At 39.5% G+C, this 271121-nt stretch overlaps 1 protein-coding gene across 1 annotated transcript; it reads left to right on the top strand.

Annotated features, from left to right (window-relative positions):
- The first annotated feature begins 43682 nt into the window (after positions 1-43682).
- Positions 43683-218753, top strand: GRIN2A (glutamate ionotropic receptor NMDA type subunit 2A). The gene is made up of 12 exons (XM_054390918.1): positions 43683-44099; positions 143446-144038; positions 156367-156481; positions 166417-166622; positions 168046-168214; positions 168339-168492; positions 171674-171799; positions 174304-174533; positions 181133-181293; positions 199609-199796; positions 215197-215435; positions 216954-218753. The coding sequence occupies exons 1-12, from the start codon at positions 43695-43697 to the stop codon at positions 218751-218753; spliced, it is 4386 nt and encodes a 1461-aa protein (XP_054246893.1). The 5' UTR covers positions 43683-43694.
- Positions 218754-271121: the final 52368 nt, after the last annotated feature.

Raw genomic sequence — 271121 nt, 5'->3', positions numbered from 1 at the left:
TCTGAAAATAGGAGTAAGTACCTTTCCAAACACTCTAAAGAGCTGAGATCCCAAAGATCATATATTTATAGAATGATTTAGGTTGGAAGGGACCTTAAAGATCATCTGGTCCCAAACCCCATGCCATGGGAAGGGACACTTTTCACTAGACAAGATTGCTCAAGGACTCATCCAGTCTGTCCCTGAACACCTTCAGGGAGGGGGCATCCATGACCTCCCTGGGCAACCTGTTCCAATGTCTGACCACCTTCACTGTAAAGAATTTCTTTCCAATATCTAGGTTCATCAAAGAAATCATGGTTCATCAATGCCACCGAAATAAAATAACCAAGCTGAAGTTTTTATTATAAATTTTGTTTCTTTCATGAAAGAATAAGAAATAGGATGAAAGAGAGATGTGGGAGTAAATTCAAACTTCATTTTCAAGGCAGTAGAAACCAGCTTACAGAATCAATGGAATAACAGAGTGTAACAAGTAGGAAACATAAGGAAATTGGTACCATTTGCAGTACAAATAATACTTTGACTCAGAACTTGCTGCAAGTAACAATATAGTACTTAATAGTGGAATAATAGTACACCACTTTTTGAAGTAGTCTGGGTCTTCTAAAGAGTTTTTTTCAAGAGTCACAAATGTGTATCACAAAGTGGTCTGTAACATCCACATACGTCTTTTTATTCAGTAACAAAGTCACACTTCTTTGGGACAACAACCTGGGGTAAACTGCAAGCCACTGAAAGTGGCAAAGCCCTTAGTTTGTCTGTCAAGGGGATGCAGAATTGTTACTAAGCTTTTTGTAGAACAGATACAAGTGGTAACTGTATAGGGAAGCACACCTTGGATCAGTTTCTGTAAGTGTCAATGACAGTGCAATCCCCTTCAAGTTTTACACATAAGCCACTTTTAGTTTCTGGATTCTGAGGAGGGTCTTTGAATTCTTCAGCAAACTCTGGACAGAGGGATCCTTTGCAGTGGAGGAAGATGTGGAAAGTATTTGGAAGTCTAGGCACCAAGACAAAACCAGCTATTGTTTAAACAACAGTACAAATAAGTGAGTTACACTACTTTTTATTCATGCTAACTTAGCTTCAGTAAGTACATAAACTTCTGCATTGTTACTGTCTGTATAGTTTCCAAACTAAGAAGTGTCACAAATTACCTGATGTTCATGGGTTAATATCCAGCATGTTGCTGACATTTGGTTTCTGTCTTTCTAGTGAGATTTTTCTAATTGATAATAACTTGGAACAGCAACTCCTGTGCTGTCAAAAGGAGTGCTGAAGGAGTCATTACATCTAGAGTGCTATTTGTTTACTTTGGGTCATTACTCTAACTGAATTGCTAGATGTGTGGGGTTTTGTGTGTGTGTGGTTTTCTGGTGGTTGGATTTGTTTTGGTTTAATTTCCCCCCCCCCCCTTAATAAATTTAGCCAAAAATTCACATATACTTAGCTTTAAAACAGATGTACATTGCACAGATAAGTACAATTGAAGGTGCCTTCATAAAATTCAACTGCTATAATAAATTTCAACAGAAACAATCCTGGTGATATCTGAACTATATCATGTGGTCTTTGGTCTGCTTCACTGCTGCTTCTTGGAGAAGAATGTTCATGTTCTATTTATCTTCAAAAAAAGACAAAAAAAGGAACTGTATTTCTAAAAGAAGTCAGTTGTGTTGCTGTCATAAATGCTAAATTTCAGAAAACTTCCTTCAAACCAAACATGCACACATGGCCACAGAGGAAAGGGTAGGAGTGTAACATGTGTGCACTGCTGCCCAGACTTCATCTGTTTAATATTTCATCAGCAAGAAGTAAAAAAAAGTTCCATGTTCTCTTGAGAGTGGAATTTTATATCACTTTAGATATTTTTATTTACTTTTTAGTGAAACATTTTTCATCAGAAAAATCGTACTCATGCTTGAAGTATCTGTATTGAAGAATTAAAACTGGTTTGGAACCTAAAAGCTTATAGGGTAAAACGTTTAAATCCTGCTAGCAAATAATAATAATGTTTCACACATTTGTAGGCATGACAAATTGGGAGTGGGAGGAAGAGAAAGGAAGGAAAAAGACAAAGTAAAGGAAAAAGAAGATAAAGGGGGAAGGACAGCTGGAACCTGTTTTGGGGCTAGGGGGTTTTATATGTTTATTTCTAACGAAGGAATCTCCTGTCATCACTTACTTGCTTCTATGGAAAAATGTTTTACTGTTCAATAGAGCCTCCTCGTGGTGAAAGAGAAACCTACTTCTTCAAAGCCCAGCTTTACACTGTCCCGTTGCCATCTGAAGAGGTCTTTGCTTTTCATCAAGCTCTAAACCATGCTGCAATATGTGAACGTACCATTTAAAAATTAATAAGGTACAAAAGTTGAATGAAAGAGCACCTCATCTGATGTTTCTTCTCTCAGCTTTAGGAACCCATAATAGAGAAACACTGGCTTTGAATTTTGTTTGTTTGATAAATATATCAGATCCTTTTCTACTTGCAAACAAGATGAAAGCTGTAAATATTGTATTTCTACCTATCAAAACCCAGCTTTGTTAAAATCCTTAATTCATATATGAATGATATTTTTCTACATGAGTTTTCCCTGTTGTAAGAGGTGTTTAATTTCAAGATAAAACTTTTGTCTTTACGAAACAATCCACCAAGAGAAAATTTATTGAAACCTTCATGTGAAAGCTCCATCTTCTGTGACCTACCACAAAGAACTAGATTATCAAACCAAGGACATGGAGCGACTCTTACCTGAAGTCTTTATATTTTTATGGTTTTGCAAATGCACAGTATTTTAGAAAGCATTTATTATGATAGCTTATGAAATCCTATTTAAATATATCTTCCTGTTTCAGATCAGGAAAACACCATCATCAGGTTGTCATCTCCAACAAATAAGAGTGATCCCCACCTTAGATTTGGAAATGACACTGGACAGAACACTAAACCAAACACAAAGAGCTAGCACTGATAGTGCCCCGTGCTGTTTTTCCAGACTTCTCGGTCATACTCAGGTCAGCACAGAACACTCACCAGTGGTGGTGGAAATCCTTTGTTCATAGTAAAAAGATGTGACTGATAGAATCTGCATTGGTTCTTTTGCTTCAGTTTAACTTCAGCTAGTTAAAAAGAGCCTTACAGGGTTTATCTGTCAACTCACTTTCAAAGGTAAATAGGCATCTGTTTCTCAGCTTTGGAAACCCCTGTCTCTGTGGTGCAGTGACATTCAATTCTATTTTCCACATGATTCAACACAAAATGACCGAGAAGTTAGGAAGACAAAAAAAAAAAAAAAAAAGCATTCAGAGCTGCTTGATGGTCACTAGGTCACTTGCTCATTCCCCAGTCCTTGGTATAATAAATGATACCTGTATTATCCCTGGCAAGCATTCCACCAGGTGAAATTCCACAACCACCCCAACATGTTTTAGTTTTTATAAGTTTACGGTTCACAAGTAGCTGGCAGTTTAAGCCTGTTATTGCTCATCCTATCCCTCAGGACCACTAAGTTATTCCCTCCATCTGCACAGAAGCCCTATTACATAACTGAAGATTAAAGTTTCATCTAGTCTTGCATTTTTCAATATATTCAAGTATTTTCCTGTAGGTCATATTTTCCAGATACTTCTAAGTATTCTCATTTTTGTCTTCTGGATGTGTGCCACTTGCAGCGCATCCTCTTGAAAGCAGTGAACACACTGGGTGAGGTAACATCTTAGCAACACTGAAAAAAATGGAAGAATTTCCTCTCCTTCTTCTACAATGTTAAGATTTTCCATCACGTTATACCCACACTGTTTTTGCAATTTATATAAAAGTAGAGATCCCAGCCTCCTCAGACAACTAAAATGGATTGGTGCTTGGCCTCAGAGCTAGCAGAATCTGAACCAGAACACCCCTACACTTGAAAAACAAGTTGCTTGAGCTATTTTCTAGATACCATCCAGTGCGTTTTTGGGGATGAGTCCCCTTACAGCCTCACAGAAAAGGCAGGGTGGAGTCAATGTGTCAGAAGGCTCACACTCCCCATGCTGTGAGGTTATGAGTATGATGTTGAACTAGGTGACCTCCTGAGGCTATTCCAATATGAATTATTATAATTTTACATGCTTGTGTTTACATAGCAGCACATTATTCACCTTCCATACAGAAATAACTATGTGTCCTCATGCCAGTGTGACCACATGCATTGCTGGAGTTTGTTACAAGTCACAGCAAACCTTCTGGGTATTCTCAGGAGTTTACTGCCGTAAATTAGATCTCATGCCATAATCTTTTTTTGACAGTATGGGTCACAGCTCACCACAGGGCAGCAAGCCATGCTCCTGCTCCCTGCCTGTGCACCCTATGTCTAACTGCCCTCACAGTCTCCTGTTCCCAGCATCTTGGCAGGACCCCACTGCTGCCAACCTCACTTCTTGGGCCAGGAGAGGTAGTCAGAGTGGAAGATGGTTCTCCTCTTCCCCTTTGCCCGGGGGCAAAACAAGAGGTCGGCCTGGGGCAGGAGACGCGGCCCAGGCCCAGCGGAGGGGCAGGTGGAGAAGGGTTGTAATCGGAGACAGGTGCAAGCCCTCGGATACAGCGCCAGCCTCCGAGGATTTGACAGCAAACCACGGGCTTGCTCTCCTCCGCTCCCCGCGTCCCTGACCGCCCAAGGAAGCCCGCTGGGGCCGGGCCGACCACCCACCCCCGGGAGACGCTGAGCTGCACCAAGCTGCTCCCTCAGCCCTGGGCTGCCCCGCAGATGTCTGATTAATAGGGTAGGGCAGCGATGGAGAAATACAAAAATAAGGTGTTGGGATTTTTTTCCTCTATTAGTCCGTGTTCATACAGTATAAAAGCCATCAGTTTGTTTGCCTTATTACAGATAAATGTAATTGTAGAACAGTTTTCCTATTTCAAGGACAACAAATGTTTGATTTTTGACCAAGGGCTGCTTCTTCAGCCTTTTATTTGGGTTCTTCTTTCTGAAAGTACACAGCCTCATCTGTTTTGAATCTGATTACACTATCATGTATCATTCTCTGCCACTTTTTTCCTACAACAACCATGTTAGCTTTTCCACACTTCAAGTTAGATTTTTGCATTAGCAATACATGAAATGATGGTTAAATGTTACTGTATCACTGATCACTGCAATATAGTAGGCAATTAATTTAATAAATTAGGGTAATAATGGTGGCTAATAGATAAAGGTTATCTAGTTCTTAGAAAAATTGTATTGCTCTGTTAAGCTTAGTGAATGTTTTATGTTTTGTTGCTTATATTGAAGCATTTGATATTGCAATGAGAAAATATGTTCCTGAGGTGCCTTGTTTTGGTAGATTGCATAAGACAGCAGTCTTAAGACTGTGAACACTGACACATTTTATTAACGGTGTAGTAGTGCATTAAAGCTTGTAATGTACTAATGTGTTAATCCAATAATTGATTTGGAAATGAGAATATTTTGAGTGCCTTTGTTATCTATATGGCTATTCTTCAAATGGTCCTGTCTGTGCAGTCTGATTCTACACAATGAAAGGGGATGATGGCCATGTTTCAAATCTTCATTGAGGAAGAGCACTATTGTTTTATCCACATTTGAGAAAAGATTCTGCCCTGATTGTGTTCAGGTTTCAGAGCATGACTGTGTGAGGAGCTTAGAGTACTAAGAACACTCTAAAATGCTGCTTAAAGACAAGAAGGCCTACCCAGTAATAGAAAAGAATAATAAGAGCAGCATTTTAAATCTAATTGATAGTTAATATTTTTATGGTTGGCAGCAGATTTTTTTTTTTTGATCATGATAATGTTTAGCAGTGCAGACAAGAATTTTTCTGGTTCCAAAGATGAGGAAAAACATGACTAAATTTAGAGGAGTTTCTGCTAGCATCAAGCTCTTGGTTTTAATGTATTGTCACTTTTAATTTGAATGTTTTTATGTGGATGGTATTGTAGAGGAATTGAGAGAGCCAAGTTTGGTCTGTCTCATTTTCCGTAGTGCTCTATGAGAAGAAGGTCTTTGAGAAACTTGTTCTTCCAGGCCAAGCTTTGCTGTTGTGGTTTTTCCTTATTCAGGGAGTAGGAGGGACAAGGGTTAAGTTTCACAGGAACATAATGACACTTGATGCTGCACTTTGATTGTCAAGAGTTTTTGCTGTTTTAAAATTTTAAGGCTACTTTGTTTTCAGAAATAATACCGTTCACTTTGAATAGCAACAGTAATAAATATATATATACAGCTATATATATATAAAGAAAAAATATATAAAGCAATTAATGAACATTAGAATGTTCATTAATTAGAGACTAATTAAGTCTCAGGACATGGTTGTCTTCCATTCATTGCTATGCATAGTGTTTTATTACCTCACAAGCAGTGTATGAAACCTTTTTGGAAGGAATTTGAGATACTCAGATGCAGTCTGCTGTGAGTAATGTTGATGAACACAGCTGGGGTGAATGGCTGTTTAGTCACTTAAGAATGTAATATTTTGCATTCAGAGGTTTTTTTGTTTGTTTTGGGTTTTTTGTTTGTTTTGGGGGGGTTGTTTGTTTGTTTGGTTTGGTTTTTTGCCTTAGGTGAAAAGTAGCAGCACACCTTTGTTAGGTTGTAATCTTTTGTCTTGCTGGGCCTAGTCACAAACTCACACTTAGAAATACAGAGGAGGTTGGAGTTTATTTATATTTTCCTCTGAAAAGTTTATAACATGCATGATTTTCATTTATTAAAATGATTTATTACATTCCCAGTTTCTCTAGGTGCTCCATCATTGCTCAGGCTTCAATCTTACATGGTGATTTTAATTTCCCAGGGAAGTGTATTTAGAGCATAAAATGCCATGTGTTTTTCCTCAGTGGCTATTAAACAAAACCCCTACATACAGAGAAACCCATGTGACTTTAACTTGGCTATTCCCATGTAAAAAAGTAACTAAAAATAAAAATAACCACAAAAACGTGCATTGTTTCTGCTCTGCTAGTTCTAATAGAGATCTAGAAATTCCTTAGGCAAATAGGTTATTGGTAGGCTGGATGAGCAAATGCTTAGAGAGCTACGTCTGTCTGGGGTAGGCTGATATCTCTAGGTAGTAAAAGACATTATTTTCAGGCTGTTTGTATTGTAGCTTAAAATATATCTAGTACCCAACCCATGATTTCTTTCTATTCCTTGTAATCCTTCTTCATTGAGTCATTTGAATTTAGACACTAGTTTTTACTTTCAGGCTAAATGTAAAATAAATAAAATAATTAAATAGGCTCCTTGTTTTCACTCAGTGACTGTTTCTTACTAGGGTTGTTTAGCAAACACTTTATATCAGTTTTGTTGCTATGGTCTTGAGCCTTATCAGGCTCATGCACCAAAGTATGTTTCTGTATATGTTCCCTTAGGACCCATGGATGCATCTCAGCAGCTCCCACGGACTTGTGCACCTTCAGGTTCCTTAGATAGTCTTGAACTTGATTTTCTTTATCAGTGGGCAGTCGTTCATTCTTCATTCTTGCCTTTTGCAACCTGTGTGGTGTGGCTGGAGCACTTGCCAGTGAAGACTAAGGCAAAAAAAAGTCATTGAATACCTCGACCTTCTCCAGGTGTGGGGTAACCAGGTCTCCTGTTTCCTTCCCTAGACTCCATTGATGGCTGAAGCCTTTTACAATGTGAATTACATTTGTTCTATGCCTGATGCATGATAAAGTCATCTAATTCACTGTGCTACATCATCACACAATTAATACATTATTTGAGTGGCCCTTTTAAAGGTTTTTCTAAATCGAACAAAAATTTTGCAAGCACATATCAGTTGAAGCTGGTTTGACTTGTTACACAGTCATTTCTTCTTCTCTTTCCTCTGGAGGGAGGTGAAAGCACTTGTGTCTCCTCAGTGTATCTACTCCAGACAGTGGTTTCTGTCTGCATTAGCAATTAAGTTCAGAGCAGTAGTGCAGTTTTGAAGGCAGTGCCCTAATTATTTCAATTTAGTTCATGTCGGTTCAGTTCTTAAAACAGTGCTTGCATGTACAAGTTAGATTGCTTGGAAAGGAAAGGAAAGGAAACCAGCAGCTCCGCTCCAAATGAATTTTGAAGCCTGATGAAAGCATTAGGTTCTGAACCTGTCCACAGAAGCTCACGAGATGCTCCATTACCCTCTAGAGTGGTCATATCCCTGCATATAGGCAGCATTTGTTGGGGTAGCTGTAGGAAGAATCAGAAAAGTAGGAAGTCTGGCCCAGCACTTTGCCCACTCCACAGTGGCAGAAGCTGGATCACAGGACAAGGTGTGACAGCAGGCTTGGACCAACTTGGGCATAGCCAGGCTGCCTTCTTTTGTCCCAGCACAATGAGGCATCATGTTTGCCCCATAGTCACTTCTGCAAAAGTCAAATAGGTAAAGATCTATGAGATAATGTTATACTTTCTGAAGTTCATTTATGCCTTTTGGTCTGTAATATTTTAGCATGATGCTCCATCTTCTGGAGAAGATGTGACATTTAACAGGCATAGTATGCCTCATTGGCTTCTCTATCTAAAAAGTATGAGTCCTATTCAACATATTCTTAGGGGGTTTCTGTTCTGAAATTTACAAGCCATCCATGTTGTCTTGCCTCCTTTCCTACTATACATTGGTTTTTGATCCTTATTAGCTGAACATTTTTTTGTTTGCCCCTCCCCCCTTTTTTTGTTTAAAGAGAAGTCTTTATAAAGAGGTTTTTAATTTTTAAGATCCCTCTAACCAAGTGGTTTAGCGATTGCAGGATTTTTAAAAAGTTCTGTAGACTTTTCATTTGTGTTAGTAAGAAAGCAGATGTTTGTCACTTTCCAGTTGGTTCAACCAGTCACAAAATGTGAAAAGGGAGGAATGATATAAGAAGAAGGAAGTGTAACTAAAAATGCAGGCATGGTCTATCAATTAATGAGTCAGAGTTATTGCTCTCTTCGGCTTCAGGAAACGAATCCCAAAGGTTTTACCATTTCGGTAATGAAAATTTTAGCTCTGACCACATTTCAAACCTAGGTCCTGAAGTTAGGGTTTAAAGTCATTTTTATGAAGTTAAGCTGATCCTCAGAGGCCCTAGATGCCAGCATTTCATTCCTGACTTCTGGCACATTTATAACGGTCTGCCCTGCTCTGTAGGGAAGAACAGAAGCAATAACAAGGTCAAATCCAACTACATAAGTCTGATAGAAAGAACATTTAAAATAAAGTGGAATGCAGTGCCTGAATACTACTGCAATTCACCTATGCCAAAACCCAAAAATCAATAACCCTATAGCAAAGAAAATTAATTTTACAACAGTAGTCACAGGTAGCTCTTAACACTTTCCAAGTAAGTGTTAAAAATACACAATTACTTTTTGTCCAGAAGTTGCCTGCAGAACGAACAAATTTAGGTAGAAGGAAAGAATTGGATTCTGGCTCCCAGTATTAGACATCTGTGGTGACTGTCAGTGCATGGATCTGAATGGTCAGTGATACAGTAAGTTATGGAAATCTCCAAAATGACTTAGGCAAAATAACTAAGGTTTGGAATTTGGCTGTCTAAATGTGCTGACTAATTCTGGCTGTGGTACCATCACCTGTGGATTACATTCTTTGCTCTTGTTACTTATTACTGAATTCTTATCCTTTTTCCTCCTCAGTCCTGGCTTTTGATAACATTTTCTTCAGATTCAGTTTGTTTCTTACAATACTGCTGACACTGGATATTTGATTGAATTCTTAGTTTGTGGTATGGTTACAGCCCAAGGACATAATTTAATTTTGCTTAATTTACTGTGGAAATAGATAAGCTAGGTATGTCTGATATGCTTGGGTCCATAGTACTTCAAAATGTTAATGCTTTTTGAATAGAACAAGCAGCTAGCCAGGAGTGGTTGTCTGCTGTAGCTTGTTATATGGCTTTTTATTCTTTGTCTTTGATAACTGAAACAGACTTGGTCTGCACCAAAGAAGATCAGGTGAACACTGAAGGGTTTTATGGGTTAAAAGAGCAGGTGAGCACTGTAGGGGTATATGGATTAGTGCTCTAATGTTTATTTGCATGCAGATCTGGAAAATTTGGCTTAAAAATCACATAAACCTTGTATTCATAAATTAGGGTATGGAATGTGGGTTCTAGAATTTTACATTTTAAATGCAATTCATGATATTTTCTTGTCTTATGTGTTAATACACAGAGCTTCCACACTGCATCTTTTCATGTGGCAGAACATACATGTTCTGCTTCAAATTCATGCTAATTGATTACCAACTGTAATGGCAACCAGGACATTGAATATAAGCAGTACCTACTACATGATATTCTGTCCATACACTTTGGTGCTCAAGTTGAGTTTAGTTCAAACTTTTTCTGAAGTCATGTTTAGCCAGGCTAATAACTGGAGGTGAGTCCTGACCTGCTGTTGGGAAAAATCTGCAGGATAATTGGGATTCCAATAATAGCTCCATCAGGTGGTGCAATTGCTGCATGGGCTGAATACAAGATTTTTCTTCAAAGTTTGAGAGTAGGTAGTATATGGACTCATCATCTTATTTTGCTGAAAAAAGAAAAAAGCTGAGAAGAATTGCCACCATGCAACAAATAAAAATGAATTTAAACTCTCATATAGGGAACAGTAATTCTGGCGCAGTTTCTACAGTCACAGAGTATCTTAAGAGTCACGAATGAGCTAACAGAATGGCCCAAAGATTGAAGGTACTAGTAAGTGCTCTCTGTATCATGACTGAAGACAGCATTCAGCATCCTGAAAGAAACATAGACACTCAGATGAACATCTGCATGTTACTTTTCCCAATTGTCACGCTGAAATTAAAAGTCCTGAGCTATCTTCTTGTGTGGGAAGAAAGGAATAAAATGATGGTGGAATAGTTTTGTACAGAAGCTACAATTTTGTGTAGGTTTCACATTAAAAAGACTTTCAAAAGGATTTGTAACATAGCCAACTATCATGTGAGATTTTTTTCAAAATTACCTGTAAGAGGTTCTCAGAGGTACACTATTCTAGTTTGTCCTTGTCCAAAAGACTTAAATAAGACATGGAGCTAAGTAAAATATGCCTAAGAGCTAGAAAAAAACCCAAATTTTCCTACAGCACAGGTCAATAAATAACCAGGGGGAAACAAATGCCTTTCATATAGAAAATGAGAACCCTTCTACTCCTGAACTCCACATCTCTGACAAGGTATGACATTAATTTCTGCTTTTAACACTCTTGAAATGAAGACTTTGGCATAGTACTGGAGAGGGAGACCAACCACTGATTGAGTGCTACAATATGAAGTGGACAAGTGTGGATGAGACACAAATCAGACTGACCACATCCACTTACAGCTTATGGTTTCTATCATTTTACTAGGGAGTGTCTGTAGGAAGAGTATAATGCTGCCAGAGCAGAAGTGGGTGCTTGAATATGACTAATAATTATGAACCCACCCAAACTGTAAAAATGTGCCTTCCACATAAAGAGCTGGCAGATAGAAGAAAAATATATGGAGAATACAGTCTTGTTCTAAAATTAGCTGCATGAAGGATTTCTAAAAAGATAATATCCAGCTGTTCTCCTTAACTGTAACAAATTGCACTAACTGCACAAGTCCAGTTCAGTGTAGTTGGACTTGTTGATAAGAAAATGAATTTGATTTTTCCTTTTAGAGGAAAAATGATGGAGAAAGACAAACTTTGCATGTTAAGTAGAAAAGTAGAACTGGAATTACAGAGCAGCCCAGTACAGATCTTTACATAATATTTTTGCCTACCAAGTATCTCAGTTACAATTAGTTTTTAACAAACGGTGTTATACGGTAAGCTGAGAGATGGGAAATGAAAGGAAAATAAGTCAAGAGGTGGTGGCAGTGGAGTCATAAATAATTTTTATATCTCAAGTCTTAATACAGCTCTGGAATAGCACAAAGAGATCTAAGGGAAAATTAACTGAAAAAAACCCTCGATTTATAATTATCCAGATTAACAAGAGAAAATAATCCTTTTAAATAATGAAGTGTCCTACATAAATTTCAGAGTGTGGATATTTGTTTCAAAACACTAGAAAACTTGCATGAGAAAGTTAGTGGTCATATTAAGTAAGCTTCCTTTACTTTGTGCTATGTCGCATAATTTTGCTTAATTCTTTTATTTTTGTGTTTATGGACAACCTTCCACGATTTCATGACTTGCTTTAACAGCACTTCCAGGCCAATCAAGTTATGATTTCCTAGAAAGTCTTTATTGCCTTTTATAAAATGGCAAGATTTAACTTCTCTGCACTTTACTTCAGGAAACAATCTGGAGCTTCCTCATTATTTCCAAGAGTGATTTAAAAATCAATATAAACAGTTCATGGAGCTCTCCATCTTCATGCTTTAGGTGTTCTCTGTTGCATATTATCTGACTTGGCACATTAAAGTCTTTAATTACTTGATATTTGTTATCCTCCCTGTCATGAAGTTTGCCATTACCATGCTAGAATAGGATCTTCTCACACAAATATACTTCAAGAAGTATCAGTTCTTATGTGCAAAATTGGATATAGTCTCTAACTGCTGTTTTAATATCCTTCTTTTGCCTCATGCTAGCTGCAGATAACAGTCAAACCTAACTAAATAAATCAGGGGTTATTACATTAAATTTGAAATGCAAAGTGACTCTTGGATACCACTGATATTAAAAAAAAAAAAAAAGAAAAGAAAAAAAGAAAGAGCATTTCATTGATTAAGTGTAGTATTTGACAACAACCTTTATGCCCTGGGCAAAAAAATCCCACATCTTCCTTCATACAGGGACTTCCAAATTTAAAAAAGTTACAGCTCAAGTATATGCTTAAGGAAGGAATCTAATTCAGTGAAAATTAACACAAATTGTAACTATTCATCCTAGATTGCACTTAAATGCAGATAGAATGGCACACAGAATATTCACATCATCCCTAAACACTAGTATTCTCTTGTGAAGTCACTAACATCATTGTGACATCTACAATCAAATTACTTGGCCAGATTTTCCTGAACAAAAGGCATTATACTGGGTTCCTGCATTGCAAGTATCATGCTTTTGCACTGATGAGAGACAAACAAAAATACCTTTTCTGACTTATTCCAGTAAAAGAGCATGTTTGTTTGTTTTTAATGCCAGGAGTCCCAATATCATAGGAAGTGGACTTTGAGATGGCAGTATTGCACAGCCAGAATTAGCTGTGCCTTAAAATCAGCAGTGCCTTTATCACAAACTTGGGATCTCAGTATAAAAATAACAGAGGGTTCATTGTACTGTTGTTGTTGACCGTGTGCCCTTCCTTGACCTGCAGTAATGAACTGCACTGGGCTGAGCCTGAATGACTACTGAGAATACTAATGAAAAATAGTACAAGTACCCCGTGATGTTATTATGCCAACTTAAAAAGTTAAGTTATATAACTTAACTCTCTATATAATTCTGTCTTCTTCACATTCCTTTTATGCACTCCTAGCCTGTAATGTGATGTTATTTTCCTCACCTGTGTAAGTGCTGTTCCATCACTTTTTCTACATCTTCTCAAATGGAAGCCCTGCAAGCTCTTGCTACACCAGTAGTGGTGGCATACTCCAAGGTATACTTGTATCTGCAGAACTGCCATTCTTCTGGGGACCACCTTCCAAGCTTTTCCATGTGTTTTGTTTGTTTTGTCTTCTTGCAACTTTTGTTAGTGTTTTGATAGAAGCAAATGAGAGTATGTTTGTCTTCATTTTGCAAATACCAATAAGCTGTGGCAGAGGGATTGGAACTAGATGATCCTTGTGGTCCCTTCCAACCCTGACTGATTCTATGATTCTATAAAGTTACAGTGTACTCAGGTGCATAAATTTTAAAATAACTAAACCTCTTCCATCTATAAAATCTGTAAAAGTCTTTGAAATTAGGAAGTTGGGTTTTTTTTTGGCCACCTTCACTGGGACATGGCAGTTTTATTAGAGAAAGGATTTAACACTTCCTCAAATCCACCTTCCCAGTGTCTGGCTTAAGCATGTCAGTTCATGAGGGTGTTGGCAGGCTGGGGAGAAGGCACTAACTTTTGAAGTCCTAGCAAGTCTTCAAGTTGTTTTGTCTTACATACTTACAGTTAGAACTTGAGTCTCATATTCTCTGTCTTAGGTCTTTATGGCTGCCTTTCTTGGGGAAGCTTAGCACTGTCAGATGCAGTCCAGGATGAAGAACTTCTCCTGACCCTCTCATCATTTTCTCAAGTTTTCGTATCTTTAATCTATTGTCGTAGGGTTTTTTGCTCTGGGTCATCTAACCTTTCAGTCATTAACTTCTCTGGCAATAGCATAGCTATTTAAAACTTCTGGCTTGAGCACTAGCAGTGGATGACACACATCTCTTTAAAATAAAGGTCTGAAGTGGAAGAGTTGTGTATCCTCTAGAAAGCACAGCGTAACTTTTTCTTCAAACTATGATTTAGGTAGCATTAAACTCAAGCCTGAGGGTAGCCTAAGTGCATTTTGAGATCACCTGTGCAGTTTTTGCATATGCATTCATTCTGGGAGAGTCTGATTCATTCAAGTCTTTATTTTCTAATTGCTTATAGCTAAGTAGCTGTATGTGCTGCTACACAACTGCTTAAACTAATTCAACACTGTGGTGGTTCCACCTTTCTGCTTCCCTCCATATGATGCAGTCTCTTAGCCTCTTTACAGGGCACCTGCATAATCCACACAGAGCTAGTTCAGGGAGCTGACTAACAGGATGTACATTGGGCTTTTTTTTTTTCAAAGTCAGCTTTGTTGAGTCAGTGTAGAGCCAGCACCCATCTGATGGACAGGCTGATAATTTAGGCTGTGGTACTGCTGACTTATATTACCATACCTGGTTTGGAAATGCATGAATGGTTAAGATGATCTAATAGCTTGGGGCTGCTGGGAGAAAGGAAGGAGTAGTAATTCTCCTCCCCTGACCCCCAACAAAACAAAAACACAGCTATGTTCCCTCCCCTGCTTTCACTGTCTGTCCTGGATTTGGTCTGATGGTGTGATGTAATCTTAAGTAGCTTGCTCTGTGTTAGCAGAGTGACATGGTTTGCTATACACTGAGATTAACTCCAAAGGCAGTGCAAAAAGGAAGTAAGAGGGTTGTACCTCTGAATAAGAGTAAATGGTGGGTAGAGAGTGATTAAGAAATCTATCTGGGCTTGAGCAGGGCTGGTCAGATCTGTGACGTTTGGCCTTTGGCGTTACAGAGCAGTTCAGAGTAAATCTCCAAGCAAATGAAAAGATCTATTAAGCAATACCATCAAATCCCTTCTGTTACTGTGAAGTCAAATTTCAAGGCAACATTGCCACACAGCATTATTAGATGGGATACTCGCTGCTCCAAAACAGTCACTCTGGCCTTTGAAGAATAAATGTGATTTGGGCCCCTGCTTTTTCCTGTTTGCCTTATCTGCAGTGAACCTCTGCACTTTGGTAGATAATGAATTTCTAGCATGTGATGGCAGGGCCTTGCATGATGGAGAAAAGGCAATGTGTGATTCAGGAACAATTAACTTGTACTTTATACTGTGTATTTGGACAGGTTTAGAATTTTATTCTGCCTGTTCATCATGTTTAGGGTGTCCCATTGCTCTATCTTTGACCCTTCATGTTTTTCTCTAGACATTCATGCTAGAAGTTGCAGGTTGTGTAGATGAAAGTCCATCTTGCCTTGTATAGGCTTCATTAGCAAAGTGGAATCACTTTGTGTGTGTGACCTGTCTTAAGATAAATGTTAACACAAACACTGTTGTACCATTGCAGTTGAGACATAACTTGTTTGTTTGCTCTGGCAAAGCAGGGATAGGCATGGCACTCAGGTCTGGTGCTGATTGATTTGCATATTATTTTGCACAGTGGAACAATGACCTTGATTACTTTTTGATTGATAGCTTTTTCCTCAATCTCTTCTAAGGACACTAGAGAGTCTGAGCATTTAAAATGTCTTTTAAAGAAGTTTTATCTTCTGAAGTTGAGATGTGAAGTGAAAAATAGTGGGATGATTTTGTCTAAATTGGTGATCAATAGGTAGTACTCTACTCAAAACTTTGATAGAAGGACTTCTTGCTTCCTTTTAATGATTGAGAAAGTACTGTGGTTGACTGATGAGAATTCTCATCTCCCACTAACTCCTACATCAAAAAACTTTGATCTTCTACTAGAAAAATACCAGCAAATTTAATGAGAAAGGTGTCCTTGAATTAGCTTGGCATGATTGGCCTGTTCACACAGGGAACCCTAGGATCACAGCTACTTGCTTTTGAGAGCATATGTCCTCTTTTGGCTGCAAAAGTCAAGGGGGCTGTGCTGTAATGCTTCCTACAAGGGACTTTCTGCCTCCCAGTCATGTGGTCATCAAAGCATACATTACTGTTGTGGGCAGGAGGCTAAATAAGGCAAGCACCTACATATGATGTCTAATATAAAGCTTTCTTGGGAGATACTGTGGAATAGTCAAGAAAATGGGTATGTGGGTGGTATCATATGTGTCTTTATCTTCAGTTTCAAGCCACTGTTTGGAGTTGGGAGCACTGTATGCTTTTGGGTGTTATGCTGTGTTGTATGTTCACTGTAAGTCATCAGAATAAAGACATGAATGCACATTAGCTAATAGGCTGAGCAGGAGTCTGGGAATAAAGGTCTTGAGCTGTTTCTGTGGCTCAGGGGGGAAAGCCTTTTTGATTGTCAGAGATAAATTACCACCGCCTAGCACAGTTAGTCTTAATCCCAGTGCTTTCTGCATTCAGTGACTGAAATTTGATCACTCAGAAAATAAAGAAAATACTAAGGCTGATGGGTGTGACTGTCCATGTTTGTAAAGAAGATTCGTGTTCTTAGGAAAACACTTTTCATTTGTAGCAAAGCTCTGGAATCTGCTTAGGTATCATTTCAACCCATTCAAACTAGGATACTGCTATGTGAGATGGTTGCCAATGATGTCTGTGGAATTTTATTGGCTGAAATAGAACAGGGCTTTTTGAAACTGCTTGAACAGTAAGTTTAAGAAAAGGTGAAATGTGAATTTGCTCAGTTACTATTTAGCAATGTCTTCAATTTCTTGAAATACGGTATAATGTATCTCAGAATTTGAAGTGGGAGAAACTATCTTGCATTAACAATTGGTTATTTTAAATAGTGAGGAAAAAAATCTGGATTGATATTCAGAACTAAGAATGGGTGGTGCAGGTTGCTCTTGGGGGGTATTATTAAGAGTGTCTCCAAGGAAAGGCTATTTTAAAGAAGAGGCAAAGCCAAAGTGTGTTTCAACCTGGGTATTAAGAAGTTAATTTTCCTATTTAGCATATATATTATTAGAGAGGACAGGATAAGAAGAGAAATATAGACCATGAGAGGAAACATTCAGTGCAGAAAGGGGTTGAGTGTAGCTGTAGGCAACAAAATCAATGGATAAAAATATGTATGGGGAAATGGAAGTGGAAGGTCAGAAATGGTTAACAGATATTGATAGATGAAGAGTGAATATAGAGCAATACAGTGCAAAGTGGAGCAAACAAATGCTATCCAGGACAAACTTAAATGTAGATGAGTCAGAACAACCTGACACACCAGAGTGTGCCATAGATGCAATATCAAAGGCAAAATTATATTCCTGTCTTTGCCTTATTTTAGAAGGCAGGCAGTCTATAAAGAGAAACAAGTAAACCAGTAAAGAAGAAAGCTCAGGTTTTAGAATCGCTGCTTTGGCTTTCCTTGGTAGGGCAAAACTAAACATTTGTTAGCCTAATTAAAGTCTTAACAGTCTAATCAGAGCTGTTATTAGTCTAGGAATAATTTGTTCCAGAGAGAGAGAGTTCTAGAAAAGCTTAGTCATAATGCACTGTAATTTCTTACTTACATGCATCTCACTACTCACCTCTCCTTTCCCCTGGTGGTACATTCACCCAATTGTTACTCTGCTAAGGTCAACAGTTGCAACTTGGCAAAGAAGAGGGAAGGAGATAGAGCTGCCAGCTTCTCATAAGGAGGGCACTGATTTTGGTGTGTTTGCTTTTGTTTTTGTTTTTGTTTTTTTTTTGTTCTAGAGCTGGTTTGGGGCCATTCTTGTTTTCTAATGCATACTTAGACCTTACTTTGTGTGCCTGAAATCCCACATTACAAATTAATTTCCCAGATGTAAAATACACTCTATCCATATACATATTGGATGCTTATTCTTTGTTCTGACCTATCTGGTTTTAATCTGCTCCCAAATTTGCACGCATTTAATGACCAGTAATCAACTATTCATGAGCTCAATGTAAGTGACATCTCTTCTATTTTGCTGTTCTTGTACTTTCAAGCTGTTTGCCGTCATCCTGTGAGTGAACTACTCTACTTTACATTGTTATTCTAGGGTTGTAAATAGTTTATTCTCTGCAGAATAACTGCCTGTTATTGCACTACATTAATCATGGAAATCTCAGTTACTGTAGGTCTTATACCACATGATTATACAAAGCTAAGCTAAACCAGAACAGGGTGAGCAATAGCTACCTCATATTGGATCTCCAGGTAGATGAAGACAAGTCAAGACTAAGACTGACAGTTCTTGACGTTTGCAAAGGATGAGTCAGTGCAAAGCCTGAGACTAGTGATAGCAATATTTTGCTGCTTTTCTACAGATGTGAATATTGTTTTGAATTCAGACCAACCTGCAGCCTGGGAGTGAGGTGCTGCAATGGCAGCTAGGAGATCACAGAATTACAGAATCACAGAATATTAGGGGGTTGGAAAGGACCTTGAAATAATCATCTAGTCTGACACCCCTGACAGAGCAGGATCACCTACAGCAGGTCACTCAGGAACACATCCAGATGAGTTTTGAATGTCTCAAGAGCAGGATATCTGAGTTTCATGCTCATTTGTTGGCTGACTGCTCTGGTGGGATCCTTTTCTCTACCTGTTTGGGGCTGGTTGAAGAGAAAGCATCTCGATTTAAAGAGAGGTTAACTTCATTTGGTGTGTATGTCAGTAACATGAAAAAAACCTGAAGAGAAACACAGTATGGAGTTTGCAAAGACAGTTACATTCTCTAATGTGAGACAGGAGACGGTAAAAGTTGCATTTTCCCTCAAATTCTGCAGGGAAGAGATGGCTGATAAATGTTTTATGCATCCTCTTGGCCATACCTTTGGTTTTCTTGACATCTCTATCCTGATCTCTCTGGACATGCTAGGAGTTTTTTGAAGAACAAGTTGTGATTTTTCAGTGAATTAATTTCTTTAGAGCCTGTTTGGAGATTCGCTAAAAGGGGATCTCAATTCTAGGAAAAATCCTGAACATTTTTTTTTTTCATATCTCATTACAAAACTGCTAAACGCTTTGGAAGATCTTGGCTGTGCTTTTGATACAAAGTTAATTATATGCTTCCTTAATATGCTGTGAGAGGTGTACAATGCTTTAGTGTTTATGGAAGAAATGCAGATTCTGTCTGAAAAACTAGCAGTGAGGCAGTTTTCCAAAAGTGTTCTATACTACACCTTGGAGTTCATAATAGGCTATTATAATAAAAGATAAACTTCTTTATAGGATTTAAAGCTGTAATTAGTAAGTGTGCTGTTGAGGATTGGGCCAGCTAAATGAGTAAAGCAGGTATTAAAATTCCTGTTGTGCTTATGGGCCAGTGAGAAACTGACTGCCTGCCAACGTCCTTGACTCATCTTAATGCCTCAGAATTAACATAAAGCCGTTCGTTTATAGATTGACTTGTTCAAAGATTGAAGCTAAGGATGAGGTGACTGATGGGAGATTAAACTAGGGCTTCATGCTGTAAATAGTGAATTGCCATATAGCAGGAATAACTTCCATAGTTTCTAGAAGGAAACGGTGACTGTTTGGACTTGAAAATACTTCAGATGAGAGTGATTGCTACTTGAAATTGAAAGCATGGGACAAATAGACACAGATTGATCAATGAAATTTGCTTAGCAGTTTTATCTATCTGTTTCCTTTTCTGGGTGGAGATGTTCAAGGTATTCAGAGTTCAGTCTTCAGTGGGTTTTTTTACACTTGTAAATTGCTCAAAGCATTGAGGGTTCTGCTTTTGGCCATGTTTGTGTTTTTTTTTTTTCTTTTTTTTTTTTCTTTTTTTCTTTTTTTTCTTTTTTTTTCTTTTTTTTCTTTTTTTTTCTTTTTGCTCTCTGTCCTTTGCCTGAGTTCTGGTCTTGCTATAAAGATGTAAATGTTCCTGGCAGTGGTTGTGGAGTTAAGATTTTAATAGATGTGCTTTTGAGGTGAAATAAGCATTGAGACTTTACTGCTGCACAACTTGTGAGCAGTTTCTTTGAGGACTCTGTATTGCAGATTCCTGAAGTTACGTCATGTGGGTGCCACTGAGGCTTTCTACTTCTGGCTATGCTGTGCAACATCAGCTCTTAGAAGATCACTAGAAGCATCTGGGGTTTTTAGACATTTTTTCCATTTTTTTGTTTGTTTGGTTTTGTTTGCTGGTTTGTTTTGTAACCAAAAAAATACCAAGGAAATTCACCCAATCCAAATAAAGGAAATCTAATCCCCTTTTTCCCAGTTAAGGTGGTTGCTTGTATGGAATTTAGAAAAGACTTCAGAATTCATTGAAACTGCAAGTTTGTGGGCACAGAGACAAGAGAAAGAGGTTTGTGAAAGATGTCCATTTCTTCCCTTAAGTAAAGACAGCTGAATCGCAGAGAGATAACTGTTTTAATGTATCCTAAATTATGTCCCTTTTCATAGGGATATAAAGCATCCAGTTAACTCTGGTATACAGAAATCCACTGCTTTTACATCCTGTGTAAATCTCATCTCATGAATGCTTTAGATGAGGCACTCATTTCTGACATGCTTCTTAAAGGTCTCCAGATATAGCATTTGGAAGAATGTCAATTTATAATTAATACTTAAATGTTGAAAATTGCTAAGCTGTAACTTGCAACAGAATGAAGTATGTGGAAAAAAAGGAATACATGGTTGAATGAGGTAAACTACTAAATGTAATCAGCCCTCAAATCTGAAGGCCTACCCATACATATGAATTATTACTCAATTTATTTCACTTTGCATGGGTATATAATTGGGGCCTTATGAACATCAGAGTTCTTAGCTGATCATGAGTCCAAGCTGTGTTAATTCTTGAATGTGAGGTGGTGGATTGCTTCACTTTTACCGGAGTAGATGAAGGTCAAAACTCCAAACCCAAACTGCATCCAGGATGACAGTGATGATCTAATCATAAGCCAAGTAAGGTATGAGCTGAAAAAATAAAATACCTCCCCCCCCCCCATCTAGCAAAAATACAAGTTGTTTCCTGGAAAGAGTGAATAGAAATGCAAGGGTGTTGCATTTCAATGGTTATTTCTTCAGGTAAAATATATATTGGCTTTCAGAAGAAGCTCTGATTTGAAACATTGAGTTTTACTGCCTCAGATTGTATGGAGCTAAAATCTTAATACTCTAAATACTCATCTGGTTCCTAATTTATTTTTGTCTGGATATGTATGGGGCTGAGATGCATAGCCCAGTGTATCTTGTTTTATCAGTTACTGCAGAGCAGCTCAACTAGAAGCTGTAAAATTCATTAACCTTTTCTGGTGAGCTTGCTTTATTGGTACCTCTCCACACTGTCTCCAAGTAAGAGAGAGAGTTAGGGAGTAACGTCCCTGGGCAATGCAAATTAATTCCCTTTGCTTTATTACTTGTTGTGCAAATAAAACAGAGAAACTGCCCATTAGTCAGTGGCATTTTATTACACATATCCCTGGCATCTCAATGAAGTAATGTAAATTGAAGTAGAGCATGGTCTGTGATGTGAATCATGCACAACTGCAATGCACAGCTCCATCAGTCACTGAAGGTCGTTATCCATCTTTTATTTTTAAAATATTATTTCAGCCATGACTGTAAAAACAGGATATTGAACTTAAGTTGGAAATGACCTTTTAAATTAATTTAGAAAAGCTAAAGAAGCCATTAAAAATGAGTGCACAGGGCTGGAAAATAAGCACTTGAAAATGCTTTATCTACCTTGTACTGATGAGTAAGTGTTATACTAAAATGGTTCACTCTACCTGTTTCACCACTGCCTTTGTGACAAGTATTCTAGTGCTGCTAATCAGTATGTGACCAGGTGTGTTTAAAATAATCATAGAATTGTTAGGGTTGGAAGGGACTTCAAGGATCATCTAGTTCCACTTTCCCTGCCATGGGCAGGGACACCTCACACTACAGCAGGTTGCTCACAGCCACATCCAACCTGGCCTTAAAACCCTGCAGGGATGAGGCTTTTACCACCTCCCTGGGCAACCTGTTCCAGTGTCTTGCTACCCTCATGGGGAAGAATTTCTTCCGAACATCCAATCTGAATCTACCCATTTCTATTTTTGCTCCATTCCCCCTAGTCCTATCACTATCTGATGCCCTAAAAGGTCCCTTCCCAGCTTTCTTGTAGCCCCTTTCAGATACTGGAAGGTCACAATAAGGTCTCCTCTCTTCCACAGACTGAACAGCCCCAACTCTCTGTCTGTCCTCATAGGAGAGGTGCTCCAGCCCTCTGATCATCCTCATGGCCCTTCTCTGGACACGCTCCAGCACATCCAAATCCTTCCTTGTGACAGGGGCTCTAGAACTGGATGCACTACTCCAGGTGGAGTCTCACCAGAGTGGAGTAGACGGGGAGAATCACCTCTCTGGAGCTGCTGGCCACACTTCTCTTGATGCCGCCCAGGATGCAATTACCTAGGATCACAATTATCTGAACTGAATTCTAACTGTGACATTTATGCTCTGCAGTTCTGAAATGTCAATATTTAAAATTTCTATATAATAATGTGGAGAGGAAATATTTTTTTTTATACCAGAATGACAACTTTTTCAATATTTTCATGTATGAAAATAAAACACTTCACTCTTTTCTCAAACAGAAAAATCAAGCCATGTTTCACAAAATGCAGGGTGTTATAATTGATCTCAGATCAAAATTTGGCTAGAATTCCTTGTTGTTTGAAGGGTATTAGTCTATAAATGAATTCATTGGTCTAATGTGCTGATGGTGGTGTGAATGAAAGTGTGCTGGCTATTTTTAAACCTAGTTAGTCTTAAGGGGGTTAGTTACATGTCATTTAATTTTGCATGGAATTGGGCTGACAGCCCAAACAATGACAGTAATGACTTTTGTTCTAAGTGTGTGACAGATTGTTGGAGGGCAGCTTCTGGTACAAAACGCTGGCATTAGGAAGTAAACATGGAGATTGTGGTCTGCAGCTGATCTTATGTATATCAGTTTCATAGGTGTGTGTTAGAGCATAGAACAGTTAGATACAGTGTACAGAACAAAACGAGATCAAAACGAGCAAGAGTGGGATTATAGAAAGACTCATATGAGTCATTAGTGAAGACTAAATTCTTCATGGCTGTATTGGTAATGAAGAATGTGGATTACACACACGCCACCCACTTCTTCCCCTGATCCTCCTTTTTCTCTTCTCTTTGTGAATAACAGTTAACTGTTAGTATAGCAAGACCAAAAGCCTTGCTTATTTTGCATTATTTGGTTTCAGACTTTCTTTTCCTTTCCTGCATGGAGATAAATCAACTTCTTCCAAAGCTCTTGACCTGGGAGCCAGTCCCTTCAGCATTATGTGAACTGAGATTCAGTTTTGTGTGCTATGCTGGTGTCAGCAAACTGTTTTATTTTCTGGGCCAGTTTCTGGTTCTGACTGGGAACTCATCAGTGAGTTGTTGACTAGATCTGGTACTTCCTATGGAAACGTTTATTTTCTAGAATGACAGCCAACTGGGAAATTTGTGTTATGTTCTCTGTTACAAAATGAGATGGCTAGGTAGATACTGAGAATAGCTAGGAGAGGAAAATCAGCCAGAAGGGGGATGAAATTTTCATTAGCTCACAATGCAAACAGAGGGAAATGGTGTTGGAGAGTTTGAAAGACAGAGCAAAAAGATGATGTTCAAATGGCAGGTGAGGTATTTGAAGAAGTTGGACTGATGAATTTTGAGACTGCAAATCTTGAGAGGGAAGAGTTGTTTTGTCCACATCTTCAAAGAAGGTGCAAGTGATTGGAATAAAAGAGATACAAACCCTCAGAAATAGCTCTTGGCAGATAGTGCTGGCTAGTTTTATGAATTGTAAAAGAATATTGTCTCTTGTTTTTTGTCTTTTGGACAATGCAGCTGTGGGACCTGCATAGCTGAAACAGTCTCCTCTTTAATTGCATCTGTGTTCAATGCCAGAAGTCTCTCCTCCTCTGACTGCCTGTGCTCTTCATGTGTGTGCTCTTCATGTCTCTTCTCTTCACAAAGACACGAGTGAGATCACTGGAACTGAATAAGTGATGAAATCCTGATGGCTTCTGAGAGAGCAGGTTGCATTACCAGCTTGCTTGTGTCCACAACAGAAGGCCACAGTTGCCTTTGGCAGGTCCAGCGAAAATTAGCCATCTTCTTACCCTGGAGGATGGCTCCTATGGGTTTTTGTTGAGAAAGAATGAATAAATTGGCCAGAGTCACTCTCCAAATATTTTGGAGCATTTTCTGATTAAACAGATTTAAAAAGCACAGCAAGTAACATTTACTAGAATAAATGTGTATACCTGAAGGATAAATATCAAAGTGAGTTCTGTGTAATTCCCAGAAGGTGTGACTGTAAGACAGACAGACAAAAAGTTAAAACAACCCAAAACCCAACATGAATTTCCTCAAGATGCTTAATTTGGGAGATGGTGAATAGTTTTCACTCAAGTGAATGGAGAGCACCTGCTGTTTGCCAGTAGTGTTGAAGCTGAGGTGGAAGAATGTGTTGCCTTGGCAAAGGAAAAATTTTATTGTTTAATTCTTTTTTACCCCTTTTTATCCTTATCTGTAATGAACAAGATGAAAGTAGACAAGAATAAAGGCAATTCTACTGCATTGCTAAGAAACAGGTGCCTCTGCTCAGTTATTTATAGACCACAAGAACTGATATAGTGGAAATGGGCTGTGAATGGCCAGCTACCCATCTGTTTTATCTTCTGGTTATCATAACTGATTGTGTGGAAACTGACTTTTTTGAGCTGACAAAACCCAGGGCTCTGAACAACCCTTTTGTTTCCACTGTCCAGTTAGTCCTGGAAATCAGTCATAAGTGACTTAAGTTTTGAAAACACAAGAAGGCTCTTATTATAGTCCTTTTCTCATTCTTCCTGAGCAAAGATGTTTCTTCTATCTGGCCCTGCATGCAACATTCTAGGTTGTAGTCATTTAGTAGAGCTGGTTACTAGCTAACTTTGCCCATTTCTTCATTATGGGTCTACTGGTTTCTGTGTTTGCTTGCTGTCCCTTTCAGTTTCAAACAGCCAAAAGAAAAGTCAATACTCATTTTCCAATACTTTCCCCCTTTGCTGCATTAATCTGAGTTTGTGCCCCAGAACTGTGGCTGTCACTGAGAATATGTAAACTCTGAATTCTAGCTTGTAAATAGCCTGTTTCTTGAGATCTAGGTCAGAAGATGATACAAAAGTAATAATTTATAATAATGAAACTAGGCCAAAACAAAAAAATAAATGCAGCTTTTCAAGCATGGAGAGAGGGGAATAATCCATTACAAAGTACCCAGTACCTCATGAGCTGAGAGAACAAATTACTGCTCTTTACCAAATAAAGCTGTACAGACCTACTCAAGCAGTTTTCTTTAGTAACCATTGTTAGTTCCTTATTGCTTAGCTTTCCCCTTTCAGTTTGTGCAGAACAGTGACATCTACAAATATTGCTGTAGCTTTCAAAGAGCAGAAATGAACTCGGTGAAAAGAAACTACATGACCTCCTTTAAGGGCAGTGGTCTGTCCTATAAACAGTGAAAATCTGCTCATTGGGAGGTTAACTTCTTGTGATTATGCATTAAAACACTTAAATATTGTAAAACGTGTTGCTGGTATCCATGATAATGTTGTAAATAAACCAACTCTGTGCCCCCCCTGTAATAATGAGATTATTACATCTTGGAGTTGCCAATGTTAACAGGTCTGTATTTGAAGTATGGCTATTTTGGGTAAAATAAGATGTTGGGGAATTTATTTTCACTCTGCATATTTGTTTAAAAATTTCAATTTGTAACAGTGCTGTTGCTCTGAATTGATAAGGTAAATCTTGTCTTCTGTTGACACTTTGTACAAATTATGCATTTCCTCCATGAGACATAGATCTGTCATATTAATTTTAGTTGAATGTAGGGAATATTTTTATAATTTAAAGCGTAAGTTCCTTCAGCCAATACATATCTATGTGCAGATTTATTTATCCTCTCTGGTATCAGAGACTGTTTGTGCAGCATATGGGTTTAAGATTCTCAAAATGCCCTAGTGGAAAAAGAGTGACTTAATAGTCAGAGCATGAAGGTTTCTGTCTCAGGGAATAAGATGTAAGGTAGATACTGGAGTGTACTTCTAGTACTTAACAGCAATTGATCCTCTCTCTGATCTGCTCAAAATACTTCATGAGGGAGGCAGAGGAACCTTCACTGGAGGCACTGGGGTCCTAATAGACCAGCAGGGTTTTTTTTTTTTTTTTTGAGGGATTAGGACAGAAAAGGGGCACACAAAGTGAAAAGCTTCTAATGTATTCTGCTAATGAGTACAACTGGACCATTCCCCCCTCCCCTGCTTATTTATTCAGTAGAAAATACAAAGGCATGTGTTGTGGTTTAAACCCAGCAGGCAACTAGGTACTGCACAGCCACTCATGCACTACTTCCTGCTGGTGGAATGGAGAGGAGAAGTGGAAGAAAAAGGTAAAACCTTGTGGTCTGAAGTAAGAACAGTTTAGTAGGACAATACGGGGAGAAAAGCAGTAATAATAACAAAAGTAATGAACCGGTGTGATGTGTGACACATTCCTCACCATGCAGAACTCAATGCTCAGCCTGTTCAAGAGCCAGGACCCTCTTCCCCCTGGGCAGCTCTCCCAGTTATACCGAGCATGACATCATACTGCATTGAATATCGCCTTGGCTAGTTCAGGTCAGCTTTGGCTGTACCCCCTCCCAGCTTCCTATGAAAATGAACTCTCTCCCAGCTGTACCCAGGGTAGTATGATGTTGCTTTGTGATCCTATTGAATTTGTCCAGTAATTATAGAAATAATTTTGTCCTGGTTTTGAAACAATGTTATCTTGCTTAGATGACCTTTAAAAAAGTTAATATCCCAGCATTTCCTTCAAAGTAAAGTTTTGATTTTAAAGTAAAAAAAAAAAAAATGTTTTCCTGTCTTGGATTAACTACCCTTCATGCACACAGCGATATTTACAATGATTCTGTTGGAGGAAGCTACAAACAATGCAAAGCTTCAAAGTAAATCTGCTTTAATGTGTTTAAAACATGCCAGATATTCCTTGATGGGAACCATAACACTTCTATATTATTAGGTAATATTATGTAAAGATGAAGCTGAGGAAAAAAGACTAAATGACTCATCACCTAGAAAGCTGATGGAGAAAGATTTGCCCCCTTTCTATAGCACAGGAGTCCTATGGGTAACCATATTAAGAGATTGTGAGATGCTGAAATATGAGTGGGGAACATAGTTCTAGTTAGAGAAAATCCCACACGTTACATTTTCTCTTACTTCCTGACTTTTGCACAGAGATCACTTAGCTTATTTTAGCCATAACTTTTAAAAGTTTTTGCCAAGGCAGTATAGATTTAGTTCACAATGATTACACATACAGAAAAGCTGGGATGCTGCAAAGAGAATAACGTGATGTGGAACAGTTAGGACCTATAGGGAGGTTAGGTTCCTGGCCATGCTGCAGCATCTCTTTCCCTTCCATTTGGTGTCTTTCCCACCTGTTTAATGTGATAGGAATAGTGAGGTACAAACCCAGACCTGTTAATGTGAATTCATGCCCTCAGTGCTGAAGCAGTGGGAGGAATGTTGGGATAGAAGTGGTTGGTAAAGCCATTTTTCTGTGTGGCCTGGCATATAAAGCAGACAGAGTTGGTTCTTTGCAAGCGCTGCTACTACCACTTCATGAATAGTTGTAAAATACTTGAAGCGTGTTCTTTCGTGAGACACAACTGGCTTTTGCTGTACTTTAGGTTCCCTCTCAAGTCTCTCTTCAAAATATTATAAAGGAAAAAACACCTGACTTGGGAATGGCAGCCAACCCTTGAATAATCTCACCTGAGCTCTCTGTGTGTAGAAAGAGGAAAAGGCATACAAAAGGTGTCTGCTTTCTATCCTTTGATTTTTTTTCCCCCTTCAGACATTTCCAGGCCAGCTATGGCAGTGATGTAGCTATAAACTAAAATTTAAAGGGAAAGAAGTTGCTGTTCCACTTATAAACTTGACATGCTCTTAGATAGAAGACTGGGGTCAGATTATATGCCTACAGCCTTCACAACCTGGAGCATCAGGAGAGACAAAGCAATCTCAGTGCTGCATTTGACAAAGCTAAAAGAACTTAAATCTCCAGGAAGAGAACAGAAATGTTGGTCTCTATTCAGAAAGGTTTTAAGAGCTATTTCTCACCAGGGTCAGGGAAGAAGGGAAGAATCATCTGTAATTTGTTTTGTGTGTGTGTGTACTCCAGAGTACTTGAAGGTGCTTCACATGCACACATGCTGTGACTTCATGCTTGTTGTGTTCTGTAAATGTTCCCAAGCCTCAAGCAGATTAGTCTGGGAAAAAACCTAAATAAGGGGATTTCTTCAATATTTGCTATGCTCTGGCTGATTCATGTTTACTTTTGCTGTTTGTCATGACCATATCTGAAGAGTTAAATTCTTACCTCTGTTTCCTTGCCTGCTTGTTTCACCTCTGATGCAATGCCATGCTGGAGCTGCAATGCATTGTCAGTTTACATCATGTGACACCAGTAACAAGTTGCAAATCAGCACAAGATTACATGATTTGTCTTCCATTCCTGTGGTTAGATGCCTGCTAAGTAATCAAGGCTGCATTCTGATGACCCAAGAGTAGTTACAGATCATACCTTGACAAAGTAATTTGATGTAGACAGCATGTGGATAGCTCCTCGAGCAGTTTTTGTGTAAACAATATAAATATAGTTGTGCACTGGAATTCTTCAGCCCAGTTTTAAATGTAGTTTCTGTGCAGAAACAGAAATAACTTGCTTATGCTGAATATTGACTTTGGGCTGTTACATGCAGGATAGACTGTATTTTGCAAAGCAATGCAGGCTAGAATCAGCTGTGTTATTTGGTGTTCTGTCCAACTGATACTCTGAAAATACCAGTACAGACTAGAATTTTCCTAGTCAGTGTCTAGAAGTTTGCTCTGAGAGCAAACTTTGCCCCAGTCATATGTTTGGTATCATTCTGGACTTGACTTTTGGACAGTTGGACAGAACCAGAAAATACCACTTTTCCTTAGTTTGTGCCACAGGAGTTATAATGAAACATCCAATCAGGAAGATTTATTGACGAGAGTCTTCTAGATCCAACTGAGCAAACTGCAATATAGTTGTAAGGCTGGATTTTAAACTTAATCTGAGACAATTTAGGCATTTGTTTTGAGCAAAACTGAAGCTTTAAATACTGCTTTCACTGCTGCCTGCCAAAGGGTAAGACACTTGAAGACTAGCATTCACACCACATAGGAACAGAGGGGTTCTCATTGGATGGAATTAATACCAATGACTCTAGAAGGATCCTGAGCAGTATACACTTCTAACAAGCTTAGTCATTCTTCTGCTGCAGTTGGAAGGAATGGTAACTGCTGAAATAGCTGTTTTCATGTTCTAAGTTTACCTTTCCTATAGCACAGTGTGCAGCATGCGGTTGCTTTGTGCTTACGCAAGACTGCTGTAATCCGGTGACATGCAGCATTTGTAGGTAATTGCCATTCCAGACAATGTATGGAGTTGCTTTTTTCTCCCCTTGAGTAGGTCCAATGTCCTTTGACTTTTAGACCATCTTTCCATCCATTTTAGGGAGTGGATTATGTCCTGCTCTTGCCTTTCCTTTTCTCAGAGGGAGGTCAAACACTGGGATACTGTTCAGCCTGATAACAGTAGTCATAGTAGAATTTTGAGGTTTAGCCAGAGCTTTTAACTGTTCAGGAGCCCTTGTAAATGAAGCAAATTATTCTGAGCATATGACACTACTAGAAGAGCATTTTACAGCCAGTGATGCAGTTGGTACTGAAAATAATCATGATTTCATGTACTTAGATGAACAGTTGCATGCTCCAACGACAATACATACACACAGAGGCTGTTTCTGTCTGCATGTGCTGCTTCAGGATGAGTTGTGCTGGACTCTCAGCATTCTCTGTAGGCACTACAACTCATCTCTGTATGACACTTGGTAGTGTATTTGTTTAGCTGCAGCAGGGCATGTTTTGTTGAGATATATAGGTTGAGTCTTCATCTTGGGCTAAGTGGAGTGTCAGGTTGGACCTTATTTTAAATGGTGGATCAAGTCATTATGGCCTGTAGCCACCTTCTGCAGGAACACATAGAAAATAATTTGAATATAAGGGGAACAATTTCTTTCTGCAGTTATCCCCTTGGTGCAGTTTCACAATAAAATACCTACTGGGTTTGTAGAGGATTAATCCCCTGCCTTTTAGAGAAGAAATTATTGATTATCTTTCAGTCTTTCTTTGAGCAAAAGAGTGCTTAATACTATAGTGTTTATAAGTTCACTTAGAATTTTAACTTAATGCACCCTCCTAGCATAAACTAGCATTTTTCATGGACCTATATATAAAATCACGGGCTCTGGTTCTGTGCTAATTCATCAGACCCAGTGTGTATTTATTTTTCTTGCTTATAAAATTAACTTATTTGGAAAACAGTCTGAATGACTGTTCACTTATCCCTAGAAACTGAGCCTTATTCCTGCCTCTGCACTTCTCTCTCAGCAGTCTAAGTGCCTTAATTGATCATCTTGAGATGAAGTTTAACTCAGCAGTTAATTGAACTTCAGGGAGTAAAATACACTTTGGTTTACAGAAGTGCTATTGTACCTGCGAAGGCATTGAGCTTGCTGCTGCTCTGCTGCATTGACTTAGCAATTCACAGTAAAAACCATATGATTAACTCAAGGGAAGAGGCAGATTATCTCAAAGCTGATAAGAAGAAAGAAATGTAAAATCTTAATATGTGTTGAAAGTACCAAACCTTGATGACCAGCTGGAAAAAAGAAAATTGTCCAAGTGATTTGGCAGTCTTGCCTGATGTGGTGTATTTACAATATATACATCATAACATGTGTGTGAAAAGAGTGTTTTGAAATAGTAAATGTATGGTTTTGTCTATGGATTATTTAGGTTGTTTCTAAGGAACCAAAAGTCTGTCATTAAGAGAACAATTGAGTGCTGGTGGTTTTTTATTTGTTTGTTTGTTTGTTTTTATCTCCTCTGGGATATGCCCCACTAAGATTCTTAGAGGACACCTCCTTTGGGTCAAGATAGTACATTGTTCCCCAAAGGAAAAAACCCTCCTAATTTCTTGGCTACTTATTCAATTGTACAGTAGCTATTGATGTTCCATACTGCAATATACATTGCTCTGTTTTGTGACTTTCAAACTTACCACAGACTTTAAAAAAACAGAGATGTAGTAGAAGGCAAATCTATACTTATCTTCCCCTGGGAAGGTGCTTATTGTACAATGGTAGTCAGAGAGTCTTCAGGTTTTCATTGTTTCTCTTAACTGATGTATTTTCCAGCAAGTTGTGTGGAGGAAGGAGTGGAAGGCTGCATTTTTGGAATTTGAGGCTATATTTGCTAATTCTTCTATAGATACATAGATGACAATAACTTTGTGGGGTAGTTATGATATAAAAGCTAGCAATACTGTGAAGAACAAGAAAGTAGAGAGAGCACAGGCTTGAAGCATCACTTCAGGATGGCAAGAAGTGACAGTGGTTTGAAGTTATGGTGCAAGATGTTAATGAGAATGTTTATCATATTCCTGTGATATCACATTCCCTAAATGAAATTGAGTGAGGCAGCTGATGATGGAGGGAAGGGTGAAAGTGAATCACTTGGAGTGGTAGTAGGTAAAAAGCAGGATATTTGGTTTACATTAGAAAACATTGAAACAGTCTCCTCTCTGTTACCTTTGAACTTGGTTTTGTCACTGATAAGAAAAACATTTGTTTTGGAAGGTCTTTCACTCCATCCTCCTGTGTTGTCTTCAATAACTAGTCTTATTATTATCTTTAACTTTCTGAGTGCCTGATGGTGGTGACACATTAATGATGCTAGATCTAGAGGGACTGCCTATGCCAAATACGAAAGCTCTCAGGATTGTCAAAGTCAGGTAATTGTTGGCTGTGAGCATGTTTCAAATGCCATAATGTTAGCAAAGGCAAAATAACTCAAGTAAGTGAAGCCAATGCTCTAGATGAGCTAAGATGAACACCTGTAAACCTGTCCCTATGCATGTGTACGTGCTGATGGCTAGTGGAACTGATGAAGGTTCAAAGAAGGTAAAAGACAACAGACAAACCCTTCTAAATTATAGGAAGACATTTCCATAATTATCAAGGGTTAAAATCAATTGCTTAAACCTTCCTCCATGCCTCCTATTTAAAAACTGAGCCAGCTCCTACTTCAGAACATTAAGATGTCCCTGTCCCAGTAAATGACTTTATTGAGGAAAAATTCCCTCCTATCACCTTTATAATTCAGTCATGGAATAAACAGTAAGTCTAGGAATTAGTGTTATTAAAAAGATAATGTTGTTCAACTGAGATAAAAATGAAATCTCAAAGGCTAATCATAAAGTCTATTTTTTATTTTGTTTTTCAGCCTTAAAGTGTTTGTCTAGGATGAATAGCTCTTACACTGGCATTCAAGGATGAATGTTGATCACCAGCAAAGATGAAAAGTCAGTTGGTAAAAAATACAACGTTTAAAGTTTTTCAGACTTGCATCAAGGAGAACTTGGAACCATGAAATAAATCTGTGATGTACTAAAGTAACAGCAAGGTCAAGCAGTTATTACTTCACTTGCATAGGAATAAATACAAACCAAATGAAATTTCTTGAAGAATCTAGCTGGTCTATACTAAGTGTCTGCAACTGGGGGTACTGCAGATGCACATGCTCTTTCTTCTGCAAATACTCACATAATTTGTGGTTTTGATATGAGAGTCTAAGAAGCATGTAAAGACAAGTACAGCAGAAGGTAAATATAGCTCATGAACCCTTGCCCAGTGTTCTGTACCATGGACGAGAGCATTGTTCCCCACTTAGCATGAAGGTCTAAGAAGAGGTCTTATCTTTTTTTATTTTTTTTTTTTTGTATACCATCTCCCATCTTCTTTTCTGGCTAAAATCAAGAAAGACAGACATCTGTCTAATTTTTTGCCAATGAAAGATAAGATCTGGCAGGCTTAAATTAGGAAAATATTCTTGTTCCTACATACATCATAGTTATTTTGTAATCTGTGATATAGAAAGGACTGGTGGGAACAGAAATAGTTGTGTGAAAGTAGGTAGCACAAAACTGTCTGCCAAGTGAGATTTCAGTTAATTGGCTTATAAAAATTAGGCAATTGTATATTTATTCCAGAAAGCAGGTCTGGGACCAAATTTTTTAGGAGATTGGTGAAATACTTTTAGATGTTTATATTTGTCTTGATGATCCTGTAATTGCTGTGATGATCCTGTGTAATTGCTGCCTAAAACAAACCCCTAACCCTGGATGTACTTTAATGTGATTGAATGTGTGCACAGTATATAGATAGTCTGGTAAAGCAAAGCTGAGGATATTTACAGTTCAAAAGATATACTTGAGTCCCTTTTATAGGTTTAAAGAGGTTTAATGCTAGTGTTGATATATCAGTGCTATTGTTTAGTGAATGGTATTTCAAAGAATGGTTGAGCTCAATTTGAAGTCAGTAATGTAAGCAAAGATTTCATTCCTATCCATTGAAGTTGCTATAATGAGGTCATGATCATGAAGTTTTTCCAGGAGATCATAGAAGGCTCCTTATTTGAAAAATGCTACTTTCATTTTGTTCTCAGGTTCTGTGTCATAATGGCTATCATAACAAAGTTTATCAGAAAGGATGCATCTATGTGTATTTTAAATATAAAATGCATTTAGGTGTCTATGATCAAATACAAACCCAAGAAAATGACACAAATCTTAGTGCAAGTGATTCACATCCTTGAATGTGAACAAAACTGTGTCTTGAACACTGAACCAGCTTGCGAAGATCACATTGTAGCAATAGTGCAAGCAAAGGCTGTGATCATCAGTATCCTCCCTGGTGTAACTGAGGCTTCCAAGTACAGGATTCATGTAAAACTCAACCTCTGAACATGACCTTTTTTTCAAAGCAACATAGAATTGTATTGTGTGACGCATGGAGAGCTAGGAGCTTCCTATCTCCAATTAAGTGTTTAAAGCAGTAGTGTGACCTTTGAGGTTTGAGAAGTAATGATGTATAACAGCTAGAAATAAGCCTGCACAGTCCTTGACCTCTCTTTGTGAAGCTCATACAGGAATGAATTCTTTTTTGTGTGTCCATTTAGGGCAGGAGGAAAGAACAGGACCATCAACAACAGCTTTTCTGGGAAAAGGCCTCTTTAAACCTGTAACTTCCCACAGTAGAGAAACCTTGACAAGCAAAAGCCATGTCTCCTCGTAAGAGTTAATGACATAAGAGTTAGCTTGGAGGTAGGCAAGAGAGCAAACAATTCCTGTATTTCTAGCAAACTGAAAACATTCCTTGAATTCCTTCCTTCTTCTATCCAACTTGACCTTCCTTGCCATAAGAAGCATCAGCCAGTTCTCTCAGTCTTCAGAGATACAGTCAGTCATGCAGAAGTTTAGAGGTAGGTAAAATACCATTTGCTTTTCTTAGGGGAACATTCCAGAACTATAGGAATAATTGGTTTGTATATCACTTCCTAGAAATGTGGTCATCTGGGTGAGCTAAACCTGTGTTTTAGGTAGGAGACAAATGTGTTTTAATATGTTGTTTTATTTAAGGCCCCTTTGTTTTATTCGTTGTTCCCACCAGTGAGATTAAGCCATGCAAGGTTTGAAAATGCAGTAGAATGAAGCTAATTAGATCTACTAATAATCACAGATAGTGTAGAGAGGACTGCAGCCCAGAATTTTCCTTCTATAGGCTTCCTTTCTATAGGAAGCAGACAATGAGGTTACTTGGACTGCAGCAAGAGCGGACTAAAGGCAAAAAGTAGAACCCTGGCAATCGCACTTTAAAGAAAACTAATATTTGAGTGGCTCAAGAGCATTCCTGTATATGAACAAAAGCCACATTACATGTATGGCAGAAATAGGTAACAGAAGGCTCTGACTCATCATGTGGAACTGTAATTTAAGTCCAAGGGGGATTTTTCTATCTTGGATCTATTCCTGCTGGCTCAGATGTCTCATAAGCCTTTAGCACCTAGTTTTAATAGAGCTAGTGCCTACAATCGAGAAATGGGTTGGATGCAAGGAGCAAAATACTACTCATCTTAAAAATATCTTCCAGCTGGAGCTGAGGTAACTTTGTGTTGATAAGAAGCTTCCATTGACCTTTACTAAATTTGATTTTCTGGATTTAGAAAAGTCTCAACTCCCTAAGCAAAAATTTGCTTAGTGAAGCACTGAGAAGCAGATGCAGTGTAGGCATCTTGGTGCTTCCCACTCAGTACAGCTTTCTTTTAGCAAACAAGTACCACCAGTGAACGTGTGAGAGGTCGCTGCTGTCTCCTATCAGTCATAAGTAGTAATTTTCTTTGTGTTGAATCAAATTTCAAGTGAAATAACTTCAGTATATTCCATGGAAGTTTGCTTTAGAAGTAATACTAACATTGATAAGTAGCTCAACTATCTTAGTGGACAGCAAGTTATTCACAGGACAGCAATGTGCCCTTGTGGCCAAGAGGTGCTGACCACATCCTGGGATGCATTAAGAAAAGTGTGTCTAGGAGGTCTGGGGAGTATTCTCCCCCTCTTCTATGCCCTGATACACCTGGAAGACTGTGTCCAGTTTTGGGCTCCCCAGTCCAAGAAAGACTGGGATCTGCGGGAGAGAGTCCGACGGAGAGCTATGAGGATGATTGCAGGACTTGAACATCTCTCCTATGAAGAGTGACTGAAAGAACTGGGGCTGTTTAGTCTGGACAGGAGAAGATTAATTTGGGATCTTATCAATATCTGTAAGTAGCTGAGTGGTGGATGTCCAGATGAAGGTGCCATTCTATTTTTGGTGGTGCCCAGTGATAGGACAAGGAACAGTGAGTATAAGCTGAACATGGGAAATTCCACCTCAGTGTAAGGAGTCACTTCTTTACAGTGAGGGTGATGGAGCTTTGGAACAGGCTGCCCAGAAAGGTTGTGGAGTCTCCTTCTCTGGAGACTTAAAAAAACCTGCCTGGATGTGTTCCTGTGCAGCCTGCCCTGTGTGATCCTGATTTGGCAGGCGTTTTGGACTGGGTGATATCTGGAGGTCCCTCCCAATCTCAAACATTCTGTGATTCTGTGATCTTCATGATTCATAAGCCATTTTTTGTGATATTTTCAAACCTAACAAGTCTGACCAGCCCCTTGAATACCTAATGTATATGTACTTATTCAAGAAGGTAGGTTTTAGAACTCTATATTGTTTTCTCAGAAGATCAGAGCGATAGTAACCTCTGACTTAAAACAAATCTGTGATAAATCCTTTGAAAATATACACCAGCTATATACATGGGGACTTCATTTTAGGTATATAAAATCTGTATAAATGTAGACCATCACAAAACACAGAGGATGTTTTGTGTCAGGCAAGAGCAAAATTACTCATTATCCACCTCAAGAATCTGAGCATCCCTTAGACAAGCAGGTACTAGCTTGTATCAGTCTAAGAGGCCCATCACGCTGTCCAGATCTAGATACAGAAGAGACTGATTTATATGGCTCAGGAGGTGAGTAAATAGAAGACTTAAAATCATGTTTTAAGAAAATCTGATTCATAAAGACTTGTCACTTTTACTGAATTCAGTGAAGATTAGGAGATCATAGGAGCCAAAACCCTAAATAAATAATACCAATTTTTTTCCTGCTCCTTTAGTGTTCTAGGTTGTACTGGCTATGCAATGGTCAGATGTTCTCTTGGGTGTTTCTAGGAGGTTTCATCACAAATATGCTGGTAATTCACAATTTCTGAAGGGAGGGAAGAAGAGAAGCAGTCTTAAGGTATTTGCACCTGATTCAAATCCCTGAAGCCTAGTCCTTGAGCAGGCAGTTGGATGTGTAATGGGATTGTTAGCGACACAGCCTTCACAGGTCTGCATTGCTGGGACAGATTTCTTTGTTAATAGAGCAGCTTTAATTAAAAAGTATAGAGTCCATGGTAAAATTCTGGATCGACCATCAGAGTAAAATTTGACTAGTTTGGCGATTTTCCAGAAACAGAGATTCCCTCTTGGGAACTGCATAGCAAAGTTTGGAAATAAAGCTGAAGATCAATTTGATATGAGGCAGACACAATGTTGGTGAATCTTGAATGACTGATAATCAGCAGTAAGGTGAGAAGGAGGAACTCTGGCTGAACACCCTGGGGTGTTCCTTCCCTGCTGGGGATTGTTTGCAGAGAAGCTGAAATGCTGTAACAGCCTCAAGCTCCGTTCAGTGATGTTGCCTCCTTTTTTATTGTAGCAGCCAGCTCATGTCCTTTTCAAAACTGAGAGTAGCTTAAGGCCATCATTTCATGCATGACTTGGTAAATTGTGCAAGAAAGGACACTGCCAAATGAGGAGCTAAGCCAGTTTTCAATAAGAGGGCCATCTGTGACCAAATATTGTAGTAAGTTTGAAAACACTTGAGCTCTTTCCCATTTTTACCTTTTTCATCATGCATGTAAGTTTGCTGAGTGTAGGTTTATGTTATGGTATCCTTGGTTTTTGTGCATTAATTTTTTGAGCAAAAAGGTTTCATTTCAGGCTTGATCCTGTGTGGTACTGAAACTGATTTCGCATCAGCATCACTTTTGATTCTTGCTGGAGAGATTTCTCAAGGTATATGAAATTCAGATATTTCTGGCAGATAAGATGCAAATACATTGTTACTCATTACAGCAACATTCCCAAAATGTAAGAGGGGTTTATTGCTGGAACTAGAAGCATGCTAAAGTTGGAATAAATTCTGAGAAAACTTCTCTGCCTTACCGTGGCCAGTTACCTGTAATCTTTTTGGTACCATTTTGTTTTACAGTACATAGGAAGTATTTTGTAATGGTGTTTCCATGTAGCAAGGATTACCTAGTAGATCTGCAATTTGGTTTAGAGATCTCTTGAATTGAGTCTTAAACTTTTGTAACAAAGACTACTTCTTCTGAAAATAGTGACAATAATTCGGTATCTAATGTGTGGATGAATTTTCCTTGGATAACTTTGGCATCATTCCATGAAATCAAATTCTTTTTGAAAATAGTGACTGTACTTACCTTAACACTGCTCTAAGAGCAAGAGGAAAGTGATGGAGGAGTCTTCTTGAATCTGGGGGTTAAATCTGGCTTTTAATTTAGCTGTCTTACATGTCTGTGAGCATTTTACAGCTGGTGAAGTAAAGCAAATGGAGAGAAAGTATTAGACAGTGTCACTAACGAGTCAGCAACAGAGAGAGAAATCTGCCTTGTGCCAGACCATTAGACCCCATTCACCTCTTTGGAAGCAGTTCTTGTACCTGTTAATTTGGCTTCTCTCTTTCTATAATTTAATATTGCTGTGGATAAGAAGGTGGTTTCTGACTTCTAAATGCAGGTTTATGTAGCAGGCAGGAAGTAGGAAAATCCCAGCTGGAAAATATCCTCAGAAGTGCAAGATTCCAAACTTCTCGAACTTATGTTGTAGCTTCTTTTAGCTGAGTGTGCAGCTGTTTGTGTGGAGAAAGCAATCACTTCTGTATCAATCAATATGCCTTTCAGAATAAATGTTCTCCATAAAAATACTGTATTTGTAACTTAATCTCCCAAATGCAGAGATGTTAGTGTTTGTTACACTGCTTTTGAAGTAAGCATTCCCTTTCTACACACAAATTACAAGGGTAAGTTAGACACTTAAATGCAAATTTTTTTCTTATTTGTGCTGCTGCAGTTGACTACTTACCATGTTTACAACTCTTCTCTTCAATCTTAAACTGTGCAAATTTACCTAGAAATGGACTACAGATGTCTATTAAAATAACAGCCTAATATGATACTTCAGCAGCTCTTATAAAAGTAATTGAGGAAAAATATTTAAAATAATGCTAAAGCGCATCTAACCTTAGATTAATGACACTTGTATAGACAAAGTTAGAAAATGTGGCTGTTTCTTGCATTGGTCTTTCAGATCACTAACTGCAGTCAGTGTATTGCATCTTCTATGCTGTGTATTTTCTAAAGACTCTATGTCACTTTTCATATTTTAAACGTATGCTAATGTTTGAGCCACATTTTTTTTCACCATTGTGAATTTCATTTGAATTTCAGGATGTTGAATCCCTGATTTTGCTGATGTTTAATAAATCTACTGAATGATCATACCCTTACAGAAGGACAGAGGTGCAACCTCATCTCCAGTAACTGCAACAAACATCACTGTACTATTTACAGGAGAAAAGTGTGCATCAAGGGTGAAATGCAAATATGTATTAAAACATCAGACTTAAAAAGAAGTAACTAGGCAGTTGTAGCTGCCTAATTGCTTTGCTTAGTCTAATGTCTTAGACATTATTAATTATTTAATTATTAAAAATTAATGCAATGTCTAAGGGAGCAATCTCTTAGGAGATGAGATATTTCAACGGAGGGGTGGGGAGAAGGCATAGACTTGTTGGGGAATTTTATGAAGAGACTGCCAAGAGCAATGAAGCCAGCACATTGTTTTGCACATCTTTGGGAGGGAGTTCTCTCTGTTTTGTGTCTTTGTTTAGTGAAAAGCAAACTTCAGTGACTGGACTTCTTGGCATTATGGTGTTTGAACCCAAAGGTTTTCTCTGGCACTGGTGCCTCATTGAGTGGTGTCACAATGTGTGGATTGCTTACTCTGAAGTATTCAGTGTAGTAGTCTGTAAAGGATGGAGCACAACAGAGGACATCACTGCTGTGATAGTTAGCTGGTATATTCATTCATGCAAAATCAATAAGTTGTGGCAGCTGGATCAGGGTGGGGGAGAGAGGAAAGCAGAAGAGCGATGGAGCGAGGGAGGAGATGCAGTAGAGGAAGGTAGTGGTGGTCTGTGGACTGGGCAAGGAGGAAAGAGCTGCTCAACAGCAAGGTGGGTCTGACCCAGGGCTGTGCTGGATGAGTGGGAGATGGAGAAATGGGCACAATGCTTTCAAATGGGGAATGGAGCAGCGGGGATGCCCAGATGGAGCTAACTTCTACAGAGCGTTTTTCTGATGTTGGCTACGGTCTGAAGCCTTTAGGGCTGCTTTTAGTGTGGAAGCTGCTGCTCCACATTCATTCCCCTGAGCCCACGGCAGGGATTTCTGGTTGACAGCCCTTGCATCAAGGGAAAGGAGAATACTAGGGGATTTCCACCAGCCTCTCGCTGGGGCTGCTAGCGACCCAGACCTGCTGTGGTCCTTGTGCCCCAGACCTGACACTTCCTCACCCGACTGCCGGCTCTTTCTCGGTCGCCAGTGCTTGTGGAAACAGAACCGTGGGGTAGGGGGAGCCTCCGAGTGTCCGCGGCTGGCCTCGGCGTGACAAGACGCTCGTGCGCTTCGCCCCTGCGGGGGCGGCGGGGCTGGGCCGGGGGCGGCAGGCCGGGAGCGGTGGAGCGGCGCGGAGCCGGAGCGCGCACAGGCGGCCCCGCGCGGCGGGTGGATCCCGCCGCACCCTCAGAATCGGCGCTGCCGGTCCCCACCGCTTCCGAGAGGCGGAGAGGAGCGCGGGGGCTCCGAGCCTGCCCTTCTGGGCAACTGCTGCGGCGGGGTTGCAATTGCCCTTTAACAGTCAAAAAAGGGGGGGAGGAAAAAACATCAAACGATGAAGACGCTGCAATGCCTTCTTCCAAAAGTAACGAGCGAATCCCAGTTCCGATGGCTCTGCTAAAACTTGATGATGCGGGCTTCCAAGCGGTAAAGACCTGCCGGGCTTGTGTTTACTGCGGTGGGAACAAGTTGCAAGATGAAATCCCGGCGTTAAGGCAGCTATTTTCCACTTCGTTGTTGGCAAAGGAATCTACTGAAATGACTTTGAGGATCTTTAAACTGGAACTATGTGGAGGGAGACTGCAGTAAGTACTGCTTTTTCGGGGAGCAGGAATGAGCGCCTGGCATTTGGGAGTGGGCTCGGAGGCAGGGGGAGCCGTGCAGGGATGTCCGCGGTGCTGGGTCTTCGATGCCATGGTTGGCTCTTAGTTAGTAGTCGACACCGAAGACCAGTCAGGGAATGCCGCTTGCCTTTGCATGACGCGCCCGCGTCCTACATTTAACTGGGGTTGCTTGGAGAAGTATCTTTATGCATATTTATTGGGAATAGTGAAAGAAAAATCAAAGCAATCCGAGCTTTTCGTGGAGGGATCTGCTAGAGTGTGTCTCCCTGGGTTTGTTTATGATAAACTGAGAATGAATCCGTTCCGTTATAAGATCAAAAGGAGCTTTATCCCACACCGATTTAGCGGGTTTCCAGATTATGCTTGTTTTGAACCTGTCAAGAAAACTCCTGCCCTTGATCATGAGAATTAGTTTGCTTCTGGCTGTTCTTTGCCCGCTGGGTGTCTGTTCCCTTAGAGCTCAAACCCGTGCATTTCTCGGGGAAGCAAGCGGACATTTGGGAGCGCAGGGTTTTCCTGACCTGGATAGGATGAGGGACATTTCCCGCATGGCTCCCAGCTCTCGGGCGCTGCTGTTAGGAAAGAGCTCTCATTCATGTCCAAGTGAGGGCGGGGAGGGCGAACTTTTCAGTCTAGTCACTTCATTTCTTTTCACACGCCACACAAGACTGAAATATACTTTTTTCCCTTGACAAATCGGCACCTTGGCTAATAGCTTTTCGTCGTCTCTTATCTCCTTCGTGCTTCCGTCCCGTCCCGCTGTCCCCAGCCCCCCTTTGCCTGTCTCCCTTTCCTAGCTGCCCTCCCGGGATGCGATGTCGCTCGCAGGCTGCGGTGGGGATCACGCGTTTGGCCAGCGGCGCGGAGGCCGCCCCTGAGCCCGGGCACCGAGGGGCGCGACATGCCCGCGGCCGCGGCATGCCCTGCACCAGCACCGGCACAACCGGCACCCGCCGCACCGGCACCACCGGCACCCGTCGCCGTTCCGTCTCCTGAAGCTCTGGGTACGTGGGACGGCGCTCCTCGGCCGCCAGGGGGCGCCATCGCGCCATCGCGCCGCGGCCCGCCGCGGCGGGGGAGCCGGGGTCGCTCCCCGTGCGCTGCCGCCCGGTACCGGCAGCCAGCGAAGCCCTCGTAGGGGAAAGAGGAGCCGTGTGCGCTGTTTGTCTTTATATTTGCTTTGTTTTGGGGTCTGAAAGAGGCTGAGGCGGCCTTATATCTGCGGGCGTGTACATTCCTGTCTTTCTCCCGTTCCCCGTGCCACCCCTGGTGCTGCGGCGGAGGGAACCGGGCGCGCAGTGCAATGCCTTAGGAAGAACAAGCACTGGTTGGCAGTTAAACGGCCTCACAAGTGCTCGTTTCCTTGTCTGCCCCAAAGGAGGTAGTGATATGCCCTGTGTTTCAGCAGCAAAGGACTATAACTGAGGATGAGCATAGGGCTGGCAGGATGAGAAGGGAGAGCTGAAAAATGACACCCCTGGTTGGGCAGCCCTCCTAGTGTCTTCTGATTGATGCTTTGCAACAAGCTTGGCTTTATGTGGCACTGGGACTCCTTTCTTGCAGCTAGCAGAGAGCCAGTTATGGGGGTGGAAATTCCCCGGGGCACAGAAATAGAGGGAGACCTTGCAGAGTCAGACCTGCTCTCCCTCTTCTCCCTCCTTCAGCTAGTTTAGATCACTTCTATGGCTCATCCCTCTCCCCATCCTACTCTGTCTATATTCAGCCCCCTACAGAGATTCAGCGAAGACATGAAGTAAACCAATGCAGTGATGCTCATTTTTGGAACTCCCTCCCCTTCAACACCAGTGACAACTTTGTGTCTGAGATCAGCAGTTCTGAGATGCTCAAGTGAATGCCACGTAAGAGGGAGAAGAATTAGACTAGAATATTGTGCTTCTGACTCTGTTCCAGGAATGCAGTAGACTGTGCTTCAGCAGCAGCTGTCTAGGAGAGATCTTCAGAAATAAACCAGCATGGTCCCGGAATGCTGTGAGATGTATGGTGTATATGGACTAGGGTTTCCAGCCGACTGAGCTAAAGCACCTCTTCCTGATAGACTGTGAATAAATTTTAAATAGATGTTCTGAGCAAAGGAAAAAATATTTGTGTTTTTAACCTGTTTTAGGACAGCAACGTTTTAAAGAGAGGGATGATAATGTTTTTTTCTGGTGATGTTAGTCCTTTCAATTTTGTTTGCCATCCAGGAAAAATTTTAATGGAGCTTTCTTCTGGACTTGTGCATTTTTTTTTTTTTTTTTTTTTTTTTTGCCTTGCTTGTGGAAGTCCAGTTGTAATACTGTCACTGGCAAGCCAGCTTTTGGAGGGGTTATGAGAGACTTGAAACTAAGGTGAAGGATGCATTATAAAAAGCTGCTGAAGTTTGCTTTGTGTCCAGCACCTTTCTGTTTAAAACATTCACTGGAGATATACAGTATATATTTTTCTCCCTGTTGTTTTTCTCATACACATGATTGCTTTTACAGGGGATAAAGCTGGCAAAGATGAAGAAAATTGGCTGTGCTCTTCTGGTACTTCAAGCTCTTCTGGCACCTTTGGATCTTGTTCGTGGAGCAGACAAAAGTTACCCCATCCTGAACATTGCAGTGATTCTGGGAAGGACCAAGTATATCAACGAGAGAGATATCAGAGCTCTCTGGACCAGGGAAATGTCAGCAGACCTGACTGTTGATGTCAATGTAGTGACCCTTCTGGTGAACCAGACTGACCCTAAGAGCATCATAACACATGTTTGTGACTTGATGTCAGGCACCAAGATCCATGGAGTGGTTTTTGGAGATGATACTGATCAGGAGGCAGTAGCTCAGATTTTGGATTTTATTTCTTCTCAGACTTCTATCCCAATTCTTGGAATTCATGGCGGGGCCTCCATGATAATGGCAGATAAGGTAAGAAAACTTATTGAAAGTTTTTGCTAGCCTAGTGTACTTCACAGTGTTGCTCTTTATTGTGAATAGTCACTAAAAGCAGTTCACAAAGGATGTTTCTAATAGTGTCTCTGTACTTTAAAAAAGAAAAAAAAATATGGAACAGTGTCCTCGCTGATCACTCATCAAATATTCTGAAATATTTCTGAGTTTATGATTAAAACTCAACTTTCTCTCCATTGTAAAAACTATCCTAATGAAAATCTACTCTCCAGCACACTGGATGCTGGTCAGTTTAGAAATTTTACTAGCAAATATGACATATGGCTGTAAAAACAACCTCCAAGTAGTAGAGTCATACAATGATTTTAGAGATAAGATATAAATCATTAACAGATATTCTGTGGTGCTTATAAGAGATAGCAAGCAATAGAGCTGAATGTGTTTGAAGACAACAGTAGAAACAGAACAATCATATTAAGGTGGACTGCTACATTTTATAAATAAAGTAGTCTCATAAACTTGAACCAGGTCTAGTACTCACTGTATTTATTAGTTCAGGTTTTTGCTACCCAGATACTTCTAATTTCCTACTACAGTTCATGAAAATCCACAGTGGGGTTGTCTGAACTCTGGAGATAATGACAAATTGTTTTGTTGGAAAACATCTCTTTATGTAACCTGCTGTGAGACTGAGGAATGACAAAAGTGACTCATGTCTCCAGCTCATCTTTCTTAACACTGTAACCAATTTTTAATATTTTTTTGGACAAATCCTTGCTGGCAGTGGAGCATTGATCTTGTAAAGTGGTCACTGCTGGTTCTGACACAGGTACTTAGCACCATGCAGGAGTGAGCTCTCTGGCATAGGCTGTACTCCACCTGAAAGTCCAAGAGGAGTTCTCACTGTGGTGTAAAAGAGGACAGCTGAAAAGGGAGTTAGAGTGGGAAGTAATTTACTGGATTCCCAGCACAGAAGACATTTCAATGTTAATTGTAACCTATTTCCTGGTATTTGTACTCTTTAGGATTTCTTATTCATTAAATATTATTCTTCTTCCTTATAAGTGTCTTTTAACTAGCACTTGAACAGTAAAAAGCTCCCCGAATCCATCTAAAAGTTAAGTGGTTTAGATACATTGTTTCCTAACTTGATGGGAGAGGAAAGAGGCAATGGTTAGTTACAGTTGAGGAAATGGCTTTGAACTTTTGAAACTTTTTACCTCTGGGAAAGACTTTTTCCACTGGGCTACGAGATCTGTCTGTCTTGGTGTTTTGAATGGCCTTTCTTTAAAACTTTTGTTATACAAAGGGAGGACAGTAAGTGCTGAATTATAGCAGAGATTCTTTAACAATGGCTTTGACATCTTGATTTATATGGAAAGATCATTACAGTCAATGCTACTGTCTTAAATGTAATTGCAGTAACCAAGTTACAGAGACACTTATTTCACGTGCTTTTAAAGTACTGTACAGATTTACACATCTTCATAAAGCTGGCTTTATGTATCAAGGAATTTTATCTGATAACATATTTCACTCAACTTCCTATGCCAGTATAGGGACATTTGAAGATCCCAGCTAGTGTTGAGTGATGAAACACTGGTTGGAATCCTTGCAGAATCAACTTCATGCTCAGTAGCATGCAAGATGTTACTGATACAGATGTAATTTTTACTTTTATGTGGGACTATCAGGAAAGGAAAATAGTTGTATTTTTCATGTCTCAGTAAGTTAATATTATTTCCACTGTATGCTAATATTGGCATTGTTATATCAGTGTGATTTTAGGGGTTATCACAGTTTGCTAACAAATAATTTTTGTGCTGGAACTTGCTTTCTAAGATTTCCACTTGGGAAATCAAAATTGTTCTTTTCTATGTTAAGACAATCTAACAGAGATGTTTTCAGTAGCATAAATGGGCTGAAGGAATTGTTTGTTCATGTAACTAAAATTGCCTTAATTTTTAACTTGGCTTTTGCAGTGTGCAATGTCTTGCAGCTGGGTTTGGAACATCACAGTAATGAAATTTGCATGTCACTTAATTAACCATTCATTTAGGAATGAATTCCTGGGAGCTGAAGGTGAGGTTTGCAGTGCTGTCATAAAGGCAGAGGGCATGAGGTCTGAGGGAGGACTGCAAATGTAAAATCTGTCTTTCAGGTCAGGACTGTAGCTGAAACACACGAGTGTTGTTTAAATTGTAAAGCTGAGCAGTGTTTCAAGTCTTCTGTTTTGTCTCATACATGGAGATGGCTGGATATGCCACAAAGGTGCTTGGTCCCGCTCCTTTGTGGATGTAGTTCTCTGGCACTCCAGTGAGGCCATTTCATTTATGTCCTTATCATTTCACTCTAATATATTTTTCTCCACTGTGGCATTATGCTGGTACTGTTTTAGATCACTTCAAAGCATGTGTGTGTGTGTAGTACCTGCTTGTCTGTAGTCTCTCAAGCATACGTGGCAGAGATAGCATAACTCTTCAGTGAATTCTGTGCCAGGTGCTTTTTATATGATACTTAACTGTCTTAGCCATGATTTCTCATTTCTGTCTTTCAGTTTAGTTCATCTTTAATGCTCTGTACTGCTAAGTACTTCACTGGAATGACTCAGAGTAGATCAGATTGCTGTATTCTTTATTGCTGATAAATGCTATGTCAATGTGAATCCCACATGAAGAGCCATCTCTTAAAAAAAAAAAAAAAGAGTTGTTCTAGGTTTCTAAAGGTGATGTATGCCCACACTTGGAGTGTGCAGTGATTAATGCAGGGCATACAGTTTCTGAAGTCCTGAGTTCCTGTTCCATCTGCTGTGAATGGTGCATAGTTTAGACTGCCTCCTTCATTGGCTCAGCTGGCTGTACTCTGCTTCAGCTGGTGGTGCAGGCGATGTTGCTTGATATACACTATGAAAACTGACAGGCACGTGAAGCCAACAGTACTGGAAGTTTTCTGAATCTGGCTGAGCTGCCTTCACCTGACATCTGCCATCAAAACCCTACCAATAAACCAGTGCGGCACTTAAGGATGTGTGGTACCTACCTGACCCCAGCTGTGCTGTAGAGGAACCCTTTGCTCTCTCTGCAGCCAACTGTATCACCTGTGGTTGGCAGGAACTCTCCTGCCAATGAGCTACTCCTTGGCTTTGGTTCCCATTTCTGCTGCAGACTTGAAACATTCAGATGTGGGATAGTGTACTGAAACAAGATGAGAATTGCCTGGGGCATCTGTGCCAACCTGCTGTGCATCAGCATCCCTTGCAGGATGCTGAAAACAGACTGGCTGCCTATTCATCTTGTATCTGTTGGCATTTGAGGGATCTCAAACCAAACATTACTTAGGAACTGTTTCCTGACTCGAGCATTTGGTTTTAAACTGAGCTGCATTTGTTTCACCACATGCTATGATGACAATGATAGTATTTGTGATACTTTCCTGAAACAGAACATCATGGCTAGTTCTATGACAACCAAAATCAAGACTTTCTAACTTCTCATGAAAAATCTTTCTGAAAGACATAACTTAGAGAATTATATTGTTGTGGAAATATTGACAGTTATAAAGCATAGCCAAACAGCATTAAAATAGCTCCAGAAGAGCTGTTACAAAGTGACGCTTCTTGAAACAGTTCTGGAAATATTGTGCAAAATAAGTCCTTCATTACTCTTTCTGTTGTTGCTATTAATAAATAAACACTTTTAATTGCTTAGTATAAAATCCTTTTTCCATCTTCCACCTTCAGCTTTTCCTTTTTGTACCCCCACCCTCCTCCAAAGTAGTAGACATAGAACCGTAGACCAATTGAAGTTAGAAAGGATCACTGAAGGTTGTCTAACCAACCCAAATGGGCTAATACCAGTCAGATCAGATTATCTAGCCAAGTTTTTTGTGTCTTCATGGATGTAGATGCCACAATTTCTCTGGATAATCTGTTCTAGGACTTAACCTTCTTCACTGTGCAAATATTTTCATCATATCTCATTAGAATTTTCCTCTCTACTGTGGCCACAGGCTGTTGTTCTTTTGCTGTGAGTCTTTGAGTTCAGCTCAGTCTCTGTGTAGCTGTAGGCTGCAATTAGACCTCTCCTTACCTGTCTCTTTTCTGGGGAAGGAGTTCCCTCAGACTTTTCTTGCAGCTTCTGAGCTCCAGCCCTTTGCACTCGCTGAGTTATCTATATAACTTGTATGGAGGAACACAAACCTGGACAGAGGGCTGCAGCCGTGGCCTCACGAGTCCCGAAGAGGGGATAATCTCTCCCTGCAAACAGCTGGCTATGCTCTGCTGACGCAGCCTGCTTAGTCTCTCTCACCGGAAGGGTGCACTGCTGGCTCATGTTCAACTCCTGTGCCAGCCCCCCACATCCTATAGTGCTGCTGGGATATTTGCTGAGACTTCTAACTGTGAATGGGCAGGGAGTGAAACTGCAATTTCAAATCTTGTTAATTCCTTTGGTGGATATTTTCCAGGTGTTTTACTGGAATACTTGCAGATGTTTGCATTACTTGTCATTTTCAGTTCATTATAGACATAGCCGGAATTGCTCTGTTTGTTCTCATTTCTGAGACACAAAATCCATACCATGTTTGTGTAAATCAGAACTCTAAGAACAGCCTTTTAACTGTGGTCCCAGCACACCCAGACTCCTGTCTCTGGTACTCAGATTTTACACTCCCCTATCCATATATGATTTTGTATACTGCTTTTAAGGTTCCTCTCTACATCTTATAAATTCTTTGCTGTGTGTCCTCGTAGTGCAGTAATCATATACAAATAAAAAAGTAAATAAAAAACAACAGTTCACAATTGTATGATGTGTAAGTGCTCTTCAATTCCTGTGCTTTAAAAAAATGTTGTGATGGATGGAGGGTGTTTGGTTTGTTTTCTATTGAAAAATCTTTCTTGGAGATCATACTTCATGGAGTTTAGTCACCAATTTATATGCCTTCCATATGTGTTATGTAGATTTCTGTCCAGCCCATCTGCAGGACTGCTTATAAAAGTAGTCCTGTATTTTTACAGAAAATCTTCAATCATGCAACTTCTTATTCCTACCCTAACTGATAACTGATATCAGCATGTGTTGGCTCTATACTCCTGAGCATGGCATTACCTTTGGCTTTGATTTATACTGCGCAATACTAGAAGATGTAGTTTAATAAATGCTTTAGTGCAAAATATCCTGTATTCATGTAACTGTTTCAGGTAAAGAGGTGGTAGCTTGCACTATTCCATTGCACACAATACTTGCAGTTTCTGGCTCTTAAAGAACCATCTGAATTTAGTTTTCTTTCCTTCTAGCTGCACCAATGCTTCTTTGCAAGAGTAACTTCCAGATAGTGTCATTTTTATTTTGAGCTGCAACAAAAGTATAGTGTTGACCTCCTCTTATACTTCTGTTTACTCTACCATATCCATGAAAGTAAATCTATATGTATTAAAAAAAAAAAAAGGTGTCTTGCACATTTATAGTATAAGCTCATAATCTGCAGTCATAGCTTTTAGGCATACGCGCTATAGTCGCTGTGATTAAATGATTAAAAGATGCTCGAAATCTGCCTTACTAAGGTGAACAAAGTGGATACAATATTTGGTGCTTTTTTTTTTCAACAGGAGCCAGTGCTCTGGGGGTGTGAGGTGGTCGTGATACAGCACGCTGCTTTACATGGCTAATTGTGTACAGTTGTTGCAATGAGAAAGTAAAGCTCTAGCAGTGAGAGCTGCTGCCTTCACTGCTGTGAGTTGTCTCAACTTGGAGGAGCATTATGTTAATGAAGTGAGCCTTCTTGTTCACTCTCCCTCACTCTCTCTTTTCTTTACTAAAGGATTTTCCTAGCTATTTCTGAGATGATTACTCCTCATTCTTTTGACTACACAAAGGTTTCCATCTTAAGTTGGTAAAGGAAAGCATGGAGGATTTTCTGGAATACAGGGAGAATAGATCTGACCTTGTCACTACAGTACAATTGCAGTGAGGGATATTTGATTCATTTTCCTAAGTAAGCCAGTTTTGACAAGATTGGGAATTTCTGTAACTAAAAATAAGCAGATTGTAGGAAATAGCAATCTTCTAAAGTCTACTTATTTTTGATGTTGCTCAGGTGTGGGTAAGTTCTTACTTTTGTTTTTGGCTTGCTTGAATTAGCATTTGAGCTGGCGGTGCAGGGTGGGATTCCATAAACCAGTCTTATTTAGGAGAGAGTAGTACCTGGCTTTACTTGGATGTAGTCATCTGCAGGCAGAGCAATATACTTTGATCTCAAAGGTACTGTTTTTTTCCTCTTCAAACTGTCTGTTCTTACAGGTCTTGAAAATACAAATCCGTAAGTGTCTTTGTTTTGAGCAACAACTTTTTGAAACTGCTAGTAAGTCACTGGTGTGGATGATCCATGCAATCTCTCCAAACTATTGCCTGTCTGTGGGTCATTATAAAACAGCAGGCTCCTGAGCTGTAAAAGTAGGGCACTAGACCTTCAGCCTGATTCTCTCCTTGCAGACATTCCTGGTAGCACCTTTAGATTGATTTTTTTTTTTTTTTTCCTTCCCTCCAGGATATTCTCAAATATAAAATCCAAAATTATTCCCTTCCAGCTACCAAATAACAATACCCTATTGTAAAGCACATAAGACATTTCTGGTAATCAGAACATATCCAGAGAATGTACCTGAAATTATTCATCCTAATAAAATTATGCCATGAATGGAACAGAAGGGCCTTGATATCATGTCAAACATGCTTTTCAGGTTTCATCTATCGAATTACTTTTGAGAGTATGCTTAGATTATTTGAATAGGCAGATTGTGTTTAAAGTGTCACTAATTGGAACTAGCAATTTAATTTGAAGAATTTCTTTATGTTTTTTCTGAACTTGCTTGGAAAATATCTGTGTCTACATCAGTCATGAAACAAAGAGCGTTATGTAGATGAACAAGGAAACTGCAGTCCACAACTGGTTTTATTTGTTAGAAACCTGTGGTCATCTGGGCTGGCTTTGCATGTTCCCTTTTCTCCCCCTGTTCCCTCCTCCCTCTTCCTCCTCTGCCTGTCTTCATTCCTGGAACTATGAAGTTGTGTGGATGTTACTGAGGGTGCCCAGCCTGGGTTGTCTCCACACCATCTGTCACCATATTGTTTGCTTAAATCCTTGAGATATTTTCTTCTGTACTTCATTGAAGTAAATAAAACTGTAGCAGCATCATTGGCTATTTATATTAGATTTAGACTTAACATCCTTAGGAGAAAAACTGTGCTTGCAATGAAGGTGCATAAGCCAGATGCATGGTTTGTAAAAATGGACATGGTTTAATCTTAAGCTCTGCTTATGCTGTATGTCCACATTCCAGTCGAGGGCCCCTCTGGCTTCTCAAGATGGAGACCTGGCCGGGGGTCTCATGGCCCCAGAGAAGCAGTACTGCTCATGGAGTATGCTTGGGTCTCCCCATTGTTTCTAGGAAAAGGTTTTGTGCTCTTGTGTAAATACATAGCACCTAGCATTTCTTTCTGAGGATTGCACTCAAAGAAACTGTGCTGGAAGGCCCACAGTGACAGATATGGGCTAGAAGGTCCATGTCTTCCCCCTGAGTCTTGATATATTGGGTCAGAAAAAAACGTTGAGACTCATAGGCTCTATGTGAAACCAGAACGTGAAATCAGATTGTTCAGAAGTGAGAGTATTCTGCAGCATTTTACGCTTGTAGAAGCATAGTATAAAAACTGAACACCAACAGGGAAACTGTTTCGTTCTGGCATGCAGATCTGATATTCCAAATTGTAGATGGGGGTTACTTGCTGTCCAGCAGCTCTAAGTTTGTGGTGTCACATCTTGCCTTTCCAGGCAGCAGTTTCCCCTGTACTTGCTATACACATGAAGGTTAGGTGATAAAAAACCCTCAGGAGGGTCTCAGGTGTGCAAATTCTCTCTTAGGAATGAGCAAAATTCCTCTTCAGAAAGACCTGTGCCTTCTGAGGCTCAGGCATGAGGGGTCTTTTGCTGCCTATTGGGGTGGTCTGAGGAGTACACAGGGTCCCAGATTAAATTTTTGTGATTGATTTAAACCTCTAGAAAAAACATCAGTTTCTAGTCCAAATTTGTGGCTAAGGTTTTGTTTGAAGGCTGACTTTTTAAGCTTTGCATGCAGATTTAAGAAATCATTCATAAATGTTATCATAAATGCTTTTGAAATTTCCTTTGGTTTCCTTGCCTCGAAAGTAGTGGGTTGTGTGGTTTTGTTTTCCCCTTAACTTTTGGTTCAAGATTTCTGCCTGTAATTTTGTGGATACAAAGTTTTACCTGTTTGTGCTGACCAGCTTGCCTCTCCACATGACAACAATGAACAACAGAACTGCTTTGTTTTCACTGCATTGATTTCGTGTCTAGTGGAAGCACACTGTGTATGTAGAACCACTACGAAAGAGGAAAGAGCAGGGAGCTTATAGCCACTTTCCAGCTCCACACAATTTACAATGCAATTAGGAAGACAGTTATAATTGAATAAACAGAAAATAGAATTAAGTTAATGTGTTCTAAGTGCATGACATACCTGTAATGAGTAGCTCTAGGAGTTACAGAAACACATAATTGCCAGACAAATTGTATGTTACTTTTTGTGTGAGGCTGATTAAGAGTTCTGGGTAAATTGTGTTGCAGAGGCATCAGAGCTCTACCTAACTGGGATGAGATAAGGTTTGTGACTTCATCATAAGAAAACATATGCTAAAACTCTGAGAAAGTGTCTGTGTTCTAGTCAGGTGCAGTGGAGGATGGTCTGGTTTGTTTTCAATAGTCACATTATCTCTGTAGTTAATAAGCTTACACTGTCCTTTGTTTGATTCTGATCTGTTTGCCATACCCTCTTCTCTCCTTTCTCCATTTGCATTTTAAGATGTGCAAAAAGGCTGAAACTGTGGAATTTGGTTTCTAGAGAGTTTTAGTGGATGACTCCAATGCAAATGATTAAGCTCCACCACTTAGATGTGTAAAAGAAAACTGATACAGGGGTAGTAAAATGAAACATCTGCTTCTTTCTCTTGCTCTGAGACTGTGGGGTGTGTGGGGTTTTTTTTTTTTTTCTTCTGTATGCAAATCTCCTTCCACCAAACAGCTGTTTCCAAACACCCTCCTGTTATGTTGTCTTCATTTGCATCCCATCTATTTGCTATTCTACTGTCATTCTAGTGCCAGTTTCTTTTCTGTTTATTGCCTTATTTCACTTCTAGCAGTAGAAAGGTTAACTAGGAGACTAAAACTCTCAGCTTAAAATTATGCATCTCTTAATGTTAGGACTACTGGGACTCTTTAAGCATACACCAGAGCACAGATGATAGTTGTGCTAAAATAAGATTAATTGGAGCAAACAAAAATTCCCTGGAATCAGAGGGAGAAAGAAAGACTTTAAGCCAAGCCTGTTCGTATTTAATAAGCAGAAAATAGGGAAAGGATGAGAAGTTAAAACAGGTGAGCGAGGGTAATGTTAGTGGAAAGCTGAGGTGGTGATCAGCCAGCAATAAAAATTGCTGATGGAAGTGTCCTATTTGTGAAGAAGGAAGTATAAGAAACCCAAAATATTAACAATGAGCAGTTTCCATCTTTGTGTTTCGCCAGGGTTCCTGGCTGTGGCATTTTGGGCAGTTTTCCTCTCTGAAGTGATTCCTTCTGCCTTCATTCACCAGCTTTAGATGCTGCTAGGGGGACATTGGCTTTTCCTGGTCTGATGTAGGCAGTCTGGGCTGTAGTTAAATATCTGGAAACTGACGTATTGGAGGCTGCAGCCTTCTCTTGTAATGTCATTTAGATTTGTCATGCTACTTCTAGTTTATTTCCCCTATTACAACCTCTAGGACAGACAGGGTCGGTCTATAGGCTTTCCTAAATATACAACCATCTCTTTATTTTGCTATTCACTTAACTGCTCTGTGTCCAGCACTGATGTCCTTCTATATAGGTAACCATCCATTTCTACAGAAAATGGACATTTAAAAAGAATTCTGTGATTGGTAGTAATATATGTCCTTTATCTATTATTCTGTTCAGGTGCTTTATGGGAGTGCCTATTACCTTGTGTTTTAGGAACTGATGTTTGAAAATATATTTATGATTCCCTTTTATAATTGATTTTCAATTCAATTAATCTGAATTTCAGATTTCCCATCAGGAACTTCAGAATACATGGGGACAGGACAGACTGACAATTAAAATGTAGGAAAATAAATTGCTTTTCAGTGTTAGAAGGCTCACTGATTCTGCAGTCTCCCATATGTGAATGTGTTTTACTGTTGCTTTAAAATATTGTTCCGAGACTCATCTTTACTGGCACTTACTTTAATTGTAGCTATGTGCAGAGAACAAAGTTATGGATAGTGAATTACCTAAATGCTGGTGTTATCCAAATGACTGGTTGTATCATGAGGTTACTAATGAGCAGCGTCTTCAGAGAACAGGGCATAGGCGAGTGTCAGACAAGGAGAGCTTTGGCTCTTTGCAGGGTAAGCTTGCTTGTGGAAGGAAAAATACAAATTTACTTGATTTCCCTCCACCCCTCTGGTTGCTAAAGTCAACAAATGATCTTCATCGGTGTTTCCAGCTGTAACACTCATCCTGTTATTTTTCAGTCTTAACAGTTTTACAAGTTGTGTGACACGCTGTTCTGTGATACAGGCTTCTGCCTGGACCGCTTTTGCTTTCCTGTTTTTGTTCTTTGCTATCTATCACCATTTTAGAGCAGAAGAGTTACTGGAATATTTCTAGTGGTCAGTGAATAATTGAGATGACAGTAAATAGCTGACTTAGGACAGGTGTAAATAATCAAATCTTCACATTTAAAATATCCTCAGTGGCTGGCTCTGTAACTTCTCATTATATAAAAATATTTTCAGATTTCCATTTTCTCATAAAAACACATCCTATGCTCTCTGAATCAAAGTTTAAATGAACATGTGGAAAGCTAATGTGGGAGCCAGCTGTCACCTGCAGCATGTGTGCCTTTAATAGTGGTTTAAAACCTCACCAATTTTTTTTGTGGGCTTGCTTAATTTGTTTTCTTCCTAAGTGTGTTTCCATGTATGAGATGACTGTTGCCTTGAGAAGAGCTGTTTTCTGATTTATCTTCTTCACAGTATGAGGTGGAGATCCTAAAGTAGTGAGTTATTTCATCCAATAATAAAATGTAATGGTTCAGCTCAGTAACCCTTATTCCAGTGTAAGTCTTATTGATTTGTTAAGGTTCAGCAGACACCTCAGTGGGCACTGGCTGAAAGCAGTGGAGAGCTTAAGCCAGAATAAGAATAAACTTTGCTCATTTCCCACACTCTCTCTTTTTTTTTAAAAAATGTCTAAGTAACTTATAGGCATGCAAAACCTTAGTATTAAATGATTTATGTAGAAAATGGTTCTCTAGGTCAGCAAGGGTATTTCTAAATGCTGAGGAGCTTACTTCTACTACGAAAAGATACCATCCAGGTTATGTGCAAGTCCCACATGGGAAGCAAAGATCCTGCTCTTAGGATTCTAGCTGCAGCATGATTGATTTAGTTTTGAAGTAAAGGACTAGGAGCAAGTGCAAAATAAGCAAATACTTAAATATTTAGTCTTTTGATGCTTACTTAAATGCTTTTCCTGAAGAATGCAAAGAGAAGATGGAGCTGTTTTTTTTTTTTTTTTTTCCCGTTCTTATAAGGCACTTAGTTTGTTCTTTATATAAAGGTGCAGACATGGCCTCTTAATATCTGAGGTGCAAAGTCAAAGAACACATGAGACTTAAGGCATAGAACATGTCAGACTTCAGGCATATTCTGCTTAGAAGAGCAGTCTCTAGTTAAAGGAATGATTTAGTAGGTTAAGCAATATAGTGATACTTGGGGTGCTCTCTTTCAAATGACTGATTGAACTGCTGGTGTAAAATCTTGTTGACATACTATCTGGTTTTACTTAAGTTAAACCTAATATTTTATTTAAACTTCATTTTGGTAATTAGATTTTTGTCTTTCCAGGTCACTTTAAGGTTTCATTTGCATGTCTGACCCAGTTAAACTCTGTTATTAAAACAGCTTCTGGGATTCAGCTCAGATGGTGATACATTTTCTTTCTTTCCTTCATTCTAGTGTTCTGTTAAAAAAAAAAAAAATCTCTCTCCCTTAGCTTCTTTGCTTCTTTTAAAAATCAAGCATGTACAATAAATCTGACTCCCTATTGAGCTGGTTTAATCATTTGTTTTTCCATCTGCAGAGAGCCAGTTCCCAAAGTAACTTCAAAGAGCCTTGCCTGAGTAAAAGCTTCCAGCTTTAGAGCAACAAAGATTACAGAAATATGCTTATGCAACAGTTTCAAACCTCTGGCTATCTTGGCATGGAGGCTACAGCTGGATATTTGCCTCTATCATTCTGTTACTCTAGACCTTAAATGTTTGTTACAGAAAGTTTCACTGCCACTTTGCTTTTGCCTTCCCCAGTAACTGTGCAGTGTGATGTGCTACTCAAATGCACAGACGTGGCATTTGTAGGCTCAAGGGGAGTACTGGTTTTCTGGGTCTTGAAGTGATTTCATATGTAACTTCATCACAGGCTTGACATAAATTGTCCACAGACATGTATGAAGACTTGCAGCAGCAAATACAAACTATTTGTTATGTTTTCAATTCAATCCAGCCTGATTTGTGCAAGCTTTAATCAAATGATGAAGAAGCTTCAAGTGAAATTGCTCCTGGGAGAGTGGTATCTTCCCTTCTTAATTTTAAAAATTGTCTGTGTTGGCATGTGTAATCTCTCAGCTTGCTGAAAATAAAAACAATCCCCTGCCAAATACAGACAAATAGAGAGGAGTTAAATATTTTGTATCTAACGGGTACATCATGTTTTTGAGTATAGTAACAAATAATGAAGTAGTTAAAATTGCTGCTAGGGTCTTTGTGAGAATCAGCTTCATAAAACTGCAGTCTAAGTAATTGTCTCTATTCCTGTGGTCTTCTTAACTGGAAGTTGTGCCTTATTCATGGCATCCCAGTCAAGCAGCTGTCACTCTGTTTGGAGAAATGCTGATTTTTTTTTTTTAATTATCCCTCCCCCCCATTTTTTGACAAGACTCCTATCTGAAAATCAGTGTGTCTGGGATTGGTCCCAAATTAATTTCCTGTAGAAAGAAGGTCTATCAGTTTGGTCTCAGTACAATGGTTCTTCTGGATTATGATATCTGTCAGTAGAAATGCACTGCTTTGATTTTAACTGAAGCTATTTCAGATCTTTTGGCTTACTCGAATCCTCACCACAAGCAGATCTAATTCTGGCATACTATTTCAATTGCACAGACTTTCATTTCTGACTAAGGATTGGAAGGATTAACCTAGATTTTAGCAGTTTTCTCCATGACTGGGTGGATAGGATTAAAATCCCTGTGCTGCTCATTGTGGCTGCTTATTCCAGGTTTTGAATCTTGGTTATGTCTGAAAATTTTCTGAGAGTAGGAGTGCAGCTGAAGGACAGCATGCTGAATTCACTGGATTGCATTGTATTTCAGTCAAAACCAACCCAACCCACACTTTGACAATTTACAGGGCCACAATATATGGGTCAGCATATCCTAATTTGAAGTATTAATAAATTCATGAGTTATGACACATTGGAAAAATAGATACTTTAGAAAGAGCCAAAGGGATAAAGCAAATATAGCATTAAGTTTGGTAAGACCAAATTGTAATATCTTGAGAAGAAGTAACTGTATGCAATAAACTTTTCTGGAGCAGAAGCTGGCAGGGTATTCCTGTAATAGAGACAGTTTCACTCCACTGTGCAGGAAAGGGAGGAACTTCTGGAGTATTGTCTGCAATGAGTCTCCCACATTCTAAAAAGCCCTGGCTAATGTTGTAATGGGTTCAGAAATCAGACACTTCTGTGACTGGGGAATGGCAAGTCTCACCTGCAGAAGTTTGGTGAATTGGTTTTATCTGCTAAAAATGAGCCTGGGAGAGGAAAGTGGTAGCAGGATACAGGATGAAGTACAGCTGATGACATGACATGTAATGAGTTGAAAGCCTGGAGCTAAGGTGGGCATCATTGGGGTAAAAAATTGGAAGTAGTGAATAGCATTTAGAAGGAAAATGAAGAAGTTCAGGAATGGCAAGAAGCCAGCTAGTGTTGTGTTGGAAACTGGGCAGGGAATGAAGATGGAGGAGAGCCTGCAGTGTGAAACTCTTTCTAATCCTACATACTTCTTTACCTTTATAAAAAAACTTGAGATAAGCATACAATACCATAATAAGATTGTCTCCAGACCTAGCCAGGCTTATCTAAATGCTAGATTTGGTGAAGGTGAAGTGGGATAAGTAGCATCCTGATGTACAGCTGATCAGAAATTCAAGGACTGCGCTTATCAGCGTTGGAAAGACAAATTGGCCTTGGGATCTTTGTAGGAATGTAGCAAACTATGTTCTAGGAATTTCTAAAGCCTCAGCTACTAGTGAAGGATGTATGTTTTATTTCCTGAGGAAACGTTAATTTTGCCTTTTCATTATAAGTAGAAGAATTTATGATTCTTCTTTTGGTATTTCTGCCTTTTTATTCTCATGTGCCTCAGGCAGCAGTAGAATTCTCAAGAGAGATGTGATAAAGCCACACTCTCAACTTGGAGAAACAGCACTGTTTGCCACATGTCATCCTGTTTTATTAGGGGAAAAAGAGAATCTGTTAACAGCCACGGAGCTGCATGGTTGGAAGGTTGCAGTATTCATAATGATGAAAGCTTTCTGAGTTTTGTGGTCTAATCTCACCATAATCTGTGCATGATTTTACATTACATAAATTTATGGGCAGTCTGGGTTGCAGTTGCAGCTGGACACCCAAAATACTGCAGTTTTTAATGGCTGTGCTGGATGTTCATTGCCAATCTGTGGATTGAAGACAGAAGTGGGACAAGCAGGACAAAATCTGATGCTTTGCTTGAAGGCAATGTGTACATAATTATGCAAAAATCAGATCCCCATTGTGTTTTCTTCTGGTAGCTGAGTGGATTGTTTTTCCTTGGAAAACCAAGCTATTAGCAACCTGTTTGCATGAATATGCTCCACAGGGTGCCTTTCATTCTGCTCTCTTTGGTTGCTGTGTTACATAGACTTTAAGAATCCAGTCATAAACTGCTTATGTTTTTTATATTCTTGCAGATTATCCACTTTATCACTTTTTTTCACTCATATCCAGTTATTTCTGCCTATTATCAGTTGCTGTGATAATTTCTTTCAAAGGTCTTAATTCTGTGATCTCCAAAAGCCAGAAAGAAAATTTAAAACCTCTTAATGTTCAAATAAGTGTTTTTAGGTTCATGTCTGCGGTGGTATTTCTGTCTCTGTAAATAATGAGAAATTCTGGACCAACCATCTGCATTTGGCACTGAGAACTGACTTGCTGCATGAACTCTCATTCAGGAGTTTGCTTCATAGAGCACAATCCATTAGTTCTTTTTGTGCTGTGCAGAAAGGGTTTCTAGTGAGTGCTCTCTCTCTGCCTGTGCTGCCACTGTGTTCTAGACCTACTTCTGCAGATAACACAGAGAGCTTTGGAAAGGTATTTTGAGTTTAAGTTGTCTTTTACATTCCTTTGCTCCTTTGCTGCATCTTGATCTAGTCTGACTGGCACACAGACACCCTCGGGGCTCAACTGAGTTGCCTATAGTCTGCCTCTGCTAAAAGTGAGAGTTGGCCTCCTGCCTCAGTTTCGTTGGAAGTGCCTTGGGATGGCAGCTGTGCTTTGTGTGCTATTTTGGACAGAAAATTTGCCACATGCTTTTTCCAAAGTGAAGATCAACATGCTGCAAAGAGACCAAACAATAAGAAACACCTTGCAAGTCAGCAAATGAACAATCGGGTCTCTTCCCTTCACTGGCACTTTTGGAAAAAAAAGTAAAATAAAAGTGTGTTCAAGAGTTTCTAATTTCAGCCAAAGTAAAACACACGCTCCAAGTCAGACCCTGATTTTCACACTTGACTGTTCCTAGAGTAAGCATTTAAGTTTATAGCACAGAAGTGCCTCCACAGGCATGCAGGAAAAGTTTTAATCCCTGAATGACTTAATTACAATGCAAAAGCAGACATTAGTGTGTAAATGACTGGACTCCAATACATGGCAGCGAGGCTGGTGAGAGGTCTGGAGCACAAGCCCTATGAGGAAAGGTTGAGGGAGCTGTGGGGGTGTTTAGCCTGGAGAAGAGGGGGCTCAAGGGAGACCTTATTGCTCTCTACAACTACTTGAAGGTTGGTCTCTTCTCCCAGGCAACCAGCACCAGAACAAGAGGACACAGTCTCAAGCTGTGTCAGGGGAAGTTTAGGCTCAAGGTGAGGAGAAAGCTCTTCACAGAAAGAGTAATTGTCCATTGGAATGTGCTGCTCAGGAAGGTGGTGGAGTCACCGTCCCTGGAGGTTTCAAAAAAGGATTGGACATGGCACTTGAAGCCATGGTTTACTTAGTCATGAGGTGCCGGGTAATAGGTTGGACTTGATGATGTCTGAGGTCTTTTCCAACCTAGCTGATTCTATGATTCTGTGTAAGGGTTACTTGGGAAGACAAACACAATCACTCTGAATGTCCCCCCATCTGCCTCCTCCTTCCTTCCCCCAGCTTTATATGCTGAGCATAATGTCATATGGTCTGGAACATCCCTTTGGTCAGTCAGGGTCAGCTATCCCAGCTGCATACACTCCCAGCTTCTTGTGAGCAAGCAGCCTACTCACTGGTGGAGGGGTATGAGGAGCAGAAAAGACCTTGACCCTAAGCACTGCTCAGCAACAACAAACCCACCCCTGAATTATCAACACTGTTTCCAATAGAAATCTGAACCACAGCCCCGTAGCAGCTACGATGACAAGAATTGACTCTACTCCAGCCAAACCAGCACATGCTGTGAAGAGAGAGTCAGGTAAATCAGCTGGAAATTGGAGCTAAGCAGAATGCCCTAACAGGATACTGGGGCTGAGTATTAGTTTTGCATTATCTAATATTCCCAGTAGACACCTAATCCACTAACTGATTTTCATGTCTGAATAATCAGTATGGCAAGAAGGACCTAGGAAATAATGTATGGGTAATGAAATGCTCCCCTCCTGTGGTGCTTGATTGGGCCTTTCCTTGTGGACAACATAGCTCTTCGTTACTGAAAAAGGCAAACAGCACAGCAAACCAAACTACTGTTTGTTTCTTCTTAGTTTAACTTAGCATTTACACAGTTGCATGTGGATTGACAAGAAACTCTGAAGATGTTTTTTTTTTTTTTCCTTTTTTTTTCTTGTGGAGGCACACCTTCCTAAGGAGATCCTCTGTGTCATATGAAAAGAAGGTGAAAATGGACTGTATCTTCCTAAAAGAGCAAACAACCACTTAGCAAAGAAGTTTCTATACAGGGATCTCAACTGATCCCTCCTGTTTGTGTGATTATGAGAGGCAATTGAGGGCTCTACAAAAGCTTGGTCTTGTCTTGAATACCCTTGAAGTGATAGTTACAATGAACTATCCTCTTGGAATAGGCAATTTCTTTCTTTCTTTTTTTTTTTTTTAAGAAAGAAGAACAGTGCTCTGTTTAAAGATTACTGATAGCTTTCCTCCTTCAAATTGTGAATAATGTCAGGATCCCCTTCTTGGCATGCACCGCTGAGCTATTTTCAGGAAAGTGCAAATAAAAGCTATAATTCCCCCTGGCACATCAGGGGTGTAATAGAGGTGTCTGGCAGCATTTCAGTAAAACAATTAGGCTTAGTGAAAAGGATTGTCTCTTGGCATGGCTGTCAGTCAAAGTATAAATAGAGGGTGAGAACCTGCTATCCAGCCTTGGTAGCTCCTGGACAGCAAGTTTCAGGCCCTTTTATCCCAACACGTTTGGATTTATGGCTTACCTGTTGCCAAGCAGGATTAAACACATTTGGAAATTAGATGCCATCTACACTCTCTGGGATGGGGCAGAACTTCAGGTATTTCATTGCTCACAATTTGTAACAAGGTGTATGTCAAGAAGAGGCTTCTGAGATGTGGCTAAATCTCTGGAAAGACTTCCAGAACGATTTATTCAAAATAAGTTGTAGGGAGAGATGCAAAGCAATCAACAGTTTGTCTTTGGCTTTGCATGTGCATGATAGCATGATGCTGCTGCTTTGTGCAAATGGAACAAACCAGAAGCACTTGGCATTTGTGTGTCCATGGCTCATTGGCAGGGGCGGTTAAGCCAGACACAAACAGGCACCTGACTTCTACCTTGAATAGCCATGACTAGGAACAAAATACGAACTGGCCAGTGGCTGTTTTGTTTCAAAGTTTTTATAGCAAAGTTCTTCTGTAAACACAGTGAAATTTGCTTTCTTTACCTTTTATACCTGGTGTTTCACATTGGGGATGTATCAAAAGTAGATGTCCCAGTGACATTAACGGTGACAGTTCTTCAGAGCGATTGCCACCTTACAACAGAGAGCACAGACAGGGCTGGTCTACATGCAACGTGCCTTGAGGGCCCAGCTGTTTACAAGCTGCTGCTTTGTACCTGGGATGGGTATCCTGAAGTCTACTAAGTTCCATTGCTTAAGTATTTTAAAAACGTAGCAAAAAAGGTGAGGATTATTACATTGCTAATTTAACTTGTAAAATATAATGTATGAGACCATCCTCCTCTTGCACTGTGCGTGGGAGATAGCTTTTCAGATGGGATGTATAGAACAGGGTATGAAAATGTGGGATGACTTTCTCCTTTTCTTGTTAGAGTGACTTTTCTTACAACACTTCTTTTGCATTTCTTGTTGCAGCACTAGAAGTTTTCATTTCCCCTGCAACATGGAGAGCCTCAGGGCTCTGCACTTCACTAGATTTCTCTGCCAAGGTGCTTCAAAGTGGTGAAAATTCAGATTCTATTTCCTTGCTGTTAGATTCCACCTTCATCTCTGACTGCAGTGTTTTTGTTTGGCATTGGTCACGGTTGTGCCCTTAACCTACTAGCTACACCATAAAGCTGAACTTGTGGGAGTTACTTGGACAAGGGGTTCCACTTCATTATCTCCTCATAAGTCTTCTGCAATTGATTCTCATAACAGCAGTTTTTTTACCCTCTTGCTCTCTTCTCTCAGGAGTTTGAAATCACAGCTCTCTCAGGTGTACAACTTCTGCAGCAACATCTCAAAATTCAAGCCGCTCTTGTGACTATGCAGATAATTGTTTAAAGCTTCAGGATCCCAAATCGAGAATACAGAATGTTGTTTTATTCTGGGCAGTTACCCATGGATTGTAGACCATTTAGCTGATGGCTTAAAGACAGATTTTTTTTTTTTTTTTAAGTAAAAGCTCTTGCATCCTTTAGGTGGCTGCTAGTGATTATCAAATTAGACTGCTTTAAGCATGTTCTGTTTAAGTGTCTTACATAACAGTGAGTAGAGAGAAGACACTGGGAGCGTGTTTGGATGAACAGGCTCATGGCACGGAGGTTGGAGTAGATGATCTCTAAGGTCCCTTCCAACCTAAGACATTCTGTGATGACATGGAAGCAGCAGGAAAACTTTTAGTTGGATCTTTCTCTGGTTCCTATTTCTTAGACATTTCAACTTTTTAATTCCAGAAGCCCAGTTTGGAGCAACTTGTCTGTGATACATGAGATAATATTGCTGGGCTCTCCACTTTTTTTTTTTTTTTCTGTTAAGATATGTAAATAAATTGTGTTTTTTTTTTTTCATATGCAGCTACTCTGAAGATTAGTCAGGTGTAGTGTGTCACTTTTAATTTTAATGTGAATTAAGAGCTCAGGTTAAAAGAAGTTTTTGGGTGGTGTGGTTTTCTTTCTCTCTTTTTTTCCTTATTTTTCTTATTTTATTGTTTTCCTAGTCCATCCTATAAATATCCTAGCTGCACTGTGTGCTAGCTATTATCAGTGTCCAGGTTTGGTTAAGTGCTGGTACCCAGCAAGCCCATTTTCATGGGCAGTCAAAGCTGGCTGGATAGCAGGAGGTGTTCTATAAAATGTACAAGTTCCTTTACAGATGCAGTCAAGGTTGTGGGCAGTGTATCAAGGTGTACTAAGGTTTGCATTCAAGGGGAGAGAGTGGATTTCTGCAAGAAAATAACTTAGCTTTAGTTCAGTGGAAGTACTTTAGATTTCATAAGCACCTTTCTTTTGTCACATTTATCATACATGCTGTACGCTTAAACAATTGAAATGGAAATTGAGGCTGTGGAAAACTAACAGCAGCTGAACATTATAGATTGATTTTAGGTTTATTTTAAGATTTAGGTGGTTTAAAATTGAAAATGGATATGATTTTCTATTTAATGCTATAACTTCATGCCTTCCCTCATTCAAACTATTTTGGTATTAATAAATCCCATTTATTTGATGATTTTTCATAAGATTGGTAGTTTTTGTGCCATACTTATGTTCATGCATAGCTGCACCCCTGAGGAAACAAGAAGTGAAGCTGGAAGCTGCAGTAGTCGTCTGGGAGATGACTTAAGCTGTGGATTTATCATAATAGTTGGGTATGCTTGCTAGAATGATCAGTAGTGATTGGAAGTTGCACTTTAGAAATGAGATCTCCACTGCTTAATGATCCCTCTGAGATGAGCAGTTTTGATTAACTGATCTTCTGAATATTCAGGAAGATATTATTATATCATTTTACATCTGCTTGATGTATCTAAGGATGGCTTTGTTGGTACGATGCTAGCCATAAAACTCCTTACAAAAATTGAAACCTGAGACCTGGGTTCAGTATTTTGCAGAAGAGGAAATTTTTATGTGTGGAATAGTTCCCTTTGCACTGTCTGTTTTGCATTCTTTTGTTCACTGAAGGTGAAGAAAAGGAATCTCCTGGTTTATTACAGCGACGAGCTCTTTCACACATCTTACAGTTAATTCTTTCACAAATTGCTTGAGAGCTTGCAGGTGTCTGAAAATGATGTCATGGGAGTGTTACATTTGTGGCTTCTGCTTCTAAAGATGATGACTTAGCAGCCATCGTTCCTCTACTGTAGCTTCATTTGCTGCCTGGATGAGGTTTTCAGCTGCAAGCTTCAGGGACAGTCAGAACTGCTTGTCTCATGGAAAAATTAAAGTGATGTCCAGTAGGAACCTCTGAATCAGAACGTCTATATGAAGTTGTTCCTACTGCAACCATAGCTGCCCTGTACACTCAGGAGCCACTGTGGGCTGTTTCTGTGCAGTTGATCTGGTAGGTGACTCTCATGTCCATGTGTGTAAATAACACAAGAGTGGTTGTCTCCAGGTATGGGACCTGTACTGGTACTGGGCATAGACATTCAGTGTTTAGTAGACTGGTTCCACCACTGGAATCTTAGTAGCCTAAGGCTGTGTGTTGGGGTAGAAACTCTGTACCCAACACTGGAATTAAAAGGGAAACTGTTGTTGATTGTTGTCTATGCCAACTGTCTGTGGAGGGTCTCCTGGCTGTTTCTGAAATGGTGTGATTCATAACTTCATCAGATGCATACCCACTGGATTAGGAATTGTCTTGTGTGGGAGTGTGCAGAATAACCTTGGGAGGAATTGCAGAGACTTTTCATTTCTGTCTGTTGTGAGGCATGTGATTGCAACTCCTTTTACTCTTATTAACAACAGCAATTATGACTGCTGGTATTCGTAGCAACTCATGGTCAGTAAAGCGCCCCTCTATTATGTAGGGCAAACTAAGGGCTTTGAAATGACATTGTATTCCCTTTTAGCATTGGCTGTTCTAGGTCAGCATTGATGCACATTGGATTTCAGCATCTATGAATGTCAGTCTGCCACATCATTAATATTTGGGATTATTTTTAGTTTTTCTAGTTGAGTAAACTTAGAGTTTGTGGAGGTGCTATAGACTACAAAAGCCCAGGACACAGAATTTCAGCTGTTGCAATCTGGTGCCTCACTAAAGAAGTAAATCTTCCTTGGCAGAGTGTCATGACTGTATCAAATGTTGATGCTCAGAATTTGTTGCTGATGAATATAATTTTGTCCTAAGAACATGAATGCAGTTGCTGTAGACCATTGCAGCATGCTGTTTGGTGCCCTGGCAGAGTTACTGAGAGGTGATGTTGTTGAATGATGCCTGAAGGTACAGGGATTTTGTTGAGAAGGGGTTAGATGACTGAATGTGTATCCCTACTTGTTCAGTTGCTGGGATGTTTGCCAGCTGAGGACATGGATCTATAAAAAATTAAAAAAGGTCAGCTGTGTCCATCCCAGTGTAAGTCACCAGCACCATGAACCTAAGCCAACCAGACCTGGGATGTACACAATTCTCCACTATCATTTCAATATTTCCTACCACATGCTTGGCCACACAGTCTCTTCTTAAAAGTTCTTTGAAAAACATGTGAGTGGCATAACAGTTAGCTTTGGAGATGGGAGACCAGACAGCCTGAAGAGAGCTGCAGGCATTTTGAATTGGGTTTATTCTGCAAGCTGTTTTGGTGTGGACTGATAACCTGCCTGGGGACCACCCCAGAGCTCTGGTTTTCCTTTGCCCTGGGTGACAGTGAGTTTAGGTAGGGAATGCACTGTGTGAGCTGCAGTGAACCTGCAGTAGATACTGGGATAGGGAGGAGAAAGCCTCATTGCAAGGCTTTTAGGAAGGTTGCAGGGGAGTAGGCAATGAAGAGGACAAAGGAAGTCTCTTCTGGTATCTGGGACTGAGACTTTTTTGGGGGTGAGAGAGAGAAAGAGGAGGTGGTTGGTGTTGTTGTTTATGATGAGAGGAGAGCTGTTTGAGACAGGCCACACAGTGGAATTAATGCACAGATATGATGAAGGAAATGATAGGATTAAGGAGAAGAGGAATGAAATTGCTTAAAAAGAAATAAATTCCTGAACAGCTGAACAAGTGCTTTTCTTCTGTCATCCTCCTCCTCCTTTCTTCATTCAGATCCATTACAGCTCGTGCCTTGAGTCTTTCTCCCCCAGCTCCATCAGTAGATCTCCTCAGTGCCCCTTTTCCCATGAGAGGAGGGGGAGCAGCTTGCTGCTGCGGGAGGAGAGCATCTGTGAATAACTTCTAGTCATGTTCCATTCTGAAAAATCAATACAGCTGGGAGAATTCAGTCTGAGGCAGTATGCTTGTTTTCATCTACAGCTCACATGAAACCTAAAATTTATGTGCATATTTCCCACAGAGGCTTCCATCTGTTACCTTAGAATGGCTTCTCATATGTATAAATAAACTTAATTTACATCTGAGGGAACATAAACAATTACAGATAGGCTCAATTACCTATAGACTCTGTAGGTACCTCAAGGGCTGCTTTCTGCATGAATGTGATGAACTGTTGTGATGGTTTAAAACTGTCTTTAATTTTTCTTTGCAAAGTTCAAGCAGAGAAAGCGAAAGAATGTAAATAAGTTGCTATTGGGTGTAAGAAAGCAAAATAATGATTGTTCTAAACACTTCCATTGGAGAGATAGAAATGTTTAAGAACTATTGCTCAAACCAAAGTTGGGGCAGTCCGAGTCTGACTCGGCTTGCTTGCTGGGCTGTCTGGCTGCTGCTGCTTCTTTTCTGGCTGAAGATAACACACTGACCTTGGTGAGCTAAGTTAACAGCCTCTCTGCTTCTTAACTCTCTGCCTTCTTGTGTCGGTGTGAGCTGAAATTCCCCCCCCACCAACAATAACCAGGCTAGCCCAGTCTGGAAGCAAATGAAAAGCTGTATTTACAAGCAGAGTCTAAAATCTACAGTGAAATGCAATGAATATGTACAAATATACAAAATTCACAACATTCACAAATATATACAATCAACAGAAAAAGCACAATCGATCTCCCTTTGCTTCCCCCCAAGGGGACCCTCCAAAAGGGGCCTCCCTCTCCCAGGAGCTTCCCCCCAGACCCCCCTGGACAGAGAAGCACAGTTAGTTAAGCAGAAAGTTGTTAACTTAGCTGCCAAGGTCAGTGTGTTATCTTCAGCCAGAAGAGAAGAAGAAACAGCAGCCAGACAGCCCAGCAACTGCCCCCACTGCCGAACGCAGAATGTGCAGAATGCCTACTTTGTTTTGGGTAATAGTTCTTAAACATTTCTATCTATCCAATGGAAGTGTTTAGAACAATCAGTATTTTGCTTTCTTACACCCAATAGTGACTTATTTACATTCTTTCACTTTCTCTGTTTTGAACTTTGCAAGGAAAAATTAAAAAGACAGTTTCAAACCATCACAGTCCACCCCTTCTAAACAATTCCATTGGCTGCTACTACCATTTATCTAAGCTAAAATAATATCTACAACAATAGGTGAATAAAAACCATAGTCCATTCCGACTATCTCAGATGTAGATGATTCAAAAGAGTCAAATCACAGGAAAAACAGCAAACAGCTTGTTTCCTCGCAGATGGAGCGAAGGAAGGAACAGGGACTCTCAGGTGACTCAGGGCTCTCAGGGTTCGTGCACCGTAGATCTCATGAACTCTCCTCTTGGGCGCGATGCTGTATCTGCGCAACACTCTGAATTTAACCTCTCTCAGCCAAAGTTAGATTTCTTTGTGGAATACACTGAATTTCACCATTTTCTTGCATCACCCAATAGGTGTGACCAGGACCTTCAGCAGAAACCACCCCTCGGACAGGTTTGGCCTCTCCTGAAGGAGAAAATACCCAAACAGTTTTGCCTAACAGATTCTTTTCTCTGATAACAGGAACTCTATCACCTTCTTCCTTTCGCAACAAATCTGATTGGGCAGGTCCAGCTCGATTCACTGAACCTCTACTATTCACCAACCAGGTTGCTTGTGCTAAGTGTTTCTCCCAGTTTTTCAAAGATCCACCCCCCATGGCTTTGAGAGTGGTTTTCAGCAAACCGTTGTAGCGTTCGATCTTCCCTGCAGCTGGTGCATAGTAGGGAATGTGGAATATCCACTCGATGCCGTGCTCTTTGGCCCAGTTTTTTACAAGATTGTTCTTGAAATGAGTTCCGTTGTCCGACTCAATCCTCTCTGGAGTTCCGTGTCTCCACAGGATTTGTCTCTCCAGGCCAAGAATGGTGTTACGTGCAGTTGCATGAGGAACTGGATAAGTTTCCAGCCATCCAGTGCTCGCCTCTACCATAGTCAGCACATACTGCTTACCAGATCGAGAACGAGGTAGAGTGATGTAGTCAATCTGCCAGGCTTCACCATACTTGTACTTGGACCATCGGTCACCGTACCACAAGGGCTTGATCCGCTTTGCCTGCTTAATAGCAGCACAAATGTCACAGTCATGGATGACTTGTGTGATAGCATCCATGGAAATGTCAATGGATCTGTCACGAGCCCATCGGTAGGTTGCATCTCTGCCTTGATGTCCTGACGAGTCATGGGCCCACCGAGCTAAGAACAGCTCACCTCGGTGTTTCCAGTCAAGATCAGGATCAGGATCAGAGTTTGTGTCCACCTGGGAAACTCTTGCAGCTAGATCTGCCTGATGGTTGTGTTGTTGTTCCTCAGTAGCTTTGCTCTTAGGAATGTGAGCATCGATGTGTCTCACTTTCACTGGGATTCTCTCAATGCGAGCAGCAATGTCTTGCCACAGATCTGCAGCCCAGATTGGCTTTCCTTTCCTCTGCCAGCCATTCTTCTTCCAGTCTTTCAGCCAACCCCACAAGGCATTGGCTACCATCCACGAGTCGGTGTAGAGATAAAGCTTTGGCCATCTCTCACGTTCAGCTATGTTAAGAGCTAGCTGGACAGCTTTTACCTCTGCAAATTGACTGGATTCTCCTTCTCCATCTCTCGCTTCTGCAACTCTGCGCATTGGGCTCCACACTGCAGATTTCCATCTCCGCTTGTTCCCAACAAGACGACAGGAACCGTCTGTGAACAAAGCATATCTCTTTTCATCATCAGACAGATCACTGTAAGGAGGAGCTTCCTCAGCACGAGCTACTCTCTCCTCTGGAGGTTTAGCACAGCTTGTGCCTTCTGGCCAGTTTGTGATCACCTCCACCAAACCAGGCCTTTCGAGATTTCCCATTCGAGCTCTCTGTGTTATCAGAGCCATCCACTTAGACCAGGTAGCATCTGTTGCATGATGTGGTGAAGAACCTTTGCCTTTGAACATCCAATTCAGAACTGGCAATCTAGGAGCTAGAAGAAGTTGTGACTCAGTTCCAATCACTTCAGAAGCAGCTTTCACTCCTTCATAAGCAGCTAAAATCTCTTTCTCTGTTGGAGTGTAGTTTGCCTCTGAGCCTCTGTAGCCACGACCCCAGAAACCAAGAGGACGTCCTCGTGTCTCCCCTGGAGCTCTTTGCCATAAACACCAGGTTGGACCATTGTCACTCGCGGCCGTGTACAGAATGTTCTTAATGTCTGGACCAGTTCGGACAGGTCCCAGACCCATCGCTTGGACTACCTCTCGCTTGATCTGGTCAAAGGCTGCTTGTTGCTCAGGACCCCATTGGAAACTGTTTCTCTTTCGAGTCACATCATAGAGAGGTTTCACAATCTGACTGTATCCAGGAATGTGCAGTCTCCAAAATCCCACTATGCCTAAGAAACGCAGAGTTTCTTTCTTGTTGATGGGATTTGCCATGGTGGAGACTCTGTTTATCACATCCATTGGGATGTGACGGCGACCGTCTTGCCACCGCACTCCCAGAAACTGGATTTCTCTGGCAGGTCCTTTCACCTTGTCTCGCTTGATAGCGAAACCAGCTTGCAAGAGAATGTCAAGGATTTTATTACCTTTCTCGAAGACTTCTTCAGCAGTCTCACCCCAGACGATGATGTCATCGATGAACTGAATGTGTTCTGGAGCTCCACCTTTCTCCAAAGCATCATGGATCACTGCATGGCAGATGGTTGAACTGTGAATCCACCCCTGGGGCAAACGATTGAATGTGTACTGAATGCCTCTCCAGGTGAAAGCAAACTGAGGCCTGCATTCCTCTGCTATGGGAATAGAGAAGAAAGCATTAGCAATGTCTATGGTAGCATACCATTTGGCCTGCTTGGATTCCAGCTCATATTGGAGTTCCATCATGTCTGGTACAGCTGCACTCATGGGTGGAGTTACTTCATTCAAGGCACGGAAATCAACTGTCAGACGCCACTCTCCATTCTGCTTTCGCACAGGCCAGATTGGACTGTTGAAAGGTGAATGAGTTTTGCTGATGACCTTCTGACTCTCCAACTGACGAATCAAGTTTTGAATGGGCACCAAAGAGTCACGGTTGGTTCTGTATTGTCTGTGATGCACAGTTTGAGAAGCAACCGGCAGCTTTACATCCTCTATCTCATGTTGTCCCACAACTGCAGATTCATCTGAAAGCTCAGGTCTAATGGACAACTTCAATTTTCCTCCATCAGTTTCTACAGTTGCTATTCCAAAAGCCCATTTGTAACCCTTAGGGTCTTTAAAACGCCCTTCTCTCAGAAAGTCAATTCCCAAAATACAAGGTGCATTAGGTCCTGTTACAATAGTATGTTTCTTCCACTGCTTCCCAGTTAAACTTATATCAACCTCTATCTTAAACAACTCTTGAGATCCACCAGTGACTCCCTGAATAGTTATAGATTCTCCCCCTTGATAATTTGATGGTATTATGGTGCACTGAGCTCCTGTGTCAACCAAGGCCCTGTACTTCTGAAATTTTGAAGTGCCAGGCCACTGGATGTACACATCCCAATAGATTCTGTTATCTCCATTATCCCTTACCTCCCCCTGGCGGAAGGCAGGGCACCCCTAATGGTGGGGATTACCTCCACATGTACAGCTGGCACAACGTCCAGCACCAGAATTAGGATCACTGTTGGAGCTATCAGAGTTGTTCTGGGAAACTGAGGAAGTTACAGCTACCCTCCTGGTATTGCTACCTCGGGATCTGCCCCTCTGCAGCTCCCGTAACCTCTTGAAAAGATCAGAAGTTGGTTGACCATCCCATCTGTTCATGTTCTCACCAAACTGATCACGTAGAGTTATCCAGATACTGCCACGTGATTGCCTCTGCTGTCTGTTTTGGTTTGACCTATTCTGGAACGGCCTTCTTGGAGCACGTCTGTTCCTAACAGCTGAAACTTGTATCCATCTGGAGGAAGAGGAATTAGAATCATCCCCCTTCATCAAGTTGGATATGGAGGTTTTAAGTTCCTCCTTCAGCTCTTTCATGCAATTCTTTATCTCTCCAGACAGAGTTTCAATGGCTGAAACCAAAGAAGTACGTGCAAGACTATCCTCCAACTGCCTCATTTGGTCAGTGAAATGGCCAACAGTGTGAGGCACTCCACCATAATTTCTTGCCACAATCCTGCTTGCCAGAATAGTGGCATAATTAGGAGGAGCAAGCTTAATGAGCTTTTTGGCAAGGCCTGTTCCAACAGGAATTTCATCAGGATTCAGAGTCTTATGATCTCCATACATTACTTCTCTCACAGCAAACTCTCTCAGACGCTTGATTCCCTCAGCTATTGTGGTCCAAGGCTTAGGGTTCCATGGTAAATCATCTCTGCTGGGGTACCTCAGCGAGACTGCCAGTAGGAGGCGTGCCCACAGAGAAACTTTACCAATGCACTTGCCTAGGTGCCTGTCTATGCCTGTATCCTTTGAGAGCATCCCCAACTGAGAGGCCGACTTGTCACCTACCACCAATGCTGGGGCTCCCATATCAAAACACCTGGCTAGCCAAGACAGGACTGGCTCATTATCTCCTCTGATATAATCCTTCCTCACATGTCTAATTTCCTGTCTGGGTGCATTAGCTGACTGTATGTCATCCTCATCATCATCATCATCATCATCATCCTGAGGTCGCTGTCCCCATAATCCTATTTTAATCCTCTGTTGAATTTCTTTGAGTTCAGAGGCACTACCAGCAGTTGCTAATCTACTAGGGTCTACATCCTGACCTACATCTCCATCATCCATGTGGGGTCTCAAGAGGTCTACCAGAGTTTTAAGGCTAACCCTCTCTTCCTCATCAGAAGGATCTTTCTTAAGAGAGGGACCCTGAGTAGAAGGACCCTCATCTCCATCTGCACCATCTCCTGCAGCATCTGCATCTCCTCCTGCAGCTCCTTTACGCTTTCTGGTTACAGTGGCCACCAAATTTACTGGCTTGGTTTTCACATTCACAGCAGAGTTGGAAGAGCAAGTAGCCTTATGTCTTTCCTGACACAGTGCTATCAGTAGCCATATGATTATTCCAAGAAGCAACAAAATTAAGGCAAGCACAAGATATCTAGGGTACCACTGGTTCCAAGGACCCTCTGTAGTTGTAAGAGGAGTAACAAACTCGTATGTGTCTGCTAGCAGATCCATAGTTGAGTTACCATAGCTTCTTAGCCCAATAAGACCACAACAGAATTCACCAACATTCAGTAGCTTATTCTTAACCCAAAGAAACGACTTATATGCCACATATCTCACAATCTTGTCTATCATGCAGGTAACAGCCCATCTGTAGACAATTGCACCGATAATAGATGAAATAAAATTACTCAAAATCCAAAACAGCTTCATTTTGCTTCCTAATCTGAGCAGAAATAAATCAAACAAGCAATCGAGCCCCACGTTGGGCGCCAAAAATAAAAAGTGTGTCGGTGTGAGCTGAAATTCCCCCCCCACCAACAATAACCAGGCTAGCCCAGTCTGGAAGCAAATGAAAAGCTGTATTTACAAGCAGAGTCTAAAATCTACAGTGAAATGCAATGAATATGTACAAATATACAAAATTCACAACATTCACAAATATATACAATCAACAGAAAAAGCACAATCGATCTCCCTTTGCTTCCCCCCAAGGGGACCCTCCAAAAGGGGCCTCCCTCTCCCAGGAGCTTCCCCCCAGACCCCCCTGGACAGAGAAGCACAGTTAGTTAAGCAGAAAGTTGTTAACTTAGCTGCCAAGGTCAGTGTGTTATCTTCAGCCAGAAGAGAAGAAGAAACAGCAGCCAGACAGCCCAGCAACTGCCCCCACTGCCGAACGCAGAATGTGCAGAATGCCTACTTTGTTTTGGGTAATAGTTCTTAAACATTTCTATCTATCCAATGGAAGTGTTTAGAACAATCAGTATTTTGCTTTCTTACACCCAATAGTGACTTATTTACATTCTTTCACTTTCTCTGTTTTGAACTTTGCAAGGAAAAATTAAAAAGACAGTTTCAAACCATCACACTTCTGCAAGGAGGGTCTGGGGGGAGTCCTTCTGGTTGGGGAGGAGGCCCCTTGGGGGAAGCAAAGGGAGAGCTTGGTTGTGCTTTTCTGTTGATTGTATATATTTGTAAATGTTGTGAATTGTGTATATTTGTACATATTCATTGCATTTCATCCTAGATTGTAGATTTGCTTGTAAATACAGCTTGCATTTGCTTCCAGACTGAGCTAGCCTGGTTATTGTTGGTGGGGAGGATTTCAGCTCTCACACTGTTACAACTGTCCAAGAATTAGCTTTGATGTTAGAGTAACTCTTGTGATCCAGGATCAACTTAGATCGAGCATTTCCCTTTAGCAGTATGTTTTTCAGCTTTCATAGAACTGGTTTATTTTAATTCAACCTGTTGAAGTGGCTGAAAGAAAAGATATTTGAAAAGCAAAGCTTTTTGAAATATATAGCTACCCAAAATTTCCAGAAGAGGAAAAATTGCAGCTTTATAGTCAACTATATAAAAAAAAAGGTTGCACTTCGTTTTTGAGTGTAAATTATTATTGGTGTTTCCTAAGTATCTCATTGAAAACTTTATTGCCATCACATTTCTAGACAATAAGGCAAACAGAACAAGACTGAATCAATCCAAATGAGCTGTTTATGAAATGGAGAGGTTTTATTTTGCAGCTTAAATTAAGAATGATACTTAAAGAACATCTAAGTTAACTGTTCCTTTTGCTGAGAGACTGAGAGATCTTTCTTGTCTGGGACCTTGTTTGTTCAACTTTCTATCTGTCCACAACGTAGGAGAGGAGGATTCATAGCTTTAAAGGACTGACTATATAACTTCTCAGGAAACCTTTGAGTTTTGCAAACTCCAAACCAGTATCCTGTGTTCTATATGAAATGTCACTTCCCTTCAGTAATCTTTGTCCTGCCAAGAGCTTTCCTGCAGTTTCCTGAAAGATTCTCATGGTGTTCTTCTTTCAAAGATCAATGACCTTTGACCAATAGCCAGAGGCAAATGGTACTCACCTAGCATGTGGGAAAGTGAATTGGGAGCTAACTCAAATTTCAGAAACGGGCATTGACTCCAAGTTGTGGGCAGGAGTGGGTGGACTTGGAGAGATCTCTCTAGGCCTAAACACTCACTGATTAGAAAGTTTGAGCCTTTCTGGAAAGAAAAAGACATGTGTAGCAGATAGAAGGCCTAGTCTAGGATGAAGGAGGAAAGAAATCTGAGTAGGAGAGAAGCAGCATGTCTAATTACAGGAGTTCCACCTGACCTGAAGAAACATCAATAGAAAGGCTTCAATAAATCATCTTTTCTGATGACCTGTTTCGCTGGGCTCTTCCCTTGATCAGGTATGTTCCCCCTGTCACTGAAGGGTTGAGCTGTAACAATCCTCAAAGCCCCATCTGTTCCATTTGGACTGCTCAAATTCTTGTCTATAAAAAAAACCCACCTTGTTCTTCTCTACGGTACTTGTAACAACAGTGAGTGGGCAGTATTTTCTCAAGGAAAGTCATGGTAGAAGCAACACCTTGTTTTGCTTACAGTTACTCTGACTTCAGCTATGCTTGAAAATCTTGTCACTGTATCAGCTCTAATCAGGTAATACCCCAAAGGCCATACTGCAAACACCCGCACACGCCCCTCTGAGTTAGAAACTAGTTAATTTTGAAACTTTACTAGGATTGAGAAATAATGGCCCATTTTGCATGGGAGAACAAGCAATGAAAATCAATGTGCAGTGAATTTGTCAGAAAGCATTAATAAGGAAAGAGTGTGTACATTGGGAAGCAATTAAACCTGAACTGATGAAGGAAGTTCACTGTACTCTGAGTTGAGATCACCTGCCAAATATGCTTATGCAAACAAAATGTCCATTGTAGAGAAACATTTCATGTCATAGCCGTGACCTTAAGTCATCTTTTAGATCTCATTATTTTGTGCAAATTACTTCTGAGTTTTGTAAAGATGGTTGGCTTTGCAAAATTTGTTGAGAACTAAGGGAGAAGCAACACAATTAGGTTGAAAGGTCCCTTTCCAATAACATCACTGAACATGCAGGGTCCTGTTGTATAATGAGTGATCTAGATTAAAGTTGCTGACATTAAAATAAATACATCCAGTGAGAAAATCCCCACAGTTCTCTTAGTGGTTCTTCTCACACTTCTATAATGTATTTTACACCTTCTTGAACAGATGAATTTGAGTTTTCTCATAGTGTTTTCTTTACTCTATAAAGAAGTGTGAAGTAGCTTCTGCAGAGAAGTATGCCAGAGTCAGTAGAGGTTCTCTGACATGTTCTCACAGTCTTCTGAATTTCATGACTCTACAATAAGAACTCCCATCTGATGCCTATTTTAATAAATACAAGCTATGAATTTAAATTCCAGTAGTGGCTACTTGTAGATGAAATAAACAAGGATCGACATAAGATTTTAAACATCCATCAAAACTCCCACCAGGTCCTGCCTAGTTTTCTGTTGTGGATAGGAAAAAAACCCAGTAGACTACTAGCCTAGATGCTGCTACATGAGGTGTTAAACCTGTGCCTGTTCTGACTATTTGTTCCTTAAGCCCCTGGAGCTGTTTGTAAGAGTTTGCAGTACAAACTGGTGCAATTGGTCAGGGAACTCTTTCCGTTACCTAAATGGCATTTTAAATTAATTTTATTTCCAAAATTTTGGGGACAAAATTAGCTGGATAAGAAACGGCTATAAACATGTCCCATATAATTTTAAAAATAAAATTCTTTGAAAAGACATTTTTTTTCCCTCTGCTGTCTAAAAATAGGGAAGTAAGCCACATCATTCTTATGTGACCCCAAAATCCCCATGTATTGGCTTCAGTGAAAATTTCAGCATGATCCTTTGAGGATAACATTGGGCTACTTGTGCAATGACCAAGGCAGATGAATTTCTGACAAAGAAAGGCTCAAGTCTTTGTAACAAAGGAACTTATGAAAGTCTGTCTAGGAAAGTAGTTTCGATCTTGTCTGTGAATACAAGCTGGATTTTTCCCATTTTGTTTTTCTTTGCTCCTGCTCTTTGCTCTCTACATTTAAAAGAGATAGGTATCAACCATTAATCCACTTCTGCTTCTGAGTTTTGAAGACAAAAGAATGATGGGATAATTTCAGTGGTGCAAGGAAAATGATTTATCTTCCTATTACATCTGCTGCTAAAGGTAGTTTATTCTGTTAGATCACTTCAACTGGTGCACATAAAGATCTCATTCCTGTCTACAAACCCCACCAGTGATATTTAACTGTACCTATAGAACATGGTTTAGTCAGCTGAGATGTTCCATTCAGACTAAAATTTGCTGGATGCTGTGTGTATGGATAGAGATACATTTGGGAATGTGGTGGCTAAGTCTCACTTGTCTGATGTCTCTGGCTGTACACAGAGAAACAGAATTATTCAGTGTTTTGATGTTTGCAATATGAGCCATATTGCTGGTAAAGGATCTTTTCAGGCTTCTCAAACCCTGTTCTTTTCCTTCTGTCTTGCAATACACCATAATCTCTGCTAGTCTTTATCCTCTAGGCTGGCTTTATACTCACCAATTCACCTATCGTAAGTTGAGAATTCATGTTCCCCAAAGAGATGTCGAAGAGTAGTAGGTCATTTGATGGACCTAGGTCAGAGTTTGTGTAGTGTCCATGTAGGCAATGCAGCTACTCAAAATGCTGCTGTAAATACCCTTCTCTCCTGATCCATTTTACTAGAAATTGTGCATATCATTTCTACTTCATATTATGAGTTTAGCTTTTAATGCTCTCACTGCATTTAACTGCCAACCATTTCCTTTCAAATTGGAGTCCTTAAATGAAGTTTTTCCAAATCAAATATCGTGGTAAAGTATATTCCCCCAGGAGGCTTGGTACAGTGTGAAAATGTGTGAATAATGGATGCCTGTGCAATGCACATCTCCCGACCAGATGGCACTGCTCAAATTTATAGTGTGTTGCGTAATCGCTTTAGAAGAGGCTGAACGCATTTGGTTAATTTTAAAATTTCTTTTGTAAATGTTAAAGGATTTTTCCCTCAATGTCTGATGTTATTTTCATCTCCACTTTTGCCACAGCACTCATCTAGGCCACAGCAACCTTATATTATATGTGGCCAGTGATAGGACAAGGAACAACAGGTACAAGCTAGAACACAGGAGACTGCACCTCAACACGACAAGTTACTTCTTTACAGGCAGGGTGACAGAGCACAGGAGTAGGTTGCCCAGAGAGGTTGTGCAGTCTCCTTCTCTGGAGACTTTTAAAACTCACCTGGATGCATTCCTGTGTGACCTGCTCTAGGAGATCCTGCTTTGGCAGGACAGTTGGACTCGATGATCTCTGGAGGACCCCTCCAGCCCCTAACATTCTGTAGTACCAGTTGAAGGACAGACAGCTTTTGATAATTGAAGCACTAGTTTAGCTATTGATTTTTGGCATATCAGTAAAATGAGAGTTTTTGCTTGTAGAGCTACAATTCACATGAAAAAAATGCATTAGTATAAGGAATTATTTTAGTTAATTATTATCAGAAGGCTTGGTAAGCTTCTTTTGATTCCTACTTCCCTTATGATCCTGTTAGGACACTTACTGAGTGTCCAAGCTGTGGCCTTGCATCCCAGTAGTTGTTGGAGTTCAGTATTTATCTAATTGTGGTGTGCATAATTGCCCAGTATGTCAGAAAGTACTGTGGAAACTAAGTGATGTTAGGGTTGCCCTAGGATGGTAGCTTAATGAAACATACTCCTTCAAATGTGCTCAGCAAATTAGAAAAATTCTTGTTTCATAACATTATGTTAAATGTAAAGAAAACCAGAAAAGCTGTCTGAGCAAAGATGCTTGCAGGAGTACTGGTTGAGTCATTCTGTACAAGCAGATGTCTTCACTGTTTAAAATGAAGGCCATTTGTAAGATATGAATTTTCAGAGCTGGGAATTGTCAGGCTTCTGCCAATCTTGACCTTGGACAGAATTCTGTATACAACCAGCAATCTATTTGCAAATGTATCTGTGCAGGATTCTCTCAAGGGCAGGTTACTTTGGATGAAGAATGAAGAAAATCTGAAAGGCTTAAGGTGCAAACAAAAAGGTTTGGGTCTTTTAATTTTCTCTGTAGCTCTATCTGCTGTCTCCTAGTGGAGCAGAACATTATTAGATCTGTTTCTGTCCATCTTACAACTCAGTATTGATTTTGACAAAGATTTTCCTAAACATGAAATATTTTCTTTGGATGAAAGTTCTTTGCCTTTGACTTACGTTTCAGGTTTTTCTGTGAAGTTTTAAAGATTTCAGCATTGTGTTTAGTGTGCCCTTCCTTTCATTAGACTTGTAATCCATTTTGGTTTTCCTTTTCTGTAAATTCCAGAGTCACTGCCACTCAGTCTGTGACTGAGCCAAACTGAGATAATTAAAATTCAAGTAGAAGATTATAATATTTAATATTAGATAGTGTCCATCTGGTTTGAAATCTAAATATAATAGCTCAGTGTAGTGCTAGACTAGCTGTCCTCTAATTCTGCCTGCTGCTGAATGCTCAGAGAAGCTGACAGCATCTTTGCAGTTTTTCCCCTTCAGATAAGAAAGGAATGTTTTGGCTGGTCTGGTACAAAACCAATGCACGACAACCATGCATTTACGGTCAGCTATGAGCTTGTTTCCAAATGGGCTGTGACTTACAACGAAAGAATGACTTTGCAAACTCAGCTCTTTTGCGTTTTAACCTGACTAGTTTTTGCCAGGAAATCTCTCCTCCTGTTCAAAAACTCCATTGGGATTCCATCTCAAGAGCTGTGAAACAAAATCTCTCTCCTAAAGTGGGCAAATGTTACACTAAGGATTGCTTGGTGCATAGTATTTTTTTGAAAAAGCTGATGTTTGGTAGCCCCTTTATTTTCATGGCTAGACACCTTCATTTTTTTTAACCTAAATTTATTCAGGGTTACCTCATGTATGCTGTGACTGTGTAAGCAGCATTCTTAAATTTAGACAGCTCTTACACTTTTCTAAGGCTCCTTTTTCATCCCATTCACACAGTAGTCAAGAGTGTCTCTGTCAGTCTTCATTTTGCTAGGCTAAACCAGGCTGTGTGGTGGGTTTTTGATTTACCTTTTTCTTCCTATACCTTTCTCTACACTTGTACAGTATCTTTCCTGAAGGTGGGCAACAAGTATGTACCAACCAGTATTTCAGACCATTGTTCACCAGTGCTTTGTCAGCCAGCACTGATGTTTCTGTGGCTGTGCTGCAGACACTGCCTGATGCATCCTGAGATGAACTTTTCTTTCTCAGGACCATGTTACATCACGATCAGTGATTAACACAATTCATGCCAGGCTATACATCTGGTATGATATTTCAGTGACATGAATGTGAAGTACCTTTATATTCTGTACCTTGTCTATAAAGACATAACAGTATCTATTTCTGCAGTAAATGTTGTTTAGCAGTAGCTGTTTTTACCACTTTAAAAACTTGATTTTCCAAGGTTAGTATTGAATGCACAGCTGCTCTTTCAATTCAACTTATTCTACAGGAAAATGCTCACTGTAAGAGGCTCTGATTTAGTTTATTTGCAGGGAGCAAAGTAGGAGTCAGGTTCTACTTTAGATTGTCCTCCTTTTTCTTTACATTTACAGCACAACTCCCATCCTTTATTTGAAAATCCCAAGATAACACCTTTCTAAAGTGATATCCAGAAGACTCAGTATTTAAAGTAAAGGCAACTCATTTTCCCTAACTAAAACACTATAACTTCATGATACCTTCATGGTTCTATCTGAACAGGCAGAATAAGATGGTGATTTAAAAGCATTAATGGTTTAAGAGTAATGAAAGTTAATCCCTTTCTCATGATAACTTCTGAAAAATTTATTGCAAATACTTTTCCATAAGGTCTGGAGGCTTGTGCCAGGGGGGTTGGTCAAGGTGATAAAATCAGCAGTAGTATTTCTGTCCTCCCTGTTCTAAAACTTCATATTCTTAAAAGAACTAGTTAAGACATATCAAAAAGAATGGGCAGTTTAATTCATTAGAGAAATAGTGATCCTGTTTTAAAGTGATTCAAAAGTAATTTAAACTTCAGTGTGTCTTATGCTTATCAAGAGACTGTGCACTTGAAAGTGGAATCCAATTGATTAAAGGGGACCATTTTGGTTCTAAAATATTGACACTTAAGGGACAGCTATCACTGAAAGAAACAAAACATGAGTTACAATAAAAGCACAATCATGACAGCAGTGGTTAAAACCACTGCGTTCCCACAACTTTTTATGACTTTTTAATATCACAATTTGTTCTTTTGCAAGAGAAATTTTGAGATCTTTAAAGCAAAATAATCAATAAAAACAATGGTAATGAGAAACATTTTCTAGAACAGTGTAAAGATTCCAAAGAAGAAATAATACAAACACGGCTATAGCTGCTGTAATAAGCTAGCATTCATATTCTGGTACAGCCCAGATCTGTGAAATTAAACAGTCATTAACACCAAATTAACCTTTATGTTAATAAGTATCTCTTTTGGTCAAACTCTGTAACTGGCTGTCAAAATGCTGCTACTGACTGTTTACCCAGAATTGGGCTATCTATCTTAGAGCAGTTCTGCAAGTGCCAAGAGTAGCTTTCCTTGATCTTTCCTGCACTCTGCCAGTCTCTTAACTGAAATTATACCTGTCAGTCAATTTGTCTGTATTTTGGTAATTGCACAGCTTGCTGAACTTTGTTCTGAATCTGTAATTAGCTATTTCTAAGTAGAAAAATGAGCTACTATTCTAGTCTACTCAAGATTTGTAATGGACTAAATTTGGATCTTCCAGGAGTCAGTGTGTCTGTCTGTATTTTAGCCTCATTTATAACTTCATGGAAGACTGATCTTCGCTTTGTACTTCATGGCCCATTGTGCTCCCATAAGGTTAAATGTAGCCTGCTTTGTATAACTGGTTTGTAGGTCTAAACCACATTTGTTTTACTAATGGTTAACTTTTAAGTTTCAGACATACTCCTTCCTGTACTTACAGCATAGGGGCTTCAGACTAAAAGGTCCACACTTAATTATATTGAATGCAATAAATCTAGCAATCAAACCATGCAAAGTATAATTGATGTGTTGGCAATGTAGCCAGACTGTCTAGAATACAAAGTGATTTAAAGAGAATAGCAGGACCTTGGAGGGAAAAGTCTGTGCTATAACTTCTATGCTTTCAGATGTAAGATTTGTATTTTCAGTTTTTCCTTCCTTTTCAGTAGAGGGATAGTAGTAGAATAAGAGGCAGTGTGTTTAGAGCGAATACTTCACAGATGCACAAGAAAAGTAGGTTACATGCATTACTTCTATTAGTAACAGCACCATGCTGGATTTTCATATGGCCCTGGATATTTGTGATAATTTATACCTAAGTTTCAGATATTGAGAAGGATAATTGTTGTAATGGTTTTTCTCTTGAGACAGTATGATACTGTTAATTTTGCCCCTTCTCTGCACAAGATTTTACATAGAATCATAGGATCATTAAGGTTGGAAAAGACTTTTAAGATCATCAATATCTGTATAACAGAACCTTCACTGAGTTTTGTCCTTTAGAATGTCACAAAATCCCTTTGTTAATACCGAGGTTCTGTAGACTAATCTAGCAGCAATAAAAACTGAAGCCACAAGGAAAGCCATGTCCTAAGAATGTGATAGTATCCTGGAGAAATAGTTTCCCAATTTAGAAACTTGAAGTTGTGCACTGTTTTGATGAGCTCTTGTTCTCAAGTCAAAGAATGTCTTGAAGTACTAGAAGAGTGAGCTTGGCACCATTTGTTCTTGCTTCCAGACAGTGCTGATGACAATATAGGTTACATCTGTTTGTATGGCTAGTGTATGACTAGTGATGACTCTTTCAAGTCTGGCATATGTGTCAAAGCAAAGTGAAGAAGGCCAAACCATTTAAGGACTTTGGTATAACCTGGAATAAGTCCTGGAATATTTTGCTTCTTGGCCTGTGATGGATCTGCTGTGCAGTTCTGCACCTCAGTCAGCATTACCAAAGTGTGAGAGAGATCCAGGAATAGAACAGTGGAAAATTAGTCTCTGTAAAAGGCTACAGGCAAAGCAATTTTGATGGAGAAGCAACCAGATCAGCTGTGATGAATGAGGGTAGTGTGGGGTGGGAGTGCAAGTCATGCTGTGTACTGCATGGGGGGGGGGGGGGGGAAGCAGGTGGTTGTCAAGCTTCTCCCCTTCCTCTGCTGCAGGCCAATGTGTGTCTGTTGGCTCTGAAATGGCTGCTGAGTGCTAGGCATGCTGCAGTCCCTAGCCCAGTGCCAAACCTCCTGATGGGGAGACTGGGATGAGGGCACAACCAAGTATTGCTGGAAAGTGTGTGTGTAAAGAACATATGCACAGAGTGCATGACTCGATGACATGGCACCAAGAAATGTGACTGATTCCTTTGGAACTTCCCCCGTGTGCTGCCAGCTCTTCAGAGGGAATATCCAAGGTAACCTGAGGCAGAGAAACCATCAGCCATGAGTTTCTGGTGGTGGTCACTGTTAGTATTAAAATAATTAGGTGGTTCTGATTCATATGCAGCTGGCTTAGATATCGAATAAGTTTAGTTTATAGCAAACTCAATTACAGAGTTTCACACATTGCAGGACCAGGACCACCAGTGTATAAAAGATATTTGTAGAAGAGAATATCCCACCTATGAATGTATGAGCTATTTCTTTAGAACTCTGAACTGTGCAGTTAAATTAATGAAAATACCTAATTTATTAGATAAGAAAATGCTGTTGCTTTATAAGGAATTCTGTAAGGTATATAAAATGTGAGTTTTGATTCGAGTTGAAATGACAGCATTGTCCTACCCTTTTATTCGTTAGATACTTTGAGGAAATATCTTCTGACATATAGACCTCAGAACAAATGTATTTTACTGTGTTATTGACAGTCTAACAGCCCTGTATAAATCAGTGTTTTCTGAAGTTCAGCTGTTAGCCTAATTTGCCCTAATAAGGTGCCCACGGGCTGAGAGTGCTGTGCAGAGTTCTGATGATTCCCCATTCTGTTCTCTCAACATGGCCTCCCTCAGTTGTTTCATTATTTTGATACCACTGCACCTTTAACCACAGAGCATTCATGGAGAAGTGGGTGAGTATTTGAAGGGTTTGCTGGATCAGTGAAACAAAATCACAGAACAGTAGAGGTTGGAAGAAACCTCTGGTTATCTGGGTCAACCTCTCCCACTCCTGCAGGGACACCTAAAGCAGGTCGCCCAGGACCTTGTCCAGACAGCTTTTGATTATCCCCAAGGATGGAGACTCCACAAACTCCCTGGGAGACCTGTGCCAGGGCGCAGTCATCCTCACAGTGGAAGAAGTGTTTCCAGATTTTCAGTGTTTGCAGTGTTTCAATATGTGCCCATCTCGACTGGCTGTCACTGCAGGAAGCCTGGCCCCATTTGCTTTGCACTCTGACTTCAGGTATTTATATGCATCAATAAGAAATGATTTGAAACAGAGGTGGAAAGACAGAGGAAGCAGAATAGTGCTGTCATACCACTTGCAGCTGATGTAGGATTGATGTGAGAAAGTCTCCTGTATTTCTGTGATATAAACGTTGCCTGCCTTGAGGTCTTTATCTCATTTTATCTTAGTATTTGATAAGGTAGCAACACTCTCCTTAGATTTTAACATAAGAATTGAAGGTATTTTTGTTTGTACTGTTCTGTTTACATTGAGATCATGATACAGTGATCAAGTGTTACAGCTGTCCTAGTTTTCTTGTCTGAGCATTTTCAAGGATGATGTGCTTTCAGTGAGAGACAGCAAAACAAAGCTAGGATTGAAATATGGTGAGTGCTGCAAAGCTATCTACATAAAGGAAAAAATCATACAACTGACTGCAATATTAACCAAGGAATGAATCCCCCCTGCCTGGAAGAAGACATCTGCATTCACTTGCTAATGTTGCCTGAACCAAGTCTGTCTTGCCTTTGTCTTTCAGGCAGAATTTTTCTTTGAAAGTGGTTTTATAAAGAGGAGGAATGTAAATACAGTGAAGTGCAGGTGACTCTGAATAACAAGCTTATAAGTCCTGGAGATATTTGCTTATTTAGATGTTTATTTTGAGAGATTTTTATACATTTTCCATTTGAATTTTGGAGAACCTTAAACAGCATTTGTAGAAATCAGTGTCCAAGACAGAAATTTAGATGTGACTGGTTTATACAATAGTATAGACTGGGTCTCATTAGCAGATCCTGTGCCAAAAAGTGAAGAATTGGAATATCACGGGGGATAGGCTTCTAGCTTAAAAATTTAGTCTTCAGAACATGAAATTAAAAAGGCTGGGGAAAATGTTCAAGACTATCTGCCAAATCTGGTATTTTGCTAATTACTTGATCTAAATATATATTTTAATGGTAATCCTACAAGTGCTTGAAAATAAAAGTTCTGGGTAAAGCTGATATAATCTCTGAGACAAAATAATACAGTAACAGCTTTTTAAAAATAGCTTGGATCATCAAATTCCACTCTGAACAACTCCAGCAGGCTCTGCAGGATACTTCTAGTAAAGATAGTCTGCATAGGTGTGAGTATTTGTTAATAGAAACATTAAATAAAATACAGTTTTCTTTGTTTGACTCCATGAAGACCTCTTTTTAGTATTGTAAAGAAGTTATCCCAATATGGCTTCTAAACTTTCTTCCATTCTGCCTGTCCTCATGTGCAAGATGAAGCACAATAGAATTGTAGAATCATAGAGTGGCTTAGGTTGGAAGGGGACCTTAGAGATCATCTACTCCAACCTCCCTGCCATGGGCAGGGACACCTCTCAGTGAGACTCAGCTGCTCAAGGCCTCATCCAGCCTGGCCTTGAACACCCCTAGGGAGGGGACGTCCACAACTTTCCTGGGCAATACATTCCAGAGTCTCACCACCTTCATAGTGAAGAACTTCTTTCTAAGGCGTGATCTAAACCTACTCTCCCTCAGCATTCCCCCTTGTCCTGTCCCTAGGCACCCTCATGAAAAGTCCCCCTCCAGCCTTCCTCTAGGATCCCTTCAGGTATTGGAAGGCAACTCTAGGGTCCCCCCAGTCTTCTCTTCTCTAGGCTGAACTGAACAACTCCAGCTCCCTCAGACTATCCTCACAGCAGAGGTGCTCCAGCCCTTGGATCATCTTTGTGCCCCTCCTCTGGACTCGCTCCAGCACCTCTGTGTCCTTCTTATGATGAGGACACTAGAACTGGATGCAGTATTTGAGGTGGAGTCTCACAAGAGCAGAGGAAAGGGGCAGAACCATCTCTCCTGACCTGCTGGCCACACTCCTTTTGATGCAGCCTAGGATATGATTTGCCTTCTGGGCTGCATGAGCATGTAGAATTTTCTTAAGCTGTAAAAATCCATGTCTTTTGGATATAACTAACACTTGTTAATAATTTGGAATATGTAAATAATCCAAATCTCAATCAGAATTCTTAATTTTCTGAAGGAAGTGCATAGTATAATAGGAAATTGGTGTCTAAAGTGTGTGTGACTGTACTTGATTACTGAAAAACTAATTCAGGGTTCCAAAGTTTTATTTTTTTTTTGTTTTTAATATTATTTCAGTTAAATAGACAGTGGAGGATTTATATTCCTTTCACTGTTTATTGTATAAATGCTTTTTCTTCTTTTCATTGGTGAATATACTGCTTGAAATAATTTTTCTCTGGCTAGCCAGGACTGTTTTTCTTGACAGAAGGCTGTGGTTTTGCAGCAGAAGGATGTGGTTTTATGTGGTTATTCAGAGAAGCTCCATTTGGTTCTCAAGTGTAGTACATGAAGCACACTGAGATCTGAAAAGCAGTTAATTGAATTTTAATTCCCCCTTAGCCTTTTTATTAACTACAAAAATATAAATGTGTTTCTCTAATATATTCCTCATAATTCAATTTCTTTAGCCATTTAAGTAATTTTCTCTTCTTTAAGTGTCCTTCTTTTGTCTGCCACATCTACCACTGAGTTTTGAAATGGCAGATGGTTTTACAGGTGAGATTTTAGCAATGCCTCACAGAGATTGTCCTGATTTGTGCCACCTCTATAAAAGTGGTACCAAATGATAATGACTTTGTCCTACCTTTGGTACATTCCTTTGTAGCTGGCTGAAATATAGAAAGATGTTTAAACGAGAACTTCTCTTTGCCATTAATATTCAGATAATTCAGTTTTTGACACATTCATTGATAGTTTTCTGATGGGCCACCATTCATAATGACTCGCAATTTGCAAAGGGTCTGGGGAAATGTTCTATGTCTTGGGCTGTTGTAGCACTGTTCCTCTCTGAAGAAAACAAACAAAGCCTCTAAGGAGTGAAAAGGAGGGAGAAAGACTATTTTTTTCCTTTCAAGTCATGTAAGATAGCGCTTAGCCATCACCACATGTAGATAAGCTTTCTTTGGAAGACCTTTGCTGCTTTCTGGTTTGGCTTTTCTTTTGTATTGACACTATTCCCTCCCCCTTTGGCCCTCATGCCTTGGAGTGTCCAATACAGTTTGATTTCTAAGTAATCATGAATCAAAATCTTAGCATTCAACTAGCAGAGGAATACAGGAGATGTGGAAGACTGAAGGGTTTGGCAGGTCCAGGAATTTGGTGACAGAAGTTTTGTATTTGAAGACTGAAGAGTAGGAAGAGACATGTCCTCATATCATTCTGGATCTGTTGCCTGCCTGGGCAGTACAGGTGGATGATTAAGCCTCAGCACTAACTTGTGGCTCTCTGCAGCTCGTTAGTACGCAGTGCACGCTCTCAGTGATGAAATATGGGAACGTTTTTGATGGTACTTAGGAACAGGACATAGCAATAAAATTGGCTTTCCACTGTGGTTTACTGCTGTCTCTTGAGCAGCATATGCTCCTGCTTTGCTTGTTTGCTTCATCACTGCCCGTGTTGGGCAAACAAGTTGTCACAGGTAAATCTGCAGATGTTTTTCTTAGTTTTGATCCAATTTGTCTAATTTGTAGGTTCCCTGTGGCTTCCTGCTTCTCCCCTAACTGTAAGACACAGCAATAGTGGAGCCAGATGAAAACACTGTTCAGCTCATGGTTTACTAAATTACCCTGAAGAGGTAATTAGAGCCATTAGTAAAGTTCTCTCTATCTTTCAGTACTCTCCAAAAACCAACTTTCTCCTGCAAGTTAAGTAAAACACCCATAGAGGTTAATAGCTAGACAGTTAGACAAGTCATTCACTTAAAAAATCTCTCCATGAAGCCAAGGTGGACTTTATTGTATGCAGTAAAGTATCATGGTTGGGCAAAAGATGTGTTTAATGATACTGTTGTTTGGAGTTCACAACTGGAGAAAAAGAACTCTTTGTTTTGCAGTTTTCCTTGGTACCTCTGCAGTGCCCATTTCAGTAGAGAGAAAATTCATCAACACTGTTAGAGAAGACAGCCTCATTCCAGGGATATGGTTACTTCTCTACTTCATGGTCTGAAACCTACAGTTGTCTGTTGTTTGTGGGTTAGTTGTTTTTTTTTTGTTGTTTTTTTTTTTTTTTTTTTAGTTTAAATTCCAGGTTTACTTTAATTTTGTTCAAGTACCAAAAGCAGAAGGCTTAGAGAACAGGGAAACAAGGCTTCAAAAGCAATATTTACCTTTCTTTAAGGCTGATTCCATGCTTTCGTGGGATCCTTCTCACTCTTGGCTTGGCTGACTTTCCACATGGCTGTGTCAGAATTCAGCACTATTTAAGCCTGGCTGGATCAAGCGTTCCCAAGGAAAAGACCGTTCTGTGCCCCAGGAAAAATCTGTGTAGCACTGCAGAGAAAGTTGAGAACACTAAAAAATGCAGCCATGGAAATTACTTCAGCTCAAGACTTTTGTATTGTATTATTTCCAACACTACCACCACGATGGCTTAGTTTAATTGGTTTATTGCTCTTAATTCTTTTGAACCAAATCTGTTAGCTGTGAGTATTGTGCTAGACTTGTGAAGGGGGCACTTTGTGGCATGTTTCTTGGGTAATTCAAAGATTTGAAAGTGTGGCAGATGTTACTTGGGTGGAGAACTGCTGACTTTTCCTCATATCTGTATCTCTCCCCTCCAGACTACTTCAAATGGATTTCAGAGTTTTCTTCTGAAGCAGGTTCTTGCAAACTCCTAGCACTTCTTGTGTGTCTTTGCAAGAGATGATAGGGAGTAGGCAATTCTCTTCTGAGGGATATTTATATAGATACGAGCTCTTGCTGCATGTATGTTAGTATATATTAGTTCTTTCTTTTTATGGACTGGTGATCTGAAATAGAAGCGACTAGCAAAGAGAAACGTCTTGAGGGACTTGAGTATCTTGGCAGAATGCAAAATATTCCATGCTATATATTCATCTCCATAACCGATGACCCTTCTACATAATTCCAATTCCTCTCTTAAATAGCTCATGCAAACCCCAAAACCCTGAGCATCTCCATGAGAGCTTCTTTCAGCACTCTCTCACATTGGTCTGTTCCCACCTGTCTGGACCAATGTCACACAACTTTGCTCTATCAGATGACCCTAGTGCAGGCAACCAGACAGACAGGAGAAGGGGAATAGGTTGCAAAACTCTGATGGTGCATACAGAAACTTTGTAGGTGGAGGGTAAGTTATACTGATGATCAATTTTGTAATACAGTTTGGAAATATCCTTGTTCATTTTCTACTTCTGACAAATTAACTTATCTCTACAATAACAACTTCCTTCTTTTCCTACTACTCTTTGCCATGGTTTGCCATGACTTCTCTTTCTCTTTAAAGAGAAGGAAGTCACAGATTCTGATAATTTTCTTCTGACCTTTCCAGCTCAACTCTTGAGAAATTCCATCTTTTGATGTGCTTATTCAACCACATCTCTAAACAGCCTTATGCCTTAGAAGAAATATATTGTCTAATTACATCTATGTGCCATAGGCAATTGAGGATATTTATTTGGGTGCATAATTGGCCAAAATATTTTTGCAAGCATCCTTTATCTCTTGTGCTACCCTTCAACACAACAAGGAAAAGAAGAAATCTGAATGTCATCAGTAAGTGAATAACTCATTAAAACAATAAAATCCCTTTCATTTATGAAACCTCTGACTCAGTGAAGTGTCTGCTTTTATAGCAAAGCATGCCATGCCATACTGGTTGTAGCATGTACACAAGCCACATACAGTTTTCTTGCCACAAAAAGCATAAGGAAATTCTTTTCAAAGTATCTTTTTGTTTCCTTATAATGCTGGTCTCTGAGACATCTGAATTCTCCACAAAGATGAAGTGTATGCACCCAAGTAATGCTGATATACAGGAATGCAGGGATTATTTAAAACTTTTGGAAATGTTGAAATAAGGACTATGGTTGAGACAGAGTTGATTAATTTAAATCCCATGAATGCATGATGGATAGCAAGAGAACAATGAACTATCCTGAACCAACTTTCACAGCATCTAGAATGCCAAATAATTTTTATCAATAACTAGATCAGTTTCCTACAAGATGCACTGTAAATGTTGGTGCAGCAAAGTCCCCTTATGAATCCTGCAGCTGGGAAAGCAAAGTTAGTATGAAAATCTTGCAATTACTTAGGAGATCCAATATTAGTAAAATTATATATGCTAAATAAAAGACTGTTTCTATCCAGACTAGTAATTCCTTCTTTTTCAAAGGAAATACTGTATTTTTGCTTTTCTCACATCAAAAACTGTTTCCATCACAGTTCCTAGTCATAGGGGAAAGAATATCTTCCTGCAGTTCAGCTGGAGGTGGAGCACTATATATTTTGTAACTCGTAACGATAGTTTCCTCACTCAAATATAAGGCAAAAAGAAAATGGCATAACTATAAATCAGAAACTAGGCTTCAAGTTTTTATCTGCTGTGTATGTGCACATATAGCACAAACCCCTGGAGTGTGGTACTGGTCAGGCTGTGCCAATTTTAGACTAGAATTGAAAAGGCTATTTCATTTGGGAGGGACCTGCAACAATCACCTAGTCCAACTGCTTGACTGTTGTAGGGCTGACCAAGTTAACGCATATGCCTCCTAAGTGCTGACAGGCTTGGGACATCAATCACCTCTCTAGGAAGCCTATTCCAGTGTTTGACAACCCTCTCAGCAAACAAATGCTGCCTAATGTCCAGTTTAAACCTCCCCTGGTGCAGCTTTGAACCATTCCCACATGTCATCTCACTGTATACCAGGAAGAAGAGATCAACACATCCCTTTCCATGTCCTCCTCCCAGAAAGCTGTAGCGAGCAATGAGGTTTCCCTTCAACCTCCTTTTCTACAAACCAGACTAGTCTAAAGTCCTTTGCTTCTCTTCAGGACATTCCTCCCAAAACTTTCACCAGATTTGTTGCCCTCCTCAGGAGGCATTTAAGGACCTTCACATCCTTCCTAAATTGTGGGTCCCAGAGATGCACACAGTACTCCAGATGAGGCCACACCAGCACAGAATATAGTGGGACAACCACCTCTTTTGACAGCTGGTTGTACTGTGCTTGGAGCACCCTGGGACAGGGTTTGCATTCTTGGGAGCTGGTAAGACTGCAGACTCGTACCGAGCCTGCTGTGGGCCAGGACCCCCACATCCCTATCTACAGAGTGTTTTTGGTTGTCTAACTCCAGCAAAACTATATGACTAATGTCTGACTGATCTGCCAAGAAGCAGCTTTTCTCCTTTGTCCAGGCATGGCCACTCACCCTGTATGTTAGCCCCAGCTTTGTTGCCTGTGGATTTTTTCTACTGTTTGTTGACCTTGAATGAGAATTGTGCTTCTGCTGTCATCATGAATAGTTTTGAGGCAGTACAAACAACCTTTTCTTCTGTGTACTTGACCACAGGCAGATGCTTCTTCAGTGTAAACTTTAGTGACCTCACCAGGTCTCTGTCTTTTTAAATTCTGTTTACAGTTGATTCCTTTGGTCTGTATTAATGTTCTCTGTACCAAAATAACAGTAGGATCGAATTATTCAACAGCTGCAGTGAGCTTGTCTTATATAAACAGATGAGAACTGTACAGAGGGCTGTACGAAGTGTTGCACAAATAATACTAAAGGTGGAACAAGAATGAAACCTCTGCATTCTTCTTCTTTGAAGTAAACCTCGAAATAACCTTAGTAAAATAATGGTACTTAACCTGCTGGTCAGACACACAGAATCTACTGCAAGAGTAATTATCAAGACATTCCTGCTCCAAAGCCACCATAGATATTATTTTATATCTTACTATCAAGAGTTAAGCTGTATGTATTTCAAATGACTTGAATAGAGGTGAGCAGATGGAATCTTTGAAGAAACAGGAATTTACTAACAACATGAGTTCGTTTTTAATGTCACCAGCTACTGTGCCAAGTCCTATGGCTTTGTTACGTACATATCAACCACTGCAAAAAATGACTCTCTTCAAAGACAGAGTTAGTCCAGATCATTTGTAGTCTGGCCAGAATCCACCTGTGCCAAATACAGCTAAAAGATTTGATTCATTAAGCAATCTTTTATTCTGATCATTTGTATTGTTGCTTTCTTCTTGGAAGGGGTTTCCCTTTTGAAATGTAGGTTTCCATGTAGGGCTGCAGCAGATTTCCTGCTCAGGGTTTTTTCCTGCTGTTATCTACCACTAGTAGAAATGATGCTATTGGGATTTTTTAAATGTAATTTACTGGTGTGAGCTCTCTTAGAACACCAAAACTAGTCAGGCTGTGTTTGATTTGCTGTAGATGTAGTGACAGACTTGTAACTGTATGATTTCTTACTTGGAAAAAAAAATGGTTGCTATTGTATATACCTAATTATGACTACGTTTTGTGTTGTGACTCCAGATCTTTAAAGTCATGCCTTCAGAGAAGACATCAAGGTTTGTGCTCAGTTTTGTCACTTGACAGAAGTGGCAGAGACCTTTCTATTGATGTAATGGTTTGTTTGTCTAGGGAAAAATGAAAGGGATGAGATGAAGGAAGGCAGGGAAGGAAAAGAGCAGAGCATTCATTGACTCTAAAACTAGAGCTCAGCTGATTGGAGATTTCTTCTGATGTGAACATGAGCAAGGCATTTAGCTGTGGTGCGTAAACTCAGTTGTAGGAGTCCAAGTTATTCCTAGCTTTGGCAGCAGATCATAACTTGCTGAATCTGTTGCTCAGTAATCATTTTGAGCCAAGGAGGCTGAAAGCAATCTGCTTCATTCTGTGTCCACTTCTCTATTGTGGGTCATGGACTTCTGTACCACCTTTCAGGCAGGTCCAGCTGGTTCAGGAGACCACCTTTTATCAGGGAGCACTCTTCTGTTGGCTTAAAAAATGGCTTTCAAAGCTTCAAATGCTGGACGCAGATTTGGGGATCGTTATATCGAGATTGGAAATATGAATTTTATGTAAAACACAAATACCATTGCCAGAAATCAAAAAACATTGGAATAATTGAAATAGTAGGACAGTAACATTAATGTAGTAAGAAGAGCTTTTCCCCCCAAAATCCACAGCACATTTGTAAAACACTGTTAAGTTTGTAACAAGAATAGATTAATTATGAAGCATTTAACATTGCAGAAATTTCTCCTTCAATACAGACTCTTAAAAATATACCCATAATTAGGGCTACCACTTTTAATGTCTTTTTTAATCCATAAATCTTATCTTGCTAAAATCAGAGTGTCTGGGATGCTTGCCCAGGCCACCTGGAAATCCTTGGTATATGCACTGAATTGTGCAGATGACCTGTTCCTATACTGTAAATTCATCATACTCTGATGTGTTAGATTTCCTGCCCAGATGGGTAACCTGTATAACACATGTACAAGTTTGTCTGGGAAATTCTGGAAAATAATATGATCTCTATGTTGAAAACATACTGTAAAAAGGTCAGTGGATATTATCATCCCTTTTTCTGAACCGGGAGGTGACAGTGTCTCTCATTTCAAAGCTAAGGTTGCAAAGGAGTTGTTTTTCTGCCTGCTCTCAGTTCATTCACGTTTTCTGAGATGCATTAAAGATCTGTTCAAACAACTGTGCAGATAAAAATGCAGAAGAGCTATTACACAAACTGAATGTGCTATAGAACTCTATGGCCTATTACCATTATGTAAAAAAGATACCTATAAATCTTTTATGTTCAATGAATTCACACAATGGTGAGATGTTTCTTAAAAGTCAACACAAAAACTAAGGGTGAATTTGATGCAAGCAAATGTTGGGGAGAATACCCACAGTTGTTAATTATAAAGCACTTCTACTAACCTTGAAATCTGGAGGTTTTGTTTTGTGTTTTTTTTTTTTTTTCTTTCTTTCTTATGACAGAAAGATAGAGAACATGGTTATCTCAGAAAAAAGAAATGATTAGACAGGCATGATCACAGATGAGGGAGCACCCAAGGGACAACTTCACAAGCTTTTGCTCAGTCAACCCTGCAATGAAGTGCAACCTCGTGGAAGTAAAGACACCCGAGAGGCAGAGGCAAGGCACATCCCAAACTTGAAAGTCTTTAAGTCTGTAGGTGCAGCTTCATGCTAAAATTCTTAAACATTACCCAAGATGTAAACTGTAATTTGTTGCTGAACTTGCCAAAGCATATAAATTCTGCATGAAACCAAATACATTTTTATTATAGCACAAAGATGAAAATATATACAATACAGAAAACTGAGTTTCGTTCCTCTGGCAAATGAAAGCAGGCAGCAACTGGTCACTAGTCTGAGCTTATGGTAGCTCTAACAGCATACATTGAATAATCTGGGAGGTGAAAATCTAAAACGTTGCTTATAGAAGATTTGATTTGGGTATTTCCTCTGTCTTGGAATGAATTCTCACTAATATTTAAGGAGCTGCAAACTAGACCAAATAGTCTTTTTTGTTGTTGTTAATGTTTCACATAAACCCTGTCAAATTCTCTTCTGATCAGAAAAGCTATTAATACTGCATCTACTTATATAGAGAAAAGACTAGTGCATTGATACCACCTAACATGAAAAAGATCTGCTGAAACATGATGAATACTAGCAGGTTTAATTTGATATTCCTCAGGGAAGTGGGCAACATGACTGCGACAACATGAATGCGTCCAGTGATTCCTAGTGGGATCAGAGTGTGTGATGCCAGTGTTAGCTTGATAGCTCTCAAGAACACAAAGGCTGTTCACTCACTGCAGTGAAGCAAATGGGTCTGCTTCTTTCCATGCAGGCAGTGATCCTAAAGTGAGTCCTCTGTTCAGGTGTGCCTATATGTGTGGAGTTCTTGAAGGCGTTTACAGGAAACTGGAAAGGATTTGGTCTCACTGAACTGATCAGCCATGATCCCACAGTCTGAGGGAGAACTGAGGTACATCCAGCTCTCAGGCAAAGTTTCTGCACCAGTCATGAGAGGCAGAGTAGTTATCATAATGCAGTGATGTTGTTCCAGATATTTGGTTATGACTGAGCAATTAGAGAAGTTTTGCAGTGGATGTCACACTGAATCCAGCAGTCAGCCTCAAATGGCAGTAAGTAGCCATCTTCCCACTAAACCAGCCCTCACATTACGCAGGGAGCTGCAGAGGCCGTTCTGCACCTGGCATCCCTCGTGTGCCAAGGGAACAGGGCGCCTCGTGCTGTTGGATGCTCACCTCATTGTGCATTGGTGCATTAGCCAGTTCTGGGTAGACTTTATCTCTGCAGGCAGATGGCAATTCAGAGTATTCACTCATTACTTGGTGCTGATAGTTAAGGAGCATTTAAGTTCATTTTAAAAATGAACTGCATGCTGCTCTTTGCTACCTGCTTGAGACGTCGCTGCCTGGCTGATGTTATATATATTCTATATAGGTTTGGGATTTTGGAAATGTTTAATAATACACTTTAATTGCATTTTGTAATTTCTTCTGTTCCTGGATCTTGTATCGACTAACAAACCCAAAATGTCATTGGAAATAAAACTGATGCTCAGTAAGTGGATCAGAAGTAAAGTTTGGTCCAGACAGTATCCATAACTGTTGGGTGGTTCTTCTGTTCCATACCTTCAGCAAAGAAGACCTGTTTTTGCAGCTTCCTTCACAAGTATAGTCTGACATACACATGAGGAAAAATGGTTTGACTTTGTGTTGTAATGCTGGTAGTAACTATTTAAATTCCTGTGTTCAACGTCTTTTAAAGGTTAAGAAAGATTGCACACATACTTGTGCAGAGGAGTTGATGTTTGCTCTGAGGGATGAACTGCCAAAGGGCATCCTTTGCAGTAAAATTGAACAAACGGATATGATCAGGGCTGGCATACTTTTACCAGTGGTTTGTATAGCTAGATTTATCCTTTTGTTGCTCCACTGGAACTGGAGAATATAAGAAAAGGGAGAAGTTGCTACTTGTTGGACTGAATATATAAAACAGTGCCTGAGTGGCTTTCATCAGACATTCTTGTATTTAGTGTTTGAACAGAGAGTCAAGTATGCAAAAACACAAGGAAGAGTTGAATGAAGCCAATAAAAAAAGATGGAGTTGATTTTTGCCTAGAAGTTTCTTGTAGCAATGTCTGGTTTGTATGTAACTAGCTACAAAATTAGCAGCAAACTTGATTACTTGCCTTGACCTTTTAAAAACAGTTTCCCCTTCCATCTGTGTGATGCTTATTGGAAAATGTTGTCAGGTTTGTTTCTTACATCGTTTCTTTTAGGCAGGTACTTGCTGTCTACAAGAACCTGCTGGTGAAAACCTTCTAATTAAAACATATCTTCTGTGCTGGTAATTTCAGAGCTGGCCTAGCCAGCATTGCTTCCAATGGATTTTGTATTTTCAGGCTGCCTAGGTAGGCTGCTAAAGCTTTGCCTTCTAGATCTTAAAAATAAAACTTAAGTATTTGAAATTCATATGAAGTTAGAATAGAAACATCTTCTCTCCAAACTATAATTTGTACAAAACTTTGATGTATAAAAGTAAAGGAAACACATGGAATTTTGCTCCTTTGAGTTTTTGCATGGTGCCTGGTAGGTGCTTAAGGGAGAACATTTTCTGTGCTCTACTGCTGGTTGTATTGTTGGGTCCTTCCATCATGTGGTATATCATGAATACAACGAGGGCTGTACAGGCACATTTCCAAGTGATGACCACTCTTAGCTATCAGGTCATTGCCTGTTAAAGATACCAGTCAGCAGGCAAATATGAACTGCTAGAGTTTAAAAAACCAGGAGGAGCAGTTGTGGTGAATCTGAAATTTTTGGCAGGTCTTGTATGATTGTGTGAATAGGCACCTGGATGATCGTGTTAGATTCTTCATGGGAGAAGATTGGTCTGGGAAGGGCTGTGAACAGGGTGAAGGTTTGGAAGAAACAGGCCCATTTTTGTGCAGGGATCCCCTGGGGAGGTGGCACTGATGGTGAGAGAGGACAGAGTTGGCTATGCAATAAGGGGAGCAGAAGCTGTGGAAACAGCTCTGGCAACACCAAGCTCTTGTGGTTGTGCTCTCCCAGCAGCATTCAGAAATGCTTTATGGTAAGGGCTTCATTTTCTTTACTGGTTTTCAACCCATCCTGGCAATGTGTGCGGCTTGTCTAGCAAAATACACTTTATTAGGAACCTCGGTCAGGGAAGAACATGAGTCCTTACCATGTCTATAATGGACTGGTGAGGTGTTGGTGTGGGGCCAGCTCTCTCTGCCAGGACAAGTAACATTTCTAGGGCTCTGGAGCTAAGCTGGCTCTGTGTATTTAGTTAAAGGTTTAGCACTGGAAATGCATGAATAATTATGACTTCATTTCCTAACTGAAGTGCATTTTATGATTATAGAAGAGAACACACTAAATGGAATGTAGTGTGTTGGGGGCTGAAATACAGCCTCACACAGGGAAACCTGCTGTTTACAGCAGAGCTGGCTGAAGACAGTCAAAGCAGTTTTCACCATAATCATACCTTCTAGAGCAAGATTTATCCATATTAAAGAAAGCTGCCAGAGCTCGTAGTAAATGTCATTCACAACTCTTGTCTCTATTCTAAAGCAAGACAAAATGTTGTAGAGATAATTGTATCTACTTTTGTTTGCATTTGTGTATTATTTTTTGAAATATTTTTCACATAACCTTTTTCTAGGTAGAGACTTGCTTGTACCTTCTGAAACTTGGAAATTTTGACTTGAAGCAGTTGTGGCAGATGAAATAAAAGGTGTTATATTGTGAGCTAGAATGCATTTATCAAAATGAATTACCCATTTTAACCATATATTTATTTATTGAAAATGTTTCTGGATACACTGAAGGTTTTTTTATTTTTTTTTTTTTTTTTAGTTCAGCTATTTATATGCAAATCTTGCACTATTTTTGCTTGGATTTTTTTTTTTTTCATTCCCTTTATACTGCTGAAGTACATTACTACTGCAGGTGATATTAAGCTACAGCAGCATGAACAGATGTAACTGTCTCCAAAATTGTTTGGAAGTCATTTTTATCCCATGGCTCTTCCCCTGTTTTTTTCCCCTCAGGAAAAGCAAAACAAAACAAACCCAACAACATAAAAAAGATCCCTATTTGGGACTGCTGCAAGCAGAAACTGAGATGGTGAATGTTTGGTTTCCAAGCAGTTTATTACCAGACAACGCAAAATCTCAAGGTCTTAATTAAAAATAAATAAATAAAAGTTTTGATCTGGAGAAGTGCTCTGTAGATGGCAGCATTGATGAGGCCTTACTTGCTTTCACTCTGAAATGAAAAGCAGCAAAAGAGTGATTAACTGAAGGCATTTTCTTAGTAGCTTTTAAATACAATTTTAGAAGTCACACTTGGCATTTTGCTTACATAATAAATGGAAGTTGCTTCAGAGTCCAGTGACTTAGGGCTGATTTCAATGCTATTGCTAGTATTGGTGGAAGGTCTGTGATAATTCACAACTTCCACTTTTAGTGGGACACATTTAATTCAAACTGCACATGATCACATTTATTTGTGAGACTGGAAGCAGGAATCGACTAGATCACCTGTTGGTCCTTTTACATGGGTAGACATATTATGAAATATTTTCTGGAGTTATCTATTGGCTTAAACTCCCTAAGTAGCTCCACACACCGCATGATCACAAGCATCATTATTGTTCTGCATACTCTTGCTGAATTCTTTTCTACCTGCTGTTTTCAGGTATTCACATGTTCTGGTTTTTTGATGAACAATAGTGAAAGGCATTAAAAAAGCCTACACTCTGTTTCCTTACCTTAATTAAGACATTTTTCTTGCTAAGGATGAATAAGCTTTATTAGACAAAGAGAGGGTACTTGTTTAGTAATGTAGCATACAGTCAGAAGCCACAGATCATGTACATGGGAAATGATAAATTCTTGCAGTAATTCTAGTTTCCTCACTCCTTGTCCGTCTACATTGAGTCTTAGATTCAATCTGTGCTGGGCTTTCACAAAAAAGCCACAGGAGTTTGTAAGGGCACAAAAAAGTGAGGTTTTAAAGGAAGTGATAGATGTTACTTAAAATATATTGACTGGTGGTGGAGTCACCGTCCTTGGAGGTGTCCAAAAAGAGTTTGGAGCCATGGTTTAGTTGTTATGAGGTGTTAGGTATGATGATCTCTCAGGTCTTTTCCAACCTGGTTGATTCTGTGATCCTGTGACTAATTAAATAGATATTTACTTAAAAGATGCATTCTTCTTAAAGTTGCTTGACATTGTGAGATGTCTTCTTTTATTTCTGTCATATCAGGCTTTTCATTTATCTTTAAATCTATACTCAGGAGTTGCTTGGCAATAAGGTCAGTGAGGCATCCAGTACTTAGTGGTGGCAATGATGAACAACAGAATGAAGTTAGTCAATTTTGCTGTCATCTGTTTGCAAGAGAGAGTTATATTCTTGCTTGGTGCCATCTATTTCTGTCTAAAGGGTAGGGAATCATGGTTTGATGTGTTTTGTGTCATCTCAACACTTACTGTGTCCTTAATATTATTTCTAAACTTAGCAGAGTTATCAAAAAACTGTAGCTGCTTCTCTTATCCAAAAAGATTCATTCTTAAGTGTGTGTTGGAAAAAATACAAATGCTGAGAAACTTGAAGCTAAGGTTTTTTTTTTTTTTCAACGGTTTCAAGCTTAAAAATTTACAACTGCTTATGTTCACAGGATTTTATTTTCAAGGGAGAATCTTTATTATTTTGCATTGACAGTTATGCTTGCTCTGAAGTGAAATGAAATAACCCTTAGTGGTGTTGGAGATAGGAAAGTGGTCAGAGGTTTATGATTAAAAAATGATCACTTGTCTATAAAATCCCATGTGCATTTTTTTTGGGTAATTCTTAGGTTGTTATTCCTCAGTAATTTCTGATGTTCAGTGAGAAATAGAGGTCTTGATACTTGAAAGTGTGGGCTGTATGCAAAATCTAAGCTGCAGCTGGAAGTGTTGTATCAGTTCTTCATGTCTACAGTCTGGGCCTTAGGCTGGTTTTGAACACAATTGTGTGTTCCTTAGTACATTGCCCCTTGAAAAACAAAGATATTTCTTACCTTGCAGGGTACTGAAAATTATTTTTTTTGTATCAGTAGATTGTTTTGAAACTCTAGACAGAAGAGTCAGAAGGCTGTCAGCTGAAAAGTATTAATTGTTGTTGCAATATAAGCTTTAATACTTTAATCACTGATGAAAATGTTTAGTGTGAGACTCTCTGAGAGTGAATTAGGAATATTCTTGGCTTGCTAGCACATTAACATGCTAAACAGTCTGCTTATGCCTTCATTTACAAGTGAGGCAGCCTAGATATTAGCTTCAAATAAGCATAAACTTGTTTTGATGACTTTTCAATCAATGGGACAAAATACAGATATGAAAGTAAAATCAATATCGTAGCAGCTGCTCTGACACAGCACCAGAGAATGGGCCGAGTAGTGGAGATGTACAGAGATTAAAAATGAAAAGCTGCTTCTTCAGGCATGTAGAAATCACTAGTACAAAAAATGTCAATGAAGTTATATTAATAATAAAGTATGACTTAGGATTTAATCCTAGTACTGCTTTGATGCACGTGTGTGGATTTTCTGACAGTTATTTTGAGGAATGATTTAACTTATAGTGACTTTTTTTTTTTTCCAAATTAGATCTAACATAACTTGGTAAGTCATGATATCTTCCAGTTCAGAGCAGATATTGGATGGATACTTCATTTGCTGTTCCATTTCTATCAACTGCAATGAAGTCATATTATAAACTCTGCTTGGTTTCTGCTGTTAGTTTCTGCATTATGCAAACTACTAAATAGCCATATGAATTAGGGAAAAACCTTTTATGCACAACTGAAGTGACACAAATGCACAATCCAAAACTAAGTGAACTTCTGTTGCCTATTGTCATGCTAACTTTTTAATTTTTATATGCTAAAACCTCAAATGTTTTATTCATGATGTTTTTTATTAGTCTGCTGTGTTCATTTCAGTTTTCATAAGCCTTCCTGGCTTGGAGAGCAAAGGGTTTTTTCAGGTGATTCCATTTACATTGGTGGAGAACATTTGAACTCCTGGCCTTTTCCTCTGAGACTGCATGTTACCCTAGGTATGTTTTGGAGCATGAATTGGGAACTGGGTTTGTCAGCTTAAAAAGGAGCTGGCATCATGCACTCTGAATACTGAGATGTTCTTGGCGTATCGCACAGATACAGAAGCAGCACTAGCAAGCCATATTTTTGCATCCATATATTCTCCTGAAATCAGATCCTCAGAGCCTCTTTCCCAAAATTTATGAGATGGGGTATCTCTGGGGTCATATATTTTTTTGGTGACCTTCCCCTTTCTTCAGACAATTGCCTTTTTCTAAGGCAGTTTTTATACTGGGGCTGAAGTCTTTTAAGTAAGGTCATAGGAGAGAACCAACAGGGAAGATGATTAGGGGACAGAAGTATCTCTCTTGTGAAGGAAGGCTGAAGGACTTGGGGCTCTTTATGCTAGAGAAGACTGAGGGGGAGGGGAATCTTATCAGTGCTTATAAATACTTAAAGAGTGGGTGTCAGGAGGATGGGGCCAGTGTTTTTTTCAGTGCTGCCCAGGTACAAGATGAGGTAAGAGGAACAAACTTGAATATAGGTAGTTCCGTCTAACCATGAGGGGGATGTTAGAACACTAGAACAGTCTGCTCAGAGAGCTGGTGGAGTCTCCATCTTTGGAGTTATTCAGAATCTGTGTGGATGCTGTCCTGTGCAACCTGCTCTAGGTGAACCTGCTCTGGCCTGGGGGTTAGACTAGATGGTCTCCAGGAGTTCCTTCCAATCCCTACCATTCTGTGATTCTATGAAGGAGAAGAGAATGTCAAAATGATTCTAGAGAGAGAACTGGTCCAGCTAGAGTACATGATGCTCCCTCTACATACATATGCTGCATGATTTTAAGACAAAAGAAAAACTCTCTAATATTAGCAGAGTTAATTACTTAAATGAATTAAGATGGGATTTCCTGTAATGGCAAATGACTTCAGCATTCTTAGCACTCAGTTACAGAGACGCTAACAGCTTTCTGTCAGTTTCCTCAGGTCTATATCAGTATTATGCAGGGAAAAAAAACCTTTTGCTGTGGTGGTGCCTGCCCTCCACCCTGTGTTCTGTGGGGCAGAGGGGCTTCCCATTGCAGAGTTTGCCTCCCCTGTGATGGATGTCCATTATTGCTTCTTCTCATGTTTTCTTTCTACTCTGACCATATTTTACATGATCTTGCTTCCTTGTTACTTGAGATATTTTACCATCACAGTGATTTAATGGACTGCAGTAGAGACCAGGACCAAGAGGCATTACTCTAAGTGACAGAACATTAGAATTTGGGTCCAGGGTTTTAGCTCAATATTCAGTCTTTTGAGTCAGTGCTTCATCTTGCACCACAGCTTAAAATAGCCATCAAATAGGGAACAAGTCAGTTAATGTAGATATTTAAGGTCCCTGTGGAATGATGGAGATGGAATAAAAGGAAATTGGGGATCTGTGGTGGTGTGTCACTCAGTGTGACACATTTCTTGTGTGCGAGTGCCCCGGTGCAGGACCAGGCTGTCACAGGGCATGTGAATACTGTGACAGAAGCATAGATTTTGTCCATCTGTTTGTTGCTGTCTCTGGAATGGAAAATGACGAACTTTAACACTCAACAGGGAAATAGGCATGAGAGAAAAGCTGAAGTTTTGTCTGTGGTTCATACCACTCTTCTGTCACGGCACAGAGGATGATTTATACAGCAGAGAGAGCTACACTGCCATTTTTGAGACTACTCAGCTTCTCTCAATATCAAATGATGCTTGAAAAACTTGTATCTTGATAATAAATTCTACTTACATGTGAAACGTGTCCTTGGGGCTCATTTTTACAGTGCTGTACTCTTTCTGGGCAAGAAATCCTTTTGTAAAATAGCTCAGGTTTCCATTAGTCCTCATGGACCCTTTGGAAGAATTTCTCTCATATGTTAAGCTCTACTTCTTGGGAATGAAAGAGGTGTGGGACACCTTCTCTTTTAAATACATGTCTTAACACAAACTCTTCAGTATAGAAGTTGGTTTGGGTTTAAGTTGTCTTACTTCCTGCTTAATAATATTCCTGAGCACTGGCTATTGGCATCTGTAGGGAAAGCCCTCTGAAATACTCTATCTGAACAGCTACTTTAGGAAGGTATTCATTGTCCTGCTTGTACCACAACACAGTAAATTGAAGTATTTTATGTGGGTGTATGTGAAGGTCTCTGTCTTTCATGTGTCCTCTAGAAGTTGTATTTGGTAGCAAGGAAGGGATAATTTAAAATGATTTAACAAGTCGATCATGGTGAGTATTAAAAGTTGTTAGTCTTAGTCATCCCTTTAACTGGACAGCAGTAACACATGGAAAATGTGCAGTAAGAAGCTGCTGAAGTTCATTTGGTTTTAAAGGTCCCTCTCTCAGCCTACATTCAGGAGAATTCTCATCAGAATTTATCTCTAGCTGTTCTATCAAATTGATGAGGTTCTCACTACTCACAACAAGGTAAAGAGGCAGGTGAGGTTTGTATGACCTGACAAATGCAAGCATTCAGTATATCTTTATTAAAAGAATTAAAACTTTGAATGGGTGTAACTGTGTAAAGTTGAATTGTTACATATCTCAGATTGCAGATTGCATGAAGTAACTTGCAAAGAACAGGACCTCTGAGCACTGAAGAAGCTGAGGTCCTGATCTTGTTCCTGTTTGGGACCCCTTGAGCAACACAGAGATGATTTAGTCGGCCCATGTAGCTACCTGCTGGCAACAGCATGTTTGAACAAAATACACATGAAGGAAATAACAACACAGTGGCTGGATTATCCCTTGCTGGTGACTCCAGACCACTCTCGAGTGAACAATTACTCTACAGCTTTCTTCTGGGATTTGAGAGCTAGATAATGATACACTTCTTGGTGTCAGTATTAGCCTCTCACATCAGTGAGTCTTGAAAAGACTTCTACTACAAAGCTGAGACTGCTGAATCGCTTCCAATTAGAGCTGAAATGATGTTAATTAGCCCAATGCTGCTTGGTAAGCTTTTTAGCCCTTTTGTCTCACCTATAATATGTGCTAGGGAACAGTGACTTTTTCCTTTGTGTGAGACAGTGAGTTTTTGCAAAGTGGCAGAACTGCTTTCAGTTGTAGTCTAGGCAAAATTTCTCCTCACTGGGTATTTTGTTTGTGAAGCCCTGTGATCCACAGCAAAATGATTCATTGTTTAGAATCTAAGTGAAAATTCTCTGTGGCAGTATCACAAAACACTAATGTGTTGTCCTACATGTTTAATCTAGAAAAGAAATTAATATGGAACTGTGTGTGCAAAGCAGCTAATTCACATTTCCTGTGCTTTTAGCTGTGTGAGTGCAATATAGCTTTAATGGCTATATAGGTGTTATTTATAAAATATATATATATATATATATATGTAAAAATTCTTTTATATAGATGGTGGGTAGCTTGGAGTTGGAGCCAGCACTTAAGAAGTAGTTACCTCCAGAAAAAATGGGAAGTGCATCAAGTATTGATAGCACAACAGAAGCTTAAACACTTAAACTGGTTGAAATCTTTACGTGGTGCAAGGTTTTATGGCAAATAAATTACTAAGTGCTCAGATAGCTGTTCTGTCAACTTTAAAGTGCTGGTGTTTGGCCTGAGCAAAATCATATGATTACTTCAAGTAAAGAGCACCTGCTCATCCACATTTGATCACCTAAAATGAAACCAGGAAAATAATATGGGTATCATGGGAGCCTGCTGTCTGAAACTAGAATTATAGATGGACTCACATTCCCTAACTGAAAAAAAAATCTAACTCTAATTCCAGTTTGTATTAAAAAAATTGAAAATTCCCCCATCCTCATCTATAAAACAATAAATATATAATTTTATATTCTTCACATGTAATGGCCAATAGCTCTTCCATATCTTTAATATGTAAGATGTGGGTTTTAGTATTTTACATAGGTGCTGCTTCAATAGTTCAGCTGTTCAATTAATCTTCCTAGGAAAGTGTTTGACAGTACTGTCTTCTCAACCTCCTGAAATGATCCTGGGGTTTTGCTTAGAGGTTCAGATAATTTATACAGAAAGCAGAAACCTCATATGATATGTCAGCCTGAAATGGCCTTTTTACATGTATTTTCATATGTATTTTTAAAAAGCTGTACATGCCAGGGAAATGTGGTTTAAATATTGGAAAGCCTTTTCTGGTCATCAGCTAAATCACTGCTATTGTATTTTTAATAGCTAGATGTACAAAAATCGAGGTGTACCTGCTGGTTTGGTAATTCATGTCAGTATATTTGCATGTAATTCCAAAAAGTTTCCATATTGATGGAAAAGGCTCAGCAATTAAGTGTGGAAGCAGTATCCTCAGCTGAGCACTGAGTACAGTGAATCTGGTGATTTCTATTTAATTAGCTTTAAAATGTCCTTGCCTGAAGGGACCCATGCAAGAGCCAATAAAAAGAGATGTTTGGTAGATTAGAGCTAATGAATTGGAATGAAAAAAGCATTGGTCCTAGGGTGATATTTTTTTCTTGAAACACTTTATTAAATACCCAGGAATGGGTCTGTAGCACTGACAAAGTGATTTGGTGCATTTATGCTCAGTAGGTACTTTTGTTTGGACTGGCATATCTCTTAGTTTAGGTCTGTCACAGGATTGTCTGGTGAAAATGAGAACAGACGTTTCATCTGACCACACTGGTAACTGGGACTAGATAAACAAAGACCTTGGCATTGCCTCCTTTTGAGAAAAAGAAATAATGATTCAAAGAAACCAACTCTAAAAGTCTTATCAGAGTATTCCTACTTCTCAGCAGTCTAAGATTATAGTTTACACAAGCATTGAGGCTGGTGATCAAAGCACAGGAATCCTGGAGGAAAGTGACCGTAGTAATTCCCTGCGGTGGTGCGTCTGTGCAGTTTGGACCTTTCCTCCCCCTGCTTCTGAAATGAACAGGATGTCCACTTCTGTTTTGCAGGAGCTAAATTGTACAAAATTTCATGAAGGCTCTTTGAGAAAACATCACACTCCCAGTCGTGATGGGGCAGTCAGAACTTTCCCCTGAGCTCCAGCCCTGAGACCTGTTGACCTGGCAGCAGCCACAGTTGCTGCTTGGTCTTGGTACTAAGTATTCATTGCATCCAATGTGTTTCTAGGTGGAAATCTCAGGAGAAATTAATCAAGCAATCTGCCTCTTAGAAGTAGCTTATGTAGAAGCTGTTAATTCACAGTTATCAATGTGATTGGATGGGAAACTAGGAGAGGAAACAGATCTGCTGGATCCCACGCCCACGCAGTGGTTTTCCTTTTAGTCAGAACTCTCCTATTTGATCATCTTACTTAGCATATTGATCCATTTGTTTGAAATCTGCTCTCCAAATTACATTTCTCCTGGGGAGCAGGGATATGAGCAGAAAACTCATGAGCTTAGGAAAAAGAAACCCTGAGTTGTTGCAAACAAGCTTGCAAAGTGGGTGCTTTCTCAAGAGTCACAGCAGTTTGTGGAAGCTGTGCTCCTGGTAGTGTTGCACGTGTCAAGCTTTGCAAGGTCATATTAGTCATTTGCTTAAACCTTCTGTTCTTCAGATTAATGCTGACTTTTCCTACCTGACTCATTCTTCTCTATTCCATTTGTGTTTTTACGTACAATTCTGAAAGTTCATGGCTTTGCTTCTTTTATTTCATTCTTTGCTGAAATATGCAATTATTAAAACAGTCTAAAGGGCATTACTTGCATTTTGTATGACTCTTGAATATTTGGAAGTCTGCAGATGGAAGAGAGATAATATAAATAAACTTAGTGGTGTGGTAACAGCTGGGTGCTGCAGGCTTGGCATACCTGTGTGGAGAATGGGCTCTCAAACTCTGAGCTTTGTTGAGGGGGAAGGCTGTGTAACAGGGATGCTGACTTCTGCTGTGGCCAGATCTGAAGGTGACTGCTGTGAAGAGCCACCCAGTGTGCATCACTGCATGGGTACAAAATGTGTCTTTTCAGGGAACTACAGCTTCCAAGCAGTCTTCTTGTTGGCTGGGCAATTCTCTAACTGGCATGGCAGTTTCTAGTAGCAGAGTAGAAAGTGAGATTTGTATAATATCAAGTCACAATCAGACTCTTCTACTCAGATGAAGCTGGGGAAGATTCCAGCCTGACAGGTGTTGCACAGACTTTATCAAGGTCTCAGTATAAATAAGCTGGCATTTGCTGGTAAGGAGAGACAAGCAATAAATAAAGATAGTGCATGCCCAGAAATATTCTTATCAAATTGAAATGAACAGCATTTGCTAGCTGAAGATGCTGCCTTGTAAAGAGGGGAATCTGTTTTAATTGCCTGTTTTCACTCAGAGGTGGTTCTGTAGGTTTTCTGCTGGTGTGTATCAAGCATCCAAGTGGAGCCTGAAAACTGTCCTGAGCTGATGTGTGCTGTCTAGACCTCACCCACACAGGACTGTGAAAGCACTCATCTCTTCAGCAGCTGCACTCAGGGGAAGACTGGTGGCTAGGAGCAGGGCATGTCTTAGTGCAAAAAGGGTACAGCAGAAAAGAAGAAGTTGTGAGATGAATATAAAAGGCTTGTTCTTCATCTGGATTTGTAGCCAGACCTGGTGTCTTTTTCAGAGCCTTAGAGTGCTAGGGGCATTTTCTGAGAACTTGGTAACAGTTTGGAGGTTGACTAAAAGACAAGGGCTTTTTATATGTCTGGGTTTATTTGCTGGTTGGTTTTGCTTTTTGTGTGGGGTTATTTATTTATTTATTTATTTACCTCCTTCTCCCCTCATTAGGCTTAAATGAGTTTAGATCCAATTTCTCTCTCAGTCCCATTATTCTTCTTTAATATATTAAGGACTTTTGAAGTCAGTGTCCAAGTGTTATGTACTAGATGCTTGCCACGACATGACCTTCCCAGCATCTCTAAGACTTTTTAATTACAGTAACACTTCCAGATATTTTTTATTACATTATACAGTCATTTTTTTTTGTGTGTGTGAAGAAATTCCTTTTACTCTTTTTGGCGACAATTAGACGTGGAACATAACTTGGCTTCCAGGCTGATGTATAAGAACTGTGCAGTGCTCTGCACCAAAAGGACTTGTTAAGATTAAGAGGCTTTGGCATATTTTCTTTATTAGGAAGAAAAATGCTTCATTTTCTTTGGTGGAATTTCAGCTGTGAGTAGCAGTAGCTGAAGATGGAAATTCCAAACACAAAAATGGGTTTATATTATTGGTGCACCCCACAGTATAAGTGAGAATCCTCAGGCCTTTATGAATCACTTTGCAGCTCTTGAAATCAGGAAAAAATTACACACTTCATGTACCTCCAAATACTTTATTATTGGCCAAAGGTGCTGAATAGATAGAAAGAAAAGAAACACGAGATTGACATTCAAGATGTTTTCTGAAGAACTGGGAAACTTCCTGCTCCTAGCTGATTACTGGCTCAAAGTGAAGGGGAAGCTCTGTGTCTTAAAAATGAGAAAGTAGTAGCAAAAGAAGTATGGCAGGTGCAGGTAGAAACTAAAAAAAAAAAAAAAATGCCAAGAGGGGAAGTGGTGTCAGTTGTCCCTACCTTCCATCATTCAGGAATTGCCTAGAAAATGGCTGTGCTGGTTTGGGGCCAGACAGATCGTCTCTTGCCCCGAAAGGGACAAAAGAATGAGACTCACACAAACGGATTGGAGAGTGATGGAAAGTTTAAATGGAAAAGCAATTGGTGAAGCTACAGAGAACTACAAGCTACAAAGCATAGTGACAAAGAGTATCCCAAAGCGTACAGAACCCCTCACAGAATTCCCAAAGCTTCCCAATCCTTCCCTTCTTCCCACCTGAGGGTAAACCCAAACCCCCCAGGGCTCTTTCTTCCCCCTCCCGCTGCTAGGCAAGTCTCAGGCTGGCCAGGTCTGAGACTGCCCCCCCCTCCATTCTCCTCCTGGCATTAGGCCTAGGCAGGCCTAAGAGGCCTTGAGGATACTCCCCCGGCATTACCCGATAAGAGAGGACATCTCCCGTGGGAGCAGAGAGGGAAGAAAGAGAAAGAGAATGACTCTGCAGATGGCCTTATAGGGTGCAGGATTTATGGGTAGAAATACGTCGTTTCCTGTGTCCACCCCTGTGGGTGGGCACCCAGGACACCAGAGGTGTATCTCATGCGGCAGTGGCAGGGGGCACCCAGCCTAAACTGCCACAATGGCAAAACTGGTCTTTGTGCCAATGGTGTGGAAATGCTGCAAGCTGGGATACTGGATAGTGGTTGCCACAGATTTCCTGAAAGTTTCAGAAATGCTCAGACCATTTATGTACTTTCTACAGGAAGGTTCAGTTTAAATAACTGTTCTATGAAAAAGTAAAACATGGTCATTATAGACCATTATAGAAACAGAACAGTTCTGCTTAAATGTGCTAATTTTTCAGTTGGGGTGCTCTAGAATTTTGAGGTCAGTTTTTCATCGAAATTTTAAGTTTTGTTTGTTGTTGTTTTGTTTTGTTTTTTTTTTTTACTTCCCCTCAAGTCTTTGATCAGATGGTGTAAGGTTTTCCCAGTTAATTGTATGTTTTCAGTATCTATTTCATTAGTCTAGGACCAGCTATTTTCTGGGCATGTCTGCATAATGCAAGGCCAGTGAAGAGAGACCTAACTAGTGTGAGTTGTCAGGTGAGTGAAACTACTTCAAACACTTTCCTGCCCCTCCTTGGTAAGGCTTTTCATGCAGGGACTCTACTGTGTTTATTCCTCCTGCCTTCTGTAGCAGATTTTGATTTATTCTTACAATTGCTGTAGCAATTATGTGTAAGAAGGTACACAATGTCTTCAGAGTCTTCTGTCATCAGGAATCAAGCACATGGCTTTCAAGAGGTGTTTATTCTCTTAGTGGCTACTTACAATTTCTCTCTCTCTTGCTGGAGACAGATAAGTTAAAACCAGAAGATTTCATTGTGAACAGCTGTAGGCAGTACAATCAGGGAATTATCAATAGAGAATAAAAAGCACTTTGTGTAAATAATGCATTTTATGCTTGAGGGTGCAGAATAATTAAATAAGGACATGGAGTTTGATAACTGAAAAATGCTTTCACTGTCTGAATCTATCAAAGGTCAAATTATATAGAACTAGAACCTGAAGGAAAGCAGAGCACTGGAAGTTTCCTGCCATTTGGCAGTCCAAAAATCCTGTGCTGTATTCACCTAAATACAGGATTATTTTATGTAGTGAAATAGTCTGCATGGGATGTAGGGCCTTAGTCACAAAGATGATCTTGGCATACATAAAGTACATTTCAGTTTTGTAAGTAAAAATCCTTCTTAGATTTTCTTGTGACTAGCGCATGTATCGGGTACAATCAGTGGCTTCCGGATAAAGGAGATCATTTGATGGACTTTGATTCCAAGAGATTAATCTGTGTTTCATTTCCATTATTTCAGGTTTGGGCACTGAAGTATCCAGAAATTAAAAGTATAACATTTTTTTTTTTTTGTTTTAGGATAAGGAGCAAGTAATTTGTACTGAACTTTCTGCTTGAACTTCTGCCTCTGTTTTCTTTTCACTTAGCTTGTCATTGCAGGCAGGCAGGCAGGCATTGCAGTGGGGTATGGTCCTTTGTTTACTTCCACAACATTTTTTTCCCCTCTTCCAGTCAGCAGTCTGTGCATCAGAAATAAGCAGTGTTAAGCCACAGCTGATTAGCAGTATATTTTCCATTATATATATTATATGCTTTAGACGGAATGAACTCTCTCAGTAATTCGTTTTGATGATGGGAAAATCCACAGCAGCTAAACCTTTCCCTGAGGTGCTCCTGCACCCTGTGAAATGTGGCATGTTTACTGAGAGAAGATAACTGCATTTTTATAGCTTTTATCCACTGAAAGTTGTATTTGAGATGATTATATGTTTTGGTTAGTCCTACATTTGAGTAATTTCACAGAAGACTGATAAAAGTGCATTGTCTATATAAATCCATCTCGGAATAATCAAAAGAATCAGGCTATGAGTACAATTGTAATAGTTTAGGGGCACACCTCTGTCTGAAACTTGGGATTTGCAGACTTAATAATAAAAGGTGGAAATATTCTGAAATTCTTGATCTGATTTTGCAAAATAATCAGGTGAGCTCATTCAAATAAGGATAGTGAAACACCAAAAAGACATTTAGCTCCACTTATCTTGACACTCAAGGACTGAGCAATGAGTCCGTTGTAGTGTTAAAGTTGAGGGCTTTTTATGTTGTTGTTGTTGTCCTTGAGGGTTTTTAAAAATAAACTGTGGAGCACTAACTGTGTACCAGAGAGGGCAAAGAGAATGCCTCAGGATCTCTTACCTCAGCCTTACATTAGACCCAGGTAAAATAGCAGAACAGCTGATACGTGACTTGATTAATAAAAAGTTAGGAGAGTAACATAATCAGTGCCCATTAGCTTGAAAAATAAGCTACTTTTAATTTGTAATGAGGTTAAAAGTAATAGTGCTGATGAAATATATTTCTGCAAGGCCTTTAATTTGGTTATGCATGATGAGCTTTTGAGCAAAGTTAGGCAGCATGCAGCAGTCATGTGTTCACTTCACCAACACTGATATCCTGTGGATGTCCACAACAACATGCCATTCCAAATGGAAATTGGTGTTCAGCAGATGTACTTCTAGCAGGCCTGGGACTAAATACTAAACTGGAATTGTAGAAAAAACAATATGGATGCATGTTCACATCAATGACTCTCAAGGCAGTTTAAATTTGCTGATTATTCAATGCTATGGGTGAAAAAGTAAACCCAGTCTTTATACTGGGGGAGTTCTGAGTAGGAACAGCTTAAATTTACAGAACACAGAGAAGTTTTTGACTTGGAGTGATGAATTATTGGAAGATTTTACTAATATGATGGATGGTCTGAGATGGATACTCCTTCAGTGAAAATGTGAGAATCTAAATTCCTTTCCTTCTAAACTATGTAATGTTTCCCCAGTAGGAATAAATTCAAGGAACGACATCCTGGCTGATATTAAGCAGGGTTCCTTCTAGGCCACAGAAAGCCTGCTAGGTACCAGTGGCCTTTTCTTGGCTTCAGCTAGACGTGTGTTACAAAACAAAAGCAGCACATTGTTTGGTCCAAGTCTTAGGCTAGAAGGAACCCTGCTTAGTATCATCGTTACGTAATAGATCTGTATTTAAATCACTTTGGATGTGCAGAGTTGTCAAATTTTTTGGTATCCTGCCTAGGGCAGTGCTTTTCCTCTTGTCTCTAATGAGAGGATAGAATTTGGATTCCCTTTTTTATTTTTTGGTAGTGTAGCTTCTTTTCATTTAAGCTAATATTGACTCTTCTAAAGAGTTGATAGTTTACTGTCTTTGAACAATAAAGACTTAACAGAAAATGGAAGATAGCAAACTTTTGTTTTGCTTCTTTGTGTCTGTAGGGTAAAATTTTCAGATGACTTCATCTTGGGTTTATTTGCATATTGTCTGTATATACTAGGGCTTCATGGTAAGTTGTTTTTGATAGCAATACAATGTGAAGCATGCCTGTTTCCTCACTTTCCCCCAGACATCTGTTGTGCCAGCACAATGTTTGTATGGCTGTGCCGTGAACCAGATCAAGGAACTGATCTAGCTTTTAAAACAACCTTAAAAAGACTATATGATATTTAGTATCTTTCCAAAATGTGAATGAATTTTGACAGGCAATGACTGTGGAAAAATGTGCCCCTGTAGGTATTTCCTTTGCATGGCATGAACTTGTTTCATGATCAAAATGAAAGCACAAGCAGCTCTCTTCCAGAAGGATTTCAGACCTCTGCCTTAACTTGCTGGTTGAATTGGTTAATGTTGGATGAGGATGCAACTGTCAATGAATTCATTCACTTCTTCTACAAGAAGCAGCAAAATTATTTTGAAATGAGAACAGTGGGGATGACCCCATCATTTTGAGAAAATTTCTTGGAACATTTTATGCTTGCAAAAATAGATGTTCACAACATCTTGCACTGCCAAAACCCACTGAAGTCACAGGGTACTGCCAGTTCCTAAATTGTGTGTGTAGGAAATAGTTTAATTTTAGATCTTTGAGTATATCACTGGATTTTGACCATCCTCCCCAACTCCTCAACCAATTTAAGCTTCATAGCTGGAGACATTCATACAATAATTGTTGGAGGCTCTTGGTTTGAGTACCTTTGCATGGGGTATGGCACAGGCATGAAGCTGGGGTTCTTAGGTTTGTTTTTGGTGTTGTGCCTTTTTAAAATATATAGCTAATATGGGAATTGATCACAGACACAGTGTAATACTCTTGTGAATATAGTCCTTAATTTATTAGAACATGCTGGAGGCTTTCCCTCACTTTCTCATCCACTTGATTAAGTTTCCACTCCATTTTCCACTATAATGGATATTTTCTTTGTAAGAAACTTACTAAAGTCCTTAGACGTCCTCCCACACACCTAAAAACTCATTTGGCAGACTGAAAACATTTTGACAGCTGGCTTTTTGGGTCAATTAAATATAATGCTACATTGCTAATGGTAATTTTCTCTTCAGCATGCCTAGTGTGATCCAGCAATAGTGAAGGAGCTGATGTCTAAGTGTTACATTTGGCTTTTTGTAGTGGACTGATGGGTACCACCACAAGTCAAGTTTACCATGCACTGGATCCAGTCCACATTTAACTCAGTTTAAAAATACTATTTTCCTACCACTTTTCTCTACCAATGACTCTCCTCAATGTTGTTAAAGCATTTCTCCCTAGTAGCTCTTCTGTAGAGATTAGTCTCCATCTGTATACCAAAAGGTTCTGCTTACACTTTTAAAATTAGCCAGACAGTGCTTGCTTCCTCGTGTCCACAACTGCTCTGCTGCTCACTGAAAAGAATGTAAAAGCAGCAGTTGGAGATTTCTCTTTTCAAAAGCTAAATTTTGGTTGACACCAACCCAAGGAGCAGCCTCTCAGCTGCCAAGGTTCACTGGACTAGAATGCTTTAGTCTTCTGATTCAGAAGGGGTGAGGCTGAGTTTAAGGACCTGTCACTGAAACGTTCGCTCATTTGCAGCTCATATGGGTGAAATCTTGTGAGAGAGGATCCCAAATGCACCACATTTTTGCTGCTTTGATTTCTGCCTGTGTTTGTTTCTTGTAGGAATAGTTTAAGAAAATGTAATCATTTTTGAGCATGATAGTTTGATGTTGATACAATATATTCAACAGTTATGGGCTATCTTTGCTTGCCTCAAATTGGTATTTTGCATACTTGGTTGGTGATTTTTTTTTTTTTTTTTTTTTTTTTTTTACTTCTGTGTAGTCTTATGACACCCATCTCAGGCACAGTTGTATTTTTCTTTCCAGTGATTTTTGGAGGTTGTTAAGTCATTTATATCTGCTGATGGGTGGAATACTGTGGGCTTAGTACCATTCAATAATTAGGAAGTATCTATACATTTCATTTCTGTCCTGAGGATTTCAACAACCATTTTCATTATAATCATTAGATTTTTAATTTAGTTGCCCTGATCATACCTCTAAAGTAACTGGGACCGAGACTGGAAGAACGAAGAGCTTTGGAAGTTGTGGAGGCATATAGCTCTGAAAACTGCATGAGACAATCTAGTAATTTTCAGCCAAATATAATAGCTTTAGTCTACAGGGACTAATCATCTCTGAGACTTTGTTCTGTGTTAGTATTGCAGAGGATTGCTGTATCACTGTGAAGCCTTCAGAGTTCACACACAGAATCACAGAATCAACCAGGTTGGAAAAGACCTCAGAGATCATCAAGGCCAACCTATTACCTAATACCTAACACCTCCTGACAACTAAACCATGGCTCCAAGTGCCACATCCAATCCTTTTTTGAACACCTCTGGTGACTCCACCACCTCCCTGGGCAGCCCATCCAGTTGCAGGCCAGTTGCTCTTTCTGTGAAGAACTTTCTCCTCACCTCGAGCCTAAACTTCCCCTGGTGCAGCTTGAGACAGTGTCCTCTTGTTCTGGCACTGGTTGCCTGGGAGAAGAGACCAACCCCCACCTGTCTACAACCTCCTTTCAGGTAGTTGTAGAGAGCAATAAGGTCTCCCCTGAGCCTTCTCCTCTCCAGGTTAAACAACCCCAGCTCCCCCAACCTCTCCTTGTAGGGCTTGTGCTCCAGACCTCTCACCAGTTGTGGAGGCTTGTGACTCACCTCAGTGACAGGAACTTTCTGCAGAGAGCTTGCATGCTGCTACAATTTTAATTTAAATTCCCATCCACTGAAAAGGCTGCCACAAATTTAAGTTGACAAACTCGCTCAGTTCATAGGAGTTACAGATGATGCACCACTTCTTGTTGATATATGCTCCCTTTGTTGAAATGATTTGAAATTCTGATGTAACAGGATGACTGCTTAGAATGTATTTCTGAAGCTGATTAAGAACTGATTTTTCTTGTGCCATCCTCTATATGGTTCTGTGTAAGCACACTGCAATTAGCTATCCCTCTTCAATTATGTACTGCAGCAGGTGTCAAAATAGGGCAATATTGTCATCTTTTGAAACAGAGTACTGTGAAGGCTCAAGATGTTTGCATGTAAGACTCCAAGTTTAACAAAACTATGTTAATCACAAAGGGCTCCTTACTCATTGGGGAGGTTAATATGTAGATTGAACAAAGCAAAATTCAGCTAAGTGTCTTTGAATGCTGTCTGGTCCAATGCTGACTTTGGAGATCATGTGTCTTGCAGCCTTTATGGCTTTACTTTTTTATCAGGTTCTCAGATCATCTCTGCCTAGATAGTTAATGAAGCTGTACTTCCCTTTAAAGATCTAATTCCCTGCAATCCATCTGTAACTCTGAATCTCAGTATTGTGACATTTTTCCCTCCTGTATCAATTAGAACTTCAGCAGCTAAATTGTTCACTAAAGGTTTAGCAGAAGAAGCAGAATAAAGACTTCTGCTCTGAGCTGAAGCTCTCCCAGCTCCTAGAACAACAGACACTGGGCAAATGAGTTTGATTTTATGAAACTTGTAGTATCAACTTATTCCACTAAAAAATGGTCTGTTTAAGACTCTTTATAATCACAGATGCACTGTTTGTGCGCAATGCATCTTACTGAGGATAATTAAATTTAACATCTTGAAATATACGTGAAGAACAGATAAAAAATTATATCTTATGCAGTCAGCAAATGTTTGTAGTCTGCATGACAGTAAATCAGATGCATCACACTGTTTCCCTGTTTCTGGCAAGTTAGGAAGAAACAAGAAGTGTTGGCAGTCAGCACAGTCTATTAGACATAGGTAGCTGGTAATGCACTGCCTGGATTCTTCACTTCTTGCCAGGGCAAAGAAATGAGATTTGGTACTGTATTTGATTTGTGCTGCTTTGATTTAAGTTCTTCAGTTTCTGCTGAGGGAGCAGAATCTCCTCTCTGTTATACGTGCTGCAGGCTGGGAACACCTGAAACCCCAAGGACCTAAAAGTTTGAAATTTTAACATTTGATCCTCCTATAAGTATCATGAAATACCTTCTTGTGTGGCTTCTTGTGCAAATACAAATTTTCTAGGTTAATGTGACCATATAACCTCAGAACCTGTTGAATTTCAGCAGTAGTAAAAGTTAAGCAGAGATGAGGTGAATGTGACTGTGAAGTTTGTTCTGGTAATGTTGTTCTGCCAAACTGCTCTCAAGCACTCCTGCATTGCACTGTTTTCAGGTGTATATTATCCCATGCTTAGGGCAAAAGTCCTTAAGTGGCAGGTTCAAAGTCATTTCCCCCTCAACCATATGCTGCTTTAATTGTGACAAGTGGGAGTGAGGAAATATGCCTCTGTTGCAGTGTTAGAAAATGCATTACTTTTGTGTGTTATGGACTCAATGCTTCAAAATGTGCTTAAGCAAAAATAATCAGAAAATCCAAGAACCAGGATGCACAGATGATACATTCTTTGGTATCACTTCATTCTTTAAGGCTTCAGAGAACGCAAATGAAATCATAAACTATTCAAGTGGTTTACAGTGCTCCCAGAGGAATTGTTCTGCCTGCCAGTGGAATTGAAAGGTCCACTTTATGGTCCTGGTTATTTAGTTAGCAATGTGTATTTTCTCAGCCTTCCAATCAGTCTGTTCACATGCTCAGATGTGTTGATTCACCTTTAAATTGAAAGGTGACCTTCCCATATTAAAATGTGGCTTCTAACTGGTGTTTTAAGCATTTCTGCTCTTTGCACAGGAGAACCTTTTTATTTTCTTGCAAGAGAAGTTGCCAGAATGAGTAAATTTGGGATGAGTTTTAGTAAGATTCTTTGTGAGAATTGGTTTGTAACATTTTGCAGCCTGGTTCCCATTGCCTTGTCTTATAAAATGGTGTCTTTCACTCTAAAAGCTTTTTTAGCATTCCAGTGAACAGATTGTGCATTACCATGTACTTGAATTTGTCCCTTTAGTGGCAGGGCAGTTATAGTGGTGGATTTGGCTGAGAGTGAGAAATGCTTGTATGTGTAACTCAGACTTGAGCGACCTCCAAGAGGAGTGTAGAAACCTCTAAAAGGTGGTGAGGTAGTTACCAAGGTAGCCATTTCTGAACTTAGTTTAGGTTTATTCCAGGTCTTCCTTAGGGTTTATTTAGCACAGAGGATGAGGGAAGGAGGATGAGGCTATAAATGTAAGCGTTAGGGACTGATTGATGAGATGGACTGTGAGAGAGAGATCTCAATATGTGTTTAAGACACAGATCTGTGACAGTGATGGTTGAGGAGACGAAGCAAATATTTTCCAAAAACATGAATTGCTATTAAGGTTCAGAAGCTTGTGAATCCTATTGGTTAGCAAGATTTCCAAATGTTTAGATGGGTATGGAGCTGTGCTTCACTTACAGAACTGCATTTAGCAACCACAGATACTTAAGGTAAGCTTGAAAACATGGTGTTCCTGGTGTCCCTCCTCTCTCTTCCTTGTAGAAAAATCTACTCCCCCACAAACTCCTGTGCTTTTTGTACGTGTTAGTGACTATTTTTCTATACAATTTTTATGGTAATCTTTATAAAGTTGCTTGGCAACTACTAAACCTCATTTGTGAGGAGTTTGCATACAGCAGTCCTTGGTTTGAAAGTGATTGTAACAATCTCGGAAGAGAGAGTCGTGTCCAGGAAAGATTCCTGTCTTTCATACTGGGAGACTGGTTATGCTGGTTAGAAAGGATCTTCTGTGAGGATTCCCTTTAGCACACCATCTCCTGACCAAGATAGTTCTTGCAAAGATGAAGGTATATTTTCAGTGTATAAAATGATGATTCCAATGAAATCAAAGGAGTTGGTGAGACTCCTTTCATAATGTGGGAAATACTGGATTTCTGCTCTTCTTACTCTTCATTCCTGTAGCACAAGGAATATAGGGATTTGGCCAGAACAGCCATGACTCAATCTCTTATCCAGTAGGAGCTTTGCTGACTGCTGGAAGAGACTATGCCCTGCTTCTGGCATAATTCCAACCTTCTGCTGAAACATTTCTCCCCATGAATGGCTCTTCTGCTTATTGTGTTCCCATAAGAACAAGAAATGATATTTCCCCCTTGCTTTTATAGTGAAGGATTTAATATTGATTCAGTCGTGACATGACAAGACCATACTATCAGTTTCCTTGGTGGAGGAAGAAGGTCTTGTTATCTCAGTTGTATGATCTTATTTACATTCATCCCTCTCTGTCTATAGTCTGACTTTCACCAAAGTTGGCAATGGTGAACAGAGATAATCTTCTTTTTGGTGGTCTTTGGAGATACCTGCATATCTATGAATGCCCTTTATACACACTGATTGTGTCAGCTTATGATTTCTGTAATTCTGAAGCTTGTGCTTCTTTATCTGGTAGCCCCACTCTGTCAGGTTTTCAGTGTCTTTGGGACAGTACCATACCCCCCGTAATTAATTACGTCAGCCATCTATCATGTGTCTAGTACGAGGTAAATGACAATATGCACTCATAGGGACATCATGATCTGTGAAGCTACGCTTATCAGAGGGTGACAGTAAAGAACAGGGAAGGATTTCCAAAGCAGAGTGTACAGATGGTGGTTTTGTGTGTACCAGGTCCTCTTCTGAAGTTTCTAATGACCTTAAGGCTCTACAGTTGCCATTGGGCAGCTTTCAGAAGCCCTGTCTCCACAGAAGAAGCCAGCTGTGGGATTCACCTAAGATTTGTGGCTTTTATACACTTAATTTCCTGGATGCTCCAATGTAATCCAGCTACTGTGTCTTGTTGGCTCTCTTGAAATAATCCCTGTCAATGATGTTAGATGACTGTGGTATTTCTCCCAGAGGAATGCTGAAAATTCTTAAACATACAGCACTTTTGGAAAATATCCTATGTTAGTAATATACCAATGCCTGAATAGGAATTTGGGCTCTCATATAGCTTTGGACTTCACTAATCAGGTTGGATGAGGCCTTCAGCAGCCAAGTCTTGTTGAGAGGCATCCCTGCCCATGGTGGAGATGTTGGAGTAGATGATCTCTAAGGTCCAACCTAAACCATTCTATGATTCTAAACATCCTTAAGAAATTGAGTCTTGAGCCTCTAGGACATTTTCCTCTTGCACTACATGCAGCCTTGGGAACAGCATTTAGCTTTCTGAGGAACTTCTCTCCTCTAAAGTGAATTAATCTGAGTAATGTTTTATTCTTGTAAGACCTTTTTTTTTTTTTTTTTTTTTTTTTTTTTTTTTTTTTCCCCTGAAGGAGAAAGTATTTAAAGCCTTTAGCAGTGCAAAGCAGAGAGTTAGAAGTATCAAAGGAAAAAAGATAAGGGTAGATTGTTTCTTTGACAGTTTTCTCTCCCTGCTGTGCCAAGTGACAGCAAACATCTTATTTTAGAGAAAAGCTTTCCATGCTGGATATGGTGGCTCAGAAGTTCTGTCATTTGGTCCCATTCAAGCCACAGTAATTTAAAGGCAAAAAGCAAATCCTGAGGCAATAGGATTCAGTCAAGGGCTAGCAAAGCCAAGTGGGGCCAATGTGACATTTTTCTTAATGCTTTTAAGTAAATAATGTTTTGAGTTATTTATTTACATGTTTATTATTTTGAATGGTCTTTTCTGAAAGAAAACCCAAGTATGATCTATTTACTGTTAACCTGATTCTGATGGACAGTTTGGCTCTAAGATTACTCTCTAAAATTAAAAAGATGCATTTGTTCATGGAAAATTTAGATTTCAATTTAGAAAAGCACAGCAAAAAAGCACTCCTAATGAAATTAAAGCTCTGGACTCATCTGGCTGTATATCTGGAAAAACTGCTCAATTCAGCATTTAGTCATGGGAGAGTAAATTATTCTAATTTTATTTATTGATTGGATCAGTGCTAGGTTAAACGAATATCATATTAAATTCTTGCATTCTTCAGCATTGATGTAGCATTTTGCAACAGCACAGATAAATATGTAGGTGTTGTCTGAAGTTGAGAGATCAATTTTTAGACTGTTTCACAGACCTTGCCAAATTAATGTATGCAGTCAGAAAACTGTTTGCAGTGGGACTACTCATTAGGACTATCACTGAAGATTTTAGTTATAAAAGGAAACTTGCTACCTGTTTTTAAAATCTACTTTTTGCCATTAGAATATTTTTGTTTGTTTGTTTTTTTCCCCATAGAGAATGCAATACATAAGGGAAAGGATCATGTATCCAGATAGAGAATATAGGCTATGCAGTAGGAATTTTTTGCTGGTGGACTATGAGAACAGACTGTGGTTGAGTAACCTGACTGAGACCCTAAGACAGAAATGGAAAGTATTATGGAAGAGCTCTTTCCCAGATGCGAAAACATGGCAAATCAATAACTCACCAACTGTGTTTGATAAAGATGTATCTGTGTATGTTCTCACAATGAAGGTTTGATACAGCCTAATTGTTTTTGTGTGCCTGTTTCCATTTTGTTTTCCAATCTTATGTAAAGTTTCTTCAGGGTTAGAGAGTGCAGTTTGTTGGTCACAGCTTTGAAGAAACAGATGCATTCTTAAAATTGTGTGTTCTCTCTTAAATCTACTTTGCAAAGTGGCAACATTTGCTTATTTTCTTGAAGAACCATAGTTACCTGCTGTTAAAGTTCCTGTAAAATGTGAGAGTCGTTTTTCAGTGTATGATTTAGATCTGCCATCATGGTTGTTATAAAAAACAAACAAACAAAGCACGCAAAAAGGCCCTGGAGTGCAGTTCTCTGAGCTGTCTTCACTGGAGGTGCACTAAGGCTGATGCTGCACAGAGCACTGGGATAGTGAGCATGGCTGGGCTGTCTCTGAATGTAAGAGAGAATGTGCCACCTGTGTAAGTCATGTTTCCAAGGAGAGGAGGCAGTCACTGGAGTCCTTGGGCTGCTTCCTACACCCTCTTGTACCTGCCCCTCAGTCAAAGTGCTGCCTTGTGCATTCTGAATTTAAATACCTAGTTCTTGAGGAGCAAGAGGAGGGTGGTACCTGGCTTTCTGATCTTTAACAGGGCTTTTTCATCTTTAATTGTGGACTTGCGTTGTCTTTTTCTTGATCCTTTAGACAGCCTGGTAAGCCAGGAGCTGGCTGATCCTGACAGCCTTGCCTAACAAATTCCAAGATGAGAGATTCCCATGTATGTGCCACAAACACTGTGCCCCTCGCTCAGCCATGTTTTAATTGCTGCATCTTTGCAGTGCTGCTTTCTAATTTATAAATGAAGGTTTCCTGCTTACTAAAAAATTAGCAGGTCTAGTCATTTTATCTTAACCTACAAGAGACAACTTAGCATGTGCTGCTTTGTGGTCAAGCAAGTGCTTGCAGAAGTTGCATCCAAGTAGTGCTGCTTTCTAATTTATAAATTAAGGTTTTCTGCTTACTAAAAAATTATCAGGTCTGGTCAGACATTTTATCCTATCTTACAAGAGACAACTTAGCATGTGCTGCTTTGTGGTCAAGCAGAAGTGTTTGCAGAAGTTACTGTGTTGGATGGTTGACCTTTCCCTGGGCAACGAACGTCCCTCCCTCCCCCACCCAAAACTCATGTTTCTAAATTTAAGGCAAGGATTTATTGTAATGAGTAGAAGTTTTAAAAAAATGTATTAAGTAACCAACAATTTTAAATGGCTTTCAAAAAGAGGACAGAAATAGGGAAGGTTTATATACTGTTTTCCCAGGAATCACTTTTCTAAGATGTGATCACTCTGCTTTGCTTCCCTGCAACAGGATAATTACAAGCAGGCAGGTTGGGGTAAACTCCTCTATGTTTAGGAATCATTCAAACACTATAATGCTGTGTTCATGGAAAGCCTGTAAATTAGCTGTGAGCATTTCAGAAACCATCATTATTGCTCAGCACATGCAGGCTTTGACACCCACAAACAGGCTTTTCTTGCTGTAAACGGTGTTTTTGTTTGTCTTAAATGAGGTTCTACACACTATGGGTCACTTGGGAGCTGTATCTCTCTTCCACTTCTAATTAAAACAACTTATTTAAAAAGAGGAGGAATTTAATTTTCTCTTCATTATTTGTGAAAAGCCCCAAAATTGATTTCTATCATGGCCTTCTAATGACAGAAAAAACGCCTTCCACAAAACAGCAATGAGAAAACATCATGCTGGGAGATTCTAAAGAGGCCTCTCACAGATCTGGAAACTCGAAATTCACCTTTAAAAAAAAATCTTATGGAAAAGGGTTGCACTCTTTTTATTACAAAGAGAGAGACACTTGCTTTCCTTTGGAAAAGGTGGATGCTTTCTATGCCCGGGTGACAACCAGCTGAGCACTTGGGTATTGCAAGGCTTTAAATTTAAATTTGGAACATCAGATTTCTCTCCTCTGAGATTTGTCATGTATGGAAAGCAAGGCATGACAGATCTGCATAGATGGAAAGTGGGTTTTTTTTTGTTTGTTGGGTTTAGGTTTTTTTCATATTGTTGTTATTGTTTATATATGCCAGTTTGCAACTTTTCATATGTGTTTTTAAAATCTGAAAAGACAAAACAAAAAAGGTTGTCTGTAGTTTAATTCAGTAAATGAATCATAATATGACATTCCCTGGTCAAAAACCTTGAGAACATGTTTGAGTTGTGTTTGGAAGTTATGAGCATACCCAGTTCTAGGATAATCCTGACATTAAACTCCAGTATTCCCCAGTGCTACCCCACTGCCCTCTGATGACACTCTCTGATCTTCTGGATCTTTTTTATTTTATTTTTTCCACCCCTGAGAAAGGTTGATTAATTGAAGAGCTCTGAGATCGTTAGTGGTGATGAGTACACCTTGAGTACTGTGTCCAGTTCTGGGCTCCTCAATTTAAGAAGGATATTGAGACACTTGAAGGTGTCCAGAGAAGGGCAACGAGGCTAGTGAGAGGTCTCGAGCACAAGTGCCTATGAGGGAGCTGGGGTTGTTTAGCCTGGAGAAGAGGAGGCTCGGGGTGACCTTATTGCTCTCTACAACTACCTGAATGGAAGTTGTAGACAGGTGGGGGTTGGTCTCTTCTCCCAGGCAACCAGCACCAGAACAAGAGGACACAGTCTCAAGCTGTGCCAGGGGAAGTTTAGGCTCGAGGTGAGGGGAAAGTTCTTCACAGAAAGAGTGATCTGCCATTGGAATGTGCTGCTCAGGAAGGTGGTGGAGTCACCATGTCTGGAGGTGTTCAAAAAAAGATTGGATGTGGCACTTGAAGCCATGGTTTAGTTAGTCATGAGGTGCTGGGTGATAGGTTGGACTTGATGATCTCTCAGGTCTTTTCCAGCCTTGTTGATTCTATGATTCTATGAATGTGGTATATTGATCAGAAGAAAAAGACCTCTGTATTTGGGAGAAACATACTCCAAACATGATAATGACTCTCCTGGGATTCCCCATAGACCTAGAAATTAAAGAACCATTTTGCTTAAGTTATTATGAAAAAGACTTGCATGATTTGTAACAAATGGCAAGACGGATATTTGCTTTCCTGTTATGATTAGAAGTGATGATCTTCAAGTCATTGATGTTCACCAGCTGTAGAACTGTTTGAGGTTTTGGATCAGGCCCTGACTGTTTTAGGATTTTGCTTCTGGAAACTGCTACAAATACTGTTCTTGAAATTAATGAAGTCTAATTTCTTACCAGTGCGAAGAGAAAGAAGATCTCTGCAATTTTTTGTGTGTATTTGTATGCTTGATCTGCATGATGTGTTATGAAATTTGCTACTCCTTTCTGTAGTATTTCTTCAGTCTGCCTGTGTGCAAGCGTAGTAAAGCTAATTTAAATTCCTGTCAGTACATCGAGTATTACTGACACGAGAGGCAGGGATGAAAGCACTGTGAGAGAATTGTAGCCTGAAGAAAATTTCAGCCAGTCCACCTTCATTAACTTTATATGGCCTTGGCAAGTCATGAGGTGTAATCTGGAAAGAAACTTGGAAGGCAGTGGGATTGTGGAAAGGCAGTTGGGGTGTGAAAAGGATTTGTGGCGAGCATTGGAGGTGGAATACGTACAGAGCTCGGAACATGACCTGGGTTCTGACAAAAACACAAGCAAGCGACCAACAAAATTCTTTATCACTGCTTACCTTCATCACAAGTTTTCAAACCATCCATTTGCATTAGTAGTACTGTTCTAGTGCTTAATTTGGCTGATGGGTAAATTATAGGTAATGTTCCTCTGCTAGTGACTGAACTAGAAATTGCTGTTCTAGCTTCTTACTGGAAAAGAAGTCAAATCGTTTTGGCATTATAAAACTCATTTGATTAAAATTAAGTCTGATGCTTAAACTTTTAATGACTGAAGTAGTAAATGTCTGGTTCTGCAATGGTTTTATAGCTCATTTTATCTTGGGATGCACCAAGAGGCCAGCAGGGCAAGAGAGGTGATTCTTCCCCTTCACTCTGCTCTTGTGAGAGCCCACCTTGAATACTGCATCCAGTTCTGGTGTCCCATCATAAGAAGGACACAGCTGTTGGAGTGAGTCCAGGGAGGGGCACAAAGATGATTCAAGGTTTGGAGCACCTCTGCTGTGAAGACAGGCTCAGGGAGCTGGGGATATTTAGAGAAGGGAAGGCTCTGGCAGGACCTTATAGCTGCCTTTTGATGCCTAAAGGGATCCTATAGGAAGGCTGGAGGTGGACTTTTCATAAGGATGTCTAGCAATAGGACAAGGGGGAATGGTTTGAAGCTGAGGGAGAGTAGGTTTAGTCTGGGCCTTAGGAAGAAGTTCTTCAATACAAGGGTGGTGAGACTCTGGAATGGGTTGCCCAGGGATGCCTCCTCCAGGCCAGGTTAGATGAGGCCTTGAGCAGCTGAGTCTAGTCTGAGTCTAGTTGAGAGGCATCCCTGCCCACGGCAGGGAGGTTGGAGCAGATGATTTCTAAGGGCCCTTCCAACCTAAGCCATTCTGTGAACTATTACGATACAGCTTAGTATGGGGGAGTCGGTATGACAGGAAGAAAACATTATTACTGTGTGTATATAGCTGTGTGTTTTGGGACATATATAGAGATTCTGTGCACTGTATGTATTATACAGCTTATTGTTAATAACTTTTTATATGAAGGAGTTATGTAACAAATAGAGTCCACAATTTTGTCCTGAAAGAGGTTTGTATTGCATGGTCTCCAAAGGTCAGATGTAGCAGTACCTGGTTGTGTATCATGTTGTAACTTGGAGTATGCTACAGAGAAATTGCACAGTTTTATGACCATTTAGAAGATAGAATTTTGAGGAACAGATTATTTCAGAGGTTCTTATAGTTGCAGACTTTACTTTTAATCCTATAGCTCCAGTCAGCTGTTGTCACTTACTCATAACCCCTACATTAATGGAATACTGGTGAACATTCTGTTATGCAAGAGGGGAGTATGCTAATCATGCCTAATGAACTCTCATGTTCACAGCTCTCATGCTCACAGCCATCACCAGTGCCTGTTTGGGAGGTGTATGCAGTTTGTGATCTGTTTTAATGGAATGCATTTGCTGTTCTTTTTCCTTGTTCTCTTCATGTAGTTTACTCAGCGTGTTCAGTTAGTTGCACTGAGTACTTGATTGCATCATTAGCATTTGTTTTGAAATGTCCAGGTTTTCATATCTCTGCAAAGATATTAAAACCCAAAACTATCAAAACCAACCAACCAAAACAAACAAACAAAAAGACCTTTATGCTAATCTGTATGACTAAACTAGAAATACCAAGAGACAGCAGGAGACACGGCTTGTCTTCTAGGGTAGCAGGATTTCTTGGACTCTCTGGGCAGAATATGAAAAGAGGATGTTACAGCTATATGCTGGGCAGGTAAACCAAAGTGAAATAATTATTTGTTGATTTCAGGATCTTAGTAAGAGTGAAAAGCAGAATGAAGCTGAACAGCTGATATGCATGCAATACATTACCTGCAAAAACTGCCTTAAATAAATGCAAAGCTTGCATAAATGTAAAGTGTTAGCCTATCTATAATATTTCCAAATAGTCACTTGATGCTTACAGCTCAGAAATAGACAATATAAATCCTGAAGATGAGTTTAAACAGGGGGATACATGATTTTGAGATAGTCTACTTGATCAATTTTTTGGGGGGAATTGGAATGTGATAGAATTTTTGCTTTGCATTGCAGTTAATAATTTATATTATTACAAAAGTCAAGGAGAATCTAATCACTGCTGTGGGGTTTTTTTGTTGGTTTTTTTTTTGTTTGTTTTCTAATGTCACTACAATCTCTGAATTTAATCTAAACTTTAGAAGTGTGATCAGTTTAATGAATTTCAGTAATGGGAGACTAAGTCCATGATCAGAAAACAATTGCAGAAATAAGTTATTTCACTGCAATCTGCATCTCATGCTCCAGTCCCTGCATTGTTTCAATATCATTCCTCTTCTTTGAGGTTACTGCTCTGGCAGCAATGAAAATCATTTTCCATCCTTCATCACCTTCAGAGCAGAGCTGGTCATTTTTAAGATGGATGAGAGACAACAGCCTGTTTAAGACAACCTGACTGATTTTGTACTGAAGCAACCAGGGAGTGTTCACATGAATCTTTCTTCTATCTGCACCACAGGGTGACTGCTGCCAATGGGAGGTAACAAATTAGAGGTCAATAAAACTGGGGTGATGGGACACATTGGTTAAATGATTCCAAACACAGCTGGCTGTAGTATTGATTAGCAGTCATTGGCCTGAGAAATCTGAGCAAAGTCTGCTAAACTACCTGCTGCAAGATTTCCTTATCTGTAGATCTCAGAGTGCAGAACATGTCCAATGGCAAGGCATATTAATGAAAAGATCTTAGGGCTTTATGTTCTCTCAAAGTTTGATCAGAAACCAGAATGCTTGTTCTGAAAATCTAGTGGTTGAATCCTATAACTTGCCAAGAAAGTAATAGTAATTCAAATAATAATACAAAGACCTAAATAACTTGTGGAGTTCCATTCAAGCAGAATGTCCTACAGGTAGCTGTAAATTGCCAGTGGTATGACTGCCATGTCTGCCCACAGCAGTTACTTAAACATCATGGCTTACTTACAATGGGTTAGACTTGTTATCCATCCAGCACCATTCCTCTCCCCAAGTCTTTTGTAGTGCTTTAGTACTTAGAAACTGGTCATCAAACCTTTCCAAACAGACATACATTAAGCTCTTGGTGAATATAGTACTCTGAAAACCAGGTGATGAACATAAAAGAGGTCAGCTAAAGTTTTGCTCTTCCTAGACTATAAACATCCTGAGTTTGTCTGGAGATCCTGAAAAGTTTAAGTGCATGGACCTTGTTTTTTGAATGGGGTAGGAATTTTTCCTCAGCATTGCAGCAGATAAAGGTGCTCCTATTTTCATATGAATATGTTCTTCAGCTGCTGCTTGGTGGGAGTGGGAAGAGGTCTGTGTTAAACATAATAAGAAATTGAAAATGTTTAAGCAGCTTGGCAAGTTACTTCATACTCATGAGTAGGATCATGCACCTAGCTGTGGGCTTTGTAGCCCTACACTTAACCAGAAACTGAAGAGATGACAAAGTCTTCCTAGACAGTAATGTAAGCAATTACCCTCTCCCCCCCTTTGTATCTCTTCCACTTGTTTCCTGAAGAAACTACAATAATTTTTACATTGTCTTCTCAAATTCTTCTGTTCATTGTGTACCAGTTTATATAATGAACTGTATCCATTTAACTTACAAATGCACCAATGTACAAATATTATTGCCCAGCTGAGCTCTCATTTTGATTTAGTATTCTCATTTTACACTAATAATTTGAGTCCTTCCTTATGAGCAGACAATATTTTTTCATATACGATTATTCCTGCAATAGCACCAAACATCTGTGTATTGTTTTAATGAGGTTATTTTAATTTATATTTAATTCTGTGCTGTGTGTTGACTTTTGCTCATGAATACTCTGTAAAATCTGTTCTTCCTTAGGGGTTTAGATGAGATTGTAAGAAAAGCAGTTTTTCGTGGGGAAACCAAATGTAATATTTTAACTGATCACCACAAGCTGTTTGATATTTTCACAGTAAGAAAGAAAATGGTAACGTGTCATGTTTCTGTGAAGTGACTGTATAATAATACATTTAACTCCTTTATGAGAAACAGAGAAATCAAAGAAAAATGTACTGCTTAATCTCCTGGAGAGGGATGAAGCCTTCAGTGTGCAAACATCTTACAATGTACACAATTCTATACATAGTGTGTCTGACTTTTTAAATCAGACTACAACAGAAGTTACTTTGTTTTTCTTTTATTTATTTTTTCCTTTCCCCCCAGCTTTAATTTTTACCCCAGAATCAGATGATGTGTTATCATTTGATACATTGAGATAAAATAAGTTAAGTTACATCCAGTTATTATGGGTATGTGTAGCAACACGTTCTCCTCTATGTGTAGTAGTACAACCAGCTTTGCCCCAGACTTACAGTTACTTGTAAGAGGAGACTGACAACTATTTCTGTATGGATAATTTCAAGATGTTTCATGAGCTGTGGCACTGAAACATGACTTGTGCTAAATTATTTGACTGATCCCCAGAATAAGGAAATCTTCCAGGAAGGAAGATTTACAAGGAGATGCATTATGCTAAGGCTATACTCCTTATTAACAAGGGGACCTGTTAGAACTTTGAAAATTAATAGCTGTTGCATTACAGCTTTTGTGAAAATGCCTTTTTATGGTAGGGTCATGGTGCAAATGCAGTCTGAAGTGACAGCTAATTGCTGGCTAAGTGACATTACTGAGAATAATGGGGCTAAATTACTGTTGTGATATAGTGAGTTAGACTTCTACCAGCCCTCACTGATTTTATTTAAAATCATGTTATTCTTAGTATTTGTTTAATGATAAGGATGATTAAGAAAATGGACTTTTGTGAATGGCATTCCTTAATGTTTGTGATTTGTGTCCAGTCATTTGTCATACTCTATTACTTCTGCTTTATGCTTTCTTTTTTGGGTATATTTTATGAGAGTATGGATTCAAGTGACAGAAGATCTCATACTTGTGTTTTCAAATGAGGGTGTTTCATTTAAAACTGGGTAAAAGTTCATACTGAATATTTTTATCAAGAACCAATGGTTGTCCAAATACTTTTTAATAATGCATGATCCACAAATAGTGGAAGAAAATATCTCCTGCTACCCACAAGGGAGTTAATTTGCTTTGCACAAATAATTTATTTCTAATAGTGTCTCCAATGTGCTGGAAGTTTGTGTCTGGCACTATGTCAGCTCTGGACAGCAGAGGTAGTATAGGATGTGTTGGAAATAACAGCTCTCACCAGAAATGGTTTTCAGAGGCAGGGTTATAGAATAAATTTTTGCTTGTGGGATTCCTAACAAGGTGCCTGTCAGGAGCAGGACACTCAGCCCATGGGTCAGCAGGCACTCATGTACCTGGACTACTCCTCCTCTTTCTAACATCTTTGCTTCTAACATCTACCCTTGCCCAGGCTCGTGCTGAGGAACTGCTCACTTTTCAGTGTGTGGGCACTCCTGCTATCAAAGGTCCTTTGTTCAGTGATTCTAGATTCCTTGCCAGTGATTTTGAAGTCTGTGCCAGGCTGCTCTGTGCAAGGAAGGCTGAGTAGACAAAAAAAGGTTTATGCTGTGCGACATTGACCCATTCCCTCTAGGACGTATTTAGTAATGCAGACGTTATTTAATCTTTGCATATTTTACAATGATGCTTCATTAGTGACCTGTTCTTAATACCTATTCATGTCCTGATCCTCAGCAAATGAGTTTACTTCCATAGAATCAGGGAGGATCAGAACAAAGCAATTTTCTACATGAGCTTGTTTCAGCTTTCTTCTCTTGGGATTTTTAATGAACTGATAAACTGTTGCAATTGTATCAACCAATGTCTGCCCACTGAGAAGAATCACAGATCTCACATGAACTTCCATCTAACCAGGTATCCATCTCCTGATGGGTAGCTTTGTGTAGGGCAGCAATTCTACTTTCTGTGTGGAATGGAGCATGTCACAAAAGATGGTATGGCTTGGACATTTCATTTTCCTTTCCCAGTTTTCAATACACACTGTGCAGGAAGACTGCCTCATTTAGTAGGCATTTGAAGAAATCAGTACCTTTCTCCCTAAAATGAGCTGTATCTGCTCCTGAACAGAGGACAATCCTTGCTTGCTCCATAGATCCATCTTCCTTGCACAAAAGTGGGAGATTTTGTTCAGCTTCATTATTCACCTTCTTTTAATTATCTGTTAATGTAACATGAAATATCACCATCAGACGAACTTGAAGTCACACTACTTTTGTATAGAGAGTTGTAATTCATGGAAATCAGTGCCAGAACTGCCTAGTGGGAACTGTACAGAGAAATCTTCCTCGGTTTTCCCACATTTCTCCCATATTCCAGGAATTTTGTTGGAGTATATTACAAAGGATCAGGTCACAGTTTTTATTTTCCTTTTTGGTAGTACATCATGTCACAGTAAGTGGTGGCAAGTTTAAGGATCACTCCCAAAAGTACATATTCTAATAGGATGTTTAATTATGGTGAAATATTATACCTGCTGCAAATAGCAAGTATGAGATAGAAATGGCTGGGATGATGCTTTCCAGTCACAGTATTTTTCAGACTGGATTTTGGGTACTAGAAGATCTGTGGGTTATTTCTAAAGGACCTGCAGTAGGGAACACAAATGGAGACAAATCAAGATAAGCTAGTTTAAGGCAAAGCACAATCCCTTGTGTCTATTACATTGAAATCTAAGCTGCGATTGCAACTTTCTTAACAAGCTTTGTTCCATAAGGTCCCTGAAATGTAATGAAGGCTATCTTTCATGTGTGGAACTGAAGGCACTTAGCAACTTGTAGGAACAGGTGTTTTGTTAGCAGTCCTACACAAAAAGGCTTTTTAAAAAGGCACCTAAGGATTGGCATCTAAATCCTTTTGATGCAGAGTTCCATTAATGAAAATGAGCAAGCACCCTCACTTTGTATTGGTAGACAATCTATTTCAGTTAACTAAGTAATTAAACACTTTTCTGAGGACACATGGAGTAGCATAAATAAAATGGTCATGGCCAAACTGTCCTATCTGTGCAGATGTTCCTTTATGCATGAGCATACACACTTTTGAAGGCTGTTGAGTGCTCTGATCTCCCATTGAATTCAGATGTGAGGGGACTTACAGTTTAGTTGCATTATGGATAGTTAAAGAAATCAATCAACTGTTGGAGTCTATACTGAGATCAGGTAAAGATCTTTTGTGTTTTCTAGTTAGGTTAGAAAAACTCTATGTTTATTTTCCTATTTTTATAGGAATTTACGGGGTTTTTTGATCTGTGTGGTGTTGTGCCCATCTAGGCAGTAGCTACATGCAGAGTGCTATCAAAAGCAACTAATAAAAATTTCTGGCATTGAAAACATCAAGTCAGATAATGTTTATATTCAGTACAAGGGTTATTATATTTCTCTCTTCAAACTATATCATAGGTATTGTGCAGGTTTTAGAAGATTGCTTCAGTCCTCTTTGTGCTGTATACTGAACATTGTATAAACATATTTTCTACAGCTGGAAATGAGATACTCAATTTGCCATAGGGTGCAGGATTTACTGTATCTAGTATGACTATCAAATCTGTAATAATTTCTGGAAAGAATTACTATGCCTTGCAAAAACCTAAACTTAGCATTTTTAATACTGCCTTTCTTGGAGTTATGTTTTCCCTTTGATATTTACTGTAAAGCAGATCCAGGCTTAAAGGTATTTGGCTCTACTTAACTAAGGAAAAGTAACTTGAACTAAGCTGTATTATACAGGGAATAACTTTATGGTCCATGTAAAAATCTTGGTAATGTGAATATATGTTGGTAAAGTTTTTCTGCCCCAACTATTGTTTGCTCATGGAAATAATGCTTGGCAAATCTCTTGATGTGTGATATTCTTGCAACTAAATAGTTGACACATTCTAAAAAAACATGCCAAAAGGAAAATGTAGATTTCAGTTGAAGGTGGGGAACAGTGTGGGTAGGCTCAGAAAAACTAGATGCAACAGAGGTTTTTGTCTACTTGTATTCATCATGTTTGTCATTTCAGCTTTGATTTTTCAAAGACTGCCATGTCCAGCAGGTTGAGGGAGGTTCTCCTCCCCATCTTCTCTGCTCTGGTGAGGCCACACCTGGAGTATTGTGCTCAGTTTTGAGCTCCTCAGTTCAAGAAGGATGGGAAAATACTGGTTAGAGTCCAACAAAGGGCCACAGAGATGATGAGGGGACCGGAACATTTATCATATGAGAAGAGACTGACAGAATATCTTATCAATGCCTATAAATATTGAAAGGGTAGAGGTCATGAGGATGGGGTTGGGCTCTTTTCACTGGTAGTCAGCAATGGGACAAGGCACAATGGGTACAAACTAAGACACAGGAAGTTCTGCTTGAACCTAAGGAAAAACTTCTTTCCTTTTGAGATTGTTGGAGTACTGGAGCAGGCTGCCCAGGGAGGTTGTGGAATCTCCTTTTCTGGAGATGTTCAAAGTCCTCCTGGATAAGTTCCTGTGCAAACTCCTCTAGGTGAGCCTGCATTAGCAGGGGGTTTGGGTCAGAGATCCCTTCCAACCCCTACCGTTTTGTGATTCTGTGAATACCAGTGAAACATTATCCGTTGGTGGGCATGTTCTTATCAGGCGGATTCATTGTAATACATGCAGTTAGTCATTCTCTCATCTTGAGCTAGGCTGACATGTAAGTACTCATAAAGATCATACGTGTCAGAAATTTGGTAACTGAGTTTGCTTCTGACACTGCTGCTATTAAATACACAATGTGAGAGGATGTTCATTGCTAGCCTGGTTTTGTGATTGCCGGTCACTGGCTTTCAGAAAGCAGATAATTTCTATTAGCATAATGGAAGGGCAGCCATAGCCTTGCCCAGAGGCCAAAGATGGTGTCTTAAAGACAAAAGCATAAAGGAAAAGCATAAATGGTATTTCCCTGGAGTACCTACTCTTCTTCAGATCTACTGATTGTACATAAGAGCAGAGTAGCACACTGAGTATTTTGAAAAATGATGTTTTTGTGACTTTGCCTTGCAAAGGCAGGTGAGTCAGATTTGTACTTCTTTTTGAGCACCCAAACTACCTGGGGAACCAAAATGCATATGTCTTCTTGAAGAGATCAAGACTCTTCAATCTCTTGTCTTGCAATCATCTTATTCTGCTACTTGAATATATCCTACAGATCTCTGTTGCCATGGAAAGCTGCTCTGAATGACTCCTTGAACTCTGTTCAGCTTTCCCCTTAAAAAATATCCTGTCTGTCTCTCTGCCTGTTTGTCCTGCCCACTAGCCTCTTACTGTTGGAGTTCTCTTTTCAGTTCAGCGCTGCTGAAGCAAGCTAGGTACACAGAGGTGGCTAGTCCAGAGTCCTGGCTCATGAAGGAAAAGCACACATTAGAAATTAAACTGGCTTTATATTCTTTTTATTTGCTCACCATTTGGTGGCAGTGGGTGGAGGGGGAGGTTGTTTGTTGCCTTCATTTTCAGTTGTTAAGCATAGATATATGGAAATGACTTAGTTAATGGTTTTCTGGCTTCTCATCATCAACACAAGTGAGAAGTATTTTAGCATTCAATTGAGACCAAATGTTTTCAGATAAGGAGATGATGTCTTGAGGCATTTTTATTGCTATTTAATTGTGCATATCTTTCTATATAATGTCTGGCATTTATGCACACATGCATATACATGCTATAAGTAAGCAGCCTATTTGGCTTGATTCAGCTGCCATTAAGTGACAAATTGTTGCTGATTCTGGATTTAATGCTGAGTTCTTGTCTGTAGCATGTTTAAGTGCTATTGCAGATAAGTAAAATTTTGATTCCATTTACAGGATTAATACATTTGGATGGTGCTGGTTTTAAAGCTTCTAATGTCAAAAACTGTACAAAAATCCTGTCACAAATTTTGTTGATGCATGAGATGAAAGTAGTCATTGCAGGGTTTTCTTGTGCAATACTTGATAAGATAGCAAATTTGACAGGGAATCATACTTGTCCTCAACAACTCTAAATTCTCATAACAACTTTTCCTTTAGGCTGGAGGTATGCAATCCATATCGAAATTGCTCTGTAGTGTCACCTTTACAATTAAGTGAACTGCTTAGTGTATTAGATACCAAGCAATTGGAATCAAAAACTGTCCTGAGCATAGATTATTGCATAGCATTGATTCTTGATGATTTTCAAAGCTATTCAAGCAACTTATTTTTTTTTATTCCATAACGATAATAATATAATCACATTACATTTTGTTTAGGTAAAATATTAGCATTAAACTGAAAAAAAAAAATCAAATCTGCATATTCTAATTTAGCAGGTGCTCAAAAAGATGTCAAATAAAGTGGATTCTAGCATATTCTGTGGGTGGCTGAGAGTAACTTGTGTGCATATTTAAACTGATAGCTGGGGAAGAGTAAAATTAGTTTGGGTGACTGATTTTGGCAAAAAAAAATAGGCTGATAATGTAAAAAGCTGTTAATCAAGGCAAAATGTGACTGTTGTGCTTTTTAAAGACTAGTAATAGAACCTTTTGGGGCAGTAAGATTGAAGTATTAGAATTAAATTTTATTTGTTGCAAATGTAAAAAGTACATATTAACAAACTTCTCTTTCTTATTGAAAGAATAAGACAAACCATGGCTTTTTCATTCCTTTCTCTTTTTGGAATTCCTTGGAAGTTTTAGACTCTTCCTTTGTCCATCTGCCTGTTCTGAAACCTGCTTATCAGGGGGTTGTTTTGAAACCAGACAGTCAAACCTCATATATAAGGTTGTTTTCAGCAAGCTTGGCCATTAACAGCAGGGTTGTTGTCAAGATTTATAATTAGAGCTTGCTGTCAGCTCCAAGAAATAATATAACCACTGTAACCTAAATGCTTTGCTTTTTATATCCATTAAGGTTCCCCAGATTGCTCATGAATCAAGAGAAGCCCACCTCTGATAGTCTTATGGGAGCTGATGTTGTTCAAAGTAAATGAACTAATTGATTTGATAGATAATTCTCCATAGTCACAGACTGAAACTTGATGAGGATGAGAAATTTCACATAACCCAGCATGGGGTTTTTTGATAGTAAAATATGTAATATCTCAGTACTGATATGAAATGGTGTAAATGTTGGTGAATGTTCCCAGAGTGAATATAAGAGAGTGTGATAGTGGGGATGATTCATCTTGGTACCAAGAGTTTTATTTATTTTCCAGAAACCTGTCTGGCTCACTTGGCTAGTATCCTTTATCCATCCTATGTCTTTCTGGTATTTTATTTCTAGAAGTAAATTATGGGAGTTACTATGAAATACCAGTACTAGGAGAGGAAAGTAATCCAGGCTTTTCCTCTCCTTGTATGTCCATTTCTGTCCTTTGGCCTTTTAGTGGGCTAATTCACAAAGTTACTGATGTGCTCTTAATGCTTTTTATTTCTGGTACCTGGTGAAAAGCTTTCTGTCATTCTGATAAATGATGTTTTTGTTGTTGTTTCTGAAAATATGTCTAGACCTTCTTCCTTCCAGCCAGTACATTTTGAAAGTTTTGTAGTAAGATCATGCTTTGGGTTTCTTTCTTCCTCATTTTATAGCATTGTTTCATTGTTTGGTTTTTTTCTTATCCAGTTAGCCAACTTGTACAGAACAGTTCATCATCAATTTGTCCTAAACTTTGCTGTGGGAAGAACAGACAAAGGACCCTATTTTCTTCTTATGCCATCACCACAACTTTGTTGTGGTGTATCAGTCGTGAATTGTTGGTAGATGGATGTTCCCATACAGCAGAAAGCCAGTTGCTTTCACCAGTATTGTTAGACTATCTTCACAGCAATTGCCTTCCCTGTCTTTGAAAAGTCATTAACTTTCCTGATTGCTCTCCCATCATTCATAACAACTGTTTGAAGAGCTCTCTGTATGAGCTCAGGTGTTCCTTGAGCTGAAAGATATACTGCATGGCTAATTTAAAGTTGTTTTCCCATGGAAGATGAAGTATTTTTGGGTTCTTCAAGCAACTATTTACTTGCGTCAGTTTTGTGCTGACTAATTACATGAATAAAGCAGGAGGATGCTGCTTGTACAAACCATGAGCAGAAAATCAGGTACCTAAGTTTAAGAAATGGCAAAATGTTTCTCTGCAATCATGACAAGGGGCATAAGAGAAATGACACTCCTTGCTAAGTGATATATTAAGTCACACTATTTTTTCCATGTTTCTTTTCATGGTGAAATAGTTACAGGGAGTAAAAGACTTGTACAAATCCCATCTTCTCCATAAAGGAAAAAATATTTTATAATGCTAACTTTTTGCACTCATGTACAGGAGCACATGATCTTGTGTGAGTTAGAGAGATTGATTTATGTGTTGAAGAAATATTTGAACATATAAAGCAAATAGAATTTGTTTGAAAATACTTTTTATTCTCCCTTATCTTCCTTGCAGACATCAATACTCTACTTCTTGCATGGTGGGATTGTCTTTCACCTCAAAAAGCTGTATAATAGCTGGTACTCATCCAAACAGAACCACAATTTTTGCCCTTCCTCATGAAAACATTCAAGGTTAAGACATTTCTGTAACTGTGGAAGTTGAATTTTATCTAGAAATGAGGCGTATTGTGAATAAGCTTTTCATCAAATGACCATACAAAAATCCCTGTTGGTGTACATGAGCCTTTTCAGGATTTTAACAAGTTTGGTTACAGGTTTGTTGGTGTCATTCCAGCCACTGAAAGCATTTTTCACTTGTCTGTCCTGGTTGAACAGGACCTCAAACTGAGACACCAAATTTCCAATGTTTGAACGATCCATGATGTGTTGAAAACCCATATGGCATGCTCCAGCCCAGGCAGTGGTTCATGAACTCTGTGTAAAACTAGTTGTCTTTAATTTAGTTCTGTTGTTTCACTGTAATGGCATGTTGTGTTACTTTAATTTATTGGATATGATGCTGTATTATTCAAAGGAGGCAAAGGATCAAACACCAGTGGACTCTGCAATGATCTGTGGAAACCATGTTCTTGTTCCTTTGTATTTATTTATTTTCTAGCCTGATCTAGAGAAAAAAATAGTGACACACTTCAACTCTTGTAGCAGGACCAGATAAGCCAAACAGGTAGTGTAAAATTAAATTGATATATTAAAGAAAAAACAAAACAGAACACAAAACCTATCTCTTATCTGGCAAAATTCTTAGGGTAAAGCCATGACCTGAAAATACAGAAGCCTCTGCAAAATGAATCCCTGCAGGTTCCCTCTGGAAATGGGAAAGAACATGCTTGATTAAGCTGGTGCTAACCTTTCAAAATCATGTTTCTCTGATATTTATTCCTTGAAATAATAAAAGGGGACATGTCAGATGTTGGAAGCCCATAACGTATTCCCTTGCTTGCTACTGCCCTTTTCTAGCTTGTGTTCTTCTCCCAGAGCAAACTTTTTATTTTAAAAGTAAGGCCTTGGTTTGCCCTTTTTGCTGACCTTTATGCCTTGTGTGGCTCTGCATTTGCACCAGTTAAATTATAGTGACAAAATTTCCATCTCTGTTCTGGCTCTGCTAGAAGACCTTGGTCTTCTCACTGACAAATGGTGGAATACGTCCACAGGTCTATGGGAGTAGATTTGGAGAACTTAAAATGTATTGTTTGGTGGGCTGCAGAGCCCAGGTGCCCTCCTTCACTCAGAGAGCCCAGGTGCCCTCCTTCACTCAGAGAGCCCAGGTGCCCTCCTTCACAGAGCCCAGGTGCCCTCCTTCACAGAGCCCAGGTGCCCTCATTCACAGAGCCCTGGTGCCCTCCCTCACAGAGCCCCTACCCTGCTTCCCTCTCCTCTCTCCCGCCCAGCTCAGCACATGCTCTGTGAGGGCTGGCATGGTGGGGCTGGGAGCTGCTGACAAGGACAGGAGGATGAGGCAGGCTTCAAGTCAAGTACAACAGGCAAGTCAGTATCCCCTGGGGCTGGGCACGGGCCATGCTGCAGCCTTTCTTAGACTAATAGCAGCTGGGGGGATCCCACATGGGGCAATGGTTGTTGTTGGGGGACTCCTGGGGCCTGGCCATAGCTCAGGTGTGAGGGCAGGAACATGGTTCCCAGTGGAAAGCTTGGTAGCAGTAGAGACCTGCAGGCTGGGGTCTTGTGTGTTTTTGCCACGTCTCAGGCCAGAGAGGTGACAGGTCCTTGGGAAGCAAGTCTTTGCTGCTGTTTGTAATAATTACTGAATTATTTCCACCCTCACATTTGCTCTGCTTTGCCTGAACATACATAATTTTGTATAATTTCCCCTAAATTGCTCCCATGGTAATAATGGGGGAGGTTTTTTTCCCCTGGGCGCCTTAGTGCGATATTTGTGTTGGGAATTGCATGTTCTATACTCTTAATGAATAGACACAGAAATTTAATAACTTAAGGGTTTAGAAACGTGCAGGGTATGTTGGGAGGAGAGGTCTCCTTTCAGCTCCTGCACTTCAGTGTTTGCTTTTACTGGAATTTTTGCCTGGCCCTGTGTAGTACCACAAAGGAAAACCATATGGCTGAAACCTACATAGTCATGACAGGCAAACACAATTCACTTCACGTTTACCAGGGGATCAATGCATCATTTCAAGAAATCCAAGAAAAAGGGTACCAAGTTAACTCCCTGCAAGATACATTATTTACCTATGTTCAGGATTGAAGTGATGCTGAATTGTTCAGCTTCAAGTCATGACTAATCACTGGCTTACAGTATCTCCAGTCTTCATAAAAATGCCAAATAACTCCTGTGATTCGTTAAACAGGAAACAGCTTGCATTGTATATGCAGAGCTTGCACCACATGTCCTAAATCTGTTAGAAAAATGGAAATGCTAAGGTACAGTGGTGTAATATAGGAGAAAAATAGTTTTGTCTGTATTTCTGCAGAAGATACAGAGTGAATAAGAATGAAGTAATTAAGATCACGTTAAAGTCCTGTTTGCGGTCCTGTCATAATAATCGTATTTTTAGCTGAATAAAATCATCCTGTGGATGATTTTTTAATCTGTGTTTCATATTGTTTTTTGCTTCTTGTCACAATGTATTCTTACCAGTGAACAGCTCTCTCCCTAACAACTCTGCCAAGTGAAAAATCAGTTTGGCCTTATGTTGACCCCTATTTTGTTTTGGCTTAGTATTTTGTTTTGATTTAACAAAAGGTATACTATTTTAGGTAGCAAATGTTTGGGGTTTTTTTGCATTAAATAACCAACTCTTGCAGTTTTTTCCCTAGTAGGCATAAACTCCTGTCAGGGCTTACCTCAGCTGTTAATAGCAGCTGTGAGTGTGGCCCTGTTGATCTCTTGGAAAAACTGGAGCTAGGAAACTGAGATGGCATGAAAATAGCTGAGGGTGAGGTTTCAAGAGAAATATTCCTGTAATATGCTGGAACTGGGGAAGTGAAACCTGCAGTTCTGACAACAGTGACAGATTTATAGACTTGGTACACTAATTAAAAAGCAGCTTCCCCTAATATATCAATCCACGAAATGACAGTACCAGGGAGAGCTACCTTGTTTTTTGCACAAATATGGGAGCATTGATGTGTTCTGTCCTGGAATGACAGTAGTTTATTTTGTATACAACATTAAAGAATAACGTTAAGCAAGAAGCAACTGAAGGATTGCCTCCTGTTGTGCAATGTATGGGGAGATGTTTTGCTGTCAACTCTATGTTCATATGCAAGACAGAAACAAAAAGTTTTCATTTGTTCTTTTTCTCCTTGCTGTGTTTTATTTACATGGTTCTGGTAAAATCCAGCTAAGAAGCTAAACCAGAAAAAAAAAAAAAGTCAAATAAAGCATTAGTTAATAATGTCCATAACTATTTCTAACTAAATTTTTGCTCACAACATTTTGGGATTTTCATGTTCTGAGATTTACCTGTGGATTTCCTTTGTATAAAAGTTTCTTGCACTGGATAAATGGTGCAGCTTCCTTGCATCCTCCACCAATACTTCTCAATAGATGAGACCACTTTTTTTCTGAACCCAAAGTTACTTTCACCATATAATTAGAATTTTTTTGTTCACCATTCTGATCACAAATAATTAACTGTGAACTTTGACTAAAGTTCACATTCACAATTATGTGAAATGGATTCATGTAATAAGAGTGTGAACTTTAAAAAAACGTTTAATGGAAACTCCTTTCATAAAATATTTTTTCTAACAAAATGTTTACAAAAGGAAAGGATTTATGGTTAGTACTTTTTCTTTGTTATCAGACTCCTGTAAAGGTGACAGAAGCTGTTGTGCACAGGACAAAATTCATTGCCAGGGAAGAGGATAAGAACTGCTCTAGGCTAAAGAAAAATATCTATATTTACTAGTTAGAAAAGTCACACTTGGGAATGTCCTTGTGCATTGTTTTTGGCCCTCAAAGACTTCAGTTGTGTTACTGGAGAAGTTCCTTATGATGCATGAAGGACAACGGTGTATGTATTGTTTGAAGGAATTATTCCACTACATTAGCAGCCATAAATGATATATAGAAATGGGGTAGAGTGAAAGGACATGATGGAAATAATCTGTTTAATTTATTATGAACTATTTTACTTATGTTTACTGTTGTTTAGTCCAATCACAAATACAAAAATAGCATAAGGTAAGAGCTGGAAAAGAAAACCAAAGTGATTAACTTTGCATTATGAAGTTTCTTAATGTTCAATTAGGAAGCTACATCAAACTTGATTTCATGGCACTGTATCTATATATGTAATTTACTTTTTAATTGTAGATCAGTAATTAAACCATTAAATACTGACTCTGAGCAGATTTTCTATGGGCTGGACTTTGTTAGCTGTAAATGTCCCCAGATGAAAAGCTTGTTTGTTAAGTTATTTTGAAGTATACAGTGCAAGTCACCAGGAAATAGGTCCTAGAAACTTTCATCAATCAAATCTTCCTAATTCACTTATTTTCCTAAATATGCTTTATAATATCTGTAATAACGCAAACCCACTTCAGATCTGGCACTCAGATGGCATCCAGAATGCCATTTTTGAGGTACCAAGGAAGCCACAATAGATTATTTCATTACTACTAGTAGTTTGTATTTTGTACCTTCGATATCAGCATTCATGATCTGACCCAAGGTATAAGACTTTAATTGCTGTCAAACCATATAAAATCCTGGTGTCAGGTTCTTAACGCTTGACAAGTGCTAACAATCCTTCTCTTAAAAAACGTAGACATTCAGTTTGCTTTGAATGGTTTTCTGTAGATAAAATGCAGAACTTGTAGAGCTAAGTTGCCTGCTAACAATTGTATGTTTAACACCACCTTGCCATGAAACCTAAGGTAATTAATCTGGTTCTGTACCCTGCAAATGTAAAACAGGACAGATGTTTGCAACCACGTTCGTGAACTTCTTTAAATTAAAAGCGCTGTGCATGTCTTTCCTGTAAAGGCTGCACAAGAAATCATGAATTGTTAATATCGTGTTTTTAAATCAAAAGCTTTTCTTGCAGCAGGAGTTCATCCTTTATGTATCTGAAAACAGTGCACGCATGTGCAGGAATAAATACTGAAGCAAAATGAAAACAAAGAATTACATAGCTTCCTGTGTATAGTGTTGGTACTCTAATAATTGTGACATATAGATATCTAGAATGTGAAATTAAAAAAGAATTTTAGATCTTAATAGTAGCTTGGTAAAAATAGACCAATGTAAATGTTCATGAATTTAATGCCAACAAAATACTGTGGCCTGTTTCTGATGGATGTTGTTAATATGAAGCACCTGCCATTATGCTGTATAAAATGCTATGAATACTGTAAAAGCCTAAGACAAATATAACTTCCATTGAAGTCCTTTCATGAGGACACCAGCAGCTTGCTGATTATCCCTGCACTGCTGTCGTGTCAGTTCTAAGTTGGACATGAATTGGCTATGTGCTCTGAATGGAGCGTGATCAGTAGTGAGCTCACACTCAGTACCTGAGGATAATAAATCTACTTCTTCAGAGTTTGACAGCTTCCACCAAGTCCAGTGAACCTGCAGAAATGAAGTATCCATCTGACATTAGGTCTAGAATACAGAACTTCTTCACATATATACAGTATGTGCATTGCAATTTATTTCTGTTGTAACTAGAAGCTGGTACGAATTTGTTGAGTCACATTCCTAATATGTTTGATGAAACCAAAGCTACCTGCTGGAGATGAGTTGTTTAACAGTGGGTGGCTGTCTCTAGGCAGCTTCCTCATTAAGTACTGATTTGAGTTAATGTCTTCAAGTGATCAGGCACTCAAATTTCCTATGTAACTACTGGTTTGTCACTTTTTGGCAAATAGTTTAATTAGTTGTGTTACTTATGATCAGTGTCACATATTAATCACACAATAAGACACAGAACTGGAATGCAGTGAAAGTTTGGTAGCCATGGTGGACCAAGGAGAAGAGAAGAATTAAAGATTCTACTCCTTTCAGACTTGCACATAATTTTTAATCTTTTACTGTGTTTGGTGTTCTAGGATGTGATGTCCACATTCTTCCAGTTTGGGGCTTCCATCCAGCAAGAAGCCATCATTATGCTGAAGATCATGCAAGATTATGACTGGCATGTGTTCTCTCTGGTGACCACCACCTTCCCTGGATATCGAGACTTCATCAATGTCATTAAGACCACAGTGGAAAATAGTTTTGTGGGCTGGGACATGCAGAATGTCATCATACTTGATACCGCTTTTGGAGATGCCAAGACACAGATTCAGCTGAAGAAGATCCATTCATCTGTCATCCTGCTCTACTGTTCTAAGGATGAAGCTGTCTATATACTAGATGAGGCTCGTTCCTTGGGCCTTACTGGCTATGATTTCTTTTGGATAGTTCCCAGCCTGGTTAGTGGTAACACAGAAATCACTCCCAAGGAGTTTCCTTCAGGACTCATTTCAGCGTCTTATGATGAATGGGACTACAGTTTAGAAGCTCGGGTACGAGATGGCCTTGGAATTATTGCCACTGCTGCATCAGCCATGCTGGAAAAATACTCCTTCATTCCTGAAGCAAGAACTAGCTGCTATGGACAACTGGAGAAAAACGACCGACCAACTCACACCTTGCACAAGTAAGGCTTCTTGGTTTGGATTTTTTTCCTTACATAATTTTCCATTGGTAATTTTCAATTGTATTGTCTTTATATGTTTCTTGAAGGAGAATATTTGGGTTTGTTAATCCCATCATGCTCTCTTAAGCAATAGTTTTCAGATCACAGAATTGTTTTGGTTGGAAAAGACCTCTAAGATCACCAAGTCCAACCATTGGCCTAACACCACCATGGCGTGAAATGCCATGTCTATGTGGTTTTTTGATGCCTCTAGGGATGGTGACTCTAAGAACACCTGCTGCAAGGATTGTGCACGTAAAAATCATGTTATGTGTTGTAGAGAATGAATATTGCTCTGCATCTGATGCAAAAGATGACAGACATTTATCTTAGAGGGTGTGAAGCTGAGTAATAAAATCGTGCTGTTGTATACTTTAACTACAAGGTAAAATTACCAAAAAGCTCTGGAGGATGTGCCTGAAGCATTCACATCAGCATGAACCTGGTAATATTTGAGAAGACAAAAGATGGCAGTGATAAAGAGGTGTCCCTGGAAATTATAGATATATTAGATTAGTTAGGCAGCTTTTATCACCTAAAAACTGGAATCTGTCACTTCTGCTTTTGAGGATCTTATTTTTGTCACCCGTACTAGAATAACTGTAAAAATTAATCTGCATTAATCTAAGCTGATAGGGATGTTTTCTCAAAACAGTTTGTCATATGGGAACTACCAAGGTTTAAGTCAAGATTCTTTTCTGCTTTTTTTCCTCTCTTTTCTGCTTTTTTTCCCCCCTCCTTTTTTTTTTTTCCTCCCTCTTTCCCCCCACCCCCTTCCCTCCCCCTCCCACCCTCCTTTTAATTATTCTCTTTAAGTGTGTTGCTTCTGGTTACTTCTGTCTAAAATTATGTATAACACATTAATATACACAGTAATTTATTTCTTTATCTGGTTTGTGAGAGGAAGCAAAGGGAATCTTGCATAGTTTTTAATAGTTCTCTACAATATCTCATATGGAAGTTACTAAGCAGTATATATGACATTTGCTCTGACCAAATACTGCAGATGAAACACTTTACACATAAAAGTAGGATGGAATTGGCACAAAATGGAACAGAAGTGCTGATTTCATGTAGGCATTGTAAAACATTTTAGTCTTCTGATATGTAGGTGCATATTTAGATTAGGAGTTAACTGCCATATAATGTCCTGGACCAGCTGTGTTTTTTTCCTGTGAAAATGGCATCTTTGTGCACAGCATTCTTCAGAGCCTCTCTTAAAAGCCAAATACTGCCAAGTAAATGGACTTTATTTTCAAACATGTAAACATTATAAACAGTGTGGCCAAAGTTCAGAAACTTGCACAGTTCTGAGAGGATTTGCCTTTTGTGTGATACCTCCACTTTATTTGGGTCTCCCCTTTCCTGTTTCTAAGCCTCTGACTCTAAAACTGTACAAATTCACCATAGGCATTGCAGAAAATCTGTGACTCTTTTCCTGCCACCCCAGCTTCCCCAGGGAGAGACAGGAGGCAGCACTGGGGTGGCTCTCTGATCCAGCGTGGCTCCACACCAATGGCATCCTCAGGTACATTAGGAAGAGTGTGACCAGCAGGTCAAGAGAGGTTCTCCTCCCCATCTGTTCCACCCTGGTGAGGCTGCACCTGGAGTTTTGGGTCTAGTTATGGGTTCCCCAACTCAAGAAGAACAGGGAAATACTTGGGGGAGACCAACAGGAGGCTACAAAGATGACTGGGGGACTGGAGCATCTCATGGGGAGAGGCTTTGAGACCTGGCCCTATTTAGCCTGGAGAAGAGTAGATAGAGAGTGGATCTAATAAATGCATATAAATTTCTAAATGGGTGGAGGTATGAGGATGGGGTCAGGCTCTTTTTAGTGGTAGCCAGTGATAGGACAAGGGGCAGTGGGTACAAAATAGAACAAGGAAGTTACAACTGAACTTAAGGAAAAATTCCTTTCCTTTGAGGATCATAGAATCATAGAATTAACAAGGTTGGAAAAGACTTGAGAGATCATCAAGGCTAACCTATTACCTAATACCTCCTGACCACTAAACCATGGCTCCAAGTACCACATCCAAACTTTTTTTGAACACCTCCAGGGACGGTGACTCCACCACCTCCCTGGGCAGCATATTCCAATGGCAGATCACTCTTTCTGTGAAGAACTTTCTCCTCACCTTGAGCCTAAACTTCCCCTGGTGCAGCTTGAGACTGTGTCCTCTTGTTCTGGTGCTGGTTGCCTGGGAGAAGAGACCAACCCCCACCTGTCTACAACTTCCATTCAGGTAGTTGTAGAGAGCAATAAGGTCACCCCTGAGCCTCCTCTTCTCCAGGCTAAACAACCCCAGCTCCCTCAGCCTCTCCTCATAGGGCTTGTGCTTGAGAATACTGGAACACTGGAGAAGGCTGCCCAGAGAGGTTGTGGAGTCCCCTCTGGAGACTTTCCAAAACCTGCCAGGACATGTTGCTGTGCAGCCTGATGAAGGGTAACCCAGTTTGTGATTCTTCCATGGTTCTTCTTAATGGATTTGCTGACAATGCCAGAGAAAAGTGAAAGCTAATGGCACCCCAGTAATCAAATCTGTACCTTAGCTGTGGGATCTGTACAATCAAGTCCACTACTGATATTTGAACTCCACTTTGTGTGAAAGTTAAATTGTAGTATGGCGTCAGAAGTGCTGGTGTTTAAGATGCTGTGATTCACTTCAAAGGGCCACAAAACCTCGAACCTCTGAAAAGGACTCCTGCCCCTTTGTTTTGGTAATACACTACTGTAGACTTGAATTAGGTATTCAGTGGTTGGCACAAGTTTTCTTTCTTCAAACAATAATTTTTTTTCTCATTAAATATGCATGACAGCCAGAACAGGGCTTGTGAATGTTAGAGCAGTGAGTTTAGAGTTCACCAGGAGATTCTGCAGCGAGTGGAGCATGATGCATAGAGAAATTATTAATAGGAGAAGTTGTAAGGTAGTGCACTGTGGTTAATAAAGTCACTTCTCAATATGACACACTGAGCTATGAAATGAGAATATATTTTCCACACCAGAGATTCTTTGAGCTTCTCCAGCACCACAAGAACAAGAAGCAGGCTGTTTTTTTGTTTAGAAATGTCAGAATTACACTAAAATGAATAAACTTTAAATAGTCCTTATGTAATAACTCCCCAAGACTATTCTTGTCACATATAATCTGCAAGAAAAGCATTTAGTAGTGCTAAGTAATCTCTGGGAGCTGCCCAGGTGCATTGCATAACTACATTGTGCTTTCTTATCCTCACCACTAAATCGCACGTTTCTTCCTGCATGAGAAATCAATGCCTAAATTAGGGTTTTATTCTGAAGGGTAATCTTCACTCTTGCAGGTCACAGGTAGTACAGATTTTTATTTTTAACCACAAGATAAATGTATATGATGCTGTATTAAGGAGCTAACATGACAAAGGATTTTGGAGTATCCTTGTAATAAAAAGGGCTAAAGTAATTGTAAACAGCTTATGGACCTCAGATCTACTGTACTGTGCTTCCCTGTTCATGCTGGAAATCAGTGCTGGAGAAGTGGGCTTGCACAAAGGGACACTGCTTGCAAACTCAGGAGCAGAAAACCCAGTGGAAAGGAGGGAAGAGGCTCTGTAAGGTAGTGCTTGAGCAAAAGCAAGCTCCAGAATGGAGCAAGACCCCAGGATTCTTAGACTCCATCTATTATAATGACAGTCTAATTCAGCTTTAAATCCAGTGTAGTATTCAAAGGCTATGCTATAATAGTTGATTTCCTTGTCAATGGAGGTTGGTAATGACTTCTCACATCTAGATAGTGATTTTCATCTCTATTTAAGAAGAAATTCCATTTAAAGAAAGCTATGAAGTGAAAACTCCTCCTCCCTCTTTCTCAAATCCATTGAGTATTAAATTGATTGGAACATATATGTGTATATATATATGTATTTTGAAGCACATGATTTACCCTTCCCTTGTCACTGCAATTCTAAAGTATTTTTACTGGCTTTCCAAGCCTAGGAAAAAAAAAAGAAATCAGGTTTGCTTTATGTGTTGGGATGATTTGAACAATGCTCATTTCTAATTTCTAATAGTTTTTCCCTATGAATAAAGGATTTCAAATAAAATACAGAGATAATTTTCAGTACATTAAAAACCATACATATATATATATATACACTGATTCAGATCATGTTTTCCCATCTCTGTAAGACCCAGATTCTCTCAAGGCATTGAAATACTGGCACTACAGGATAAATAGAATTAGAAGCCCATTAAAGCAATGTCAGTTGAACAAATGCTTGCTTTCTCTCAAAAGAGGGAAAACATCCAAGCAAAGGAACAGCAAAACAAAATAACCCTGCCAGTCGTCATGGAAAATGCTGCTGCTTAGAGAATAGAAATGCTTCTGCTTTGTCTAGAAGAGTATTCATGTTGTGTGTAAAAGTCATAACCCTTGCAGATACGTTTCACAATATTTCCAACCACTCTAATCCATACAGGGATGGATGGAGTTGACAAAGCTGTTGCTCTGTTGTCATTATCCTAAAAAGCAAAAAGATGTATCTGTCCTTAGGTAATTAGATGTTTATCTTGTAGTGTTTAGTTGCATTTGGTTTCCAATTACAACCAAACAATACACAGGATTTAGAGACTCATCTTATTCTTAGTAGCAAAGGTATAGTGCTAGAAAATTGTCCAAACTGCTCTGGTCAGGCTGGCCTTTCATACCCTTCCCAGGCAGTTTCCTTTGTCCATCATCACTGAGCCTGGGAGCAGGAGCAAAGGGAACTCCAAAGGGCCAGGTACAAAGGCACTGGTTGATCCTGCTGTGAGTCACCATACTTTAAAACCTCAGGGATATGGTGGGAGCAGTGTTTTGGAATATGCTACCCACTGTGGCTGTCTTTGCATGGACAACTGCACGGTCAGTTTTCTTGTCCTTGCTGTTGTGCTGCTGTTAGCTTACAGCATGCCAGGAGACAGCTGTTTCTTCAGAGGGCAAGTGTATGCTGTTTCTCTAGTTCTACTAGAACCACTGTGTGCTCACAGCAGTACTTTGCACACAGGGTAACAATCTGAGATTAACCCAAGCCTCAGCAGCCACCTACATAGTTATGTTTTATGGTGGGAAACAGTTAATTTTAACATTTCATTTCCGGTAACTGTAAAGCTTGAAGAAGTTTCAGGTTTTGCATGCTGCTAGATTTGCTTATTTTTATTTGCTCCTGTAAATGCTGCTGTATGAAAGCAAATCCAAATGAGGATCCTAATGGGTGAAGGCATGAACAAAGCTTCAGTCCTTCATGAAGTGCTGAGTCCACAGGGATGCTGGGGGCAGCAGATTCCAGGGAGGACAGTATGTTTAGGAAAGGGTCTCTAAATGAGGACCAAGCTGCCAGTCCTACATTGAGTGTTGACAATTAATTTCAGATGTCTTGGATTACATGAAAAAACAAATGAGACAAAAAAGGAATCTGTCAGTGGTAGGATCCCACTAAGTCTCATTAATTTGTGTGGGAATGTTTTCCTGATCAGGAGATCCAGCAATAAAGTGTTGTAGTAATTGGACTGGTATACAGAGATACACAAATCTAATTTACTGCTGACAAGGAGATTTTAAACAGTAACAGCTAGAGACTTGCACTTCTTTTAATTCATGTGCTGTAAGTGCCCTCTTCTGCAATATGAGGACATTGTCCATATAGTTGCATTGAACAGCAGGAGCTGAACTGATGAAATTGGTGTCACGTTCCTCCAAAAGTAGAACTAAACTTCACTGGCACCAGAAGAAGAGTTGTGGAGGAAAACACTCCATCCAAGGTCCCAATGTGGTACTGGTCTGCTGAGGAACTAATTAAAGGAATTATAAAAAATTCCTATCAAAATTTTCTCCCAGGTTAGATCAGTTTAGGAAGCAGAGGGTACCAAGGAGTTACTGGATTAGGGTCTTGTAGAACATTTTCCTCCCTTTGCAATACTTAAAAAAAAATTAAACAAAGAGAACAAGCACAGCCTTTGTCTTGGAGTTGAGCAGAATCAACCTTCAGGGCTGAAAGCAGGCCTTGAAATTTCAAATACAAGTGAAAGTTCTTGGAGATGAAGATGCTGCATACACCATCCCCATTCAGGAGTCAGGCAGGCTTCACGGGGAAGAGTCTGAGATGCTTCTGAGAAGCTGCAGCAAAATCTAATCTTATTAGACCTTTTCCTGAAATGTTATCGCTAATATTAACTCACTAAACCTTCAGGAGTTTAGCTCCAATGGTCTGTGGCGCACCCCCAGAGAGCTGGGACCTTTCTGATTTGCCTCCTTCCCCTTGACCCCCTTTTAGAAGGACTCCACAAGAATTTTGTCACTTGTCTGGCAGAACTGGGGCAAAATGAGTTTTCCAGACCTAGTGGCAACTAATGCTTTAAGGAGCAGCTGGCAGTAGGTACAAGTAGTTGGCATGCCATCCCTTTTTCACAGTCACTGTGCATATTGTTCCCAAAATTTTATTCATCCATGCTGGCTCAAGGCCTAGGGAGATGCAGCTCCGAAGCAGGGTATGGTTGTGAAGTTATATTCAGGAGAGTGAGAGCTGGGGGAAGTGAGGAGGAGGACAATGTGTGAAGAGGAAGAAGAGGCTTTTTGCATCACTGTGAAGGATTTGAAGTTAGAAAATAAATCCTACAGAGGCTAAGATGTAAAATTGTCTTTTAAAAAACCTTTCACTAATTGAAAAATGCATCTCTGCTGTGTTTAATACTGATCTACTTTAGACCTCTTCCCGTGTACTTCAGAACACACATTTTCCATTCAGCATTTCTTGACTTAATTTTGTAGATGGTTTTCAGAAATCTGTTTCTTAATGATAAATAATTTGTCTTCTGATTTCTTTTGACAAATATCTTTCAAATTTCACAGTAGAACCATAGTAAGGAAGTTCAGCAGTTCAGAGCCTCAACAGGATAAAGAAGAAAAGACAAAATTTGGATTTACTTCTGCTTTTTTTAGGTATGATGCTGGGTGAATGCCAAGCCCAGGCAGGCTGGCTGTCTATATTATTAAAATGGTTGGTTCATGTTGTTTGTAGGAAAGAGAAATATCACCAGATGACATGTTGGTTGTGAGGCACTTCATCTGGCTTAAATCTCAGCTTGGAAATTCCTTCTTTGGGACAGGAGGAGGAGGAGAGTTTATTTTATGAAACCTGAATTTCCCTAAGTCTCTGCTGTTTCTCTTTATTGCTGGTGGTTGTCATGGTTTTGAAGCATTGCCTCACAGTGAAGAAGGCACTAAATAAAAAAATGATAGTCCCCAATGATAACACCTGAGGAATTTATCAGGACTGATTATCTGGTTTAGGCTGCAGGATGAAGGTCTGAACTCATGGCAGCAAGGAGTCCTATGGGCTTTCCACTCCCTTCCGCTATCAGGCCAGATGCTTTATTTTGCAGGTCTAGTAACTAAGTTCTCTTCTTTGGAGGTACCTTAGGAGTGATACTTTTTAATTAATGCCTCTGCCTTACCCATTGTATTTTTTCATGACAGTGATCCATTTGGAAGCGTTTGCTGTTGTATAACATAGAAGAAGAAAATCTCAAACATTCTGCTACAGGGGTGGCTATGGCTTTGCTGGAATTTCAGCTGTCTCACACAGTATAGGAATTCCTTACCAAGTACCTTATGGACAAAGAAGAGCCATGACTTCTGTAAGGAGATTGGCCAGAAAGGTGCTTCTGTTTCCACAATATGATACTCTAGAAAATGGTCTTCTAACAGTTGAGATCTTCTAAAACTTGAGGTCTGATCCTATTGACAAAGTCTTCCCCATTTGTTAGTGGAAATTAGAGTCAATGAATTTGTGACAGAATATTTACAGGGTAGGAAAACCCACTGTATTCAAATGTGTCCAGTCTTTCTGGATAGAGTCAGAATTTTGACATGGATAAGTTTTAGCATTAATCTGAAGCTTTACCTGAATTACTTGTTATTTCTGAATCTGTAAGATTTAAGCTGGAAACCTTGAGAGCAGTTTGTAACCTTGGTACTTCAAAGTCTTGATGTAACTGCAATATGAACTGTGTCCTGCTGTGGTGTTTCAGCACTTCTCTTTTCAGTTTTGTTGAGAAAGGTGACAAGCAAAAAAGAATTGTATAAATGTTTAAAAGTATTTTGAAATATACAGTGTAGACCTGAGAATCTACTTTGCATTCAATTTAAGAATAGCTTAGCTCCCATTCCCACCTGCCTCCCCCCTCCCCAGTTCCATTTTTCATAGAGGTATCAACTGGGGAGTCTTACAAACTTCTGTTTGCAAAAGTTAATTAATACTTCAGTGTCACAATGCCATCACAAAGCCTCCTGCTATCATGTCTTTGCAAAGGTTGTAACATTAATGAAGTATGAAAAGCAGATTAACTACAAATCCAAAGGTGTATGCTGAATTGCCCCCTCAAAGTAACCAGCTCAGGTGATTACCTCATTAAGAACAGGAATATGCAATTCCAAAACTGCATCAGAAATATATTTTTGACCAAATCAGAAGCCAACGACATCTTGCACAAAATTAATCTTGGGCAAACGTAAAAGTCTATGAGAATAACTATAAAATAAATACTTTCTTCTCCTCACCCTTCCAAACGAGGAGCAGAAAGGCACATGATTTTTGTTTGGGATTTTTTTTTTTTTTTTTTTTGGTAGAGCAATGTAGGATCTTGGTCAGTAAAAGCAGAGGAGGACTTCTGTTCTTTGTGGAGAAAAAAAAAAAAAAAAACAGTTCAAAAGGGAATGTAAAAAGCGTAGGTATTGGTTTCTGAAGAACAGAGGCAGCTGATAAATTTTGTACCCAAGAGTGTGCTTGGGAAAACAAGAATCTCTTTGAAGTTCTTTTTTATTGCTGCAGTTTGGGAAAGTGGGGTAGCTCAGACTGCGTCACACGCTGATACCTTTGCATATGACTCAGACAATACAATTTTAAGAGACTTAGAGATTAGGAACTTTTTTTTTTAAACTTGCAAAATGTGTTTCACCACTAAATGACTGATAGATTCACACAGCTTAATAATATACCTTGAATTCAGTTTTTTCAGTTTAGATTTTTGGTTCATTTTCTTTCTGGAGCACTTGATCATCACTGCAGCCACAGCACTGCGTCTTGTGATGGCCCTTCAATAGCTTCTAGGCTAGAGCATTTACATATTAATCCCAAAAGATGATGAGTGGTGTTTGAAATCTGGGGTAGTGGTCCTACCAAACTACATTAAAGAAGGGTTCAACTCGAGTCCAGTCACCACTGGCTATGTAATTAATCACCCAGCTGGACACGAAAGCCTCATGTACAGCCTGCATGTTTGTGGTCCAGCCCTTAGGAGGAGACAAAATGCTTGGCTTTTGGTTTTATCGACATGAGGTGACTTCTGCCTGTTCCTGTGAGATGAGGTGTATAAATTGTCAGGGAACCTGGGAGGGAAGTACCAGTACAAGTAGTGCATGTTTTCCCAGTATGTCCTTGTTTTCCTCTTGCAACAACTTCCTGAGCATTTTATTCCTTGGGCCACAATGCATTTCATTTTCAGCAGTGAGTGAATGTTGTGCTGCTTTCTACATGTGTGCACGAGCAAATTCTGTTTGGTGGTTTGCCACTGCCTCCCAAGGTGGCAAACAAGCTCTTTATTCCAAGGAAGCTCTTTGAGTGCTGGATGAAAAATGTAATATATGGGAAATTAGTTCAACTGAAAAGCAAAATTCTGCCAAGGGGAAAATTTTCAGTCTGAAAGTCTGTCACAAAATATGAGTTATTACGATGGGTGAATTTACAAATTGCTGTCAAAACGGTGCTGAATTATGTTACTATGGCTGTTTAGGGCAGTGCACATTTAATTATTAGCTGTTATGATACAAAGCCATTATTCCTTCTGGGTCTATATATTTTTATTTAGTGTGCTTCTGCTATTGGGATTTTCAGGCAGCTACATCAATATAAAGTGTTCTCCTTTGAATGTGGAGCTGAAGAATTTTGCCTGTGTCAGGTTCACGAGGATAACCATGCTACTACAACTGAAAAATAGCAAAATAAAAGCCCAAACAAAACCAAACATATAAACCAGTATTTCTACAGAGCAATGAATGAGGCATAGTTAAAGAATACTCTTCCAAATACATCTGTCTCCGTTAGTGTTGAGCTGAATTCCAGAAAGAAAGCAATTGTGTGAAAGCTTGGACTGCATTTCTTTCAATGAAATATGCTGAGAATTCAGTGCAATTAATTTCAGATGATAGATTTGGTGTTCAAGGCATGTTATCTTCTGGAAGTGCCATGAGATCTTGAAAATTTGAACTGCTGTTTTACTTCTCTCCCATGGGATAGCCCTGTCAGATGCACATTGACAATCTGGGGTTTTGGCTTGTTTTCAACATGACCAAAGAACACCAGTAACAGAGTTTTACTCTCTTCCCTTTCATGCCTAATTTTCTTAGGTGTCAGAATTTAATCTAATGTATAAAATGATAGATTTTTCTTAATATTGGAGTCTGGGGAACTTGACCTGAGTGCTATCTTAGTTCAGACTTGGCAGTAAGATCCCTGTATTTATGATTTAAATAAACCCTGCAATTTCTCATCACTCTTTCTGACCCTGGAGTGGTCAAAACAATCTGTTCTCACTGAGAAACACTGAAGCTATGTGGAACTTCAACAAATATAAATATGGATTTATGTTATAAATCTGGGGAAAATCTTGAGAGAAAATTATTTTTAAGGAAAGTCAAGTTTGTTAGGTGGTCAGAATCCCAGCATTTCCCAATCAGTGGAAGAACAATGCTTTGGAAAAGAGGATTCAGTGATGAATAGAAAGGAGCAGTTAGTAATTAAATACTATGTACATTAATCAGGAAATAGAAAAACTAGGCAAAGTGTGTTAAAAATAGTATGAGCTCAATAAGGGATTTAAGACCTTTGAGGAGAAATCTATGGCTGGAAAAGATATAGGACTTTGTAGAGCTGAAGGATCAGGTCATAATTCTCTATTTGTGACCTTATCCTTCAGTTCTATAGAGGCTAGGGAGATTCCTACCCAAGGGTAGATCAGTGTCTGGCTGCTGAGCACTTCTAGCCCATGGCTGCTGTTCGTGTGACCTGCAGTGTTCACCAGAGTTCGTAAGTGTCCCTCGCAGGCACAGTCCAGGTCAGAGCAATGTTTCAGTAGAGAAGATGTAGCTGTTGCTAATGCCAGGATTGCTTCTAAGAAGCATATCCTTAGAACATGTAGGTTAACATGGCAGTACAGGAGAATGGAGAAGACAAGCTACAGGACTTTGATACTTCTTCTCTCGTAACTGGGTAATTTCCTTCTGTTGACATAAACTCATATCAAATTTTCAGTTGAATAAGTGTTTCACTTTGTAGCTGAACAATGAGCCTGTGGTAAATAAACAGTTTTATTGGTTCATTATCCAAACTGGTAAGTCTAAAGGCAGGAAATTTGGGATTTAACCAACTTCTTCAACAGAAATTTTAAAATCCTCCTTCTTCTTGTGTGTTTTATTCTGAGCTCTTCTAATTGTTTTTCTATCCAAAGTGCTTATTAGTTTGCATATCTTTTGAAAGCCATTAAAAATTACTCTAAATACAAATAAACAAACAATAAAAACAAAACCCAGAAAAAAACCAACAAAACCCAATCAAAAAACCCCCAACATCAACAAACATTTAAAACATCCTCTTTCTTTTTGAAATAGTGAACTGAATTCTTATCAGCCCCTTCAAAGTTTTCATGTCTAGTTTTGGCTGAATCGTAGAGTCACAGAATGGTGGGAGTTGGAAGGGACTTCTGAAGATCATCAAGTCTGACTTTTAGTGGTATTAATCCAGGTGAAACACAAAAACTCTTTACAGCTACTGTGTTGGGAAGGGCTGACAGGACTCTTGAAAGTCTAAACAGGTGAAGCCAAGGTAGGTGCACTTACTCCAGTGAGACAATGATCACACACAGAAGTGATGTAGATGTGTTTAAAACAGTCCTGAAAACCTGGAGACTTTGTGCAAAGTGCCAGAAAGGTTATTCCTGGGGTGTACTGATCATACATAATGTGGAAGCTGCTTTGAAAATGATGTCTGCATTACAGGTCATATGTAAACAAAATATTGCTTTGCTTCTTGATATGGGCTGCCTTGAAGTGCTCAGACTGCCTGTACTGCAGCCACAGGCTTTCTGCAGCCTCGCCAGGATTTGGTGTGTGGATTTCAGCAGCCGTTCTGCTGACTGAACTGGCTTGCTCATTAACTGCTAGACAGATCATTAATTTTTCAATGAACATTTTTTTTTTTTTCTCTTGCCTTCTAGGTTTATGATGAATGTGACTTGGGAAGGTAAAGATTTGTCCTTCACAGCGGATGGTTATCAGGCACACCCCAGGCTGGTCGTGATAGTACTGAACAATGAGCGTGAGTGGGAAAAGGTGAGCACGGCTGTTGGGAGAGGAGGTGGGAGAGACTTGGTAGAACCCTAGTGATGACAAATAGACTAACATCATGGGTGTCAGTGATGATACTCTGCTCTACCAGGTTTGTCACAACAGTTCAGAAAAGAGAATGCTATCATATTCTGAGAAGGTCTAAGGAGTTTTAACAGCAGTGTATCAATGAAGATAAGCCATGTGGATTTGGCAAGATTCCTGTGAAACAACTTGCATTTCCTGCACTTTAGTAAAACAAAAAAAGGCAGAACTGAAAAATCTCCGGAAACTTAGACCTTAACTACTTAAATTTGGATAGATTTGTATATCTTGACAACTCCAGTCCTTTTATCTGCTTGATTTTATATTCTTTGACAGATTGTAATGTACTATCTATCTGTCTGTCTATTTGTCTATCCTTCTGTCTATCTATCTATCTGTCTTTCAAACTGTAAAATTCCTGTTGAATTGAAGAATAATCCCTATAATATTTGCCTTAAAAATTTGGACTCTTGACTTGTGCTTTGGTAAACAAGTGATCTAAACCTCTGCCTAAACTAGAAGAAAAAGTGTCTTAATATCAGTGGTAAACCTGCGTATGAGTTTATCATAAGTGTGTTCTTTTAAAGAAAATCTTCCACCTCAGTCTGTGATTGTTTTGGCTCGGAGTCTTGTAGGTTGTCTGTGGTCTCATGATTTAAAACCAGAGGATCTCAGAAACTGTTTGCAGTATGAGACTGTAGAAAAACATACATCTATATCAGCCACCACATTTATTTTAAATTTATAAAGCATGACCCTGCATTATCTAAATTGCTGCTGAAATCTATGAACTCTTTTCTTTTTGTAGTTTTATGATCCCATAAAATCAATTTAAAGCTCCAGTTTGTAAGACTGCAAGACTCTTCACGATGTTGAATAATAATGACAAAACAAAAATCACTGAAGGGCATCTCAGTAAATTTGCTAGACATGCAAAAACATAGAGAGTAGCCCTAGATTATGCTATGTATTTCTTTATGTACATTTGATGCAAATTTAATTCTCTGGATAAATTTAATCCTGTTCAAACGTGTCAGTCTGAATCTTTGGAGGAATCTTTTGCTCAGTAACTGTTATGAAAATTTCTTACCCTATTTTAAAATTCTTCAACAGTCTGCATATCTTAGGTAATGTTCTGGAAAAAAATATTATTCTACTTGGGGAATATTAGTATGAGGCACCAAAGGGGGAAAATGGTTAGAAAGACAGACAGCAATGTTTGAAGTGTAATAATTTCATACACCTTCTACCTTGAAACTTCTCTGAAGAGACCATTCAAAAGGACAAGTTTTGATGTTTTTGAAAAATGAGCTAACAGCAGCAAAGAAATGCTGGATATATGAACCTACATTATTTCTAAGAAATAACTTGAGCCAGTTTTAACTTTCAAGTGACACTCTATCAGAGAACTGATGATGTGGTACAGGTTTGGCTGGGTCTAACTGTGCACATTGTACAGCAACAGTGCACACTCTGCCTGCTCTACTGGGCTACAAGGCTGTCTGTAGGATGATGCTTACCTTGTCTGCATGGTTTTCCATGTAGGAAATCTATTCCTGCTCATCATCATGTTTAAGAAGTTTCTAGAAGACAAAAAAGAAAAAAAAATAAAATGACTGAAGAGAGGCTCCTGCCTGGGAAAAAAGTCTATGCATCTTCTCCTATCTGCCCCTTTACTTTAGAGCCCCTTTGGTAGCAGGCCAGAGGAGCTCCTTCAGTAGAGACAGCCTGCCCCTAGCTGCAGCTCTCCTGGCTGCTTCTCTGTCGTAGCACTATGGGAAGGAGGCCAGCTTTAATTATGTCAGAGGGGAGAAGTGAAAGGCAGCCAAGAACAGGCTGTCACCACCAGAATTATTCTTCTGACCACAAGCTGATCCCTGCTGCTGTGGATGAAGATAAATAAACTGACTAATCAATTATCCTGGCAAGTTGGACATAGCTCTCGGCTATCTTGGAGCACCCCACATCTATATCAGCAGAGCATCACTGTGCACTTCAGAAATAATAGGACAGTTTCCTCAGACTTAGAGACATGAGAAGGCCCTCACCCACCCCCTGGTTTATTTGAACATCTCTTTTGTGTCATCTTGACATTCTTCCCAAGGTGCATTTCTCAACCTATATTTCTTAGCTAATTTCTTTCTCCTTGTTTCTTTCTCCTTGTGCGGTTTTGTTCAGTTTCAGAACTGTCACAGTTACTCATCTGAGATCTAACATTTCCTGCTCTGAGTTCCCAGACAGGCACATAGTTTTGCTTCCGATTAAAGTATTGAAATGAGTACCACAGAATTGTTTTTGTTGAAATCTTATTAAATATCCTTAATCCTATATGGAAAACACCAAGCCTTAGAATCTAATTAAATCTTTTGCTCATGTAAAAAAATGTCAATGCAACAGCCTGATAATCTTTGTAATGTAACTAATGTACATAGACATAGTGAGTAACTGCTTCATTGTTTATGTAAGAAAGACTAATTATGCTTTCTCTGAAGATTTTTTTTTAACTATTCTCCTGAAAATACAAGATTTCCTATTGAAATTCGATTTCCTATTGAAATTCAATTTCCTTGGGTTTTAGTATAATAATTTGTTTTGACTTAAGGACTGGTTTTTCTTAATTTCAAAACTAATAAACTTGACTCGAGGTTTGAGGTTATAGAAAATCCATTCAGCTGTGGGTGAAGAGCATCCATCTTAGCCCTAGAAAAATAAGTTCCTTTTCCTTTACGAATGACTCAGTATCAAAACTTAGAAGTGGTGACTGCACATGTAAATGGGGTTGAATTAGAGATGTGTCCCATATCAGTTTCTGAAAAAAGCTGATTGGATGCTAATGGCTTGAAGTCTGAAAATCACTTTTGGATATGTTCAGCAGGCATTCAGTTAGATATTTTGACAGATCCTAAAGCATCTACTCAAACTTCTGACATCAACATTCATATTCTTGCTGCTAATCTTGACAGGCAAAGGGGCTGATGTTCTCAGGAAGATTTTTAAGAAGACAAGCTTAATGTTTGTTTCAGGGAAATCTGATAAATTTGCCACTTAGCAGTGTTGCCCAAATATCACCAAAATGCTGCAGGAACACTGAGGTAGTGCTAGAAAATCCTTAGAGGCCCAGCAGCAGCTGCTGCAACTCCCCCATTAAGCTTATCTCAGTGAGGTGTGACCTGGGTGTCTCACCTGGCCTGTTAACTTCACTGAGTTGCAAACTTCACAGTCTGTTAGTCTGTCCTTTTTCAAGTGTGGAAATAAAGCCAGTCAATCCAATATTGGAGTATAAATAGCAGTGGCAAAATTAGATGACTTAATTAGTTGTGCATATGATATATGTTAAGTAAGGTAGGCAGGACTGTGTTGCATTTTGAGTGTGCTCCCTGTGTAAAGATGAGTTCTAGGGCAAACCCAATTTTTACTGGTTCTCCAGGTACATACAGATGGAGTAACCATGGTGTTCTATATTCTGGGGTAACTGGTGATATGTAAGCGTCCTACATTTTTGTAGCAAATGAATATTTACAACAATCTGGAGTAAAAGGTACTACCTGGCACAGCTGCTAGTTAAATATCACTGCAGGAACCACTACATCCAGGCTGATTCTAAATGTAAGCAACTTCCCACTAATGTAGGATTTAATGCAGAACTTGCTCTTGCTCTGATTAACTAGCGTATGCCAGACTCACAAGCACTCTGTGAGGTTGTACACATTTGTGTCTAAGTAGGAATGAGTGGGCAGAGGGTGCACAATTCCTGCCGGGAATAAATGAACCAAGGTGTTCACAGAGAGCTCCATCTGGCTACTAACAGCCACCATCATGTAGCCAAGGAAACTGAAACCTCACTGGACAAGAGCTGAAAAACCTAACACTCAGACTTCTGACAGAGTTTTTTGTCAGGGTGCTGTGATAAGTCACTGAGAAGGTACAGGAGAGCTTCTCTGAAGATCTCAATTAATTTTAGAGCATGAGTTTTGACAGCCAAAGGATCCTCATGGAAGGATCCAAAAGCTGTGAGGAAATGCTTGTATTTTAACTACAGCAGATGAAATTGCATTGCTTAATCGCTGATGTGCTGGTGTGTCTTTTGTCAGTAGCTCTGTGGCCTACAGAGATCTTTTCCCATAGCAGGAACAGCATGCTTTTCAACATCTATTGGGATGTCATTTTCTTTGTTCCATTCTTGTTTCTTAGTGTATTTAATCTTCCTGCAAATATGCCTATCCTGACACTTTCCGTTGAGTTAGAGTTTCTGTATCAATGAATTTTTGCTTAGCCCAAAGGCCTTTCCTTTGACCTTTACTACACTGAATTGTTTGAATTGCACCAATTATTATGCAGCATTTCTTAGATCCTGTATTCCCAAGGAAGACAGTTCCCTCCTCTCTGCTGCTGTAAAGGAATCACAGCTATCATGGGAAGCAGGTGCAAAGTGTGCTTTGTACCTGTTCTTTACAGCCGATATTAGAGAGGAGATTAAAGAGTAGGAAGACTTTCAGGGCAGCTTCTCCCCTCTGCAGATAAAGGTATGACTACTTGGACACCTCTGGAGAGTTGCAAGAGCTGAGCTGAGTGCAGCATGACAAAAAGTCTTCCTTGACTGGGAGGTGCAGGAAGAGATTGCCAATTTGTTTAGCTCTGTTCCTTTCTCATGACATAATCAACTCACTAAAATGGCTTCTCTGGCGTCAGTTTGAACTCTTGTGCTACGCAGAGTTATTTGAGACATTTCCCAGTGCCAAAACTCTACCAGCCACTGAGGATTTGGTGAGTGCTAATTACTAATCCTTTACTGAAAAAAGAGGCAGCAGGAGATGGTAGCTTTTCCTTTCATTCCTGTTTGTTTTGAATCTCTCTGGATACTGTGTTCTGCTTTGAGCCTTGTTGATTGCTGTATTGGTGCCTTCCTGTCCACATGAGGAGCAGCCATGGGGGAAGAGCAGTACATTTGCATAGCCCCTGTGAGATTTGGCAGCACATTTTGAAAACTTCAAAGTCTTTAAACGGACATCTGCAAACCACACAGGGCTGTAAACCACTCCCTATTAATAAGACATGAAAATGCTTGCATCATTCCCTGTCATTTAAATTTAGAGTGTCATTGTGAGATGTGGACCTTCAGAAATGTGATGCAACACAGAGGTGTGCAGAAGGTGTACCAGAGATGCTGTTACCAGAGGAGGGATTCTGCTGTTGTGTTTTTTCTGCAGCTGCCTATTATTGCTAACCCAACAAATTCAATTTATGCTTTCTAGCTACTGACTTAAAACTTGCCAGAGCAGCTCTTCCTTGTCAGTGGAAAAGTGTGATGAAATAAAAGTAATAAATAGGTTTTCTGTAAAGCAAGATGATTTTGCATTCGCTCAGCATTATTTTCTTCACAAACGTGAGACGGCCCCAGAAGTGTGAGTCTTCAATGTAGAAAGAACATCTCTGAAAATGTTCTCTTTCCCAAGGTTTGGTTGGGTAGTCCTGGGAGTGCATTTAGTATCCATGTTGTCATGTACCATTTTTTCTTACAAAAGGCTGATGACTGTGTATTGTGTACAGTTCCCATCTGCTGGGAAGAGGGTGATAGGACTGAGTTATTTGTTTGTTTTCTGTGAGATATGCCCATGTGACAGACTTGCATTTCGTGCCAGGATTGGCACACAAGGTAGTATATGCTTTGCTTTTTTCTCTCTCTGCTTGGGATCTGGCCTTGCTCTTTTTCTCTGATTTGATGGTCTCTGTGAGGGTGTGTGATTAGGATTATGTCAATCATCCTCATGTTATTTAGGGACTGCTTTTGGAGAGGGGTCTCTGTGAGGTGCTGCATTGTGTAGCTTTGCAAGTTGTTTGTATTTCTTAGGCTGCAGCTGTTACACAGAAACAAGCCTTCAAATAATTTGTCATTGAAATTAGAAACTGTTACATAATGAATATGTGCACTGGATACCAACATTAGTAGGTAAGCATGCAAATTCAAACAGATCCCTTCTACCTCAAATATAGATGCTTGGACTTGGTCAGAGAATGCCACATCTAGTTAATCTCATCAGTAGCTATAATGATCATGAAGTAGCACACTGAAAACGAGTGCTGCAAAATGCTGGAGGCAGTTGAATTTTGAAGCTGTCCAGGTTGGTAAACTATTTCACTCTAAGATGGTTTATTCAAATATTCACTTGGCTTCTACCGAGAGCAGCCACTGGACTTTGCATATTCTACTTTTTTACACTTTGCATATGAACTTTTCCATATTATACATCATCTAGAATGACCTTCAAGGTGAAACCAGGACTTGGTGTGCTTTTTTTAGCTCAAATACTTGGCTTTGTTGTCATAAGTAAGCCACTTTAATAGTCACTGTTGAACAAGGACTTAACGTTTGGGTTTGCACACAAACTCTTACCCTTTATAAGCAGACCTCTTCATAATGTTCTGAAATACAATGAACATGTGTGGTTGTTATAGCCTGTTGACTTTTTTCTCTAAGCATTTGAAGTTTTTAAGGGCATTCAAAACAGATAGTGACTGGATCTACTGCTAGACCTGACTTCCATAAATGACATAAATGCTGACCCCACAGCACCTACATAGAGAAGCAATTTAATATTCTCTTTATTATGACAGGAACCTGCTCATATTTTCATCTTGCTTATTTTAGAGTTTTTGTGAGTAGTTTCAACCTTTCACCCTGTAAATAAGAGATATTGAAAGAACTAAATGACATAGGAAGGCACAAATAATTTGTAAATAATTAATACCATATTTTCAATAACAATGCTATAATTAGTGCTGCACAAACTAGGAGGCTTTTAATACAAATAGAATTTTTTCCTGTATTTTGACTACATGCTTTAATTACATAGAACTAAATTCTTGCCTTCACTTGAAATAAATGAGAAAAAGTGTTTTGATCATTCAAAACTGTAGCAGAATGATAGAAGTGTAACATGTAATCTTCAACAATACAGCTATTTTGAAACCAAAATACCAAATAAATATGGAAAATATTCACATGTGAGTTCAGCATCGGCAGCAGAGCAAATCCAATATCTGTGCTAACAATCTATTAATTAGAGCAAACAAATCCATCAGAAACCTTTCCCAAAGAAAAGGAGAGACCTATAGGTTCTTTCTGATTACTACCCATCCTCATTTGTCATTCTTAGCCCACCGTCCAGGATTCTCAGAGCACTGTTTTTGCCTTTTTCTTTCGTGCCATTTTTCATGACATTGGTATCTTTCTCTTGTACTTCTTTTTCATTGTGCTTTCTAGCACTCTGGGTTACTCATGGTACTGGTGGTAGGAAGCATGACCTGCCATGGACATGCAATTTGTGCACCAGATGAAGTCACCCTGGGACTGCAGCAGTAGCCCTTTTTAGACAGAGCTGTAGGGATGCCTCTAAGACCCAAGACAAACTCTGAATTTTGAATTATTTTTTAGAAATAAGGTTACACAGAGTTAATATTGAGGTAAATCCATGGAAAGCAACAGATTAAAAATTCTGGATCTAACTTTGGAGATTTGCTCAACACATAATGCTTCCATACAGACTGTCAAAAGAAATCAGTGTTTCCCCAAATCCCTCTGTTCAAAAATGTCTGGTTATATCCTCCTCAGAATGTGGAAATGACAGTTGCAACAGTTGAAGCAGGAAAGAGCATAATGGTTCCTCTCCCAACAGCATCCAGACAGTTGTTACCTTATTGAGAGGACCAGATGAACTCATATTGTCATGGACAGCTGATAGTCCTGTTGGTCTGTGGGACAGTGATGCAAGTGCAGGGGGTGGCTTGCAGAGGGAAATGCTTCAGGATTAGACATATCAGTCTCCTCCCATCTCCTGTGTTGGGTGATGTGGAGAGGCAGGTGATGTGGAGAGGCAGGTGATGTGGGGGGGGCAGGTGATGCTACTGTGCTAGTCCTGAGAACACAAATGCAACCAAGCCTCGCTCATGTTTCGTTTCCTCTTCCTGCTTGGAACAGGCAGGCAGTTGGGCACGTTTTCCACTTCTGAAATTCACTGTATTACTTGGCATGTTTGCTGTTGCTGTTTGACTCAAGTACTGAGCTGGCTGGAAATGTCCCCATTCCAGGTGGGCAGCTTCATGGTGTAGCTATGGCATTGGTACGACCAACCCTGTGTAGGCTAATGTACACTAGCACAGACTGAGGGAGCTGGGGTTGTTCAGCCTGGAGAAGAGAAAGCTCTGGGGAGACCTAATAGTGGCCTTCCAGTGCCTGAAGGGAACCTACAAGAAGGCTGGAGAGGGACTGCTTGCAAAGGCCTGTAGTGATAGGATGAGAGGCAATGGTTTGAAATTAGAATGCATTTAGGTTGGACATTAGGAGGAAGCTCTTTACCAGAAGGGTAGTGGAACACTGGAAAAGGTTGCCCAGGGAGGTAGTTGAGGAGCCTTCCTTGGAGATACTCAAGGTCAGGCTTGGTAGGGCTCTGGGCAACCTGTTCTAATGGAGGACATTCCTGCTCACTTCAGGGGGGTTGGACTAGATGACCTTTGGAGGCCCCTTCCAACCTGAACTGTTCTGTGATTCTATAGGTCCTGTGCCCAGTCCCCACTGATTTAAGTGTGACTTCCTAATTCCCTCGAGATATTTTTAATTTCTCGATTTAGGTGCATAGAGATTTTTCATTTCTGCCTCCCAAATTAAAGTTCATCAATACATCCTGGTTTATAAACAGGATGGAAAAGAAACTGCAAAGGACATGTGCTTATATGCTTCCCTAAGTGGGAATGGATACAAATCACTTTCTTTGGGAATTTTTGTGAGCAATTTTGAGGACTTTGAGAGATAGAAAGTAGGTGATGAGTTGTTTTTATTTTTTTAACAGGTTTTTTACGTCCCCTACCTCTCATTGTACTCTTAATTCCCACCATTTTCCTTGAAAAGCAAATATTTCTGCAGCCTCATGATTAAGTTATAATTTGTTTAGCTTAAGCAATGGAAAAAATGATTAAAATGCATTAGGTTACAAATGTTGTGGATTGTTAGCTTATTTATATCCTCTGTCATCACTACTCGGATAAAACAGGCAATTAGATTCATGGATGCAAAGTAGTTAAATGCAATCTGAGGATGAAAATGCTTGAGTTTTCATAATATTTAACTTGTGTGCCCTTTTCTGGGCTTCTGGAAGAGGAAAGAAATGTAGGTTTATTTGGAAGGGATAATTTGTAATAGCAAATAAATAGACAATTTTCATGTGAAGTGGGATATGCTTTCTGAAACTCCCCCAACGGTTGGCATTAAGTAAAGCAGAATAAATGATGCTATTTCTAGTAAGAACTAAATCATGCACCATTGAACTTGGGTTCACTAAAAATGTGGTTTGGCCTGGCTGAGGTGAGTTGGAACCCTAGGGAACAGGTTTCACAGTGGCTTTTGAAAACATGGGAATAGAGGAGTCTTCTCTTTTGAGAAGAAACAGAAATGGTATAATGATGTTTTGGTGATCAGTTTGATGTGCATGCATGTAGGGAGGTTGATTTTCTGTTTCTTTTGCATTTTATGAGAACTGTTTTCTTATAACTGCAAACTGGTCCTGATTAAACATGGAATGTCTGGTTGCTGTTCTAGCTCAAACAGGAGTGATGCATGTCAAATTTCAGTGCAGCCCTAGCCAAGTGATAGTGTTTAACTGGTGTCATTCAGTCTTTATATTAGCTGTTATCTCTAAAAGAGTGTTACCTTATTTGTCTTTACAACAGAGCATTTTCTCACTTCATGCAACTATTAAAAAGTTCTAAAGTAATTTTGATAGCAAAAGACAACCATCTCTGCAATGTAATTTCCTATACCTGTGTCACAGCACATTTAATATTAGCTCTCATTTGTCAAAAGCAAGCCAGCAGCTATCAGCAGCCTCTGTGTTTTGGCATTTCAGGTGGGGAAATGGGAGAATAACTCACTGAGCCTGAAGTACTCTGTCTGGCCAAGGTACAGCTCTTTCGCAGACAGCGACCCAGATGATAACCATTTGAGTATTGTCACCCTGGAGGAGGCTCCCTTTGTCATTGTTGAGGATGTGGATCCTCTGATGGAAAGTTGCCAGAAAAACACCGTGCCATGTCGTAAATTTGTCAAAATTAAGTAAGTAAATACACAGCGTTCTTTCTTTTTTCATGGGTGCAAAATACATTTCCCTATTTTCTCATTAATTCTTTCCTTTGCTTCTTTCATTGTATAATGAGTTTGCTGTTCATTTCCTCTTGCTTCCTATCTTTACTTTTCCTTCTGCATTTCGTTTCCTCTTTGTTTTGCCTTTTCCACATGAGGTGCTCTTGTTTGTACATTTTCCTTTTTAATAAGTTGAAAGATTCTGGTTATATACATATAAATCACATTGAATTAAAAATGAGATAGTATGTTTATAGCAAATTCAAAGTCCACTAGAATTAGGTCTTTTCAGTCACATGAAAGAAGAGTGTATTCTGAAATGGGATTGTTTTAATGAGTCTTCTTTGAATTGTTTCCAGTGATGCTGAAATATGCATGCTTTAATTAGGCTTCACCAATTTGAGAATGTCTCCTATTGAAAGTGTGTGTTTATGCTGAAATTTGGTGCAGCAAAATCTACTGCAGCATAAAATGGCACTGTGAAGCACCACACAAAGTTCTCCTGCTCTATAACTTTGGAGGAGTTATTAGAAATCAGTGGAAATTTTCTCATTCTGAATTTACTGGTGCTGTTTCACTCATTCTGTGCTTCAGTCTATATATTTGTGAACTGAATATAATAGCATTTTTTTACTGAGCAGATGCTGGGGAATATTATGCATGTTTCTGAAGATTTCCAGAGACTGCTAAATGGTTGTGCATAAGTTCCTGCAGTCCAGAGAATATCTTTTTCCCCTCTGACCTAACTGTATTTAATCAAGTTCTAAACTATTTTTATCTTAATTCTAACGCCTTTTAAAGGCCATAAAATGTTGCCTTGGCTTCTGAAGATGCTTATACTAAGAAGTTCTAGAGGTCATGAACATTTCAGAGAAAAAATAAAGGGAAAGCCCTCATCTTTGCACTCAAAAATGGCTTGAAATTTACCTTTTCAAAGTGCAGAGAAAGGTGCAATGTGCATTTTGGATATGGTGAACTGCTGTGCTTTTCTGTAGGTTACATGTTGGGAAGCCCTCTAATTACTAAGTGGCATGTAGTCTTATGTCATGATGGCAAGAGTAATAAATGTTTAATCTAAGCTGAAGAGAGAAATTAGTAAGAGGAGACTATGTCTTTGTTGAAAAGGGAGGTGCAATAGGCTGGATAATGCTGCAGAAAGATCTCGTTTAAGGTCTGCTATTATCTTCTGTTTACCTCTTGTCAAGCAACTGCACTATGATTAGTAAGAGCCACACAGATTGTATAAAACATCTGTGAGTGTTTTCTCCATCAGTTCAGAAGAAGATGGCCACTCAGAAATACAACAAAGGTTGTTTCACAGTACGCAGAGTCTTGCTGTTGTGTTTTTTCTCTTTTACCCCATAGAAATCTTTATGCCTCTCTTCTCTGTTGACAGCAACTCAACTAATGAGGGAATAAATGTAAAGAAGTGCTGCAAAGGATTCTGCATCGATATCTTGAAGAAGTTGTCTAAAACAGTCAAGTTCACATATGACCTGTATTTGGTGACTAACGGGAAACACGGCAAAAAAGTCAATAATGTGTGGAATGGAATGATTGGTGAAGTAAGTTCTGTTAGGTAAAAGAGCTCCTAAGTAAGAACTTAGCAATACTTGATTGTAATTCTTTTGGAGAAATGAGGTATTCTCTGCTGAGTAATATTGGTGGTGTCTTCTCTTTGTGGAGCAGGTGGTGTATCATCGTGCGGTTATGGCTGTGGGGTCTCTCACTATTAATGAAGAGCGCTCGGAAGTGGTTGACTTTTCAGTGCCATTTGTGGAGACTGGCATCAGTGTCATGGTGTCACGGAGCAATGGCACAGTTTCACCATCTGCTTTTCTAGGTATGATTCTTCCACCCCTTCAGATCATTTAATTGCTTTAATTGGGTAGGGTTGAGTGCTCATCAGAGTTCATGCACCTCTTTCTGTCAAGGTATCAGTTTTACCTTCAGATGTTTGTACTGTGTTGACAAGCTGATTAACACAGTTATTAGCCCATGAAGGTTGTGCTGTTAGTTTCAGAAGTGAAAACCAACGATGGTGATTTCAATATGAAAAAGAATCCCCCAAAATCTTCAGCTGGGAAAATTCATCAAAAACTACTTGTTTGAAAAATAATTTATGCTTGTTTAGCCCATTATAAATGGTTTTATATCTTTTTAGCATTCACAGTCACAAAATGATTTAAAAATCCTCTGTACAATAACTAAGAAAAAGAGAGTTACTTATGATTAGAAGAGATCAGCTATTTTGAGAAGTAATCTCTGGTTTCTGAACAACATACCACTACACTGGAGAGCTTCTGAGTGCTCTCTCCATTGATGAAATTGAACAGTGGAGTTGTGATAATACAGTTAACAGTGGAGATATGCCAGAGAAATTAAAGGCTGGGAAGAAAGGAGATGGGACATAAAGAAACGAAGACTTTGATCTTCTTTCCTTGTTTACTTCCTGCTCCAACTGTTCATTTCTGTTTTCATTATTTCCCTCTCCATCTCTTCTAGTGCTTATCACTCACTCTGTATTTGGCGGTTAGCCTGAATTTGCCTGAAGCTGAAAAGAGTCAGGAGGTGATTCAAAAGTGCCCAGAATACTGTTATGTTTCTAGTAGTGCATTTGGATGCAGTGTTTTGAAGGACGCCCAGCAAAAGAGTGCTGGTGACACTAAAATAATTTAAGTGAAAAATAAAAAAATTGGTCTTTTCCAGCTATCTTACAGAACAATTTAATATGGTCAGGACCAATAGGTCAACAGTGATGCCATTTTTGCATCACTGATGGTATGGTTTCTTTTTAGATTGATAAACATAAGTTTTTTCACTTTCCCTGAAATAATTTGTGGCCGCCAAGGCTACAATCAAGGTTGTTGGTGTAGTATCAGCTACAATTGGACAAATAATTGAGTTTTCATGCAAAAGACTCATCATTTAGTCACAGATTTTTTCCCATGCCTGTTCCATAAAGGCACATTACAGAGATAATGCAAGTAAGTATAACAGAGTGAGTAATCAAATACCTAAACAGATTTTGTTGGTGGTTACTATTTTTGTTTAATGAATGAAAGATTTTTTTAAATTGAAATTCAATTGAAATATTTTTTTGAAAATGAAATTATAAGAGCCTGTACTTTTGATGAAAATATTCACATATTATCTTTTTATTTCTATAAGCTGCTGATTTATAAAGTTAATTCATTTTAAAAATTGCAGTTGCAGCATGTTGAAATCATAATTTGAAATACAAGTACTGGGATCTTTTCTAAATATGCTGCAGGCATGGTTAATTTTTACTATGGACTCTGCTTACCTCCTCAAAACGTGCTTGCAGCTGCCATCAGAGCTCAACACATAGTTATTAGATTTCTAAAATGCATTTAATGTTATTGGTTTAGTTGGATGCACATGGAACTCAAAAATTAAAAATAACCCCTTCTTATAAAGCTTCATAGAATAGCATTACTTGTGAAGAAATCTGATTTACTGCACCAATAAATCAAGTCTGTGCTCTCAGAAGTATGTTCTGGGTTTTAGATGTAGATAAAACTGCCACTTTACTGGAACTGACTGTATTTTCCTGTGGTGTGCACAGCAGTAAAATGCTTTGCCATGCAAAATACTATCAGGCACATAACTGAATTTATCCACAGATTAATTTTGTTTCAGTTAAGTGAATGTCTAAGAATAGACTCATCTGACATAATTATTTTAAAAGGATTTAAAACAAAAATCTGTGAAATACAGTGTTTTAAAAAATATGACTTGAATTCAGTGCATGAAGGATCTGGTTTTGTGATTTATTATTATGAGTGTAGGACTGGGTCTGAACTAGACTTTCCATTCAGTGTTTATGTCCAATAGGTCTAAATAACTGATGGGCTGTCAGCCCCTTCCTCATCTGCTGTATTCTGGTTCTGATGTGGGTGTCTCCTTCAAATAAGAATTTTATCCACATGAAAACATTTTCATATTGTACTAAAATTCATACATGCTGGATCCAAAACCCAAAATGTCTAAAGATTCTGGGGAGAGGTGACTCTGGGGTGAGGTGACTCTGCTTTATTTAAATAAACAAAATAAGGGAGACGTTGAATCCAAATTTCTCTATTTTCAAGAGTGAGAAAGTTCATAGGTGAGGTCAGTTTCTCCTTTTTTTTGAGGCATAGGAATAGGAAATCTATGCCCCTATTTATTTTAGATATTCTTTAATTATTAAGTGATATTTAATTGTTATCACTTCCTATTGCCATATTCAGTCCTCACAAAAAGTTGGTGTTTAGGCTGGTATTTGAAAGTGCTTTTAGTTTCCATTTCTAAGCTACTTCTTCTGCTTAATCAAGGTTTCTCTGTTGTTCAAAATGAAATGCAGTTTCCCATAACAACCTTTTGATTTCAGAATTTTCTCCCATATGAGAATGAGACATTCAAAAGGATGTTTGCAGTTGGTAAAATCATCATCTTCATTGCAGGCAGATGAAAGTGAACACAGAGAGGAAAAACAAAAATATGTAGTTAGAATACAAGCTTTTGTTTTTTTTTTTTTTTGCTAACACTTTCTGTTGGCTTGAAAGGGAGAGTGGAATCTACTTCACTGAATTACTGAACTACATTAAATGTATTTGTTTAGTTGCTTTTACTCTGCAGAAACAAGCATAATGGTTGGACCATTCTGTCTTTAAATGCATGCAACATAGGATAAATGGAAACAGTCTACCTGATTGTAGACTGAATAAGCAGCAAGCCAAGCCAATTATTTGCCACTCAGTGTCAGTGAAGGCTTTGTGAAAGAAGTGTGCAGTGTTTGTTTTTGAATTGCATCTTGCATTTAAGATTCTGACTTTATTAATGTTGTCTATATACACTAACAGCAGTTCTTTATTGCTACTTAGCTATTTGCTAGCATTTTAGTGGGGAAAAACTAATTTAAACAAAGCTACTGGGCTTGTCTGGCCAAAGACATTAGAATTCTTGTGCTTTCAGTGGTTTAATGAACTGTATTTCTGTTTCTCTTGTCTGTTTTGCTGCAGAGCCTTTTAGTGCTTCTGTCTGGGTGATGATGTTTGTGATGCTTCTCATTGTGTCAGCCATGGCTGTCTTTATATTTGAGTACTTTAGTCCCGTAGGATACAACAGGAACTTAGCCCAAGGGAGAGGTAAGCTTTGCATTTTACATAACCCTGAAGCTATTAAAAAATCATGTATTGCACATCCCTTGCCCTCCATCTTCTAAAACAAACACCACATAGGATTAAACCAGTAAAAGCTATATTTGTTTTTCATCTAAAGTATGATTTCTTGAGGCCTTGTATGCTCATGTTTGTATTCTAATTCATTGGGATAAAGACACAGAAGGGTAAGTGATATCAGAGAGGGTATTCAGGCAGATTTTGGTTAGTATGCTGCATCAGTTGTAGGAGGTCAGCTTAAAAAAGATTGGAATAAGTTCTACAGACTCCTGACTCTTATGAACTCATGGTTATTTCAGAGAAAATTATTTAAACTTGTATGATTTTCTTAGATAATCTGGAAAAATGAGAGATATGTTTTATGTAGTTCCTATGGAAATTATGTTGAACTCAGCCTTGAAATAGGGCCAATGACAGAAGGATGTTGTTTCCTTCTGTGTAGAAACCATGGTTATAGAAACTTGGTTGTCTAAGCATACCAGCAAAACACGTGGAATACACAGCTTGCCTTTCTCAGTGAAAGCTGCACTTGTCTGTTATTAGCACTTTGATCTGGGAATGAGGATTCCATGTATTGCAGTGACCTCATCCTTTTCTTTCTTTACTTACAGTGAAAGTGCAGTCTGTTAATTTCTGAATCACACCTGCCTCTTGTAAAATGAGATCTTCCAGCTTGGTGAACACAGTTCTGGAGACTATTACAAACATGGTTCCTTCCAGATTACAATTGGCTTGTTCCCTGAAAAATAGGGTTATTCTAATATTCAGATGATGGTGTCATCTCAATTAGATGGTAAATGTGTAACCTCTGTCCAAAATAGACACTGTGTTTAGGAAAGGATAATCAAAGGTCTATATAGACACTGGGAATCTGAGGTCTAGGCTGTTTCTTTCTGTACCACCTCATGTGTGTGTACTTATGGCTACAAAGGCATGTTATGGCACTAGACCTTCCTAACTTGCCATGAATCCAGCTTCTGTTCATTTATAACATGGGAAGTTTCAAAGAAATGAGAATCTTTATGGAGATTATTCCTTTCCCTAGGCATTTTTGGCAGGATGAAGTTCAATGATTATGCAATCTCCAGTAGCATACACAGATCTTTACAGAGTTTTCATGGCATATAGCTTCCTTATTGTTGCTTAGAAAATACACATTATCCTTGTATCAGTTCAGTTTTAACTGGCTCTAGAAGGTAGTTTCATAAACCAAAAGTCAGCTCCATTGTGTTTATCTTACTGCACTCTATCTTCTTAGCGCTGCTGCAGAATAGGAAGAGGATAATCAGAGATGTCATGCTTGATTGCATTGTGACAAATTTGCACTGTACTAGAAAGCATTTCTACTGAAATGAGAACATGCACTGATGAGACTCATTTTGGCTTTTATTTTTTTATTAATAATTAAAGTATTAACATAAATTAAAATTGAATTAATAACTGAATCTGAGTTTGTAATGTGCATCTTCTCGCACAGAAGGGCAGGGCAGGGCAGGAGGTAATATTGCAGGTGTCTCATCTGAGCTTATTTTATGAATTGCCATTTAATTGAAAAATAGGTGCTTGTAAAAAGGTCAAATGAATCACAGTCAGAGGAGGCCTGTTTCTCTCCACTGGGGATGAAGCAAAATGTGATGACTGCACTGTGCTTGCCTAGAGCTGGTTGAGAACAAACTTCCCTTTATTCTCACAGGGGCTCTACATATGGGCCCTTTGAAGTGGATAATAACATTGCTAATCCACTTCTGCCACCGTGCTGACCACTTCTTCCTTTGCTGTGAATGAAAAACAGACTGAAAACTGGAATAACAAAACTTACAGAAGGGATTAGCTGGTACAGGTTTTTACCTGTGATGCCAACACATGTGAAGCCACAGAACTGACTCCTAACATGTGAGGCAGGCAGTCTGGTTTGCTCTAAGTTACATATCTGTACAGGTAGCTCTTGATTTATCCTCAAAGCCGCTTAAAAGCAGGTGATATATTCACAGATATTGACCTTAAATATCTTTACATGAAGTTCAGAAAACATGATGTTGGAAGACTGGAGATGATAAAAAGATAAACTGGGTGAGCAAAGTACTAGAATGGAATCGTTAAGACAGAACCACAGTTTTCTATTCCACATGTCAGCTGGCACAGAAGACAGAAAGGGCAAACAGCGTGGCCCATAGCTTACTGCAAGAGCCATACCAGTTTGCTGCTTCTCCAGATCTATGCTTTCCATTTTCATTTTAAAACTTTTGAACTAAATGTCACAGAGATGCTGAATTATTTTTTACATATATGTAAATTAATGTCATTACAATAGAATACCATGGTAAATCCTGCCATTCCATTGGGAGTACAGTGAATATGTATTGAAATATTTTTTAATCATGTCATTGTGAGTAATTTGCTGTTATTATGTAGGATGTCTTGCCAAGGTTTAATTTAGCTGCAGCTAAAACAACTATTCTTTGCAATTACAGATCCCCATGGACCATCCTTTACCATTGGAAAGGCAGTGTGGCTACTCTGGGGCTTGGTATTCAACAACTCTGTGCCTGTGCAAAACCCTAAAGGCACAACAAGTAAAATCATGGTGTCGGTTTGGGCTTTCTTTGCTGTCATTTTCCTGGCTAGTTATACTGCCAACTTAGCTGCATTTATGATTCAAGAGGAATTTGTTGACCAAGTGACTGGACTGAGTGATAAAAAGGTAAGTCTTCAGCTCAGAAGAGGTCAGTGTCCATTCTTCATAATCCTTCTACAAATTTGCAGTTTGTGCTAAAAACTCTGAAAAGATAACAAGCTAAAACTGAGTGATTTCAGTCTGAGGGAAATACTTTACTAACAAACCTAAGACTGGAAGCACTAAAATATCAGACTGTTTTCAAAGTCTTGGAGTTTCCTTTTTAAAAGTAACCATGTTAATTAAGTAGTATCTTTATTTTGTGCTGGAAACCAATTTCTGTTTGATTAAAAAGAATTTCTTACCAAAGGAATTTCTTACCAATAGACAACAGACTGAAAACTCAGAAGTCAGTTTGAATGCAGGAAACACATCTTATTTGGACAGCTTTATGTGGAACAGTAATTGACAAAATATTCATAAACCCAGCAACTACCTAGTAATTATTAGAAGCCAGTTAATGCTCCTGAAAAAATGTCTTTTTACTTTCCAGGTAGTGTGCAAGGAAGTTCTAGAAACAGTTCAAATTTAAAGTGGTGCCAGAACAAAAAAGGCAAAGAGCAGTGACACAAGGGCTACATACTGCCTGCAGATGTTTGAATGTTTTCCTTGTATAAAATGGTAAAAGTGAACAGGAAAAATAAACACATATGAAAATCTGAGGTTTTAAGTTATTGCACTGAAGTGAGATGGAAATTACATAGGATAAGGTATAGATTTTTTCTGTGCTTGTGGAAGATGCTTTCCTAATTCCAGAACTTCTGTAAGAATTTCATTTTGAGCAGTAGACACTGAGGGTTCACTTGAACCCTGCTCTAGTTTCACACAAACTGACAAATAATAAACATGCTTATTTTTCATATTGTTCATGTTTGTCTGAACTTCTGCTGAAAGTGTACTCCCCAGATCATTGTACTTGTGAATTTTAACCAATAGTCTTAGAAACCTAGCAACTGCCTCTATTTTATTTCATTTGTGTGACTATGCAGTGGTGGTATTGCATGGAGGGACTGAAGCTCATTTGCAAATTATGTTTGTGATGAACATGCACAAAATACATGAAGGGCATCCTGATTTCAAGTTTGTGCTCAATTTTTTAAAAATGAAGCTAAATATTGACATTAAGAAGTAATATTTAAATGCAGTATAGCACAGGGGAGAACTTCACAAGGGATATTTTTCAGAAGAAAGAAAAGAAAAGAAATTGTTTTTCAAAAGAAGACAAACAGCTCAGCCTTGTGTTTGTTTTTTAACTACTCTTTATGACCAGCCTTTGATTGATTGCCTGAAGTATCAAAGCATGAATTGCAAACATGGCTAGAGGAAAGACAGATAAGAAGAAACAAAAAATGATAATGGTTTTGTTTTCATTAAGTTGTGTTGTCTCAAAAACCTTTGAAAGAATGTGAAGGCTGTTAAATTTACCTCTATTTTAGGATAATGTTCTTAGTAAGAGACAGATAAAAGGTATTCTTCTCTTGAGGATAAAATAAAAAAAAAGGGAATTTGAAAAATGTCTTTCTCCAGTTTGTGAGAAAGTACAGAGTATCAGAGTATTTTCCAGGGAAGTCTGTCTTTTGGCAGCATTTGGCTAGCACCTGGCACAGCACTCGCATTTGGGTCTGTCAGTGCACCCTTGTCTTCCTCTCTTTGCTGGCTGTTTGCCACTCTCAACTATGGGCTGAGAAAATGGCAGTGTTTGTTCTGTGGCTTTTGGCTAATAACATCTCTCTCTTTTTTTGGCCATTTTTCTAATCTCTCTGCTAAGTAGTATTTTAATACCACAAAACCCCAAAATGAAAACAGAAAATCAGAAAATCCCATCTGTTTTTGTGTGGTCTGTGGATCAGTTATTTGATCTGGCTTAAAGCCTGAGGAGGGTAGGTTTAGACTAGTCATTAGGAAGAAATTCTCTACACTGAGGGTGGTGAGACACTGGAACAGGTTGCCCAGGGAGGTTGTGGATACCCCCTCCCTGGAGGTGTTCAAACCCAGGCTGAATGAGGCCTTGAGCAACCTGGGCTAGTGGAAGGTGTCCCTTGCTGTGGTAGGGGGCTTGGAACTAGATGATCTTTGAGGTCCTTTCCAACCTAAACCATTCTATGATCTGCTACATCTGTTTTTATTTTACAGTTCTTCAAATTTTGCCTAAGCATCCAGAGATAAATCAGGAGAGCAGTCCTGCTCTGACTACCTTAAACAAACCAGAAGTTCAGAGCAGCAATGTTCTATTTCAAAATGTTCTCCTTTACAGACATGTGTTTTTCTTTCTCCATGGTCCTGAGGTTTCCTGGATTTTAAAAATTCAAATAATTAAGAATAAATATTTGGGAATACAATCTGATTCATGTTAGATTTTTTTTCTTCTCCCCTTTGCCTTGTTGCTGCAATGTTAGTAGGAGAACAGTGCAGGATTTTGCAAGAATTTTCTTGTTGTTCAGCAGAGAGCTCTGACCCTGGCTGTAAGCGAAGTAGTAATAGGCAAATGTCAGTGAGAAGGGACAGAAGTATGGGTAAAAATAATTTTAAATAACTGATAGCTAGAAGGCTGGCAAATCAGTTTTCTGTTCTTCCCCTCTCCCCTTTTACCTACTGCCACAACTGAAGAGACAAGCTCTTTTTTCAATGCTGTATCATCAATGCAATAAAGTATTCCCAGGAGAATATACTGGGATTTCTCAATCCAGCTTCATATGTGATAGACTGTAGAGAAGAGAAAGCCAGGAAAAACCTCCTCTGCCTCTGAGCAGCCATCCCTGACCCTCAGCATTCACTATCTACCCATTCAGGAAAATGTGTTACACTCCAGCATCTGATTCACCAGGTTTGCTGAGCACCTGATAATGTGTTGTTTACCCTTCTTCACATTAAGACCTCTTGATAATTTCCTCAACCTTCATAATGTTGCTAATGAATTCCTGAATGCCATGTCATCCGTGTGTCACCCAGAAATACATGGCACAGCATGTACTGGAGTTACTAGAGGTGGGTGTTCATCAACTCCAATGATTCAGATAATTATATTTTGACATTCCTCTGTGTGTAAAAGATTTTTAAAAGCTTTGTGTTTATAAAAAGGTACAGAAAATGAGTCCAAACGTATCCCACAAATCTGGCATTCATAGCACTTGTTACTTTTGATACCATTTAGGCCTTTTTTATGTAATTACAGACAAGATTACTAAGGGAGAGTAGATAGGAGTGGACAGATTTCTCTTGCAAAGCATTCATCTGCTGTGATTCCTCCACACAGTCACTTTTCAAGTAATACTTCATGTGCACATAGATTAGGAAGCCTTAATTATGCTTTTTACAGATTCCTGATTTTTGTTTTGCAAGATGCATAGTATTCTTGTAACCTTCTGTATAATAGAAAGACAAAAGTTCTATAGTTAGAAATATGCCTGTGAAAATAGAGAAGGCTGACATCAAAAGGTACTACGGATGATGGTTTAGTTAGGATGACCCTCTTACCCCAGTCCATCTCTCCAATTCAATATTAGGTCTTTACAGTGGTTTTTGGAGGCTTCTCTGGCATAAATATTGACTATATTGCAGTAACTGATGATTATAGTAAATCATGGAATTACTAATTAGTATATTTTTCAGAAACCAGAGATCAGATTGTCAAGGGTTTCTATATGGTAAAAGAAGAGGTAGTTCAAATAGGAGTGTCTTTCTATCTCTCCAAGCCAGCCATAAATCCTGTTAAAATCCATGTTAGCAGAAGGAGATCATTTACTCCTTTCTGCTCCAGAATAACAATAAAAAATTGTTCCAGGCAGGCATGCACATCTTCAGATTAAGTCAGTGTTTAATGTTGTGAAAGATCACTTTACTGACTTAATGAAATTGTCAGTTTTATTAAGGCATGTAGATAAAACAAAATTTTGTTGCCATGTGCCACAGTTCTAGCAGCTTGCAGAGCATGGGGAAACAATATCAAATTGGTTAGCCTTCTGAGTAATAGATCTCTCCACAATTATGATTCAAGCAGGGGGCTTGTGCATCCAATTTAAGGATTTAATTAATGACTTTAAAAATATATCAATTCAGAAAATGTCTAGGAGGAAAGCTGTGTCTTAGCAGACATGATCTATTTTATTTCCCATCATGGGGCTTCAGGGAAAATGAGTTCATATACAGCCTTGATCCTTTTTACTTTCCTGTCTCATGCCTGCCACATAGATCTTTGCTGCAATCACAGAGCCTATGTGCTTCTCCAGGACATGTCAGTTCACAGAATATAAGTTTAAAGTTATTTGTGAGAGTTTATACTCCTTAGATATGACTGCACTCTTAGTAAAAATATTTTAAACTGTTTTTTTTTTCTTCTTTACAAGAGGCCTGTGAGCAGGCAGTAGTAGTAGATAATAATAAAAAAGATTATGTTGTGACACTTAGAATTTCTTGGTTGGGTGTCTTGTGTCCAGAAGTTCCAGTGTCTGGATGGTGTTTGGAAGTATTAATCTACTTATTATCCCTGTGATCTTTCAATTAACTGATTCTTCTTGTCAATTTCTGTTCTTCTGCAGTAATATTTTTGTGTTTCATGAATGTTCCACTTGAGAAAGACACCTCATTTCCTTCAGCTATTCCTAGGGAGGCAATTCCTCCCAATGTCTCAAACTCATATGAATGTTCTTGAAAAATGAGAATATTCAGAACCAAACTCCATTTGTAAATTTCCAGGACACTTCACCATAATCTCACTGTTCCCTCAATTCAAGGAATCGCACTTGCAGAATGCTCACCACAGCTGAAATTCCCCAAACAAACAAACAAACAACAAAACCCAGTGGTATGAGCAGCAGCAGTTTTTACAGGTCTTGAAATCAGTGTTGTTTCTTTAATCAATGGGGTTTTTTTCTGTGTTCTATTGACTGGCAAATTTGATACAGATATTAGGAGACCTTGCAAGTCATCTCACTACTTCAGGGATTCATTATCTGTATATTCAAATAAAGTTAACAGCAAGCTACTTCTATATCAGTAGAATCTCTGGACGTGTATTTAAGAGCAGGGTTTGTTTCAGTGCTGCATAATAAACTCAGAAAGGGAGATAACAAATACAGACTAAGAACCATGACTAGTATACAGTCTAATTTTAGTGCATGGGTCAATTAGTATGTGGAAAGTAGGAGCAAAGTCATGATTTAAACAGTAAAACTGTGAAAAGGGAAAATGAGAAAAGTAACACATTTGTTAACTAAATGAATAGGGGTAAAATAGAGCTCATTCCTTTATGCTTTGTCAAATTATGCTTAGTTGAAATGGAGCACTTAATTGTAGTTCTGTAACATGAAAATATTGTTGCAGCAATAATTTTGCAGTCAAGGGTTGATGGAATAGAAATACTCCCAGTTTCTGTATGGGCCTAGTTGTATTCTCTTGGCAAATTGACAATGCATTAGGGAATTCTTGGTGTCTGGAGAGCAAACTTTAAAAAGGGAAGTATTACATAGGTAGCCCAAAGGAGGCAACAGCTATGTAACTATTAGCTATCTCTTGCAGCACAGGGTGTATAGATTGGTCTTCTAACTTCAACAGTAAAAAAGAGAGTGCATTTTACTGTGCAATTCATGGGTGACTGCTTTTATCAATGCTCAATTGAATTTCCTTATTAGCCAATGGTTCCTCTAATTTGAATGGCCTTTTAAAATTTATTTCTTAAAGAGACATTTTAACTTAATCCTAAATTGTCGTTTGGTGTTTAAAGAGAGATATTGAAAAGACACATAAAAATGTTTCAGGTCCTTTAGCAAAAAGTTAGGTGAGCTTATCTGAATGATTTCCAGATCTGAAACCTGAGTGTGCCCTGAGCTATTCTTATTCCTTTGCAGTTACTCCCTGGCATGTTTGTCTGTGCTGATGCAGAAGTAATGAAGAGGGTAAAATTGTAGAATAAGCCTATGTGCCCCCAAGAAATGGTTTGTAGTTTTAAATTGTAGGAACAAACTGGGACAAAGAATATAGGTGTGAGAGCTTCAGAGGCCCCTCTTGTGTCAAGTGATGTAGCTGCTGGGCCCTGGGGAAGATGCAAGAATTTTATTCCCCATGAATCACAGTGTTGGAAGGAAAGGCAGCCCTCAGCCTGTCCCTCCCTGCACATGAACTTCCTGTGATGACCTGCACCCCTCTGGAGCAATTCCCCATCAAGTAGTGCAGCGATACTTTTGTCTTCTTTGTGTGAGGACCCACCATGTCTCAAGAGAGGTGGAAGTGTGAAATGACTATCAACAAAATACTGCTTCCCTTTGACTGCTGTTTACCAGTGTGTCTGCTTGTAGTTTGGGTTCTCCAGGGAGGTGTTGGCAGATGAGGAACATCTTCCAGTATCTCTCAGCTTCAGTTTCTGCTGTCCTGTCGTATTACAGTGCATGGGAGAATGTCACATTTGAGTGGCAAAATCGAGCTGTTTTTGCATTGGATAGAGATGTTTCTGTAAGTTCAGTCAGCGTGAAGACAGTTGCTGGTATAATAGAGCTGAATTAACTCACAGCATTTGCCTTGAAGAAATTTGAGACCACATACACAATTTCTGTTTTGTTTTGTTCTCAATCTGACATTGCCCTTCTTCACGTTTTGAATGCCTGAAACATTTTTCTTTCCCCTTTTCTTTCTAGTTTCAGAGACCATATGATTATTCACCTCCTTTTCGATTTGGAACAGTCCCAAATGGGAGCACAGAGAGGAACATCAGAAACAACTACCCAGATATGCACCTTTACATGACAAAGTATAATCAGAAAGGAGTTGAAGATGCCTTGGTCAGCTTGAAAACTGGGTAAGTCTTTTTCTGTGGGTTTCAAAAACTGCTGTGGACATTGCAGAAACTGAGAAATATTGATGTGTGCTTCCTGTGCTACTGAGCAGGCTGATGTCAGCTATGCTGCATAGTAGATGGTGCTTTTGGTTTTCTTCAGCTGTGCTGTGCAGGTGTCAGCAAGGACAACAATTACCTGTTGTTTGTAAGACTCTTTTGAAATCATGTGGAAGCTTTGGTGTCCTATGTAAAACAGATTCAAAGGACAGAATTGGAATTTCTCAAATTTAAAGAAATATGATACAGGTGGACCTGGATTTGGGTGAGGGCTCAACACAGAATATGATGTTTGGAATAGGTTGCCCAGGGAGGTTGCGGATGCCTCCTCCCTGGTGGTGTTCATTAGGCTGGACGAGGCCTTGAGCAGCTGAGTCTAGCTGAGAGGTATCCTTGCCCATGGCAGGGAGGTTGGAGTCTAAGGTCCCTTACAACCTAAGCCATTCTATGATCTTTGCAGATTCCCATTCTCACAGGAATGTGCTTTCTCAGGGTGAATTTCTGATCAGGTTAATTTGGCCAGTGTGCAACTACTTTTATTTCTTCTTAACTTCCCATTCCTTAGGCCTGCTCTTACATTGTCTTCCCTCCTCTAATTAGCATGGCCCTCTACCTTTACTGTCACATCTGAAGTATTGACTGTTGAGATGAGATAGTCTCAAATGTTCTATCTGCTTTTGGCAATCTTGGGAAATATTCTGGCAAATATTATTGTCCTTCTTCCTTAAGAGAAGAGATTTAGACTTAAGTGCATCCATCCATTTCTCTCAGTTCATTCTGCCTGGTTGGACAAAGAGACTGAATTATCATTCACTCATATGAGAGTGACTCACTACTTGTATCAGTATTCATCTGGGTGACAGGAATGTGTTAGCCCTAGTAATCTTTCCTAAGCACATAGGCTTGGTTATAGTATGTGTAATTTTGTTAATAATACTGGATTCTAATAATCATCATTAATCAGTGTGGTTTGCTTAGTTTTGGTTTAGTTTGATGTGAGAAGGCTGTTACCCATAGTTGATTTAAGTACATCTATGCTAGTGGCTGTTCAAGGCACACCTAACCTGCTAGTATTTATGATGAACACAGGACACATTTCTTCCTAAACTACATTAAGCTGTTACTTTTGGTCCCTTTTTTGGGAACTGCTTGACCTTTTAATTTTCATTCTCCTTCTCTCAAATGTGTATGAGATTGGGACATAATTCTTCTGTGAAAACCCTGAGGGCCCAAATCTTTCCTTAGAGGGCAGATTCCCTTCTTTAAAAGTTATCCTCCTTGATGTTTCCTTCCTGCTGTTTCCTTCCCTACTGTCTACATGTTGGTGTCTGGACTTCCTCTGTCATCAGTTCTCAAGGCATTCCCAGCTGGCATTTCTCAAGTCTGGTTCATCCAGTTCTAAGAGAGACATACAACATGTGATGAACCTCACCCAAGCTCTTCCAAATTGGAGGCAGAGCTCCTGCTTCTACTGAACCTCTGCAAATTATATTTCCTGGGTGACATCTAAATTATGCATTATAGTTAGGCAGCTGAATGCTATCCTTCCTGCTGTGAAATTTTAAACTATCCCTGACTTCAGCCATTGCTAGAGCTTGTTCAGTTCAATGCATAGTTTATTTAGGAGATGTATATTCCCTGTACCTTTCACCAACCATTTGTGCTACTGAAAGCCCTGAAAAACTGCTGTTAGCTTTAAAATCAGGCCACCTGTCAGACACTCAAGCATGAAAAGGTGGAGGCTACCTGACTGCAGGGAGTTCAAGACGTTTGCTAAATCTCAGCCTGGCTGCTCCTCTGCCAGCTGCTGCTCTTCCTCAAAAGCTTCAGTCCTTTTGACAGCGCAAGCTATTCATTCTTTATAGATTTCCCTACCACTCTCCCCTCCTGGAGTTTCTTTCCTCTTCTAAGTGATTTCTCAGTGTGGACACCCCCAGGTGTCTACCCTACTCCCCTTGACTGACATTTCTGTAGCAGATGGTGCAAATAAGATGCCATGTGCAGTGTTTTCTGGATCAATATCCGTAACTGCTACATACAGCTGTGCTCCTTAGTGTTTTGTCTGATGGCACCTAGAGAAGGATTAACAGTATGCCAGCAGCAGCTGAAGTTTCCCACAATAGAAATGTCACTTCATGTTTGCTTATATCACAGGTTTGGACATTCCAGCAGGAGAGCAGTGTCAAGAGGGTTTACTTATTTTCTGCCTTCATTTTCTGCCGGACAGTGTGGTAATTGTGGGCAATAAACTCGGTTACAGATCAGGCAGCATGATTTTTACCTGTTTTTTTTTTTTTCTTTCTTTCTTTTTCTTGCCTCAGAGTGGTGGTTTCTCTCTGGAAAGATGATTTCATTCAAGTGACCAAAATGATCAGGCTCTACAGTCCTCACTGTCACTTGCAACCTTGAGCCCACACAGATTTTCTTTTTGCTAGGATTCTTGATGAGACTGTGATGCAGTTTGTGTGGCTGGCACCTCAAGGATCTCTGGAGCTAAAGGTGTCCTGAGGGAAGGGGATTAGCCTATAGATTATAGGATTGTCAGAACTTGCATTCTCTGTAGGGAGGAGAGTAGAAAAACATGAATAGACTTTTGGTAATGTATTGCAGTTGCTTGTCTCTTCTTCTTCTCCAGCCTCATGTTCTTCAAACCCATGATCTTTCACTTCTTCTACCAAACTCCTATTCCTCCATACACTTCTCAGTTTTTATATACTTGCACTGTATTGTCTTCCTTGTGAATTACTTGACTGAATTGTTTTTCTCTTCCATGTAAAGCTGCCCTTCCTCATCTAGGTTGATCAAGCTTTTCACCTTTCCTGCTTTGCTTGATCCCATGATTTTTAACACGTCTTGCCCCATGGAGCCTATGTTACTACTGCTCGTTTGAGAATGACCTATCTCTCAAACTGCTTCTGCTTCCAAGCAAATGTATAATTTCTGTTTTCCTCTTCAGTATGTGTGTGTTCCACTTACCTTATTACATCTCTTTTGTCTGTTTTCATCCTTACCTCCTGTCAAAGCTCTTTCTGTACTTCATTGTTTTTTCTTTTTTCCATCCTCATCATTGGTAGCATTCAACAAGCAATTTTTCTTACACATGGTAGACCTTGCTGCTTCTGCACAGCTTTCTGAAGATGAACTGCCTGGTAATTTTAGACTCACAGACTACAGACCTGGGAAAGGCTTGCAGAGATTGTGTGGCTGATAACTTCTGCTGCAAGTCAAAATAAATAGTACCCATGCTACTCCTGAAAAAATGTTTGTATAACCTGTGTGTATTTCCATTCTCACTGTTATGACCAGTTTTGCTTAATTTGAGACATAAGATGTAGTGCCCTTTTATTCCTTATATATAGAGTTAAATTCTAATTTTAAGGTGAAACAAAAAATACCAGCAATCAGACAATACTCAGTGACTGAACACTGCTACTTGTGGCATCTGATCTGAACAGAACCAAACTACCAAGCAGTCTCTCATCATGGTTCAGTCTGGGTTTGCCTCTATCTCAAGTTCTCAAACCTTTCAATCAGCTTTAATTAGTGGTAGCCTCTTCAGATGTATCTGGAATATCTTGATCTTTGAGACTGTTGTGTTCAATACATAGTGTTATTGAACTGAACTAGAAGGAGAAAGCAGGAAGAAGACAAAGATAAAGCTTCAGATGCACAGATTTCCTTAAACTGTGGGGCTGTGTGTGTTTGTTAGAGTTGTATTCATGTCCCTTTTCTCATTTGGAAAACAAAGTAAACAAATCAGAGGTTTTTTTCCTGCTTTCTTACAAGAAGTGAAAAATCATCTTCTTTAGCCCAGTTGCTAACATGGCCAGGAAAACCTCTAGGGCAGAAATAAGGATAGAAATGTGCACAAAATAAATGATGTTCCTACCTCTATTTCCTGGTCTGGCATATGGGTTAGGTAGGTCTTGTGTGAAATACTGCTGTACATGCAGAGGTGAGTGTGCACACATCTGTGTCTGGGAAGCCTTGAGCAAAATACCCGACCCCTTTCTCTTCTCATCTTTGAGTGGTGTTTCAAAAATTAACTTGCCATGAAAGCATCTGCACTTGGGTTTTTTTTTAATCACAACAAGCAAATTTACTACATGGGCAGCAGGCTTGGACCTATCTTGTTCAATTAGCATCAGAAGTGTTTAAGATCGTTCTAGTAAGGAATCAACTGGGAAATGTTGCAAATCAAAATGGAAATGAGATTTTTGCTTCCAAGTGACAATGGCATTATACCTGCTCCTTCAGGTGAATCCCTGTGGAGGTGTTCATTGCAACTTACCCATAAAGGCTTTTTGCTATCAATGGTGAAGTCAAATTTATCAACTATATTGGCTTTCCCCTTTGTCTGAAAGAAAATAACGTTGGTTTCTGAAAATATATATAAAAAAGAAATCCTGTGAAGTCTCAGCAATATTTACCTCCTGTCAATAGTGTCTTATTTCTGAGGTTCACAGCTACAGTTCTCAAAAAGCTGCTGAAACACCATTAGAACAACAGCAGACCTGTCTGTATTTATTAAAGGTATCAGCTTCAACCAGAGGCCATGGAAAATTACTGAAGTACTATTCAATATTTTTCAAAATCTCAAAATACTGTCCCTCCTTCCATACAACATGGTATTGAAAGTAATGATGATACTACAAGCTTGTCAAAAAAGCTACTGGTGTTTTTCCCCTAAATTTCATACATATAAGGGAACAGCTGACCAACAGCTGTTTACTGTGCTACCTGCAGAGATTCCAACTGCTCTTTAGGCAGGATTGAGCAGACCAGGAATTCTCCCGAGGTCTTTTTGTTCCTTTTCTTTAATGAAAAGAGAATCACAACTATTTTCCTGACCATCATTCAGAAGAGTGAAGTTAGGAAGACATTGGCTAATGTATTCTTGATGGGTGATGTCCAGCTCTGTTAGAGCCATAGTGGTTCCTCTGTGTTCTTTAGAAGTTTATTGATCAAAAAAAGTTCTAAAAATGCATTGCAAGCATTTCCATCTCTGCTGCATTTAATCAATCAACATTTCTAGAACCCTCTGTACAGAGAGACAGATCCTATTGATTTTGCTTCTTGAAGAGAGAATAAGTCTTTTAACAAACAGGAAGCAGTTAATTATGGTATTATGTTTACAGTGGTTGGGTGGATTTGTTTGCTGCAGTTTGCCTTGCTATATTTTTCCAGAAGAGGTTATAGCTAATGAATGCTTTTTTCTCCTTTTTGCAAACAAAACAACCTCATCTGTTGTCATACTTTAGTGTGGGCTATATCAGCTCACAGCTTTGAATGTCCATATATGAGTGTTCTGCTGCTGTAAAACTGTCAAGAGGAGAAATGCAATGGCAATAAACTGGAAGTGCACTTATGTTCTCACCTTTGCCTGAGAACATCTACACTGAGTTATTGTCTAGGATTTAACTGCTAATGGCTGAAATTGGAAAATTTAATTGGCAAACTCTCTTACTATAATGGGCAACTTTCACTTGCCTAATACCTGTCACTGACGAATCCATCTGATTTTTTTTCTTCACTTAATTTTCCTGGATGTGAGCACTGCAGCTGAGTGTCATGCAATGTCTACCTTGTTTCAAGAAAAGGGATGGTCTAACTGACGCTGTGTTGTGGCAGTGCAGTGACGTGAGGACTTCATTTCAGTTTCATTGCAGAAAGCTGAGAATGTTGCTTGTTTCAAGGAAACTGCAGTAAGGAATCCCTTGTGGTCCACAGGCAAGAGGCCCCTTGCTGTACAGCTGCAGACCACCTCACTGTTGGAGTGAGCTTTTATTTACAGTCACAGCTGTGCCTATACATTCAGGAATTTGATGCTAAGGTTTACTTAGAACTCCATCTGCTTTCCTGTTAAAGGTTGCTGTGCTTGGTAGTTTGTACACATCAAGTTTAATACCTTATTCCTGTAGCATACTGTGGAAATTTGAAGCTGCTTAGAAAGAGAGCACTTTTGCACTGCTGGAGCCTTGGTGGGCATGACCTCAGATGCAGTGGATTATCAAATCTCACCAGTCCCCTGATGAGATGCAAACGTGTCCTGAGCTGCTAGTCACTTTGATAACAACATGTGATGATTCTATTCCTCAGCAATTCTTAATAACAAATAATGTTGCTGGAAGGAACAGCTGAACATATCTGACTGAACAGTGTGAACTGCATGAGAACTTACCCCACCTCACAAGCACACTCTCTCATGTGAAAGCAACAATATGATTATTAAAATTCTTTTAGAATACAATGGTACTAAGCAGAGAAAGTGCAAGAGAAGACCCTAGAAGGCTCTGAAGCCCTTTTAACTCCTACTCTCTAAGGTTTTGGGGCTGAATTGGATGTTTGTTGTGCTTACAGTGCTTATCAAATTCACAGCTTTCCATGCTCTGTTATTTACTGAACAGATACAAACCGGTCAGGGGCTGTGCTGGCAGCTTCTGCAGTGTGGCACAGGCATAACCAGGAGGCAAACATCTCCATTTCTGTCAACTGGAACACAATCCCGATGGTGCTCAGCAGGTCCTTCTGTTAATTAGGTCTGTCAATTAAAGTGGTGGTGTGCCTAAAGTAAAAAACAAAACAAACTTGTCTTTTAGGCAGCCAGCTGACAACTCTGCTTGGATGCAAACCCAATTTCAGTATTTTTTTAGTATTTTTGTTTTATGTTTATAGCAAAATGGTCATCAAAATTTTCATAAAAGGAAAAACTGTCTCAGTTTTGTTCTTTCTGTGGTTCATACCTTTTCACCTAGAAAAGGGAAGGGAAGCTATGACAGAAATTACCTGTTTGAGAGAAAAATGGTATATTTTAATTTTTCATAAAAAGCACAAGTTGTTCATCACTTTTGTGGGCAGATAATAACAGCTTGCAACCAAAACCCAAAGAAATGTTCAGCAGACATAAATTTTTAAAGTTTTAATCTAGTCGCTCAATAGTCTTTGACTCTTTCTGACTGACAAGAATTTACAGTATTTGTAATTGAGAATATTCACTCTTTTCTTAGAATTTTAATATTACAGTTCAGATATTAAAGAAACTGCCACAGAATTTTGACTCTGAAGTGTGTCTGAGGGAGGAAGGGACAGGTCGGTGGGTAGCAGGAGTTATGTGTAGTCTATAATCATTTACTGCTTGCAGCCTTCCTGCATGTCTGTTGTGATACATGAAGAGAGAAAGTCTGCTGGAGACAGCTTTTAGCACAAGCACTACTTTGTACAACTGATTTTTAAAAAATAGTCCTTCAGGTCCTTAATTTCCAGGTATCCTTCTAAGAACATGGTGTTTTCCTGCTTTCTCATGGCCTACTAATCACTGCTCTCTATTCTGAGCCTGCTTGCATGTTGTGTTTTTCACAAGCTTCAAAAACAAGATTAAAAAAACAAATACAGCAACTTCAATAAGCAGGTTTTAGATGAGTGCTCCTTGCTTCAGTTCCATTTTTAAGATGTCACTGAAAAAGCAGCTGGTATTAGAAGTCTGTAACAAATGAAGAGGGACTTAGGTTCTCCTCTTTCAAAGTGTCTTTCAAAGTATGAAAGCCTTGGAGATCTTTGGGGATACTCAAAATACACCAGTTGAAACTACTGAATCTGAAATTTGTTTATTCATGTGTGATTGGCAAAATATTTTCCTGAGTCTGCGTTGGCTGTGACCACAACAAAATTTGCAATCTAAGATAGGAATGAGCCCTTTTGTTTTAAATGAAAGTACTGAGTGATGAATCCAGTTTGTATCTAATTTTTTTGTGAAAGGGAAAAGGTTAAGAAAATTACTGTCCCTATTTCCATCAGATCTGTAGGATATTAATTTAAAGGATTTTTGCGAGACCCTGAAAGGGCAAATAAATTATTGTGCCAGGTGATCAAAGCTTTAAGGAGGTGATAAATCCAAAATGTGACTGTGTGACACAAGACGAGAAATTAATTTTTCAGGTATTTCACCGTCAATGGTACTCATAACTAATGGTCAGGAATATAAAATAGCTTGGAGAACTCATTTCACTAGCTCCTGCATTGCTCTACTTCCATATAAAGGCACCCACTAGACCATTTTTCTGGATATAACTTTTGGATATTTTTTGAGGCTGATGCTTTGAAGCATCCATTTCTGCAGCAGGTCTGAAAGACGAAATAAAACATTCAGTTGAGCTGTGAGACAGGACCATGGCAACTCCTTAGAAAAACTGAACTGAACTTGAATGTTCTCAGTCAGATGATCTGAAGCACTGATGAGTTCATTCAACTTTTGCCATAAGTCATATATGAAGTATCATATTTTATGATTGCACACTTTCTGCCTTGTAGCTGGAGTGCAAATAGAGGTGAAAAATAATTTCAGAAATTGTTGTTGTGTTGCACTTTAGTGCTGGCAAGTTGAAATAATCACAACTGTAGACAATTTAGGACATTTTTTTTTTTGTTCAAGTGAAAGTGAACATCAACCAGTTACTCCTTTTTGCTCTCTCCTCTGGCTTAGTGTCTCTCTCTGTCTTTTCCCTGCCTGCCACCAGACCTTGGTAAAGTTCAGCAGTGATTGCTAGAATATTGCATTTGTTGAGCTAAACTGGTATAGTTACATCTTGGAGGTCAGGTGATGTGAATATCAAAGTTTTTAAGCAAGCTTCAGAAAGAAACTGAAGGAATTGGTGGAAAGTGAATAATCCAACAGCTCTTAAACATGCTGAGGCTTCATATCTGAGCCTGCAGCTCATTGGATATTCATTCACCTGAACCCAAGAAGATATATTCAGGGACAATAGCATCCATCCATGCCTTGGTTCTTTTATCCTTCCTTGAGCGTCTTTTTGCTAGTGTCATGGATTATCGGGACCTAAGTCTAAGCCAGTGAGGATCTGCTGCCCATGTATGGCTTTTCCTAACCCTATTATGTACCTTTGAGGAAACTTGTTAATCAAACAGCACTGAACAAAGATCAAAAAGTTCCTGGAAGGGCAACATGTTTGCTGTGCTCCAGAAGGTCTATTTATCCCTATCAGTTTTGACAGTAAGTACTAAATTATAGTACAAATACAAATACACTTTCCTTAAAACCATCTGAAGGAGCTAACAACGTGAGTAAGGATTTTCTTCCTGACATGCTGTAAAAAAAGAAATGTCTGCTAACCAGTTTGGACTATTCAGTATTTTTCTTTTCTGGATTACTGGGTTCTACAATCAATAGCTTCATTTAGTTTGGCAACAAATGGCTGGGGTGACTTAAATTCAATTTGCATTATGATGCTTTCTTTAGGACTTCAATCTAATATTTATTTCAGTGTTGATTCTAACATTCATTTTGGTATTGCACTCTGAGGGATAAAATTTTTGTTTGATGTTACAACTGCAGTCACCCAAACTAAGAATCAGAAAACCAGTGTGCAACTGGGCAGCAGCTATTTGTGCTGAAAGGCTGCAGAGATATGGAAACACAAATTTGTTGTTCAATCTAGGCACACTTTTCAGAGGATCTGTTCACTAAGTATCAGTTGTGGAATCTAAAAGCTTAAAAGCATGTCTGAATCAGCATGGCTCTCCTGCTTTACTGCTAGTGTTACTGCTAAAGTGAGCAGAGTGCAGGATTTGGACTACAAGCTGCCACCAAGATGGTACCACAGAGATAAAGGCTTCCTATTGCTTTTCCATGTGTGGCAGGATTTTCTGACATCAGTTTTTCTGATGGCTGATCCCTGTTTCCCCATCACTTGCCATCCTTTCAGGAAATGCAATCATTGTCACATTCTTGTATTTCTTTCACATGTGTTAAAAAGTCTAAATACATAACGGACTGTGTAGAAATCAGTGTGCTGTTCCAGGGCCCTTCCTGGGGACTGCTGGGCCTTACAGGCTTTGAAGAACAGGCAAATATAAGCATTTTGAGAGTTACTGAGATGTATAGCAGTGCTAATTGAAATATCTGGGGAAGCTCCTACCTCAATAGTTTCAAGTCATCTAAACTTGCCATTATGAAAAAAATGGTTCGCAGCAACGTTATTCTAATTCCTTTACTGAACTATTGAGTGTTCTTCTGATTACTATTTTTTCTTTGTTTTTTTTTTTTTGTAAAAACATGATGTCCTGTGTCTATATTACCATTTTCTAGATAATGTAGTTATCTGTCTAATGTCTTTAAATATTACAAAGTACCCAGAGATAAAATTAACAGGTGAACAAGGATCTATGTCCCATCTAACCCCTTTTCTATTGAGAAAAAGCTGTCCTAAGTTTTTGTACTCATTTGATTTGGGGATGAGATCAGGTGCTTGGTGAGCTGTTCTGAATTTATCCCTCATTATGCCATTGTAACTGGGACAAAACCTTTAATCTAAAAATACATTCCCCTGCTCAACTTTTCAAATGTTGTGTTTTGATAAACTGATGCTTCGCAAATACTTCGTTGCTTGGCTTCTGAGGCTTGAAGTGGGACACTTGCATTGTATAAGTTAATCCTAAAGGCACACAAAATTTTCCATTATTGTGTTGCTAAGAGAAATGTCATAGGGACTGGGAAGGTGTGTGGACAGAGGGGTGGTGAATGGGAGGTGCTATGAGTTAGGAGGGTGAATATGCCTCTTCAGATAACCACAGCCAAATGATGCAGGAAAGTTCACAGCAGCTTTTCTGACAGCCTGAGACTGCCCTGGCAGGTGAGGTGAAGCCACCACAATCTCCCACAGCAGTGTTAATGCCTGTCAGAGATCACTCTTTCAAATTTTGTGTCTGCTTTTCTGTGCGAAAATTGAAGTGAGGACAGTTTGAACAAGGAGAAAAGTTGAAAGCTTATTCCCTGCTAATGAGTTCATCATTTAACTGGGTTAAACTGGGTAACCTGTGTTGTTGCAGGGGAATGGTTGTTAAATTTTCCCCTAATGAACTGGCAATGTCAAGATGTCAAGAAATCCACCCCGTGTATGTGAACTTGAGATCCATGTGGAGCCATTTGAATATGTGCTAAAAGTGAAACTCATTCTTGATGATAAAGTGACATCAGATAACCTGAAATGCATTTTAGTCTAAACTTGGTAAAAGAAATTATCAATCCTTCATGCTAAAGGTTACATATCTGCTTCTCTTGTTCCAGCAATATCAAAGTGTCACTTAAGAGCACTGTCTTTGAAGCCTTGTCTTTAGATCAGCCTTTTTTCCCTTCATTTGTTGTGCCATTGCTGCCTGACCTTTTGGCATTAGATCCCCTGGATATATTTTCAAAGATGCACAAATGACATTGGGTCTCTAGTTGTGCACTCAACATAATTTCTTTTATCCCTTCTGTGGATAAAGAAGGGATAAAATGTTAAATATTTAATTTGTAATACATCTGTAAACCATATTTTAAAGCCTGTACTTTTGTACTTGCTGCCTTTCCAACAATGGTATTGATGATTTCTAAAGTCTATGTTTCTGTTTAATCCAGCCCTAAATGAATACTTTTTTTGCCTAATATGAAATTATATTTATATAATATATATTATATATAATAATATATTATACATAATAATATAATAATATATTATATATAATATATTATATATAATATATTATATTCTACTTAAGGGTCACGTAAGGCATCTCTTCTGCTGAAAATGCCATTTATTTTGAAAAGGAAAAAAAGGTGAGTTTATTTCAGATCATTTTGAAATTGAGCTATATCTCTTCAAAATTATGTTTAAGGGACAAAGCTTCGATATGTAAAAGTGTTCTTTATGAGGGTGGGGATGAAGAGGGGAGAGAATGAAGAGAGAAGAGCAAAAGTGGTGTTAAAAGTAATGTTTGAGGATTCACTGACTTGCAATCTGGTAGTTGTAATAAAACAGTAATTTCAAATATTGTGCTTTCAAAAGATGCTACTGGAGCCTTATCAAATGGGTATGACACTTGCTATGCAGTAATCCTTGTAGTCTCTTTGGCATTTATTTAAAACCAAATTTGAGGAATAACATCTCTTAGTTTTTAAGCCATGTAGGCAAAATTCAAACCCAGATCTGATTCCATTAACTCTCATTCCTTGGAATAACATTTATATAATTTATAATGAATAATTATTATCAAGCATGTAACAGACCTTTGATTTTTCAGAACAAGCCCTAGAAGGTGCATATTTGAGCTAGGATGTACTTTACACCAAAAATAAAGTAGCAAAGTTGTTGTTTACAGCAAAACGCAGTGCAAGCAAATTGTTGGGATGGTGCACTTCATATATTACATGCATTCTGCTTTTTTGTAGGTCAGATGTGTGTTAATAATCATACACAGCTTTTGTCTGGCTATGGAAAGAATATATTTGTGGTGTTTGGAAACATAAAGAAATGAAATGGAGAAAAATTGATTCTGAAGTTAATGTTCTGGCTCTGACAGATGAACACTGTGCTGAATAGTACTCACTTTAGCAAGAAATTAATTCTGCTGTAGCTACTGTATGTTTGGATTTCCTTCAGTAATTGAAAACTGGAAAGTGACTTCAGTCATGCTCCAATTTCTCTGATTCTCAATGGCAACACAATTGTGTTTCTTCTATAGACTCCAGAGCTTCACAATAAAACAAAAGAATGTGAGTAAATGGGGCTACATTAAAGCTTCCCTCTCACTTTCTGAATACTTTGACACAGGTCATAGCAGGACTGAAAAAGACTGATTTCTAGTGTGCTGGAGCGCTGAGCAGATTGCTGGTTTAGATTTCTCTCTCTTGTTCCATCAAGAAAATATTTGCTGAAGGATAACATAGTTGGTTAAGGAAGCAAACTGAGTTACACTCCTATTGAGGAAAAAGCTATGACTAATATAGAAGCATTTTTCTTGTCCTACTTTTCAATTTTCATCATAGGAATTTGATGGAAGGTATCTGCCAATAATAATGATGGGAAAGATTATAGGGAAGTGTTTTCAGCGTTTCTGAAATTACATTTCTATACCTTTCCCTCTAGTTTTCTTTACAGACAGACATTGTAGAATGTGTACAGCAACACTTTAGAGAATGAAGTTTTGCTATAGCTGTTCAGAATTTTCAGCTCTTATACTTCTTAGTGACTCATAAATATTTAGGTATAGGGGTGTCCATGTTTGTTTTTCACAGATTTCCCACATCAAATTATTGTTCAGTAATGCTCTTCTGTGGTTTTTTTGTTTGTCTTTTGTTTGTTGTTGTTTCTCTAGGGTTTTTTTGTTTGCTTGGGGTCTTGTTTGGTTGGTTGGGGTTTTTCTGTTTTGGTGTGGTTTTGTTGGGTTTTTTGTTTGATTTTTTTTTTTAAAGAACTATTCCAATCCATAATTTTATAACACCTGATATAACCTCCTATGCTGTGAGCTAAAATTCTCCTCACCCCCTTTCCTCATTACTAGGTAATGAAGGACATTTGCCTTTGTAGTCTCTCTTATGTAAAGATTCAAAAATGTTTATTTTCTCTCCTACCCAGGATTATTGCAGTAGTTCTGAGAAAGTTTAGAAACCTGTCAGTTGCTCAGATGAGTCACAACACTGTAGTCCTGTTCCTCTGCACTCATTGAAGATGCCTGGCACGTTTGACTAGTTCATGGCAGTAATCAATCTCGTTTCTTGCTGCATTCCAGTTTCTATAGTTCTCTTTCATCTTTCTAATAATTCCTAGCAGTTTATTTAAACCTACACAATGTGACAAAGCTTTTCACCCCCTGAAGTGGCTGCACAGAAATGACAAGTTAATGGATTCATTTTCACATGACTAAGGTTTGTGAGAGGCTTTGAGCCTTCCTTGACGTTCCGGTGATGTCCTCGGTGTGTGTAAGCTACCATGCAGTGAATGCCCACCTTAAGTAACAGGCTGGTTAGCACTCAGACCAGTACAAGGATTCTCAGCACACCTGAATTTTGTTGCCACAAGAATAAAGATCCTGGGGCTTGCAGTCCATCTGTAGGAAAAGAAGAGAAAGAAGAAAAGGATGGGCTGAAGCACAGATCCATGCTTGCCAGTCCTGTCTTGAGGAAGACAAGGATAAGCTGCTCCATCCAGCAGTCACTGCCATGCACACAGCCTGGCTTTTCCATCCTGGCCAAGCAAAACAGCAAATATGGCTTTCCCTGCACAGACATAGCAGGAAAGAAAGTCCTCTGTGGACTCAGCAGCCTGTTGGTCTGTGCAAATGCCTGCTTTGTCTTCTTCCAGAGCTTATGCTCACTGCCATCCTTGCAAATAACTTGTAAAGGGTCAAATGTTCAGACTTCACAGTTTCAGGTTTTGGAAACTCTTATTGAGGAATCATAGAATACATTGGGTAGGGAGGGACCTTTAAAGGTCATCTAGGCCAACCACCCTGCAGTAAGCAAGAACATCCCCAACTAGATAATCCTTGAGGTCCCTTCCAACCCTAACAATTCTATGATTCTAGGTTTCTTAGAGCCCTACCAAGCCTGACCTTGAGTGTCTCCAGATACAGAGCCTCCACCACCTCCCTGGGCAACCTATTCCAGTGTTCCACCACCCTCATAGTAAAGAACTTCTCCCTAATATCCAATTTAAACCATTGCCCCTTGTCCTGTTGCTACATGGCTTTGTAAGCAGTTCCTCCCCAGATTTCTTGTAGCCCCCCTGCAGGTGCTGGAAGGCCTCAGTAAGGTCTCCCAGGAGCCTTCTCTTCAGGCTGAACAACCTCACTCTCTCAGCCTGTTTTCATAGCAGAGGTCCTACAGCCCTCTGATCATTTTTGTGTCCCTTCTCTGGACCCACTCTAGCAGGTCTATGTCCTTCTTGTGTTGAGGGCCCCAGAGCTGGACACAGTACTCCAGATGAGGTCTCACCAGAAGACAGTAGAGTTGTAGAATAATCTTTCTTGGTCTGCTGAAAGTTCTTAAAAAATCAGGATGTCAGGAAATTCACCTCCTAGTACTGGAAGATTTGGGTGCCATAACATTTGAGAGCTTCAGTTGTGTCTTGTTACTCACTGCCCACGCTGCAGGGGTACATCATGTTCTGAAGCTTTGCTTTGCAAGGAATAGTACTTCTGTAATCAGCACATGATGAAGAGATAATTAAGCCTTGAGAGGTTGGAAGAATTATGCTGGAAAATGTATTCTGCATATGAGTTTGTATCTGTAGACAGCAAGAATTTTTCAGGGCAATCAGCTTTTTGATTTACTGTTCAGACATTGGGCAACAACTGATAGCAGAACCTGTCAGCACTCAGGATCTGTCAAGAAAGTGCCTTGTGTTTTTCAAGTGATTTGCATAGTGAGATTTATTGTGACCTTATAGAAGTAGAACAGAGAAACCCCTCAAAAGTAAAGCCTGTGTCTTCCTTGGGTGTACTCACTGCAGCTGATGGCAGACTCTCTAGGAAGATGGGGAGGTGAGTCCACTGGAGGTGAGTGGAACTGTAGTTGTGCCTTGTCTTCCTCTCCTAAGGCTTTAGTACACTGCTCAATAACTGAGGAGGCAAGTTACATGTGAAGAGTGTGATTTCTGAAGTAGCACAAGGCTTTGGTCCCAGAGTCTTTACCAAAGGTATCTCTTTCCTCTGTGTTTCTGAACAAGTCTGTTTTGACAGAGAATAGCTGACTCCCTTTTCTCTGTGGTTACCAGCATGTGTTGTATGTGCTTACACTGCAATGCTAGAAATCCCAGAATAAAGAGATGACAAATTCTAGTGTGTTTAAGTTAGGTCAGCTGGTTGCAGCAGTGTCTATACCCATGGAGAGGAGCATTTCCTTCCATTCCTTTGCCTGAGTCAAAGGCATCACTGAGAGGAGAAGTATCCCTCCTTCTCCTCAGATAAGTGCAGAGGTCTAAAATCATGAGGCTGGATTCTATTGATTATGGTATTTGTCTGCTGTAGATCAGAAGTGTTAAAAATATTTTGAGGCTATGGTAAATAGTGTTTGTTTTTCCCCCCTTGTGCACCTACCAAAAGGAGAAGGATTTTCCTTCTTATCTCCATGTGTAATTATCTCCAAAGTGATGAATGGAAGCAAGTGGTTTAGAAAAGTGTCTAGCCTTGTGTGGAAGGCTGCAGGCTCTGGGGCAGTGCCTCAACACCCTCTTGGCTGTTTCCAGTTTAGTTACCCTCAGTGCTACATACCCATCCATATCTTACTTCTGGATTAAATTTGTGACCTATCAGATACTACCAGATACTTAGCAATTGTTTTCTGCACCCTTTTAAAGGAAGGAGAATACTGGAGTTTAAGCACTGATGGAGCTAAGCTGACTTTTTAAGCTATTCATTGCACTGAGGTTTAGGGAAGAGTGGGCAAACAAAGGAATTGATGGGAAGAGTGGACAAAGTAAGAACTGATGGCCCTTCTACTCCCTTTAAACTTGTATGAGCCACCTGTAGTTTCTCTAAATTAGCTCCTTTACTAAATTCCAATTTGATGACTTGAGTGGTGACTGTTGGGGTAAGTATCTTTGAGTACAGTAAGCAATGACTTCACTTCATTTTTTGACAGCAGATAAAATCCAACTAACTCTTCAACATCCAGTTCTCTCCTGGTGTTTCTCTTGGGTTTTTTGACATGAGATGGATGGGGGTGGTTTATGATGCCCCTTTGCCCTGATCTAGAGCTCTACATAATTTAGGGTTCTGTATGAATCTGTTGATTGACTGTTTAAGAACAACTATTGAATTATGTTGTGCGTGAAAGTTGGGAGGGTTGTGTGCATTTTTTTTGCTTGGTTTGTTGTTGTGGTTTAGTTTTTCTTTGTCAGTATCTAAAATCTGTTATGCCTAGGTCTGGCTCTGTGCTGTGAATATGTTTATGAAACTTTATCAACATAAGCTGATTTAAGCTAGTGGCAAGTGTGATTACAAAACTTCAACAGCAACAAAATTCACAACTGATACAATATAATTGAAGCTGATGCTCTTGTACCCGTTTGTGCCACAAGTAATTAATTTTTCTAATTCCTTTTCTAGTAAGGCAGATCCCAGCTGCTTACAAGCAATATTTTGCCAGCCTCTGTCATTTGCATCCCATCAGAAAATTTTAGCAGTGTTCCACAGGTAGCACTTGCTGGCTCTTCAAAGGCACAGCAGGCATTGCCTGGGAGTGGGAGTGCTAATGAGGGTGGCAAGGTGAAGGCTCCTCCTGCACCAGCCTGTGAAACCAGTCGTGTAGCTGTGTCCTTCCCATTTCTCTGACTTATATGGGATGGGCAAAGATGTTTGAAAGGGATTGTGTTAGTAGGGAATGTAATGACTTTGGTTTAGTGCATCATTCAGGTGGGGTTTGGGCTGAGACATTTCTTTTTTTTCCTATTGCCTCTGTATTTTGCTGGGCTTGTGCAAGTGGTAGAAATCTTAAAAGTTTTGGATGCTCATGAGGGCAGCAATACAAAGTAAACTGAATGTCTGTATTTTTCCTTTTAAAGTTTGCATATAAATTTCTGCAGGTATAAAAATGTCTTTTCTTTGATAGAGGTCTACTGTTGGCAGGTGATTGTCCTTCCAAATGACCTCCTCCTCTTGTATATGCACTTGTGCAGGCTTCATTTGTGAAATATCCATGGACATGTTTCTTTTAACTTGCTTTATAGTGCTGCTTAAAAATTATCCCTGAAGGACTCTGCCTCTTTTCCTTTCCTTATTGATTTTGTTTTCCTGTGTCTTGTTGTGTTCCCAGTAAACCTTAGAGAATGGATCATCCCATTCTTACATGTTTATGAAGAAGGGCTGTGAGGTTTTTCACAACAGGTTCCTTTACTCCTGCTGTACTCTGGGTATACAAATAATATATTTGGAACTGCAAATCATGAAGAAATATATTCTATCATTTTAAAGTAGGATTTAGGTAGCTATATCTGTCTTAACAAGGACTTAACTTTCATCTTCATTCTTTATTACTGGAAGGAGACATAAAATAAGACTGGATATGTAAAACTGGTGAGGTCACATTTTCAGTCCCATTCAGTATTTTAAGCAAGCTAAATGGTTATTGTTGTTTGAATTCTAAATTCTCTATTGTCATTTGTGTTGGTTTTTTTGGAGCTAAGTTTGCATTTTAACATACTTATTATCCATTTTGAGAGCAAAGATAGAAAGATAACAGGGCAAGACATTTTGTAGGTTGATTTCTTCTGCTCAGTATTTTTTAACAGCATCCCTTAAAATAGAAATGCAAAACTATATGTCCTACTTTCCTCTCACTAAAATAGATGCCTTTTGTTAATTTTAGATACAGCAGAGCAGGATCTGTATTAATGATATCAAAGAATCCATATGGTATTCAACAGGGTCCTAACATCAAGGACAAAAGAAGCCTGACAACAGCTGTCCCTAATGATTTGGTTTGTAAAATGTTTTCTTTTATTTCAGGAAGTTGGATGCTTTCATCTATGATGCAGCAGTGCTGAATTACAAGGCTGGAAGAGATGAAGGCTGCAAACTTGTCACAATAGGGAGTGGATACATCTTTGCCACTACAGGCTATGGAATAGCACTTCAGAAAGGATCACCTTGGAAGAGACAAATTGATCTAGCCCTCCTTCAGTTTGTTGGAGATGGTAGGGACCAACCTTTTCCCTTTCTTTTCTTTATGTATGAACAGTTAATTCAGTTTTAGCAGCTCTAAGCCTTTTACTACTGCTCTCTTACACTCTTAAAAAACCACAGACAAATGCAAAACAAATGAGTAAAATTTCTTCTGGATGCTGAGACAGGAATTCTCTTCCACTCTGTTCTATCTTACCTCACTGTCAAGGTTATTTGCATCTATTTTCAGAAAGTCTTTTCATATACACACAAAATAACAATGGTCTCCATGGTAGAGAGTGCTTCTAAATTTATTTATCTTTTTCTATTTTTTTTTTCTTTGAGCAATTCCTGAATGTTTTGATCTCTACATGGTGTAGCTCATTTCTGAACTGCTAGGGGTGATGACTAACCTCAGATGGGTTAATTTAAGCTTCTGGTGTTTGGGGAATTGAAGTGTGGTGACTGATTTTATTGGCTTTCAAATAGCTGTTTTCCTTTCTAACATGAAACCAGAAGAATTGTAGGTCCTCTTGGCACTTCTGCCTTGCAGAAGAAGAAAACTCACTGCACATATTTGATATGTTTGCAGAGAGAAATAATATCTTATTGTCTTTTGAAGTACATTTTGATTGTGGGAACGTGTCTTTGCTGCAGTGAAACTTCAAGCCTTTCATAGAATCATAGAATGGCTTCGGTTGGAAGGGACCTAAAAGATCCTGTACTCCATCCTCCCCACCATGGGCTGGGACACTTCTCAACTAGACTCAGCTGCTCAAGGCCTCATCCAACCTGACCTTGAACAACCCCAGGGAGGAGGCATCCAAATCCTCCCTGAACAACCTGTTTCAGAGTTTCACCAAACTTGTACTGAAGAACTTTTTACTAAGACCAAGTCTAAACCCACTCTCCCTCAGCTTAAACCCATTTCCCCTTGGCCTATTACTCGACACCCTTATGAAAAGTCCCTCTCCAGCCTTCCTGCAGAATCCCCTCAGGTATTGGAAGGCAGCTCTCAGGTCCCCCCAGGGTCTACTCTTTTTTAGACTGAACAACTCCATCTCCCTCATCCTATCCTCATAGCAGAGGTGTCCCTTCCAACTTAAGCCTTTCTATGATACATGCCTGCTGTTCCATAAAACCCAAGACATAAATTTTCACACTGGAGACAGTGTGTTAGTCTTCCAGCACATGGATTTTATTCCTGTTAGGATACTGAAGGACTGAAGGAAATGTAATCATCATGATAGATGCATTTTCTCTGGTGTAAACATGGAGATATTGGTGTCATCATTATTGATCTGTTGGATTTAGAGAGGCTTATGGAAGAAGCATTACTTACTTCTAAGGAATGAATATGAGATTCAAAATGGCTAAATTTCAAGCAGTTATGTTTTCTTGTTATAAACAGTTGCAATTAATTGACCAAAAGCTTTGCTTTAGTTTTCTGTTTGTGACTAGAATATTTTTCTGTTTGTGTAATACTAGTAACAAATTGGAAGTGCTGCTTCTGACCCATTTTTAGATGGGGAAGTTGGATCAGAGAAGTTGAATTATTTGTTCCATACTAAAGAAGAAAATGTTTCTGTAGCCTGAAGAGGGTTCTAAAATGTCTTTCTCATTTGTGGTCTAACTCCTCTAGATGCTGCCAGAGCATTGCTGAGGTTTTCATTCTTTTCACCCTGCATTTTCTTCATGCTTACTTTTTCATCATTTTTGATAATTCTCATCCAACAAAAAGAAATGAAATCACGGGGAAGTAAAATAAATGAAATAGAAGGGAATGTATTTGGAGCTATTCAAGAAAAAGATCCTCAAAATACCAAATGTGCTGCATTTTTATGCAACTCTTTGTCTCTGAATATCAGGGAGAAAACAAAATGGATAGGAGGAAAGAGGGAAAAATCTTATCATGTATTTACACTTTGACCTATGGCTTTACATAGCATATGAATCTTTAACCCATTTTTAGTAGCTGATAATAATGCAAAAGAATTGTCTGTGAAACTCAGTATTAAAATTTCCATATGAATAATTTATAGAGTTGCAACAGATACAGTTGTACCCAGGTGACTGAAATATTGCTGTGAAATGTCTGCTCCCATCTTCATCTTGCTTACATATTACTTCAGAAGACAAGCACAAGTTTTGACTGCGCAAACCATGGACATTGTGCATGTGTGTGTGACATTTTTTCAGTGGTATTTTTCAGTACCTTTAGAAGGTATTCTAAAGAACCTATGGATGCTAAAATAAGGATCCCAATGTTTGTGACCTTCCTCTCAACTTGCTCCAAACAGAAAAGGGCCACAAAGGTGATCCAAGTGCTGGAACACCTCTGCTGTGAGGATAGGCTGAGGGAGATGGAGTTGTTCAGCCTAGAGAAGACTCTGGAGGCACCTTAGAGCTGCCTTCCCATACCTGAAAGGATCCTACAGGAAGGCTTGAGAGGGACTTTTCGTAAGGCTGTCTAGCAACAGGTAAAGGGGGAATGATTTTAAGCTGAGGGAGAGTAAGTTTAGACTGGATCTTAGGGAGAAGTTGTTCAGTATGAGAGTGGTGGGACTCTGGAATAGGCTGCCCAGGGAGGCTGTGGATGCCTCCTCCATGGGGGTGTTCAAGGTGAGGTTAGATGAGGCCTTGAGCAGCCAAGACTATTTGAGACGTGTCCCTGCCCATGGCAGGGAGGTTGGAGTAGATGGTTTCTAAGGTCCCTTCCAACCTAAGCCATTCTATGGTGTTCAAACGATTATGTGGGCACCATTAAAGGGAATATCAATTGAACATATATAATGTGTAGGGATTATTGTAGTTACGTATCCTTTAGTCCTAGAAGTGTTTACTACCTTGTTTCACTTCATTGTGTCACAGGTTGAGATGATAATTTTCAGATTAAACAAAAAAGGGCAACCAAACAAACGGGAAAAGAAGAAATAGAGAAACAAAAACACAACTGAAAAAAAGCACCCCTAAGAATGAGGTTGAGGGTGAAATTCCTTCTACTGATTTTTAAAGTACATTGGAGGTGAACTGGAACAAAACACCAAGAAATCAAATGTAAAGAGTAATTGCCCAGAACTAGCATGACTTGATTTTGTAATCTGCATCCAACTTCAGTAGTTCGAGTAACCTTTTTAGCTATGAACTTGCATAACTCTCTTCTGGTGAATCAGAAGGAATGAGCCCAGAGTTCAGACCAACATCAGTTGCTGTATCACTAGAAGACTAGACTAGTCTTTGAAGTTATCTAGACTAAAAGCAAGCATGGTTGGGGGAAAACTTTCTTCATAAGATGATACTCCTGGGATAGCCTCAGTGGAGTCTGGATGAAGTTATTTAAGTAAATATGCAAGCATAAATGAAGGCAGAAATACTTCTTTCAGATGTATGGTCTCTGCAGAATCTATCATTCTCTAATACCAAGCCTGTAACCCAGGGAAGCGCCCAGCAGTATTGAATTATTATTCAGTACACATAGTAGAACATTCGTCACAGTACGGAATAATTTCGATGAATGATTCTGAATCTAATGAGTTCTATGAGCATAAAAAAAATCCTAATGAGCTGAACAAACATGATTTCTTGATATGAATGTTATGTTAATAAGAGGAGAGAACCTTTTGGAAGATACTAGACATTTGGATAAAACCAAGTGATTTCTTTAAAAGTATAGTTGATTGCACCTACCAAACCTCCATGATTTCATCTCTTTTACATTTGCATAGTGCTGAGACAGCCTTTTGCAATGTGTTTTAGAGCTTTCAGTTTCCTCTGCATATGTCTTTCCCCTGCAATTTTTCTCATTTGATTTTTTTCCTTGCTTCTTCTATGTAATTCTCCTATCCAAGCCAGTTGACTTACACATTGAAATGATTTTTTTTTTTTTGCACAGTGTATGGGAAGCTTTTCCCTCTTTGCTGATGTACAACATCCAGCAGAAGTATTAATGACTTGTTCATGCAGGAGCATCCTTTCATAATTTCCAAAGCACGATGCCCTTTCTACATTAGTCAATGGCTTTGAACCCTCTTTATCATCGTGTTAGCACTGGAAAAAAATGTGGGTAAATACATAGAGGCTTGTAGGTTTGTTTTATAGATAACTTTAAGCTTAGACTGGATAGTTTTATGCATCTACATGAGCAGTGTTTTAATCCTGAGGATAGTTCTGTTGGTTGGACAAATTAACAATTACACTGTGAAAGTGACTGAAGTCTCAGTAGGAGGAAGAAGGCAGAAGATGCCAAATGTATTACACTACGAGGGAGGAAAAAAGACAGAGGGAAGGAGGTTGGGAAGGAGATGCTGAGGACTTTACAGAATAGCTACTTAATTGGCTAAAAAAGAGATTTATCCCCAAAATGTTTGATCACTTGGTCTGTCCATGTTAATATACATAGCCCAGTTCACAGGAAGTGGAGATGAATATACATTTATTACTAAGATAAATGAGATAAGATCAATTGTTTTGGAACCTTGGGTGGATATGGGTGAATTAGTGAATTTCTGGCTTTGTACCTCTTACTGTTTGTACATCACATCTCATTATCTGCAAAAACTTTCAGCTGATCATTAGCATCTGTAGTTTTGGTTAAAATATTTGGTCACCAGGGTAATTCTCTAAAGTGCTGTGTTGGATGTGCTTTTATTTTTGGCTTGCTGTGGTCTCAAGGTGAAACTCACATTGTTTTTTAATACAGAAATAAAGATTTCTACTGAGTCACAGAAGAAGCACCCAGTGCAAAAGCAAATGAAATGATATGGCTGCTAAGAAGCAGCACCATCATCTTTTTGTTTGGATCTTCTGCCCACAGCCACAGGGATGTGTCAGAACAGCAATGTTGTGCGCTGCTGATTCTCATGATGTGTGGTTTGAGTTCTTGTATAAACCTCTGTTCAGAGCAGCTGGGCAGGCTGACAAACCCAGAATCCAGCATGTTGCTCTAGCAGCTGTCAACTGCTTTTTGGTGCTAGCTTCCCATTTGCTGGGTGCAGTGAAGGCTCAGGAACACCACCTGTGTACTTTAGCAAGTCTATAACTGCTGGATGGCAACATTTGTGAAGGCATCCTTGTTCCTCCAGGCTTCTGTAGCAGACCTTTTGGCCAGGTATCTGAAAGTACAGGTAATAGCAAGACTCCTCTGGCTTGGGCTGCGCATTGCCATGCAAAGCAGAGTGGTACTTTTACAAAAATGTCCTGCAAAATAGTTTGAAAGACAGTGCTTCTGAAATCCATAGAATCATGTCTTTGGGGGTTGAAGCAGAATCACTGGTGCCTGGTACATAAGGAGAATTTCTCATCCTTTGTCTTTTTTTTTTTTTTTTTTTTTTTTTACTAGTGAGCAAATGAGATTATTGAACTGCAAATGACAAAGCTGCTTTGGCATTAAGAGAGTAAGAGGGCTTCAGAATGTGCATGGGATCAAAAGAAAGGCAGCAAGCAGCCTTGAGCTATGGGGGATGCAGCAGAGATGGAGGGATAATACATGCATGACAGCAGAAATGTGGAACAGAACAATGCTGGTGTAAAGAGCAAGATTGGAGAGGAGAATATCAGTCAGCTGGCCAGGTTAAGCATCTATTGGTGTGAGGTATTTGTAGTGTATTATGCTTCCTGCAGGTTATGAGTTTGGTTCAGACAAATGTCTGGGAAGAAATCTGCAGGAAAAGAGGGGCAGATGGTATAGCTCTATTAAGCCCCTACTCTTAAAGCTGCAACCTTTAAAGCAATTAGAGACATAGGGAAGAAAACTGGTTTTGGTTTGAGTTTCCACAGATTCTGTTATCCCCTTCCTAATAACTTTCAGTTCTGGTTAATCTTTGTGTGCTTTTAGGACAGCTTAGCACACTAAGAATTATTTTCTTGGGTGGATAATTGCTTCCCGCTCCTTAGGGGTAATAGGTAACTGTGGAAATGAGATTTGCCCCCTTACATCTGGAAGAGGAAAGCTCTTTGCTATTTTTTTTTTTTCATATTTCAGTATAAGCCTTCCAAATTGCTGTCTGGATTAGAAGTGTAGCAGTGTGACTCACTCTGGCTGCTCCAGACCAAGAAAGAAATACGTATGTGATTATGAGGACATATTTGCAGTGCATGCTGCTCAGGCAGGATACACCCACAATCCCAGTGATTTTCTGTTTATATATTTAGTGTCCTCCTTAAGCAGTGGGTGGAACAAATGTGACTGGAGAGTGTGAGTGTATAAGTGGAGGGTGGAACAAGAGTTAGAGGGATTGTAATACTGAAAGTCCTGCTTAACAGTTCCGTTAATTCATCCTTAAGTAATGGGGGCACGCAGAGTGCAGTCATTAGCTCACAATAAGTTTATTGCTGTCAGTCATCTGTGTTCCTCTTGCTATTTTTACAGTGGGAAATAACTGAAAATAAGAGTAAGTGAGATAGTTTTGGAGGATTCAGACTGTACTTTTATGTAATCTCTTCCATGAATCCTGCTGTATGGCTCATATAACTAGGTCAAATTGAAATTGATGAGCTTATTGAACCAGATGCACATCAACCCATTTGGCTTCTGACTCCTCTATTCAGGAAAAAATTACTGTTAGGGTTTCCAGGTGATGGGGTGCTACCTTCCTCCTCCATTACATAGTGGGAGTTCTTACCAGAGGAGGAGTGAAACAGTTTTCCCCTAACTTTGAAAACTACATTTGACCAGTCTGAATGAGTAAATGATTCTGATAGTGCAGCCAGGGTCTTTTGGAGATGATACCCTACCTCTGGCCAAAGTGACAGTATATATGACAGTATATATAACAATATATATAAGCCTTTGGTTCAAGACCTGTAAGTGGTATACATCAGCTTTCTTTACTTGCCTGCTGGCTCGTCAGGCTGAACCTCAGGTTAGTGCTTTGTACAGGAGTCACCACACCTTATACCGTCAGTACCAGCCTCTTTCTTCTTGCACCTTCTGCTCTATCACATGCACTGTGATGTCCTGCTGGGGTGGCCTCCTCCTGCCCTGCACCTTTTACAAGTTTAGGGGATGTGCTGACATTAGAGGTCTGTTGTACCTAACCAATAAAACAGCAAAGGCATTGGATTGAACTCAGCTTTCTCCTCTTGGACACAGCATCTTTTCCTTGCCTGCCTTAGGTACCTTTTGCAGACTGTGCAGACTTTAGACAGGGGTGGGTGCAGTGTGTGAAAACAAAATATAGGGGAGAATTAATTTTGCCAGACAACTCTCGTGTGCAAGATAATGTTTTTTTGCAGTCTGAGGAGGGTGGCTTTCCACACAGATGCACTCTCCTGATGTACTTGCTTCAGGACCTGGCACTGGTGCAGGTGTATCAGCTCAGGTGGCTGCAAGTGCCTTGATGTGGCTGTCACTGTGTAAACCCGATCTCTCTCCCATGCTTGAGAGAGCAGAAACCCATTTTAGGAAAATCATTGCCAGACAAACTCCTGTTAGATTATGTTTTCCTCAGTTTGTTTTAGGTTTGCTGTTTCTCCTATATTTTGTGAGCACTTCAGAGACAGGTTTTGGTTTGTAATACGATGAAAGTACAGGATGACACCAAACCATTCTGAAACTGTCATTTGAAAATGGCAGAGAAAGTCTTAAAAATCATGGTTTTATACAGAAGGGACATATAAAATATATTTCTTCTCCCTTTATGTGTGAGAATAATTAAATAGATCAAAATTAAGCTAGGAACTTGATTAAAATATGCCTCCGGAGTACCTAAGGAGGTAGAGGAGGCAGGTTGTGAACCATCAGTTATTATCTCCAAGAACCTGTGGCTTTGACCTACATGGTTAAAGTAAAGCAGAAAACCACCAGTCTTTTAAAGAAGAAAAATAACAATTCTATGAATTATAGATTTCACATAAAAATATTTAAACCAGTGATTTATCTATCTAATTTGATCATTTGGAGAATAATAAGAGAATGAAAATTGAAAAGTCAATCTTTTAATTATAAATCTTGCAAAATTAATCTAATCACACATCAAATAGGACAATTGTTCTTGCAGAGAATATAGATTAGTGAAGCACAAGTAAATAGTAAAATCATCAGAAGGACCAATTCTGTTTCCTTTTCCACTCAATGTTGTGACTGCAATCACTGTTTCTATTTTGCTGCTTATTCTTCCCTCACATATTTATTTAATGGCTTTTTGACAAGCATTTCTTGTGTGTAGAGCTAATTCCAAAGTCATATCTCTGTCCATTAGTACTTCTTCAATTTCCCTCCATCAAACACTCTGTTCCGACCTCTTCTAGAGGTGTGTGTCACCCAGGGGCTGGCTAAATGCAGCACACCTTTTAAAACCAAACAGTATCTCAGACTTCTGACTGCTGTTTTGGACTGTCATCAGTCTGTGCTTGATCTGGTTGTATTCCCAAGTTGCACTGAAACCCAACCCAGGCTTGGCTTACTTCCCAAGAGGGAAGATCAAGAGAGGTAAATCATGGGCTTGCTCTGATTTTGGGGAAGTTTTTCTATGAGGATGAAGCTTGATTCGTGGCTGTATTGGCTGGGACTGTGCCCTTTGGTGATTAGCAGCAGCTGAGGGGAGGAGAAGGAGAAAAGTCCTGTGGCAGGGGACTTGGAGAAGGGGTGTGGAGGCACAGCCAGGCACACAAGCACTTCTGAATCATGTTACTTACTGGTTGTTGATGTACACTCTTGATTTTGCCTTTAAGAGGACACAGGGTGTGATTCTCCATCTCTGTCACTTTTCCCTATGTTTGTGTGCTCAGGGAATGGGGAGGAGATGTTCAGATGCTGCTGAAGCTTCAGAGGTCTTGCTTGCTTTCCTGGAAGGGAGCAGCAAGTTGATTTTATTACTTGCCTTTTTAAAAAGCGGCAAACGAGGTTATCCTAGTCTGTTTGCTCTGGGTTGGGTTGTAATTATAAAACTTTGTGCTTGCTTATTTCTGCCAGGTTTGTAACTAGAGATGTATTTAGGTGATAATTAAATATTTTCTGCTTTTAATCATTATGAGGAAGGCATTAGACAAGTATTGAAAAACTCTTATTCCCTCTCAAAAATAGTCTTACTCCAAGCTGCTGTTCTGTAAGCACATGTGGAGAATGCTGGAGAGAGGAGAATGGGCCTTCTCTATTTTATAAATAAAATGTAGTATTCATTGTGTGCATCTTCCTGGGTGCACATGTAGATGCAGATGAAAAAAAAATCTGAAAACAAAATAACTGCAGTGAACTCACCCTTAAGTCTTTAACCATCAGTATCTCATGGCTGTCCCATCGTTTGGGAAGGCATTGCCTTTTGGTGATGGTGTTTTAATGAGCATAGCTGAGAACCAAGGGAGGATGCCAGACCCTTATAGGATGCTTGGCCTAAGAAATGAAGAGAATCTGGGGGTACCAGTAACCCCACTAAAAGAACCCTTGAGAGCTGACACATCACCAAGAGTCTATGACAGAGACTGCAAAAGGGCATCAAGTTTTTCTGCTCTGAGAGAATGATGCAGGGATAGATGGCAACACAGCCTGCAAAACCTGCTAAGGGCTCTGATGAAGAAAAGCATGCAGTATTACCCTTTGATTTATATCTTGTGTGTGCCTGGATAACGATGTTTTTATTGTGAAGAGATTGCTCAGGGGACATACTGTTCAGCTTATCACTCCTTTCCAGAATGATCAAGTGTGAAATACTCTAGAGCTGTTGTGCTGAAATGTAGGAAGAAAGGCAGTTCTGGGGTAGTCATCAGAAAGGCCCATTTCTGCCTGAGGAGAGAGCACCAGAGCCACAGGAACTAACCCAGGAGAAATAGAAAGGAACCTGAGTACAGCTTGCACTGTAACCTAAAAATATTGTAAGTTGTCTTGAATCACCACTGAGAGAGCTAGAAAGTTGCCCTTTATTAGAGAAGGCCATACTGTGATTTGAGTGAATGGTGCAGGGGCTTGAGATATGGATCTTTAAAATACTTGCTTGTACTGAATCTTACGTATAAATGGGGCAGACTCTTCCTCACACAGTCCTACAGAAATGTAAAAAATATGTTCATGTAGGCACCATGCAGTTATTTGTGAGATTTGCAGGTTAAATACGCTGTGAACTTATCAAACAGAAAATAAACACCTTTTTTTTTTTTTTTTTTTTTTTTTTTTTGGTCAAATGTATTGGAACTTCAATTTTCTAACCTTGGGCTAGTGTCATGATGTACTTGGTTGCAGAAATCTGCAACTAGACATCTAGTTGTTAATCTAGTCCACATGTGAACAGAGATGGAGAACAATTGTGGCATTACATTCCTTTTAGTAAGTGCCTAAAGTGCAAACAAAAATCTTTAAAATAAATCTGATTAATATTTATAAGCAACTTGAGACACTGCTATTAGATGTGGCTGTGAACTCCATTAACACTTGGTTCATTGAGGCCTGGCATTTATAGATTCTGAGGTTGCTGACTTCGATTTCCAGGGTCTGTCTTGTGGAACAGTTGGAGCTCTTGCAGGCTAATTAGAATGATGTACACATGGAGACAACTGAACTCTCCAATGCTTGGTAATCACAAATTACTGACCTTTGAATTGCCAACACTAGGATATTGCTATAGGCATCATCACCCTACACATTCACCTCATAAGTTAGACCACCCAAAAGGATTTGTAAGACAGCAACGTTCCTCCAAAAGGAATTGATTCTATTGAATATTTTTTTTCTGAAACAAATTTCAATTAGCCCCAAAGATCAAGGTTTTGAGTTCCAACTCCAGGCTAAGTTTGGACATGACTGATTTTTATAAGAAATGAATTGGCATCTCAGCTAAGAAATGCCTCTTATCTGAGGATTACATAATAAATACGTTGTGCTTTAAAGATCTTGGGTAAAAATCTAGTGGGCAGGAAGAGCAATAAATAGATCAGACTAATTTGGCAATTTTCTAGGGTCAGCTATGCTGAAGTGTTGTTCCAGTTAAATTTGTAACTGTTTTGTCTGTGTCTGTAATTCTGTGTGTAGAGACACACACATGTATATAAATATATACTGGAAAATGAAACTGGTTTATATATATAGACTGGAATTACCAGCCTAATCTGTCCATTCCCAGGTAATACCCTTCCATAAATATGACACATATCCAATGATTCACAGTGCTTTGCAATCTATACCATTGTTTACTTCTTTTTGGGTATTAATCACCAGTGATTTCTGTCACTGTCAGATATAATGGAAAGGATATTGCAACAACAGGACCTGCAAACCTCCGAGATTCTTTGCTTTTTGTAGCTTGCCAGGGCACTGTCATTTATCTCGACTCAAAACAGGCTTGGTTGGTTTCTGTAGTGACATTTGTGGAAAGGTTAGTGGATTATCAATAGCTACTTTAGATGTACGTGCCAAAGGGGAAGAAACACAGAGGAAACAGTAATAAAAAAGAGTTTTAAATTCCTCTGTGAATTTTGTTATGAATTGTAAAAGGGCACAGCAGTCAAATCAAATTGATGTTTGCCAGTCTTGGGAGATGTGAATTTTCCTGTGGGAAGTAATGAGAGCTGATTGTCAGAGCTTCAGCTTCTAATGCACAAACCAGAAATATTACTCTCTCCTTGGATTTGGATATTCTATAGCCTCTGTGAGTTTTATTCATAGACCTTGGGGAGGACTTGAAAGAGAGATGAGGGGAACCAGTCTGCGGAGGTTTAGCAGAGCAGAAGAAATCCAAACACTCTAAGATATGGAAATGCAATAATGAACCCCAATTATCTATGTAGTGACAGTCTGCAGTATCTATACTGTTACAACTAATAATTTATTGTCCCTGTGTCCTGGATTAGAAGACTTTTAAAGACTCTTTAGGACTGACTTCCTTCTTTTGGGATGCTCTTAGGTATTTTGAACATTGAGCACTGTAATTTGGGAGCAGATACACTGCTTTTGCTGATGTAGAGTTTCAATTCATGCTTCAAGCACAAAACTAAATTCAGAATTACTAGGAACCAAATAATCTCTCTTATAGATTTGTGACATGTCCTTGCTAAAATGCCTCAATCCTTGCCCTTTAAACTTCAGCTTTTCCTTCACATTCTATGAGAAGCAATTTCTCCATCACTGTCTTGTGTTCCACTTCCAGCTCATACATCCAAATTATCAGTAGGCTGCAGCTTTCCTAGTGCCCTGGCAATCTGTCCAGCAAAATGCTCTTGCAGAGCAGGTCATTGATCTTCTAGTCTAGGTTGGAGATAGCTTAAATGTCAATATAGCTTCCAGCCATTTTTTCTGATCTTTACAGCAATGATGTGTGGATTATAATGCTGAAAATATATTCCCTAATCACTGGTAAGATTTAAGCATCTGTAGCATGGGAATTCTTCCCCCAAACTGAAGCCATATCCTAAACTAAGAAACACAGCAAGTCAGCTAATTCTGTACTTTCTGGCCCTTTGTATTGCCTACTGTATTTTCTAGGAACAGTGAAGTTTATGTCACTAAAAACAAGAGAATTGCTCAGCTGACTATATCTCCAAGGGAGTAAAAAGGCATGCATGCTCTTGCAATGTGTCGATAGAAACAGCCCAAAACATTTGGAAATTAATATATCATGCAATATAAAAAATAATCTTGGCAGGAACAATTACAGTTTCTTGCACACCTCTGTCTGTGCTGACAGTAGCACCCACTGTTAAGTGATGGTGTCCTTCATCTGAGGCCAGATCTCTTGGGTGAAATACAGATTCTAAGTTCAAGAATGCACAACAAAGGGAGAGAGCAGATCTGCTTCCTTACCTCTAAGCAAATGAAGTGTTTTAATGATAGTGAGGATGTGGAACAGCCAAGACCAGAAATGAGGGGTGCTCTCCTCCAAGAACATGAGGATACCATTTCTTTTACTGCTGTTGCCCAGGAGGCAGGCAGTGGCAGCAGCAAAAGGCCAGAGGAGACTGTAAGAAGAAAAGCTGGGTGGTCCCAGAGGGTCCAGAGGGAGTGGAGGGAGGTGTCCAGGGAATCATGAAAGAGAAGACTGGGAGTACATGATGGGAGAAGGGTTTGCAGTTACTGCATCACCCATGTCTCTGGAGGGGAAAAAAGAAAATGAAGAAAGACAGAAACCCAGGAGAGCTGTCTTTGAAAGGTGCTGCTAGGTACAATAAAAATTACTGACCAGGACAAGGGGCCTACAGTATTGCAGCAAGTATTCAGGCATTAAGGGACAGTTATTTCTATAGAAAAGCAGCTGGTCTGTGAACCACCAAAGGCTTTGTTAGTGGTCTATCATATACAACTGTTTTTCCTCACTTGCTGCATGTGCTGTATGGATAAAGCTAGGCAAGCTTTCCATTTCCAGTATAACATTACTGTAACCTTCAGACACAATGCTATGGGTATTTGCCATTGCTTTGCTATAAATAAAAATATTACAGGTGTTACAGTGGAGAGCTGGAATCTCCCTCCCACACTGACCAGGCTAGCTCAGACTGGAAGCAAATTAAACTGTATTTACAGGCAACACTACAAGCTATGATGAAATGCAGTGAATATGTACAAATATACATTGTTCACAACATTTACAAATACGTACAATCAACAGAAAAACACAACAAACCCCTTGGGCCCCCCAAAAGAGAGGGGCCGTCCTTCTTTCCCCCCCTTCCCAGAGCAGGCAAAAGGGAAGAAAGCCAAGAAGCAGAGAGAGGTTTGTCAAACTTAGTTTATCAAAGGTCAGTATGCAGGTGTGCATTTTCTTCAGCCAGAGGAGAAAAGAAGCAGGCAGACAAACTGAGAGTGACTGTGAGACTGTACCTTATTTTGAGTACTGACTCTTAAACATTTCTCTCTCTCCAATGGAAGTGTTTAGAATAATCATTATTTGCTTTCTTACACCCAGTAGTGATTTATTTACATTCTCTCACTTTCTCTGCTTGAACTTCCTGAGAAAAATTAAAGGCATAGTCTTAAAACCATCACAACAGGAAAGAAAGATTATTATAAAGCATATATTTATTTTCTCTGAATTAGTTCACCTATTACTGAAATGCAGCCAAGTATGAGAGGAAATGTGACAAATGATACTGCAGTGATGGCCTAGTGCAGCATCTGGGGGCAGCCAGCTGCTGGACTCAATTGCTGCTGCTCATGCTGAATTTTTAAACTCTCCACTTAATCTTTTTTGCTTGGATACTCTGTCTTTTAACATTCAAAAACTTCATCTTGGGCTGGGAGGTTGAAGTAAAGGGATATATGGATGCAAAAGAATGCAAGATAGGTAGATACCTGGATTGTAAAGTTATCTGTTAGTGGCTGTTCAATGTGAAAAATAAAACAAGAGACAAGAACACTAACAAATGACATCCCCGGATACCCAAACTCTAGGGAGCAAGGGATATGTGAGATGGTAGCAGAGACCAGATTTATCAGGAAAGATTCAAGCAGAACATTGCAAATTACATGAAAAGAGGAAATAAGGTTGTCATGGGTCTCACAGGAACTAACAAATGCCTTATGCATGTTTTAAAGGTATTATGAGAACATGTGACATTTATTTTGCAATGTCAAGGGAAGGGCCAAAGGGAGGGATCAGAGTGGGTCAGGGAGGAATGAATATAGGAAAATAGAGAGGAAGAGGAATAAAAGGGTCTGTTTGAACATCAAGATATTCATTGGACTGAGCCATATGTCTGCCTACTACAGCCTGTTCCATCTCTTTATTAAACTTGGTTCTTAGCTGGTTTTGATGTGATCTTGCTTTCTCTTCAGTGTAGGGGCAGATGTGACTTGATAGAGAACTTCTGGAAAGACCTGAGGTCCAAGCTGGTGCCTGTGCAAGGGGCACACAGGTTGTGGGCACAATAGTGCACAGACTTAGCACTATTTGAGGGGTCTGTAGATATTGGTGTTTGTGAGTGCGTGTCTTTCTCTAGCAAACCTCAGTCCTCATCAGCTGGGCAACAGGCGGAGGATCAAGCCGTCTCTCTGTGTGTGGCCACGTGAGTGCTGCTAACCATGGTGCTGTTGGTGAGGGCACAGGTGTGTGTCAGCACCTCTGGAGTTCACACATGGGGTCACTACCAGCTGGACCTGCAGATGGGAGCTCCACTCATGGCACCTAATTGGACTGGAGCAGGACGAGTCTCCTGGGTTTCAATGTGCACCAACTGCAGCTCTCATGCAGGGGGTGAAGGAATGGGAAACCTGCAGTTCCACTCTCTGTAAGAAGTGATACTAGTTAAAGCAAGCAGAGAAAAGTTTTACCCAAAGCATGGATCCTGCTTTCTAGAGCAGCAGGCTTCCCACGTAATATATGGAATCTGAGGACATCTGAAACTAGGGTGCCAGGAGTTGAAATCTGCTATGTTTGCAAGTCCTTAGCAGATAAGATTGAAGTGCTCCACAAGTGAAGCATTAAATGGTGCTGTATTTTTAAACTTGGAAAGACTTTGAATACTGTGAACAGTAATTTTTGCCTTCTAACTGTTTTGACTCCTTGCTCTTTCTAGGGGAAATGGAAGAGTTAGAAACCCTGTGGCTGACTGGTATTTGCCACAGCGAGAAGAATGAAGTCATGAGCAGCCAGCTGGACATTGACAACATGGCAGGAGTGTTTTACATGCTTGCAGCAGCCATGGCACTCAGTTTAATAACCTTTGTCTGGGAACACTTATTTTACTGGAAACTTAGATTCTGCTTCACTGGAGTCTGTTCTGATAGGCCGGGATTGTTGTTCTCCATCAGCAGGGTTAGTATGGTTTTCATATCCCCTTTCAGAAAACTGACAGATAAAACACTGCCTCCTTAAAAATCCTCTTTTATTCTTGCTTAGACATTTAAAATATATGTCAGAGCATCCATGTGATGCTCTAGAGTAGTCAGTGGGCTTAGGATGTACTTGCATTCCATGGGAAGTGTTTTCTCCATTAGGTGATTCTAGGATGTGTGTTATACATGTTAGGATAATCAGTAATCAAAGTCTGACAACAAATGCATTTCAGGGAAACTAAACTTCAGTAATGAAATGGTAGAACTGCTCAGATGCAAGAAATAGATTAATTTCCACATGAAAAACCCCAAACAAAATAAGCACTAAATTGACAGACAATAGTTCTCAGTTTGGTGTATTTTTTAAACAAGTGGCTTTTAAGGGATAAAAAGAGACTGGAATATTTTTATAAGCTTTTCTTCAAAGCAAACTTAAATAGACCATATAAGAAAAGGTCAAACACAAGAGTCATTTATGTTCGGTTAGACACTAAAACAGATTTTAAGGATAACTTTACCAAACCCAGAGTGGTTTTACAGTTCCAGATAACTGATACTTGTCAAACAAGAGAAGTATGTACTTGTTCTTATATTTGGGACTAAGTAGTTGGCTTTTGTCTGTCTTTTTTTTAAACACCTCTTTTATGAGATAATTTATTTTGCTGGAATTTTTCCTATAGCTGAGAAGAATTGACAGTGATACTAAAATGCCTAATTACTTTAAAATGTACTGAAATTACCCTGTTGAGTAAATTAGACTGCATTGGAATTGCACTCAAAACACTCTGCCCTACCCTCTTGTGGATTGTGCATTAACCTCCACATTTTACTTCATTTTACACATTGAACTTCTTACTTTTGGCTTTTCACATGTGAAATTCTCCTAACCAATACAGGTTAAAAATAGTACTCATTTCAAGGGTAAATTTCTGAGACTTACAAGTTGATAGGGTCAGAAATGTCAACTGAGCTCACAGGAATGACCAAAGGGGAGTTAAAGGATGGACTTCAGGCTTTTGATCAAAATGAACTCAAATTCTGGTTTTAGAAAGAGTTGGAACTTTTTCATATGTCCTAGGAAAAGATAAAACATGATGACTAGAAAGCTTTATTATTTCAGTGAAAGTGAAGAGTACCTTAACTCCCATGAATAGCAGCCTGACTGCAGACTTGTTTAGAGGAGTAAGTAAAGGTTATTAAAGGTTAGTTACACTTTGTGATGAGATTGGGAGCATTTTGGGGTCCCTTCTAATCTTGTTTCTGGAATAAGCAGAAGAGGTAAACATGGACTAGTGGTTTGTAAAACACTTTTTCCCCTTTTCCTTTCTGGTTTCCATATTGTTGTAGAGAAATGCTAAAAGGATAAAGATATACTTTTAATCACTAAACAATGTTTATTTTTAATTTATTTTTCATTTACTGCTGATTTAAAACAGAATGGAAGCATTTAACATTTACACCTAGTGATTTAATTTGTTTTATATGATTCATATTGCAGGGTATTTACAGCTGCATTCATGGAGTACACATTGAAGAGAAAAAGAAGTCTCCTGACTTCAGTCTGACCAATTCTCAAACCAACATGTTAAAACTACTACGAACAGCGAAAAATATGACCAATATCAATCCTTCAAGAATTAATTCCCCCAAAAGAACAGCTGATTTTATTCAGAGAGGTTCCTTAATTATGGACATGGTCATGGATAAAGGAAACTTGGTCTTTTCTGACAATAGATCCTTTCAGACAAAGGACAACTTTTTTGGTGACAACATGAGTGAACTGCAGACACTTCCTAGCAACCGACACAAGGACAATCTTAACAACTATGTTTTCCAGGGTCAGCATCCTCTCACACTGAATGAGTCCAATCCAAATACAGTAGAGGTTGCAGTAACAGCAGAAGCAAAAGCGAACTCCAGACCTAGGCAGCTTTGGAGGAAATCTGTTGAATCTATACGCCAGGATTCTATACGTCAAGATTCTGTACGTCAGGGCCAAGGTTCCCAGAGAGAAAATGGGTCAGATGAAAACAGGCAGCTTTCACTGAAAAGCCAAAGATACCTTCCTGAAGAGATTGTCCATTCAGATGTATCAGAGACATCAAGCCGAGCTACTTGCCATATGGAACCTGAAAACAACAACAAGCACCACAAAACAAAGGACAATTTTAAAAAAAGGACAGTAGCATCAAAACACCCAAAAGACTGTAGTGAAGTGGAACTGACATATCTGAAAACCAAACAGAGCTCTCCACGGGATAAAATCTACACGATTGATGCTGACAAGGAGCCAGGATTCCGCTTGGACACACCTCAGTACGTCGAAAACATCGTCCTTCCAGAAACGATTGACTTTCCTGACGTTTATCAAGATCACAATGAGAACTACAGGAAAGCAGAACATGCTAACAGGACTCCCTTGCATAATGAAGACAGTCTTCCAAATAATGACCAGTATAAACTTTATGCAAAGCACTACACGTTAAAAGATAAAAATGCTTCCCTAGGTGACATGAATGATAGATACAGACAGAATTCCACCCATTGCAGGAGCTGTCTCTCCAATTTGCCCACTTATGCGGGACACCATTCAAGCAGATCTCCCTATAAATGCGACGCATGCTTGCGGACAGGGAACCTCTATGATATTGAAGAAGATCAGATGATGCAGGATACAACGAACTTATCACTTCCTGAAGAAATATATGAGCACAGCTGGTCACAAAATAATGCTTTGCATAAAAAAAATAAGTTGAGGATTAGCAGGCAGCATTCTTTTGATAATATCGCTGATAAGTCCAGGGAAATTGATATTGGAAGACCTTCTCGTAGTATAAGCTTGAAAGAAAGAGAGAAATTTCTACAAAGTAGTCCATATGCAAGCATGTTTAGTGTTCCCTCAAGCAAACTGTTGAGCAACAAGGCCTCACTTTTAACTCATGCTCTAGAGGACAGTAAGCGGAGCAAGTCCCTGTATCCTGTTCACTCAGATGATAATCCCTTCCTGCACTCCTATCGTGAGGACCAGCACTTATCTCTTAGGCGAAGTCCAGCTGATCTTTATAAACATTCGTTGCCAACAAGAGGAAGACATGATAATTATTTAAGGTCATCCATAAAGTCTACAGCATCATACTGTTCCAGGGATGGTCGGATCCATAATGACATGTACATTTCAGAGCATGTTTTGCCTTACGTTGCAAATAGGAATAGCTTGTACTCAACTCCAAGGGTTTTAAATTCCTGTAGCAATAGACGTGTGTATAAGAAAATGCCTAGCATTGAATCAGATGTTTAAATTTTCCATGAACACTTTATCTATAGGGAACAAAATAGTTGCCACCATCTTAGAGGGAGAACTTACCCTTTAACAGTATCCTGCTATGGTAAATGATACGTAAACCTCTCCCTTTCCCAATGTACTTTTGTACATGAATAGGTAAACTACTATGCTCTTATCTATCCTTTTAAAATATGTCTTGTTGAAAAGGATTAAAAAAAAATAGCCATTTATGTATCCTTTATATATAAATGGCAAGCTGTATTGAAACAGCCCCAATATATGTTGGCAACTATGCTGTTTTGTATCTAATTATTTTACTATTTTGGTTATTCTAATTTCTGTTGCTAAGTATCATTCAATGTACTTTTGTCCTTAGAAATGTTTAATGATTTTCTAGTACTGGATAAGCAATATGGTATGCATGTAGTATGACACAGACAAAAAGAATTAGGAATGCATTTGCACAGATTCAGAAGTAAGACTCTTAAATGAGAACAGAAAGCTAGACTTTCAAAAATATATTTTAGCATCATAATCATTTTCAGAGCCAAATAATAATTAAAAAAAAAACCCCAACCCAAACCCTAGGACCTTAATAAATAAAATACAGTGCTTTAGCACAAAATCAGTATGTTCATTGTAGACTGACAGAAAGTGAATGGGAAGGCTGCAGACCCAAACATGTGAACTGCTGTGTACCAAAAGGAAGCCCCCTGGATCCTGGTTAATGTTAACGTACAAATGCTTTTCTTAATTTCACATGCACTTATCATTGCAAAGTTCAGTGCAAAGTCTGCAGTCATCTTGTCAGAGATTTCACAGCTGCCTACTCCAGAGAATATATTTTTAGATATCACTATATGGCACTTACGTGGAGCTGTGGACTTTATTAGTACCCTTGAGGCCTAACGCGTACCTAAGTTTGCATTTGCCCCTTACTGATGATTACTCAGGGCTGTATAGTATTTCTTTTATTCCTTCACTTCCCAAACCAAATCCCAACCCACTGTAGTTCTTTGTTCATAGTGTATTAATGACATCTAATTAGCTGTATGTTAATAGTGTTGGAGCTGTTAATACAGTACCAAACACTGACAGCCATAGGTTCAGCGTGACCCGTGAGGAGCGCAGCACGTTTATCTGCATACACAGGGAGGGATTAACACCTTTTGAGGGACTTCTTCCTTCCAGAACATTGTGCAGATTTGTTGAGCACAGCACCCTTTTTTTTTTTTTTTTTTTAATCCCTCTTATCAAGTCTGTTATATAAAATGAGTGTATGCACACATAACTAAGGAACAGTATGTTTAATATCGCTTACTGGTACACAAAGATATTCACCTAACAGGGTTATATGACTTTTACTTCTAGTAGAGATTAGATTATTTCACAGATAAAATACCTGCTACACATCCCTCCTCATCCTCACTGGAAAAAAAACCAAACCACACTAGATTTTAGCCATAAGGGAGTGTGGAAGGGAAGAGAGGAAGCCTTTCACGAGTGCAGTGTACAACTGTAAATTTAATTTCAACTGAAGAAGGAAATATAATTTTTTAATATATTTAAATACCGAAAGCATTCAACAGATGGTGCTCTCCCATTCTGCTTCTCTGAGAATTACATGAGTTTTTTGTGTAGAGGAAATTTAGGCTATTCAAGTTTAGACTATCCCTACGTTTCACTGAAGAACAGTGAGCAGGGAAATGATTACCAGTGTGAATTGAACAATGTGAATACTACCCTATCTTTTCTCTAAGCTGGAACTCTGTTCTATGGAATCATGCCTGTCAACTGTAATTGTAGTGTCGGCGTGCCAGAGCTACATTATGCAAGTCGTTTAATTTGGAATAGCATACTGCAGAGCAGAGTTGCAAATGGGAGAAAATCAAATGATGTACAAGCATAGATAAAATATAGATTCTTGAATTTTGTTTACAATTTTTTTTTTAATTGACCATATTTAAGCTGACTTTAAATAGCAAAAAGTCCAGAATGAGTTCTTGGTAATTATAAATGTATTTATATGTTCACCATGATGGCGAAGGATGATATTTTTTAAGGAATGAAATGCAATGAGATTTGAGCTTCTGAATGCCTTTGCAGCTTCCAAAAATCTCAGTATACTTCATAATAAGTACATTCAGAAAGCATATCTATGGGTATCTGTACACAGTCCAGAGGAAATATGTTTTGAGCATTCTTTATTCAACATTTGGTCACAGTTTTTGGCTGTGATTCACATGGTATGCCTTCTGATTGCTCACTGGATGTAGTTTTACAAACATAAGCTCCTTGCCTGCCCTTAGAGAGATTCACACTCCTTAGGACCAGTTGTATGAACATAACAGGGCTAGGGTGTTTACAGGATGAACACAACTCTTCATGAACCACAACCTTTGCCCAGAGACACAGGAAGACAAATGTACTAAAAGTATAAATATTTTTGTAATGAGTTTAGTGAAAGTATTTCAGCCAAATTTTGATTTCCAAGACAAAGCACAGCACAGTAAATAAAATCTTAATTTGAACTGTCTAGTGTGTTTCAGCAGATATGGTATTGGCTGATATCATACCAAAACCTGCCATGCAAGTCACTGAGAATTTTACCAAGGGAATCAAAGAAGTCAGTGGTAGTTCTTGTCTTTCACATCATCTTGAAGCTCTTGAAATATTTGCTGATCACTTCAAGTCCTTTGCATCATCATCTCTGTCTAACTAGATACACAGAATCCAGTATCTAGACAAGTACTGTATGTGATATTGTGGGAAAGGAAAAAAAAAATCCCATTTACCATATTTTCTCACTGCTGAGATCCAAATGTAAACATCCTAAACCCAGGTGGATTTATCCTCCTGTGAAATGTACAAGCAAATCAGCTAGAAATAAATATATTTCAGTGTTTGCTTTTTCTGATTTGAGCAGATTTTTGGTGCCTGTAGAGATTTATTACTATTGGTTGCAAATACGCAATGCAATCACTTCCCCTAAACCAAAACAAGTTAAAGAGGCAGAGGGAAGACTTGATAATGTTGCACAGCAGTTGTTCACATGGAAATAAAAGATGCTGCCTTAAAGGAGAAAATAAACCCCACCATACTGAAAATAGAGGGAGTTAAAATCTGCATGCATTTGATGTTTTGATCTTGGCTTATAATATCAGTGAATAAAGGGGGAAGAAAAGGCTGAAGTGTAGGGTTGTAGGCGAGTAGCTGGTGTGCTTGCAGCTGTATATGTGTAAAGAAGAAGCAGCTGAGAAGTTGAAGAAAAATCTTCAACGTTAGAGCCACAAGCCACAGCTTGTGAGGCTCAGCCATAGAGCACGTGGAATTCTGAATATTGCCTGAGCTTTGTTGATATTATTTGCACTGACTTTCAATTACACTGAGATCAAGACTTTCTGTATTTCCCTCTCTCTCACTCTAGCTGCTGCTATTCTTGAAGAGGAGAAAAGAATCTTCCTGCATAAGTGGCCATCCTTTCTGTACCTTTCTGGATGGTGCTGGTGACTTGTTACATTTTCCTGATTACAGCTCTAGCAGTTTGTTGGTCATTCCTATCACCAAGATTTCCTGTGACTCCAGCTGGAACTGAATCAGGCTGTAAATGATATGGGCCATTCTTGGTAGCATGTCCTGTAGTGTTACACTGCTCCTGGACGACACCTTTTATGGAGGCAGGATATTGAATTGCTGAGGAATGGAGTAGGTACATGGAGGTAAAAACAGCTACATAGACACACCTGCCTCTGGGTTTTTTCCTCTTTTAAAGACATTGTAGAATTTCTTCATGTTTTTGTCTCTCCTTTTTCACCACAGGTTTTCCTTTTTCCTTTCAAATGGATTTTGTGTTCTGCTTGTGTTTCTTAGACCAGTGTAGTCACCCACTAACTTAACCGCATGGAAATAAGACAATATATAAGATAAAATTAAGGAAAACTAAGAGGTTTTGTATTTCTGGGAAATTTCATTCAATGTTTTTGCAGCTTTTGCTCAGAATTCATTATTCTGCTATCTAAGAAGCTTGGTCAGGAGAAAGTGCTGTGGACAAACAGAAACCAAATCACCATCAGCTCACTGTGTCTTGGCAGCATCTCATAAATATATGTCTCTCTCTCTATGATCTTTCAGGAACACTTAAGAAGTGAAATAAGGCTCAAAAGGGAGATTGCTAGTAGTGTTATATTTTCCTGGCAAAACTAAATCTTTTTTCCATAGTTTTGGAGGAAGCAAAAGCTAGAGCTGTATGTATAGGTTTAGGCTCCTATGCTGGAAGCCCAAAGCTCTTTCTGTGGTCACTGGAGAAAGAGAGAGAGAAAGCTCCATCTGAATGGCAGTTCAGAACCACTGAAGGCTTAGGAGCAGTTGTATATGACTTGTCCTGGAAGATTTTAGCCCTCTCTATTGACTTGAGAAGGTACAGGATCCTCACTTAGACATCTCAGCTAGGTGAGCTTAGAAAAGTAATGATCTATTGATCCCCAGCCTCAAAAATCTGCTTGTTAAATCTGTGAGTGAGTACTCAGTTAAACCTTGGAGGTGCATACAGGTTCCTGTACTTTTGCAAGTAGTTACTAAGGCAGCAGCTGTCATTTGTGGGGTTTACAATCCTCCCAGCCTAGTTTGGTCTTGTTGTTTTCTTTATACCATTTGACTATCCAGCATGAAATAGAAGTGTCAGAGTTTATTCCTTGTAGAATAACTTTCTGTTTTCTTTTTTCTGCAGTGTAGCCTATGCATCATAGTGATGGGGAAGATTTTTGAACTATGCTTTCCCTTGCAGGGTTCATCAATATAGAACAGGGATTGTGGTTTGTATCTAAGGATCTAAGAGTCACCTTGGATTTAAGGGGGGATTAGAGAGGTGAATCTTTTTGTTGTTTCACATTACATTTAAGATGTTTGATGTATAAAACCTAGTGAAAACAAATCTTTTATGGCAAAGTCCTCTCTTAGTTAATATAGAACAGTAAGTATCCTGTGGCTTGGCTAGATTGTGTTAAGTAGTAATCAGCACATCATGTGCTTATTTCAAGATGGAGTGTCATCCATTCCTTTTCCTAGCTCTAGTCTTCCCTTAGCTCCAAAATCCTTTTAAAGTAGGTATCTTTCCTGTACAGGGCGATCTGGTTAGCAACCTAAAACTAGTTTTTCAGTGATACACTTAAATTGTTTGTTTCACCAGCGATATTTTTTTTTGTTTAGTTTAAACTGTCTTCCTTTTCAGAGCTGAGCCTTCAAAGTATAACAATGAGCTTCTGAAAGAACATAAAGGCCTTTTAAAATATAACTCATGATATGAGCCATTTCCCTGCCCAAATTCACCTGTACTGTCTTATTTATATGTATTTGCAACATGTTAGTATTTAGTAACATTAGCAGGGAGTGCAGTTTAATCACAGCTGCATATTTATTTGTGGATGTAAATGCAAGCACAGGCTTAAGCTATGACAGAGGAAAGGCTCAACCTGCTCTGGCTGGAGTCACCTGTGAAGCTGTGGTTTAGTAGCAGTAGCCTCCAGACCGTCATGTCTCTCGTATTACTCTGATCGTGCAGAGTTTTCTGTCTGATGTGCAAGTATTGTACATAGTGTAAAATTCTTGTTGATGCTCAGTTTTCATTGTGGAATTAATCCCCTGCTCTTCACCTTCATTCCAGTGTTGCAGCAATGTCTGTGGGATGGAGAGGTGGTTGTTCGTGCTTTCTGGTGTCTACTGCCCTGGCAAATGGGAGCAGAAGTCCTGCCTTGCTTCTCTCTGCTCTCCTGGGGAGGGTCAGTGTGCTCTTTGTAAATAAGCTCCTCACATATTTCACCTCAGTCAAGCTTTTTATTTTTTTTTTTTTTCAATTTTTTTGCCTGCATCTCTAGACCTGTGTGCAGCCTATGCTCTCGAAAAAATATGTGCTCTCCCAATGTCCTGCAGCTTTGGAAGTCAGGGTTCCAAGTGTGCACCACCCTGCAATGCAGTCAAAATGCACTTAGTTCTTCCTGTAGATTCATCAGCTTTTTTGTTGCATTCTGCAGAATGTATCTGTTCTAGTTGAAAGTTGTTCTCTTTCAGATGAATGCCAGTCTGACAGCTGTAAGAATCCACTGCTGATTTTGTGATGATTTTGTCATATCTATCATTTAAGAACCAGAAATAACATAAGTAAAAATAAGTTACCTCACTATTTACCAGGTTTTTGTTGTTTTGCACTTAAATGACAGTTTTTACTCCTTTTACTTAATTCTTTACCTACCTGTATTGAAAACAATGCTAAATTAGTAGAGAATATAACCATGCTGTAAACATTGTCATGCAATACCTTTATTAGTAGATAACCACACTAAATATACTATGACATATTTAAAAGAGAGATGGGTTTGACTCTCCAACTCTTAAAAAGTAGTGATGATATGCAGCTATACTCCTAGATGTTTTCTCCTCTCCCTTTTGTATTAGTATTTGTTTTCACTAATATATTTCCAAAATTCTATTTCTATGTGCACGTTAGAAAACTGTGAAAATAAATACCAATAAATATTGTGATACTTACTCAGTGCACTGTAAAGTTCCAGGTGAGATGGTACTTTGCTTGGGAACTGCTGAAGGTTTCCTCACTTCTCATAAATGATACTATGCTTTAATGTGGACAAATGGTAATATTTACAGTGACATGAAATTTTGATGGAGATTGTCTTGTTTTGCACTTCTAGTACTAATTAATAGAAGCAATGGTGTGTTTTCCTCAGCAAATGCATTATGACAATACCTACTTTTTTTTTTTTTTAGTTTTGTTTTGTGCATTGCAGTACCTAAGAATAGCTGTTTTGGAGAGAATTGTGTTACATTCCTACTACAGGATCCTTTAGTCTGGTAGTTCCTTATTGAGCCAGTCTAATCATGGTATTTAATGGCAAAAATACATTTTGGAAATACATTTGGAAATACATTTTTGTTTCTGTTTCACATTGCAAACCCTGTGTTTGGACTCAGTGACACAGTTGAAGGCCCTCAAAAGGCTGCTGTGCCTTCCTGTGCCACTGGGCAAGGAGGTCTGTCTTGTTCACCACTGGGACCAGGTTAGAGGTGTCAAGAAAAAAATTGGAAGATGAGTTGTGCAACGTTTGAAGCATAAATGATGTTAAAAAGTGGGGAAAAAATAATTAAATTGGAGCTTCACAGTTATCTACAGTAGTGGGTGGTCTCTGACAGGCTGCAGGGTGTGTGGTTTCTAGAGGAAATGATAATTTTTTGACTGAAGTGATTTGAATATTTAAGATTCTGAAAGTCACTGAAAAAATGGGAGTTTTCTTTTTTTCCCCCCCATTTTTCCACCCTTTTTAAAAAACCAAAGTCTTTTTGTTGTCATACGAGGTTTCACAGGAAAATGGGCCAAAGAATACAATTAAATATGCAAAAGGTTAATCCTATGGAAAAGGGTATCCTGTCATCTTGATATGCACAAGCATATTAATGGTAATAGGAACAAGGTCTGTAATATTCCTGTACATTGCTCTGTAGGTTGCACTATTTTGAATGATAGAAGCCTGATATTTTAGTTACCAAATACCATAAAAAGCTGTTTATTAATAGTTTAAACTTGTTAACCTAAATATATATACAGTATACCCGGGCGTGTGTGCATACTTTCCAACCTAGTCATGTGTGAGTAATCCCCCAGAGTCCTGGGACTCGTTTCAGCAGTGCTTTATGTCAAGTGATTCTCTTCTCTCTTTTCCAAACCTCTGAGATCCACCAAGCCTCTAGCAGCATTCATTGTAGTGTTTGATACACGTTACTGAAGAGGCTGAGGACGTGCTGGGATCAGGATTGCATTGTGCTAGGACACATGACAACATGTGAGGAGAGTTCCCATCAGCAGGAGCTGGAACTAACACGCAGTATAAATACCAAAGCCATAGTGAAAGGATGTCTTCTCATATGTTCTGAAAATCTGTGGCCAGAGAGGGCCTGTTGGGCTGGTGACTGACTATAAATTTCTGTGTTGGCTTATGTGATCTACATCTAGTCATTAAACAGGTAATTCGAGGTAGCTGAGGGAGCGTGCTTAAAGAACAGAAACTGCCAGGAGAGCTCAGCTGGTGTACATGCCCGTGGCTGCCCGTGTGTTCTCCCATGCAGACTGGGCAGCTTGCAAAATCAGTTTTGCACACAGGCAGTGTTTAGCAGTGGTGTTTGTCAGAATCACTTCTCAACTCACAGGCTTTTGAGCTTGCTGTTATTGGTGGTGTGGCGATTTTGACCAAGAGATGATTGTGCTATTTGGCTTCCCCTCCCCCCCTCCCCTGCCCCAAGTATTTAAAGTATTCTAATCAAAACTTGGAACAAAGAAGACCTTAGAATGATTTGTCTGAAGTAATTCCTGAGCTTTAAATTAAAATTTATTTTTACTTTTTCAAAGGAATAGGTGGATAGTTATTATTTTTTTTTTCCACCTTCACTCAGAAACAGAAAATTCTGTAGGGTCTACAGCTCATTGCAAGTGTGTCTGGGAGAACTTGGTTCCAAGTTCTTCATCTGCAAGAAGAAAATGCTTGGTTAGCAGAGTTTTACCTGGCCTGGGCCTGGATTCCAACCTTAGACAAAGCATCTTTTGACTTAAATAGGGAGTGTGAGTGAGTCAGTGCGTGAGTGATGGGGGCAGATGCTTAGTGCAGTTCACACTAAAACCCAACCAAACCGAACCTCATGTTCCAAAGGTATGAAAGTTGTATCATGTAAAATTATGTGCAGCTAGGAAGGAAACTAGTGCAATTTGTAGTGAGAAGTGTTTGCGGCTTATACTTGATATCAGCTATAATATTTTGAAGTAGTCTTATTGAGTTCATAGCAGCCATTTGCACTGATGAACAACAGCCGGATCTCTCTGTCTTCACACCCCACACCCCTATGCACATGCACAGTGTATGCTGTGTCTTCCCTGTTGAAGCCAGAAGGTACCAACAAAATTCTTTACTGTGTTAGGCAAACTCCTACTTGGTTCTTAACTAAGTATGCTAATTTTATGCAAAACTTGCATCCCTGCATTTCAGGTTCTCTTAGAAGCACCTCATCTGTTAATAATGTTGATTTTAATTCGTCAGATTCAAATTTACACCAAACCTGAAGGGCATTCCCTTCTTCCTTTCATCCTGTTTAACAGTTTTTGCCATCTTAGATGAAACAGTATTATTCCTGTGCTGCTAAACAAAAACTACACAAATATTTAAGAATCTCAAATCAGACTTTTAGAAACATTTTTACCTGTTTTACTTGAATAATGTAAATGTAATGTGCTGTCCTGCTTTGTCTTTGTATACATACATGTATATATATAAGCTCTGTGTAAGCTTTATATATATGTATATGTATAAAGGTTTGGGGCAAGAATAAGGAGCAAGACAAAAATTCAGCCTTGTGACAAAGATTCTACACTCAAGTATTGTGCTGTTATCTTGAGTTTCATTAAGAAGTTATCTTCAGGTGAAGTCTGAAAAATGATGTGTTAACTGAAAACTAGTATGGAATCTTCAGTTGTTATCCTAAGACCAGTTTAGTTCTGTTGGTATCTTGAGAAAATAAGAATTCATAATGTTAACTTAGAATTTTGGTCAGAAAGGAAATCAGTTATTAGGACAGTTATTCTGATGGGAGAAAATAGCTCCACAAGTGTTCTAATTTGTACTGGTTACATGGAGCACTAATCTATGGTGTGGTAGAGGAAATTTGCATTCCAGAAACGAAGTTTTGCCAGAATCTTGGAACCATTTGATTGTGTACACAGTAAATTAAAAAGCCTCTTGCTTCTGTTATTTACTAGTACTACTTACTATAACAGTCCCAAGAGGGTAATATTTCAAACCAAAGGGTAAGTCATAAATTTCCAATTGCTTGCAGAGAATATTAGAGTTTTGCAGACCTCTTAACACCTGGTGAAATAAATCAGGATGTTAGAGTAGAAATAAAAGAATATTGGTGAAACAGAATCAAGCAGAAAATAATTAGTTGTTGTTTTTTTTTTTAAGAGAATCCAAAGTTTCATTTTAAAACTCATAATCAATGAATTCTTCAAAAGCAAGGGTTTGGGGAAACAGAGAGTAAATAAAACCTAGTTTTGCCATTCCAGTTCTTGCCTGTTTTATTAGATAGGTTTAGCAAACTGAAATGAATTTTAACACACAAACATCTGTGCACCAAACAGTTTTAACTGTGGTGTTACAGAGCTAGGCATACACCTGGCTACCCCTGCACACATCTGTCCCTGCCTTTGAAATCCTGGTGGTAGTTGGACCTACCCAACAGCACACATTGCAGCTTGGAGGAGCTGGGAGTCTCCCATGTTATGCATCCCTGTCTCACAGCTGGTCACCCCAACCATATTTTAACCCAGTGCATGACTGAGTGCTAATACTGTATAAATATTTTGAAACATATCAGAAAGAAAAACAAAAAAAAAGAAAAAAAGAAAAAAAGTTTAAAAATGTTTGCTTCAAACTTTTTATGATAGAGAACTCTATGATTATTATGGTTGTCTTACAGATTGTATTGTGTTCTTCATTTTTGTTAAATATGTAGAAAAACCATGAAGGGATTGGGAGGGTGTCAGGGGGACTCGAATGTCTGTGTGTACTGAAATGTATATAACTATTTGGGGAAAACACAGGTGCCAAGTATAACATGATGTAAAAAGTGTAAATATATGAAAAATTCATTTTTCTAATAAAGATAATTTCTGCCAATTGATATGAAAATGAACAATGGCATCGTTCTTGTCTGCTTTCCTTGTGAAAGGTGCGAGATGAAGCATCATCGATGAATAAGGCTTCCCCTTGGTTTTCTGTCAGGAGCTGATGTGATCTGAGAGGTGTCAACAGCCACATGTTTAGAGCCATCTTTTGCTGTTAGAGACTATCTAAAGGTGAAGGCACCTGAAGTTAAATTTGACATTATATGCTTGATGTTTCCAGTTCAATTTAATTCATGAAAAGGATGGAGACAATTACTGTATGTAAAGGTCAGTGTGAGAAGTCTACTTGGAGTGATGGTCCCTCAGCAAAGGGAGCAGTAGAAGCTGAGTTAAAGATGGCCTCTTAACCTGTGGCACCATTCTTTTATACTCTGAAACACATCAGATGCACAAAATATGATGGGACTGCATGAAGAGACTGTCTGGGCTGCAGAAACGAAGGAGCAATTTAGGTGATTTTGGAGGCAGCATCCATCCCAAGGAGAAAGAAGTGTCCTGCTAAGAATTATTTTAACCCTGAGAAGAGCTGGGGGATGTGAAGTCCTGGTTCAGTGGAACCCTTGGAGCTTAATCAGGTGAGGATGAGGGAGGGCAAACCAAGGGGTGAGAAAATGTTAGTGATGTCTCACATCTTCTGGGACTTTGATACCAGCAAGATTGCTTCATGTTCTGCTTAATCAAGACACATCAAAATAGGGCTTTTAGTAGAGCAGATAAAATCTAAGAACTGACCATTTACCTGCCTAGAGGAACTAAAGGAGTAAGGTTCATGTGGTGCTCCTGCAAGGTTCTGTAGGACCACATATTCTGAGATAGCTTGGATATATCAGCCAATCACAGTCTTCACAAAATCAGCATAAGCAAACCTGTGGTAATTAGAATAATGTTCTTCAAGGCAGTGGGATGAAAGTCATTGTACAAATCCAAACCATCCTTTTGATAAATGTGCTTCATGTTCAATATAAAAATAACAGACAGAAGGTGAAAGGTGTCACAGATGTCTCACAGCAGAGCAGACTCACCTATGTGTTCCCAAGAGAAACATGACTGCACAGATACAATATAACAGACATAAAATTGGTGTTCTGTCTTTAATGAGGTGTTTTATGAGCAAAGACTGTTAGGCACTCTGTTCTCTGCTAGAAAGCTGGTTTAAAGGGACCCCACTCTATTTTTAGCTAAACATCCCCCTTTCATGAAATAAAAACAAGGTTATTGAATCTTTACCTAATCTTGAATCTTTATTTTTATGCAAGCATACAGGCAAATCTGTTCTGCACAGTAACACATGGTGACATGAATGACGTTGGCTCACCTGCAATGATGTCCACCAAAGGCCAAATTCAATCAGGTAAAAGAAACAGGAATCTCTATGGGAAATGGGTGATGCAGGACACAGCTTGTGTGTCTCAGTCTGGAAACACCTTTGTGACTCCTGTCTTCTGGTTTAAGAGCTGGGCTGATGTTTATATCCAGGCAGCTCCTCAGTTCTACCTGCCAGTGTGGTTGAGTTCTCTCTGTGCATCTGTGAGTCATCTCAGCTTCAGCTTTCATTCCCTTTGGGATCCATCATATCCATTGAGATAGTCATCTTCTCGCTGATCGCTCTTTCGAGCCTTTGCTGATGTGTCTATGGCAACTATCAGTCCTCTAAGACTTTGCTTACTGAAAGGAAATAGAAAATGTAAGTGGGGACTGGTAAGTGGGAAATGGAACCTTTTTGAGTATGACATACTGTGCATTGCATTGCTAGCAGTGTTCACAGCAAACAGCAATTCACCCAGTAGGAGCACTGGTGTCTTCCTTTAATCTGGACACAAAAATACCTGTTTTAAGGCCAACTCCTCAAGTCTGCTCATCTCTGCATACAGAAACACCATCCACTCTACTTGTGGTGAGTTTTCCTATTGATCATGCTAGCTACTTCTCTCTTTGTTTCTTCTGACTCTTTACACATGTAAGTAGCTTCCTCTTGGAGATTTGTTGCAGTATAAAAACCAAACCATGGCCTCTACAAATTCCTTTATTTATCTCTTGTGGGATCCTCTGCCATTGCTGCTGTTCTCCTGCTTGACAGTCTACTTCAGCAAGCATCTCCCCATGCACAGCATTGCTTGTATCTGGGTCCTTCTTTCCATCAAAGAAAGCGAGTTCCCCATACTGAACATCTCCACATTGATTTCCATATTTTGTTTCTAGAATTTCCCCCAAAAGCTTTTGTGGGGGTAATTTATTGACTACCTCTTTATATGCACCTACTTAGCTAACAGGGGGGTTGACTGCATTCTGTTCAAATCTCTATGCTCATATTTTATTAAAAATAATCTCTGTTTATATTGTAAGCTCCTTAATGATTTTAATGCACTGAAGTTTCTAGGCATTGCAGTAGGTAACAGGGGATGGTAAATACAGGAGATAATCATAGTTAACATAGCTTACACAAAGGCTCTGTGAGATCAAAGACGTTTTCCAGGGGTCTTCATGCAGCTCCAGGTGATATTTAGCAGCAATAATCTTTTAAAACCCCTTTTGTGATGTGAAAGTACAAGGTCTGGCATTTTCTCTCTCTGTTTGTAGTGTGGACTGTAGCCTGCTAGTCAGACATGACACATCTAGTGAGGTCATTGAAGCTTTTCAAAGACCATATATGGTGGTCAGGTAGGTAACATCTCACACCATATGTAAAGAGCAATGATAGATACAAAGAGCAGAAAATCTGAGCACAAGACTCTAGAGAGAAAAAAAAAACCCAAATACTACCCAGGTTTGCAAGTCTAACCACCTCTTATTATAGAATTGTGTGCTTCCACTGATTCCTTTGGGGACTGGTTGCATTTAGCCGTTTAGAGGCTTAGTTATGAGCAGTTCTCTCCCTGCATCCTGAACAGGCAAGTCAAGTAGGAACCATAACAGGCATTTCCCAGTGCTCAAGGGAAAAGAGAGACCTTGGACAAGTTTTAGTCCCAGTTTTATCTGTCAGTTCAGAGATTCAAAAGAAAAAGCTTCTGCAGTGGCATCACAATGTCACACTGCTGGTTTTCCTCTCTTCTTCCAGCAAGAGAAACATGGCAAATTCTTCTGGTAGCTGAAATGCCTCTGAGTTCCTTTACTGCAGTTATAAAAGAAGAACCATTTCTGTGCTTTGGAAAGTATAAAAGTAGTAGGACTGAGGATGACTACAATAACTCTGATTTTCTTGTAGGAACAAAATTGCTGTTGCATTGATTTGGCCACTGAGTGTTTCCTAATATGAACTTTGAAAACTGTGGTGTGTGTTAATTCCTGTTACCTTTTTTATTTTACATGTAAATGTGTGTGAAGAGCTTGTGTTTAAAAATAGAGGTGAAGACGATGCTGTGGGGTTTCAGAATAAGAGAAACTTTCAATAGGACTAGGCAAGTCTAAACATCCTGCAAAAAAAAAAAATGACACAAATCTCTTTGAACATGCCTCTTACCTGCAAGAACAGCTCACAGTAGGTCTTCATCAACCAAGAAAATAATTTATTTTTAATAAAAATCAGATCTCAAATTGTGAGGTTTTTTTACCCTAAAAATCTTGGAGTGATAATCAGGTCCTGTTTTGCTTAGTTTTAAATCCCCTGCTCTTCCTTGCATTGGATGCACTATTCTATCAGCAAATGAGAGTACCCAATGGTACCCAAACTGTGTTTGTACTTCTGTTTGCTTTCACATCTCTCTTTCCTCTAAACAGCACTAATATTATCACTTTCCTTCTTATTTCCCATTCCCTCTGTTTACTCGTAACAGTTCTCTCCTTTTATGTCCCTGCTAGAACACCATGGAAGCGTGAGCTGCACCTTGAACCAGATCTGCGTGGTCAGCGTGTTTCCATGTGTTAGTTAAAAGCATTGTAATCTTTATGTTCTTGTCTATTTCTGGCTGTATAGAAACCAACATTTTGTTTGGTTTGTGCATTGTCACTGTGCAATGAGAAAATGATTTCAGTATTCAGGGCATAATGACATCCATAACCTTTTGGGTTTTGGGGTTGTTTTTTTCCTTTATTTTTTCACTTATTATTTTTGCGCTCAAAATATTTGGATATTTTACTTTTGTTTGCTTGTTTATTGTTTGGTTTGGTTTTTGTTATCCTTGTGTGTGTTTCTTTTCTGGCATTTCTAAAAAAACCAACATTTCATTTTTTTTTCCTTAGTATTTGAGCCTGATAGGTCATTTTAAATCTTCAAATCAGTCTAGCTCAGAATAGCAAAGAAATGACAGCTCAGCTCCAGACCAGGGACAGAGCTAGGAGCTGTGTTTTAAGGGATGCTGGGTAGGTTTAGGTATTGCTATGTCCTGAATGCCTAAGCGTTGTGGTATTGCATTCCATGTGCTGAGGACTTTCTGAGTTAATGTTCAGCAGGAAAAGAAAAAGAAAAGGGCTTGATTATGTAATGTGATGTACTGAGTTAAACTGCTAAATGCTTTGAAGTTACAGAATGAGCTTAGGTTATCAGGAAAGGTAATAAATATTGATGCCTTGAGAAAATGGCACACATCTTCAGTTCTGCCATACTGCAGCCTGACAAAAGGCCAAGTTTACTTCTTTGGGGAGCTGTATGCAGGTAGCAGAACTGGTTTTTCTGAGGGAGAAATTTGAGTCAGTGGTGGAAGAAGCCCTATTTGGGCATGGTAGGTTTTTTTTTGTTTGGTTTTTGTTTGTTTGTTTTTTTTTTTTTTTTTACATATTTCTCAGAGCAGTGAGTGGGTAGATTGGAGTGTATATGAACCAGAGTCGCCAGCTCATTGCTCACATCAGTGTATTCCCCAGCTGGTTCTGCATACTTCTGTGGAAGCCTTTCTTCTTCCTGAGGCTGAGAGGGAAAGTAGGATGTGAGGTTATCTGCATTGTGGTGCATGTACCCTCTTGCTGTCTGCTTTAGACTGTAAAACTGTAACAACAAAATGCTATGATTTTAGACAGGAAGTTGAGATGTAGTTATTTACAATGAATCAAACCCCAATTACCTCAGTGCACTGCAGTCCAGGGCCCCAGTGAGCATGCAGAGTAAGGCTGGCTCTGCAGCCTGTGCACGAGCAGCTGCGCTGATGTGCACAAAGACCAATTACAACCCAGGAAAGCTTCTGTCCTCCTAATTGCAAAGTGTTCCCACAGGCTTCATCGTGCTGGTGTAACCCAGGGAAAACTCCTTCCTAGATTCTATCTTTTCCAGGCAATGCAGGCCTTGAGCAGTCTAGAAATATGACTGCTATTGAGACTAAGTGACTGCAGCTCAGTGGGCTGTAAGGCCTGAGGAACATTGCCTCTGTGTGCTGAACAAACCCTGGCAACTCCAGGTGCCAGGGATAAATGGCCACTCTGTATGCTGCTAGCATGCCCTGGACGAGTACTAAAATCTTGAGCATTCCTGACTGTAGGATTTTATGAAAGTCCTGCTTCCTTTTAGGTTGGGAGCAAACCAGACTGCTGAGTGGTTTCCCTCCTGCTTTTCTTCAGTTTGTAAGCAAGGAGTTCCTGTCTCCTGCCATTTTTTCACAAGGAGCAGACACTAAAGTATTGACAAAGGCCAATTTGCTTTGAAGCAATAAAATAGATAAAATTACTCAGCCTTCTCTTACTTTGAAGACTGTTGGCATAATTTAACTGTATGGGACCATTTGCCAGTGGAAGCCCGGAGCACAGAGAGGAGTGGAACACAGCTCCAGAGCCACCAGCATTTAGGATGAACTACAACAACAAAGCTAAGCATCCAAATTGGGCTCATTCCATAACCACCAGCAAGATAAACTGCAAGTCCTTGACAGCACTGACACCATGCTGCTCTTCATACAAAGATGTGTTTGCAATGTGAGAACACAAGTGAAATATCATTTCTAAGGCTGCAGATGTAAAATTAAGAGCAACACCTGGAGAATGCCAGGCTTTTTGACCTTAGCTGGACTGCTTGTCCTGATCTTACACAGAAACTTCATTTTCTTTTAATCTTTTATAAGTTATGTTGTTAGACCATGTTTGTTTAAAAACTTTTCCACATGGTATTTTCAGTGGACCATGCTTGTGACATTTGCTGTTTATTAGACCTCTGTGAACTCATTGAAGTGTCCTCAGGGACTCATGAATATGAAAGTGTTTCCTTTCCTGGCTTAACTTTTTACTGGTTTTGCTGTCTGGTTGGTTGTGTACAGTGCAGGGCAGCTGCTGTGAATGTTATCACTCTGTCCTCTTTACAAGGGCACAAAGGAAAAGCCCTTTGGAAGAAACAACTTCATTTCCCCTTAAGAGCATCAGCATGAAAAAATAATTGTAAAATAGGACTCAATGAGAGAATTTGAGCTAACAAGAGCGATCCAAGTATTTTTTTTTTAATGAGATAGGTTATAAAATCTCCTGTAATAGTGATTTCAGAGATTTAATCAGAAGAGTCGATTCCTGTTGCAAAAACGATCTCTGTGCCAGAGCTACATCTTCATTAAGGGCCTGCATTTTAATGGCCCACCAATCAAACTAAAGATCTCTTTCTGGATGTGAGATGGCAACAGTTCTATTTTAATATTGTAACATCCTTTAATTGCCTTCCCTGCACAGCCTGGGCTCATGGAGCCCTTCGTTGTGCTGGAAGGTTAGAGGGAGAGCAGGAGGAACAAGACTCACTGGGTAAGTCAGTAAATTGTTGCAAGTTCTTTATCCACTGGCAGAAAATAAAGTATTGAAAGGCTGGTTTAAAGAAAATAAAAATCCCCCAGAAGAAACTCTGGTCACAAGAGTACTAAAACTGTGACTAGGAAGTCATATTTGCTACTGAGACCTTTTATCCCACACAGAAAGAGGAGTGGTCAGGCTGTGACTATGGTGGGGACTGAGCAGCTATGTGACAGCTGCTACTAGTGTAGCATCTAACCTGGCAATGCCCCACTCAAATTTGTCCACTAATAAGGAAAATAGTCAGTACTCATCCCACAGAGCTAGAGAAGAAAGCCTTACACTGAGAAATGCTTCCAACTGCTGAATAAAAACATTGTGTTTTGAATAAGAGATCATAGAATCACAGAATTGTTATGGTTGGAAGGGACCTCAAGGATCATCCAGTTCCAACCTCCCTGCCACAGGCAGGGACACCTCACACTTGATCAGGTTACTCATAGCCACATCCACCCTGGCCTTAAAAACCTCCAGGGGGTGAGGCTTCTACCACCTCCCTGGGCAACCTGACCCAGTGTCTCACCACCCTCATGGTGAAGAACTTCTTCCTAACATCCAATCTGAATCTACCCCTGTCTAGTTTTGTTCCATTTTCCCTAGTCCTGTCGCTACCTGACATCCTAAAAAGTTCCTCCCCAGCTTTCTTGTAGGCCCCCTTCAGATACTGGAATGCCACAATAAGGTCTCCTTGGATGCTGCAGAACATGTTGTACAACAGCAGTATTGATTTAGGGTCTGGATACTGCTGGTGTCCTGCTATGCACCACCTGATGCTATAGTGTTGCCATCTGATTCTCCTGGGTGCCATCTGAATCTCCTCAGTGTGAGTGAGCCAGTTTTCTGTTCCTAGCAGTGCTGGTGTAAATGTTACACCTTCCAAAAGTGACATAATGCCCCCAAATGTTTGGATTACATATTTGAATTCTTGTATTTATTTACATTTTGATTGCTACAGATGAATTAAATTCTCTACTTTGAAGTTTTATTACATTTGTAAAGCTGATTTAGTGCACCCTAATCCATTTTTGGAAATTCTCTTCCACTGTTCCAGCTCTGTGAAATATAATTTCATGTAAAATGTGATGAGGCCTGGGTAAGTTGCTTCAACACATGGTGCCCTGCTGTCCTTAGCTGTACAGACAGGGGAAAAAAAACCACAAGAGGCAAACTTCTTAGTCAGCAGAAAGTTTAGCTCTCAATCAAATTAAGTGTTTTTCTTCTGAAGAGCCAAGGATTTACAATTAGAATTTTAGGATAAAAAGTTTTACTATTACTCTTTCTCCTGTGATAACTTATCTCCTCCTGGAAACACACACTCTGATGTATCTTGGCAGACAGAGACAACATCCTGAGGTTTTAGAAGCCATATGTATGCAGTGGACTCTGGCAATGTTGTCTTCAAGTACATCATGGCTCTTTAAATTATTTGAGGACATTGTCATTCAGGTGAAAACTGGCATGTGGGGGTGGCAGGACCAGCTCAGGTTTTGCCCCCAGGTGATGTGACATTACATCTCAGCCTCTTGCCAGGGGACACATGCTCTCACCTTGTAAGTGTATTGTTAGGTTTGTCCTAGTTGTGATGGAGTGTCAGAGGAGATGGCTTCTGTTCAGCCATCCTTGATATTATCTCCTTTCATACCTGTGAGAGAATGAGAGAAGCTGTCTGTGCAGGTGCTGGTGCAGAAATACATCTGTTCAGCTGTGAACAATGAACTACTTTCTTTCTTCTAACACTAAATTCAGGTCCTGAACAAAAAAAAAAAAAAAATAGGACAGGTTGCACAAAGGGAACGAAACCTTTCAGTTCAGATGGGGCAGGGTGTAAGTGGTAGGTATGAAAGGCCTCATCAGGTTCTCTGTGCAGCTGGGGTATGCAGGGTAAGAAAAAAGCTGAAGTGTGTGTGTTGCACAGGCAGGTACTGGGGATGCTCTTGACTCCATCGACCTCTCTGGTAGCCTGACAAAACTTTGGAAATCTGTTCTCCCCAGTGTGGATGATTTATCTGTTGAGTGTACCATGCAGTAGATGTTTTAAAGTCCTTGTGTTTTCCCATGTGATTTCTTTTGGAATAAAGTGCAACTGCAAATGTGTTTACCCTCTCTAATTTCTTTCCCTTGCAATGCAGCAACCTAAAGCTTGGTAAATACAGCTTTTATAACCTACGAGTTATAAAAGTTATATGCTCATAACCTTGTACTTTAACATCAGCTGCTCACTATTCTTGCCTTAGTCTGAAAAACCTGACAATAAACATGCAAGCAGGGAAAAGCTCTGAAACCACTGAGTGGTTGTTAATAATTCTGAGTCAGTACCTGGAATGGCTAAAATGAAAATGCCCTCGATAACACCAGGTTTCACAAAGCCTGTACTTTCTACAGCTTTTAATCATTTTTCACAGCAATGCTCCATTAACACCCCATCCTGGAAAAGCAGTCTTCCACTCTTCTCTGGCATTATGGACTCCTTTTTGCCTTTCTAAATAATGTATCTTCCTTCCATTCCTCTGTGCTCTTTGTATATCACAGGTAGATTTGATGGATTTCTCATATTGAAAACCATCTGCTCAGTTCTTTTAGATAACATAAACTCATCCACCAAAATTCAAGCTGACAGAAATTCCTGCTTAACTGAAGCACTCATTTTGATCCTTCTTTCCAACACTTGCCCTGCGGCTAGACCTCCTCAACTGAAACCTTCCAGACACTGCTGGGATTCAAAATATGTCTTTGGAGCTTTCCAGTTGGTTGTGACAAGAAATAACTGAAGGGACCAGCTTGAGGAGCCTGGCTTGTGTGCAAGAGAAGAGACAGATAAAGTGTTGAAGAGGGAAGGAGTTATATAGACCTGTGGTAGGTCATACCATGTGGTAGGAAGATAGGGGAGAAACTGCTAGGATAGCATTCAGAGAGCGAAGAAACTTGGGTGGGCAATGTTTACTGAGACTCTTGACAGTGGCAGTGTGGTTTGAAGTGACCCTGATGAGGAGCACCAGCATGAGAAGAGGCTTCTCTGTGATCTGGGAAATTTCAACTCCTGGTGTTCTTGGACAAACACTTTTGCAGACCCTCAGAAACCTGAGTATGCAGGTGATGGGTTTCACAAAGGAGACAGAAGCTTATTTCTCTTAGCCAGGCTTTTCCCTTCCCTGCTTCACCCTGCACCTGCAACATGGAAAGCTGCTTGTACAAAAGGCCATCTCTGGCATTGTGGCCTTCATCTGGGCTGTTGGATGGAAAATGCATCTGCCATCAAGACCTCAAGTTGTGGGAAAAGCCTGAAGGACTGTGAGACACTCAAGTTTGTAAGAGCAACACAGCAGGTCTGTCACACTCATGACTGAACAGTTGTACTTCTGCTGTGATTTCACTGAGGCAGTTTGCTGTTTGAGCTGCCCATGTGCAGAGGTATCCTGATATGGACCAGATGGGGCATTCTCAGGCTAAAAAAAGGAAATATCTCCTTACATTAACTTTTTCCTCAACTATTTCTCAGCTCAGTCAGTTAAAGTTGCTCAGGTTACTGCTCAGCAGCAGACGTGTGCCAGAGCAGCCCAAGCAGAGGGTAAGGCAAGGGAGTGTTTTGGGCATGGTAAGGGGTCTTCATTTTTTTCTCAGCCTTAAAGGCACTGTGTTATTGCACAGCACCCAAACTCTGGTGTCTGCATACAGCTGCAGGAAAAAAATGTCTCCAGATTTGCAGCTTCTAAACCATAAATTGTGGTATGTGCAATTTTCACCACCTCCCACAATGGGAGAGGTGGGATTTCTCACTCTGAGGGTTGCATGTTGTACTGACTCTGTAGAGTGAATATGTGCCTCCAAGTGGAATTTCACAGCCCAGCCCTCCTCCTCGGAGCTCATGGTACTTCTGGTTTCCTCTGACAGGAGGCATGCCATGGAAAAACTGGCTCCTGGAGGGAGCAAGTGTTACTTCAGCTAATTACCTTGCATTGTTTACGCTCCTGGATACGATTTAAGTTGATCTGCTGCATGCAAGAATGGGAAAGTGGCTGCAATCTGTGATGTAACTTCATGTGAACTGATGGAAATTTAAATAAAAAGAAGCAAACAAGTCCCTAATAAGCTACCTGAGTCATGGTTCCACAAAATTTAATTAAACTTTCCTTGGAATTAAACATTATGATTCAGGGAAGAATCGATGTCAAGGGCAGCTGTGCCTAGCTGGAAATGAACTTTTGTGTGTGATTGTATCTTACCATGTGCTTGGAAGAAGGTACGGAGAAATAACAACTGAGCACCTCAGGTACAGAGATAGCAGAAACCAGGTAGTGGATGGGGCAGATCAGGAGCCGACATCATCAGGTAAATAGAGGCAGGAAGTGTTTTGTTTTTCAAAGAGTAAAGGAAGATATCTTTAATGCATGTCTGAAGCACATCTGCATGATCCCAAAGGCTTGTCATTGGTTTAGGCTGTGATCTAAGTCACTGGTAAAGCTCAGTACTGCACAACAGTAGCCACAAGCTTGCAGCCTTTTAAAAGTACTTGGGAAGTGCCTCAGGAACGGCAGGTATGTATAGTTAAAGCTTTATATCTTACACTTTACCAAAGTCAACCCTTCCAGAGGTTTGACACAGACATTTGGAGGGCATGAATATCTATTACGTGCTTACAGCAGCTGGAATCGTAGAATGGTTTGGGTTGGAAAAGACCTTTAAAGGTCACAGAAACAGTAGCAGTAGAGGTAAATATTTGTTTGCCCAGTAGATTTGTGCTCATGTCTTGGACCTGGCTGAAGGCCTGCATTTCCCTCAGCCATTATCCTATTTACTGCCCTACTTTCAGACATCCTGCCCTGGCATTAGAGATGGCAAATACACCTGGCATGCGCTGAAGTGCTGCTTTATGTGGCTCTGCTTCTGCAATTGGCTGTGCTGGCGGAAGGAATTTTCACAAGAGGAGGCAGCTCCTCAATCCTGAAGAGAGGGACTTGATCTGAGAGGTGAGCAGGCTGGGGATGCTGGCAGCTGCACCAGCTGCTGCTGCAGGTTTTCTTCATATGATTTCTTTCTGGCAGCAGCTGATGCTCTCTGTGCCTTGTCTATGAACAAAAAAAAGTCCTCTTCCCATTACTGAAAGAATGGATTGCCTGTCCTGGAGAAAGACAGCAGATTAAGAAAATATCAGTCCTACTTAGGGTGCATGCGTTTTGGTGGGGATTTGGAGGGCTGGAGGGGGATATCTCATCCTTAGCCACAGCCCCACCATGGTCAGGTCATTTCCCTGGTGCAAGGCAGCCTCAGCAAGCAGGCAGGGTGGTGGAGGGGTTGAAGCCCTGGTTTGAAGGGTGCCATCTAGTGGACCACGACAGTGCTGTGAGACAAGCAGTTTGCTAAACAGATTCTCCACTGGCTTTCCCTCTGGTACTAATTTAATGTGCACTTTATAACCCTAACTACTTTTGGTTGCACTAGTAGTCTCTCTCCCTGAACGTGTTCCATGAATCACAAAATACTTGGCTGCTGGTGGAAGCTGTTTCTCAAAAATCCAGTGGTCAGCTAGGAGAGTTGGATTTGCACTCCTGCTCCAAGGATTTGTTGTTTATAGAGGTGAAGACCCCAAATGATGTTGCACATCTCATGACAAAGTGTCTAAACTTCTCTGTCCAGTTTACTTTGCCACTCCCTGATGAGGTACTAACTTGACAAAAAGTAGGTGGCTGATGAGTGTCATTTGGTGAGCAGAGTCTGGGAGAGATCATAGAATCATAGAATCAGCCAGGTTGGAAGAGACCTCCAAGATCATCTAGCCCAACCTATCACCCAGCCCTATCCAATCAACCAGACCATGGCACTAAGTGCCTCATCCAGTTTCCTCTTGAACGTCTCCAGTGATGGCGACTCCACCACCTCCCCGGGCAGCCCATTCCAATGGGCAATCATCCTCTCTGTGAAGAACTTCCTCCTAACATCCAACCTATACATCCCCCGGCACAACTTGAGACTGTGTCCCCTCATTCTGCTGCTGCTTGCCTGGGAGAAGAGACCAACCCCCACCTGCCTACAACCTCCTTTCAGGTAGTTGTAGAGAGCAATGAGGTCTCCCCTGAGCCTCCTCTTCTCCAGGCTAAACACCCCCAGCTCCCTCAGCCTCTCCTCACAGGGTTGGTGTTCCAGGCCCCTCCACAGCTTCGTTGCCCTTCTCTGGACACGTTCCAGTACCTCAACATCTCTCTTGAATTGAGGAGCCCAGAACTGGACACAGGACTCAAGGTGTGGCCTGAGCAGTGCTGAGTACAGGGGTACAATGACCTCCCTGCTCCTGCTGGCCACACTATTCCTGATGCAGGCCAGGATGCCCTTGGCTCTCTTGGCCACCTGGGCACACTGCTGGCTCATGTTCAGCCTACTATCAACCAGCACCCCCAGGTCCCTCTCTGCCTGGCTGCTCTTCAGCCACTCTGTCCCCAGCCTGTAGCACTGCTTGGGGTTGTTGTGGCCAAAGTGTAGAACCCTGCACTTAGCCTTGTTAAATCTCATCCCATTGGCCTCTGCCCACCCATCCAGCCTGGCAAGGTCCCTCTGCAGGGCCTTCCTACCCTCCAACAGATCAACTCCTGCTCCTAACTTGGTGTCATCTGCAAACTTACTGATGATGGACTCAATTCCTTCATCTACATCGTCAATAAAGATATTGAACAGGATGGGGCCCAGCACTGCTCCCTGGGGGACACCACTAGTGCCAGGCTGCCAACTGGATGTGGCACCATTCACCACCACTCTCTGGGCCCGGCCCTCCAGCCAGTTCTTGACCCATTTCAGAGTGAATCTGTCCAAACCACGAGCTGCCAGCTTTGCCAGGAGCTTCTTGTGGCAGACAGTGTCAAAGGCTTTGCTGAAGTCCAGGTATACAGTTACAGCTGCGAGGGATGCAGCGCCTGACTCTCAGCACCATGAAGCTGCCTGACAGTGACCCCAGGCCACGGCAGGGGAGGACACTTTGTCAGGGAGAAGGAGCTGTATTTCAGCCTGCCCATGTCTTGCACTTACTGATGGCACTGTGAGAGATAAGTAGCTCATTGCTCCCTGGGTGTCTCCCTTGCCTTTGCCCTCAGAGACTGGCTGTAATATATGGTGTGTGATCCTGCCAACTTTCCTGCCAGGAAATCTCTTGCTATTGCATTTTGATTGAGTTTAGCATTTGCAAATGTTTTGTTGAAAATACGGTTTCATGAGAAATGCAGCATTGCCACAACGTTTTTGTGCATCAGAAATTGGAATATTTACAGAGAAATTAAAAACTATAACCAGGGGAAAATGAGAACAAACAAACAAACAAAAAAAACCCTGAATTAATCCAGAGGAAAATATTTGGATTTTTAAAGTTTTTTTTCAGTGGGGAAGGAGAAGCAGAAAAGTTGTCAATATTATTTTATGGTAGCTAAGCAGTGATAACAGGGTCAGTCTTTTGTGAACATCCTGTTTCTTCTCTTTGACTTGAACTTGACTTATTGAAGCCAAAGACCTGCATTATTTCATAAACGCATTGGGCTCAAATGCATTGTAAAGGCACTGACGTGGGAGAAGCTAATTAGAATGAAGAGGGAAGCTGCATTCCAGGTGCAGGGGCCATTAGTATTCTTCTGCTCTAGTTCTCTGAACCACTGCATTTATTAACCTTTAGCCAGATCACAGCCAATTTCTCCTCTTCCTTACATAATGCTGGAATTATAATTGACAGTACTGACGAAAGGGAGAAGTCTCCCTGCAACTCAAATATTTCTTGCTTTCTTGTAGAGGGTTTTAGAACAAGAGTTTTATCAGCTGTGAATAATTGCATCTCATTAACTGCATGCTGGAGATGTATGTATATGCATATTAGTTGGAGTGGCATATATATTTTACTGGGAAATGTTATGGCATGCTTCAAGCAGCATCAATGATGTGAAATTCAGTGTGCATGGCATGTTTATGTAACCAGAGTGACATTACTAAAGATGTAGGAGAGGATGATAGTTGTACATTTGGGTACAGTTATGGAGGACTTCTTGCTAGCAGGCTTAAGAGAAAAAACAAAAAGCTTTCATCCTCATAGTTAGTTGGACAGTTTAGCAACATTTAACACTCTCTGTTAGTGAAAAAATAATTGTTTTCTGAAGGCTTCCACTGCCCCTTTCGCTATGGTTTCTGCTTTGAGGCTGCAATGTTTCCTGAAGGACTCAGAGTTTCCTGCCTTGTCACTGAGAGCATTTGCAATGTTGTTTCTTTTCTGGTATGTCAATAGGTTTTGCTCTTCTATGAAAATTTAGTTCTGTTTTGGTCTTGCATATCTCTAGCCACAGCAGGCTTTGGAGTGTCTAGGAGACAGAAAATTCTGCCAAAAATTTGTTTGTATAAGAGTGGTAAGTTGCTTTAGCTCTTAGATCCTTCTGAGCATTAGGAAAATCAAAGAATCAATTCACAGTCTTCTGACTGCACCTTTTATTTCTATGTTTTCCCCATCTGGTTAGAAAGATGGTGATAGGGGCTCCCACCCATGAGATGAACCTGGCTGCAGTGCAGTAGTTAATTGCTTTCTGGCACAAGGAGTATCTTGTTATTGCTTGTAGATCAGAGACAATTCAAGTCACACATGCCTATGCTGGCATGAGGAAAATGCCAACTGCTCTTATTTCTAGCAAAACAGTGGTATAATTCTCATGCTGATGAAAAACAAAAGCTTCCTCCTAATTTATTTGTTATTAAATGAAGAGACAACAACAACAACAAAAAATCTGTTGTTTAATTAAGGAACACTTCCCACACTTTGCTGCAAAAACAGTTAACAGTTAACAATTGATGGTGAAGTTGTTGAAATATCAGTCAGAGGAACCTTCCTGCTTTCCCAAATTCATACTGATGGTTTCTTCTTGCTCCCGTTGGATTACAGATATTTAACCTAAATATGTGTCATTCATTGTATCTTATTGTTTTGCCAAAATTACATTCCCTCAATGTAAATCACAGCATCAAATTATAGGAATATTTCCTACTTCAGGCTACTTTACACTTCCCTTTAGAGAGGAAAATAAAAATGCCACCATTTTTTTTTCCTAAGACAACTTATGTTTGCCACCTAATCTTCGATTTGACCTGAGAAATTTAACACTTGACCAGAAATTTCTAGGACTTAGGGTGAGTGAAAGGGCAAGAGCTGCACAGTGTAGTGCACAGCATGGAGATTAAGAGAGCAGAAAGCACATTTTCCAGTGGTTGTGTTGAGATGAACACTTGAAGGATAGTGGTGCCACTGACTGCAAATAGTGGAGCCTGCAGGACTGTTTCCAGAAACAAACTGAAAAATATTCATCAATGTATTAATTACCAGTCAGAAAAGAATGTTGGTATGGTTTATGTAATGATTAATTGTTTTGCTTATTAATTTTAAATTTTTTTTAACATAATTTAGTTTGAGTATTATAGCTTCTGCTTATGTGAGAAGAAAAAAAAATAAAGTATTTTCTAAACTTGCAGAATTATTTTCTTCTGTATTTCTATGGAAAGTAATGGTAAGAATTCAACACTTGTGAACTGCCTGAAGAAAACATATAATGATAGACTTCATGATGCTTTCACACACACGTGCAAAATTTTGACCCAGATCCTTAGAATCACAGAAGTCTGCAAATGTAGGGAGAAACACAAATTTTCTGATTGATCACAAGATGCAATAAAACCCCAGGATTGTGTTGCCTTTGGGGAGAATTGGAAGGGACTTACTGAATTAATTTTCTGTCAAACTCAGCATTTTATTAAAACAGAGATGGAAGTCCATATATGAAACCTTCTACCCCCCCAGTCACATTGAAACTCCAATCTGGATGGCATACCAAGAAGTCACATAAAACTGAGACACTAAGATGAATAAAGTGAAACAAAACTGCATAAAACTCCAGTAAATCCAAAGATTGACTTCTAAACATCCTAAGTCCCTTTTCCTTCATTTTGTAAGCCTGATGCTAGCATGGAGCGACCTATGCAAACTGGTTAGTTGATCCATAGATACTATCTGACAAATATGCAAGTGGATGCTTTGTTGTTTATCTTAGAGTTTTCTTCTAGTGTTTGACATTGCATTACATGTTAAAGGTTCATTTCCTCTGTGAAAATCAATGAGACTCATGCTTTCTGATTAATCAGAATAGAAGACTGCTGGTGAAGCAGGTCATGTCATGAACAGCTTCTCATGAAGGAAGTTTCAGTATAGTCTGTCCTTTCAACTTTATAGTATCCTTTAGCAGCTTTCTACTTCCGAATGTTATCACCTTCAAACTTAAAGAGCCCTTCCTCAGGGGATGATACTGCGTCTTTGCAAAACCCGGATTACTGATTAATGTTATTTCACTGAGCTAGGTTATGTGACCCATGCTGTTCCCAGGCCATAGTGACCTGGGAATGTGGCTATCCTTGACCCAAGTGCAAAGACGTGTCTTGGCCATGAAAGCTGACTCATTGATCCTCTGTAGCTGTATTTTCCTTTCACCCTGTGCTGAGGAAGAGTGACTTCCTTTACGAGATGTGCTAAGAAGTGACCATAATTTGACTGAGGAGAGCTATAAAGCGATGTTCAGACTTGATGAGCTGGTCAGCAAGACCTCATTTCTGGCCAATGCATCCAAACGGATCCAGGATGAGTCACTGTCAGTGCTGGCTGTTAGAGCATGGAAGAGCACTGCTTAAGCGACTCCTGCTGATCTGGAGGACATAAGAAATAAATCTGGGTTGATTCAATGCTAGATTCAGTACACAAGCTCTGCAGCAGGACACAGTTTTTTCATAGCCATTAGCTATGAAAAGCCATAAGCCTCCTCCTGCTGAGGAGTGCTATTGGAAACATCACTCCATGCTTGAAGTCTTTTATTATTAATGTACTGAAAGGTGGGATAAATATCCTGAGGAGGATAGAAAATTAGACAAATTCTTATGCTGGGATCCCTCTATCTGCTCACCTGTCCCTGCCTGGGAACATTATAGGAGCCTCTTCTTTTTCCAGTTCTTTCACATACTGATTGGTGCAAGGTAGATCAAACAAAAAAGCATTTAAGGTGTGTTTACACACATGGTGATGCTGGTATGATTATACCAGTTAATTTGATGGTAGATTTGCCCATGTAAACAAACTTAGAGGAACAGATCCTATCCAATGATGAATATAGATGACAGCTGAAGTGATGAGATTTATGCTTATGTCTGAAACAGGTCTGTTGTATTTGTTTCAGTCCTCTTTAGTGCTGCCTGTAATCATGCCCCTATTAAAAATGACACTTTTAGGGACTGATAAACTCTCAAGTATTCATTACTTTAATTACTCAGTATAAATTACCCAGGATACTCTATCCTTGTTTGGCTCAAAAATAATTACTTGTTATTATTCAGGTGCTGATCACAAAATCTTAATCCTTTGCTAGTTTATTATGGATTCTCAGGGAGAAAATTAAAGGAGAGTCCTAAATATGTTTGCTCCCTATGTTGTTTAATAAAAAGACTGTGTCCATTTTGCCTCTGAAGAACTTCCACATGCTGTGTCAGGCTGCAGAGACATGTAATTGCAAGTGGCGGTGGGACACAATGGGTGTCCCTTTGCTGTGCTTGTTCTTCTCTGATGGGATTTCTTCTTGTTACAGTTTATACAGTTCATTGGGTTATTCTCCAGTGGTGCTGAGTGCCTGGCACAGCAAATGAAGTCAGCTCCTGATGTCCTAATGATGTATTGCCTTTGATTCAGAGCAAGGCCTCGAGGTGAGCCATCTGCCTGCTGTTTGCCTTTCCCTGATGACCTGTAACTGGTGAAGCAGCTGGCTGTTACTGGAGCTTTTAATGAGGGCAGGTGAAAGTGGATCTGTGATGGTATTTGTGCACGTGCTTTCTCCTGAGGTAAGACTTGAAGTGAGGTTGAGATGCACTGCACAATTTTGGTTCATAAGGATTTTGCACTGGCATGAGTATCCCACAGCAACTGCAGATTTACTCCACACAGGAGAAAGCAGCTTCAGTATGTGCCCTCTGAGATCCTATCTGGCTATGACATTGTAGGAGAGGTGCTGCCTACAGGCTAGCTTGTGGACAATCTTTTGCAGGCCTGGCTGAGCTTAGGCACATTCACAGCTGATGCTGGCTGTGAGGCAGATCTGCAGAGCCAGTGTTTGGAGCCTGAGCCTTCCAAGTCCATGAATGTTGGAGGTCTTCATTCAGAAATGTAACCACCCAGTAGCCCAAAGGTTTTTCTCAGGCCATTTTCCCTGTGATCCCAGAATATGGGAACATGTGTGCAGAGTAGGAAAATGCTACAATTCTAAGTTGGAAGAGTACATTCTTCTTCCTTAGATTTTCTGGGGAGACCCTTCAAGCTTAGTTGCAGCATATTGTGAGCCAGTCAGGATAACAGAGACTCTCTATTCCCAGTCTGCTTCCAGCCAGAATTTTATACTTGACAGCATGCCATCCTGGCACTGTAGAAACTGCCCCTCATAGAAACATGCTCTTCACAATGTGTGCCTGAGTGCTTCTTGATCAGTCAACCTCAAGGTCATTTATAACAGAAGCAGTATCCCTGTCCCTGTGTTGCAAATTGATTGTAAAGATTTGGTGTAAACTCATCTGTCAAAAGCATCAAAGAGCAGAAATGAGACCATAATTTAAGTCCAGGTTCTAGGCTGTGTTCACTAAGCTGCAGTGTTTTACCTGCACACAAAACATGCAGTGAAACATATACTGAAGATAGGGTGACTAATATCCTAAATGTATGGTATAAATAGATGTTTATGGTAAAGCACCAACTTGTAAGAAGAGTGGTTTAGGAGGTTGTAGACCATTCATTGTAATCTAACTGCTTGGCATATGCCAGGAGAAGCCCACAGCATTTTATCTTATTAGTGTCTTCACTGAAATGGTTTATGAATGTTTTTCATTTATCTTGGTTTATCTGCTTTCAGTCCTACTCAATAGGAAGAGTAATTTTTTCTTAAAATCAGATTTAAGATATTTTTACCACTGTTCTTTCCAGCAGATGTGATTTTTCATGACAATTAGGGTAAGCAAACAATTACACAGTATGACGTTGAGGGTGTGAAAAATTTAATATAAGCCATCATGTCTAGAATAATCCAAGTAATCCTGAGCAAAAGACAGTGTGAATTCTGTGTGAATTGAAATGATCATACAAGTGTTGATACCCTTTGATGTGCCCATGTAGAAAAGCCTTAGGAATCAGTGAAGATTAGGGAGGAAGTGACTATTTCTGATAACAAATTCTACCCACTCAGTAATGCAGACAGACTGGCTGTGCTAAATCAATTTACCAGGCTTTTCAGTGTTTTTTTTTCCTGCCCAACTTGATTTTTTAATATTTGGCTATTGAGAGTATGGAAGAAAAGAGGAAAAGGAGTCTCTGCTTTTGCATTTCTCCCTCCAGAACACACTGTATGCTCTCACAGCCTCTGACTTCCCTGGGATACTAATTGTAGAAGCAGGCAGCTTACCAAGTGCACCATGCCTCTACTCTGCTTTTTCTCCCTGAGACTAATTTCAGCTTTTGCTTTGTTTCTAACAACTTTCTCACCAAAATTGAGTCAACTGTCCCTACCACACCTGTCAGTCAGGCTTGGCACTAAGCTTGTTGTAAGTTGAATAATGTTTGGTTATATGCCGTGTTTATATACTTTAAAAGCAATTAACTTGAAGTGCTTCAGTTTGAACACAAAATTCCCAGTTTGTTGCTGAAAAATGGAACTGGAGTGAAGTTTGTCATGATAGAATATTGACTATTCTAAATCACAGAATCAGAGAATCAACCAAGTTGGAAAAGGTCTCCAAGATCATCAAGTCCAACCGATCACTCAACCCTATCTAATCAACTAAGTGCCTCATCCAGTCTTTTCTTAAACACCTCCAGGGACATGGAGCCCATCACCTCCCTGGGCAGCCCACTCCAATGGGCAATCTCTCTTTCTGTGAAGAACTTCTTTCTAAGATCAAGCTTTAACTTCCCCCTGAGCAGCTTGAGACTGTGTTGTCTTGTTCTGTAAATGCTCTGGTGCTTATCTGACTGACATCCTCAAATCATTTTATGGCACCTGGGTGGTATGTCCTAATGAAAATTAGGAGACAGGCCTTTGCTTGACTTTTATTGTTTGCAAAAGGTGGCAGGACATGTCTGGAAAAGCAAGGAACTTTTTGCCTTTTAATGATATGTAAGAATGTTGAGCTATTGATTCAGTGAGCTATATCTGTCCATTTGATTTCCTTATGAACCTTACAAGAAATTGTGTTCTGCACCTCAAAATGACCTTTCTTTTTAATTGAACCTTTTGCTTTTTATATTGAGAACCCTTTTGAGCCAGCACACTTGTTCTTAATGCCACACCATCAACTTCTTTGCAGTAGTCAGTTGTTGGCTGATATCTGTCAATGTGTGCATTCAAAATATCAGTGCTGCTATTTAAATCTGTGTAATACTGATGTTTTTTTTTTAGCAAGCTGTTGGAATCTCTGTTACAAATAACCAGGCAACCAGGAAAAATAATTTCAAACTATAAACTCAATTTGGAATTCACTATGTGCCAGGAATTACTTATATCTGTCAGGGCTCCCAAACAAGAAACCAGGTATTGTTTGAAGTTCAAATTTTCTTTGAAGAAGCTTCTAGACTTGCATCTTTTTTGTTTGCTGTCTGACAAGAAGAAAAACTTTTTATCTGTTCACATATAAAACTCTGCAAAATATAAATGCTGCTGATTACTCCATGGCATGCTGAACTGTGGCAGAAGATCTTGATTGTAAGGTCTTGTTGGATTTGGCCTCCATTCCTATAATAAATTTCCTTTATTCTAGGAAGAGAAAATTCTCATAAATGGCATTTGTTTCTGGCAAATTAAATTAACAAGAGTGGGTTTCCTTGGCATCAGTGCTTCTGACTGCTGAGGCCTGTAGTAAGAGCAGAAGTGTCTTAACAGCACACCTGAGCTGCATGTAAGATACTTGTGCTGGGCTCTTGTATTCTTGCCAAGGCCTAAGAGAGATTGAAAATGACTGAAGTTGAGGGATGCTCTGCCAGCTGCTGCACATTTATATTTCAGAAAGCTTTCCCCATATTGTGGTCAGGCTCAGAAAATAGACTAAATTCTTATAAATTCTCTTATATGTCATGACTTTATTAAAATAAGTGCTAGATGCTGTGAATGAAACACTTGGAGCTGCAAGTGCATTGAGGTCTGTGTGTGACCACTGCTGAAAGAGGAATGCTGAGCTAAATGGACCCTTGATTTGAACAGGTGCAACAACCTGAAATGCCTCTTAGTTTTTGACTGTGCAGCTCACTTAAATGATTTGGTGTTTATCAGCTGGTCTTCTCAAGTGGAGCTGTTTGCTCACACCTTGTGTCCTGTGTCCAGTTCTGGGCTCCTCAACTCAAGAGAGATGTTGAGGTACTGGAACGTGTCCAGAGAAGGGCGATGAAGCTAGGGAGGGGTCTGGAACACAAACCCTGTGAGGAGAGGCTGAGGGAGCTGGGGGTGTTTAGCCTGGAGGAGGCTCAGTGGAGACCTCATTGCTGTCTACAACTACCTGAAGGGAGGTTGTAGCCAGGTGGGGGTTGGTCTCTTCTCCCAGGCAACCAGCACCAGAACAAGGGGACACAGTCTCAAGTTGTGCCAGGGTAGGTATAGGCTGGCTTTTAGGAGGAAGTTCTTCACAGAGAGAGAGATTTGCCATTGGAATGGGCTGCCCAGGGAGGTGGTGGAGTCACCATCCCTGGAGATGTTCAAGAAAAGCCTGGATGAGGCACTTAGTGCCATGGTCTGGTTGATTGGATAGGGCTGGGTGATAGGTTGGACTGGATGATCTTGGAGGTCTCTTCCAACTTGGTTGATTCTATGATGCTTTCTTGTTCCCTAAGTATTATGTTTTTTTCAAAATAAAAAGTAAAACCAGTGAAACCATGTGTGAGATGCTCTCAGAGGAGGAACAAGAAAAATAATATGAAAAAATGCACATGAATGTATATCAGTATTCCCATAGTGTCTGAGCAGCATGTGGTTTAGCACCTAATCAGCTTGCAAGTGCTATGCAGTCTAGGTATGACTTGGAACCTAAAGCTTTTGAAAGGAATCTGCTAGCCCCAGGTGCAAGGCCAGTCAGATTAAGGTACATTTGCAGCCACAAAGCCAAAAATGCAAGGTTAACTTGCTAAAGAGTGTCAGAATATGAGAAGAATGCATCTAGAGGTTGCTTAATCACAGCTTCTGGCCCTGGTTCCCAGGACTGTTTCAGTATTTTGTGTGAATACATCACTGGATCATGCGCATAGTCACTGCTCTTTTGCAGCCATCAACAATTCTCTCATTTCAAACATGAAGAAATTCCCTTAGATGACCTGTTCATGTCTTCTGAGTTTCATTCCTTCAGGGCATATTTCCATAGAATTATTAAAGATTTTTGTTATCCTGTCATGACTGCATAACATCTGAGCCTTAAAGTGTGGTTTGGAATTTAGCTCTGCTCGAAAGAATAGTTTTTCCTTTGTTCTTTAATTCTGTTGTAACAAAGCAGAAAATACTGCAGACAGTGCCATAAAATTTAAATAGTTAATGTGAAAATCTTTTCCCAACAGTGACAGGCTAATATCAAAATGTTCTGAATTGTTTATCTGTTTCTTAATGAGAAATAAGAAGCATTATAGATATTAAGAGATTCCCTAGGGCTAATGTGTTTGAGGACCATGTACTGAAAGTTTCTAATGTTTAATAAATTGTAGTCTAGCAATGTAGGGTAATTTTAAAGAGGTTTTAAAATGGTTTTTGGATGGGTTTTTTGGTGAGTTTTGTTGTTTCCCTTTTTTTTTTCCTTCCAGACTTTCTTTGGATAATGAATACAAATACATTGCACTTTTGCGGTTCATGTCCGTTCCCATATGAAATTCATGTTCACATAGAGAGGCCAGAGCACATTTGGGAAATGCATTTGCAGGCAGGCAGCTAGGTTCATTGTCCTCTTGTGTCTGCAGAAAGCAATCAGGAAAACATCTGTGCTTAGCTAGAGCTGATTTTAATGGATTGGGTTCAAATGCTGGCAGAAGGCACATGCTCCGAGAGCAGCCAAAAGATGGCTAATTGGCTGTCAGCTTTGGAGCCTGACCATTAGCTGGGAGACACAATACTTATTTACAGAGTCATGGTCCTTATTTACAAGGCAAGCAGAAAGCAGTGGGAGTCTGTATGGCTGTGAGGAACGGGAATGAAAAGCCACAGGGTAAGTGGCAGTGAAATGCTGGTGCTTTCGTTGCCAAAGGGGATAAAGAGAAAAGTACCACCAGCTACAGCATTTATTCCTTCTCCAGTTAAAAGTAAACAAAGCCAAATTTATTTTGCTTTAAAGGGAAAAAGCTCTACTGTCATGTGGTGAAGGACTTTTCTTCTGAAGTTTGTAGGACTTCTCATTGTATTTTGACAACAGAGATTGTGCCAGGTCTACTGAAATTGTCCTGCTAAGTGGTTAAATTGCCAACCTTTATCACAGGTGTGTGGCTGCCTTAAAGAGAGTTCAAGTACACTTTAAAATTAATTTATAATAACAATATTGGCAGCAACTGGGTTTGGTGTTTCATTGGAGTCCTGTCACATTCCTTCCTGGAAGATAATATAATGTTGCCTTCTTGATTTGTCTCTTGTCCTTGGCAGAAAACTGATGAGTGTGGCACCAGATGTTTGAATGGGTGAAATATGAGTTCATGTTTGCCTCCCCTATGCTAGGGTTTGGTTGTTTGGCATTTCTTCCTCTCTTTTATGTAGTGTTCTGGAGGTTCTATAAAACATTTCTAATAAAAAAATGCTAGCAAAGTGAGGAATTCTTCCCCCCATATTTCAGGAGAACAAGTATGCACAAACTACTTGTAGATTTTAAACTGATGTATGAAAATGGGACTAGGGTGTTTTGTAGTTGAAGACAACAGTTGGCTTTCAATTTTCTGGAAGAGCAGACCCTTCTGTTTTGGAATGAGCAAGACTGCTGCTCTGGCAACTGGTCTGGAAATTGGTGACTGAAAACCAGCCCCTTGTTGTGCTTTGAATGAAAGCAAGCCTAGTAACAACTGTTGCTGTGGTACCTTCTGACTCCTATTGCCTCACGCTTGCACAGCCATCTGGTTTTTGGCCCCCTTTCCCCATTGTTTTGTTGTTTCTTAATTCCTTAAGGGAAGGAGGATTACAGGCTTTTGTTCTGTCTGGCCAGTGGCTCCTTGTCGTGCTGCCAGTTCCACAGTTTGCAAAAGGTGTTTTGTTAAAACATAGGTGGGTGGAGAGGTAAAACCCTGTGACTGCCTACACAGTGCATCTGACTTTTAGTTTAATCCATATCAGACACACACACACACACACAAAATCCACTAGGATGCTCATCTGTGTTAGTCTAGTACTTTAAATCTTAATTTATTTACCACAATTGCTTAAAAAAAGCCCAACATCACCAGCACATCAGAAAACACACACAGAAAACCCCTCATGACTCAGATTTAAAGCATAACAGCCAATGATATTAAAATACATTGAGAAGACTTATTTTGAACAGGCATGCAAGTGTTGTATTATGCCAAACAGGCTTTTGTTTCTGTAGTGTTAGGCAGTGGCAACAGGAGTTGGAAATGCTCAGATCAAGTATGCTTAAAATCCTGGGACCTGAAAAAACCAGTTCTCCCTCAGTTTGACAGAACAATGTCTGCACTAAACTGATATGTTAATTGAGTCTGGCAGCCTCCATTTAATTGTGACTCATTGCAAACGATAGAGTTAGTCAGCTCCTTAGTGGTAGTTCTGTTTTTGTACTGAGAATAATAGAAATTGGGTGGCATACAGTTTTAACTTTTTTTTTTTTCCTGCAAAGTTCTGCAATTTTGAATATTTAAAAATCTGTGCCTTTTTTTTTAAAATGTATCCGTTACATTTTGACTCCGTTACTCCTTTTTGACTGCAATAATTTTAGAATCTACCTATGAAATTCAGTCTCACAATGTATTATTTGTTATCACAGCTGTTCTAGAATTAAATGCAGGAAGCAACTAAGCGAACTAAACTTCTTTGGTATAGTTATGCTGCAACAATTCCAGTAAATTTCAGTAAATCCAACAGTGCCTGTGACAATGAGTAGCCCCAGCATCTGGAACAAGATTCAGCCCACTGTAACTTGCATGATGCTGTAGTTCTCTTAGAAGAAAAACATGTTCTATGATTTTAATGAAGTGAGGAAAATAGCAATGTGGATCAACCTCAGGACAAATATCCATCCTATAAATCTTTTTAGACTAAAGAATGGTGTTGGAAAATAAGGAAACAATGCAGGAGATTAAACTTGTCTTACCTGCATGTAGAAAAGAATCAGTAATTTTAATCTTCTGATTTGTATTATGTTTGCTACTAAGAACTTAAGCCTAGCTTAAGTTTTCTCTTTTGTTGGGAGTCAACCACTTGGTTTATCAAAAAGACTTTTAGTCCCAGATGCTTTTCAAGGTTGAGAAAAGGGAAGATGGAATGGAAGAGAAGGACAAATTAACAATGATGCCTGCAAGGGCTTTGCAGAACTACAATAGATTATTTGGACAAGAATTAAATCCATTTGATTACTACCAATTACTTACAGACCTAAAGACATGCTCTTCATCTGATTTGCCAGTGTAGTCTGGTTTATAAATGCTAATACATGCACTGGCTTGATTAAATCCTCCAAAAGTATTTAAGCTTTTGAAGTTTCTTCTTCCTGACTTTTGTAAGCCAGACTTCTATGCACCTGTGAAATTCTGACCATTGTCAGGCAACATCTTTTCTAATAGCCTCATATTAATAACCTGTACTTTTAAAATGCTTTGCAAGCAGAGGATATAATTAATTTATTTTTTAAGTGTGAAATTTTCAGAAGATAGAGGAAAGAGCTTTAACTTAAAAGGAACACAGGAGAAACTGGGGTCTCAGGAATCTTCATCGGTAGAATTGTAAACACTTGAAAAGAAGGACCTGCTAGGGTTTCTTCTCTAAACACTCAGTGTTTATGTTATTCCCAGAGCTCTTTTCAGTGACCAAAATATTTGGGATGGCTATTTTGTGTGTGGTCACATATGAACATATTATAAGTATGTAGAAATAAAAAAATAGCCCAAATTTCAGAGAAAAAGACCCCTCTATTTCAGCACAACTTTAAAACATTACAATGATAATTGGTATTAATGTACATTAGTGGTTAATTAAAGGCCTACTACTCCCACATGAATAACAGAAAAAAAAAGGTGAATTATCTTGATTTATGTAATATCTCATCTCAGAAATATAAGTTAGTAGGTCTGCTCACTGATTCCTTATCTGAGATTAAAGATAATTCTTAAATATAGAGGCTGAAGCTTCTCTTTTTTGGGGGGGTAATTACAATAGCTGTGCCTTTCTACAAAATGGAGTTCTGTGTCCTTACAGTGATTAATGTTGCAGTGATTTCCATTGTTTTAATGCATAATGCTTCTTACATTTGCTTTTGTAGGACAAACCTACATCCATCAGTAGAATGTTATCATGCCAGTTTCTCCACTATTTTTATTTAACTAATTCAACCATTACATTACCCAAAAGGATATAATTAATCATTATGTTCCTAATCTTGGCTTTTAGTGAGACCAGAGTTAATTAAGTTTACAAATTGACATGGCAAAGTCTGATCCAGATAGATTGCCTCTGAGGAGGATTTGTATCAGTAAAAGTCTCTGGACCAATATATTGTTGTCTTTCACAGCTGGTGATGAAGATCTACCCAGGTAGTCCTGGATCAGGGATGGCTCACACCTGCAGCCATGCTATGCACGCCAACTTGATGAAACTCCCTCAACAAATTAGAAGCTAGAGTGTGTCATGAGCTCCTCTAAACATTTTTGCAGTTAAAGAGGCTGATCTTGCATGACATTTATTACCACAGCTCCTTTCTAAATCAATGGCTTCTCCCAGACTAGCAGGGCACCGCTGAAGTCAATGGGAACAAGAAGAAGGGCCCTGGAATTGTCCTGCACCAGCTGGGACAGCCACCTTGGCACATGAGATATGAGCCCCAGGTGGGGTCTCCTTCTGATGGGATCTGCCTGGAAAAGGAGGGGGCAAAGGTTCATTTGCTAGCTGGCTACAAGCCTGTTGAGGAGAGCTTGAAACTGGGAGAGATGGGAGGGAGGTTACTGGCCATGGTTAAATGAGACAGCAGTGAACAGGACTGAACATGAGTGATGCAAGATGATTGCAGCTGAGGAATCTTCCAGAACGGTAAAGCAGGGCACAGAGAGGCCCATCTCAAGCGTACAGCACTAATGCATGCAGCGTCATTGGAGTGCCTCAGACCTGGCAGGCCAGCTTGTGTGGCTGGAGTGCTGCTACAGCAAAACAGGTGGGGAGTGGGAAGGGGAGAGGTGAAGGGGCAGCTGGGGTGTAAGCAGCTGCGAAGTGTGCTAGGCTGGTGGAGAGCTGGTGGGGCAGGGCCAGAGGAGAGGCTTGGTGCATCTGGGGCTCTTAGGCCAGTTGCCAAACCACTCAGTGCTTGTTTCCTGTGTCCCGGGTGAAAGGAATACTGTGGTTCTGGGATGGGTTTTGGTGGTGGTTCTTTCCCCTCTCCCCCCCCCCCCCCATCTGAGCTAATTGATAATACTCCATTAGAAATGCATTAAGAACACTGAGCATTTGCTCTGGAAAAATCAACTCTTTCTCTGGAGATTCAAAAGCTGCCTGGGCATGTTCCTGTGCAACCTGCCCTTAGGTACCCCTGCTGTCGTACAGGTGCTGGACTAGATGATCTCCAGAGGTCCCTTCTGACCCCTACCATTCTGGGATTCTGTGTGAAGGCTTTTCTTGACTGTGTTTTGTTTGTTTGTTTGTTTTTTTCCCTGATATGGTTAATGGTGAACATATTTAGAAGTGTTTTTCCTAAAGCATCTGCAGGCTGTGCCAGTCAGATACAACAATTCATTTGAAGAGTCTGTTGTCCTTTGCAGAGGCTAGACAAAGCACTGCAGCTTTTCTGTGTGTTTGCTATGATACTACTTGTTTCATTCCTTTTTTTTTTTTTGTCTTAATTTGAAGCATTTATTAATATTTATTCTCTACCATGCTGTCTCCTGCCACAGCATGAGCTCAGCAGATAACTCTAACATCTGCTTTAAGGGTGCTAAGGATCCAGAGCTAACTTTAAACCTCTCTTATATTGTGGCTGCAGTATAAACGGATGTGTGATAGATAGACACCTCTGTTCCTGATCAGTGCAGTGCCAAATAGTCTTGGATACTACTAGACCAAAGCTGTAAAGGGCAGGCTGTTTGATTCATGCTGACCCAGCACTTCATGTTTCAGGCATATTTGAACGTTTTAGTACAGGATGGATGAAGTTAGGCCTGAGCAGTGTGCTCAACAACAGCACAATGCTTCCAAAGCAATCAATGAGGTGGTTCCTTTTGAAAAGACTTAGTGGGTCAATGACAAAGAAATTCATGCAATGGACACTGAATGTCATGCTATTTTCCTGTTCTTTGGTAATGGTCATGAAGGAATTTGGGGAAGATTATGCAAAGGGAAATGTTCTCCCCTTTAAACAGTCTTAAGAGGAGGATTTTATCCCTTGCTGTTTTGATTTTTCCTTCTAATAAAGTCTCCTAAATATTTTCTTTCTATTTTTTATGTATTTTAATTTCCTTCCATAATTAAATGCTGAAGGAAAGTGATGGGAAAGAACTTGCTGTTTCACTCTGGGTCAAGTGCTGTTTGAATCAGCAGAGCAAGAGAGGTGATTCTGCCACTGTGCTCTGGTGAGACCTCAACTGGAGTGCTGTGTCCAGCTCTGTGGCCCTCAACACAAGAAAGACATAGACCTGATATAGAGGGTCCGGATGAGTGATACAGAAATGATCATAGCACCTGGAAGACCTCTCCTGTGAAGACAGGATGAGAGAGTTGAGGTGGTTCAGCCTGGTGAAGAGAAGGCTCTGGGGAGATTCAACTTTCCAGGACTTGATGGGGCCCTGTGAGAAAGCTGGGCAGTGGCTATTTATAGAGGCATGTAGCAAGGGGTAATTGTTTTAAACTAGAGAAGAGCAGATTTAAAATGGACATTAGTATGAGAGTAGTGGGACGCTGTAACAGGTTGCCCAGGGAGGTCGTGGAGGCCCTGTCCATGGAGACATTGAAGGTCAGGCTTGATGGGGCTCTGAACAACTTGATCTAACTGGGAATGTCCCTGCTTACTGCAGGGGGATTGGACTAAATTTCTAGAGGTACCTTCCAACCCAGTGCAATTTATGAAACTAGCTTTGTTTTATTGCTTTCCAGCTGTCCAGCAAACTATAACGTTGCTGATTCATCCTGCTTTTCTTTTCATCTCTGGGCCAAGAATATTTACCTGTATAAGTATTTATTTGTTTTTTTAATCCTTAAAGCTTAGGTATCTTTTCCCTTATTATGGAAATATCTTTGGGGGGGGGGGGAAAGTTCTGAATTGAAATATATTGTCTTCTTTTGCCTGTTCTGAAAATATTAACAGGTGAAAATAAGCTTGCTTTGGTAACATTAATATTTGTGATAGTTATAACTGCAGAGATGTCTCTCTGTACTTATTTTTCAGAGTAATGTGCTATTACTGCAACTAAATTATTAATATGAAAAGGATGATTGATCAAACAAGCTACTGTAATGTGAGGACTAGAACAAGGTCAAAGTGATTTTACAGGTATATGGAAACTAATAAAATCAGTAAATTGCATATACAGACAGATATTTCCACTCATGGTTATTATTGTTTTCATTGTTATATTTCATAATCTGTTTTCCACTTCTGACTTTCTCTCAGACTGCAACTTGCATTTATTCATCCTGGCCTGCAGCACTTTACAAAATGTTTATTAATGAAAATATTAAACTCGGGTCCTCAGTTAGATATACAACCCTATATCAAGGATGAGTTTGTATAAAGTACTTGCTATACCTTGGCATGTCAAATAAAGCTTAGACTGGTTCAGTGATCTTTCTCACAAGTACAAGTAATCTGTTCTCAGAGGCACATAATTCTCAAAAAATGTAGAGCCAACAGAATAATAATAATCAGTAGTTTATCTGGTGAATTTCCCAATCAGTTGTGGTATAAATAATTTATGTATGAATTTCAACATTGCATGCATTACCATTCCTAAACAGTGATTACATCTTGTTGGAGACTCTGAGGTCTCTGTGTAATAAAGCAGGTATAGTTTAGGACAGAGCAGACAGAAGCTTTATTTACTATGATCACTGGGAGAGGAGGTCAGACAGCATCTCCCCCCTGCTGCCCTGTTCTCTGCCAAGTGATTGCAGACCCAGTATATACCATGTCAGAGAAAGAAGGAGGAGGCAAGGAAAAACAATCTCAGTGTTAAAGGCAGATATCCATTCTTGGGAGGATGGACTACTTAAGTACCTTGTTAACTGCCAGGATTCTATGGAATCAAACAGTAAATAACATATGGAGAGATGGCTTATATTAGCTTAGCTTAGAAGTGAAGAGTTGGAAACAATCACAGACTGTTAGCTTTTAGGGAGGGAATCTTTTAGTAAAGACAGCTTCTTAGCCACACCTCTCAGTCATAAATACTACTGATATAAGCAGCACAGTCTGAATCCCTATCACACATGTAGGAGAAGAGAAACAGTTTAGTGCTGCAATAGGTGAATTGAAATGATGTGATGCAATTTCCCTGACCAATCACACAGACAACACTGCTGAGGAATTAAGACAAAGAATTTAATAATTTGCTCTATAATCAAGAACAGCAAATACAAAAAAGTAGTGCAATGTGTTTTGTATCAGGTTAGATGGCAACGGTTTTGGTTACATCATGCCCTCAGATCCTGTTTTGGATGTGTTATAGAAATGTGATTAATATATGTATGTATACATATATATATATATACACACACATAATACATGCATTTACAGGGGATACTTGCTAATGCACCAAAGAAACCCACACCCAGTTGTTAATCAGAGCAGGGATGTTACAGGTCCCAGCTCTGGAGAAAAAATGATGTTATTGAGGGGTTGAGTGGGTATTGGAGTAATACACTTCTTTATCTTTGTCACTGTCACAAACAGATTGGATTACCTCAATTCTCCTAACGCAAATTGTCTGCTTGTATCTGACCCCTCCTGTGAGTTCATCTGTGAAACAGGAAGCCAATATCATGTATCATTACTCCTTATCTCAGCTTATTGCTGTGACCTTTGCAACAAATCATTAATCACTTGCTTGCAACTGCAAATCATTACCACTTTTCAGACATGTGCAACTTCTTCTCCCTGTGTTTGGTATTTCTTCATTTTGTCTAAGCAAGATGAACATGTGTGCTGAATATTGTTATTCAATATTAATTCAAGAAGGTTGGGTCTTCTCTACTTGGATATCTGTTCTTTGATTTTTAGCATGTTGCTATTCAACTACGGCTACAGTCTGGAGCTTGAGTTTTTCCTGTTGATTGCTTTACCTTCTAATCTTCAAAAATCTTAAGAAAATTTGTATTGCCAATTTCAAGCTTTTGCAAACTAGTCTCTAGTCAGCTGCTGCTCCAGCTGAGATTTTACCAGGACTTTTTAAAAGTTGATTGCTGTAATGACTGTGTTGAAGGCTGCTTGTTGTCTATTATCTAAGTCTTGGTTGAGAATCTTAGCTACTTGATTTACATTTTTTTTGCCAATATTTTTGTCTATCTCCCATTGATTCAGTCAACTACATTATTAGGAATTTAATTAATACTTTCATTTTGCATTTTAAACTCTGCATTCCTTAATGTCTCCTTGTTTTACTTATTCTTAGATCTTTTCATCAACATACAGAGGCCTGCTACAATTTTTAAATCGTATCATTTGCCAACAAGCATAATAATTAAGTGAATTTATAAAACAGATCCATAGTATGATTATTAAACTAAATGAAGGGTAACAAATCATGAAGATCTGAGAAACTGAATTATGTTCTGTATTATGCATTTCTCAAAAAAAAAAAAAAAAAAAAAAAAAAGTGCTTGAGAACTAAAATTTCTGCCAAGGCAGTATTCATTGCTTAGTCTAGCAAAGCCTCATGGATATGATTATCTTATGGCAGTCTCCAGTATTGGATATTGGAGAAATAATTCGCATCTAAAAAATTAGGGTACAACAACCCATCCTATGCTAACTGTCAGTGTTATTTGGTGCGTGTAATAAGGTCCAAATCAGCTGTAAAAATGAATATAATTGTTTTTATTGTCCCACCTGTGCTGAAGTAACACCATCCCAAACTGGCTGTACTTGGGTAGGAGTGAGCTTCACAGAGAAGTTTAAAACCACACTATTTTATCACCTTTTTACTTGAAAGAGCAGTTGGATAATCTGCACACCTCTGTGAGAGCAGTAATAACACGACATTTCTTTTGTTTGCAATGCAGGTACTTTTCTCTGGGCCATCCCTCCTCATCACTCCAAACCCCATTTTGGTCTGATTTGTTTCATTGGAGCTATTTCTGAATAAGGTTCCTGTAGCCATGTTCAATATTTCATGATTTGAGCCCCAGATAAAATATACTTCATCACACAGTTTCACTGCTCACATTTTTCATGTATTTAAATAGAACTGAACAGGATGTTTTAGAAGAACATGCTTCATCTAGAAATGCCAATTTGTCAAAACCGGAATTGTGTGGGAAAGGGTTGATTTGATCCATTTTTTTTTTTCCTGTGGAAAAAAAGCTTTAAGAAACAGATTTCAACTGCTGAGAGCATCTCATTTCAACATTTTCAACATGCAAGTGGCAGTTTTCTTGGCTTGGAAAAATATTTAAACTGTAAGTGAATGCAATAAGAATAAAAGAAACGCAGAGAATTTTAAGAGAACGAAATAATTCTAGTAAAGTAAATTAGACTTTAAGTACTTAAGACTTTAATTAGATTTTATGGCTCTTCATCCGCACTGTTTTCTGCACTCCTGTGCTCAGATGAAGCTAGCTCATATTTCTTAATTTTGCCTGACGTACCCTTGGCTTAATGCTACTTCCATTCAAAATGATAGTAAACCCGCTTTGGGATTAGGTCAGCACTGAACATTTGTCCCCTCTTTTTAAGACCAGTCCAAAAAGAACCAAATTTTCATTCTTCTTACAGGAAAGGGAGAACAATTTTCACCAGTCAAGACTGTGTTCTTCCTTGTGAAAACACAACTTTACCATTTGTTCAGTACGATAATTATGTGTAACTTTATAATTTCTTTGTTAGGTTTTGGTTTTTTATTAGCTGCATACATGTAATTGGTTTAATGGCTGGTTTGGAGGACCCTTCTCCTTGCCCTTATTGCAGGTGGCAGAAGAGATGGGACACCAAACCTTGCCCAGCAAATGATGAAGGTTTTTTTGTGGCATGTGTAATTATGGCATTTACCTATGCAACCTCTATGACATGTCTCAACAGAGATTAGAACACCAGAAAGGTCCAGTGGGAGAGGTTCCTCACAGAATTCAGTACCCCTAACTACACAATTTGGTCAAACCCCTCCATTTCATGGGAGGAGGCAATAAAATTGCGTGTATCTCACAATAATGACTTACTGGCTCATAAAACATTGGGCTAAATGCAGTCTTAATGCATGGTAATAAAAAAAAAAAACAAACAATGCATTAATGCCTATATAATGATGAGGTGTACACAGAGAGAAAAATCTTGAATGACTGGCAATTCTCTGCAAACATCAGTCCTGAGCTTCTTGGTAGTCAAAACCTAAACACAGTTTTAGAACTTCTTATGTAAAGTTGAACCACAAAAGAATTGCCTTCTGTTTCTGTATGAATCATTCACATATTTTCATTTGCATGAGGAACACAGCACGTTATTCTGATTCTCATTACTTCACAAAACAGAAGTAGAAGGGGGGGGAGGGGAACATCTAGGATAAAAGAGAAGGAATGGCTCCCATATGTGGTTAAAAAACAGTTTTCTGAGTAGGATAACTGAGATTTGGAAAGGTTATGTGTTAGAGTTGCCTTTAAACCAAAGAATGGTGACTTGAACTGAAATGTTAGATGGCACAAGGTTTAAAGCAAAATAAGAATTTCTTCATGTAAAGCAAAGTACAAGTTATAGAACCACCTGTTGTAAAGAGCTGTGAAGACAAATGTAAACTAATTCAGTGTGGATTAGAGGAACTCATGGGGGTTAAGTGTATCAGGCTGTTGAATAAGAGATTTAGAAGCAAATTCTGGGTAGAAAATCCTAAGGCAATAGAAAAGAGGAAAGTCTGTACTCTGGGCTTCTGAAGACAAACAAATAACTTGAATTATGGGGAAACCCCTTAAGATTATATTTGGTATAATATTCATACGTTTGTGTGCACAGATACACAATGCCAAACTGCATGACAGGATTTTCTGGGTTGTGTGTACGTGTGTAAGGAAGAGAGCTCTCTATTTAGGTGAGTGTAGCTGGGGACACACACACATATTTAGTATCTTTGCTTTGCTGTTCACATATTTCTGGATATGTATTATTTTCCAAAGGCTACAGACTGTTTCATACGTGTCAGATATTGTCACTGTAGAACTAAGAGGTCTGCTGTGTGTTCTATGGAAGATTTTCTTTTGTCTCATTTGGGCTGTTACCTGTTAGAACTTGGCTTTGAAACTTTGGAGGTTTAACTATTCACTCAGATGAGAAGTACAATTTAGAAGTAACATCTGTGCAGCTGTTGGGACATTTGCAGGCACTGCCAAGCCTTTGTTATTACATGCATGTAAGGATTGCATTCCCCTTGCTGGCTTACTGTACTCAAATGTGAGAACAGAGATCTTGGATCGCCATTTATTAAAGATTCTTTCTTTGATTTGATGTTGACTGTCAGGGATTAGGAGTATTAAAAGGGCAGAGCACGCCAACGGAGGAAAGATTGTCTTCAACTGCTGTCTGTTAGTAATCCCTGTGTGATGTAAGGCAAGGATGTGCAGGTTGCAGAGAGATGCAGTTCCCATCAGATGAATGAAGACGTCACAGTGATGTCAGGCATTTGATGAGGATTTGATTATATTAACTGGCACAGGGAGCAAGAATGGTTCCACTGCCCCAAAGCAAGCTGAGATATGCATGTTTAGCTATAAACACTGGCGGTGGCTTCAGAATTTATGATTCCTAGTGCTTTCCAGGGTGTCTTGTGCTTGGTTTTATATGGCCTGCTATAATTTATGTCATAAAAGGCTTTCATATACCTGTAATGTAACAATGAAGGAAGATGAGCTAGGAACTTTATGGATTTATCTCTTCATAAACAAAACAAAACAAAACAAAAAGAAGCTGTTTCACACAAAGTATGGTTTTTAAGACGTTTTGGATGTTCTCTCTTACCAGCTCAGGGCAAGGAAAGTGCACTGGGACTGATATGTAAATGAAACCAAACCAAAACTGTCGTTTTTGGTATTTCATCAAAATTCACCTTTATCACTTCTTAGAAATGGGAATCCTTGTAACTGGTGAATTAAACCCAAAGTTAAACATGAAAGACTTTTATCAAGCAAAGAGTCTTTCTATTGCCAGACCTAGAAAAGCTTTTAAGACTTGCAAACCTGTTGGCCTAGAGTCTGTTTCTGTTTATGAAGCCATGTGCCCAAAGGCATCTGTGCTGCAATTGCAGGTTATAGACCTGTGGAGACTCTACACTCCTTAATTTGGAAAGGAGGACATGGGGCAAAGAATTTGAAAGCATTTATTTTTTGGAGCTCAGGCTGACAATGACAATGGTATACGACATGACAGCGTGTGCTGGGGAGTTTATTAAGTACCACACTGCTTAGCCTTCTTATTGGGTCTCTGCAATTACACTTGCACAACAGACTCAGAAAACTCATGTTTTAGGTTTGAATGCAAAGAGTCAGACTTAGTCTGCAGTCTGATCACAAAAAGAAAGAAAGTGCTTGCTGGAAAAACAAACTCTTAATCTGGTGTTGAATAGCAATTATTATGCATTTAGCATAAAATAGCAGTTATGGGAAAAATAGGTTTTCGTTTCCATTTGCAGCAATGTGGTTCCCTGTGAGATTTAATTAATGGCTCTCATTTATTCTTATTTCTCCCTATTCTATGAGTGCTGAGTATAAACCAACACATTTAATTTGGCTTCTGGGCAGCAAACAAAATCATTTAATGTGATATAGAAGCTTCTCTTTGGATTTCAGAGGGAAAAGGAAGGGAGGGACATGGAAATGTGGTTAGTAGCATTGATATCAAGGACAGTTTGAATGGCTTTAGCAAGCAGAGTGATTTTTTTATGAAAACAGACCTCTTCCTGCACAACAGTTCAGAGACTGGGGATTTGTCTCCAATAGCATATTAGATAAATGGAGCCCAGAAGCCATAACCCACTTAAACTGGATGTAACATTTTGTCTATTGGGGAATATAGAAGACGTTGGAAACACACCTATGCTCTCTCTTACCTTTTTCAATTAAGATAACAAACTTTCCTTTTGGATAATGTTGCCTTGAGGAATAAATTTCAGGTTAAAGAAATCTTTCTGTTGGCTATACTACGCATTTCACTCAGATGTTGAAAGGGGCAAAATAGCCAATTCACTAAGAAGTTGAGAGGGACAGAGTAACCAATCTGCAAAGTTCCTTCTACAAGCACAGAAAGCAAGCAGTGAGGTGGATATTGATAGATGGAGCAAGTCAGCTGGAGGGCCATGTTCCTTAAATTAATGGAAGTCTTGCTACCAACTTTCAGTTAATTCAAGATCAAGCCTTCAGGCTTTCTTTTCTGCCAAGCTTGATTGCAGACCCACTGGCATCAACTGGTGAAATCCAGTGCTATAAACTTATACTTGTCTGTTTTACATGAAAAAGGCTGTTCTTTAAAGGCAGTTTAACTTCTTTTGAGGAGTGTGTTTGTAGGAGAAGCTGGAGCTGAAAGCGGCAGCCTATTGTTGCATGGAGCAATTGCTTAGTGCCTGTATTTGTAGGATACAAGAAGATTAACGTGACAAAGTTCTGCTCTTGTCTTGTGATACTCAAGCTAGCAAAGGAGAGAATGAAATGAATAGAAGAGAAATGAAGGCATAATTTAGGAGTAAAAATTGCCCAGGGCTTATTGCAAAGGACATTGGTAAGCAACAATGAATCCTGAGAATTTCATAGTACCACAAGCAGAAAGAGCAGTAACATTCATTTTGTTGATGTCTGTTCACAATGTAATGTTCTGGGTTCTGCTCAGTCCTGTCTAACATCATCTGCTCCCATCCCTGCAGATCATCCAGCATGAAAGCACAGGTGTATCTGATTTTGATGACATGACTAATTTATTTGTTAAAAAAGATTTTGAGTGGGGAATAGGGATTTATATTTTGGCTGCTGTAGTTGCATCATCAACTCTTTCTTCGCTTTTGGCAATGCACATGTTTTCTGCTGGCACAGTACTAATTTCAGTTCATTTAGATTATCTTAATTTATTTTTTTCATATTTGTTGCAGCTTAAAGACTCTGGCAATTTATGTATGCTGTAAGCTCAGGCTGTTTATTCCCTTCCTTCTCCCTTCTGAAAAATATTTCTGAGAATATTTTTCATAGTTTTGAGATCAAGTGGTCTTAGCAGGCACGGCTGGCTGAGCTGAGCAGCTGGAGGTCATTTGGCCTTTGTGTAGATCTCTTTGCCCTGTGTTGCCATGTAGTTTCCACCACTGATTCTTCTCACCAGGTATCCTCCATGGCCCTGTCTTTCAGCCCAGGGGAAATGCACAATAGCAGCATACTCGCTCACCAGGTGTTCCTTGTACGTCATCTTCTGTACTGGTAGAGGTAATACTGAGTATGAAAGAAATTGGAGGCTTTTTCAAGTACAACTTTTTAATGTTTGAGTCATAAAGCGGGGGAGGATTTGACCTGTACCTTATGAGGTGAAAGACTGCTACTTTTGACTCTTGAGTGGATATGCAGTTTCACAAATAAAATGTTCATACCAAGCAGCATTCTGGTTCCCTTAGTGTACCAGCGTGCTCATTTCTGTAACATGAAAAAGCAAAGGGAAAAAAGTAAATAGAGAATAAGTATCTCTTTGCATACATTTGTCTGTTGCATTCATGAGACACCTTGCCTTGGGAAGCAGTTTGGATAGAAGACTGCAGATGTGCTTTATTCACTGTGCTTTATGAACTGCATTTGAAGAGGATGATTCAGAGAAAGTCTTTTTTTTTTTTTTTTTTTATTCTCTGACATAGTTCTCAATTTTGTTCACAATTTTTTGAGCTATCTGTCCTGGTACATTTTTTTTTTTTTTCCCCTAAGAGAAAAAACATGGAGTTGGTATGATTTACACTGGCTTTCAGAATCATTTGGCTTATTACTCAAAAATGCCTAATGCAGAACCAAAGAAACAGATGCTGCTTGCTGAATTTCCCTGATGTACGCTTACCTTCCAGCTCTTACTATAGACTTGCTATAGGGGCTGCTGTTGGCCATCTTCCTGGTTTTTTAATGTCGCTGTCCTTTGGCAGTTCATAGATCTTAGTAAAACAAGATGTTTTTTCTCTTCAAGCTGTATGCATCCCCTCCCCCTCCAGGCTGTTGTGCATTTTAGGCAGGCTGTGAGCTAATGATAAGATTGCTAAGGTGAATTCCCAGATCACCATGTTTTCTGCTAGAGATGAAAGGCCATGTAAATGTGCTTTTTGGGCTCTTTTCTCAGATGTAATTTCCCTCTTTATTTTTTCTCTTCTGCACTCTGCTGGCAATATAAAATCATCATATCTCTGTTTATCTGCATGGCCTTCTTCACAGTGTTATAGAGTGCAACTAATAATTAATCATTACATATTTTCCCTAAAACATCCATCTGTAGTTAAACCTTTGCACCAGTTTGCACCTGTGTTTGAATGTGTGCAAAGTGCTTAAGAATGTTATAATAAAATTGCTTTCCAAATGTCTTGAGTAATGTATCTTAGAGCAGAAAGGGGACTAAGTCAGATGTTTTGCAATGTGCTATATCCTGTACCCAGTAAGAGCATTCAAACTAACCTCAAAAAATAAAAATAAAATAAAAAATAAGAAAAGGGAAATACTGAGAAGTCTGTTTTGAGCTGCCACAGCTCCTGTTCTACAACTGGAAACCTGGAAGTGTAGGACAGCAAGAATTACATGATGAATATCTGCAGTCTCATGCTAGAGCTGCTCTGTGGGATCTAGGGGCATCAGTGAATTTTTGCTTATCAGGCCACAATTTCTGATCATTAGTCCCATAAACCCCAGTGCTGTCAGGTTCATCCTTAGAAATCCTACTTTGGAGAGTACAAGTACCTAGCAAGTAAAGTATAATTTCAGACTTCATTAGCAACAAAGTGAGCTGAATTTCAATTTCCTTGTTGAATGGGAATATTTAAGTGGAGTCCATGTACGCAGGAGGAAAGAAAACGTTTGCCCATACCCTGATCTTAAGCAATAATCAAGTTCTTTGTCATTCAATTGTAAATGCAAGTTTATGCAAAACATGCAACATACATCCAAAGGCAAAACTGGGGTCTATTTGGAAACTTGATCTAATTAAGTTGCTCCCAAATTTTTTTTTTGTTGGGGTCAAGATGTGGAAAGAGCACTTTAACCCTTCTTGATGCATATCCAGTCAGTCAAGTTAATGATTCTATTATTTTGTTAAGTAGCTAGAATATGGGTGACGTATATAGAACTGGAGCATTCCCTCACAGTAGGTCCTTGGGCATTGAAAGAGCTGATGACATTTTATAAAATGCACTTATGTAAAGCATTGCTGGAGGCAAGACTGCAAAGCTAAACCTTTAGTGTTTATAAGGCAGAAAAAAAAAGTTCTGAAGTGTTTACCTATTATCAGTTGTTATCAAAACTAGCTGAAGCTTATTATTTGCTGTTAACAGCACTCTTCAGTTCAGCTAGAACTAAAGGTATTTCTTAATTAGCGGAACAGGGACACAAAATAATTAGTACTTAAAGCTGGTTATATTAGTTTGTTGCTTACTGAAGGAATTAGAATCCCCAGACAACCTCTTATTTTTTAGCTAAAAGAATAATATTCCGCATCTCATAATTGATTTAATATTTCTGTTAAAGTGAACTGCTGTGGAATCTAAATTTAGAAAGGAACTCTGAACAGGAACAGTTTTTTGCATAGCTTACAAATGAATTGCTCATGAATCATTCCACGACAGATTTAGATGAGTAATGTTTTCTTGTAACGAGCAGTACATACATCCTTGTCAATCTTCAGGTTTAATGGGGAATACACTCAACTCTCTCTAGTGCCACATGTAATACAGTTTTGGTGCCCTGTGTGATTAAACTGGGAATCATAGATGTCAGTGACACTACACTGATGACAACACTGAGTTGGAAAAGTGGTGTGTGTAAGCAAAGATGGAAACAGTCTCCTTGCAATGAAGCCTATCTAAAGGTGTGCTAAATGTCTGCATCTTGAGTCATTCTTCTTTAAGTTTGGAAAAGTTAGCTGACCATAATAAAATATGGATAGAGGGAAGGTAACTTTTAATTTAGCTTATCAATAACTTTAAAAAAGTTTTCTTATCCTGATGCTTCTGTTGGTAACTAATAGCTAAGGTCAAACAATGCCCATGAGTGTAGTAAAGCTGGAAGTGCATTTATTTGCTGAAAAATTAGGATTTGAAGCATTCTGTTTGAGTATAGATTTTCCAAAGCCGAACAAATAGTTTCAGACAAAACCTCTCTTCTCCATCCCACTCCACAATACATCAAACCCCAAACCCTAAGTTCATCTAGTCTCAGGAAATAATGAATGTTCTTAAATTTAATTTTTCAGTTCTCCACTCCATCCCCCTTTGAGGTTTGTTTACACAGGATTGCACGTGTTGTGGCTCACTTAGTGACTGTTGATTCTTTTGTTTAGCAGCCCCTGAGACGAGAGCTCCTCTAGAGAGCCCTGGAAGTGGACACCAGGGAGAT

This window comes from Indicator indicator, chromosome 22, assembly GCF_027791375.1.
Source record: "Indicator indicator isolate 239-I01 chromosome 22, UM_Iind_1.1, whole genome shotgun sequence".
Lineage (NCBI taxonomy): Eukaryota > Metazoa > Chordata > Aves > Piciformes > Indicatoridae > Indicator > Indicator indicator.
This window is presented reverse-complemented; position numbering and strand designations above follow the sequence as displayed.

Coding starts and splice junctions, on each gene's coding strand:
- GRIN2A (XM_054390918.1), top strand. CDS start 43,695: ATGAAGAAAATTGGCTGTGCTCTTCTGGTACTTCAAGCTCTTCTGGCA. Junction 144,039..156,366: donor CCAACTCACACCTTGCACAA/GTAAGGCTTCTT, acceptor CTTGCCTTCTAG/GTTTATGATGAATGTGACTT. Junction 168,215..168,338: donor GGAATGGAATGATTGGTGAA/GTAAGTTCTGTT, acceptor TTTGTGGAGCAG/GTGGTGTATCATCGTGCGGT.